The 212,758-nt window shown below is 42.1% G+C and overlaps 5 protein-coding genes across 7 annotated transcripts; 2 read left to right on the top strand and 3 right to left on the bottom strand.

Annotated features, from left to right (window-relative positions):
• Positions 1-11,680: 11,680 nt before the first annotated feature.
• Positions 11,681-13,632, bottom strand: LOC115903700 (translation initiation factor IF-2-like). Its single transcript, XM_030948344.1, has 3 exons — positions 13,522-13,632; positions 13,194-13,262; positions 11,681-12,054 (listed from the first exon to the last, which is right to left on the bottom strand). The coding sequence occupies exons 1-3, from the start codon at positions 13,601-13,603 to the stop codon at positions 11,681-11,683; spliced, it is 525 nt and encodes a 174-aa protein (XP_030804204.1). The 5' UTR covers positions 13,604-13,632.
• Positions 13,633-17,243: 3,611 nt separating this feature from the next.
• POU4F2 (POU class 4 homeobox 2) lies at positions 17,244-19,046 on the bottom strand. Its single transcript, XM_030947758.1, has 2 exons — positions 18,747-19,046; positions 17,244-18,301 (listed from the first exon to the last, which is right to left on the bottom strand). Exons 1-2 carry the CDS (start codon positions 19,044-19,046, stop codon positions 17,360-17,362), a joined length of 1,242 nt encoding a protein of 413 aa, XP_030803618.1. The 3' UTR covers positions 17,244-17,359.
• A 28,043-nt stretch (positions 19,047-47,089) lies between these two features.
• Positions 47,090-186,653, top strand: SLC10A7 (solute carrier family 10 member 7). 3 transcript variants are annotated; one of them, XM_030946910.1, is made up of 12 exons: positions 47,090-47,277; positions 50,676-50,758; positions 54,525-54,661; positions 59,100-59,175; positions 93,901-93,939; positions 138,317-138,352; positions 149,289-149,372; positions 159,614-159,779; positions 162,695-162,746; positions 164,260-164,333; positions 179,517-179,662; positions 182,909-186,653. In XM_030946910.1, the coding sequence occupies exons 1-12, from the start codon at positions 47,178-47,180 to the stop codon at positions 182,951-182,953; spliced, it is 1,038 nt and encodes a 345-aa protein (XP_030802770.1). In that variant the 5' UTR covers positions 47,090-47,177; the 3' UTR covers positions 182,954-186,653. The 3 variants fall into 3 exon arrangements, with proteins under 3 accessions (XP_030802770.1, XP_030802771.1, XP_030802772.1); XM_030946911.1 differs by lacking the exon at positions 93,901-93,939; XM_030946912.1 differs by lacking the exons at positions 54,525-54,661; positions 93,901-93,939; positions 138,317-138,352; ... (4 more) ...; positions 179,517-179,662; positions 182,909-186,653 and having other exon boundaries at positions 59,100-59,174.
• Positions 186,654-194,589: 7,936 nt separating this feature from the next.
• Positions 194,590-196,766, top strand: LOC115903406 (acrosin-like). Its single transcript, XM_030947868.1, has 3 exons — positions 194,590-194,984; positions 195,218-195,363; positions 195,846-196,766. The coding sequence occupies exons 1-3, from the start codon at positions 194,732-194,734 to the stop codon at positions 196,719-196,721; spliced, it is 1,275 nt and encodes a 424-aa protein (XP_030803728.1). The 5' UTR covers positions 194,590-194,731; the 3' UTR covers positions 196,722-196,766.
• A 6,437-nt stretch (positions 196,767-203,203) lies between these two features.
• On the bottom strand, positions 203,204-210,600 carry REELD1 (reeler domain containing 1). The gene is made up of 6 exons (XM_030948342.1): positions 210,381-210,600; positions 209,364-209,586; positions 207,616-207,767; positions 206,562-206,844; positions 205,844-205,901; positions 203,204-203,858 (listed from the first exon to the last, which is right to left on the bottom strand). The coding sequence occupies exons 1-6, from the start codon at positions 210,598-210,600 to the stop codon at positions 203,247-203,249; spliced, it is 1,548 nt and encodes a 515-aa protein (XP_030804202.1). The 3' UTR covers positions 203,204-203,246.
• Between the last annotated feature and the right edge of the window lie 2,158 nt (positions 210,601-212,758).

The raw sequence follows: 212,758 nt of genomic DNA, 5'->3' as shown, positions 1-212,758 counted from the left end.
TGCAATGCAGTGCCATGTGCTGAGGGATAGCCCTGCCTGGAGGTGGGACCAGATGTGGTCCCTCCCAGCCTGACCCATTCTGTGACTCTGCGCTTCCCACCATCAGGTAAACTAAAGTTCTGCTTAGGTTCTTTCAGGTAAATAATCTGAAGCATTGATTTTGGAGTCTGTGTAAAAAATTGTGTCTGGTTTTGAGCTGATGAAACTCCTGACAGTGGGTTCCCCACATGACCCACTGACATCTGTGATCTTCACAGTCCTCAGGGAGCTCAGAATTCTCAGAGCCTGCTGCTATCGCTGTTGGCATTAGCAAGAGTTAGAGGACAGAATTTGGAAGTTATCACTTTGCAAAATACACATAAAACCAGGATTTGGAACCTTTGAATTTTATTTAAGAAAGTTGGTGATTCATAATTTCACATATTAGAGAACCCCTTCTTTGGAACTAAAGAAAGCTTTATCACTCCCAATAGCCAACCATTCCTTTCTTTAAATGGAGGTTTCTAGACTCAGAGTTTGTAGCGAGGTCCATTAGACCTATAATCAGGTTTTATGATGGTGTTTGAGCGAGCATTAGCTTTTGCCATAGTAATAACTCAAGTCACAGTTTTCTTCAGGACTGTAATCCCAGTATTTGGTTGACATGTGACAATAGAGTTTCTCCCTGTTAAAGAATACTAAAAATGTATCATTAACCAGCTCTTATTAGACCATTTTTGATCCAAAATGCTGTATACGTGCAATTTAAATACAAATAGCTCAATAATTTTATTCTTTGGTTTATAGGTCTTTATTGTCTGAACACCATGGTTATTATAACAATGTTAATTTAGAAGGCTTTTGCAAGGCTGAAAAGGTTATATAGAAATATCCCCACGTGCAATTATGCACACACATAGGCAACAAATCTCTTTGCTGAGTGGTAAAATGAGGTAAAAATTTTATGGAAACCAGAAAGAGAAACAGGACTACGAATTAAATATAAACATCTGTGTTGTCTACCTCTTAATTTTCCCCCTTATATTTTAATAGTATTGATATGAAATAAGAAAAACATTCTAAAACCAGCACAATTTTTCAAATTATATCTTAAAATCCTGTTAATCTACAAGCTCTTATAATCTCTGTAAGTATAGCATGACTGCAAATTTTAGGTATTTGGTTTCTTTTATCAAAATATTGTCAAAAGAAATGACATAATTGAATTTGGCCTTCATAGTAAAAGAAAATAAGTACATAAAATAACATAAACTACGCCAATATTCTAGAAAAGACACTTATCAATTTATCAAGGGCAAGTTTCTAAATTCTTAATGGCTTTTAACCCCATGTACATTTCTGCAGGAACTGAACATTCTGATTTTGTGTCTCAAAAGTTACTGTGCAGTTATGTTCAATAGCATCCATGATTTCACTATTTTTTGCCAATCTGTGCTCGTTACTACATGATAACTCTGATATGCTTGTGAAAAATAGTCATGAATTAATTCCTTGGAGCATTAACTCTCCCATACTTTTTAACACTTTTTCACTTTTCTACTTTTATGGAGCTTTTAATAAAAAAAGGGGGAGATCTATCATCCTATAGCAATGTGTGAGTTCTGTTCTTGAAAGTCAGGAAGCTTTGGGAGCGTATTGTGTTTATTGTGCTAAATATACCTGTCTGCCATCCCAGGAACAATTAGTCCAATGAGTAACACTCAGTCTGGCAGAATGCAGGTGTTGTTCAGCCCCTTGCAGACCTTTTCAGTGGGAAAACAAAGGCTCTTCCCCCTTCAAATTACGGGGGCCAGGAGGTTAGCAGGATGTTGTTTGGACAGGATCCTGGAATAAAGCTCTCAGCTGCTGGGAGCAGTCAGAGCTGCAGGGGTCACAGCAGCGCCTCACACACCCCAGCTGACAGCACAGTGCTCACTGCACTTGGCTGAAGTTCCACCCAGTGCAGCTGCAGAAGAAAAGTCACCACTCTGAATTAGCAGAGCTCTCCCAACATCACTTCCCTTTGCTGATCTCTCATCAGACACAGCCCTGCTTGTAAGAACTGTGGGGATCAGAGCTCACATTGGTGTAATGGAGCTTCTGTCTTTTGTCTCTTTCCATGGGAGGTGCTTTAATTCCTTTAAGGAGCTCCTCTTATGGAGCACAGTTATTCTCCACCCTGACTCCTTCTTTTGCAATGCTTCCTCCAGGTTTTACCAGAAAGCACCCGATCCCCTGATCCTTAATTTCCAATCAGGAAGGAGGACTTGTAAGAGAATATGGATTGCAGTTTACAGCTTTGTCTGTGCTCTCAGAAATCACAGGCAGAGCTGACTTTAGTTAGGAAAGCAAACAGATCAATTTAGCCTGTAATGCCAGTCTGTTTCAAACCAGAGACTTGTCAAATAGAGCAGATGAATATCTGAATAGTTCTGAAGTGTTATGTCTCTAAAATCTACATTTTGTGGGCACCTAGGATATGTTAGGTTGGCAATTAAGGTGGCTTTTTGAGTAGCGCTTTAGTAGGTTTCATTGTGGATGCATCCAATGGTATTGACTAACAGTTTGTAGCAGAGAGGAAGGTTGTATCTCAGAAAGGATTCTGTTTATAATTATGAAAAGCATGGTTTTTGTCCATTAATAGGGTGTATCTTGTTAATTATGATGATGTATAAGGTATTTCACCTGTGATGCCATTTAGAAAATTAATGTTTGAGTCACAGAAAGGTCATTGCCATTCTGGAAGGAATCCATTCATCTCTAAATAGGCCATCCGAATATAGACTAAGAAATACTCTATATATAATTACCTGGAAATAGATGGAATAAATAAGATTGATGATAGGTATTAATAAAGCCACATGTTAGTTTCCTGCTAGGAAAAAGTAGATTGTAACTGGAAGAAGCAATAATATACATGTAAAAATGCAAGAAATAGGTTAAAAATCTTGAGTAGTTCTATGAGGTGCAACTATTATTCATGAGGTAAGAACTCAGCCCTCAGAAGTGGTGTGCATCAAGGACTTTATCCTGAGATTCAGGCAGGTATTTCTGAAGACAGCTCCTACAAAGAAGACAAAGAAGAGAATGAGGACTTTTTTTTGTTTTAAACAAACCTGTGTCTTGTTTGACAACATAACTTCAATACCTCAAATACCTGAAATACCTCTGTATTTGCCATACAAATGCTTACAAGTAGATAGAATGTGTGTGCTGTCTTTGAAGATAAACATGTTCATGGGTATTTCCATGTGTGAGCCCTCTTTTGGCACAGGCCTGAAGTCTCCAGGAGCTGAGGAGGATCCTGGGGTGGACAAGTCTCAAGTGGTCCCAGCAGCTGCTCATTCTCCAGCTCAGTTCTGCAACTTGGTCTCCTGCAGCATGGGAGACGTGGGACAGAAAACCAGCACCCAGCAGATTTTCAGTAGCACATGGCTGAGCCAGAGACTGGGAACTGGAGCATCCTAAGAGGAGTAGAGGAGTGTCTGGGAGTGGCAGTAGTTCCTGACTCCTGCTCGGCTCCAAGCCCAGCTAGGATTGAGATCTCCTACACCAGACAGATGAGAGGCAGCCCTTGTTTGTGGGAGGCAGCTTTTGTAACTGGCACATCCAGCCCCTCATTTGGGACATACTTATCCATACACAGAGGTAAATCAGCTTGGAAAGGTTGCTGCCTCGTGCACTGAGCTGTTCTATCCCTGGCAACATTGCTCCTGGTCTTCCTGGACTGTCAGAAAACATTGTCCCAGCTGGCCACAAGTTCACAGTTTACAATTGTAGTGACTTAAATCTGGACTTAACCATAGCAATGACTTCAAAAACATCTTCAAAGAGCCCTCCCTGAAGCCCAGTGGTCACTGTTATTTTGCTGTTTGCTTTCATAAGAGCTGTCTGCCTCCCGGCTCCTCAGTGTCACTTGGCTGAGGAAATTAGACACTCTCTTTCCACACAAGTACCAGGAGAAAATGTTTCCTTGGCACTGATGGCTGCTCGCAGTACAGATTAAACCAAAATTTATTTATGGTAAGGGAAGTTCAGGATTACCTGCTTCCCACCTCCTGGTTGCTTCTCTCTCACAGCAACCCCTTTAACATTCAGAATTGCAATGAGCTTTCACATCTGCTGAGCCTTGATACCCTCAGAGGAGCTCTGTGATATTAGAATATTTTGATGAATTAGGGCTTTGCTTTTACTTTGCTTCTACAAACCTCTGTTCTTGGAGGGCAGCATCACCGACACACTCAGGTTCTGCACTGCTTTTGGCAGAAACATGAACACCCGCTCAAGGCTGCACTTCCACACACACACACCAAACCACCTTGGAGCAGGTGATGTTTAATCAGTGTCCCTGGGTGGGGTCATTCATACAAGTCATGTTCTAGGGTTTTTATCTCCTTCTTCCTGACTAGAAAATTCAGGATAGTGGGACCTGCTTAGAAAATAACTTTCTGAAACTATCTGTGCCACAAAACTTCATAGTCTATACAAAGTAAATAAAAAAACAAGCTGTAAAGGTGAGGAAAGTAAAAGATTAAAAAACCTAAACTAATATATTTGCAAGAAGTATGTTTGTCTCAGTCACCCTCTCTATTTCTCCCAGATCCCATGTCCCACTGTAGGGAGCTGGAGTATTTCCATCAGTGAGACAATGCACTTTCCCTTGAAAGCTGCTGGGTTTAATCTCACCATCAGATGCTGGGATTTATTTCTGCAGTCCCTGTTGTACATTTCTTAATATTAGACAAGAGTGAAATATCTTCAGGACTGTGAGACTGAAGTTAACTATTTTTTCAAAGGAAAAAGGTGCTGGAAATGTATAGTGGTCTTCATCAGCTAAAAGACACTGTGGAACCAAGCCCAGGCTCATGAGCCTGTCGTGGTGTTGACTACATGAGCCAGGAAGAGGCTTTTCCACCTCTAAAATAGGGTGAGCTTGGTTCAGTCTAATCTCAGGCATAGGTCAGAGCTGTTGTTCAAGGAAGACAAGACAAGCTGTTGTTCCTCTGATTTCTGAGCCTTTGAAGACCATTCCACGTGTGTGCTAAATCTCCTTCCTGTGACAGCTCTCCTGTAACAGAAGGACAGGTCAGCTCTTGACTTCTGAAGCAAAGGCTTCAATGTCTCCACAGGTATTGCAAGCTGAAGTAAAAGCCTGCATGTGGCAGCTCTGAATTATGGGTCACCATACCTTTCCTGATCTCTCTACTGGGGCCTTTTGAATTTCTACCTGGAAATCATCTTCAGCACCATTGAAGGGCAGGTGTTGGTAACAGCACTATGAGCTGAAAAGGTTTATTTCATAGTTTAATGTGGTCCTGCCATCTTTAGCTGGCTTTTTGCCTCCCTGCATGATGATCACTCATCTGGGGTAAGTACTTTCCATGTTTTGTCTGGTTTGCCATGGCCAGTCCTTGGTTAGGAGCTTGATCCTATTTTCTCACCATTTTCCACATACAGCATTGCATCATTAAAAAGAAATAAATCTTTTTTCAGGTAGGTGGATATTCATAGCAGAACTAAGTCACAATCTCACCTCCCAGCCAAAAGGCTTCTGGTTGACACACAAATACAAATTACAGTAAATTATCTGATCTTTTTGAGCCTACTGTATCCTTTCCCCATTTGCTCTTTCTTCCACACTTTTCCTTAGACCCATTTTTTGCCTTCTTCACCTTCACTCAAAGTGTCCCCTCTGTCTCCACAGTTCCAATGCTTCACAGCCTTCCTTCATTTTATCCTTGCTGCTGAATGAAGATGTGATACAGATGAGAAGTAAAAATGTGGAGCTCTTTCAAATTAAGCTTTGCTGCAAACATCTTACCTGTAAAAAGTCCATTACTGCCTCAAGAGTAACAAAGGTACTTAAGCCTGCAATGTCAGTGATCTCTGGACACCAGCCTGCTGCTGAATGCCTTCCAAACTCTGCCATTCCACAACTTGATTTGACCTCCCACAAGTTCCCCTTCAGGCCTGGCTGTGGACTGTGCAGTCCTGTGTATTGGAACCCCAACTGGCAGTGCTTTTACCCAGGATCATCCTGGGTAAAACTGCTTCCCCATTAATTCCCTCTGTCTGGAAGCACCCTGATGTCTCCTTAATAGGGCTTAGCATTATTTATAGCAATTTACAGGTGTGCTGCTAAAAGATGGAACTGTAAATCACCTCAGATGTTGTTCCATGATCAAGTGCCTCTGCATTATTTAACAAATTGTCCCAACATGACTGAACAACACACAATGAAAAAACTTGCCACAGAAATGTAATATTTAAATGAACACATAAATACTGTGTATTAAGTTAAGATTTGTAATTACAATTTTTATTCTTCTGGCAGTTTTGTACTCCAGGAGGATTTTTACCTTCAGAAAAGCGGGGTACTTGTAACCAGGGGGTGTCAGCAGGGCAATACAGTGACTTATGTGTGTGACAGTGTCATGCAGCTGGCTTTGCAGAGGTGTTTGGCAGAAAAAACCACCAGGTTGCACGTGTGCATCTTAGTTACAGCTCACTGCCTAGGGTGTAAGGTAGCAAGCAATGTTGTTTTACAGTATCTGAGTGATTCTGCCTCGGTAGAAAGAAGACTGAGGAATGATGAAATGCCAGCCAAAAGTGCCTACAGGTACCTCAAAATAAAGAACTACACATGTTCTGAGATGTTGGTTTATCGTATTTGCCCGTAATCTGAGCACAGTGCTTTCCCAGATCAAGGCAAGGCAGGCAATTTTGAAGTGAGAGGAAAGGTGGAACAACATCTTCTTCCTAGAAAGCCTGGACTGAAAATGAACCACATTCAGTGTTATATTTCTCCTGTGATTGCAGGTGGTTTTCCTGCTTTGGATATAAGGTACCATTATGTGAGAAAAGCTTCTCATTTTTCTCTGTTCAGTCAGGGATAGTTCAAAGATTGTCATGCTTAAAATATGCACATGGGTGAGATCTTACTGAGATCTGACACAAAACCCAAGGAAGCAGCCCAGCCACCTGGTGATTTCCTCTGGGCAAGAAGGAAAAAAGAAGACTTGGCTCAAAAACACCCATAGGGCAGAGAAGGGTTAGTGATCTGGAGGGGTGAAGGGAGAGTTGGTGTCAGCGCTGCCCAGGGATTCAGTTTGGATGTGTATGAGTCAAAGAGTCTTTTCCAAAGTTGAGAAATTAACAGCCCCAGCAATTTCTCAGTTGCTTTTCAAGGAGTGGTTGTTTTTTTTTAATTTAATATTTTGGGTTTTCCCAGTTTTAACGTTAGAGCTCTCTTAATGTGAAACCCAAGACCTTCTGAAACTGTTGCTGAGGATGTTTAAAATGTTTCTACAGAAATGAGTTCTCCTTCTTCCATGTGGGTAACAGTGCTGTTTGTGCTCACAGGTGTCCATGGACAGGAGGACCCACGGAATAAATGCCAGCCTCAGCCATGAGAACTGCATTCAGGCTGCTGCTGCACTGGGGGGATGAGGATTGTTGGAACAGAAGCTGTCTGGGAGGCAGGAAAGGGCGAAGGAGGTGCCCCAAGTGCTGAAATGTCCACACGAGCAGCATCTCTTCCTCAGGTGGCTCAGTCATGGATGAGACCTGGCTCCCTGGTTCCCCCTTCCCTTCCTGGGGGAACCACATTCCACATGGCTGTCCCTGTCTGTTTGTACCTCCCCAGCCTGAAACCAGTTTTAAAAGTGTTTTAAGCCCTCTTCAGGCCAATAGAACAGATGGGGAAGTGGTTTAGCTGTGGATGTATCCCCACAGGCTTTGTCCAGCAGAGTGGACAACCAAGATAACAGACCCCATGTGTGTCCCACACAAGGGAAAAGGCAGAAAATCACATGTATTGAAATCCCCAGGCAAGAGGATTTTATTAATGCTCCATCCTCTGATGTCAGCCAGAGTTTGTGCCTTATTTGACACCACAGAACCCAACATAAAGGCCCAAATTCAGGGAAGTCAGCTTTCACCTCCCCTACGCAGCACACCTGAGGCTGAGCTTTAAAAAAACTGCTGTGCTCTTAGGGAAATGGGTGTTTCATGGAGTATCTCATACTGCCAGTGCCCTGGGAGTGAGAGATTGAAGGGAAGTACTGGTTCAGTGTTTTGGATATGTTCTCAGATGGGGCAGGGTTGGTCCCAAGTCGAAGAGCCCTCTTAGGACTTGGGAAACCTCTTTCCATTTCCTCATCCATCCTTAACTGCTCTGTATTCCTCTGCTGCAAGGTTGGATAGCAGCACATTCCTGGGAATGTTGTGGGGATCAGTATGCTACTATCAGGGAGGGGTAAAAGCACTGAGTTGCCATAACAACCCTGAAAGAACTGTAAAACTCTAGAAAAATGCATCCTTATAAAACTAAAACACAATCCATTGGAATGCAGCATTAAATACACTGTCACTCACCCCCAGCCTGGTTTTTCCTTTTCCTGCATGAGCTTTTCCACACTTTGCCACTGCTCCTACCATTGGAGCCTATGACATGTACAAAACAGGATTCTTGGAGCACATGCTGGAGTTTGGCCCATGTGTTTTCCTTCACAGAGCATCTCTGCCTCAGCACTAGAAACCTTGTCAGTGCCGTGTTTTGCAGAAATAAATAAATAAAGGAGCGAACGAAAATGTCATATACATAAATATGCCACAATAAGTTTAGTCTCTGGATCAAAGTGCTGAAAACGACACAGCTTTGAAACAGAAAGGTAGGAATCAAAATTACACATCCCCGTGCATCAGCCCGGGTGCCAGCTGTTTTACTGAGCCGTGCGTGCTGTGGCTGATTAAATGAAAACATTTTAACAGCTGTCTGAAAGGAGGAAAACCCTCTCCCCACCTTCCCAGGGCTGCCTCCTGCTCCATCCCCAGGAGCTGCCTGGGAGGGCAGCCCCATCCCATGCCTGACCTGTCCCTGGTCACCAGCACACATGTGGGACCACTGGGATGCAGGGCTGCTCTGGGATCATCCAAAGGACAGGCAGGAGGGTCCTTGGAGAGGTCAGAACCTCACAAAGTCCTGGCGCCGTTGCCTGGCAAATCTGCATGGGGCAAGAGCCCAGCAGCTGTCTGGCTCTAATCCAGACTATTCCACGAGTTAGAAGTGCTAATGCCTGGGGCAGGGAGACAAAGCAGCTCAGCTGGGTGAGGGAAGCAGCTCTGGTCTTCATATCCAGGCCAAACACAGCCTGACCTCCCCAGCAGGGAAGAAAAGGGCTTTACAGAAGGGAGAAAGCTTTAGGTGAGTGGTGGGTGGTCTCTGGTGGCTGCATCCCAGCCAGTCTGCAGAACCAGCTGGGAGCTGTTCTCCAGCCTGGGGCCAAGCAGCTCTGTGTGATGGCTGACTCCCTTCCTCTATTCCCCTGCCTCCCCAAAACAGTTGGGCACCCCTGAACAGCCTGCTTGGGGCAGATCCTGTGCCCAGCCCATGCCAGGCACTGCTTGGGCAGGTGTCCCTCAGCTCCAGCCAGCACAGAGCTGCCTGTGGTGTCCTGCCCTGCTTCAATCCCTGGGGCAGGCACAGCCAGGAGCGGCTGAGCTGTGCTACCATCCCAGCCTCCAGAGGGGCTGAACTGGGAGGCCTCCAAGGATCCCGTACCTTCAGCTTCACCGGGAGGGTGGTGAGACACTTTTTGTGGTAGAAATTTGGAAGGGTTAGTGTCAAGAACCAGATGTGTCCATTCACAGTCATTCTTACAGATGCTGCATTTTAAGGCTCTATTCTTAAAGAATCTGTATTTCTAAAAGGAAGAGCAATCAGGAAAGAAATATTGCAACTCAGGATGTAAAAACTATTTCAAAAGGTGACACCTTTTGGTTTTGTTTTTTTTTACCTAACATCTGCTGTGTCTGTATGTTTGTGTGTACCTGTGGGGTGGAGGCTTTTATTATGCCAAAGTTTGCACAAGCCCTGCTCATCACACCCTTCTTTGGCCCAGGGACCTCCCTGCTGCTGCCCAGCAGGCATTGCCACACGTGTCACTGCCAGAAGTCCCCGACAACGGTGTCCAGGGTGAGAACAGGACATGGTTCATTTGCTGCTGCACATCTACAAGTTCTGCCCACAAAATATGGCAAGAAACTGAACTTTTTGCTTTTGTAAAAGCTACAGCCACTGCTGCTATAAAATGTTGGTATGGTCATAACATGAGACTCTTCCGTGGTTTTCCCTCCCCATCTGGTGTGGCCAAGTCTATGTTTGACATCCTGGTTTGGAATGGCTTTGTTCAATGCAGACAAAGCTATCTCCCTGTAACTGTCCTCCCTAAAAAATGTGCATTCTCAAAGTTTACCCCACCTACTTCCATGGTTTTCCCTCCAAAATAATGTGGTGCCACAGGCCAGAGAAAATCTATGAGTGAGTGAAAAGATGGCTAAGAAAAGGCTTCCTGTCACACTGTGAGCCTTCCTCAAATCCAGCAGGCCATCCCCGTGTGCCCACACACACCCTGAGGGGACTCTGTCCCCAAGTGCCACATGCAGACAGACACAGCAAACAGAGGCCAGCCAGCTCAGGGCCCTGTGCCACTCTGCTGCAGCTCCTGTGTGCTCCTGGTGACAATCACTAAGGACACATCTGCAAGGACAACTCATCACATCACCCTCGGGCCGCCTGGTGGCTCTTTGTGCCTCCTCTCTTGCCCACCCACGGTGGTGTTTTCCCTCACTGCCTTGAGGGTATTTTTCTCTTCCTCTGCCCAGAGAGCTTTGGGGACCAATATAGAAGTGGTGACTCTAGGGCAGGTCATCTCCAGGCTCTAGGACTAGGACACCCCATGCTGGAGCATGCAAAGTGCAGGAAATGCACCCAGCTGGTCAGCACCAGCCGTGGGACACGTGAGGGCCAGGGATGGATGTACGTCACCCTGCTCTGATGGCGAGCACCCCTGGGCTCATTGCCCCAAAGCTGAGCAGGGCTGATCACACATGTGGCTGTTTACACATCACACTTCTAGGAGAAATACCTGGGGTGTCCGTGTGTGCCTGGGACCGCGGGGTGAAGGAGACCCCCCTTTGACAGAAGCCTGTGTGAAAAGCCACTCGGAGCCCCTGCCGCGGGCTGCAGCGGGGTTTGAAAGGCTGCTGATCGCTGCAGCTTTCCCCCCACCGCAGCCCCTCTGCCCTGCACGCCCTGGGGGCTCCGGGGGCCAGGGGGCCTCTCTGAAGGGCGGGGGGTCCCTCCTGAATCGCCGGCGCCCTCCGGCCGCGGGGACAGCGCGACCCCCGCACGGAGCCTCGGGGCGGGCACCGCGGGGCTCCTTCCCTCATGCCCGGGGGCAGCGGCCGCGTCGCACGCCTGTCACCGCCGCCTCCTCCCCGTTATTTACATCCGTCTTTAGCACTCTAATTACCCGCTTTATTGCTTTTGCCCGGGGGAAGCCCGAGGATGGCGGCGCAGGGGAGGACCCTCCTCTCCAGCCCCCGCACTGCCCGGGGGAGGGGGACACGGAGCTCAGCCGGGCTTGCCTCCACAAGCGCCTGGCTTCGGCAGGATTTGGGGCGGCGAGGGGCCGAGCCAGAGCCCCCCGGGGGAGCCGGAGGGCACTGCCCCACAGCTCGCCCTCGAGGGGCGGCTTCAGCGTGTTGCACAAACGCGACCTCCTCCAGCGGAGGGGGAAAAAAATTAAAAAGGCGACAGGATAGATGGATTTTCAGATAAGCAGCGGAGGTAATTTATTGGCCTTTATGCTTTTCCGATGGAGTGGGGGAGAGGCGGCGGAGTCACGTCTGCACATCATTAACCGGGTTTACTCCGCCTCGGCCCACAGACGCTCCCCTGGCCCCGCCACGGAGCAGGCCCGGCCCGGGCCCGGCGCCGCCGTGAGGGGCGACCGTGAGGGGCCCGGGGTGACCGTGAGGAGCCACCGCGCCCGGGGTCACTGTGAGGGGCCCGGGGTGACCGTGAGGGGCCACCGCGCCCGGGGTGCTCGGCCCACAGAGGCTCCCCCGGCCCTGCCACGGAGCAGGCCCGGGCCAGGCCCGGCGCCGCCGTGAGGGGAGACCGTGAGGGGCCACCGCGCCCGGGGTGCTGCTGGCCCGGCCGCGGGGGCAGCCCCAGCCTCTCCCCGCTCATCCAGGTTGTCCGCGGCGCACTCGCTCCTCCAAACTCATCTAAATTACATCAATAACAGAGCGCACTCTTTAATGAGCTCTCAACTTTAAAGACTTGAAGGATATTAACAAGCCGCTTGACAAATGGTGCTTAGAAGCACATTAAAGACGCTGCTAATGGAGCGCATAATGACGGCTAATTTTCGATCAGATATAAATTAGAGCCCCAACAGTTATTTGCCTTAAGGACTTTATGTAAATGATCCTGTTCTGTATAAACGGGGAGGCGAGCCCAGCCCAGCCCCGCCGCGCCGCCGAGCCGTGCCGCGCCGTACCGTGCCGCAGCCCGACGGGGCGCGCAGCCCCGGCCCCACCGCCGCGCAAACTCCGCGGGGCTCCGCGCACAGCCCCGCCTGCCCCAGGGCCGCCCGGGGCGCGGGGAGGAGGAGGAGGAGGAGGAGGCCGAAGGCTCGTCCCAGTGGGGCTGGTGGCGGGTTCAGAGGGCGGCTGTGCTGCTGCAGGAGTCAGTGCCCAGCCCCCGCGGGGGTCCCGAGCAGCCCGGCCGGGCAGCGCTGCGCCCCGCGGAGAGCGGGCAGGGCGGGGGCGCGTCTGCGGAGCCGGGCCCCGCACACACACACGCTCCCGGGGCGTCCCGCACACACACAGACTCCCGGGGCGTCCCGCACACGCTCCAGGGGTATCCCGCACACACGCACGCTTGCAGGGGTCTCCCGCACACACACACGCTCCCGGGGTGTCCCGGCTGCCGCCCAGAGCGCTGCGAGCCCCTCTGCTTTCTCTCCGTTGTTTTCGTTCGAGGGTCGTGGCCAGTTTGGGGACAGAGTTGGTTTCTTTCTGTTTTTTGCTCTTAATTTTTTTTCTTGTTGTTGTCAACAAGTGCCAGCTGAGGGCCCGGCCCCGGGCCAGGGAAGGCGTGACCGACCCCGCGCAGCGGCCGCGGCTCCTGCCCGCCCACCCCGCCCTGCCCAGCCCCCGGGATGCTCCCGCACGGAGGAGCCGTGTCAGCAGGTCAGGAATTTCCCCCGCCCCGGGAAGGGGGTCCCGGCTGTCTGGGGGAAACCGTGGGTTTTCCTGGAGGATTTTTTTGCCAGGTGGGCTGTGATTCTTTTTCTATCCCCCACCCGCCGCCCCGCTGGCTTGTGGGGTGTCCTCGTCTTCCCTCCAAGCCCCTCCTTTACCTTTGCGGGGCGCGCTGAGCCGCAGCCGCGGGGCAGGTTCCCCTCCTCCGGGAGGGCTCGGGGTCTCACCTGCCAAAATAACAACAACCATAAAGGAGGGAGGGAGGGGAACGCTGACTCCCATCCTCCTCACCCCGCTCACCGCGCCGGGATCACAAACCAGCCGGGCTGTCCCAGGAGCGGGCACTGCTGGGGTTTCCCCCGGGAGAGCATTTGGGGAGGGAAAAGGACGACTAGCCCCCATCCTGAGCGGGGCAGCGCCCGGCGGGCCGGGAAGGGGCGCGGGAGTTGCGCGGGCGCGGAGGGCCCCGCTGGAGGCCGTACTCACCCGGGCGGCCCCAGGGCTGCGCCTCCTGCTCCGCGCTCGACGCCCCGATCCATCGATTTGTTCCTGGAAAAACGCGGCGCATTCTTATAGCAGCTACGAGCAATTAATATTGCATTAACCCTATTTAAAAAAAAAGGAAAGGAAAAGAAGGGGGAAAACCCGCACCCCGGCAAAGCCATTTATTATTAAAGCGAGGGTAATTGGAGACTCGAGACGCGGATGTGTGCGTGTCGTGGGGCAAGGCAGGAGAACACAGGCGTGACCGTGTGGCGGGAAGGAAGGGGAGTCGAGGGTGGCTAATATTTAATTTCAGGTCTGTGGTTTTCTAATTCGAGATTAAAAGCAGTCACGTCTTTGAAGCCAGACACTTGGTGTAAATGTACAGTTAAAATATTCTATTCCACAGTCCCCAGACAGAGCTCTGCTACTCCCAGGCTTCATTAAATTTTAATTATCATCCCAGACTGGAGCAAGGAAAGAGGGGGAAGACTGTCCACCTAATTGCAATTGATAAAGGCAAAAAAACCGAGATATTTTTCCTCGCCGTGCACGCACAGCAGTTGTTTTTGTTGTTGTTGTTGTTGTTGCTTTAATGCGGGCAAAGCCCGGCGAGAGCAGTGCGAGCATCTCCGCCTATGGATCTGCTGTTTACAAAAGATGCACGTGAAGGAAAGCCGGGAAGTGGTGCCGTAGATGGATGTTGGGGGAGAGGGGGGGCTCCTGGAGGATCTGGCGAAAGATCAACGGAAGAGACGAGGACCCTCATTAGAGCTCGTCAGCTTATTGTCTCACAAAACAAAGCACGCTGGTGCCTCAGCCCTGCTCGGCCCGGGCAGCGGAGGGGCTGCCCTGGCACCCGGCCCGGTTCTCCCAGATCCCGGGCACCTCTGCACCCCCACACACCCCTCGGCCTCCCGGCTCTTCCCTGCCTTTTCGTTTGTTAATCATCTGCGAGTGCGGCACCGGCAGGTACCGGGTGAAGTCGGCTAATTGCCCCGGGTTTTTAATTTGGCAAACTAGAGAGCGATCTATCTCCAGGCAGTAAAAGGTAAAAAATAAAACCCACCGCGTTTGCTTTCTAAGCAGCTTCCTATTATCACATCGCCACTTAATTTTATTTCCATTCTCTCCAAGTTAAATAGAAAGCTGAGCTCACAGGGGAGCTGCCATGTGCCTACAGACTGGGGATGTCAAGCAGAGAGACTCACAGTGCAAAGTTAATTTTAATTCCCGAGGAGGATTTCACATTCTCGCTCGCTCTGACCCACAGTAATTAGCTGAGATAACTAATGATTACTTACTTATTCCTTGTAATTATCTGGATTTAATAATTCGCTGTGTAATTTATTAATTCGCCCGTAATAGCCTTTAAGTGAATGGCTCATTTAAGAGGGCGCAGAGGCGGTGCAGGGGCTCTTCTCGCCGCTCGCTGCCTTCGCCTGCTCTCGGTCTGGGGGGGCTCTGCTGCTCTGGGGGCTCCGGGGCCCTCCCCAGCCGGGCTGCCTGACCCTGCTGCCCTGGCGGCCGCTCCCTGCTCCTCCTGCCCTCCCTCCCCTCTCGGAAGCAGCCCCGGGCCCGCGGGGCAGGGGCACTTCCCGCGGGGGGGGTCGGGGTCAGCGCCACCCCCTCCCAAAAAGTTGGGAGTCTCGGCGGCGGATGGAGGAGCAGGGAACCCCCCTGCGCGCCCGCGGGGCTGAGCCGTGGCCCTGCGGGGGCCGCGACGGCAGCGACAGCGACAGGGGCTGGCAGGGCCGCGGGAGGGCGCGGACAGCGGCGGGGACCCGGAGCCCGTGCCCGCCGGACACCGGGCCCTGCCTCCGCGCCCGCGGAGCCGCCGGCACCCTCGGCGTGCCCGGGCGGCTTTGAAGCTGCAGCTGGAGCTGGTGGCTGGGCGGAAATATGAATATTTAATCGCGGCTCGTGTATGATCTCCCTTCCCCCCTCGCCCGACGCCGTCGGGTTTTTTTTCCCTCGGCTTTTGTGAGCGCAGCGCGGGGAAATTACTTTTCCCTTTTCGAATTTGGGGGTTATTTTCGCGCCTCAGCCTGCGGGGCTCCCCCTTGCCGGGGGTGGGGGGGACAGAGCAGCTCGAGGAGCGGGGACACCCCAGGGCTCCGTGTCCCCCTCCCCGCACTCGCCGGGCCCGGAGCTGTCCCCGGTGCTGCCCCGGCGCTCCCGGGGCCGCTGCCCCTGCCTGGAGGCGGCGCGGAGCTCGGGCAGAGGCTGGCGGGGGAAAAACAAGAAGCAGCAAACGCGCTTTGCCAATAAAACGTAAAAAATCCTGTTTTCTTTTTTTTTTAATGAAAGACGATTTTAACAACATTTAAAAATAACTTATTACATTACTAGAATAAATAAACCTCCTATTAACAAAACAAAAACAACAACATAAAAAAACCCAAACAAAACCCAACGAAATCGCGTCATGTACAGAACTTAAGACTTCAAACAGTCTCGGATAGAATAGCAATACAGCGAAATCTGTAAGAATATATCTATATGTGCGTCAACGCCAATGAAATATTTACAATACATACAGGTACCCAACTGAGTACCCTCAGTTTATTGTTGTTGTTCCAAAAAGAAGTGTACCAAATCGGCTGTGAATTTACAAGCAGTGCAGCCTCTCTCGCTCGCTCCCCTTCCCTACAAATTTTAATTTGGCTTTTCTACAGACTTCCAAAAAAGGACTTTCCTCCGTGGAAAAGTATTGCAATTAAAGGTAATAAATAACCGAACAAATAAATAAATAAATAAATAAATAAGCAATCGGATAATTAAATAAATAACCTAGCCGGTCGGAATACCGTCACGATACACCTTTGAAATCGAGAAAGACGGATATTGTGCTGGCAAGAAACCCGAAGCGACAATCCCACCCCCACCCTCCCCACCCCCCAGCGCTGTCACCTACGCGGCCACGTCCTTTCTCACTTCGGGAGCAGCGTGTGGTGGGGACAATATGGGAATCCCCATTAAATATGTAACGCGGTAAACAAATACCTCGGACAGTGAATCAGGCTACACAAATAACGTAAGACATCTACTATAGGGTGCCGACGCCGTACGAATAAGAATACTCGCCAGAGAAATACCTTAGGTTCAGGTGACAATTTACAAATGGCCAAAAGGGACATTCAGAAGAAGAAAAGCTCACGTTCATAAATCCTACCAACACAAAATATTTGATTCTCACTAACAATTTTTTTTTACTTTTATCAAGACTTAGATTAAAGAGGTGTAATTAATTAGAATGAGCACAAAATGAAGTTGCTAGAGAGATAAATTAATAATTTACAAGGGGTTGTTTGGCAGTAATCTAATAATAGCTTTTGAAGACCAGTGAACACAGCAGGATCAGCTCTTTCCCTAAGCGTTATAACTTCAGAGAAGGAAAAGGATAATAACCACAGTAAAAATATATATATATTTATATATTTATAATACGCAGTGTAAATGCAGAAAAACCTGCCATCTGTTTTTTTAAATCATTATTATTATTATTATTATTATTTAAATCAAAATATTTTTAGACGTCTCTCGCGGTGCGAAGCCTCAACTCTAGATTCAAGTTTGGGTCCCGAGAAAGCCATGGCATCGTGGCCACCCCGCTGCCACCCGGGCGAGGTCTGTTAGGAATAAAAACCAGCGGTACTTGCCGGGGCGGGTCCGGACGCGGCTCCGCGGGGAAGTTCCCCCGAAAGTTGGGCGCGGGGCGGGCGGCGGGGTGGGCTGGGGTCGTTTGGGGTCGTTTTCCTCCTTTCCTTTTTGTTGTTCTGGTTGTTTATGGGATTTTCTGTGGGCGGCGGCGGCGCTGACGGTGTGGGTGCCGCTCGGCTCAGATGCCCGCCGAGTACTTCATGCGCTTCTGCTTCTGGCGCTGGTTGCAGAACCAGACGCGGACCACGTTCTTCTTGAGGTCCAGCTTCTCGGCGATGGCGGCGATCTTCTCGGAGGAGGGCCGGGGCTGCAGGGCGAAATAGGCCTCCAGCGAGCGCTTCTCGGGGGCGGCGATGGAGGTCCGCTTGCGCTTCTTCTCCGCGCCGCTGAAGAGCTCGGGCTTGGCCAGCTTCTCGCGGTGGGACTTCTCGGCCTCCTCCAGCCACGCCTGCAGGATGGGTTTGAGGGCGATCATGTTGTTGTGGGAGAGGGTGAGGGACTCGAAGCGGCAGATGGTGCTCTGGCTGAGGGAGCCCACCCCCGGGATCTTCAGGTTGGCCAGCGCCGAGCCCACGTCGGCCTGGGTCACCCCCAGCTTGATGCGGCGCTGCTTGAAGCGCTCGGCGAAGGCCTCCAAATCGCGGGGGTCGGCGTCCACGTCGCTCATGCAGCCCATGTGTGCCGGCAGCCCGTGGGCGTGGGCCATGCCCAGCGCCGCCGGGTGCATGGGGTTCATGCCGGCCATGTGCGGAGCGTGGCCCGGCGTGGAGACCACGGCGCCGTCGGGGGCCGCCATGGCCCCCAGCGCCAGCCCCGGCGTCAGGTGCTCCAAGAGTTCCCCCTCCAGCGCCTGGTGGGGCTGGTGGTGGTGGTGGTGGTGGTGGTGATGGTGGTGGTGGGTGCCCGACAGGGCGGACGGGTGGGAGATGGGCACGGAGGAGGAGGAGGCGGCCGAGGTGCAGGGGATGGTGTTCATGGTGTGGTACGTGGCGTCCGGCTTGAAGGGGCTGTGGTGCGGCGGGTGGTGGTGGTGGCTCTTGCTCGGGGAGACGATGTCCACCGCTGCCAGGGCTTCGGCGCGGGCCAGCAGGCTCTCGTCCAGACCGCCGAATATATTGCTCTGCAATTGCAAATAGAAGGCACACATAACGCTCAGCAGGGAATTCGCCTCCCCGCGCACTCCGCCGTGCCACTAAAACCTTCCCAGCATGTTAAAAGAGAAATCCTGGAGAAGGGAGGGGGGGTGGGGTGGTGGGGGGGGGGAGAGCAGAGGAGAAGAGGGAGCTAGCGGGGCGAGGGAGCGGGCGCGGCGCGCAGCCGCTCGCACAGAGGAGCCGCGGCGGGCGGGCGGACGGACGGACGGACGGACACACGCACCAGCCGCACGCAGCATCCCAGGTCATAAAAATTAATACGAGAAGCAAGAGCCGCCGCATGCATAAGTTGGGCGAGCTCCCGGTGGCGCCGGGTGATTTGCTGCACGACCATGAAAAAATCATCAGGCGGATCCGGGGGGCCGCCGAGGGGCTCCCCTTAAAGCGGGGCGGCTGGCGGCGGGCACCTACCGGAGGGGCGGGCAGGCAGGCCCGCCGCATCGCCTCCGCGCCGCCGCCGCTGCCGCCGGGGCCGGAGCCCGAGCTGGAGCCGGAGCCGCCGCTGCCACCGGGGCCGGAGCCGGAGCCGCGTCCGGCGGAGCCGCCGCTGCCGGTGCTGCTGGGGGAGCTGGCGGCGGGGGCGGCGGCGCCGGCGGAGGGACAGGGCGAGGCGGTGTGCAGGGCCGAGTACTTGGTTTCGTGGAGGCCGCCGCCGCTGCCGCCGCCGTGGGGGAGGCCGAAAGGCTGCTTGCTGCTCAGAGACATCATCATGGTGCTCGCCGCCGCTGCGGCCCGGCCCGCCGGCAGCCGGCCGCCGGAGGAGGGCAGGGGCGCGGGGCCGGGGGCCCGAACCCCCCGGAAAAGCCTCAGAAGCCCCGCGCCCCCACCCCCCGAAAAATTAAAAAAAAAAAAATTCCCACTCGCCCCCCAGCCGGCTGCCCGAGCCCTGCCGGGGACGAGAGGGAGAGGCGGCTCTGGCGAGCCGGGGATGCGCGGGGGATGCGCGGGATGCGCGGGATGCCTCCCGCCCTCCGCCCGGGCGCTCGCCGCTGTCCGCCGCCGCCTCCGCTCCGGCGCCGGCCCTCGCCTCTCGCGAAGTGCCCTCCCCGCCGCCGCGCCGGTGGGTTTTACTCTCTCCCCTCCCTCCCCTCCCCTCTCGCCTGTCACTACAGCCCAACTCCTCGGGAAGGGCCCTCCGCGCCTGCCTCCTCGGCCCCGGCCCCCTCCTCCGCCGCTCCCTGCCCGCCCCCCGCCGCTCCCACGCCCACGCGTGCTCCCGCACTCACCGCCGCGCCGCGCCCCGTCGCCTCCCGGAAAGGGGAGGGAAAAAGCCAAAAAGGAAAAGAAAAAAAAGAAAAAGAAAGGAGGGGGGAAGCGACGACCCCACCGCCTCGAATCCACCTTCCATGGAAAGGAAAAATAAATTTTAAAAACGGGGGAAAAAAGTCCCGTCCGGGCTCAGCACGCACCTACAGCCAGAGTGTCCCGCCGCTGCTCTGGCACCGCAGGGGCGGGGGATGCGCGGGCACAGCGCGGGGAAAGGCCGGGAGCGGCGGCCAGGGGCTGCCCCCGCCGGCGGGGAACCGGAGGGATCCTCCTGCAAAAGCGCACCGCTATCCCGCCAATTTCCCACGCCTGTCTAGTAGGAAAAGAAGAAAAGGAAAAGAAAAAAATGAAAAGAGAGAGAAAAGAAATCGGGGAAAGTCAGTTTTCCTGGAGGTGGTCGGGTTTATTTCCATGAATTTCGCTTTGCAGCAAAAAGGTTAAAATAAGTGCTTAGGTGTTTAATTTCTCACCTAAACAGCAGACTTGGTAATTTTAAGGGAAATAAAAAAAATTACATTGTATCAGCTCTCACTGTCGCTAGCTCGGAGAAATGAAATAAATCAAAGTTAAAAGCTTGAGTATCATTTAATTATGGTGTGAATAGCGCTTGGAAAGAAGTAGAACAACATCTCTAAACAAATTATGGCCGGGCCAGGAAGGAATTATTAGATTGAAATTTCATTTAGGCTCGGGAGACACGGCGCTTCAATATGTAATCTGTTATGCCTCATCTGATTTGTATGCTTAATTCAGCTTGACGAATTTATTAGTTTTCATAATAGTAAAAAAATTGAGCAGCACTATGGGCTAATGCATTGTGTGTACTATAAATTGTATGTCACCGTTGAAAGGCTGAAGTCTATAGAAATCTTTTATTAATGACAACATAGGAAAGAGGATTTTCTTGCAAGCCTTTAAGGAGTTCATGCCAAACCTCCGCGCTTCGTGTCTCGGTAGGCTATTAACATATCGTCATACTAATTAGGCTACTTCATGAGTGATATAATTTCAAACTTTAAATTATGTTCTAATTAACAAGGGTTGTCCAATTTGCTTAATCTTCAAAAGGCTTTTGGCTTGTCTAATTAGTCTAAAGCATCGAGCATCTCCAACGCCCAAGAAAGAGCCATCAATAACAACATTTTGGGCGTTTTGAGGCGATCGCGGGCCGAGCCCACGCCGGGTGCGGCCCGCCCGTGGCGGGCAGGGCTGGCGGGGAGGCCGCGGTCCCCCCCTCCCTCCGCCGGGTCCCCGCAGCGCCCCGGCCGCTCCTGCGCCCCCGCCTCCGCCTCCCGGCAGCGGCCGCCGCGCTGCGCGCCTCGGCGCGGGCGTGCCGGGAGGTGAGCGGGAGAACCGGGGAAAGCTCCCGCCGCTTCCCGGGGAAGAGAAAGGGAAAAAAAAAAAAAGAAGGAAGGGAAGGAAGAAGAAGAAGAGAATACCTCGTTGGCACGGGGTGGTCCGAGGGCAGCCAGCCTGCCGGGTGCGCGGAGCCGGGGAAGGGGCTCTGCCCGCCCGCCTCTCCGAGCTCAACTTTGGCAGAGAGAAATGCGAGGAGGAACCCCCCCTCCCGCTATACATTTAACCCCTCCCGCACTGAGTTTAATTACTCGCAATAGTTGTTCTAATGTATGCTGTCACACGGGAGAATTGAGAACGCATATCGTTAATATGAATTAATCTTGATTTTAATAGCAACTGACAACCGATCTCCAAAACGCCGAGCGCTCATCGCCGCTCCCATCGGCCGCCGCCGGGACACGGAACGGCCGCAGAGCTGGGCCAACTTTCCTCGGTGCCGGGCCCGGGGGTGACCCCGGTGCTCCCCGCGGTGCACTCCGCGCTGCAGGGACCCGCCGCGGCTCCGGCCCCGCGCTGCCGCTCTGCCCGCTGCCGGCAGCGCCTTGCCCGCGGCTCCACCGCCCAGCACCTTCCCATTTCCCTCATTTTCCTGGTGATTTTTTTGTTTATTTGTTTGGGCGTTGGGTTTTTTCGTGGAGCCCCCGCGCTGCCCGTCCGCACCCCCCGCCCGCAGTCGGGAGGGGCGCCGGGGGAGCCGCAGCGGCCGCGGAGGCTCCGCCGCCCCCCGGCACCTCGGCGGCCCCGCAGCCGGCTCTGCGCGCCGCTGGGCTGCCTAAATAAAAGGAGAGCCCCCCCTCCAAGTTACCCACGCCCACACCCTGACCCACGCAGACATCTGGGGAGAAATCACTGTCGCCTCTCATGTATCCATGTTCTGATTTACGATTAAAATTTAAAGACGCGCATTCATATTTTACCGAACCTAATGCGCCCTATGAATTTTTAATCCATTAAGATGCGGGCTACACTTTGAGCAAACTCTACCTTTGTTTTGAGGGCAGGGCAGCGCCGGTCTCAGCCCTGCCGCCCGATGCCCCACTCCGCTCCCGGGCCCCGCCGCCTCCGGGACGCTCCCCCGGGGCTCCAGGCACCGGGAGTGACCCGGCCCCGCCGCCGCGGAGGCTCCGCGGGTGCGGACAGATGCTCCGGCCCGGGACGCCCCGCTGGGGCATCCCCGCATCCTCGCCGGCGGTGCCTCGGCATATCCCCGGGCCCCTCGGTGCTTCCGGCCCGGCACCGCCGCCCGCACCGACCCCGGCTCCCCCTCTCCCAAATTTGCTCCCCCGCTCCCAAATCTCCTCCTCCGCCCCAAATCTGCGGCCGCGCCGCCGCCGCGAGCCGAGTCAAGTCACGAAGTCAAACTTCGAGCCCGGAACGATCAATGAGGAGTTTTGCCGTCCGTGGCGCCTCGTGCTTCCTGGCACTAAAATAAATGCAAGAAATCGAAACTTAATTACTTGAAAGAAATCCAGAAATCCCTCTGCATAATTTATCCAGGCATCTTTTTCGTGGCGTTTGTGTTGAATGCACGCGTTTGACTCCTCACGCTCCTGTCCCCAGCGCTGCGCCCTCGGCAGGAGCGGGGCGCCGGCCGGGTGGGGGTGCGGACCCCCGGAGCCCGGCTGAAGAGCGAGGAGGGAAGAGAAATCGGCATTTTGCCCCGCTCTTTTCCCCCATCCGAGAGCATCTCCTGGGGCAGGGTGGCAAGGAGGAAGCTCTCCTCCCTGCCTGCAGGGTCTGAGCCCTGAGCCAAGCACTCCCCGAATATTTTCTTCTGACCAGGAGCGCCTGGCGTAACAAGCCGCGTCTCCTAAGCATGGTGGAAAGTGCCAATAGAGTAACTCGGTTATTCTGACAAATTTCCCCCCCGCATTTGATGATCCCGCCGTGGATCCCATGCTCCCCCTCACGGATGGGGTATGACACCTGGAAGCTGGGGGTGGGACACTGTCTGGGGATGCAGCCACGGCCTCCTCATTGCCATCCAGCCCGGCTGATGAGAGCCCTGCCTGGTGAGCCTTTCGCTGAATTCATTAGCACTGGAAGTCTGCTGCTCGGGAGCAAACTTTATCATAGACACCTCATCGAGAACTTGAAGTAATGTTATGAAAGAATGAAAAATACATTTGGGAGCTGCCTGGAAACTGAAGTACATTTTGATTTAACTTACATTAACAGAAACCTAATGTAGAAGTGAAGTGATCTAACAAAACCATTAATAATTTAAAAATAATTACAGATAGTCTATCCTTACTATTCACAACCACTCAACATTTTAGACAAAGAAAGCTGAATATTCTTCGTGGGAGAAGGATGTGAGCAGACTGCTAAGCAGGAGCTGTCCAGCTCACACTGCCTCTCCTCTGCTCACATACACTGCACATTCCCCACAGCACCCAGGACACCATCCCAAAACTGCTTTTCCAACAGGGAGGGTGGAGGTGGAGGCAGGGCCTCTCTTTGTACAGGGCTTTTTGGCATTTATTTTGGCATGGATTCCAACCCCCTCTCTTTGTTGGAGCTGCTGTTTGAGGTGGGCCCCGTGTGATAGGGGAGACCAAGAACACTCCTGCAGCTCCTCAGGCTCTTCCAAGGCTCTGCCAGCCCTGGAGACCTCAGGAAAGGCCTTTTCCATCCATAGCCTTGGCTAACACCAGTGGCAATGGTGACTCTCCTGCCCTGTGCCATCTAGCTGGGATCAGCACAGTGATCACCTTGACTTGGCTTGCTGTGGCGCCGTGCAAAAGTTATTTTTGATACATTCATTTTAATTCAAGTTTCCATTGTATGCTTTATAGCTCAAGGGCCACGAGTGTCCTGCAAGGCTGTGATTTTGGCTTGTATTTCTGATTGTTTGGATTTGGGTTTGGGGTGTTTCTTTTTTGAGATACACTGCTGCCCAAACACTGTAAAAGCAGAGCAGCTGGATATGCAGTGGGCTTCACTGCTCTCCCTTACAGATCAAGATAAAATTGGAAAGAGGGAAATTCAGACATAAAGTGGCTTCTAAAGGAAAAGAAACACTGGATAATACAAAGCAGATAAATTCAGATCTAACTCTCACAGGAACACAGGACCCCACCTTACAAACAGTCTCACAGGTGGGAGCTCTCTCTAACCCCATCCCCAGCTCCTACTTGTATTGAAAATATTAAGACCTCATGGATCATTAAAAAAATCCTATAAATCACACTGTGAATGTCCTTGGGACCCTACTCTTGCTGATTTAGACAAAACCCTGGTATCTTAGATTAGCCTTCATTAATTATTTTCATTAATTCCCCTTGTTATGGATGTATTATCACAAATCATATTCCAAACACATTCCCTAATTAAGCATGAAATTCCTCCCTCTGTGTGCCATTTAACTGGAGCAGTGAGGATGTGTGTGTTCAGCCTGGTGCCTGGAGGCTGGTGCCAGGCACTCGGTGCAACGAAAGATGGTGCTTGCATTTCAGATATTTCCAGGGCTTGCTCTAACTTAGGGAAAATGTTGTGGTTTTTAATTTGATCACCAGCATGGGCACGTCCTCAGCTCGGAGCTCTTAGCCCTTGTAAATTTTCAGTGTCTTCCATCTACTTCTTCAGCGTTTTCAAGAAAAATATTATTTTCTTTTCTCTCCCTTCTGCCATACAAGGTGTTGGCTGATCTCTTTACAGGTCCCCAGGATTCACCAGGCAGCCTTCTCCTTGCAGCCAGAAAGAAAAAACTGTGACAGTTGATACACATTGGAAAAGGTGATGAAAACATCATGTTTCTGAGCAGGCACAGTTGTGTAACTGGGTCGTTGTTGTACCTCTGAGCCATTAAATAGTGTGTTAAAATACTAATTTAGGGAGACAAGGTCATGTGGCCCGTGGTATTTGGGGTGTGCCACGCCATGGACTGTGCTTTCACAGTCTCTCTAGTTTTGGTGAGGTCTGGCATGGACTTATCCATGAATGTGTGGTAGAAAATGTCTGGGAATTATTCTGTTTTCTCCCTTTAATTCAATATTCGCACACACAGAGCATGGTGGGACTGGAACCTGACTGGTGGGGAAGACCCACCAGGACCAGCATCTCCTGGAAATAAATATCAGATGTGTGCTGGAGCACCCATCCCTGCAAGGCCAGGCATGCTGAGCTCAGACCTAGTCCTTGAAAACCAGACTTTAATTCCCAGTAGATAAATCTGTGCATAACAGCAATAATAATCTTGAGGGGTGTCCACCTTACATGTGGGCACATTCACTGGGCCAAGTATTATTCAAAGCTAATCACAAATCCTCTTCATTTTAAATTGGTTATAATTCAGCGGAAATGGTTTCTGCCTTTTGTACAACATCTGGGCACACACCAAAGCCCTTCCCTTCCCTTCCCTTCCCTTCCCTTCCCTTCCCTTCCCTTCCCTTCCCTTCCCTTCCCTTCCCTTCCCTTCCCTTCCCTTCCCTTCCCTTCCCTTCCCTTCCCTTCCCTTCCCTTCCCTTCCCTTCCCTTCCCTTCCCTCACAGAGCATGGACAGGCATCCACCTGTGCTCCCTATCCCTTTTTATAAATGAAGTATCGTACGTTTTAAATTCTGTTAATAAGGTGAAATCAAGTTGTGAAATGCATCTGCAGCTGGCATCAACATTTCCTGCTGGAAGCAGCGGGTTGGGAGTGTGTTATCACGTGTCTCCCCCAGTCCTGAGACAGCCATCGAATTCCAGTGAAATCTCTTACAAAGGCAATCAAGACGATCAATGGGAGTTTTGCCAGGAACATCAAAGCTTATTAAATGGTTCTGTGTTAAGAACTGCAAGCACACAGACACGCAGGAAAGGAGACAGCTCAGAAAATGGTACCGTGAAGGTAAAGAGAAACTGAAGAAAGAAAAGAAATGATGCCCAGAAAAAAAAAAAAAAAAAAAAAAAAAAAAGCAGGAGATTAATAATTGACAGATGTTTGTACAGGCAATCCAAAGCAGAATTTAAAATGCGGACAACTCAGTCCACAGCATATACCACAAACTTCTGTAGAGGCATTTACTCACAAGAGCTTCTATCCACACATCCTACTTTAAATATTTTGCTGAATTAGAATGAACTAAATTCATGTTTAACTGTTTTGCTGTTTGTTTTGATGGGGGGAACCTGGAACACCCCACAGATGCTGTAATTTGAAACCCTTCAAATCATCAAGCTGCATGTGTGTGACTCTGTGTCTATTGCTGTGAATATATAGAAAATATAGAATCAAAAATATTTTTACTTGTTAATCCCTCAGCAGTTCTGTTGCCTGGTAGATGCCATGACATGCTGAACTTACTTGAGTAAAATGTATTTTGCTTTCCTTGTTTAGGCCGGCATGTTTCCTTGGGAAGTGAATTTGTTGCTGCACACCCATGACAGGAGGAAACACTTCTAACGGTGCCTGCCTTTGAAAATGCTCCTGCAGGGTCCACGCACTCTAGTCCAAAGTAGGCCAAAATGATGGGGAGGTTTTTGGCTTTTTGTGGTGTTGTTTTGTTGTTGTTGGTTTGGTTTTTTGTTTGGTTTTTTGTTTGTTTGTTTGTTTTTTGCGGTTTTTTGGTTTTGTTTTGTTGTTTTTTGTTGTTGTTGGGGTTTTTTTGTTAGTTTTGTGTGGATAATTAGGTTTTTTATTAAGGGTAGAGTTTCCTTTTTTTTTTTTTTTTTTGATATATTTTTTAATAATGTCCGTGCATATTTCTGAACGACGAGGTTGGATCTGAAGAAGCTTTTACAACCATCTGAAGCTGTCTGCTGTAAGTGCTGACAGCTGTGCGATGGCTTTTAGTGAGGGGGATGCACTCGGGAATGCCCTGCTCGGAGTGGGGCGGGTCCCGCGGGGCTTTCCAAGGCAGGGGCGGGAGGGGAGGGTAGGACGGGATGGGATGGGACGCCCCGCCCCCTCCCATCCATATAAACGCAGCTGGGGCAGTCAGAAACTTAAATGCAGTTTGTGCTGGTGAGTGGAAGGTGTGGGGCCTTTGGGGAGGGGGGGGGGGGGGGGGGTGTGTGTTTTGCTTTGCTTTGTTCGTGTGGGTTTTTGTTTGTTTGTTTTCCTGGGAGGTCGAGGCAGTCCAGGCGCTGGAGAGGTGAGTTCAGGTCCAGGATTTCCCCGGCCCTTCCCTTTCTCCCTCTCTGGTCCTGGTGATACTTTAGGGCCACAGGGGCCAGCGACAGGCAGAGCTTATCTGTGTTCCCATGCCCCTGGGGAGCCTTGAGAGTTTGCTCTGGGGAGGATGACTCCTGGAAGTGCTTCCAGAGGGTAGGGCTGCATCTTCTGGGTGCCTGGCCCTACTGCCCATTTCTAGGGAATTGAGAAAATTCCTCTCCTCAACCACAGTCAGAAGCAAATCCTCCTTCAGGTGCCCAGCAGCGTGTTGGGACTCACCTACTGCAGGGATGAGGCAAGAGGTATATCTCAGAATGAAATGGGGTTGAGTTCTTACTTCACATCTCTCTAACATCATCTCACCTGATGCCCTGCCATGTCCCCAGAAGGTTGCTTCATGGCATGTCCCAGTATTTTGCAGGGCTTGTGTCAAGTGCTAAAGAAGGTTTTCACTCAGAATACTTAAAAAATGGACCAGAAGACCAGAAAAGTTCAGGAAGCTGACAAGGAAGGGTTACATGCCTGGAGATCAAAGCCACTGGAGTTCATCAATTACCAAGGCCCAGCTGCTTGAGATACTAAAAGGTGGTGGTGAGAAAAACCCAGAACAGGTGGGTAGAAAGAACATCTTCCTGCAGGCAAGTGAGGGAAAGGAAGTGATGGAAAGAGTTTTGCTCTGTTTGATTCACAGTTGTGCTCCAGCTGTGGGTGGGAGCCTGGCTTGGGAAGGAAGGCAGGTGGGGGTGCTTTGGGAGCTGCTGCAGAGGTCAGAGGGCTTCTGTGGGGTTTGATGTTCAATATTCAAACAGCTGTGCTTTAGCAGGGCGAGCTCTCTGCTCATGGCTGTCATTTTCAGAATCTTGTAGATAAGCTGTGTCAGCACAGCTTTTATAAATCCCATTTTTACCAAAGATTTATGGTGTAGCTGTAAATGTGTGCTCTGGACTGGTATCTTCTATAGATGGTTTTAGTGAGGAATCTTATTTTTAGAGGGTTAGTGCATTTATTTTCCATGCCTAAGATACACGATGAAAAATGTAATTTATAATGTGGCATAATAAAAATGGATGATGTTGCAGGGGATAGCAGACTTTCTTCTGTACCTGCACAATGTATCATTTTGGTAACATTTTGACAGTGATTTTACACATGCACCGAGGTGCTGACAATGGTGACAACCTTGACCCTAACCAAGCCCACTATCCGTATATGAAGAAGCCAGGCTGGTTAAAGGGGGAGGGAAGAAACATTAATTCAGCAAAGGTACATGACTAGGTTTTGCTTTTATTTACTCCATTTTAAGTCAGAAAAAAACTGAGTGAATTGGAAGCATCTTTGCTGCACTAATACATGTGTGAGTGCTCCAAACATTTCAGTGTTTAAAAATTCAGCCAGACCTGGGAATAGCTGGGTAGCTTTCTTCTGAGAGTTGAGATGTGCTGCTCTTTGGCAAGACTATCTGTTTTAAAGAGGCAGTCCAGTGTTCCATTTGGCTTCAAAACAGGCTGCAATTCACTGTTGGAGTTTGTGTCGTGTTGCCTTACCTACTTTAAGGTAAGATTTCATTGCAATAATCAACTTTTTAAATTTATTTTCATGCATAGACCTGTGCCCTGTAAAATGGTAGAAAACAACAGATCTCTGTGTCTGTATGAACAGTTGCTGGTTTTCCTTGAACTTGGGGATTTAAGGTGCCACTGGCCTCTGCAGAGCAAAAGGAAATGAAAGAGGAAAGCAGGACTGGTGCATTTTTGGTGGGCAAGGCTCCTGCCCAGCCAAAGACCAGCTATCAAATCAGAGTTTGAGCTGAACCTAGAGGAGACACAAGCTGTGCTGGCAGTACTAAAACTAAGGAACTGCTAAGTGGAATTTGCAGTCTTGTTTTGGTGGGGAAATTTGCTTATTTTTTTCTTTTCTTTTCCCATTAAACAAATTGCTGATGAACCAGAGACTACAAAAACTCAGTCCATTAGCGTAAGCACACAATTACCTCTTGAAATTGTCATCCCTCTGTGTTATGCAAGCAGAAATTCCTATGTAAGTTAGCACTTCCCTAGTTTGTTAGTAAGTGTATGTATGAATTGGACCTTAAATCCCATACTGGCACCCATCAGAATATTAAGGTTTCAGGTTATAGCATAGGTCAGGTTAGGGCTGTAATATCATTTTTTGAAACCTTTCCAACAGTAAAAAAACCTACCCCCAACTATAACTTAACAAAAAAATTATTTCAGGTTTTGTGATGTCCTTTCCAGCTCCTTTTTCCCCCCTCTTTGTCAGTTTGTCTAAGTAGGAGCAAGGAAGAGGAAATATCCCCTTTTAGAGAAATCACCACCAACAGTTTTGCACAGGCCATAAATGAGAAATTGAGCCATTATTTGAAAGAGAAGCAACTTTGTGTTTATGTCTCTTTTAGATTGCTAAAATTTTGCTGTTCAGAACTTGCTGGAAGTCTACCAATAGTTTATGTACAAATAAGGTTTTTTTTCTTTTTTAAATCCATACTTGATTGCTATGATCTGTCATGAAAAGTGAGAACAGCATTTTAAAGCAGGTAGAGGATGGTGGGATCACAGGTGATGGCAGTACAGGATGTGAGAAGGAAGCAGATGCCTTCTGAGGGCAACTTTTGTTATTTGGAATGGTCTGTGTTTCATAAGAAAAGCAGGAGAGGACACAGAATACTCAGTGTGAGAGGGTAAAAAGTAAACCACTGCTTCTTCAGGATGAAGGCTTTTGTTCCTCTGCTGTGGAGTGCATTAGTGCTCTAAGGGGTGGGGTTTTAAAACTTCTTGTGAAAGGAAAATCTTGCTTCAGGATTGGTCCAAGGTATGGAATAAGCACAGCCAAGAACTGGGTACTGGTGCTTACTATCTTCTACCTCAGGTCTCAATCACTCTTCTGACTTGCTAATACAAAATCTCATGCTCATCACCAAAATAAAGTGAAATAGAGAAGGCCTATAGAAACATGAAAATCTAAGCAGGAAAAAAAAATAAATCTAAGCATTAAAAAAATACATCCTGCTGAGTGGCTGGGATGAGGGCAAGGGAGCAGGGTGACCCCATGGCAGTCATTACTTGCACAGCCTAACTTAGCCCCCATAGCAGCACCTGGGTGCTCCAGTCCTGAGCACTGCCAGCTGGAGAGAAGGGAGAGGCCCCAACAGGCCATGGACACAGGCAGGGGATGAGGGATGCTTGCTGCTCCTGTGAGCTGCCAGGACCTCATGAGGAGGCAGAGCTGTCAAGCAGGAGGATGAGTTTGCTCTGGATCAACGTGGTGGTTCTGTTATCATAAACTCAGCTGGTCGTGAAAGAGGTCTGGGTTTGCAAAACTGCGAGGGAGAGTCCTTGGAGAAGGTGTTGGGTGTTCAGGCTCAGTCTGTCACAACCCAGACTCTAGGTTGTTGGAGTCTGCAATTTTCAGAAGCAATTAACACAAGGAAAAAATCCTTCTGACTTAGTGAGGTGAAGCAAATATACATTTTAGTGCTAATTCAAAAGGGTTTTTTGTCTTTGCACTTAGCTAGTGCAGTCCAGGAATTTACTTTTTTTTCTCAATTGGAATTGAATCAAGATTTTAATGCCATTTATTTCAAGATCATGCTCCAGAAAATCCTAAACAAAAATGCTGTGGCTACTGACTGATAAATAATGGGTTCAGGGTTTAGAAACCAGCCACTGATAGCTGTTTTCTGTTTGGAGTTTCTTACTGGCTCTAAGTTTTGGGAAGTTCAGACTTCCTAGGCCCATCCAACCTGGTAACCACCACAAACTTATTTTTCCTGTTGTTACTCTGTCATGTTCAGTGAGAGTCCAATTGCAACAGCTGAAATCTGATAATTCCCTGGGTGTGGGGCATGCTGTTGGTCTTGGAGTGAACTGAACACTGGAGATTGGGCAGTAGGTGGATTTGATCATTTTGATTTTCATTAGAAGCTGGCCAACTTCTCATGTCAGTGGAGGACAACTCTTAATTATTATGAATCATCAAGCAGCTTTAGTTACGAGGGTGACACAAGCATGAGGCTGCCTGCTCTTTTCCATGCAGGAGTGAGTCCTGGCAGAGCCCATCCCTGGCCCCTGGAGCTCAGCTGAGAGATGGTGCTGAGCTCTCAGCTCTTCAGAGTGACTGCTGTCCTCTGGTGCACATTTATGTGCTGAGAAGCACAACAAGGGCTGGCTTCTGGCTGGGGTCTTCAGAGGCTGCTACAACACCAATAAGTAAAAGTTAATTGCAAATTTATTTCCACATAGCAAAAAAGGGAAAAGCACTTGGGGCCAGTTTCCTTTAAAGAAAAAAAGGAGGAAAAGCCTGTTCTACACCCATTTGATTAACCTGAGCTGTTAATCACTGCCAGGTTTATGAACCTCTATTATAAACTTGTTATTCTAAGGGGTTTCAGTTCAGTGATTGAAAAACAGCTTTAGGGCCTGGCTAGGTAAGAGTAGCAAGAAGTACAAGTAGCAGCACTGAGCCTTTGAAGAGGTGTATAAATAATTAGCAACATATTTCATGTGGACTCTTTAGTTGAGATATCCTGTCAGAGCTGGGGTTTTATCAGAACATGACAAAAATGTAGAAAGAGCTCTGCATTTATTCCAACATAACAATGTTGATATCTGAAATAATTTGCTGCGTTAGAAGCTATTTTAGGTCACAGGTAACAGCTCTGCACTGCTGAACTGCTCTATCTGCCGACGCTTCTTCAGAAAGCAGAAGGTGTCTGAAAGGTTCCTTAGACTCTTGTGTCTTTTGAATTTTTAGATCCTTATTTCATGGTTGCAAAACATCCGGCGCAGGTGAAAACCTGAACTGCGTCTTAATAAAGCAAAGTGATGAATAAATAGTAACCCAGTGCAGCTTCAGGAGATGGAGGGTAACACAGCAGGTAAAATAGAAAACAAAGGTGGGAACTTCTCAAAACCCCTTAGTGGGTGGGCAGGGGTGGGGAACTGAAATGAACAACCTCTAGGACACATCCTGCCGTACGCATCCCTGCCCATGGCACAGGGGGTGGAACCAGATGATGTCCAAGGTCACCTTCCAACTTAAACCATTCCATGATTCTGTGATACCCAGGTATCTCACTCAAAGGTGGCAAAAACTTCCTTCTTATTAATAAAGAATTAGCACAAAGCCTAATGAGAAATGCCTGTCTGGAAGCTGATGGTATTGCAAGTGTCTTACATACCAAGCCCAACACTGGTTAATCATGGCTTCCTTTAGCATCATTCCTCTTGGTTTAAGTTTGCTGTTTATTCTGTTGTTTTGTTTTTTTTTTTTTTTTCCTGTTTATGTGGAAAAACAATTTTCTTTTTAGGGAAGGAATCCTGCTCTCCCATTTTTAAACACTAATCCTGATCTCTGGGGAACAGCTCCACCTCCTTGCATATGGCTTTGCTCACTCCTACCTGGAGGAGCTCAATGGGCTTTAGTGCATGTTTGTCCAAGAGAAAATTAATTTAATTCACTCAACATCACCCAGCACCTGCTGGTATGTGTGGGCAATGTGAGCAATCCCTTCACTCAGATGCAGAGGATATTTTAGCAGAAGTGTGTTGGTCTCTGATACTTTCAGAAGTGGTCATGGGACTCCCATGAGGTCAGAACTTGGAATTTGGACACTAAATCCAGGATTAACTTCAGTTGTTGAGAGTACCTTCTCTATTAACCTGAACAGAATCAAGATTTCACTTTTCACCTTTTCTACCAAGGCTTTCTGCTCAGTTTTGAAGTCTGCAAGAATAAATCAAATTCAAAGAGAGAACTTCATTTTTACCTCCAGTTCAAATGCTTGGGCTGAGTGGTGGTAATCTAAGTGCAGGATCAATGACAAAGGTCAGTGAATTTCTAAGTTGTGGGCATGAGGCATTTTCTGCCCCTTCTACTTGCTTCAGGAATTACACAGACTTATTTAAATAACAACTACAGTTAGGTTTTTTTCTTAATCTCTTTTGTGCTTGTGTGCATTTGTATTTTAAGAGACTAGCACTTAGGCACCAGACAAAACACCCAGACAGGTACAAAGACAGCTTTTTCTCCTTAAGAAATCTCATCCTTTCCACCCTGCTTTTAACTTGGAAGAAAGGCTGTAGAAATCCATGGGCACTACCAAGGCAAAGTGTGTGATAGAAAAAGCAGGTCAGTATTTTTTGATCTAGCTTCAGTCTTTTATGCTGGAAGCTGGCATTAATGTGTGTTTTTCATACCTCCCAGTCAGACTTATTTGGTGGCCACCTTCATGGTGAGTTTGGGTGTTATTTCCACAGTAGCCCACAGGGCAGCTATTGTCCTTGACAAGTGAGTGGAAGCAGTGCCACTCAGACATTACTTTTTAATTTGCTAACCAGGGAAATGAGCCTTTTAAGTGCCTGACTTGCAGGAGGTCATCATTAGTCTGTCAAGGTATGCCTTTGCTGCCATCTTCTAGAAATGTATTTGATGTGGCAACTCCCAGTTATGCTGTTTTGAGCAGACAAGACGCGCTGTTTATGAAAACAGACTTCTTAAAAGCAAGCTGTGGTGGTGGGAAAAGGAGGAGAGGTTGTTTACAATATTTTAAGCCAAATGGTTCCTTTGGCAGGAGGTTTTCTGTAACAAGTGAGAACAACAAGAATTAGCTCTCTCAGCACTTCAACAAGCAGAGATTTTTGTCTGTAATGAGAAGAATGAGACTTGTTTGACATAAACTACAAAACAACACAGCAAAGATGAAGAAGGAGGGCAGAAATACATTACTGAAGGTGAGAAGAAACAACTTCATTGCTCTACTGTGAATTCAAGATTCTTGCTCATTATAATGTATAATTACAGCTGGCATCATTCCAGAGGAGGGGTTGAAAGAAGGTAGGTCTTACTAACTGTGCTAAATCCTGTTGGGGAACTGACCACAGCAGCATCCCACCTGAGTTTGTGTAATCCAAAAGATTCCTGTTTTATTCTTCTGTACCAGGTCCTTCTTTATGCAGATATGCAAATTCTCTTTGGACTCCTGAGATTTGAAAACTGATTAGAATTTTTATGTTCCTTCGTTAAGGGTAAAAATAGGCTATCCCAAGACAGACAGCCCCCCAAATTATACACTGATCTGAGAAAATGGGAATAGCTTACTTTTGCCATTAAATGAATAACTTCTTTTAGCAGCCATAGCTTGGTTGTGCCTCTTCTGAAGTCTTTGCTGTCTTTCTGAAATTTTTAGCTGTTTAGTGATAGATTTGGAGAAAAGGAGGCTCAGGGGAGACCTTACCACTCTCTACATTCCCTGAAAGAAGATTGTGGCTGAATAGGGGTCAGTCTCTTCTCCCAGGTAACAAGTGCCTGGACCAGAGAAGAGGGCTTCAGGTTGCACCAGGGGAGATTTAGGTTGGATATTAGGAAAAATTTCTTCTCCAAAAGTGTTGTCAGGTATTGGAACAGGCTGCCCAGGGCAGTGGTGGAGTCACCATCTCTGGAGGTGTTTAAAAGATATGTAAATGTGACACTTAGGGACGTAGGGATGTGTTTTAGTGATGCACCTGGCAGTGCTGGGTTAAGGGTTGGACTCGATTCTAAAGGTATTTTCCAACCTAAATAATTTAGTGATTCAGTGATTCTAAGTCTTATCTGTGGAGCTTTCCCTCTGTTTGGACACAACTGTGCGCTACTTATTAATATTTCATTTGTGCACATGCATGCTGCTTAGAGTGGTGCTTATCTATGCATAAAAAGGCTATTAATAAACTGATCCTGTATGTACCTATTATTTGCCAGCATCCTATTACAGAAGCAATTATTTTTGCCCAATTCCACACTGATGCTAGAGGCTCCACCTACTTACGCTTATATTATCTCCATGCCAGCCCGTAGTTTTTTGATTATGTGTATGAGAATAGCTAAGGAAATCAAGATGCCTGAGGATGTAAATGCAACTAAATTTTTTTAAAAGAGTTTATGAAGAATTACTTGGAACAATTTATTGCTTTTATTTCCTATTAGCAAGGCTATCACTAGAGATACTTGGGGAAAGTAAAAATGTGAACGTATGCAGCTGGGAGCTGCCCAGAACTATTTGTATTTCACTGAATTTTACCTACAGTTTTTGGTGTAGACCCTGGTCTGTTACGAAGCTATAAAAAGGGTTAATGGGATTGTAATCAAAGATGCAAAACAAGGCTAGGTCTTCTAAGCAAAAAAATGAGAATTATGTTGAAGTAAAGGTTTATGGGATTACTCCTATTTATAGAGGAGAAAACCATGCATAACTTGTGTGAGCGTCTGGATATATATTTAAAAAATGAGGTTATATATGGTTTACTGGCCTTTATTTTTTTTTTTGTCTATGTGATATAAGATTTATTAAAATCAGCAGGAGGAAAATTAGGAGAGTTCTTGCAATTTCAGATGTATGGTGTCAGTTTGGAAAATAGGGTATTTTTTGTTATTGTTGGATGTTTTTCCCCTCAACACTGGTATGAACTTTAATTAAACCAGGTACCCATTTGTTTACATAGAAAGACAAATAGCCTGTTTATTTCAGCAGCTGTTCAACAAGCCACCAGCACAATCAATTAGATTAATCCCAGGAAATAAAACTTGAAATAAAGATGATATCTGAAATCATTTTTATTCATGGTTAGAGACCATGCAGATTCTTTTGACAAGTTGAAAAATCTTATGGGTGATGTTGAAAACTTCAATGTACAAGTGCTAATTCAATTTGAGGACAAAAAAACCCTGTCTTGATAGAAGGGTTTCTGTAGAGATATTACTAGAATGGCAAACCCCCAAGCAATACAAAGGCAGCCTGAGTATTGTATGCTCATTACCTGAATTTTCAAACACTTAACAACTGTGAGAAGTATGAATATGCAAAGCTTCCAGACTCTGACCAGCGTTTTCCTTTTTCCCTTCAGTTCCTGGAATGAAAAAGCCAGTGGTTTATGTCAGTGCATAGTTCTATAGCTGCCATTAGCTTGATTTCAAGTTGCATATGATATAAGGTCACAGGTCTCTAACTCAGCAGAGCATTTAAGTAAATCAGCCTCTTCACCAGCACCTGAAATGTGCGTGAGTGCTCTGTTGAACCAGGGCTAAAATTTCAGTTCTTGTGTCTTCACAGCTGTTCTGCAGGGGAGATGAAAAGTGGACCTTGCACAGACAGCAAGATATTAAGAATGGATTGAATCACAACTGTGGAGTTTTTAAAATGCTAAAATGGGAAGGAATTCTTATCTTTAATAGTGAGGATCCTAAACAGTCCTGTCTAGAAGAAAAGAGAGACTGACACTGAATGTCTTATATGAGAGAATGGTTTGAATAAGAATTGCCATCCCATGTGGAAGACCTCTTGACCTCTGTGAGGATTTCAGGGACTTACTGCCAGGTTGAGTCTGAAGGCTGTAAAGGCAGTGTTAATTTGCCTAATTTTAAGTTCTGGGCCAGATCATGCAAGCTCTTGTTTGCATATCTAGTCCATTATGTCTAAATATTTTGTGGCAGCATTTTATGACAGATAACACATCAGCCCTGATGTTGTAACTGGAAATGAGGAATACCACAAAGTGCACATCACACTTACACTGGCATTATTGCCTGATGCTTATCTTCTGCTTTTTCTCACATGAACAGTGCCACAAAATATTGATAGACAGAAAAACCCCCTGAGATTTCTGTGCAAGCCTTGGAGTCCTGTGCTTGCTGATGAATGCTCAAAGCTTTAATATCTAATCTTGAACAAGGGTCTGTGTTTTTTCTTAAAAGCTAAAATCATGTTGCTATAAATGAAGGACACCAGACTCTGCAGGTTAAGGCTAACAGGTCAATAACAAATCTGTTTATATTAGGTTGTCTCCTAAATATAAGAAAAACATGTTCTAAAAATTAAAAAGCTGAAGAATGGTGCATTAAAAAACAGTTGATGCACAATTAATGCTTTTATTTTTTACATAATAAGTTTTTATTCTGTAAAAAATCTGTATAGGCATTGAAGGATTTATTCTAGGCATTTTTTTCCACGATAGTTGTGGTCTTTCTCCTTCTTGCTAATTCGTGCTGGTGTTGTTTGTGACTTAACTGCTTGAGTTCCTTGATCACAGAATCATTTGGGTTGAAAAAAGCTCTAAAATCATCCAGCCTAACTGTTTCCCTGCCAAGCCCACCACAGGCCATGCCCCTAAGTGCCACTTCTACATGTCTTCTATGTACCTTTAGGGATGGTGACTCCACCACTTCCCCAGGCAGTATGTTCTGTTGAGTTTGTGAGGTCCCCAGGTTGAGGTGAGGGATGAGAATCTGACTCCATGTTCTCAGAAGGCTGATTTATTATTTTATGATATTAAAGAGTACCATACTAAAGAAAGAGAGGATACAGACAGAAGGCTTAACAAGAATGATGATGAACAACTCGTGACTGACTCCTCAGAGTCCGAGACAGATGATGGTGATTGGTTATTCAGTAAAAACAATTCACATGAAACCAATCAAACATGCACCTGTTGGTAAACAATCTCCAGAACACCTTCCAAAGCAGCAAATGCAGGAGAAGCAATCAGGTAATTATTGTTTTCATTCTTCTCTGAGGCTTCTCAGCTTCTCAGGATAAGAAATGCTGGCAAAGAGATTTTTCAGAAAATATGACAGTAACACTGTTCCAGTGCTTGACAACACTTTTGGTGAAGAAATTCTTCCTAATATCCAATCTCAGCCTCCCCTGACACAACTTGAGGCCATTTCCTCTTGTCACTTGGGAGATGAGAGTGACCCCCACCTGACTACAACCTCCTTTCAGGTAGCTGTAGAGGGTGGCAAGCAGATAAACATTCTAGGTTATGGCAAAAGTTTTGGGGCTCCAAGCAAAGAGCTGGGAACAAGTGTGTTTTTTCCAGGCTCCCAAGTCCTGTGGATGCTCACATTGATGGGACCTGTTGGATCATGTGTTTGCACCTTCTGTTCAGTCTGAATGCTCCTGCTGTCTTTCTGTGGAAACCAAGAGGCCAGTTGAGCACCTTGGGGTTGTGTTTCATTGTGGAGAGAGGTGATGGTGTACCCTGAGAGCTGAGAAATGCTTCCTGGTCCTTAGTGTACACTAAATTATGGTGGAGGAGTGGAGGGGGAATGTCACTGCAGTCTGGAAGCATGGTTGGGATTTAAAAAGAGACTTGCTAAAAGCACAGCCGCTCCAGCGTCTCCACAGTGAATTTTCTCAACGGACAATTTTTTTACTGGAATTTTTTATGTCTCCATAACTTTAATCTAAAATGTGAAAATCAGTTCAAGTTTCTAGTTAAGTGTTGTCTAAAAATGTTTCCATCTACTTGCCCACTGTAAATGTATTAAAACACATGTATTAGCAAGCACATACACATTTTACTGAGCTCAAGAGATTAGGTTATGAGAAAAGAAACCTGGTGGTTTTAGAGCACTAAATCATTTGTAAAAAAAGGCATCTGGTGAATGAAAAGTAGGGGGGAGGAATGGTGTTACTTTTATGTGCCCGAGGTTCAGAGCATGCCTCAGTCTTAACTATGGTGGGCACTGCTAACTACTGGCTACTGAGGGATTTAAGGTTTTAGCTGCTGTGTGGCTTCCTAGCTAGAAATGACAAGTAAAATGAGTAGTAATCAATATGCTGCTGCTTTCTGGAGTTGTACAGATTTCCTAATAATTCAAATTTCTGCATGGCTGTCATTGCTAAAGAGGACCAGAAAAAAAGGGGTGTGTGAGAATAAATGAAGCATCCTATTGCTTCAGACTGTGCTATGTCTGACTTGTGCAAAGTGATTCGGTGTTAGCTCTGTAGCTTTCTTTTTGCATAAGAAGGCTGGCTCTGTACTTTGGCATGCTGAATAGAAAATTAAAAATGCAGGCCAGTCTTCGGGAACATTTTACTTACTGTTTTAATAAACTTTTGTTTATGCCTAGAGGTGCCATTAAATTACCAGCCAGACATTAATATACAGTACACAAGGGATCTTGTATATAAGCAATGATTATTACTGTGTGACTCAGATGGAGCTTGCTGCACACCCAGAGAGCTGCTGGACGGGAGGTGAACAGGGAATACCTGTCTGGATGGAGAGTGCTGCTGCTCAGGCAGTACTGGATGTGCCTGAGCAGTGGGTTGGGCATGTTTAGAGGAAAGCCATTTTTCCAGAGCAGGATCGTGACTCAAGGGGACAGTGGTCTGTGTCATGGTAGAAACACCTCAGCTTTGTTTCACAAAATAACAGAAAGCAAGCACATGGCGTGGATGATCCTGGAGCTAAAGGTACTAAGAAATTTTAAGCCAGCTATTACTTTGGACCCCTTTAAAAAAGGAGTCTTATTCCCCCACCAAGCAGCTGCTGATTTTGGCTGTGCAGGGTTGCTGGAAATGGTTAATTCCAAACATGTCTTTCTTTCTATGCTACTGTCTCCAGAGTAAGAACAGAACCTACAGAAGCAAAGAATTCAAGAACGAGCTGGACTGAAGTGTGGGTTATGGGCACCAGGCTGGGCAGCCTCTGAGTAACAGGGTGGAGAGGTAAAATCAGGGTGATGTACCTTGCTGCAGGTCGTGTGATTGCCTCCTTCCACAGACAGGTACAACATCAAATGCAGCAGTGTTGTAAGTTCATCTAGAAAGAAGAAATTCAAAATCCCTGCAGCTCCTGAAAAAATGTATGCCAATTAATTCTGAATTGGGATTTTCCTTTACATTTGATCTACTTAAGAATGCACCACAAGGAAAACTTCCTATGAGGAAAGCTTAGAAATGCTCTCAGGGAAAAGGCACCATCATAACTCTCCCACTTCCTAAAGGGATCAGGGTAGAGCTCTGCTTAATTCACATCTTCTAAAGGAAATATAAGGCCCTACCTCATAGAGCCTCTTTAGGTTCTGCTGAAAAAAACCCCCAACCAGATGATCCCTCCCCACCTCTGCTCTAACTTCCCTACTGTGCTTGCTGACTGACTGTATCCACTAACAAAATAAATAATTTCCTTCCCTCACTTACTGCAGCTCAAGGCTGTGGCATTAAAGCCACTTACATGGAAGGGAATGGGGGAGACTGGATGAGGCCTGTGAAATGAACAATACAAAATTGCCCAAGGATGGCTTGTGTGGCATAAGCTGGATAGATGTCAGGCAGTGCTGCTTGGAAGTCTTTGTCAGGCCCTGATCATGTTGTAGGAATATTTCTGTTTGAAAGAATAACTCTTTGCTTTCCCTGGGAACAGGAATGAGAAGGCAGTGTCCCAGGAGTAGACCTATTCAGTAATGTCCTGGTGCAGGTGTGGGGCAGATGCTGAACATGAGAGAGGGTTTTTGTGTTTGCTGTGTCAAAAAAAGCAAGTGGGGAATATTTGAGCCCTGGATATGACAGAGGAGTAAAAGTCTTGCCTCCTGGTTAGTGAGGCAGCAGTAAGGGAAATGAATTCACAGTGGAAGGAGAGCAGCAGGGTGGGAGGCTTGGATAGACATGGCTTTCCCTTCAGGCTGTGTCCCTCATGGTGATGTTTACCTTGGGATGGTTTGGATCCCAAAGCTCCTACCTCAGTGTCACTTTAACCCTCTGCTCCCCTGCCATCTCCTTCTCATTGTTTAAATAAGCAGTTTGGGCTGAACACTCCTGGAATAGCAAATGCATCCAAAATTTTTGTCAGATAGTGCTGACTTAATGATTTGTATCTGATTAACTGCCAAAGAAGCAAGGCAGTCATGTTTCCTTCTGTTTGATGGTTGGAGGGGTTGTGTTTGTTTCCATGGTTTTGTTTTTCATTTATGTCATTATTTGCCAGCAAAACACCATCATGTCCTTTGTTTTAGTTCAGCTTTATTCCCTTGTCCTCGTGTGATACTGTTTTAGGCACAAAGCGTCCCAGTTTTTTTAATACTTCATAACTTATTAATGCTGCAGATTGTGGGATGAAGAGTTGTCAGCAACCTCATTTTTTATGTATTGACAGATATAATATCTGATTTGTTATTAAATAGTTTTTAAAGGATTTCTTCCTCTCTGGTTACACTTTTTCTAATTATTTAACGTATTTCCCCATAGCTTGTCTCCCTTCCTGGCTCCACTTTTTTTTTTCTCTTCTGCATCTGCTTTATCATTTGACATTTTTTCTCTTAAAGGTGAACCTGATCAGACATATCAGACCCCATCTATTAATGTGCTGTCATGCACATCTCTAGGAAAGAGATGCACAGGATTTCCTCTCTAGGAAAGGATGTGTGGAAACATTCCAAGACATTTCAGGACTGACAGATGCAGCATTTGGAAGCACTCAGTGTTCCTGTGACATCACTTCCTAGTCCATTTAAAATCAGGGCCAGCTAGGCTGGGATCAAATGCATGTATTTGCAAATAGTGTGGAATTTACTTCAATGGAGGTAAATGATGGCCCTGTCAAGTTATGTGGCTGTAAGTGTCCTGTGGAATTACTTTGCTTTTCTCCAGACTGATGGAGTCCTGGGCCTGTGGTGAAGACAGGACACAGCAATGACCTGCAAAGATCCAAGAGGTGTAACAACAGGTGCCAATATTGAGATGAAGTCAAACTGACAAATCTCAGGAAGTGTAAAGACTTCTCTGGCATTTTCCCTCAGGGAAGCTGTTGAATTGGCCCTGTTTCTTTGGATCTTTAAACTCTTTAGTAATATTAAAATCAAATGGGACAGATGCAAGAGAAATAAGGCTCCACCTTCTTTCCAACTAAGAGAACAGAAAATTTGGAGCATGGGCTGTCCTTCTCCTGGACAGCCCATTCTAGAAGATTAAGCTGAAGATCCTAAAAGCCAGTTTTCACCAACCTTAAGACAAACCTCCTAGAAGCTTCTAGCAGCTGATTTCTCTGATGGCTGCCCCTTCCAAATTCAACCTTTGTGACAGGTTACTGATTTCAGCACTAGAGGGGCTGGGGTGACTCCTCTTCTCTTTCTGCTTTCTGTGATTTACACACTCTTCCCATTATGAGTGGTTAATTACATAAAAAGCATTGTGAAACTTTTGCATCTGCATATCTGTGGAATAAATCCCCTGCTTCTCCCCTGTAAAAATGCAGCACAGGCTTTTGTAGTGAAAATTTTCATGTTATAGGTATTTTGGTATGATTATTATAATATTAGAAGGTCATTTTTGTAAGCATAAGGAAAAAAAGATATGAAGGTATCTCCCTGTTATCTCTGAAGCCTTTTATTTAATAGGTTAAACACAGTTGTTCATTGTGAAATTATCCAGGGAAGCTAGTTCCTGTTTTTGCTTTTATTTTTCAGGTTTAAATATTTACAGCTTTTCATGGTTTAAAAAAAAAGAATTTTGTCTCCTGGTTTTGAATTGCAGTTGAAAAAGCCCATAATTTGAATCAAGAGCAACAGCTTTATTATGCCAATAGCTTTTCTTTTCCTTTTTTTTTTTATGCAACCTTCTGAATACATTATAGCTTTGCTGTCTACTGGGAAACTGTAGTTCTGCGAAAAAGTGCTAAACATGAAAATTTCTCCAAATTTATATGGTCTCCTGGTAGTCTAGGAAAAGAAGTAAGTCAAGAGAATAGAATGAGTGGAGCATCAGTAGACCAGGTTCTGTTTCTGGTAAGAACAAGCAGGTTCTAGGAAAGGGATCAGCAAAACCCCCACTTGCTGTCTTTTAAATTTTCTTCCTAATGCCTGAGATTATCTCATGAAAACGTCACACTGAGCTCTTAAGTAAAAGGAAAATGACTTATTTGTTGAACAACTAAATATGTAAGAGGACCTTTTATTACAAGTTAAAAACAAAAAAGTATTCTGCATTTATGGTCCCTGGGGAAAAAAAAGATCATAGCATTATAATAAACCCAAAGATTCACAAAACCTTTAATCATCTCATCGCTTCTATTTAGAAAAGCATACTTATATGTGTGTTTAAGTCCCATTAACTACTATTCTAAATTGAACTTGTACATAATCCTGCTACTGCATTATGCTAAGGGTAGCAAGTCCTGCAGCTGGCAATACCTAAGTGTTTAAAGGTGTTCAATAATATTCAGTAGCAAGAACCAAAAGATCCCTTGCAGATGCCTAAAGCCGTATAAGCACCTAGGCCAAGGCACAATAAAGACTTGTAAACTTCCTCTTCCACGAGGAAATCCAGCTACTGGAATCAGTACAGCAATCTCTTCAATTTTCTCTGAGAAAATCTGAGATCATGCCACTAAGTGCTTGTGAGAAATATAAATGTGTTGTAAACCGCCTCCCATATATTTCCACTTTTTCTCCTCAACTTTCCTATTTATAATTAACACCTCTCTTTATCTTGTTCATTCTGAATATCTTTGTTCTTTTCAAGCTAAATTATTTAATACTATCTCTTCCTCTCATTTAAGCTCCCTTTATCTGGTGATCCCCTCTCCTTTATATTAAAATCTCTCCTGTCTAAATGCATAATCAGATGACATCTGCTACTCAGGAGCATGAAAATTCTTGCACATTCAATGAAATTACTGTGCAGTTATCAGGCAGTGAGGTGTGTGGTGCAGATCAGAGGCTGGGCACTCAAAAGGAAAAGGCTCAAACCACACAAGAGTGGTTATTCAAAATGTGAAGCCCAGAAATGTCCAGTCCATTCCTGCATGTTTACAGACATGAAATCCAGTCCCTGCTCACAGGAACAGCCCTGCTGGTTTCAGCAGGCTACCTGTGAGCCACAAAGACCTGGTGCCACATAGCTACATATGTCACAGAGCTTTTGTATTATGCAGAAGGAAGCACAAGAGCCTTTGGAGGCAGGAAAGCATCTGGAAGCCCCAAGGTATGTTTGCAGTTGAACAAAAATGAAAATTTGTTCATGTGAAATCAGAGAGAAGCTAAATTCTTTTTCCTGTACTATGTCTAAGCCACAGCTAAATATACCCCAAAATGTTTTTTGTACAATGTAACAGAGAATAAACATACACATGTACCAGACCTTCCAGGTCTGTTTGAGTCCTGGTGTTTAATTAGAATATAAGTATTATCTGTATAGGAACATGAGGAGGAATGTGAAATGTTGCAGGAGGCAGTTTTGGATGACAGGACAGACACTGGATTGTCCCTGTCTCATAGGGACCAAATGCCTCTATATGGATGATAAATTCCCTGATAGCAACAGTGATGCTGCTTTGCAGGCAGGTTTAGGATGTGTGAGCGTCCTGCCAATTATAAAATTCACATGTAGTGTTTTCTTCCCTTCTGCTCCACTCTGGTGGGACACAGCAGGGCTTACAGAGTCTTCTCCTATTTAAAAGCAGGAACAGTTTCATCTATTTAACCTGAGAGACACATGTGCTTACCACAGTCATAGCAGGACAGCTTTAAAAAAAACCCCCAAAACCAGCTAAAATGTCTTTGTACAAGTCCTTCAACACACAGCTCAGATTTTCTGTATATGATTTTAAAGATTACAGGAGCAGAGAGCCTTGTGAACTGGGGTATTTTGTAACTCAGATGGCAAAAGTTATTTATGACAAACTTCAGATCTTTTGGAAAAAAAAATTAAAGGCAAAATATCCACTCAAAGCAAGAGAACCTCATTAAAGCTTATATTTTCTATTTTGAGTGTAGCGATAAGTCCTGGTATATCTAATAACCATTTGATGTGGGGGCTTTTCTTGTTTGTTTGTGGTTTTTAGCATATATTTTCTTAACTGTTCTAGTTCTTAAATGTAATAGCCAATGTGATATCTCATCCTTCTTTAGAGAAGGAGAAACAGGCTTGGGACTGTGCACAGGATGTGATCCTTTTGTGGGGGGAATTGAGAAGCACCTTCTAGAGCCTAGGACTGAACCTGAGGTTTCTAACCTTTGCCTATTAGATCTGCTGTGAGCAAATATCTGAAACTTGTTAGCAAAATTAACTGGAATTAACTTGAACACTAAACAAGATTAGAAATTTATTATTAGTATCCACCTGCAAAGAGTGAGGGGCAGAATTACTACCATGAAAAAAATAGGATGCAAAAGCAGGGTGAGGCTGCTGTCTTTATTGCATGATTGAATTTTATTGCCAGACTGAGCATCCTCCTTACCTGCCCCTTCTTTGCCTCCCTCTGCAGCTTCTGCAGGAATTGATACTGCAGTATTTTCATTCACTATGAAATTCAGCTGCTTCTAACTTCTTTTGACCTAAACAGATTCTTTATCATATATTTTTTTCCTGAATTATGCTGGATCTGCTCCTGCCTTCTAGCCCTGCTAGTGCAATGTGAGGCCTCTGCATCTTGCAACTCATTGGCCTGGCTGGAACCACCAGGAACAGGGTGCAAAGCCTCCTTCCCATCTCTGTTAGGAGCTCCTGCACTGTGTACAAATTCAGAAGAAAACTACCAGGGAAACCATGGACATCTCCATGGCCTCCTGTTATGTTCAGACCAGAGGGCTCATGTCCTTGCTGGTGTGCTTTCAGAGCCATGCAGGAAAAGGTGTGCATGTCTGATCCATGAATGGTGCAGATGTCCTGGAGCTAGGACCACCTGTGAGTGAGCACCCACAGAGAGATTTAACATAGTTTATATGATAAACAGTGACTGCACATCTTCATCCGATTTATCTCTCCTGTGCAGCAATCAAATCCTCCAAGTGATCAAATCCTACACTTGTTCTAATCACAGTTTCCTCTAGATGAACACATTATGCATTTATTTTCTCCCAAAACAGCCAACCTGCAGTGATTGCACAGGGCAAGTGCAGTGAGGTTTTGCAATCCATCTCTCCCTCCTGAGAAGGGAGCAAGGATCAACATGAACTCCAGTAAACTTCAGTAAAGCAGTGAAATGTACAATCAATTTAAACCTCACAATTTGGATCTGCTTGCGGGTGGGAGAAGGCACGTTCCCTCCCATATCCAAACATTTTGGCTCTGTTGGTTTACACAAGTGAACCTCCCAGAACACGCAGGATATACACATCTTGGAGATCAGCTGAGCTTTCAGCTCCTTGGTAGCAGAAAGCTCTTGGCAGGGCTATTCCTTGAAGCCTGGATACATCGGCAGAGGTTGGCAGGATGAAACTTGCCCGAGATGTTCAGGATGGCGCAGCAGAGCTGCCGGGCATGGCAGAGCCCGGCGGGACGGGGCAGCGCCGGCGGGAGCCGCTGGAAGTCAGAGCTTCTCCTGCTTTATCATCTCCCTGTCCGTGGGCTTGGAGCGCCGTGGCCGCGGCCGGGCAGGACGCTGAATCCATCGGGGAAGCGCCGCAAGAGGGGAACAGGGAATGGAAAGCGCGTGGGGAGCACCAGGGTGAGGTTTTAGGATACGAGGTTTTGATGGAAGTGGTTCTAGCACTGAGGCAAGCCAGGGAACCGCCCGCCGCTGGGAAGTACTGTTCGCGACAGGGGCGCTGAACAGGTGCCTTTGGGTCTGCCCAGAACGACAGGCAGGCGCTCAATGGGAACTCCCGGGCGATCCCGATCCACGTGTCCCTGGCGGCGGCGGCGGCGGCGGCGCAGCGCCGTGAGGGCGGGCGTGAGCGCACACCGCTAACAGGTGCGTGAGGCGGCAGCAGCCCACGCCCGCCCGGCGCTCCTGGCCCCGGGGAGTGCCGCTGTCGGTGCTTGCCCTGCCGGCCCCGGCCCGCGCCCGCCCTCACGGAGCGATCCCGGATCCCGCCCCGGCGCTTCCCGGCCTGCGCCCGCCCCCGCGCGTCAGGCGCCGGCCGTCACGCGGGCGCTGTAATGCACCAAAACAGCGCGCATCCCGCGCTGCGCCCGCCCTGCCTCTGCCGCCCGGCCCCACGCCCGCCCGCTCGGCCGGCTCCGTGCCCGCACTCTCCCAGATCCGCCCGGCGACGGCAGCCACGGAGCTGTCCCGTTGCTGCCACCGCCGCTCGCGGTGTCCGCCTCAGCAGGGGATACGGGCCGGGGGCGGCCGGAGCCGGCGGGGGACCCCAGTTGTGCGCAGCCGTGCGGGCGGGCGCGGGGGAGCTGCGCACCTATTAGGAGGCGCGTGGTAGCGATGGCGGCGGTGGGTGAGCCCTGTGCCGTCAGCGGATCCGGCTGGCCCTGCCGGCGGGCGGTGGGGCCGGCCCCGCCCCGCGCCCGCAGCCGCCCCGAGCAGCCGAGCGGAGCCGGACCGAGCCCGGCCCAACCGGACCGAGCGGCGCCGGGCGGAGCCGAGCCGCGCCGCGCCGGGCAGCGCCATGGGGCTGCTGGAGCGGCTGCGGAAGGAGTGGTTCATCCTCGGCATCGTGCTGGTCATCGCTGTGGCGCGGCTGGAGCCCGGCGTCGGCGTCAAAGGCGGTGAGTGCGGGCGGGAGCACCGGGACTTCGGCAACTCCCGGCGGCCGCGCTGTCTCCGCGCCCCGTCCCGCCCGTGCGGGGTCTCTGCCCTCCATCAGCTCCTCTCGTTCCCTGCTGCCAGCCCCTACTCCTCAGGAACCCGGGAGCTGCTCCCGCGTGTGTTCCCGTGCCTTTGCTCGGCACCGTACCTGTGCCTGGAGGAGCGTCCTGCTCCTTTGGGATTAGGAGTGATGGAAGCCGAGCGGTGGCTGGCTCGGAATGTGCTCCTGTTCAACTCAGTCAGAACTTGCAGAGCTGTGGGCACGGAGTCCCGCGGCTCAGGGCATGGATTGCTGCCGTCTGGGAGCTGCCCCGGAGTGTAGCTGAAGGAGTGTTGTGGTAAACTCGGAGGTGCTGTGCTCCGTGCCAGACCTTTTCTATCGCTTTATAGTAGAACAGTTGTATTTTAAAGTTATGGATTTTATTTTTGTCTCGTTGTTCTTCCCTCTTACTTCCTCATGGAAGGTGGGGGCAAACAGGAAAACTGATCCTGTGGGAAGCGGTGGTGTGAAAAATGCGTACACGGGGCAAAGCGCATCTGTCCCTTGCTGGGCAGGGAGGGCTTGTATGTGTCCCGGAACCAGGGCTGGTGAAATAGCCACTGTTATTTCAACATAAACAATGTATCTTTCCGTGTAAACGCTGGGGTGAATCCTGGTCGCTTTCCATTGGAACTTCAGCTCCAGGCGTTCGTAGATTTCAAGAACATATTATATGTTGTATTTCTTCTTCCTAATTGTTCTCTGATGGCTTGAGAGAAGGGATGTAGAGCACTTCAATAGAATTCCTCTAGCAGTTCCATGTTATGTGAGAGGAGGAAGAACCTATCTGTTCTTTTATAGGCACAGGGTTTTTTTTTTTTTAATTTTTTTTCTTTTTAAAAGAGCTGAAGTTTGAGGATAGACAGCTTCTCACTGAGGAGCCAAACTTTTCCCACCTCTTAGGTTTTGGGGAAAAAAAGAAAGTGATTTTAAAAATTATGGCTCTGAACACATGCTGTGGCAACTCAGGCTCTGGTACCTCATGGAGTTTAGGGCAGGCAAATTCCTGCTGTGCAAGGATCTCCTCTGACATCGGTGTGCTGTTCTGCAGGGGTGAATAGAACCCACGTGGAGCTTCTCGCAGGATCCGTGCTGTTTTCTGCAGACCTTAGAGACGACTTGAAATTGATAGTATCAGATGTTTTGTCCCTTTCTGCTTTGAGTGCCGTGCTAATTGTTGGCAGCCGTGTGGGAGGTCCTTCGAACTAGAGCAGGAGATGATTGTTCCTGTGCTCATTTCCTGCGTGGAAGCACTATGATGGAGCACTTCATTCAATTATCCTGCTGCAAAGAGATGTCAAGCCTTGACACTTTATTGTTCCTGGGACAACTTGCTTGAAAAATCTTGGAAGCTTTGATTGAAAGTAGTGAGCACATGTTCCCCATGGTGGTATCCCCTCCTCTGAAACCATGGGATCTCCGTGCTCTGAGGAAGAAAAATATTTCTTTTTAAAAGCAGGAAGAGGTGAGGGGTGGGAAGTATCAACACATGAAAAAACCTTAGTTTGTCATCTTCCAGTTGACAAAGCCATGCACGGTAATTTGCAGGGCTTTAGTGAATGGTATGGATGGTCCAGCATCCATTCCCGTGGAAGATTGTGCCATAAATAACAAAGATTTGTGTTGTTGTCACTTTCACGACATAAGCCAAGCCATTTTTGTGTGTTTTCCTATTTGATAAATGAGCCCATTTAGTTCCTTTGTGAAAAGAATTTTTCTGTTGTGACCAGAGAGAGTTCCCTGTGCTCCTCGAGTGTGTGGTTGCTCTGGTGGTAGAGGCTTCTCCTGGGAGAAGGAGTTCAGGTAGCCCAGTGAAAAAACAGAAAAAATTGAGTTCTGGAAGACCCCCTGTTTTAGCCAGATTAACCCACTGCCTATCTGCTGTATGTGCATGTACATAGAGACTCTAATTTTCTAAAGGATTAGAAAAAAGAGGTAATTGTGTCTATAAAGTAGAGTTTTCTGTAGACCTATATATATATATATATTTATATGATCTTTTGGGGTTCCCCCCCCATCTATTCAGTTAACGTGCCATAATTTTGCAACTAGTCATGTGCTTTGCTGCAACTGTAACTCTTGCATTTCCTGTCTCATTTTTACCTTGGTCTTATATATATGTAGCTTGGTGGGGGTTTTTTGATTGTTTGTTTGGGGGTTTTGTTTGGTTTTTTTGTTTGTTTTGTTGTTGTTGTTGTTTGGCAAACACAGTTTTAGTGTCTTGTCAGCAGAGTTCTCTCTGAGAGGAGGATTTGGGTTGAAATGACTTGACATGCAAATTTGACTTGTACAATCAAGTGCCTCTGATTTAAGGACCATTGACCTTACTCCAGTGTGACCATCAATGTATCATTCATCCAGGGGAGCAGAAAGGTTCCTCTCTTCTGCAGTCCTGAGTCAAGGCTGCCTTGTTTGCTGCTGCAGTTTTGCTCAGGACAGTTTAGGGTCACTTGTAGAGTAAGGATATTACTTTGGTCCTAAGTAGACTGCTAATATTTTCTTTCTAATGTAATATCTGGTTGAATGCTCATGAAAAAATGAGCACATACATTTAATGCCTGGTGGCCTCTGAAGGCAAAGTGTATTAAGAGAATTTGTCATTTTTATAGGAGTGTAAAAAAAGACTATATTTTAATGTCCCTGAAAGAAGTATATAAATATATACAAATGTAAGCCTTCAATACAGAGGAACCCTTGGTAGTGCAGGCATCTGCTCTTGCTGCTCTCACTGCAGCAGTGTCTGAAATGTGTTATTGTGGGGCTGGAATGAACCATTTGGAACCATTTTCTGTTGTGAGGGGAATAACACAGAATTGTATTGCCCCGAGGAAATGATTGCAAGGTGTGATTTGGGTTCTTCTGTGCAGGCAGCCAGACAGGTGTGTGTGTGTTGTAGGGAGAGAAGTGAGAGGTAGCTGTGTGAGGGATGTCACTGGCCCTGTGAAGGTACCAGCTAATATTTTTATTGGAGTCTGTGGTTTGAGTTTGCTGATGCTGTAGGGATAGTCTGATGGCAGAAGTGTGAAAGGCTCCCCATTTTCAAATTTCCAGAATTTGCCTTTGAGTTCCCAGTGGCTTCTGATCATGAAAGTGAAATTTATATGATGACCTAACTCACTCTGCACTCACTGGTTTAGTTTTATTTAAAAATGAATAGTATGCTTTCTGTAACTTGATAGAAATCCATTCTTTTTATTAGCGACTTTACTGATTAGACTTCCTCCAGGTATTTTTTTAAGTATTGTCATTTACTCTGATATACATATCATTATCCCTTTGACTGTAACTCACTTTGTTCTCTATGTCTATATTTTTTAGGACCCCTGAAACCAGAAATTACCATAACTTACATTGCTGTTTCAGCTATATTCTTTAACAGTGGACTCTCCTTAAAAACTGAGGTACTGTAATTTCTCATTTCTTCATTCCTGTTATGCTCTAAAAAAATGTTGTGTTCCTTGATCAGATTTGAATATAATTGGAATGGTGGTGGTACTGGGAGGATGGCTAGCAAGAGAAGATAAATGATGGACATTTAAGGAATAAGATGATGAGGGGGATAGTGTGAATAAATGTCACCCATCCACAGAGGGTGGGTAGTTTGTCTCTGCACAGCTTTAACTAAATGGAAGTGATGAGCACAATTTGGGGACTGGATCTACACCCTGATTTTGGCCCAAACCCAAATCGGGGTGAAATGCAGCTGTTCACTGCTGGATTGATGAGAACAAAGACCTGGTGGCTTTGTTACCTTGTTTGGTAGGGCCAGGGCAGCAGCTGGGGTCAGCACAGAAGGATTCCTGTGCAGATACAATGTCAATATACAAGGGCAAAGTCTTGGTGATGTTTTCCCATAGGATTTTGTTGTGGACAGGTGGATTTGAGGTACCTGCACTCTGGTACATATCACAGGCACTGAGATTTGTTTAAAATTTTGTGTCACATGTTATTCAAAGAGGAATAGTCTGGGATTCAGAAGAGATGAAGGAATCACGGAGAAAGGAGATGACGACTATGTGCCAAGAAGAGAAGGAGCAGCCAGAGTTGAAATGAAACACTGCATGTCTCTGCTAGTCTAGATTTTGGATTCCTTTGTGCTGTTGACTTACAGGGGATGCTATTCATAAGTTGCATGATACTAGTGCCTGAAAGAATCATCACAAATTTATCCAGTTATCTCCCGGTGAACTAGGATTTGAGTGAACACTGTGCATTCAACAACAAAAAATGTCTCTCCACCTGTGTCGTGGTTGTAGTGGTGAACTTTCAAGTGGAGGAGGTGTTTGAGTTGGTGGCTCTCCTCTCCTTTGCTGTCTCCTGACAGTTCTGGCACTAGGATCTCTAGTTCTGCCAGGACACAGTGTAAGTGAACTTGGGAACTTTAGTCACCTCTGTAGCAGCCTTGTGGGAATGCAGGAAGAACCCTGTTATCTGTTTGCCTGGAATGGTAACTAATCCTAATGGAAATAGGCTGTGGAGAGGCACTCTCTTCCACAGAGAACTCAAAACACAAACCTGAGTAGTATTAATAGAGCGAAGTTTTTCTCTTTCAGGCTTAGGAATCTTTGCATGCGGAGAAAAAAATGTAAATTTTTTTTCCCTTTCACTAGTTTGTATCCTTGAAACTTTGTTTTTGTAAAGCAGCTGTGAGAAATCAGTAGCATTGTCAAAGTCTTGATTAGATTCTCCATGCTAGTTTACATCTAACTTCTTGCAGTTAAGGTGATGTGACTGCCAGTTTTCTGGGCAATGTGTCGTGTCTTACTTTGAACTTACATAACTTTTTTTCCATCTGTGGTATTAAAAGCGATATATTGATGTAAATGAAGCTTTTACAGGAGCTGATGTTTATGTTCAGGTAGCTGATCTCAGATTGTTTTGGGAGCAGCAGTTAGGGCTGGTGCTGTTGTCCAGCTTCATGAATAAACTAGGCCTTACTTGAATTTCTGCCATGGAGGTAGAAGACAGAAGAAGAAACTAATTTCTCAAAGTGTAGCTTGTGCTATTACTTTCTAAAGTGTATGTTAAAAACAATCCTTATATGTGTTAGGTGGCCAGGTCATGTTTTTATTAAAATACTTTGAGGCATGTTTTAGTTGTTTAAAGCACAACCTAAAGCTGGTATTATTACTCAATGTGCCTTTTTATTGGATTGCCAAGTATATGGTTATTGCTTTCGGCTTTATTTGTTCTTGACCTGTGTATCAGCTGTTCTACATTAGATAATGTATTAGTTAGATGGAAACTAGTGTTTGGTATGTGTAATGACAGGATGAAAAGTTGGTAAGTGTTAACAGAGGCCTTCTGATAAATCTGAAATAGTTAGAAATAATTTTGAAATAATTAGAAATAATTTAAGGTTACATTTCTAGTTTAATCTGCTGTATAAGTGCATGCTCAAAAATTTTGCTGGTGTGTTCAGAAAGCATTTTACAGAATAATTGGCAGCATTCAAGGAGAGCCTGTCTGTGCATGGCCTTTTTACACTTTCAGAACCAGAGGTGACCAAGGTCCTCTTACATTTGTAGAAATACTCAGTGTTCTCTGACAAGAACATTTCATTCCACCTTAATATAATGCTATTTCAGTTTGCAGTGACTGGATAGCTTGCTCTTTTAAAGCAAATACCTCCCATAGGGCCCCAGAAATTAAATCACATACTTGAGTTATCCATTTCAACGAGGAATTTGGCAAGGCACTGAAAACACTGTTTGCTCTGTGTGGGTATTTGCTCAGAGGAGTCCAGCTGTGACTATCAGAAGAGTGGCTGATGGCAACAGGGACCCACACCAGCCAGGGAGAGACCAGGATAGGCTCCCTAAAGGGTGAGAAATACGGGGGAAGACAAGGTAACCTGTTCTGTCTGGTGTGCAGAAACACAGTCCTCACTAGCAGCTTCTAGCAACTGGTAATTTAGATCTGCAAAGATTTGTTCCATCAATACAGCATTCCTCCATGCAGTAGGTTGGCTGCGTTGTATCACCTTCCTTAGTCCCTGGAAGTTACAGTGAGGCTTTGTTTCTGTCTTGAGTTTTTGTTTTAGAAGTACCACGGAGTCTTCTTTAAACCTTCTGGTTTTGAGGCATTTTCCAGTTGTAAAAATATGAAATTAGAAGGGTACTTCTGCATGTGAGATACAGATAGATATGTTTAATGCATCTGGAGTGCCAGCTGGAGAATCCCAGCAAATTAGATTTTGAATAAGAGTGCCATCAGTTCTTTTGCATTGTTTACTTGAGAAGAGTGCCAGTTACTGTGAGAGAAAGGAAGAGGAATTTTTATTGTCATTCTGTGAGATTTGAAATTAATTGAAATGTGCAAGGCTCTTTCCTTGTACTCAAAAACCTTTGTAGAAGGTCCTTGAAGTGCCTGAAAAGGCAGAAACAGAGAGACACAGAGCTAGCTGAAGAGTTTTTTCTTTAAGGGTACTTGATCACCTCTCTGGAGTGCTCTTACACTATTTAAAATTAAGTTTTTGTTGTTGTTTTCTGAGTCTCCAGTGGTATTTTAGACTTTATTTCTCTGAAATTTATGGCTTAACAGTTTTTAGCTTGTTATGGTCTTGGTATTCTTTCTTTGTTATTCTTCATCAGCCTTTTTTTTCCTATAAATTTCCTTTTGATACAGTGACTAATCAAAGTCTGCTACTTTGCTTTTAGGGAAGAAATATCAAACATAAAAAAAACCCCAACACCACAAATGGATGGTTGGTGATACAAACATCCATAAACATTTTTTTTTAATAGTATAAATGAAAATCACCATTTGTGTCTCTCTTTAGACAGAGGAAACTGAAATCATGTGCTTACTACAAGTTTTCATGATTCCTGATATGGAAAGTCAGTAAAGTAAACAGCCGTCAGTGCAGTTAACACAGGTTTTGAAGCCATGACAAAGTGCTAAGGCTGCCTGCTGAAAAGCTGCTGTTCTGAGAGCTACACTATTATTGAAGTGGTGGACAATTCTTGTGGAAAAATGCCCAGGAGCAGACAGCTTTTATGTTGCCTGGATGTACTTCATTATTAAAGAGATCAGATGATCCCTGAAGGTGACTTTTTGACATGCGCTCCTTTTGTATGGTAAAGCTCATCCTCGTTTTAAAAGCACAAATATGATCTTACTTCAGCTGTTATGACTGCAACTTCCTCTCTTCTTTTTCTTTTGCAGGAGCTGACAAGTGCTTTGATGCATGTGAAACTACACCTTTTTGTCCAGATTTTTACACTTGTGTTCTTCCCAACAGCAATATGGGTCTTTCTTCAGCTGTTATCAATCACACCTATAAATGAATGGCTTTTGAAAGGGTATGTTTAAGTATAATGGAGTGAAATATATTTGTAGCTGTCATCTTAAAGGGCTGCTTATCCTGCAACTGGTGTTTTGTCGCACTGTGAACAGATTTTGCTGGCTGATTTTTGTGCTTCAGCACTTTGCTGTTGAAAACAAAGTACATGCACAAGATTATCCCTTCAGGAACTTGGTCTCATTTTCAAAAGGTCTGGACAGTCTTATGTTTAGGGAGGTTGCAACAGGTTAGCTTTCTTTTTCACAAAACACAGCTGAAGTGATTTGTTGGGTCTCAGGGAAGGTGGGGAGGAAAGAAAACGAATGCTGAAGGAAAAGCATAAATTAGTGAATAAATATTATGTATGCCACATACTGGTATTCTGTTTTTAAGTAGTTTGTGTAAAACATTTCTTGCATGGATTCAGTATCTGCTTCCAGCTAAATTATGGGGAAAAAAACAAGTGAAGTTTTTTTAGGACAAGAAGTTTGTGATGAGCAGAAACTAAGTTACCATGAAAAGAGTGTGTTTTAAATCTTGCCAAGGTGTAAAGCTGCATGGATGGTGTACTAGGGATACATGCTTTGTTTAAAAAAAAAGTTAAAAGTTTTTTGTTGTTTTTTTTTTATGGGAGTCAATACTTAGAGCCATGCAGGTATACTGGAATGTTTGAGTGTTAAAAATCAATTATTTCAGAAAACTACGGAAAGAATACCCATTGTTCCTTACTGCTTGGTGAAACATTGCTTGGGGAGTTCCTTGTCTTAAAAGTTTAATGAAAAAGCTGCTCATGTTTATGTTTCTACAAGGCCTAAACCTAAAGGAGCATTTCAGTTTGTTTGTAAGATGCTTCTCCTGATGCTCCACCAAGTATGAATTGGTCCAAATGATACTGAAAAGGTGACACTGAGAGAACATCAATTAAAAGTTAACACTTTTTTGCTTAACAGTGTCAGTAAAGCAAAGAAATAAGTTTGATATATGATGTTCATTTGTATTTAGCTATTTGCAGTAAAGGCTATTTTTTACAATAAAATAATTGTGAAGTTTTTTCTCAGCTAGGAGAAATATGTGATTTTCCACAGTAGCTGAAATTCCTTCCTAATCCTTTCTGAAGTGCAAGGTCAAAGAGATTTTTGTGGGGTTTTTGGTTCCATTAAGCATGTCTCATTCCTTCTTTCCCATGAGTCTTATGCCCCTTTGGTTCTTAGTACTTGAGTGACTTGATCTGTTGCATGCATGAGTATAATTATATGCATATGCATGCACACTTGTAAAACTGTTTGTAAAACTTGGGATGTATGTGTTTTTGTAAAGAAAATAAATACTTGTGCATTTATCCCTCTAAATGTGGAGCCTAAACCAGGCTCATTTGTCATGAGAGTGTGTCTGTCTTACTAGTGAGCTGCTCCATTTCTGTATGCTTCAAGCTGCCTTTCAAGCACTTATTCCTTGAGTACTGCTTCTGATTTGGCTTTTTTGTCTTTTAGTGCAGTAACTCTGTTGTATTGAGGCTTCATTGCAAGGATGATCAGATTGAGGAGTTTAATTAAGGTGATTTGGTTGGGGTTTTTTAAGAGTGCTTTCTTGAGAAATACTGCTGTTCAGGACACGCTCAGAGCTGTACAGCTGATGCAGGTGCAGAAGATACTGAGCTCTGTCCTAATTTAGAATAACACATTTCAAAGCAGGTCACTGGGTGTGTGTGAGGGACTGTGCTGTGGCAGCTCTGTGTAAACAAAAGTCCATCCTAATGCCCCACAGCTGTAGTTTTTATTCCCTTAGAAACACTAAGGAAAACAGGGAAGGGAGCAGGTTTGGGCAAAGTTGCTTCCTTATCACCCATTTAGCACAGCATGTGGTGGAGGCTGCTTGATAGCCCTCAAAAGGCTGGAAAAACCAGCATGTGCTCCCAAGGGCAGGCAGCACCCTTGGCAGGGTGGCTCCCCCAGGCACTGCAGCTCTCCACTGCTCCCTACACAAGGTTATGCCTGAAGGGCACAGCCCACAGAAGCTTTTCCATCTTGCTTCAGAATGCCTGGTAGATTCTCCCATCCTCTCTCATGGCCTGTTTCTGTTGTAAGTGTTATTTGAAAGGCAGGTTTGGGTGGTTGTAGGGGAATAGAATATAGGTAAATAAAGGTAGTATAGAAAGTAATCTTACCCCCTAAAGAGTTGCAGCTGAGCCAATTACTAGAGATTAGGAGCAGGCCTGATGTTAACAGGCCACACCTGCAGCTAATCAGAAGAGTGTTATAAAAGAGTGGATTGGTTGGTTGAGGGGAACTGGAGTCAGTTGGCTGCTGCAAGCACAAGGAACAGTCAGTGCTTAGAGGAGCTGCCTGCAAGAAACATCAAGCAGGTATGAAACTCTAGCAATATGGAACCCTTGCAATGTACTGACAATAGAACTCTTGCACTATAATGGCAACAGGTGGTACCAGCTTTTCATCTGTATTTCTACAGCTGAGTGAGATTTTTTCTTCACCCCCCGTCTGGGATGATATTAGGAAGTTTATTGCTTTGCAATTAATTTGAAATTTATAAAATAGAGGAGAAACTGGCATCCTCCCAAGCATCTTATAAGTTAATTTTTTTGTTAGCTGACCAGGTTTTGCATTGACAACACCTGTTTGAAAAGGAGCATGAAGCAGGTTATTAATGTATGCAGATTCACCTCTTTCCACTTTTAGCATGTAATATTTACAGCACTGGTGGTGAGGTATGAGATGCAAATATTGGGTATAAGGTATGACTTTGGAGCTTTCACATCTAAAACATGTGACTTCAGACTCTGCTGCTCAGTTGTCTGCAGTGATATCAGCAGAACAGCAAGTGTCTGGCCCCTGATGTTAGTACTCACAGCATGGCATGATCCAGTGGAATGTATGAGTTGGTTGGCTGTTATCCCTAGTAGTCTGTTGGCCATTAGAGGCATCTGTTTATATACTGCTAGAATTGTGTAGTTGATACAAACTGAAAAATAAGTTTACAGGTGTGTATTTCCATACACTGAAGAGTGTGTCCTTTTAGTGTGTACCAGGTTTTTTTAGGTTAATATTGCTTGATAGGGATTTTTATTTTCAATCCCAAATGTGTTGTTTTTAATTTGAGAGGGTTAACAGAGGTTGTATGATTAAATCTTTCCCTAATAGTGTGGAAAATCCCTGCCAGCTGAGATGAATGCTCTTGCACACATTTTGTACCTCTCTGGATAACTCTGAATTTAATCCACTCCTTATTAGAGCAGGTGAGAAGTTTGAGGAGCTGGCTGCCACACAGGAGAGAGAACAGTATCACAGTGTAGGAGATGGACATCAGGATTGCCATGTGTTTGTTTGTCTGCTGTATATTTTCCTATATGTTTCCAAACTTTCCTGCACCATTTCTTTTTCCTGTATTTCTTGTCTTTTCAATGAGAGCTTATTCTGCCATGTGCTGACAACTCTCTGCTGCCATAGCTTATTTCACTGTAAGCTTGCTCTGTACTTCCAAGGTGGTGCTTGGCACCTTGTGGTTGGATTTATGTAATGCTTACATTGGCTGCCTCTTTCCTCTCCACAGAGTCTGTAGCTGACAAAGGGAATGTTGTCATTGTCACTTACCTGTTTCTTCTCTTGAAGCTTTTTGTATATTTGCAGAATATCAATTGCACTGTAATGTGTACCCTGGATTTAATACTTCTATTTGCTGCAGCTTTTTGGCACTGCCTTTCTTGGGGGTTCTACTGACGTGGTTACAAATGCAAAGTAGTTCACCACTAGTAATTGATTGTTCTGGATTAGAATCTCAAGCTCTGATACTTGAAAACATATGTAGATTCCACACTTTTGGGGATTTTGCAATCTATTTTATTCAATGCATTACTGTTCCTTCCAAGTCAACACAATTTTTCCTTCAGAAGCCCTTTTACTTAGCCCCAAATTTAATTGTACTTTATTGTGGTATGATACTGTGAACTGTTTTGGAAAACAAAGGAAAGTTCACCACCTTTTTCGTACTTTGCAACAGCATTTACTGTGCACTTCAATAACTTTTCTGCACAAAAAATGCTAAAAAATGACAATAATAATAAGGTTTCTTGGATTTCTAAAGTGTGAGAGAAAGCTGTTGATGCTTTGATGGCAGCCAGGTGATTTTATCTGTCTGTGATAGATGTATGGAGACCTTTGTGAATGAGAGCTACAGGACTACAGGTGGGGAAGTGGAGTCACAGAGAGGTTAAATGTTTGTGCCTTTTGCATGGTGACGTGACTCTCACCATGCTGACTGGTGAGAGATGGCACAGAAATGCTGCCAGCAGGAGTGCCTTTCCTAGTACAGGGCTGGAAGTGATTGGAAACTGATTGCACTGCACAGGTGATAAGACTTTACGTGGCTCTTTGGTATTTTAAGGTAGCAGGTTGCTTAGTGTTTGCCTCTGGTAAAGAATGTAACATTCTTTTTGTTGTTTTCAGCTTGCAGACAGTGGGCTGCATGCCACCTCCTGTGTCTTCTGCTGTAATTTTAACCAAAGCTGTTGGTGGGAATGAGGTGAGTTTGCATTTTGGCTTTTTTAAACAGGCATTCAAATGAGTATTTATTGATGATGAACTCAAATGGCAAAGAACAGACAGAAATGTGATGCTACTGTGGTTTGCAAAGCATTCTGGAATTAGGGGTTGGGTGTTGTCTTGGTGTCAACAAGGAAAACAGTGATGTGTTATGTGCTGGCATTGGTGAAACTGAAAGAAACTCACTTTTCTGAGGTGATACAAAGGTTTCTGATAGAAATTAGTGTTGAGATTTCTGGTGGTTGCTACACTGGAAGTCCTAACTCTATAATGTTCCTGTGCTGTGTTGTAGTTATTGCATAGACCAATGGATTTGCAGTGAAGTTGTGCCCTTGCAGAGATTCTTTGGATGTGTTCAGTATTAAGAGGTCCTGTAGTTGGAATTTCTCAAGCTTGAAGCTGCAAATGTATCAAGGGACATGGCAATACAAACATAGATTTAAATCTTAGATTGTTATTTGAGACTGCATGAAGTGAAAATTCAGGGAATGTGGAGTTCTCTGACGGGGATGGAATGCAAAGCTCTCAACAGATAGGAAATACTGGAATAGAAGTTGTTGGTGTAAACTCAGCTTGGTAGTGATAAATTTCTGCCTTAAAATGGCATATTCTGGTGTAATTTCAGACTCTTTCTTTATCCACAAAGCACTTGCTGTTTTCAGGGAGGCCAGATAAATGGCATTTAGGAAATTAATCCAGCTGTGCTAATTAATGAGCTTGTTTCCTTTAGATTTGCTTCCTTGTAGCTGCTGAAGGTGGAGGAGCCCTGGTAGGTGAAGAAAGGAGGGAATTAACACTGACAGATGGGATTTACACCCGGGGCTGTTGGATGCTATTCTGAAGGGTTAAAGGCAAATCTTACTTCAGCCATAGAACTCCTGTGTGAGGTTGGGTGGTTCACTTCAACCACATGTTTTAAATATGGCCATTAGTTGTGAACTTCTCATTTTCTGAGTTCAGGCTCTTGGGACCGATTAATGTCAGCTTTGAAAACACATGATAGCGCTGAAAGAGATTGAAGTTCTACTTTGTACTGACAAAGTGCTGTTTAATTGCTTTATCCTCTGAAGAGAGACCCAAAGTATTTCAAGTCAACCATCTCTAATTATGGACAATCCTGATGCACATCACTGTCTGCCAGTTTGCTACCTTGAAAAAAGAACCATAAAATTGTCTGAGGGGTAGTTACCATAAAGAAATAATTCAAGTACCCAATAGTGATCAACAGAGAAATGAGAGGTTTTCCAGTTATGATTCTACATATAGATGCTGTAAATTACAGCAAGATACCACATATGAACAGTGAGGACTAATTGAGTGAGTGCTCATTCAGCACTATTTGTACTATCCTAGAACAGGGTGAAGATCCTCTGGAAAAAAGTACAGTAAGATTGGTGAGTTGAAAGCCATATAATACAGTGTACAGGAGGGAGAGAGGTACTTTAGTTTCTTGACCATTAGAAAGCACTTTCTTATGGTAGTGTCCTTCAGGGGTGGTGAGGGTGTGTGCATTTTATATCTGAAAAAGCTGAAAATGGCTGCTTTCTATTGTGTGGTTGTATTAATCACCTACAAGGTAAAGTTTGAACTCTGATTCTTCTGTGCCAAACTGGTGTTAGAGGAATGTAAAAATGCATACCTTGTAGTAAGTTTTACAGATAGTTGCTGACAGCAGAGAGGGTGAATCAAGAATGGGGCCTTGGGAATTGGAGGTTCTCAGTCAGGCTCTGAGAGAGTCTGTAAAGGAAAAACTCCCTTTAAATAAGCTCAGTGTAGGCAAAGCGTGTGGCAAAGTTATTGCCAAACTTGAGCGTGTTTCCAATGCAAGCATGTTTTTGGAATTTGATATTTCTTTGTTGTTCAGACTAATCTTTCTTCTGAGGATGAGCAAATCACATCCCTCGTGCTAGGGGAGGAAAACAGTCTCACACCTCTCCTTGCCAGACTTCAGCTGAGCTGTTACTGATGTATTTCTTGTTCTCATTAAAGCAGAACACTGCATTTTTTCCCATTTCAGTTTGAATTCATTCTGATATACAAATTTAAACCTGGGAGTCAATTGGAAGTACAAATGGTTGCACTGTGAGAGCATTTGTTCATAATAATGCTTCTTAAACTGGTTTTTGCCTCAACAAATGTGTATCCCTTACCTAGAGAAATTGATTTGTCTGAGGATGTATCTACACTGCATAATGGAATATGAAGATGGATGAGCTTGCTCAGAAGGAATATGGCAAGGAAGCTGCACGTGAAGTAAATAGTCTGGGAAGTGTCCTGCTGCTGTAGAGCATAGGCACACCCCCAATAACTGCTCTGAAGACCTCCTTGGATGTCTTGAAACACAGCACTTAAGAGCTGTGGTGGTTGCCTGTGCTGTGACAGTGTGGAGGGGTTTAGGTTTCTCTAAGTAGAAGTGACTGTTAATTGTCAGCTTGGACCTGGGGTATTCTCAAAGAAATATCAGGCCCTGTGCCATGGGAGAAGTAGCACCCCTGGGGCTGGGGAAATATGGTCTCTATTTTTAGCTCTCTCATCCACCTTTTGGGTAAAACAGGGTGAGTTACTGTGTCTCTGGGGTTGGCTGTGGTGCATAATAGCACATTTGTGTAGTGTTTGAAGATCAGTGCTGAAAGAACCTGATAAAAGATCTATATTTTATTGGCCTGGGACAGGGTAATTAAGTGTTTGGTCAAGTGCTTCAAAAGTGACCTACATCATTAGAGGCTACTTGGGTGGTGGATTTTGCTGAATATTAATTGGAAAATTTGGTTGTGAGATAATAAAAGGGAAACTTTGTTTCTTCTCTGTTTCTCCTTCACCCTGATTTTCCATCTTGCTCCTGTGATCTTTACCTGTGTTGCTTTCATTAACCCTGCAAACAACTTTCTAAACCAGCCTATTCCTAGCTTTTGTCACAAATGCACTTAGTTCATTAGCAAGGCCAGTTTCAAGTACCGAATGTTAGTTTGATACATATGAAGACTTACATGAACAAAAAAAAAATTCATGTGTTGACTGGTGAAAAATGAGGAGAGATCACCATAAGAATGAAAATCTAATTTTTAATTTGTTGGTATTTTCTCAATTACTTAGTTGTTTCTGTCAATCAGCTCTCATGTTATGTGTAGAGGACAGTCCATGAAGCTAAAAAAATTGGAATGAAAACCAGAAGGCCTCACATTTGTTCTTTGCTCTTGTGTTGTGAAGGGTCAGGATTTTGGTTGTGTAATTTGACAGCACTGTAAGCTTTGTTGTGTCATTTTTTTTAACAAGTCTTGTAGTTTTTCAGCCAAATTATAAAAACAATTTCTTTAAGAGTCTGCAATAGAGACAAATAAATATGTCATCATTTCAAGGCATTGTTAAGACAAACCTATTAAAAGCTCAGAGATACTCAGACAGAAGTGCTGTAGAGATGCCAGATATTACTACAAAGTATTCAGACAGCAAATGTCATACTCTCCTTAAGAATCAAAGTAATGAAGAAAAGAGATTGAAAATTAGATCTATAAGTCTATTATCAATTTGGGAGAAAAAGCAATTTGTGATGACTTTTATGGCAGCTTAATGACATACTTTTGAAAAGTGTAACATAACAGGCAGGAGCTGTGATGGAATTGTACAGATAAATCGTGGCAGACAGCTCATTTTGTTGAAGAATACTTGGGCTATTTTGCTATCTCATACACCACACAACCACTGAGGATTTTTTGTTATTGTTCAGTTGAGCTATAGCTTGTACAAAACCTCTTAATCAATGTGCTGCTTTATTTTATTTTTTTTTCAACTTTAATGTGGCTCTGCTATGCCCTTTTGTAAAACAAGGTGTTGCACATTCAAGACAAGATTTTGAAATATGAAATAAGCTAAAATGAAGAAAACCAGAATGGTGTTAATGAAATAAGGTATAATATAACGAAATAGTTCTATTATTGATTTTTAGATTTGTTTTTGGAAGCAGATGTAGAACATAAAACTGGACAAATTTGCAAGATCCACAGCTAACCTTTCTGAGAGAGAATCAAAGGAGAGCAGCAACATTTACCCAAAAAATTATATACAATAGTTTTAAATGATATTTTGAAAACATAGCACATGAATAGTTTCTGAGAAATGAAGACTGGAAAATTCCTTTGTTTGCCTCTGTGTTTTTGGGTTTTTTTAAGTAGAAATAAAGAAAAAGTGAACTCTAACACTACTGTAAAGTCACAGGAAAGATATTGATTTCTCTAAAAATATCTGAAGTTCTTTGAACTGTATATACATGTACATTAACCTTTTAGAAAACAAAATAAAATGAATAAAAAGAAGGACAAGCTCTAATGGTTTGTGATTCATGCACTGACTGATGCACCAGTGTACCATGAGTGTTTACCCTTGGAAGGTAACACATGAACATTATGAAACAAAATTTTTTAAGATCTTCAAATAAACTGTGTCATGATGTTTAGTTATCTTCTATAATATAGTTTTTCCTCTCTAAATGCAAGTCACTGGTGTTATCTAAAATTTGATTTCCAGATTACACTTAAAATATTCATATGACCAGGTTTTCTTTATGAAAGGATAAGTAATTTAATTTTATTGTTTTTAAATGTGATTATGTAAAAAGAAAAGAAATATTGTGATTCTTTTTCCTTTCCTAAGTAGTAAATTTTGTCTGCCTAGATGACACAATTCTAAATGAAAATTAGATGGTTCTACTATTAGATACTTCCAAGTGAATTCAGTGTAGTATGAGAGAGTTGGAGGACAAATTTAGGCAAGATGTCTGTATTTGACATGTACAAATATAAAGAACTAACTGTGTCAGCATAAGCTTTGTATGTACACAGGAGCTGTTGTGCCTTTAAATTCTGTTCTAGTATTACAGTCTAATTTTTTATGTATCCTAAGAGTTTACTTTTCTTTTATCATTGCTGCGCTTTGAGCAGATGGTTTTTATTGAGCTATTTATTGATACTTAGGGTTTTTTCCTTCCCTGAGTGGTGAGTGCATTTTATATCCATCAATGCATAGGAGGAGCCCAAATTATGACTTACAATATGAATTTCATCACTGTAATGTGTCCCAGTCACGCAGCTCTATTAGCTCTCTCCAGAGTTCCTCGTATCTTCTCAAGTTTTCCATAACCCAAAGCAATTGGGAGTCTTTGGGGTTTTTCCCTTCTCTCACTGATCTCCTTTTGTTTATCAATAGTGGTTGTAGTACAAACCCACTAGTCAAACTGCTGAGAGGGAGGGGGATTTTCAAAGGCGTACAGCTCCGCTCTTAATTCAGTGGAGCAAATCCAGGCTAACATGAGGTGTGTGAAATCCCCAGCCAAGCACTTCAGCTCCAAGCTCTTTACTTTGTACAAGGATTCTCCAGCACCTTTGAAAAGCAGCTGATTTACTAACCCAAGGTGTTGAGTTAGACTTAGGATAAGATTTAATTTTGTTTCTGGTTGCCATTACCTGTAACTGAGGGTCTTACATATGGCTCATAAGGTGTCCAGTGGAAAAAGTCCTGGGGGTGCAAGACTCTTAGAGCTGTGCAATTAAGATGTATGAAACAGAACTTGCAGTCTTGTGCATGTTCAGCCTTCCCTCGTATCAGTTGTGCCATAATCTAGAATGCTGTAAAATAGCCTGTTTAAATTGCACTAAACTGGGCTGTGGCTGGAAGCTACCTGGAATCATCACAGCCTTTTGTTTTTACAGCTGTGTTTGCACAACTGTCCTAGATCTGACTTTGTAAGAGTGTTTTTAGAGGCTTTGCTGTTGCTGATCTGCAGTGCTTGGCTGGGAAGCCAGTTTTTTTGTCTGCTGTGGCACAGCCACTGACCCTGAAAGCTGTTTGTGGCATAAAGAAGCCAGGAAAGGAGGGAGAGTCTTGCTCTCATGCTTGACAAAAGTGGCCTTTTAAAGAAAAGGTGGTTTGGAATTTGTCTTGGTCTGCAGATTAATTCAGTGTGAGGTTATACTATGCAGGAGCTTCCTTTATTTAGCAGTGAGTGCTGTATGAAATGCATTGTGTATGCAAAGCAAGCTTTTTTAAATGTGAGCAATTCAGAAATAGTTATATTAAAGTGTTTGCAGAGAGTGGGGTCTAGTGCTCGAAAATTCAGGCTCTGTACTCTTTGCTGTTTAATTTTGTGCCTGCTTGAGAGAGCGCAGGTATTTTGCTAGCAAGGAGAGTGTTACCCACTCTTCCTAACTCAGCCTTTGAAGATAAATATGTTTTGGAGGGCAGTGAAAATTGGAAAGATGATTCAAAAAGTAACAAGTGATTTGTCTGCAGTGGAGTGCTTTTTGCAGTCTAAATTCCATTGAGCACCTGCATTCATTGTGTGAGGGTGTTTTTCTAATGAAAACCTTGCTTTTGGCAGAGTGGTGCAGTTGTTTGCTGGCACTGGAACCCAGGGATGTGCTGGGTTCTGGTTCTGCTGTCCCTCACCCATTTTCTTACAGTTCACTGCAGATACATCAAAATTAAACAAATCTATTGAGAACAAAAAATGCCATTTAGGAATTTCTTTGATGGATTTAGTCAAGGAGCATTGTGGTTAAGAGTTCTGATCACTGACTTGTAAATAGATAATGTTTCATTGTTTCCTCTTTTTTGATTTTACCCTTTTTGTGTTAAAATCAAAGCTTTAGCATATTTCACTTGGGAATTTTTTTCTTCTATCCAGGCACTGTTTTAGCTGGCATTAATATTTTTGCTTAGTGGCTAATAAGAATCTATAGAATAGAAAGCAAATTAAACATTTACATAATTTCTTTAGCTCTCTTTTTGGCTGTGCAGTATTAAGTCCTGATTTGTGGAAATCAAATCTGTAAAACATGAAGCAGGATTTTCAGTTAAAATTATTGTTCTCTTTAAATTTCATTCCTTTTCAAGAAAATTTAATACATTTTATTATTTTTTTATCATTGTGATTATGAAAGAACATTGTGAATGTTTTTGTCTTCTAAGTTGTTTGTCAATTTATTCAAGATGTGTTAAGAAAATGTATTTTACATTCTATGAGGAAAACCTCATTTGTGTGAAGACAGAACAAACTCTTAGGTTACTCTATGCACAACTAAATAAGCCCAAATTTGTTTAAAATTCTTTCATAGGAGAAGTTTGGATATTTTAGAAGTGCTTTCCATTTGTTCTTTTCTGTTAAACTGACTTTTTGTTCATGTATTAGTTAGAGCATGTGGCAAAAAGTGTGGAGATCAGTAGAGCAGCAAATTTGTAGTGGTTCCAAAACATTTTTTGTCCTCCAGTTTCTGGAAAATATTGGCTCTATTATGAAGTCTGAAAAGAACAAGCTGCTGATAAACTGTTTCTGACATGTTGAAGTAAAGCCATGTGTTTCCTGGGAACCATTTTTCAGACTTGCAGACTCCATGCTCAGGTGCTTCCCTGTTCAGCCATGTAGGGGGATGCAGTATGGGTAAATGAAGGTGGTATAGAATGTAATCTTGTCCCCTAAAGAGTTGCAGCTGAACCAATTACTAAAGATTAGGAGCAGGCTTGATGTTAACAGGCCACACCTGTGGCCAATAAGAACAAGTGGTATAGAAGAGTGGATTGGTGGGATCTGGAGTCAGATGGCTGCTGCAAGGACCAGGAAGAGTCAGTGCTTAGAGGAGCTGTCTATGAGGAAACATCAAGGAGATATGAAACTCCGGTCATATGGAGTCCTTGCACGATAATGATAATAGAACTCTTGATATATAAGACAACACAGCCAGGATTTTTGCTCATGTTCCCTTGTGAATGTGTCCTTTCCTATTTGAAATCCAGTACTTTGCTGCCACTTTTAAATTTGCAGAGGGAGGGGAAGCAGCAGCACTTCTGCACTTAAGCTGGTGCAGAAGCTTAAACTCTTGTACTCACCTGGGAAGCCCCTATGAGAAGATGAAAGTTTTGAGGGGCAGGAGACTGGTAAAGGAGAGCCCTGGAAGCACAGCAGCCCCTGGTAACTCATCTGTGTGATGGGGGAGAAAAGTTTTCCTGTTAAACATAATCTTTGCCAACCCATCCAATGCCTGATGGTATATACCCCCTATACAAGCTGCATTTACAGCTTGTTGTACGGCTATTTGCTCCTCAGGCTGACCCCCCGGGTCTGTGCTGCCTCCTCATCCTGCCCTGCCCCAGGCCCTTGGATGCATCCCCAGGGAGTTGGCACCAGGAGAAATTTTCCCCAAGATTCACGGGAATAAAAACATTCCTTTAATTGAGGTGGATACAGTAGGTCTGACTTTGTCTATTTGTTTTTAACAGTAAAGGCATTTTTAGTAAGACCTGCCGAAGCAAACAGAGTTTTGCTTATCAGCAAAGAAGTCAGCAGCCATATGCTAACCAGTAATGCAGTAATTCTGGTAATTATGTGGCACATGAGCTAAAGGGAGTATTACTGGGCTTGAACTGAACTGTGTTTGAGCTGCTAAGTTGAGAGCAACAGTGTATTTCCTGAATTAGTATGCCAATTTATGTGTTTTACTTTATTAAAACTTTGCAACTTCCTGTTCTAGCAGATATTGTGGATTATTGCAACAGGATTCCCAAAATGTTGAATTTCTAGTGTGTGGATGACTTTGTTTAGTTAGACCTATGGGGGTTTTTTTGTTATATTTTTAAATGATCTAAATTAATTTTGTTTAACAATATGGTTGCAAAATGTCTGTAATATATATGGCAATGTATACTTGAGGCACGCTGTGTGAGTGCTCCGGCTCCAACTGCATATCCAAAACCTTTTAAAAGGAAATCTCAATGAGCCCTATGGGAAAAAGTAAATTATTACATGTGGTGAACTCTTAAGTCATAGACCAAGGTCATGGCAGTGAAAGTGTATTTCAAAAAGGTTTTATCTGTGCTTGGAAAGCAAATGAAATCTCTCATCATTAACTTTAGAATTATAGTTGTAAGAGGATTTTCACTAGAGGTGAAAGATCAAGTTCATGGCGGACATAATGGAGTCTGAAAAGTTATTTCTGAGCCATAATACTGGGGTGTGAAACATTCACTGAGGTTTTCACATTATTGAGTTTACAGCCTGTAATCTGGATACTGAAGATCAGAATGGTTGTCATCATTGCTACTGTTATGGCTTTATTTCAAAGGGGAAAATTTTTAAATGTTTTAAAAATTATATTGTAACGGCTTTTAAAAATATCCTAGATTGTCAGGTGTGTCAGTCTCTGCCATTGCACACAGGCTACCTTAATAACAGTAATAATAATCTTTCTATAGGAAGATAATTTAGTAAATCTGAATGATCTCAATGAATCCATCAAAGCACATGTGCATGCGGTGATGTGATGTGTGTCCTTATTTGCTGATAGCTCACACAAATCAGAAAGAAAAAATGGTGAAGAGAAACAGGGCAGAAAAGCATAAGTAGAACTAAGGTTCTTAGAGACCCAGATTTTTATCCTGTCAATGGAAATGGATATTTGTTTGTCTGTTTATCCAGCACAGTGTTGTAATTTGCTACACTTTGCATGTGTACATGCATTCCAGTGGTACCAATGGGCAAAAGAAACCTGCCCAAGAGTGGAGTCTGACCTCTGTGCCTGCACCTTGGGAATGGTTTTGCAAATATCCCTGCCTGTAGCAGCACTCACTTGCAGAAGTGATGAAATCTGCCAGTGATGTTTAAAAGACGAGCATTAAACAGTCATCACCAAAAATGAATCTCCTTGTGCTTTTGCTGGCATGAAGATGATTCCATTTACAGGAAAGTTTCGGCTGTTGCAGTTTTATTCAGAATAGTCTGCTTAGCCCTCTTTTCATGCCATTTCACTTTTGGGTTAAAATTCAATGTTTTGCTGTTTTGTTATCTTAAATCCTTCTATCTCTTTAAGAAAAGGTATTTGTTTCTCAAGTTACAACTGCAAATGACAAGCACATTACATATTCTTGGCAAGTGTTATTTTAATTTCTTTGAATTAAAATAAAAATAAAAATTAAAGATTAAAATAAAATTAAAAGAAAATTTCTTTGAACTGATTCTACAGTAGTAAGATTTTGTAACTGGAGTTACAGCAAGTCAGCTCTAAGAGTGGCTATTGAATTGTGTTCTACTTGAGCAAAGTATTTTGTTTCAAAATGAATGTATTTTTTGGGAAACCTTTCATATATTCAATGCTTACAAGATTACTTAAAAGTCCTATAAGAAAAGGAAGCATAAGCTGGCTTGATAGGTTACCTGTAATTCAAGAAATGGCAGCATTAAAATTAGACATAAAATCTCAGTTCTGATCTATGCATGTGTTTTATGTTTCTATGTGTTCTACGCTTCTGTTTTAAAATTGTGGTCCTGGAATTTAGGAAATATGTCCTATAATATTAACTTTTTTTTCTGTACTGTTAATATCACATATGTTACCTCAAAAACACTTGCTGTACTTTCATTATCCAAATGGCCCAGAATATCAGTGTTGAGTAAGATTTTCTGTGTAGGTTATGTCCTCTAAGGCATATATTTTAATAATTTAGTTGATGGCCTCTCTTATACCTTTTCTTCTCAACCAGCGGTGTGTGTGCAGTTGTGAGGCATTTCTGTTTCTGAGCCTGGTCACAAATGCCTGTGACCTATTGATGCTGGGACTTTTCTGCTGTTTGCAGCACCTGTGCTGACAGCTTCTGCACGGCTTGGCTCTCTGTAATTTATGATCTGAGGAACTCAGAACAACAGATGGGATTTGTAGGTGTGAGAAAAATACACAGTATTGTACAGTGCTGTCCTCAAATCCCTTGTGTGAACAAGTCACTCTGGGGCATCTCTGCTTCAGAAAGGGTCTGCTGTCATGACCCCTTGAGAAACAAATGCCTCTGTTGCTACATTTGGGGTTCCAAACCTTCCTGAAACTCCCAGCTGATAAAACTCAATTTTGTCTCGACTTCTGTGAATAATAACAAAATATGTACCTTGTAACCTTGGTTTCTTTGTTTTGCTTGATTCCTCAGAATTTTAATTCAATTTTTTTGAAATTTAGACTATTCCATTAAATTAACTCAGCTCTATTGGTAACAATGTATATATGTTTACAAATTTAAACCACTAGCTAAGCAGTATTTTTGTGTAACTTTGTTTTATGTAAATATGAACACCTAGAACATAAGGACACTTTATAACTGAGGTACTTTGTGAGTCTGACAGCTGTGCTCTCTCTGTGATCAGGATTCAGATGTGCGTGTTTGCCTTAAAAATGTGTAAAATCTTCCTCCTTGTCTTAGCAGCACTGTTATGCTTACCAGCCTCCCAGTTCTTCCCCACTCCGGGATTTTTGCATAGTATAAGTCCTTGTGCATGTTGTGTGAGCATTCTGTCATATCTCCAAGTGATCAGACTGATTTTAATTGCTCTCTTCTTCCAAATCATCAGCCAGTTGCAGCATGCTGTTTGTCACCTTCCCTCCTAGTATAAACCCACAGTGTAAATCTGTAGCAGTCTTCTGGCTCCCTGACTGTCTGGTTTTAATATCAGCCAGTGTTTCTTCCAAATTGCAAGAGGATTTTACACTCAGACAAATGACTTGTCGTGCTAATTTATCACACAGTGTCTTGTGAGGTGGATGGCTCATTTAGCACTTCCAGCAGGCTGTGTTCATGGTTTCTTTATCAGTTTGTGGGTGTTTTTGTTTGGTTTGTGAGTAGTGGGGGGCAAGAGTATCTTTTAATACTTTTCTTTTTTTAATAATTTTTTGCAGCCTAATGCAGATCTGCCATACAAGCAGATTTTAAAGATATTTCCTGTCTTTCAGGCTTCAATTTCCTTCTAAATTGTGTGATGCAAGGCAATGGAAAATTTCATTTTGTCAGATTATTTCCTCCTGTGGAACATACTGTAATATACTGAGACTTTATTCTGAGCCATCTCATTTCTTAGATGTTTTTACCAAACTAAAAACAGTTGAGTTGGGTTTTCCTTCTAATTAGCACATGCCAGCTGCTTCCAGCAAAAGAACACCTGTGCTGCTAGTGAAGGTACCTGGAAACTTGGGTGTGATTCTTCTTCTTTATCCTAGTGTAAATCAGGTGTTCTTCTGCTGAAGTCAAAGCAATTAGGATTAGTATAGGTGAGAGTCACAAAGGAAAATTGGATCTATGTGATTTCTACTAGGTGGCTTCCTGAGGCAGCAATTGGTCTGAAGTGGATTCCTTATGCAAAAGTGTGCAGCTGACATAAATACCAAGTAGATGCAGAAATAAGTAAAGCACTGCATTTTTTCGCACTGTATTCTCATGCTAAATACTATCTTTTTTGAAAGTATGGTCTTTATTTCAAATAACTGAAACTGCCTGTAATTTTAAAAGAGAAGTAAAAACAAGTATCAGTATTGTTCATGCTGTAAATGGTTCTAAAGATGGAGCTTTATTTATGGGCTAAGTTTATGTCATTATCTTGAAGTTAGAGTAATTGTACTTATCTCTAGGAAGCGTGTTCCTCAGGAAACATCACTAAGCTTTCCCTCTACTATCTCCTTATGCAGGTATTACAGGACTGTAAAGTCATTTTATTAGCAGACAAACTGCTTAATTACAAGATAAGAAGTAGAGCCTTGCTCAGTGGAAGAAATATGTAGTTCTTCCATCTACCTTCAGAAGCCTGTTTCCTCCAGCTTTCATTGGAGGCACAGGCAGCCTCCAAAACCCAGGAGAATTTAATCAAAGTGGTTTATAGATGTTTTCTCCTGGGTCTGTTGATACAGACAGAAATGAAACTCAGAAAAAAAATACCTAAACCATGAGGAAGTGCACAGTATACATGTAGTCAGCAGTGAACTGCAGAGCTATGCTGTTAAATGCCCTGGATTGGGAAAGGGAAAGAATATGTACCAGTTGCACAGACACCTTTCAAATATGTTGGTTGAATCTTTGTTAGGATTTAGTACTTGGGGGGGATTAATGGTTCTGCAGTGAGATCAATGCTTGAACTATATGCCATTTAAAATATTACTCATTAAACCTTTTTTGCTGCAGACTAGGTTCTTGGAGGGGCTCTTGTTCATGGTGGTGTTATTAATGTCCAGAATGGCTTTGCCTCTCTCTGTTCCACTGTAATGGCAGCAAAATGGGAACTATTCCATTTGCAAATTAGGAGAAGTGTTAACATGGATTTTGTTTGAAGACCTTTTGTCTCTGGAGTTTGTTTTCATATTTGATTTGCTTTTGTATAGACATCTTGGCATTCCTGTCATGCTACAGTGCTTTCTGCTTCCAGCTGTGGAGCTTTTGGAGAGGGGCTGTGGGGAGCTGTATTCACTTTTAGAAAGCCTCAGTGAAGAGCTGTAATTTTGTAATAGATAGTGCCAGGCAGCATTAGCTGCTGATGTTTGGATACCCACAGAACATGAATCAATAGTTAGAGTCAACAGAGGAGTATTCATGTTCTGGAGCATTTGCTCATTTGCTGTTGGAGTCCTGGTGATGGCATATAGTCCTGCAAATAAGGCTGTAGTACCCATGTCTAGGCTGTAGTACCCATGTCTAGGCTGTAACTGGAGTATTTAGCACAATCTTGCAAAAATGTGCCTTTAGGCACTGTGAGAAATGTTCATTAGAGCACGTATATAGTTTGAATTTTACTATATTTGATATGTAGAATTTGTGTGAGAATTCTTTGCTTTTTGACTGCCTTTTACTGTGAGTTTTTGTGAAGTAGATAATGTGGTTTTTTGTGGAGTTTTGTTTGTTGATTTAAAAGGAGTAGAGAGAAAGGCAAGTGGGTGGGATGCACCATTTGAATTCTATGGCTGGTGAAGACAGAAGGTATTAGGCATCTACAGTGCATAAAATACCAAAATTGAAATTCTGCCTAGTTTGCACTTCATTTTTCATTACTTTTATTGATGCCAACTCACCAATAAAGTCACATGCTTTTTTAAAACACATTGCTTTGACCTGTTCTGCCTTGCAGCACTTTTCTTGTTACACTGCACCTGGATTGTTCTGTAGTAGACGATGTATTGATAAGTACAATACAAGTTTTTACTGTGATGGTGTGGAATATTTTATGACTTTTTCTTGTTTCTGTTGTGTGAAGCATCATAGCTACTTGCAAGGTACAGCAGTCACAGAAGTCATCAATTAAGCCCTAACAGGCTGATATCATAGCAAAGCTTTTAAGACAAACATTTGTTCAGCGCATGTTACATAGAGCATAAAACCCAGTTTATTTTGTCCTTGTGCTGCCAGTGTTTTAAAATTTAATTATTTGGACTAATCTACATTCACTCTAACAACACACCATACAAGCAGAGGAGAATTTGCTTAGTTCATATTCAGAAATAGCTGAGCATCTTTCTGAATATCTCACAACTATGCTGAATTTTTCAGGAGTTAATTTACTGTTGATATAATGCAACTAAAGCCAGTGGTACCCAGATTCATTCCTTATTGGTCCAGCTGTTACAGTACATTAGGAAACTGCTTAAATACTTTGGGGTAACTTTTTAGTGTTGTTTGTCCCACTGGGAGGGGAATGCTGTGGCTGGAAGGAAGCAGGATAGCTGTGGTGTGAGAAATGAGGAAATAAAGAGAGTGGGATGCTCTGTAACAGCAGGATCACCAGTAAAGCATATGATTTTCAAACTGCTTCTGTCTGTAGTGCTTGCTGAAAGTTTTCTTTGGGAGCTGGTGTGATATGACAGATTATTCAGAGGTTTTTCCATAGCTTTGTTCTGAGCACTTTGAAAATATCCCGAAATGAGGCAAAATTAAATCATATGGGCCTGACTTTAGAAAAGCATTAGAATCTGCCTTTATTTCATGTCCATTCTTTTTAGCTTGCTCTTTCCAATAGAAGGGGAAAAAAAAGGTGTGGTGGCTGATTTGAAACAAAAGGACAGCCACACAGAAGTGAATTCTTGCTGTTATGTGCCAGGCCTGGATTTTAAAAGTAATGCCTGTTGGAAGTACATGGCTCAGATCATGTTCATAGTTATGGGCATGTTTAATTGCTCTCAGAAAAACCCATGTGAGATTTCTGTTTATCCCAGCTCTAAGTGCTCTGGTTCCTCGTGCTGCTGAGTGCAGGCTGTGAGCCCTGGCAACACCTGGGATGTGGGAGCTCTGCTGTAGGAACAGGAGAAGAGCCCTGTGCAGGGATCCCTGCAGCAGCTCTCATGAGCTGCCAGTGGCACATCCGATGTGACCACAGCGATTGGGGCAGGGTGGGAGTCTGGACTAGAGGCTGTGGCAAAGCCTAGGTAGCCTCTGACAGTGAGAGAGCCTGGCCTTGGATTAAACGTTCCTTTGGTCTTGGACTTAAACCTTCCTCTGTCCGTGTTTGCTGCCCATTTGATCCCTGTGGTCTCCCTGCGTCATGAACTGCTCAGTGTCCAAGCCCAGAGCAGCCAGTCAGGCACTCAGCTGGATCTGTTGCAGTTGTCAGAGGGTCATTCTTCAGGGATAACACTTCTGGCAGCTAAAACCTATGAATGACTCAAAAATAGAGTGCTTGAGGTGTTGGAGTATTTTTTAATAGGTTTGAAAAACATTATTTGATCATGCAGCATGTGTTGGTCTTTCAAGAAAATCTTCATTAAATCCACCCATTCCTTACAAGATTTTTTTTTTCTTCTGTTTGCCTTTGTCACATGTTCTTGCTTGGATTATCATTCATTAGCTTCTCCAAAGAGATTAACATTTCCTTAAAACAGGATCATGTGCATTCTGGTGTTCTGTGTGAAAGCAGTGCTGGAGAGCAGAGAAGCCCTGGGATCCCTATAGAAATTTGCAGACAATTTTGATACTCCAGTCCACTCAAAAAATCTGCTGATACCATAATGTTTTTTCCCTTGCCAGGACCCTCCTTGCCTGGTGTCATTTCTTGAGCTCTCCTGGGATGAGATTAGTCTAAAACAACAAAGTAGCCAGATGTCTGGTTCTGAGAGAGTCCCAGAGGCCAGGGTATGGTAGGCAACAGTAATCGCTGGGGGCTGAAGATCAAAGATACCTGAGAATTACTTATGGGCACATAATATGTGTCATTCCTATTATTAACAGGCTGAGAAAATTTGTATCCCTAATTAACCCTTTTGTTGGTTAAATTTTCTTGCCAGTACAGTCCTGTCTGTAAGAACTATTTGTTCTTTTTGATACCAGTACATGTTAGTTAAAAATAAAAAGAAGAAAATAGTAAATTAAATACTCTCATAATATCAAATTTATATAACTCATTCAGATGTTTATCATGGTCATTTGTAAATGTCAGAAGTGAGCATGATTTCTCTTTGTTTACTGTGCCATCCTTTGGGCTGGTGGCCTTCCTATCCAGATCTGTGTAAATAATGATACTTAATCAGGGTGGTGATTTTGGTTTATTGCTTCTTAATAATCTAAAATGAATTAGTATCTAATTCCAGGGATGGGATGTCTGCATATCATTGCTTTCCCCCCTGTTGGTATTTCTAATTAAATGCCAATTAATATTTTTAGTGATCAACACTTGTGTTATGCATTCTGAAATAACAAACTGAGACTATAAGTGCTGACTCTGAATTCTTGTAGTGCTTGAGGAATAATTGAGTCCTAGAGAGAGAGAAAAGAGAGAGGAACACCTGATTTTGGCCTTCTGTGCTTCTCTTTTTTTATCCTCAGGTAAAAATAGCAGGGTTGTGAGTTGAATATCTATTTTACTGAGTAATAACATTGTCTGTTGTTGTAGAATTGAAGACTGAACAATTTTCCCTGACTTTTGAGTAATAATAGTTATCAGAGATACCTGTTGTTGTTCTGGTCACTATAATTTCACTATCTTTAACATTATACGATATTTTGTGGGGCAAATACTGCATGTGCATGTTTAAGTGTGAGTTTCTGGTGTGGTTTAATGTCTATGTTGCAGGTGTTTAACAATCATAACAGGCATTTTTGAGTGAGCAGTAAGTGAAGATCCCTAGAGTGCTTTAAAGGGTTGAATAGCCTTGTCTGTTTCAGTCTTGATAGTCTCACTTCAAACCATTTTATTTGAGCAAGAAACCCCAAAAACTGACCTGTCTGAAAGTCTGTTGTGGTTTTTTTGTACTTCCACTTCTGTCACAGGTGGTGTGACAAGGTGCTGTCTGCATCTTCCGGCACAGCCATGGCTGCTGCTCCATTGTCCCCATTCCTGTTCAGCTGCACACCCAAAGCTTTGTTCAAAGCAAATTGCCATCTAAAGAAATGGGAGGGAGAAGCTTTCCTGTGAGCCAAGGGTATTTAATCTGTGCCTACCAGCAGGTATAGCCAATCATCATCTGTAAATTTCACTGAGGTTCATCATATGAATAGGATGGAGACACAGGTACTGTGCTTCTCAGAGCTGCACAGGAAGGGGGAGCTGCACAGGAGTGGTTTGCAGGCAGTAGCTGTTTTCATAAGGCTGCTGGCACCCTGGATTTTGGATCATTTCTTGCCATTCCTGTGCCATAATCCAGACACAAGCACTGTGACTGCTTGGCAGCTGCCTGCTGCTCAAAACATTGTTCCTGGCTATCCTAACAGAAAGAAATGAGGTCTTCATAACATTTCAGTTCTGTTTTGCGCAACCCTTGTGGGTTGTTTTTTTCTTATTTTTCCTTCTCTGTTGTTCCTCTGGGAGGTGTTGCAGCAGTTTATTTTGTCTACACTGTTCTGTTGAAGGTTACAGTCAGAACTGGAGTAGGTAAAATCCAGGTGTCCATGAGGTGGTGTCTGTGAAGGCCAGTGAGTATGACCTCCCTGTGAGTTACCTCACGCAGGCAGCAGGCTGCTTCCCAGGAAGGTGTAGAATCCCTAGGTGAGGTTTTGGGGAGAGCCTTTCTGGATGGATTTACAACATATCTGAAATAGAATTCCTTTCACTTCATTCTCTTTTGTTATCTGCCTAGAGTCTTGGAAGCCATTCCACTACAGTTAAAGCAAGAATGTGACACAGCCAGCAAATACTAGATGAGTTTATAGAAGTAGAGGCACAGCCATCTTCCTGTGTTTTCAGGCTGGTAAAATTCATATATTTTGATGACTAGTGCCACCTCACCAGTTTAAGTAAAAAGGTGACTGGATCTGAGGTGATGTGGGAGATTCCAATGCAGTGCAGGAGCAGAGCAAAGCACTGCAGAACTACTTCTCCCTGCCGTGCTAACAACTTTTTATGTTGAGAGCTGGAGTTAGGAGACACTTGTTGTTATTAAACAAGTACTTGGAGTTTGGCACTGGTGAAATTACTGATATCTTCTGCAAGTAGATTGGCCTCCACTTTCTTGTGCATGTGGCACATTTCTGTACCAAGAAACGTTATAAGGACCTGTAAAGCAGTTCTTTATTTGGGTTTACAGAAAACTGTCTTTAGAGCAATGCAGGTCCTTGAGTGGGCTCAGCAACAGATGCAAATACCTTACACAAGTGTGTTGGACTTGTGTGGCAAAGCCAGGGTGCTACAGGGTGTAGTGTGTGAGAAGCTGCTGGAAGTGTCTCCCACACCCAAGGAAGCCAATGCCAGCTGGCTCCAGCCACTGGCCAAGGCCCATCAGCAGGTGCTCACTGGTTGTACCTCTGGATAATATTGTTATGAAGGGGCAGAAGATTCTGCACAACAGCAGCCAGGAGAGAGGAGTGAGAATATGTGAGAGGAGCAGGCCTGCAGACAGCCAGGCCAGTGCAGAAGGAGGGGCAGGAGGTGCTCCAGGTGCCAGAGCTGAGGCTCCCCTGCAGCCCCTGGTACAGCCCACGGTGAGGCAGCTGTGCCCCTGCAGCCATGGACAGATGCACCTGCAGCCCATGGAGAAACCCACCTGGAGCAGGTGGGTGCCTGAAGGAAGATGTGACTCTAGGGCAAGGCTGCCCTGGAGCAGGCTCCTGGCAGGGCTTTCAGACCCATGGAGAGAGGAGCCCATGCTGGAGCAGGTTTGTTGGCAGGACTTGTGACCCTGTGAGGGACCCGTCCTGGAGCAGCCTGTTCCTGAAGGACTGCACCCATGCAGAAGGATCCAGGCTGGAGCAGTTTATGAAGAACTGCAGCCTGTGAGAAGGACTCATGTTGGATACTGCATGCTAGAGCAGGGGAGAGGAGTGTGAGGAGGCAGTGTATGATGAACTGACTATAAGCTCTGTTTCTTGTCACCCTGCACCTCTGGTGGGGAGGAATTAGAGAATTTGGGAATCAAGCCTGGAAAGAAAGGAAGGGTGAGGGGAAGGTGTTTTTAAGATTTGATTTTATTTCTTGTTATCCTGCTCTGATTTGATAGAGGAAAAAATTATTTCTTCCCAAAATTAGAGTTGTTTTGCCCATGACAGTAAATGGGTGAGTGATTTCCCTCTGTCTTGGTATCAATCCACCAGTGTTGTGTTATATTTTTCTCTCCCCTGTCCTGCTGAAGAGGAGAGCGATAAAGTGGCTTTGGTAGGACCCTGGCATCCAGCCAAGGTCAACCCACCACAACAAGCTGAATAAATTTGAGTACATTAAGGTGTTACATTGCATATTAATGAATGCTGCTTCATTCTGGGTGCTTCTATTACCAGAGAGTCTATGAATTTGAAATAACTTTTGTGAAGGAAAAAATATAGGAAGCAAAGGCACAGTGCCCTAGAATTCTGTGGGAACAGTGTTCTCTGGTTAGGGATGGCAGGGATGCCCAGCTGGCACAGCTATGTGGGGATGAAAACAGTTGTGTCACAAATGTGCTCCTGTCTGGTATTTAAGTATAAAGCCTTAGGAACTATGAAAGAGGAAGAGCTCTACAAACAGTCAGCAAGAGGGAGTGTTGTAAAAGAAAAGAAATTTAGGGTTGAATTGAAGGGCAAATTATGCAGAAAATTAAAACACAACATCTGTAGTTTGTTACTTCAAGGGAATATGTAGGTGTTTTGTGGTTATGCTGTCAAATGAAATGTATCTGTATATATTTTGCTCTATACTGCATTTGTTATGTTTAGTGGATTTGGGGCTGTTTACTGTTTTGAACAGCCCATGACAACCCAAGCTGTATGAGAAACTTAAGCCACAGTTTTCCTTACCTGAGCCATTATGACCTTTGGGTGTGTAAAATCAAATTTTAAAAAATCTCATATTGACATAATTGAGGCAGGGACATGATCTAAAGCTCATGTAATGAGATAAATAGGAAAATCTTTATTTCCATTCACAAGTTTATTTCCAGCCTCATGTTCCATTCACAACACTGGAATTCATTGGAAAAATGAGGAATGTAACTAACATGGCAACTTTTTAAAAGGTGTCTTCACATGACAGTGTGTGAATAATCACAAGCAAAAGCTGCTTGGTGACTTGATTATACTCAAATTCTTGGTAGAGAATTCTTGTTGTAGAATATCTGGTTTTCCAGCATGTCAACAACAACTTGCTGTTACTTTAGTTTGTGGAGCTTTTGATTTCTAATGTGAGGAAGAAAGGAAATTAATTTGAACAAACTCCAGAAAGCTATGATTTCTCATAATTAAAAATGTCAGCTTCTTTTCCTGGCTTTTGGATGAGCAAAGCCATCTATGTTTAGAGGTGTTGAAGGAGAAAAGCTGTAGTGAATTTTGCAAGTGCTATTCAGTTTTATGCCAACAATGATGGGAATTGGCTTGTGTGGCAGAAGAGATGATGGAAGGATCAAAAGCAGGTTGACAAAGCCCTTCCTCTCTAAATTGCAGATCCTAAAAAAATCTAAATCAAGTCATAGTAATATATGAGCTTGTGGCTGTATAAGAAGTCTCTTGACTACATGAAGTACTTAGCAAACCCCTGGGTTATCCTGGTGTTTTATTGGTGACCCTGTGACCCAGCATAAATTCAAGGCAAAGGGCTGTTTTGACTGTGCCGCCTTCCCAGCTCAGAGGGGTGTGCTGCTAACAAGTTATGGCTGTGATGGCAGGAAAGAATGTCTGTGTTGGGAAAATTAATTGCTTGTAAGCAAATGTTTTTAAAATGTGACATGGTTTCCATAATGCATACTTTTTGTTAGTGTTATGTATTTGAGGAATAGTAATAGAGCTTGCCTAAGGATTGCTTTCTAAAATATTTAAATAATATAGCTAATGTTGTTTTCTGTGGTCTTTCTTTGACATCCACTGTGACATGGATTACTATGCTTAACACTTCTTTCTACTGATAATATAACAACCAAGCATTTAAAATAAAATGCACATTTGCTGCTGAATATTTCCTTCTCTGGGAGGGCTAGATTAATGAAAATTAATGAGGTTAGGGAAATTTTGCTTCTCAAGTGATCAAGTAAATTGGGCTTTGCTCAGTCTGCAAAATGTTATTTTAACAAGACTGTATTACATTTCTGTTGTGCCTTCCATTGTTAAGAGTAATTAGAGAATATGTATGTTTTAATGAGAATAAAAGTTATATTAGAACCAGAAGCTTTTCTCCTAGTAGTCTCTGAGGTTGTCTTGTATAATATGAGGAAAATACTGTTTTTCACTGGCAAGTGTGTTTATTTTTCTTTATGTTAAGTAGTTTGTACAAGCAGCATGTAAATAAAGGGTTTTTACAGAATTACACTGAAATGCACTGCATAATACATTTATTTAAGGGCTTGATAGAGAGTATGTGCAAATTAATATTCTGAGTTGTAGTTTGCTACCAAAAGCATTTGAAATGTGGGAATATTTTTTAGGTGTTAAGAAATGTTAGTTGGGAAGAGTAGTACTATTCTAAGCCTTCTTTAAATTGGACGTTTACATAGGTCTTGTGTCTGAAATCAGCATTATAGTGATTCTTGGAAATAACTAGTATGTGTGTTTGTGCACTGAAATCATTATGGGTTCTACTTTTTTTTTTAACCAGTAGCTGTGTTCTATGGGGTGGCAGGCCTTGTGCCAAAGATTGTGAAATAACTTTACTGCTGAAAATCCTCCAGCATTCCAAACCCCAGCTAGAACAAGTGAGCCCACCCAAAACTGGTTTCCTTGGGTGGCATGGCACGGAAATAACAAAGGCATGTGTCTTTGGTTTTTCCTGCTCTTTCATTCAGGAAAGAATCCAGAGGATACGTAGGGCTGAAAGCTGCATCTGGAGAGCAGTACTTTGTACTTGAATTCTTGTTCCAAGGTCTGGATCCTGCTGGCAGCAGCAGTAGGTCCTGTTCCTATCCCTAGAATTTCCAGAAGTTAAAAGGCAGAGAGCGAGTTGGCTGGAAATGGCATGGCAAGATGCATTCGAATGGAGTGCAGAATAAGGATGTGCAGCAGGCACGTTGAGGTGTGGAAATGTGTCTTTTGTGGGAAGGTAATGGGGATGGGGGCTTGGCAGGAGCTGGATCGGCCGAGGTGGGGGCGGCTGCCACAGGTTGATGGGCAGGTGATCCGGCAGGCTGGCTGGGCATAGGCGCAGGAGGGCTGCCTAATATGCTGTGTGCCCTAAGGGCCTGGGGAACACAGTTGGATTATTATGTTAATGCCTGAGCCTGCTGCCCTCTTCCTATCCCAGCTGGGCTCCCTGTTGTTAGGAACTGCTTTGCTCTGACAGTGGAGTAATATACTTCATGATTGAAAGGGCAAAGGGGCTCGCAAGGAAAGGGAGCAGGCCTGCACAGATATGTAAATGAAGGGGGGAAGCTGTAGGAGGGTTTGCATGTAGGTGTGGGTAGGAAGTTTATTAGGAAATGAGTAATATAAATCTGCTAATTGAATTGTTATTTACAAGTCCCCTTCCCTGATTTGTTCCTTTGTGCATTACCCCCCTAATGCTGATGTACAGTGAATTTGAAGTGCTTACCAAAGCAGGCACTTAGGTTGATTTATTTGAAACCGAGGTGCTATAACACACTGGTACCAGTGTACAGTGCTGACAATGGTGTATTTTTCAGGACTTTGATTACTGTTTCATGCTCTGCCACTCTATTGCTACACTACAGCTTATAGTGGTGATATGATTCTTTTATGTATTGTAGATAAGTATATCACTCTGAATTTTGTTGATACTTCAGGAGTAGGATATAGATACAGATTACAGGAATACATTTGTTATGGTGTTAGAGCAAATTGAGATTTGATTCAATGAGATGGTGACGATGTTGTGATATTTTTCTGAGGTTTTTCCTGCAGTACAATTGACTAAACAGGGACTGGGTTTTAGAATGAATGTATGTGAGAGATGAAAATGTGTTCCACAGACAGATGTGGGGGGGGTTGGTGTTTAGTTGGAGTTTTTTTTCCTTATGATGATACAGTCTGATGTACTGAATCTTTCTCTGCCTTTTATCAAGCTTCTATCAGTGGCAAAATGTGATTCAAAATACCAGTCAGGTGGGATTTCTAACATCCTTATTTGTCTGTTTTACATCCCAAAGTGCTGATCACTGACTAGTCAAAGAAATTGGTGTTCTCTAAATTGAACTTTTGAAAGTGAAAGCCATTTTTACAAAACACAGCTAGTGTGTCAGATAGAAAGTTGTTTAATAGATGAGGTGCTGCTCATGGAGCTGGTACTTGGTGTTTGTCAAAGATGTAGTTTTTGACTGCTCCTAGTGTATAAGATGTCTTTTTCTGCTCTTCACACATCTGGTATCCGAGTTCTGCTCCTTATCTTTGTGTTCACATGTAGAGCTGCTCTGCCTTGCTCTTAAGAAGGTCTTGGCATGGGCACCTCCTGCTGTGCAGCAAAACTGGCAGCTCCCACACTTCTGACCTGGCAGCTCTGAATTCTTCTTGCACAGTGTTGTCCTCTTATGCACCTTATGCTACTGAAGTACTGTGTGGTGAAAAAGAACTCTGGATCTAGACTGCTTCTGCAGGCTTAGTGCAGATACAGAATGTTCTGTGCATGACTGAGCATTTCTATAGCCCTTGCCTCACTGGGTGCCCATGAACAGCCATCACAGAACAGGTAGTAACATTCTGTGTCCTGCTGGAGCCTTTGTACTTAACACAAAATTATTGATTTCTTTATCGAGGTGTCCCTGGTGCTCTTTGTAGGCAAATCAGAATGTGTTGTGCCTGTCTTTACAGCTTTTGAGTTCAGGTAAGAAGATAGTTTTTGCACAAAATGGTGAAAAATAGGAGCACTGATACAAAAGAATTGCTTTCTTGTTGAAGGAGTGTATTCTTCAAAAATTGTATTTGTTTTTCTTTCACATTGTATCTGCGCATAGTTCTTGAATAACATCTCTGCGAATATGGAACTTGAGTTACATACTTTCTCAAATTGGGAATGTTTCCTTTCTTGTGCTTTTTGGGTGGTTTTTTTTTCCTTCTTCCCCCGTTTATGCACTTTAGACTTTGCAGAAATGCTTCCTGATTCTTTCAGGAAGATGTGTTTGTAAATATTTTGTTCCAGGTCAGGTTAACTTTGATCAGTTTTGCAAACAAATTGTTTTCATGCAGTCCACATTTTTCAGTAGAACTTAGGTGTTCCGTGTTTCCATTTCTTATGGTAAACTGATCTCCCTGGCTGTGTCTTCTCAGTGCATTGTAAGAATTTGTTAACAGTGCTGCATTGTGGATCAGCTGGAAAGCTTTGTGTGGCAACAGTCACAGAGGCCATCTTCCACTAGGCATGAGAGAAATTCAGCTGAAAGCAGCAAAATAACAGAATGAAATTATTAAAACAGAAAATATCAAACATGAGGCCAAAAGTAGTGATTCTAAAGATAGGGAACCTTAGGGTTAAAGCACATGTTTAAATACTGCAGTATCCCTTATGCTGCATATTCCAGTTATCAGCCAGCTCTGGATGTCAATGGAAAATTTAGTGAATGGTGCCACAAAGTTCATGTTCAATGTGAATGGCAAGTTTTTAACTTTTTGCAGTAAAACAAACTCACAGCTTCTGGTGATCCTCTGCTCTCCACAGAGCATGAGTAGAATTTTGTACATGAAACCCATAGGTTTTAGTTTTCTGTCCACCTTTTCTTTAGAGAAGTAGTGGTTATATAGTAGTCTATATGACCCATTAGAGAGTCAAGTAAGTTACTTTAAGGAAGTAATAAAAATATCTTCAATTTAGTTGCTAATGAGTTGCTATATATTTTGTTTATATGTTTACATAATAAATATATACAAATATTAAGGAAAATTTTAAAGAACAGTTTTGGCAAATTTGTAGTTCATGATGTACTGTGCTGCTTGTCAAGTAGTTATGAAACCAAGTTCCTGACCTAGACTTGATTGGCATTTGAGTATTAATGCTTGCACTACATGGAAGACAAGCCTCTTCTACCCCCTTTGGATTAGAGGATGTAGCAGTCCACTTGAAAAATGGGACAACCATCTGAGTAGAATTTAAAGATGCTTTAGGCATGATTCAGAAGAAGAGTGGTGGTAAATACCAATGCTGTAGTTAATTTGTTGTCAGAGAAAAGTAGCTTGGACCTTCAGTTGTTACTGATCCACTGCTGAATTCCTTGGGCATATTTTGGGGATGTGTAATATATAAAGATGCACATTTAGGCGCTTTCTCACTCTGTGCAAGTGTAAGTTGTAGTTATATGAATTGCTAATATGGAGGGTGAAAGTAGCTGAGCAGCATTTCAGAGAATGCAGTTGCATGCATCAAGATTGTTCCTTTTTATCTTCCATGCAGTGGCTGTTATGTTGGTCTCTTGCTTATTGTATGCAACTTTTCCTTCTCTCTCTACCTCTACCACAATATTGCAGTGTGCAGAATTTTGGCTGGCTCATAAAAAGGGAATTTCCAGTACCATATAATACTGGCTTATAGTAAAGCCTAACCTTTGGGCTAGGTTAAGGAAAAATAAATTGTTCTTCTTTGAAATATGGACATTTGTTGATGAGGTGACAAATTCTGACACAAGCTGCAGAGCTCAGGATTCATGGATCTGTGCAGAGGGCCACACTTAATTTATATTTTACAAAGCTGCTGTTTCACCCAGCCTCCCTATGCTGTGGCCTTCCTTGCACTACTGTTATGTTCCCCATCTCCTGGCATTACACAACTGATAGTGAAGCTGTTGCCAGTGGTGGTAGTGACAGGGACTTTCATAACAATGCTATTCTGAGCTGGTTTGGAAGGCATAGCAGTTAAAATGTCTGGTTCTGCTGCTAGCTGCCCAGAAAGCAATATGAGTGAGATATTTATAGAAAAATACTGGTGCAGGCACAGCCTTACAGTAAATGCAAAGGGCACCTTTTAAAAAGTGGCCTTGTGCTTTCATTTCACTTCAATGGGGAAGTAATACTCTTTGGAATTGGAGGATGTATTGTTTAACTAGACCTCTAATCATGTTATGGATGATGTGTCTCCAGGAGAATCAGGGGACAAGACCTTTAAGTGTTTTTATCACAGCTTAAGATCTCAGAAAATGTGAACTTAAATAAAAGTATGTTCAGGAGGTTGTTATTGCTCTGTATCCTTTTGAGGATACCTTCCACAGACTTTTTTTTTTTTTTAGAGAGGCAGTCTCTTACAGTTATGAAGTGTTTGACCATAAGAGTGGAACAAGTTGGCAGTACTTGTTTACCACTGTTCAGCTGAGCCTTCTTTATTAAATCATTGTTCAACAATCTGTTTGTCCTGGTATGAGACCCAGTGTCTTCACTGCTAAGGTGATAGACCTGGAGTCCCTAAGAAATGCATGATATGCATAAGGCTTGTGGGTAATTTTGATACCAGAGTGGTTAAATTCTGGTAAAATTCTTGTTACATTCTTAACATTTTGCCCTCTAACTGCATTTCACAGGCCAGATGTATGGCAGCTAACCTTTATACTTCTCAATATGTGAGTACAAGAGAGAAATTACCTTGTTCTTCCCTTAGAAAATGATGGAAATGGGCTTTCTATTTGGGGAAAAATACATGCAAAAAGGTTTGGCTAGATGTCTTTCGAGGAACTCAGAGCTTTCTGGTGTGTCAGAGCCACATGAAGTTTGTGCAGGACGAAGTCAGATGCTGGAGCATGGTGTTTATGCACGTGTGGATTCGGTGTGAGAAAGTCTGTGTTGTAACCAGCCTGTCAGCTTTAAATCACTGCTTGCGCCAATGTTTACACTGGCACTGGGCAGTCATCTCAATGTTTGCATTTGCAATTTTTCAAGTAGAAGAGGGAAAAAAGAGAAACTGCCTCTGTTTATTCATGTTGGTAATCAGAAGTCCACTGTAGGTGCTCAGGTCACTGAGCCCCTTTGAGGGTGTGTGACGTAGGAGCCAACAGCAGAAGGCACAACTGTGTCCTATGAGAGTGATTTTGTGTTTTGAGCTGCAGCTGACAGGAGGATGGGAAAATTAAATTAGATCTTCAGGGTACTGCTGGGAAAGAGGAAGACTCCCTTAACCTTGGCAACCTTGTCTATTCCTTGGGAGGAATAGACAAGGCTTTGCATGTTGCCTACATTTTTATTTCTGATTATGGCCTAGATGACTTTTTTTTCTGCTTTTCTTGTGAACATCACACAAGTTTTGTTTGCTACACAGCCACAGGATCATCTGGTGTGGGTAAATCTTTGCCATTTAGGATAAAGCAAAGAAATTATGAACAAAGTGACAGCACTGTACAGCTGATGACATGGGCTAGTCAGGCACTGTGCACTCTTTATGAAGCCTCTCATCTCTTCTGTACCTGAGGAGACCAAATCTTGCCTCCTTTAATATGAAAATGGACATTCTAGCTCCTGACAGAGGTTCTTTCCTCCTGGCTTCATTCATGTGATCTTTCTGATGACAAAAGTCTTTATTTTTATTGAGCTCAGTTATACAGGTAATCTCAAGTAAAATGAGATACAGTAGTGTTGCTTTCCAACCTTTGCTAAACATGGATTTCCTGTTACTCCTCTATATATTAGAATTGGTGGAAATTTGCAGAGTGACACATAAATGTTCCTGAGATCTGAATGATTAATATTTGCCATTTGAATTGTTAGCAAATGTTTACATTCTGGTTTTACTGTCTAAAAAAACCAAACAACATCCCACTTTAATGCATATACTCTCCTTGTTTTTAGTCTTTCTTCATCTCTTCCTGCCTCTGAGTGAGAAATACCATGCTGGCACTCCAGAACTCCCTTGAGTCATCCCAGTTGCTGTCAGTAGAGACAAGTTAGCATTTCTAACAAAAATAAAGTGAGCAGGATAGTTTTCTTTATCTGCCTCAGCATTGTTAAAATTATTGGTGAAACAGAGAAATCCTTCAATGGGAAGAACCATAGAACTAAGTGTGTCCAAAAAGCTTTTCTTTTACCAGATGTTTTAGTATTTGTAAATATTATTTACCAAAAGGTGGTGATGGAAATGAGGAACTACAAAAATTAGGGAATGAAAGACTGATTTTCAACAGAAACAACTTTGCTGGTAAGAGGCAGTAACTCTGCCAGCAGAGGCCCCAGCTTGGTTCTGTGCTCTGCTTGTGGCAGAATGCTGTGCCTGCCTGAAGCAGCACCAACTTCTGCTCAAGTGATGGCAACCTCTGGCAGCCAGGAACAGAGGTCTCAGCGCTGTGTTTTAGAGAGCATCATTTTCTGGATGATGTTCCCCTGCTGAAATACAAACAAACAACAGATTAGTTATTCTGTTTTCTTTATCTGGTGCCTTTTCAGTGTCATTTCCATAGAACTGATGGTTCTTGAACATAGTTGAAATAAAGCAAGGTTTTCATGTTGTCAGCACAGCTCTATGGGTGGGTTGGGGAATAGGTGATATCTTTGCTATTTTTTCTCAGTCAGCAAATTGTGTTGGACCACAGGGGACATGGCAGTGGATAAATACATCATCACCTCCATACTTTGGGGTTTTTTGGTTGATATTCTGGAGGCTTCTTGATTGGTGGGTGTAGTTTTTTGTGTGTGTGTTTGTGGTTCTCTGGATTTTTTGATTAATTTTTTAAAATAAGAGCATAAGGTTGTGCACATTTCTACTCTACTAAAATAATTAGAGTAATGTGGTATTTTATAAGAGACTTTTTGAACATCAACACACTTTTTTGGGAAGATTTCATTGGACTCAAAATGTAGTTGGTATCAAAGTTTTGTGGGGTTTAGTTTGTTTTGTTTTGTGGGGATTTTGTGTTTTTCATATTTTGTGTGTTTGGATAGTTGGTAGTTTTGTGTGTTTTTTGTTTTGCTTTAAACATGATACAACTGTTGTGTTGCCCTATCACATGTACAGCACATGGGCTGGAGTCATGTGTAAGATGTACTCTCCAGCTTCTGAGAATTCAGTATGGAGTGTGCATACATCAGAGTCAAATCCAGACCCTATTTGTTTCCCAGAGATGATGCTGGATTGCTAAAAAGGCATGTGCTTTGCCTTGGAGGGGGCAACTGGGCTTCTGGAGATTTGGTTGAGCAGTTAACACTGCCTCTTTCATTTTTGCCATGCTGGAGCAGGATTTTTATATGCATTTTAACAGTTATTTAAGAGTCCCCATATGCTTAGAAAGGAATCTGAATATATGTGCCTTTTTTAAAGCTGCATCATAACTAGGTTATTCCATCAATACAGTAGAACGACTGGGAGCTGCAGTTGGAACAATATGTAAAAATACAGCTTGTAAAAGATTTCCTTTATTAACTGTCATCATCCACAGAATATATGTTCAAATAAACGTTGTGTAATAACTAAATTTGAGATTAATAGGCCCCTTAAGAAACAGAGAAGTCATTCAGGATAGTCAGTGAAAAATAGCCTGTAAGACTGTAACATGCGCATATTGTCCTGCTTACATGCTCTCTCTGGTGTCATTGCCATTTATCAATGTCGGCAGGCTCTGTTCTCATTAAAACGCTCTTGCACAAAAGCAACTTAATTTTCTTAAGAGAAGAGGACACCTGATTCAATTTAGTGCTCAAAACCAGGAACTTGAATATATTTTTTTTTCCTGTCTGAACTCAGATGAATAGTTATGAACAGCAACACAGATTAAACCTTATTAGGTATATTTATATTCTGTTTGCAGTAACAGCGCTGTGGCAAATAGCTTTCTACAGAGATGTAACATCTTGTTATTGGAAACAGCAGTTAAGACATGAGCTGTGGTAACACTTACAGAAGATTTTATTTTTAAATAGGAGATTGAAGGAGTTGTTTAAAGGGACTCTGCCAACTCATTCAAGTTACTTCTAATGTCCTGCCTTCTTCCACCTTTTCGAACTACACTGATCTTTTTGGGTAGATAAAATTTCCTTTTCTGTTCTGTTGGGTCAAATAATTTCCATCACTTTCTTCAGTCCTTTTCTTTTTTTTTTCCCTTTCTCCTTCTGTCAAATAGGAGACGTGGTTCGATTAAATTTTGCAATAATAGCATGGATGCTGTTAAATCTTACACTACCACATTGTGTTCTCTGTCCTCTACTGCATAATCCTGCACTAGAACTGTGAGAGTCCTTGTCTCTTCCCAGTTCTTTTCTGCTCTTCTGGGTTTTTCATTCTCCTTCACTGTGCCTTGTGTGTTAAATAGGATAATTAGTCTTATTGCTGCTGCTTGAGTTGCATATCCCACTAGTGTGCAGTACATCCCCCTAGTGCTCAGGTTTAACTGCAGGGAATGGCAGAGAGACACACAACAGCTCTGGATGATGCTCAGGCTGCTTCCTTCCAGGATGTTCTGGGGCTGTTTGCTTTCATTACTCTGCATCTGTGGCCTTGACCCTGGAGTGTCCTTTCCTCAGTGGGATGGCTTGAGGCCAGCCAGCCCCTGGTGTCCATGGGGTGTTCTGTCCCAGCTGTGGGGTGCCTGGGGGTCAGCATAGGTTTAAATACATCTAGGAAGGTTGTCTCCCTAAGGGCTGCCAAATGACACTGGAGAATCAAATGTTTTGGTATTGAAGCACTATACACATATTGGTGAGAAAATCTCTTTTTTTTTGCTGAGGTCCACATACAAAGCTGTGGGGCACTGTTCTTTCCCTGTGCTCTGCAGTAAAGTTCCAGTCTAGTTGTCCATAACAATTTCTTTATCATTATCCTGCTGATAATGATAAAATGTTGCTGTTTGACCCAGGTGTTCCAAATGTGGCCAGGATGTGTTTTCCTGTTGTTTAATGTAGTCTGGCTATGTTATTATCAAAACAATATCTAGTCTAATAAATTCCAAGATAGTTTATCTTGGTACCAAAAACAAGGCAATGGAATAAAATTCAGAAGGTGTTTTGTATTTAATTCTTGAATTCTAAGCACACTTGTTTGATCTGCTGCCCAGTCACATGTACTTGACTGCTGCACGTACTTGATGCTGCATTTGAATACACACCTGGAGGGACAGGTTCAGCCCCTTGGTAGTGGCTTTGCCCTTTTCTTCCATCTTTTACCAGCCTTTGTTGCCAGGAGGACTTAGATCTCATTGCTGCCACTGTAGAAATCTAAGCAGTGTTTTCCATACATATATTCCAGGAAAAGGGGAGGGATGCAGGGCTGAAGTTTTGTGCTAGACTCTGGTATGAGAGGAGTTTCTGCCAAGTGCTGCCAGATAGGTGTCCTTCCCAGGTGGCCTGGTCATTTCTCATTTGGAATTCTCCTTGGAAATGTAGACCCTCAGCATTCCCATTCAGCAAGCCCAGTGCCATGCAGAGTTGACTGAAATTGCACCTGCCCAATGGTAAGTGAATTTGTTGTTTAATGGAGCTAATATGTACAATTGTTAACTCAAGTGATGCTGCCCATGCTCTTGTACTTGCTTGTTGAGAGTCCTGGCAGTGACTTTCCGTCACATCTCTTGAGTTGGTGCAAACCTAGAAAATTTGTCTTGTTGATTCTGCTGCTTTTGAATGTGGTCTTGATAATGGGGGCTCTGGAAAATGTTGAAAATAGACTCTGAAAATGTTAGGCTTTGTGTTTTGCCAGATCATTGCGCCTGCGTAAGCAGTACGATAAATGATAGAATTGTTAGATGTGATGATTGTTTAGTAATTAAATATAATTATTGTATAATCATAAGAAGAATCATGAGAAACTATGTTAGAAATTTAAGGGGGAACCATGAGGGGCCATGCTTGACTGAAATCTATGTATACAATAGAACAATATAAGTTTAATAATTAACATGAAAGTTATATAACGATAGAATATAAAAACATGTTCATCTCGAATGTATGGTCGGAGTCAGATTTGGGTTGAGTACCCCTGACACCCAGAGCTCTTAATAAAAGCACCAGCATATGTGATTGTGTTTCTGAACTCTAACAGTCTGACCTTACATTTCAATACATGGCTATGCACTTACCTTTTGAAAGGACTTCACTGTGGATTTTATAGAGAGCTCTCCCCTCACTAATGGTAAATGCAATGAATGGTTTCCAGACACATGCAAAGCTGAATTTGGAGTATTATAAAGACACCCAAATGTTTTCATGTTTTATTGTTTCATTTAGGCTGGCTGCAGACAGTCTGATATCTGTTGAAACACAAAAAGAGCCAACACTAAAAAAAGTGATGCAATAATAGTGACTAATAAATGTTTCAAATAGAAAATGAAGAGCCTGGCTGTATCATGTGTCAGCACTAATGTTTATTTGTATCATCCCTCTAAGGATTTCAGAGGGCTTTTTAAGGAATGAATTAATTTTGACAATGCCCTGTGAGGTATGTATCCCTTTGATAGGAGGGAGTTGGAAGCACAAAAGTGTTCAAATTCTACAGGGTGATGCTACTAGGTATGTTTAATTACAAATTGGAGCACTTGATTCAGTTTGCCCAGTTTGTTTAAACTGAGCCAGAATCACAAATATAAGCCCCAGGTCTGTGACTGTGAGAAGAAATTACTTCTAAGTTTGTTTTGCAGGGGAAATGTTTACAAAGAATACTGCAGATAGAGTAATTGACATATGTAAATCCTCCCTTGCTGAGGCAAATAATCTGTATGATTGTATCTTAATATGCAGTCTTCCTGGCTTTTTTTTCTCTTCTTTTGTCTGTAATGAGTGTTTAATCATCTGCTCTGGATAATTTCTGACACATCAGAGAAAGGGAGTTAAAAATTGTAAACTAGTGTACTCCAGAACTGGTTGTGACTTGTGACTTTTGCGCATGACTAGTTAAACAACTGAAGTATAAAATTTGTCCAAGGTTATTGTATGAGTCCCTGCTATATGTTTGAGATTATTTAAAAAATCCAGATATCTACCAGATGGATCAGGAAGGAATAAAAGAAGTTTGATAATGGGCAAAATACCACCATCTAGTATCTCTCCTTTACACCTTTCCAGATACAGAATTTCTCCTGAAAGTGGAATTGCAGCCTGTTTTAAGTAAGTGATATCTCTAGATGATCCCCAAATCAAGACTGGTAGCCATGCTCTAGGTTTGTGTGGATGGGTAGAGTGTGTCTTTGCCTTGCTACATGAAAGTGTCAGTTGCACAGCTTCAAATACAAGCAGAAAATCCTGATTTAATTCACACTTGTTGAAGAATTGTTTATACTACTCACGCTTCCTTTCAGCTATGATCTCTGGCAAGAGAAGCTGTTTGGACTTGTGCCTCCTTTTTTTTTATGTTCAAAAAAGAAATGCTGATGAGAGAGAGGTGTTAAAATATGTTACTGTAGTTTACAACTGTCAACTATAATGTTTTATTTAGCTGTATCTATTCAGATGCTCCCTCCACAACATGGAGTGCCATATGCCATTGTCCCTGTTAGTGAGCAAGTCAGCAAGGGTTTCCCAGTCTGCATTTGTTTTTGTATTTGGACCACTGAGGAGCTGTGGTCCGGTGCCATCTTTTATTGATAGGGCCAGCAGAGGAGGAATCTAATGAAATTATCAAAGCTTTGAATTAATTATGAACTTGAATAAGAAAGCTAAGCTCTCTAGAGCCAAGGATCTCATTACCCATTCATTTTCATTGCATCCTCTTATGGAGCAGAAGGCAGGTTCAGCTACTGCTCCTACCCTGATTTTGGACTTTATTCAAACTTGCTGAACTCGCTAACAGCCTCTTGTTATTAATCTGTGGCTGGAGGTGTCCAGGGTGATTAATTTGACTCTAAGCTGGCACGTAAATGGTAGATTTCCCTCCTCCCTTTCCTCTTACCTTTGCTGTGTGGCTTTTCATCATCAGACTGGCTGCCATACAAGAGTTTCTGTTCTTTCTTGGTAATTGGGGAACGCTATGCAAGACTCAAGTTTTAACTTCCTGGAATTTAATGAGTTCATATTGAGAAATAATACTGCTATCTTATATTTCCTGGATATTTAGGTAAGCACAAACACTTCTTAAGTCGTTATCAAAACTGTTTATTTTCTTATTTTAAAAGACTATGGAGTGAAAAGTAATGACATTTTGGCCTCAGAAGTATGGGAGATTGTGGGATTTCTTTTTGTTGTTATTCCTATTTTAAATTTGTTTGTCAAGCTACAGGAAATTCTCTCTGTCAATACTTTATTATGATGAACTATTAAAGTAGCTTATTTACAAGATTAATATTCCATTAAAATTTTAAAAAAGTGTATAAAATGCAGTATTTTAGTTAAATCAGGTAATGTTTATTTTAATTAATAGGTCAGTATATGAAAATGTTCCTGGCAAATTAGAGCACAAGTAGTGAGACCAAGCTTCTGTGTAATATTTTTAGTTCTTGTGGATATTCCTTTTCAATCCATCGGCAAAGATTTTCTTCTCCTCCGGCTTTTGTCCCTTTCAGCACATTATTTATGAATGCACAAACCAGAATCCATCAGTCTTCATAAGTTACAGGCGACTGGCAATTTTTTAAGCAGTGGCTAACTGCCTAATGGTCTCTGTGTATGTGTGTATTTGGAGACTCTAATAGCTTGGTGGGTGGGGGAAGGACATTTTGTTCCTGCGCTATAGCTATTGCACCATTGGTGATATTTATCCTTTTTTTCTCTCTAGGCAGCTGCAATATTTAATTCTGCTTTTGGAAGTTTTTTGGTAAGTAACACAGTATTTATAGCAAGTGCTTTAATAGTCTCATTTTTAACAGTATCATTGGTGTGTTTGGATTTTTTCATATAATTGTTGGTGGATTCAGATGGCAAAAATTTGAATCATCTTCCAGTTTATGTCGCCATGCCCTTAAATACAGATATTTCAATTTCTTTTCTTTTTGTTAAACTCTTGAGAAAGGTAGTGAATAAATTGTCTCTGCTCATGGTAAATTAATAATGTGTAAACACATCTTAATTTTCTCCTTAATGGGTTAACAAAATCTATTATTATGCAGATGTTTCAGACATGGGCATCAATATATTGATTTTTCTAATAAGGCCCATCAAATACTCATTATTTTCTATCAAGAGGCCATGGATTTTGAAAAGAAAACATGACCCAGCTGATCAGAGAGTAGATGCTAATTTACTCAGTGACTTGTCATTTGTTTAGCATATTTTACTGTCAGTGAAGCCACTCATGTCTCTGAGGAACACACTAAAATAGCTGGATATGGGAAAGCAATCAATCCAGCTGGAAATATAACTGTTTCTTTAAAAAGCAAAAGCAGTATTTGTGGTCCTGATGGTCTACAAACATTGGAAAGGACACAGTAAAGAACACTAAATATATTTATGAAGAAAGAAAGAATAGATTTCTTTTACTGATGTGTGGCTTAGAGAGATACTAATGAATGTTAAGTAAAAAAATATTTTATGTGTTGACTGATTGTTTATTTAGACAGCTAATAATTGAATTTGCTCTTATTAAATTTATACATGTTTAGAAGTAAGTGTTATGATGCCAGTCTTGTGTCTCAGTTTTATACTGTGATGTATAAAATGAATGAATGATAAAAGAACCCAAATTACAAAATTGAAATAAAAACTGTGAGTACAAAATAACTCACTTTTTATTCATTGGGGGTTTTTTTATTTTATGAAAAGCTGACTTTTAGAACCTTCAGTATATGGAACTGTACTAGCAAGAGACAAAGTCACGTGGCATTTTGCCGTTGTGTTGTGCTGCTGCATTTTTGAGGGACTAGGCTGAAGTTAGGAAGGTGGGATATACATTTTTTGGGTATGAACAACCTCTCACATATTTAAAATATCAGTTCCCAACTACTTGTCCTTTGTGTTACCTAATATTCTCCTTCTATGGGGCTGCCTCAAACTGTGGAAGTGTTGGAAAAACTCTAAAGTCTGTGTGTGATATTTTCTCTTTGTTGCTTGGCACGAGCTCCTGGTTTCCCTGCCTCTCCAGCTTTCAGTTCAAGAGGTTTCTGTGAATACCCAAAGGCTCAGTTCAGCTGCCACTTGGAGATACTTTTTGCCTTCAACTATGAATTTAGGCTCCACTGCAGCTGACTACAATGCTGGCTCCTAGTAAATCAACAGAGACCTATTTTCAATTTCTAGTAGTTGTTTGTAGCTCTTTGAAGAAATCTGAGCTTAAGAAGCGGAGTTAGTTTTTGTTTTCATGTAATAGTCCTAATTTTGGTTTTGGTCTTAGTTCATGATCCTTGGGAAGTTCTGCTTACGTGTAATTACCTCATTTCACTTTTTGTTCCCTTCAGGTGTTTTTGCAAATGTTGGAGCAGCATTGCAGTAAACATTATTCTTACAAAGTTCCCAGAAAAGACTTTCCAAAAATATTAAAGATCAGCTAGAATGAAACCATAGTACCAGCTGATTTTTTCTAATTACAGTTGTTGGTTTTTTTTAGAATAACATGGTAAAGACACCGGTTGCTATTAAATTACAAATATATCCACACATTTAAACATTTGTTATGGTCATGATTTCAAAGTAGAATTATTATGTAGAGAATACATGTGTATGACACAAAGCAAATCACAAATACATTTACTGAGTGCTTTGTTATTACCAACTTTTCCAGTTATGAAGTTGATAGTATAAACCTTGTGGTTGACATGTGATAGTAGGCCAGGGTCAGTAGTAAGTAGACAGAGTTGTTTACCAGTATTTTCACAGTGACTTTGAATTGAGCTGCTCCAGATATGGAGCACTGACAAGCATGTGGTCGCTTACAAAGAAAGTTTGCTGTTGAAAAACTGGCAAAGCATTAAGTACTTATGTGTTTGTGTGTATATATATATATTTGTTTGAAGTCAAAACTGTTCTATAAAATGTAAAAATAATTTGCTTGTTTCTGAGAACGTAATGGAAGGTCCTGGTGGAAGTGCTTTTGGGAATCCATCAGTTTATAGTGGTGCCTAACTTAGGGATTTGGCTATGGGTGGAGAAGCTATGTCCTTCCTGTATCTTCAATTCAGGATGAATCTAAATCACATCTGTGTTTTTCCTAGGAGTGTCTGATGATGAGCTGTATGTGAACAGGCTTAGATGGAGTTACAGACCTTTGTGACCAAAACTTTATGGGGATTATTTGGAAGGCTCTGAGCTCAGCAAGGCTGAAGTTTTTCTTGTGTTCCTTGTCTCACCAGGTGTAGCATGTGGGCAGGTTGTGGCGCTAGTGACAAAGCCAGGACAGTGTTTTCTCTTTTCAGACTATACCCTGTGGGCCAGTGCCTATGTCTGATAGTGTCAAACAGGCTGATTTAAAAGGGCTGAAAGATGTGCTGTTCTGATTGCTCTCCTGCCCCCACGACATTTTTTTTTCTCTTAAGACTAGGAAATAGTGTTGAGAAGTTAAATTAAAGTAAGTTGTGGAACAAAATGTTTGCAGGAAAATACTCAGTATAATGGTAGAATGATACTGAGATCAGCTTATTTAGACGAAGTGGAACATGTTGTGATATACAAGATGTAGAAATGCCAAATATGTCTTGATGAGCAGAAATGCGCTTAGATTAAGGACCTGGGGGTGTTTCCACTGGTAAAGAGATTTACAAAACCTGCCAGCCAACCACAAAGTAATTCCTTTTTAACTCCACCAAAGTCCATATTCCTATAAATATACAGACAAAACAGTACATGGAATGATACACTACATATTTACATTATTTTATTGACTTAGTTTAATAATGTCTCAGGTCTAATTAACACCCAATGTTTGAAAAAACTAATTGTTACAGAAAAGTGTTTTTATATAGCTAGATTAGTAATAACTAACGATAGATGAATTCAATTTACATAAATTTCAGCCAAGAGAATATTCAGGCTCATACCACAGAGGATTGCTCTGAGCTGGGTAGTTAATATCATTATCTCCTCCCCTCGTTTAAGCACTTTGGTTTACAGTAATTGTGGAACATAAGAAGTGATTTCAGATTTTCCTCTTAATGGGATTTTAATATAACCTGGTAGTGTTTTACTCATACAGAGTGGTTGGTTATCCCAAGGTTGCATGCACATGCTAAGATAGAAAGCACTGTGTTAGCTGTTTCCACTTGGAGGAGAGAATACTTTGCACCTAAAGGCTGAAGAAATTGCCTGGAATGTGAAGTGTAGGTCTAGTCTACTAGAATTGTTAATGTTGTATGCATTGCTATGCTTCCTAAGCATTTCTATTCTGTTTCTAAAGGAAGACAAGTTCCTTGCAAATGTGCAAATCACAGAGCAATAGGCAGGAGACTGCAAAACATGCTGTGCTGCTGGTTGTTCCATGGTGTTTGCCTGAGTGGTTCAGCTCCTTTGACTTTGTCCAGCTGTCACTGAGGCTGCTCCTGCCCTGGAGACGTGCTTGGCTGAGAGCTGCACTCAGTTTGCAGTGACAATGTAATGCCTTGTGTGTGGGACATGGACTTCCAGAACTCTGTGTCCTCACAAAATGCTCTGCATTGCTAGACTGGACCAGTCTTGTCTGATCTTTCTGCCTCTCATGAATCTCCTTTCTGCTTGAGACCATGGGCTGGGAATCCCATAAGAATATCCAGCCTGGGGTGTGAGTCAGTGTGGGCTGGTTCTTTGGTACCTTGGGGTTATGAACAGTGAGTGTGAAAGGAACAGCCATCAGCTTCACCTTCAACAAAGAACTGAAGCTGAGATCTGTAGGCCTGTGGGGACAGGAAGTCAAGAGGAAAATAGAGGGTTCTGGGGACACTGCTCAGGTGACCACTGGGCTCCTGAGAAAACAGCACAACATTGTTTGAGACTTCCTCCAGTGCTGCTATGGATTAGATTTTCTTTCTCTGTTGAAACATAATAGATGAAATGAGACTCATGTCAGGTGCCCATCATTCCATTAATCTCCTTTGTCCGAACTAAGGATGTGTGGGTTTTTTCTGTTATCTGACCATCTCTCAGAGGGGACAGAGCTGGTTTGTGCCACTCAAATAATTTTTGGAGTCACCACATGGCTCATCAAATCAAGGCTAGTATTTTTATTTACATTGTCCTCCAAATGCAAACTAAAGCTAGCAGAGAATAAAGTTAGTTTCTCACATATACCCAAAGCTTAGCTGGTTAATGAAAATGTATGGAATTCTTATCTAGTCTGCTTTAGCAGGCATAATGATTTACACAGCCTGACAGCACTAGTGCTGCAAGTAAATGCATTAGTCATAGTGTCCATTTTTCTTGCAAATTTGTGACACAGATTTAATTATGGGAATGACCAGCAACTTACAAATCTAATTTTGGTAGGCTGAGCCAACTTTTTTATTTTAATAACAATGGATTTTTTAGCAATGATTTCATTACCATTTAAAGAAATCCAACCATATGGAAATAACCAATTGGCTGAATTTATTTACTTTATTTTACCTTAATGGATGTTGAATGGTTTAGGTTTATTTGAGACTTTTTTTATTATCACTTTTTTAATCTTAGTTATTTCTAGGATAAATATAATCTGTCTTAAGCATTTCTAGTATAAGCATAGTAAATATTTTTCTAAAATCAGGCACATGTTTGTGTATCCCTTTGTTCCGTCTTAATTGTGTCTTTGCAGTATGAAAAGGGGCAGAGCAGTCATCTGGGATTCCCTTTTTACTCTGTTAGCTGTTTACAAAGAAATCTTGCCAGGAAGTCTGTTCACAACAGGTGCTGAATTCTAGATTCAGTCTTGTTTAATTTCAAAGTGGAGATGCTTTATGGAGAGCTGCTGCACTCTCGGAAGTGTCTCCTCTTGCTCTGTGAGCAGTGATGCTGCTGGTCTGTGCTCCAAATTTGATCGGGGTAGTTCTCCAAGTCCTGAGCAAGTTCACCCTCTTAATCAACCACTAGGAAAAGCACCTTATCCTTGAAGGATTGTTTTTGGCATGAGTGGAAGGGGATGGCAGATCTCTGCAGCAGTGAGTGTTTGAACCAGATAGTATGGACCAGGCAGGAAAAGTTTATCATTTAAATAATCTTGGGAGCCACTTATGTTGCCTCACTGTAACTTATTTCATGGTTGGTGCTCAGATTTCTTGTTGTTATTTAACATCCTCATTTTGATTTCTGCAAGCTGGAGCTGAAATCTCAATGAAAGCTTGGACATCACTGGCTGTTTCCAGATTTTTTGCCAAGTAACTTCTCAAAACATGTAGACCTTCACTCTCACAGTGTACTCAAGCTTCCAGTGTACAGCATGCTCAGTTGAATACCTAAACTTGAGTTAGTTTGTACTATTTTGGTACAAGCAAGGCAGAATAACAAAGCTTCCTGTGAAAGACAGCCTTTAGCACAGGCTTAAAGATGTACATGATTATTTTCAGGGATTGCTGGGCATGTGCAGCCATCCTAGCATTCCTTTATTGATCATCTCTCTCCCTCCCAAAGCCAAACTGACAGAGTGGGTGTCAGATAGAATGAGATGTAGAAGTTTTTACTAAGTAAAACAATAATAAAAAATCTGCCTATGACTAATGCTGAACTCCTTTAAAAAATTATAAAAAAAGGAAAAGTATAAAGGTGCAGTACTCCAAAAGAAGTAAATGGGATCTTGCTCCCAAGGGATTGAGAGAAATTGGGTAGAAGGATAGGTGGAAATGTGAGTGTTGTAACACCCACTGTGTGGTCTCACTGATGACACAGTTGGTCTGAAAAGAGATTTAAGTCAGTAGGGATTTGCAGAACCAGCCAGCGCAGAGAAGCTGTTAACAAATAACACTGCTGATGATTATCTTTGATGTGTTACAGAGAAGGAGCGTAGGTAACAGTAACCAGGAGGAAAGAAAATGTGCTGGCAAGGTCTCAAAAAAGACTATCCTCTAGAAGGCCAATGATTAGTTCCTGTATTTATTTTTTTACAGTGGTCAAGAGGAAAATGCCTTGAAATCTACCTAATAACAAAAAATGAAACCATTAGCTGTCAAATGTGTAGAAATTATGTGGGCTGTAGCTTGTCTGAGGGCTTTCTTAGTTTTCCCATTAGCTTTTGCTACTGATCATTTAATTCATCTTGCTTGGTCTTATGGGACTCAAGCAGTCAGTTCTGCCAAAAAAAGTTTGTTTAAAGATAGCAATAAGTAGGCCATTAAATACATCTCTTTGTATTATCTTTGAGGCCAAAAAATAGCAATTGCTACCTTTCTAAAGATAAATATTCTGCTTTTCCATTTCCTCGTATGACAGCAGACAGGTAGGATTTTTTTTTGGTCAGCAACCTCATCTAGTGCACTTGCTAGATATGGTACTCAGTGATGGCAGGATTCAACCTACTGTCTCAAAAGCAGGCTTTCAGGAAAAGAGAGAGTTGAGGATATATGTGCCAGTAGCATTCCTTGAGTTAATAAAACAAACAGCAAAAGTGGATGTTGCTGGAGAAAATTCAGAATCGGAACTCAGGGTGTTTGTTGCACTTTGGAAAGATGGTGTGAGAGTTGAAGCATCTTCACTCTTCCAGTCCAATTGTCAATTCAGGAACTGCAAGGTAGAAGGGAGAGAAGGTTCTATAGCCAAGACTGACACTCAAAGTATCTTAAACTTTGTGATCTGGCATCTTTCTTCTGCTCACATAGCATGGGGAATCTGAAAATGAAATGTCTCTGCGACTGTGGTGCAGTTATCACCACAGTCATCATTGTTAATGGAGAATGAGCACTGGAAATATACAAGAAGCTTGATTCCATTTTAAGTGCAAGCTAATGAATTCAAGAATCAAGAGTGCCTCTCTTTGGTAACTATTATTTGGGGAATGTCTAGAGAAGGAAATATATTTGTTTAATATTATAATATATGCATTTAATATTATATAATCAGGTGATTGTTTGGATTAGTATGTAAATAAAATCTGCTGATACAGTTTTAGCATAAAATCAGTTTGTCTAAGATCACTTATGTCATAATTAGCAATTTGTCATTGTCTCCTCTGGTATGAAAATATTGCATTTTTATCAAAAGAATATGCTTGTTTTGGGCTATTTTTTTCTGGTTTTGCTTACTATGGTTGTTGGCCAGAACTTGAAAGAAGAGAAAAAACAACCAAAAACCACAAATAAAAACAATTGTCTCAGGGTTCAAATTGTGTACAGAATCAAAAGGTCATGAGTTTAGTTTGTAATGCTTTCTTGTCTTCTATATTAACTGGTTTCCTGTTTTTTCACTCCAAAATAAAGAAAGTGAAACTAACAGAAAGAAATATCACCTGCTCTGTTATAAAGTAAGATCAAGGCATCTGACTTCTAATTAAGTCACTGAACTTTGTGTTGTGGAGCTGTTTCACATCACTTGAAATTAGTTTTAAAAAATGTTTGCATTGAAAAGCTGCTTTATGTGCTTCTGACAACTACTTGGAGAAATATATGTGTGCTTTTTAAAAAGAAAGTGAAAATGTACACTACAAAACTTTGAACAGTTTATTTGTAAAGCAAGAGATTTAAAAATCTTACAAGAATTTAGTTGTGTCTGTGGGAACCAAATGTTTGAATTTATTGGTTCTTTATGTTAGGTAGGTTGGTGCATCTAGTAGAAATTGAGAAGGGAGGCACTGTGAAAGACAATTTGGTTTTTATTTTGCCCTCTCTAGTATCTTTTAATACTAGAAGAAGCATTCCTCTGCATTCCTCTAGGGCTGTGGTTGTACACAAACATGTAGTCATTTGGCCTGATTTAAGGGTAAATGTTCCCTGCAGACAGATTTGGAAATGCACAAAATACGTAATTTTCTCTCTCACTTTTAAAAAATTCATCAAAAGGAAATGAAAATGTTTTTAGAATCTACTGTTAATGTTCTCTCCCAAAGTTTTAGCTTCTGATTGAAATGGAGCAATGTTCTTTCCTCTGTGCTGCATCTTTTAGTTACCTGCATAAGGAAAGTGTGTGTGGGGTGAGAGGGAGGGGAGGGAAATCATCCTTTCCTTGGGAATAGGGATATTTAAGCCCATGTTTTGTGCTTGATTAGGATTTTGAACTGGTGCTGCTGCAAGGAGTTGTTTCACCCAGCAGCTGTGTGTGTGCTGTAAAACACAAGCTGCTGTGCTGAGCAGTCACCTACACCAATCCATCAGGGAGCACAGAGCTTTCTCCTTCTCTGGCCCCAAACATGGATTCAGTAGCTAGCAAGAGTTGAGTTCTAGCATGTAGTACAAACAGCAGTACCAGTGCTGCATTGTTCTATACAAACCCCCATTTACCTTTAGTTAACTCTTTGTGGGAGGAGCATATCCAAACCACATTAATTTATTTAGCTTTTTGGTCCAGAACAGGTTAAATCTCTGCCTGGGTTTTGTTGCTGTTGTTCTTGTCTATCTAGCTGAGCAGTGCCTGCTCCAAACTCGGCAGTCCTCAGTCTCTAGGGGTGAAAACAAGACGGATGTCATTATTACTCCAAGTTGAGGGGCTGGAAATCATTCCCCTTGCTGTCAGGGTGACAAATACTGTCTTAGAGGAGGTGCCAGAGGTTAGGTCAAAAGCTCTCTCAAAGTCTTTATCTCAACTAGCAAGCAAGGCATGGTAATAAAACCGGGACTTCCTTTGGAAATTGTGTTTATTCTTTATTGTGGGCTTTTTAAAAGTCAGTTTTGGGAAACCATCGTGACCTTCAGTATGAGCCAGGAGTAGTTCATGAATTCTTTTTTCTTTAATAGCTTGTACTTGTGTTGTTGTGGAGAGGCTCCCTTCATTATTATTTTGCCTTATCTTCTTTGTAGGTATCAAAACAATCTTCAGCTCTCATCCTTAATGGCACATACTTAAAAACACCAGTGATTGTGGAGGAGGGAGGGAACTGTTTTAGTTTAGGAGCTGTCATTATTTGGCTTCTTTTAACACTGTTCTGTCAGTGGCATAGAGTTTTCATTTTAATTTCTTGTTAAAAAAACAAAAACATAAATACCCAACAAAAAAGAACACTCCAAAACACCAGCCCAGCAACATCCAAACCATCTAACCATCTTGGAGATAATGAGGCTCAGGTTTGCTTATACAGTTTATCACCTTTTGGGCATGGCACATGAGCAAATGCACTTCCCAGCATCTTGTTTCCTCTACCTTCATTCCAATTCTCCACCTAATTCTCTTCCAGATTACTTTCCTACAATAATAAGTAAATTGTTGCATTTGTTGTTTCTACTTCTTAAAAAAAACATTATATGACAAAATTCCTTTCCTAGATGATTTTCTGATGGTGTCTTGGTTGCTCCAGTGTAACTTGTTGCAGGGATGTTCATGTGCTGTGTTTCCCTGAGAGCTGGTGGAAGATCAGACTAGATGGACATCTGACTTTATCTATGACAAATTCAGTATTCTCTACAAAGGGTGAAATGATTGAAAACTTGTCATTTTTTACTTTCCAAGAAAAAGAGTTATTTATACTTGTATCTAAATTAGGTGACCGTGTCAGATAGAAAAATTTTGCCCATTGATATATAAGGACAGGTTTTTCATCTTATCTTCTGTCTTTCAACCAGTGCACTAAAAGCTCAACATGGGACACTTTCCTTGGACATATTTATTGGTATAGAGTGTTTAACTTGGCTGAGACTGTGCATGACTGGGAAAGCTTTTTGCTTCACATAAACCTGCTGGATGAAAGCTGCACATGGTTTCACCCCCTCTGCCTACTCTTTCCACATGCCCTTGTACTGTGGTAGCTGCAGGTGCCAGCATTGATGCCCACCTGAGTGGAAAAGTCATTCTGGCTTCTTCCTCCTGGTGCATTTGAGGCAAGCTCTGGTAGTCTGAAAATGCACACCTTGCTATGCCTCATTGCTTAATTGTGGTCTGCTTTCTTAACCACATTTTTACTACTGTATGAAAAACTCAAACCTTTTAATAAAATGGAACGTCAAATATATGAGCATGTCTTTCAAGCAGTGATCAAAAAACCTGTGAAAAGTTTCATATCCTTTTAAAAGTCAAATGATTATCCAATAACATAATTTTTTTTTGTTGGATGGACAGTACAAAGATGAAAGAAAATTTTACAGATAACATTGCACTTCACAGCTGACTGAAGCAGGTGTTAGAAATGCAGATTAAGTATACTGACTAAAGACTATATAAATTTGAAGTGAAAATGCCACTGGTCTACTTGCAGCGCTCTGCACATGTGAAGTTTCAGGTAGTTAAATTATTAATTTTATTGTGTGAGATAGTGCAGCAGTTAGGGAGAAGGTCCTTGTGCATTTATGATTTAACTTTTCTCTTGTAATCTTTTTAATGTTAGATGATGAGCAGCTGACAGAATTTGCTTCCATGTTGAGTTTTGCTTGGAAAGAGAATACAAAATGCAGGTAGATAAATCCACGCTGTAGGTTTATTTGCCAGTTAGGCGTTTTACAGGAACACATAGTGCAAATACACAGTTGTGGGTAAATGCAATTTCTGTAAAGGAAGGAGATTTAATGTTAGCAGTGCTGCTGTACAAATCTGCAGACACTGGGAAAACTGAATCTGGTCCTTCCATGCAAAGTGGCACAAGGTGTTAATTTGCAGGTCAGTCATTTTTGGAGTTCACAGACTGTGTAGACATTATGCTCCATGATGTACAGCGTGGTGTGAAGCATGGGAGGAAGGCATTGGGAGAGGAGTGAGGGTGTTTCCTTCCAACAGCTCAGTAACCTGCTAATAAACTGTACTAGACTGTGAATTTAATTTTGTCATGACTTATCAGGTGCCTAGAGCTAGTAATCAATCTGTAAGAGGTCTAATTCTTGGACAAATTAAAATTGGAAGTGGATTGGAAGACGGAGTCTCTTAAAGTGAGGAGCAGTACTGAGGCCCCTGCTCAGTGCACGGACTGCCAGGGCTGTTCTCACTCTGGACTGCTGCTACAAGAGTCTGGTGGGACCCCACAATAGCCCAGCATGACTAGCAGGGGAGACAGTAACAGGGACATGGTGCTGTCCTTTGTCACCTAGAATGACTGTGAGGGAAGGAGAGCTTTTGCAGGGTTTATTTCTTAAGTAGTCCCTGGATCTGCTGGTTCTGAAAGTATACTGTTATGCAAGAACTGCCTCTTTGATTTTGGTTTTTTGTTTGTTATGTTGTGGGGTTTTTTTACATAGACAGTACTGTTTTGTCCATCAGCTCACAGGGCATGGTATTTGTATTGGCAGCAGTTCTGCTCTGACTGGAGGAACTAGTCCATGGTCTGTAAATATTCTGTATATGGTTGTGAAAGCTTGGTTGTAATAACTGAAGCAGATATTCAAGAGTGTGTCCAGTGCATCCTGGGAAGGAGAAAGCATGCAGCTGGCAAACCAGTCTTTGGAAATTTGAAAAGGCTACAAATGAATCTGAGATTTTTACATGCGTGTACTTTATTTTTTCCGTAAGGAAAAATAAATCCCAGAGGCTGCACTGCTTTCCATAAGCGCGTAGACATAGCTCAATTCCTTTCTTATTTCTGACAACTGGTGCTTAGAGACACATGGTTTTGTGCCTTCAGTGGTGATCATTGGATCTTTCCCTGTGCTACAGAATGGACTTCCCTACAGTGGGTACAGAACCATATGAAGTTGTATTCAGTCCCCAGAAAGGCCACTTGGTGCATTTGCAACGCAGATAATGCACTACAATGAAGCCTTTAGCAAAATAAGTGTCAATTTTACTGTAGCCTTAACTCTTGTTTAGCATTTTGGTAAGGTTTTTGTGGTCATTGACTTCGAGAAACAGCTTCTACCCATCTTCCTTACTTTGAAGGCCAATTAACACAGAGTAAAAGACTACAGATTCATTTTATAGACTGTGTAGTGTCCCCAACAAAGAACTGGTACATGAACTCATGTATAAAATGTATTTATGACTATTGCTTTCCATATTTTTAGTAGGTAGTTAAAATACAAGCTAAGAGCATCACTGTAACACAAACAGCTTGCAAAATAATAAAATCTAGATGAAGCTTAATATTTATAGAGTACTGCCTTACTGCCTAGTTTAGTCACTCAGTTAATGAAAGTATGGTTTTGCTGCATGCTTTTTCTTTTTCCTCTTCCCCCCTCCCTTCCCAGTTACAGTGTGGGCTTCCCAGCAAAGCTGGCCCATCTACCATTTAGTCTTGCAGTTTCAGAATCCAGTCGGTGTGTATATGAATTCAAGTCAGAGAACTAAAATAGAATCTCATCATTATTATAATTTCAGTTTGCTTACCCTGAAGCAGAGTTAGTGGAGGGCTGTTCCTCCCCATGTACATGAAATTCTGTCAAATTGGGATCTGTCACTCCAAAGACATTTGGAAAAATATATTATGAGAGTCTTACTACGTCAAGCTGTGGCATAATTATTGCACCATAAATGCTTACAAAGCATTATGCTGCATCCTTTTTTATTTTTCAATCAGATTTCTCTTAACTCTTGGGATTAAAATTGTTATGCTAATTCAGACAACAGCACAGTCCAGTGCCAGCTGAACTTGTATTGAGACCATCCGAAGCCAGTGTTATCAAATAATACACAGAAAACTATAAAGTCTGTAATATATGGTAGGAGGTATAATTTGTTTTATTTGCTGTTGGTATTATTTTATAAGCTGTCAGAAGCCCTCCACAGCCTCTTCCAAATAATTACTGTGCTTTCCTGTAGGAGCAGTAAAGGACCATGGCTGAGAGAAAAAACCACTACGATCTTATCAATAAAGCTGTTCAAACACTCTAGAATAGTGAGATATACGTTAGGACTTGGAGGTGTATCTTTTTCTGCAGGGGTGCTTGCTGTCCCTAGGCTGTCCAGTTAATGTTTTGGGCATATACTGGGGCCATGGATTTCCTAAAACCCTGTCAGAGTAAAAAGTTTCTTTCTCTTTGGAGAACTGGCGAGGGGATAATCCATCAGACATCAGAGCTCGGTCAAGCACTGAAATGTCCAAGCAGATTAAAAAGAGGTTTGTGACAAAGCAGGATTTTGGGACAGGAGAGCCCTGGAGAGCAGGAGGTCTAAATTAAGATGATCCACTGGATAAGCAAGAGAGGATGGGCAGATCTCTGGGGATTGTGCTGGCTTCCATGCAGAAGGAAGAACAGCAAGTTCTGGCTCAGCCTGAACCAGGGATGTCCTGAGGCAGCCCCGACCTGGGGGCTCCTGTTTCTGCAGCAGGTTGCACACCCCTCAGCTGTCCTGCAGATTTATCCCCTCTGCACCATTGCCACACATCCTCTGCCTACCTGTTGTTCCTCACTCCTGAGGTTTTTCTTTTTTTTCATCAGAAGCACAGAAGTTCTCATCCAAATAATCATTTGAGAGCCAGCACTAGCGTATCTTGTTTATGCTGAGATGGGAATGTAGCTCTTCAGGGTGTTAACATCAAATAAAAGCTGCTATGGTGAAAAACTTTTAAATTACTTTTTCCATACTGATTCTGTTACAAATATCCCAACAGAAAAATAATTGGTTTATGATATTACATGATGAAGTTCAGTTTTCATGGGCAAACAGGCAACAATCTTGTAGAGGATTTGGATGCTGTTGTCTAGGTTTTACAGGGACTATCTTAAATCATGGTGAAAAGCTTATCAGCTGGACTAAGATGTTGAGGCATTCCTTGTGCCATTAAATTCTTTCTGATCACCTATATATTCATGTTATTTCAATGCAAATATAGCAAATTAATGAATTATTTTGAGGTGTTCACCTGCACTAGCTTCCCTACTGCCTGATCTTTGTAGGGGAGCATTTGTCCTTCTGCCACTCAGGAGCTGTGAATGTACAAACCAGATTGTACATTCCTGGCATAGTGAAGGTACAATGTGAGCACATTAAGAGCATGTGGACAGAAATGTTTTTGAAGTTTTTTTCTGCAAACTGTAGTCTAAGAATTAGGGTCTGGTTGTGAAAGCAAGGTTTTTCTTGTCTAATTATTTCAAAACCTGTTTGAGTGACTGTGTCCATGTCTAGAGTTTACCTAAGATTGGCTACTGCAATAATGCCTGAATTTACCCTGTATTACACACACACACACACACACACACACACACATACACATATATCATAGGCATTTCAAAAGGATTTGTTCTTCCCATGCTTTCCACTGGCATGTGCAAAAGGGGATTTTTGCTCTGCCATCCAGTAGTTGTGCAAGCAACTGACTGTGTTATATGCAGAGCTATTAGCTTTGCACCAGTATAAATATTTGAGTCATACAGCTTTATTTCTTAGGCCATAAGCTCATATGGTCTGTGCTGGCAGTAACATCTTGCATAGACAACATTACTCTCAGGAGCTGGATTCCTTTCTTCCCATGCCATTTTATAATGTGTTGAAAACACCACTGTACATGCGCAAGTAATAGAGAGGGGGAGAAAAGCCTTTCAGTGTAGTTCTTACAATAATGTCTTTATAGGACCCGGGTTTTTTTTTTTTATTAGAAATGCTCAGAGTTTTTGTTGTGTAAATTACAGAAGAAACATTCCTGAAGTCCTTAAGAAGGAATCATTTTTCCCTGCATCATGATAAATGTAGCAATTGTGTGTGTATACTAGAATAGATCATATTGAACATCCCCTGAGCTCCGTTTGCAGACAAGTCCTATCTCCACCATGACAAAATTCCCAGAAGAGTTTAAATTATTAATGCTCTGGAATCTGCGGGGTTCAGCAGATATGTTCAGCATTATTGATGGCAAACTTTATCCCTTTATTCCTAAGACACATAATGAAATAGGGACTCCCTCAAATAACTGCATTTTGTGTTTAGGCTAATTTTGTAGAGGCCAGTGGGCTTTGCCTTAATGTGTGTAAATACAATTTTTCTGGTTTACAGCAGATTGTGTGGTAGCTGGGAATGAGACTGATTTGGCACTAATTTATGAATTCTTCCAGCATTCTCTGTGTGCTGCACCCTGTGCGGGCAAGATGCTCTAATTACACCTACTCTGTATAATGAGAGCTTTTAATGACGATTACTGATTGTAATTACGGATGTTTAGGGACCATTCTTTTCTAGCTTAAGATGATGTATTGACTTTTATAAGAGAAGACTTGTATTTTCACTTTATGCAATATCTCTCCTTTCTCCCCCCCAGCCTTCTCAACTGATAGGCTGACTGGTGAGGCTGCTAAAGTATTGCCACAGAGAATTTTTGTTCAGTTAATTTCACTTCAGCAGATAGAATTTTTCACTCTTTTTTATTTCTGGATTCATGTAGGTGCTTTCACATGTTCTTTTTCATAGCAATTTAGTATTTGGAGTGATGTTATACAAGTTGCATTTGTTTTAGGTAACAAGATAAAAGTCCTTCACTCTGAATATTTCACTGCCATGTTAAGCAAGCCCATTTACAAAAGCTTCATTTTTCTCTTAATATACTGGTATAAATGGCATTTTAATATGAGGCTGTTGATTTTATATAGGAGTAGGTTTTATCTTTGTTCCAGATTTCAATTGGATTAAATTGCTGTTCACTGTTGAAATCCCTATTGAAAACAGTGATTCCACTTGCAGTCCCAGATTGCAAACTTGCAAGGGACCTGCTCACTTTTTTTAAGTAAGGCTGTGAGACTTCTCAGTGGCTGTTGTCTAGAAATACAAATAAAGATTTGGGCAGCTTCAGTTTAGTGGCCACTTGAGGAAGCGAGATATCAATAATTGAAAGAGCAGCTTAACACTTGTGCAGAAGAGACAGTTTAAAGATTTTTTTTTCTTTTCCCTTTCACTTTCATTTGCTAGTTTTTAGGTGGTTTAGGGATAGCTTTCTTTGCTTTGGCTTCTGCTGCTGGCAGTCTTGTTTTAATATGGGAAGTGAAGCCTTCTTGTAATTCCAGGGAAGCAAAGTAGAGTTGTTGTAATGCAATTAGCAGTAGGATGGGGCTGGGAGACAGACCCGGTCTGAGTATTAAAATCTCCCTTTCCATTTTGCATGGCTTTCTTGCGCTTTGTTCTGTTTTTAAATCCTGACCATGGCAGCAGTCTAGTTTATCAGAGACCTGTCTTAGTGAGAACATGGTATTCCAGAACGTGGGAGCAGAAGTAAGAGGTTAGATGGAAAAGAGAATGCTCTAGGCTGTGCTTGATGCTTGTGAGTAGAGGAAACCTGAGTCCTGGGCCATGGAACCAGGATCTTAGTCCAGGGAACAACAATTCACAACACAGGTGCCAGGGCAAATGGCAAACACAAGGGAAAGTGCTGGCAGGCACAGCCTCTCCAGAACTGTCTGTAAAAAGTGACATCTCCCACTTTCAGTTTCCTGGTAAAACTCACAGTTAGTTGAAACTGCAAGAACCTCGCACAAAAATAGAAAAGGGACAGAACTGGACTGCTGAGTTTCTGAACAGGCTTGTATCTCTGCAAGCAGGCTTAGCCTTGGTGGAAATGCAGCCTCAGAGAATAGGGATTTTGTCCAAGGCTTAGCCAACCTGTTCTCTTTGCTGATTATTTTTAGTTTATCTCACCTCCCTACCTCTCTCCCTCTAACTTAGTGATGAGTTGAGGCTTTGATTTTCTAATTACCCTTAGCAGGAAACACTTTTCAGGAAAGCAAAGAATCAGAGACTTCAGAAAATGAGTTTGTTTTTCAAAAGTCTTACACAGCTGGAAGTGACATTTTGGATGTTTAATGCCTTTTTTAGAGACATGTCAAATTTTCCCCTGTAACTGGAGGGGTAAAAATTTGCTTTTGTCTAACAAAGATGTGGTAGCCTTTTCAGGAATCAAGCTGGCGAGCATGTTTGGGAGTCTATCCTTTGCTTGTCAGTGTAACTGGAGACTGTTAGGCCAGATATTGTTGAATTTATGGTGCAGGCCACAGTAAGTTCTTACTCTGGGGTCCTGCAGGAGGCTTGAATGGTGCATGTATTATTTTGTACAGCCCTGAACAGTGATGAAATGGCTGGGAGAGAGGTATTTCATGGAATGCTTTGGATAGTCAAACCAGAGTCACTTTAAGATGAATTTGGGATCATTAGAACTACATTGATTTCTATAGGTTGTTCAGGTGAGTGGAGTTACAAAAGTGAAAAACCATCAAGCAAGTCAAAAAACAAACTTGGTCTTTTAAAGGAAATGTTTTGGATTTGTAATTAACCTTGTTTGGACAAAAAAATGTGGCGGTAGAATGGGTGCTAATGTGGCTCCAAATGGGCATTTCTGTGTGTTTTGGTGAGGGCATCCCAGTGGGTCACAGTTCTCTACTGATGCCTGGAAACATTGAAGATCACTAAATTTCTTGCTTTGCTGCTTACAGCAAGAAATGTGCTTTAAATGCTGCAGTTGTGAGGGATTATATTTCAAATAAAGCATATATTTTCCTAAATGTGAAACTTAGGAAAATTAGGATTAATTTCCTAATTAATAGTGCACTTCTAGTGATCCTGGTTCTGAGGATCTTTTGATAGACAGTAGCAGGGTGCTCAGAAGGACAAATGTTTTGTCCAGCAACTGTCAGAGTTTTTTTGTAGACACTTCTGGGGTTTTTTTAACAGCACTTTCAAAAGGAAAGTGTGATCCAGCAAAATGGGATTTTTTTCCTTTTTTTCCTCCTTTTTTAATCTGAGGTGCAATTCCTCACAGACTTCTCTGGTGACAAAGTCAGTTTAAGAGGTGACAACCCTGCTTTATGCTCCTCTCATGCTGCAAAAAAAAGGTGCCAACATGTTGGTTTATTGGGCCGTGTTTCAGACCAGAACAGTGAAATGAGCTGAGTTCTAAAACAAAAAGCAGGGGTTTATTTTCCCCACTCGATCATGTCTGTGATCCATTTTAGAAATGGTCTCACGTGTGACTGAAGACAAGAAGATGGTTAACTGTGGCCAAAGGAGAGGAGGCTAAAGATGACAATTTTTGCTGGAGGAGATTGAAGTGAAAGTGTGCCTTGTGTAAACTTAAAAGGTGGAATTCTGCCCTGATGAAAATCAATGGAAAGGACTGGTCTGGTGCCAAAGTGCAAGGTTTCTTACAGTAATGTTTTGCTACAAAACAGGAGGAATAGAAGAAGCAGTTACTTTTTTGGTAGAATTGTTCTTCTGGGGTTTTTTTGGTAGTGTATTTTGAAGTTTATCTTGTCAAGTATTGAAGTGCTCCAAGCTACAGCCAGAAAATAAACAATGAAGCATGTTTCATATCACTCTCATATCAACCTTATCTCTCTACAACTGCCTGAAAGGAGGTTATAGCCAGGTAGGGGTCAGTCTCTTCTGCCAAGAAACAAGTGATAGGATGAGAAGAAATGGCCTCAAGTTGCACCAGGGGAGGTTTAGATGGATATTAGGAGAAAGCTCTTCTCAAAAAGGGTGGTTGGGTACTAGAACAGGCTGCCCAGGAAAGTGCTGGAGTCACCATCCCTGGAGGCATCTGACTGACATGCAGTATGGCACTGAGGGAGAAGGTTTCGTGGTGGATGTGGCAGTGCTGGGTTTATGGCTGGACTTCATGAACTTAGTGATCTTTTCCAAGCTAAAGGATTCTATCATTCGTTCCATTCTTATGGTTAAAAAAGTTGAAATGCTCTAAGTTGATGCGCTTATCCTTACACAGTCTTTCTGATAACGTCCTTCTCATGATTCTCCTGGCTTCCCTCCCTGGTCCAAATAAGAAATCATGTACACAATATTCTGCCTTTTTATAAATAGGGATGAGTACCTTCCTACTGGAGGAGAAACGTTACTGCTTTCAAACCCCTTTTGCTTGAATGGAACAATCACAAATATTTTTAAGATAAAGTTACATGAAATCATTTACTTTTCAAATGCTGAAGTTAAGAGTTTAGGTAAAATATATATAGTACCAAATGGAGGTATAAGTAGCGCTTAATACATTGTTGACACTGCCTTTTTTTTTAGCTGTTTAAGACTTCCAGATTAATTTTTGAATATCTGTGAGATATGTCACACAGTTTGATAACAAAGTTAAGACTTGGTAATGTTTCTGAAAAGTATAAGTATTACAAGAAAGAATCCAAAGAAAAGTCTGCTCATCCCAAATGAGATGGATACTGGACTCTTCTGCTTTTTGTGTAAGGAATTGGAGGAGAAATACCCTTTGTGGGTACCAGTGATGTATCTGTTGATTTGGGCTACACTGCTCAAGAGGACCTGTGTTCTATCTGGTCTGCTTGATGAAGCAAAGTGGAAGAATTTTCAGTCCTTGCTTATTTACACCCAGGTCTTCTTATCCCCTAAAATGTAACTAAAGCATCAATCACCTCTGTATTTTTCATTGTTGGTATGAGCTGTGGCATACGTGTGACACAGATGGAGTGTTCTTTGTTTCTCCTTCTAGTAACCAGCTTTATCAAATGCCACCTCTGACTTCCTGATGATCAAGCAATGGCAGTCAGCACAACAATAATGTATTTGTATTTAATGCTTCCTTTTAATCCGTTGTCTTTGCCAGCCTGTTTTGTGTTAAACTCTTTGAATGCTCTGGGTGTGCACTTTACAAAGTTCTGTCTCAATTCCTTGAACTCTGCCTATAAATATCTACTTAATCCATTCTGTTCTGGAGCCCAAGAGCAGGTGGGTGTGCTTGTTCACTTTGTGCCATCGCTTGTAACTTCTGTGACTCTTAAGGGATCTTTATTAAAAACCCAGGGTGAAAAAAAAGCAGGGAGAGCCAACAAAACCAGACGAACCCTATCATATATCTATCTGTCTCTTGGCTTCCTTTTCTGTCCTCTGGGGTTTTTTAATGTGTGTCTCATAAGCCAGGTTATAGTCTTTTGGAGGAAGAGACTGCCTGATAAATACATGCAGTTCACTGCACATTGGTTCATCTAACCATTTAGTGCTATTGTAAAACAAATAACATAAATAACTCTGTTCCAGTGCTGAGTCTTCCCTGGTAATTTGTAGGTAAGCACTTATCTGGGTGTTTGCAGTTTTTGTTTCTCCTGTATGTGTGTATGAAGGTTGCATACAGATGAAATAGGAGACTGATTAACTGGCAGTGTAGAAAAATCAGTGCAACCAGCTACTCTGGCAGTTTGACAACCATTTGCATACTAAACTGAACAAAAAGGAGAGGTGCTCTTTAGCCTGTTTCAGTCACAGCAGCCTAATGAATTGTCCATAGCTATAGAAGTTATTAAACATAATTTGTGCTCAAGCTTTTTTTAAAAAGAGTTTATAGTATTCCCTTTAAAGATCATCTGTTGGTGCTTTGGTATGAAAAGGAGGATTTATGTTTTCACTGTACTCAAATAATTTGAGCTGATGCCATTTTTTTTAACACACTTGCATAATATTCCTGTCTGGCATTTCATTATACAGAAGATTTGAGGTGGGTGGGAGAATGTTAAAATTGTGTATGAGAAGAGCATTTAAGAAACCTCATTCACTTGTTTGATTAATATTTAGCTGCCTGTGTTCTCTCCATATGCAATCATGGCAACATTTAAGAAAATACTGTGTTCACATATGCCATTTCATAGAGGAAAGACAAAGAGAGTTTGCCAGGGCAAAGGGCAAGGTCACCAATTTGTATTCACTGAATGTGACATATATTGCATAAAGAGGGTTTGATCAAACCTTTTAAATGTACTTTCTTCAAGAGGTTGAGAGGAATACTGCTATAATTGTCTACATTGTATTGGCATAAGAAGGACAGATGGCTACTAGAGAGCTCTTCACATGTTCCTTTCAAAGGGTTGTTAGTATATGATAAGTGAAATCCTGGTTTTGGATGGGAATGTGTTGATACCAGTAAGATAAATACATCCATCTACAGATTTTCATCTCATCCAGATGCTTAATGTAGAACTAATTGATACCATAACTCATGCACTTGGGGTTGTTTGGATTTCAAAAAAAACCAAACAAACAGCCCAAGTTATTATTGTCTTTAATTTTGAGGCTAAACACATTGCAGGATGGGGATAAATAATTTCAATACACAGATAACCAATTTTTTATATCTTGTTGACTGCTGATGTCCACACCATTTCAAAATGCACTTTTTTTCATGTCTCATTCACAATGCCATTTTCAAAAATTCTGTCAGTTTGGGGTTCTTGTCTTGCATAAACTCATTAACTGGATAGTTACCTTTTCAGAACACTTGGAACAAGATTTTATGTTTATAGTAGTGGATTTTCTTTTTCCAAGTTTTCCACATTTTATGAGAGTGAGTGCATTTGTGTTTATTGTGCCTGTGTCCTGGCCATCTGAAATTGTGCAGAATTTCACAGTGCCTGAAAACCTTTCCCCATTGAACACCTTTATTATACCACTGGGTATCAGATTTTGTTCTGCAATTTATTTTTATCTGTCCTCTTTGTCCAAAAGAATAACTTCCATGTACAGAAGAATCTGATACATTTTGCTAGCAGGCCTGTAATACCAGAGAGCATCATTGGACATCTTACATCCCTCAGCTGCCAGCAGTACATCCTGATTCAATGGGACACAAGGTAGGGCCAGGCTTTGTTCCTTCTGGAGCCTGGGAATGTTCACTCTGTGCCCACTGTGGTTCTTGGCTGGGCAAGAGGCCCTAATTGTTAACAGAGATGGCATCTCTGCAAACTGAGATAATCCTCACTGACCCAGCAGTCCTGGAGGGGGCAGCTCCAGATGTGGTCACTGAGGCTCCTGCTGTGGAGGTGTTTATTTCTACATTCTGAGAACTTCAGTGCCATTTTGGCCTTTTAGCCTGTTTTAGGGCTCACTGTTCCTTCACAGTCCCATCATGCTATTACAGAGCTTTCTGCTGGATCCATTATTCTTCAAAGACTTAATTAAATTGTACAGTGTAATTAATCTGTCTTCTTAATTTCTGAAATTCTCCTAGTCTGTAGGTAATAAAACAACAGGGAGAGATTCTGTGGCTGCTCAGTTGTATTATGAGTCTGGGGGCAAACAAAGTATATTCCTTCAATGAAAATAACTTCATAGATGGATGTCTGTAACTGTACTGCAGCAAACAAAATCTGCTATCCTGGAACTGATTGAATATTCCTTCTCTATCAGTGGCCTGGAGCAGGTAGTTAATGAGCACTGTATTTGCAGTTCAGGTTATTCTTACATGTCACCTTTCCCTGAAGTTCTCATACTCTCCAGCTCTATATTTCCTAACTTATAATTTTTGTATATGTAATGAATTTCAACAGGTTTATCTTCTGTGAGCTTGTCCTGTTTTATCTTCAACCCTTATTACATGCATCCAGTTGTAAAATAATAATTTTAAAGAACGATGTCTGGAATGAGGGTTCTTCCATTAGATTTTACCAGAAGATTCTGCCACTTCTCCCATATGTTAGCTGTGCTTACCTGCTGCTACTGGAGCATTGTATTGAAATAGTAGGATGTTGGTATCTCTATGTCTCGCACATCAAGTGCAAAACAGGTAACTGAGTGCACATCTTTGGAAATAAACAGTGCTACATGCAGGATAAAGGCGCAGCTGTAATAGTTTGATAGAGAGGGGCATCAAAAAACCTGCATTGTTTTGCTGCTTGATTAGGACTGTCACTCACTGAGATCTCTCACTTCAGGAGACCTGTCTAAAGTTTGGCTTTTGGGTGAGGAACAGACAGGAACAGGTTGAGCAAAGCCTTCTGTACGTAACCTGCCCTTTGTCCATTTGTTCCTTGTAACACTCCATTGTAACTCTGCTTTGTCCATTTGTTCCTTTAACTATATCCCTTCTGATGTTTTCAGCCATATATCTTGATTTTGTGAACAAAACTTCTGTACAAAACTGTATCTGTCAGCAGTCAAAAGCATGCAATTTCAGTTAAAGCTTTAAAAAAAGGTCACATGATGCTTGTGTGCATTGACAGGCTTATCTCATAAGGTACAAAATATGTGGGGGGTTTGTTTTGTTTTTTTAATGTAGCTATTGACAGCAGAGGGGAATACAAATGTAACAGAGAATAACTGAACAGGCTCTTTGCATCAGACTTCACAACAAACATCAAAGAAAAATGCACTGCCACCTGTTAACGTGGTATGAAAGGTTAGCAAGTGTGCATTGCTCTCTGCTAAATTATTTTTGCTCTATTAAAGTTAGCTAGTTGAGAGACAGTGTTATTTTAATAGGTGTCTCTTACTTCTGACATTCTTCATGCTGTTGTTGGGCTGGGAGATACTTTTCAGTTTTGTACTCATTTAGTCTTTCTGAGGCACTGAGTAAGATGAGATAATAGCTTTGTTATGTTGTTGTTTTTTTTTTTAATCCAGTAGTCACTAAAACAAGTAAGATATAATTAAGCACAGTGCTTATAAAAACTGTTGCTGATCCTTTCTGTGCTCACTATTTTGAGCATGTGCTTGCTAAGAGAGCTCATAAATATCTTGTGTGTTCTGTGGAGGAGGGCAGGAAGGGTGAAATATCTGAAATGCCTCAGGCCAACATAAAGTTTGTTTAGTCTGCACATTCTTTAGTTCAAATACAACTGTTTTTATTGATATATTTCCTTTGTTTCATTGTATTGTCAGCTCAATTTTCATAACTTTACGTTAGACATTAAAAGCCTGAAGGTGTGGAAGCTTTTCATTGGCTGGCTCTGAGTTCTGTATTACAAACCTGCGTGTAATTCTGAGCTCTTTGCAGGATAAGGGAAGAGTGTCACTGATAGTGAGTGCCAGGCTCAGGAAAGATGGGCAAAGCCCAAAGCATGACACCAGCACAGGGATTTGATCCAGAATTCCCATGGATGTCAGGTAGAGAGCTGGGATGAAGGGTTGTCCAAGCATCAGAGCTGTGGCTCCAGGGGCCAAGGTTCAGGACAGGGGCAATCTTCTTTGCCGAAGAGCGGGCAGAACTGAAATTCTCTTTACTTGCTGGCTCACAGGTGTCCAAACACCTGAACTGGAGGAACTCTGTGTTCCACTTCTGGTGTCTGCAGGCCGATATTCTGTCACAGCTGAGAGTTAGTTATTCACTTTGTACATCTCAGACATAAATGAGTGTGAGCTTTCATGTGGAACCCTCCTGGTTCTTCCCCTTTTCATTCCTCTGAACAAGGCAAGGTTGCATCAGGTTGCCTATCTGTGCTTTCAGCATCCATGTGCAATGGAATGTGTTTGCAGAGAGCACTGTGATAAAGACAAGCTGCTTTCTCTCTCCCTCCCTGCACCTGAAGTGCAGGTAGGTAAATCTCTAATGCAAACATGAGTTACAGAAGCCAAGAACAGCAGCTTCTCCTGAGCAGAATCTCAAGATAAGCTGGAAGATAAATGGATTTCTTTCTGTGGCCACACTTGGCAGCACAGTAGAGATAGCAAATGACTTGAAAAATATGAAGAAAACACAGGTTTTGCTTGCAAATATAAATTGCTTCATTCATGAAGAGGTATGAAAAGTAAAAACCTTAATTTACATGGTGATTCAAATTACGTTAACAGGATAGTGAAGAGAAAAAGTGATGTTCCTCTTATGTCTGCAAACCTCCCATTGTTTTGCTCATTAGCCCCATGTAATTTTAAAGTAGCAACACACAAGTTGCATCCTGATTTGACCTTAGGAGCCTCCCTGTTCAGCTCAGTGGTTTCCCTGTAGAAACCGAAACTGACACTGCCTCGCTGGAATTTTCTTCAATCAATATGGTGTGGCACAGTACAAATTATACAGCAAAATGGTATTAAGGAAAAGCTCATCTATTGATACAGCTGGCTAGAGAAACAGATTTTTATTTAAGAGCTTTCAAAATATTTTTACAAGGGAAATGGGACCCTGTAGAATGAATGGTGTATTTTTTTTACTTTTAAGACGCAGTCATTCTTTTCAGCTGGTTTTAGCAGTGTAGAATTCCTTTGTATTAGAGCCTGTGTAGTAAATAACTGTTATTGTACATCTCAAATGTAGCTATATAACAGTATTTATGCATATATTTCTGTAAATTTTAGAACAAACCCTCAGAGGTTATGTATTGTGTGAGTGCAAGTCTACAGCAGCCAAACTGTTAATTTGCCTGACTAGAAATATTAACCATACTATATCAAATAACTGCCAGGAACAATTCCCACCATTCCCTGTGACTTCATTTTAATTGATTTTTTTTTAAACTTCCAGCTTCTGAGATTTTGTTTACTCTGACAGAATGTTTATTAAATGTGTAAAAAGAAAATTGTTTTGTAAATTGTTTCTGAGAGTGGTGCTTTTATCTTCCATAAATTGGTGGCTCATTCAACATTTTCCACCTACCTTTGTTTTCTACCCCTGTGCTCTGCCTCATTTGTTTCCTTATTGGATTTGGTGATTAAATACTGATCAGCTGCTGGTCTGATCAGCTGTGCATATTGCTGCCTTTTAAACATTGTTCATAAACACCCTGAGGACAGGGTGATAAACAGGGTGGGGGTGTTCAGTTGGACCATTTGATCTGTTTTACAAATGATGGGGAGCTCCACAATGGGCGTTTGCAAAACTGGTCATTGAACACAGACCTTGGTGTTGCAGCAGAAATTCGTGACACCCAACTGTCCAAAAGGGCTCTCAGTTGGGAGATTTACATGGCAGAGGTGTAGTTTGTGTTCAGGCTTCTGATGCTAAACAGGGAATTGGTAATGCTTCTATTAGGTTTTTTTTCTGTCTTGTTCTCTTTTATTTTTCCTTTAAGATACTTTATTTTCAATGATAATACTGTACAGTCTGTCATGCATTGCTGTGACAATCCATGAAGGAACATGGAATTTCCATATGAATCTAAATGATTATTTTCTCTTTGAAAAGCAGAGATAACATGTGCAAATGCTACCTCTGAACAAAAAGAACAAATCAGGATAGTAAAGGAAATTGTGTAAGGATTTAGACTGTACTTCAGTTGAAATATCAGACTATTTGCTAGGAGATATCATAATATTTTATTTCCACTTGAAACAATTATTTCTGAGTAACCAAGTTCTATGAAATCACTGGAAGTGTAACAGGAACAAAAGACATGTTAAAAGCTGGTATTTTGTACAGTGAATTAATTCCTTTTGGGAGACCTCTTCCAAGGACAATTTAAATCTCTTGGGTACAGTAATGCTGGTCTGATAACACTAAGTTCTTTTGCTGACAAGATTTCAATACATTGAGATTTTTTTGCACATATTTACAGTATGTGTGATAATGAATATTATTTCAGGAATACAGTTGTCAGTTGAAACACACTACTAGCTTTTTGTATGCTTTGTAAAGTCATGATAAATACTTTTCAAACTTTGAAAAGTGCCTAATTTGGTTTCAAGGGGAGTTTCACTTCTAAGCTCCTTATTCTATTTTTGTTTGTTTGTTTTAAATGTTTCTAGGTGCCTCTGTCTGTCTTTAGTGAATTGGGTAGCTTCAAGAAATCCAGTTGGTGGGAGTTATGCATTTAAGCCACTTGATAACCTAAGGAGCAAGGTGTAGTCATGATGAACATAATTTCACTTCCTTTTGAAGTGCTTGGATCTGTTGCAGATGCTTGAAGGCATTGCCTGACTCTTGCTTCCAGCTGCTGATGAGTTGGGGTTTTTTTATTGTTTCTGTAATGTAACATCAGGTTTTGGAATGTGATATCCAGTCATTGGTAAATGAGCTTTTTATTTACCCAAAATTTACCAGATTTTGTTAAGTGACATGCTTATCGCTATGTATGGAAAGTAAGCACAGAGCTGCTGCTCTCAGTCAGGATGGCAGCAGCTGTAGGCATGCAGAATAGAGGAATATTAGGCACCTCTGGTGTTTTACTGACATGTTATGTAGCAGCTAGAGACTTGCTCGCACTTAGATTGTGAGATTTTATTAAATACCACTTCAGATTCAGAAAACTTAATTCTGCTCTGGTTGCACTGTGAGCACTGGAACAGTTATGGCTCTACCATTTGCTTGTCTTTGGTAATGTTGTTATTTTCTCTTTTTTTTTTTTTTTTGGCGGGGTTTTTGTTTGTTTGTTTGTTTTTAGACTTATGCTGTGATGTTTAGAAAAGGCAAAAAATTCTAGGTAACTCTAGGCTCACCTTGCCTACTGTCCTACCTGGCTGTTCATTCTGAGCCAGGCAGAACAGGGGGATGCAAACAAGGACTGAAAACTTCGTAACTTCAACTTGACAATGGGATCTTGAAGGTCTTTTCTAACCTAAAATATTCTGCAATAATAGGGTTTTTTCTGTGTGCTATGGGGAGAACCATTTACACCTTCTAACTTCAGAGCCCAAGTTAGATCTCTCATGGGCTTTAAATACAGAACCTTCCTAACCTATGTGCTTAAATTATGTTAAGAGGTTGAATATCTTCCTCACCAACTCATGTGTTTAATAGAATAGGTTCTATCACAACATAAATTGGTAATTGCTTATTTTACACCTGTTATTATAGTTGTAGAAATAGGCTCAAATTATTTGGGTTTTTTCTATACTTTGAGCAGCTTTTCAGATTTTTTGCCTTCCTAATTTCTCAGCACAATTGTATTTGACAGTTATATCCTGAAAATGATTTCCGGCTTTTTTTTTTGTTTGACTGGTAAAAATGCTAGCCATGGGAACCACAATAAACATGTTTGTATAGCAAGTGGTAAAAGTTGAATTGAGTGGGGTTTGTGTCATCGGCTGTCAGGGCTGGGGAAGATGAGTAGTTAACTCAGTAAGTAAAGTGTAACATTACCACTGACGGAACATTTCTTACCATTAAGCCTTCAAACTCTTATTCAGCTGTCAACACATGGGCACTTTCTGGAGCCAAATTCTCTCACGCTGTGCACTGCCTGCAGCTCGCCTGGAGCTCAACTTTGACTAAAAGTGTTGATTTCGCTCCTTTTAGCCTTGTTCCCATTTAACGTTCAAACCTGCTTCGAGTCTGCCTTTCATTCTGCAAAGTACACACGGATGTATCATCCCTCACACACTTCTGATGTGGAGTTAAGGCACTCCAAAGATATGCTAGTAATCTTAATGAATAATTGATTAGAGAGGAGTCTGGCAGTGTTAATTGTGAGGTGCAGCTGACTGAATGCCAAAACAAAAGCTTCTTTAAATGTTTCCGAAAACCTTGTAAAGTCTTTAGCATTGAGCAACAGGGTCAGTGCACTGAAGTGGAATTTAAAGGAGGTTCTTGAATGTAATGGATTTTGACTTCCCTTTGTCATGTGCCTCAGTGCATCATTGATTGATCACTCATTTGTTAAATCAGCTGTATTTTTTGCCATTTGTCAGAGCATAGACACTCACTGCAGCCTTTTTCCCTCTAAACACGAGTTTCTTGTCTTAATAAATCACAGGTGTAAATTAGTTTTTATCTAAGATGATCAATTTTTCAAGCAGAAAGGCATGTGAAGATGGTCACAGAGAAACAAATTGTGAGCTTTTATTTTCTTAACTATTAGGAGGAAAAGGAAAGATCAGGGACACATTTTAGCTGAAACATCGATAATTCATGTCTTTAAATTCAGCTTCCAGCCAAATACTCAGAAATTATTTTATTTGGAAAGCTCTAAGTTGTGTGCATTGAAAGAGTAGTTCAAGGTTCCTGGTGTTGAGTCAGTTCTTTTAGAAATGAGCAAAGGAAAGCTCAGGGTTAAGGAACAGTCAGTGTCCTGTGTGTTTGCAGCAATGAGAGATGCTCTCTGATTAGTGGAAAGGCTAATTACCTGGAGTATGCAGGACCACTGTAGGTGCTGTGCATACCTGATTAGAGTTCTGACAGCAGGGCAGAAGAAAGAAGACCTTGAGAATGTGCCAAAAATACCCCTTTATGTAAGCAGATGCTATTACCCTTAGAAGAGAATAGTCACTTACCCAGAATGGTTATTGCTGCTAATTATAAGAATTCTCTGAGTGGGCCATCAACTTCTGAGAAATGTACTTTTATGGTATTTAATACAGCAATTACTTGTCAAATCTGGAAATGTTCATCTTGATAATCACTGCTTGCTGGATAAATGACCAAAGCAGATTTATTTGTCAGTTGTTGAGTGAGTTTCCAGTAGTTGAGAGGGACTGAAGACAAGCTAATGTTGGGAATTTTTTCAATGTTGATACTAGTAATGGAGGTAGAAGTTATTTCTTGGTCTCATGATTAAGTAAGAGTTATTGAAAAAACATATATATGACAGAAATGCAGAGAGCCTCTGTGTCCTGCTGGGTATAGGCTTAAATGTTAGGTACTTGGAAGTCAGCTCCCTGAAGGGTTATAGTTTTAATCTTTTTGGAAAAGATTTTGAGGAGAGACAGAAAGGAACAGAAAAGAATGAGCCTCAGGAAGGCTTGGGAAGAGAAAATTCAGTCTTGTTGTCAGAAGAATTTAAAGCTTCTCATTAGCATAGAGTTTAGCACTGTGAGGAAGGGTGGAGAAAAAATCCTCAGCTCTGACAAGACCTCTTTTAAGAAACAAACTTTCCTGCTAGGGGCAGAATGCCTCCTTTCTCTGGGAGGAGCTGTAGCTGCTCAGCAGCATGGTCAGGCTTGGGTCCCACATGAGCAGCACTGTAAATTTACCACAGGGTAAATTCAGATGTAGATTTGCTGGTGAGTAGCATGACAGTGTATTTTCAGTGAATCATGATAAGCAATGGAATTATGGCTGTGATTTGGTAGGGATGCTTTGTTTTGCTGGCAGATGCACTGCAGTGACACTGCTGATGCTGCAGAGGTTGTTGCCCCCCCCAGCAGAGCCCCTTGCTCCTAGAGCCACCCTGCAGGCAGCTCAAGCAGCTGCTTTCACTTTTGTTACTGTCAGGCACTGGGGACAGTTTCCTTTCTTCTCTCACTGGCTCCCTAGGATCTATCAAAAGTGTGAATCTGAAACAAAATAAAGCTTCAGTCCACATCTTTGCTCAGCCTTTACATGTACATTTTCCTGTTTTGAGTTCTTTTAAACTGCAGCTATCAGAAAGAATAAAATAGTGCATCACCTAGTAGAGTATTGAAGTGATCATCCAAGCAATTTTCTTCTCCCTGAAGCCAGACAGCCAAAGCTTTTTATTACTGACTGACTGAACTTCCTGTGTCTGTCTGTCTAGGTTGCTAGGCCACCTCCTTGTCATGACTTGTGATGTTGGAGGCTTTTGATTGTAGGCAAACCAGAAATGCTAATTTAAGTATAATATTTACATTTGAAAACCCCTCTTACATAAGTTATATAAAAAATAACTCAGCAGTTTTATCTTTTGTGTGTGTGCATGCAAAGCTTTAGTAGGCATCTGGCAAGCAATCTTTCTACTCTTTACGTCATGTACCTTCTCAGTAAAACACCATGGCTTAAAAAAAAAAGTGTATGCCTTTAGATAGTTTGCAGCTTAGGAGCAACATCCCAAGTTATTGTTACTTTTAGCCTTAGAGGGTGGTTGTTTTTGCTCTGTGTATGAGGTAGCCTGATATCCTTTTTGTCTCATCCAGAAATGAGTGGGATGATGGCATTATGGCCTTTCAGTAATAGGGCTTTGATTTGCCCATTGGGGTGTTGTGTCAACCTGTATTATGTGCATTTGCATTGCCTGAAACTGCTTTGGAAAAGAAATGAAATAGCTGTGTGTAATTGAAAATAACAAAACCAGTTATTTTTGGCTTTGTCACTTGTGTGAGAGTATACAGTAAGACTTCAGTACAAAAAAAACCACAAAATTGTGGCTTTTTCACATGGAAATTACACTTAAAATGAAAAGGGCTGACAGTAAACTGGTAGTGAATGAACTGGTGGGTATGGATCTGTTCTCTGAAGAAACATACTCCTCAAACCTAGGCAGACAGGAGGTGTGTTTGTCATTTTCAATCAGAACCAATATTTAACACCAAGTTGAGGCCGTTTAATTCTTCCATGTTGTGGGTATTGAAACTGCCCTGTAACGGGTTACTATTAATTATTATCAGGTAATATTGAGCTGAGTGATGAGTTGGTTTTGTGATTTTCACAGTGGTAGATGGCAATGATATGCAATGTGTTATTAGGTTGCATATCACTGATTTATGTTAGATCAATCAGGCAAACAGAGCATCTGAGAACTGCTTTGAAAATTGTGTCAGTTGTTTATCTTAGTAGAGTTAAATCTTGCTGCTCTCCCTGCAATTCCCATGTTCAGGGTAGGGACGGGTAGCAAGTGATCCCGTTTAGTGTTGTACAACTTCTATGGACAAGTCCAGTCTGCCACCCACCAGGTGAAACAGTTCATGGAAAGTTTTAGGCACACAAAATAGGCACAAACAAATCTCTTGTTTGTTAAAAAATCCTAGAAACCCTCAGTAAAACTCAAAGGGCCTTAGGGATATGTTTTGTCCCTTCAGCTAACCGGGCTCTGTGAATGTGTGTGGCATGTCATTTAACTGAGTAATTACAAGGGATTCCACTTTTTAAAGGAATATATTCTTCTTGTAGAATGAGAATATTCTGCATCCAGAGGACTGAGGCTTTTGTAAATGTAAGTACACAAGTGGTCTAACCCCATACTGTGAACTTCCAGCCTTGGCAGTGGTTCTTTAGGAAGAGCTGGGGCAAAGCCTGAGAAGGAGTCACAGAGGAGCCACCTCTGGAGCTGTGGTTTCCTGAGGACAAAGTAGGCTGAAGACTCTTGCTCTGAGAAGAGGAAGGTAGAAATCTTGGATAACATCTTTTAGTTGTTCTCTTGTTTTACCTCCTGTAAAATAGAAACAGCTTCCAAGTTAAAACTGTCTTGCCATTTGAGCTCTGAAGAGCTGAAATGAAAAAAATCCTTTGTTGTGGGGGCTGTGAGGGAAATATTTTCTCTTCCTTTGGTTCCAGTCTCACACACCAGCTCCCTTCCCTGCCTAGACAGTCTCTGCTAGACTAGGACTGTTTTGTTTTCAGAAACAATTTTCCCCCTCTGGAAATATTCTGTTATGTTACTGAATCAAAGACCCACATTTCAGGGCAGAATGATTTAAATGCAAAACCAGTATTCATATCAGAGAGGGGAAAAGCAGCCTCCCTCTGATGGCAAGTTGGAGTGGCACAAACCATTCAGGAAATGGAAGTACAAAGCCAAGTTTTGTTTGCTGCCCTCCTCCCCCCCCTTTTTTTTTTTTTTTTTTTTTCCTGTTTGTTTCCTTGTCTGGGTGTTTTGTTGTTGTTGTTGTGGTTTTTTAAAGCAGTTCTTTAGGATGCTTTTGCCTGATGTTTTTACCTTTCCACTGTCACTTGAGCAAGAGTGTGATACTGAAACAAGGCACTGGTCTTTTCTTGAATGTGAGATCTGTGTCTAGTGAAAAACACACCAAAAAATGAACATATTTGAAGCAGATGGATTTTAAAAAGTAAATCACAAGATGCTCCAAGGGTCATATGGCATTGATAACAAGGATGAGGTTTTGGCCCATTCTACCACACATGAGACACCCCCCTGTATTTTCTTGTTGCAGATGTGCATATTCAGCACATTAAAATGTGTGCTAAGTGGATTGTGTGTTCCATGGGGATATTCAAAACAAGGCAGAAGTTTTGTGCTGCCAAACCTGTGTTTGGGCAGTAGGCTGGAGGAGGGGATCTGAGCACTCACAAAACCACAAAAAATGTCACTAGGAGAAAAGAACTTTTTACTGACTGTATAGAATTTGCAAAATTAAATATATTTAGTGTAGTCATGCTGAAGTGCATTTGGAATTAGAATTAAGAAGCAACTTTTTCTGCTATGAAATAATTTTAGAATTCTTTAAATAGGATAAAGTTTCTTTTTTAAGTAAATTATCTCAATTTAAGAATCACATTTCTGTGGTTTGGGGGTTTTTTTAACCTTAGCGTGCTGGAAGCGTGTACTTAGGATTTTGAGGCAGTTATTTTATTATCTGCCACAGAAAGGTGGTTTATGGTCCTTTTTCCTTATTCACACTCATTAATAACATATTCAACCCATGAACGAACATTCAGCGATTTATGCACACTTGAGCTCAGCTGAATACTATAACATCCCACTCTAGCCATAAAAACAGTTATCACAAGATAACATTGGGTCAGAACCTAGAGCAGCCTGCTTAAATTGTATTATTTATTACTGCTTTCTGAAGATTTTCCTCAGTTGTGTTTAAAACATGTGCTTATTCTTGTTTCTGGCTTCTGGAAAAGAAGGCCGGGCAATGTAATGTGAATTGAGATGTCTTGCATTTGATGCCAGGTTGAAAGTTCATGTTTATATAGTTTCTTATATAAATTGTCTCAGTTTGTCTAGTTCCAGGTTATTTGAAGACAAGGATGTATCTTCAGTTGAGTCTTCCAAAGTGGAGACTATGTACTCATCTACTACAGAAGTTAATGTTCCTATTAACTAAATATATTAATGCAGGACTTTTTCTGGAATTTATGCAGATGTAGAAAGCAAGAAAGATTTGGGTTTACTACTGGGCTTTCAATCAGTTTAGTTTGTGTGTGTCCTGTAGACATTTTGTAGTCTGGCACCCACCCTCCCCAGGGGCTGGATTGGTAGTGTACCAGCTGGTGTGTTCTGTTTGTAAAATGTGAGATAATCACTCCTGTAAGACCACAGTCATAATGTCTGTAGAAATGTATTTGGGAACATTTGAAAATAAATAGGAAATACAAGTGCCACCTTTTTTTTTTTCATGTTTTCTAGCCCATTCATGAGGACTGTGTATTTTTCAATAATGCCATGCCTTTCACTGACTGTGTGTACATGTGTTTACATGCATTAAGTTTCTTCTTCAAGGACAACATTTATTTGATACTGAACTTGCTGGATTCCTAAGAAAATAAATCCTTTTTCCCTCTGTATAAACTGTGGTATTTGATTCCTCTTGAGTATGTACTTATTATCTTAAAATAGAAAAACCTCTCCTCCCTGAGCTCAGAACCAACATTATTGTTGAATTCTCAGGCCTAGGAGAATCCTGGTTGCATTGCAAGCAAGTGATTTTCTAATCTATATGGCTGAGGAAAACTGTTCATTTCATATAAAAAGGGTTAATCAGATTACCCCTTTTTAAATACCACTTTGCTTTGCCCTTCCTGCGTTTGCAGAAGACGACACAATCAAATGGCAGACCTGTGTTTTTGTTCCTTTTCAAAAATCCCTGACAAGCCCATGACACAGGCTACTGCTGTAGCTGTACATTTCTATTCATTATTGATGACTTGGGGCCAGGCAGCAGCACAGAACACAAGCAATATAGATTACCATACTGGGGGCTGGGTTTGGGGGTTTGTGTCTATGCATGGGCTTCTGTGCATTTGGGTTGGGTTTAGCCTTGGAAATACTCAGTGCTGAGTGGAAATCCTACCTGAGAAGAACAGTGGAAACAGATTAAATGAGCTTTGTCATGTATTTTATTAAAACAGGGCACTTGGACTAAAGATAAAACAAGGGAATGTATGAGTGAGCTTGGTCTCAAACTAATTGATAATATCTTAACTTTCCAGCAGACTTGGGAATGATCTTGAAAGGATCCTGGGGATTTGAGGGCATTTCTCACCTTACAGAGTGCAGGTAGCATGTTGGCTGATGAGACATTTTTTCTGATAAAGCCAATGTAGCCTATCTAATTCATAACAATAATTGCAGACAAACTATACTGTTGGTTTGATTTGGGGTGAGGGAGATAGTACCTGATTTCACGGATAATGCAGATAATACCCATATTTTGGGGCAGTGGAGAATTATGCCAGCACTTTAGTGATAAGTTATAGATGGTATTTCTGAATAGCAGGTCACCAAGAGACCTTTGCAATGCTAAGGAAGTGTTTTACTATTACTGATGTGTAATTAACCCTTATGGGTTTTTATTGGAACAACACTCCTGCCCATTATATAAAGGTTTTTTTTCTTCTTGCATGTGTCAAGGAGGGTTTTTACAGTGTTTACACTTGCACTGTTTGAGGTTCTTGGCTTGAAGAAGAATGAAGGAGATCAGAGTTTATTTAAACATAGTGTTTATGTTAACAAAACGTGCTTTGTTGGTGGTGTCTTTACACAGAACCTGTTCTACTTGAATAGTTTTCAATTACATGAAAAGGTATAGAAAGAAATAAGTAGAATCAATTTTGATAACAGCTTAAAATTGCTCATTTGTCTAGAATTTGCCATAGCTTTTCTCTCAGGTTTCTATAATCATTCCTTTATGCTTCTGGTTTTTTTTACACAACTGATCATCATGGCAGGAAAAGTAAAGGCACAGATTAGTTCATTCAAAGTTTCATTGATTCAAAGCTCATTATGTCAAAATAACTCTTTAAACATTGACTGGAATAAAATGGTGCCTGTTAAAGGATGGTGAGGTCCAGTCCCAGAGAATTATTGTCTTGTGAGGACCTTGCCTGTTGGAGCTGTGACCTGGGACTGTTTCAATTCTGTTTTACATGTAGAACCCTTTAAAGGAAGGCTGGTGTAGAGCATAAAAACTGCATCCTTTTCCTTTGGGAAGGAGAGGCAAGAAGCCTTCCAGTGGAAGAGTGGCACTTAGCCACTCCAAAAAGCAGTGTCACTCAAAGCAGAGTGTTTACTTAGTGTCTTCCTTCCATTTCTGCGGCTCTAGTTTCTTTTGTTGGGTCTTAGTACTCTTCAATGTGTCTCAAAATATAGAATCAACTCTCTGGCAAATTGAACAATACAATAACTTCTGTTTTATGAGGAGATTGTTTTCCCTGGAAGGTCCCACAGCACCATCTAGTGCCATCCTGTCCTAGTGCCACATGGCTTTGTGGGAGCAGAGGTGCTTAGGCTGGCATGCTTTGCTGGGAATGGCTTCTTAGTAATTGAAATTAAGATTTGCCTGTGACTTGGCATAGATACAAATACAGCAGAAATTTAGATTCTTTTAAACTTTCTTCTTCACGAAAACAGACTTAAAAATTTGATCAAAAATTACCTTTTCTTGTGAAACATGTTTGTTACTGCTACAGCATTTTTATTTTCTCTGTACAAAACAAAGGAGAAATAGTGGTGCATCCTTAACACTGCACTAATATACTTTGCACTTAAACTACACCCCAACACATGTAATTAGGTTTATTATATCCTCATTATATCTTAAACCCTTTTTCAAGGAAGGGCTGGGTTTACAGCTACAGACACCCTAATCCTACAAGTTCTGTGCCTTTCCTCCTCCTCCTGAGGTCATGCTTATATGGTGTGGAACCTGCTTGCAGTGGTAGAAATTACAGGATTACAGTGTCCAAGTGATTTTTGCAAAGACAAGGGGGTCACTCTGAAAAGAGTTAGGGTATGGATGATTGAAAAGTTCCTTTCTCGCTTTTATGTCTCCTGTAAGCAAGATCCACTTAATGCCAGTGTAAAAACCCCTATCCTGATGTACAGAACCTTAGTGATCTTGTTCTCTGCTGACACCCCCTGTGAAATTTATTTGAATAGGAACAGACAATGATTTAATCAGCTGGAATTAGGAAAAATATTTGCATAGGATGAAATTTTAAAAGGCTACATTGTGATGGAAAGTAAAGGAGAGGAATAAAGTCTTGAGGCCAGGAGTGCTGGTCAGCAAAAGCAACTGAAGAGGAAATGAGAAGAGGAAAATGTAGCTCCAGCAGGCTCGATAGTTTCCTTGAAGTCACTGCAGATAGCAACAAGAGAGCTGGGTTATATGCATTGCACCAGAGAGAGGCAAGAAAAAATTGCAGGAAGGTGTTACAAGTGTGGTGGATCTGACTTGATCCTGTTCCAGAAACGTGAGCAAAGGCCCACTGGAACCTCCTTGGTCACACACAGAGCTGTGGAGCTGCTGCAGAGAGGATGCAGCACCTGCAAAGTGTAGCCAGAGGCAGCACCCAGGATCCCACCTGTTGTAGAATCTACTCCACACCCTGCCAGCCAGCTCCCCCCTCACTGGTGGTTTCAGGCCATTTGATGGAAATGGTCATTTCCACCTCTGATTGAGACTTGTGGTGTATTTTGTGCGTCATTCCAGATATTACTCCTGTATTGCCTGCAAAGCACCGAGAAGTTTTCCTAATTGCTTTAAAACTTCAGGATCCTTACTGCTGTGTTCTGAACTATTCTGTGGCTGTGTAAGAAACACATTTCTAATGTGTTTAAGATGCCCTCTGCTGGGAAAGCCAGGCAAACTGGGCTTATCTCTAGTTTCACCTTTCTAAAATACTCTTTTCTTATTCTTGGCTTAACACTCAATCTGATACCAGAAACCCCCCCCCTTCAACCTTACTGAAAAGAATGCTCTTTCCTTTTGGATTTATTCTTTACGCTTCATCTGTGACAAGTGTGGTGGTGTTACTGCTGGTAGTTCAGATCATGGCATTTCTTGTTTCTCTGATCTGTTTTGTTGAAAGAACTGAACTCTGGCTGCTCACATTCCTTTTGATTCCATTTTTTCACACTTGTAAAAAATGTAGGCAAGAGAAACATCTGCAAATAGTAATTATTAATAAATATTGGAAATGCTTTTGATTTCTGCTGTTATTTGATGCTGGTAAGTTTTTTAATATCACCTCATAATTCTTTTTTTTTTTTTCAAATTAATGTCCCTTCCCACAACTGGGGGCACTAGATTAATACAACAGAACAAAGGTATAACAATGTCTGGAATAACTCACAAAGTCCTCTGCGTAATCTCATAGTTGATATGAAATCTGGTTTATTTTGCCCCTGCTGATAAATCAAAAGCCATTTGACATAGTGCTTCTAATTTTGCAGTTTTGTTATTAAAATCTAATATTGGCCTAATTGGATGAGTTACAGCTATTGCTGTGGTGTTTATTTTTAATTATAGTTGAATTAGGGTTACATAGAATTGTATTTTCAATTTTGTATTGTAGTCTGTAATCTTGGTAGGGTACAATATTTATCATTTTACCAAAAACATATGAATTTATTTTCAATATCTTTTCAGATTTTCCTCTTATTTATTATGGGGAGAATGGGTGTATTAAGCATCCCAAAAAGCTTCAGTTCATAAGCCTTTGTTCTCCCCAGCTTTCAGAATGGTCATTTCATATAGAACAAGACAAAGAGCTTAATTACATATTTTATTTTGAATAATTGCAGTTGTATAAGCCTTCTCAGAACCAACAATGTCATTAGAGTAGCTGACAGAAGAGGGATGTATAGTAGGAGTTTTACACTTGAAATTATTGTGAAAATAATTGAATTGAAAACAAAAGGCAAGTAATTGTCTGAAACCAGGAGTTTCTGTGATGTCCATGGGGGAGCAATACAGGGACACAAGTTGCATCTTGGGGAAATTACTGAAATTATAGTAATATGAGAAAGCTGTAATTTAATATCTGAGTTTGCAAGAGATAAATTCAAACATTTATGTTATTTACATGGGGGCAAAGTTCAAAACGGGGCAAACATGTTTTATTTTGAAAATCAATTTCAACATCTCAATCAACAGAAATTTATCATCTCTGCTGGCATCTTTAAGTAAGTCAAATGAACAGCATAGCTTGTATAGCCATGCTTACAAATATTAAAAGCTATTTAAAGATCCCATAAAAAGAGAGTCTCTCAAGGAGGTTCCTGCAGCCACTGGATCCAAATACTACGGCACTGAAATGTTTTTGGAATAATTTCAGTTAAAAACTTGCAATCTTCATCCTCAAATGACTTAGTACCTAAAAACTGAGATATGTGAAATTCACAGTTACCTCTGCAGCTGTTATCAGGCCCTTTTCTGTTTTGCCGCTTCTGCATCCAGTGCCTACTTGTGGTTTCACAAGAACTTGCCTGGTCCCAGCCTGGCTTTTAGTGGGTTTTGCCCTTCTGGTTTGGAACCAAGTGTGTATATTTAGCATAGGGATTTTGTCCTTGATCTGTGGCGTCTGTCAAGAGGTTCTGCATAGTTCTAAAACTGTATGGGGACAGGTGGAAAAAGGGAGAAGAATTGCTGAGGATTTTGGTGTGTGAAAACCACGTTTTAACAGATGGACTCATTCTGTATATGATATCTAAAGTTCAGATTACTGCAAAGCAGTATGACATGGGAGTACACTTTTAATCAGTTTATTTGAGATGATGAATAGTGTGGTATCACAGGTAATAAACAGTGTATTTACTCAGGGGTGATGCTGTGAAGTGGAACTGTGACCAGTCTGAGGGGGGTGAGGGCAGTGGGAGTCTTGTGCTCCTTGGTTTGAATAGACTGAGAGTTGGCTCTGAGTGCTGCTGTGCTCTTTACAATTTCTGTCATGTTAGTGAAAACACTGAACAGTCAGCTTTTCCATCTTTAGGAGTGCCTACTTTTTCTTTTGTGATTTTTTTTTGAGAATATCTGTATTCTGTAAGAACTTTGGTATTAGCTGTCCTGCTGCTCACAAGCATGCCTAATTCAGAGCTAGAAGAAGGGTTGGTTTTTTGGTTTTTTTTTTTTCTGGAGGCAGGGTTTTCTTTTTAAAATGTAAAACATTATATAAGTTGTCTGCAAACTTGTTAAAAATAAAGGAAAAAAATTTGAAAACGCACTTCCACACACAAAATCAAGGGAAAAAAAGACATAAGAAATAGAAATAACACATATTTTGACATAAAGTTTCACTCTCATTGTAATTGTAGAAACTACAGTTTAGTGTTTGGAAATTTTTTTTATTTGTGTGTTGGGTGGTGAAGTGGCATGTGCAGGCTGTGGTTTTTTGATGTTATTAACTACATATTCTAACCAACTGAGCTCATATTTATTTTGATTGATTTTTTTTTCCTAAAAGTGTCAGGAACTCTAGAGATAAATACTTAAATTTGAGAAATACTGCCGTACACAGAAGAAGACTGAGTTTCATTTCTCATTTATGCTTGTCTTCTGATGAAATTATCCAGTGTTCATAAGCTTTTTTCTGACACCTTACCCCATCAGTAGCATGGAAATGCTGCCCTGTAAGTTTTTATGTAACACTGCTTACAATTCTTCTTCTTTTGTGTCCTGCTCTGATGAGGCATTCAGGAGCCTCTATAACATTAGGCACAAGTAGGAAATAGATTTCAGAAAATACACATTTGTTCAGAGCCTTGATTACAAACCCCATTTTCTCCTTTCCAGCCCTGGTTCTTTAGGCAAATCAGACATGACTTTGGTTAAGGCTTTTCTCACTGTACTGATGACCTGTAAGAATGATGAAAAATTGCATGGGAAATTTGTGGGTAAAGGAAACTAAGGAAAGTTCACATGTATTTCATGCCTCATTACAATAATCCCTACTTGTCTTCTACCATGTGTCCCTCTGGATCTGTGCCCACCTCCCTCTTCCTATTTGCATAATTTCTTAATGATTTGCCACCATAGTTTCAAATTCATTAGGTGGCTTCCCTTCCCTGTCTGATTTGGCAGCCAGTTCCATGTATTGATTTTATGTATTCTTTTGGAGGATAAACACCTCTTAATACCTGCTCTACAGCAATGTTGCACTGGATGAAACCTATAGAAAACCTCTTAGCAACTTTATCTAATCAAAGCAAATAACAATTAAATGGCTCTCCAAGTACATCCTTGCTGTTTACATGTATGTTGCTGTACATGCTTGCACACACAAACCTGGATTTAAACTCTCTTAAATAAAATCAGTTTCATGATCTTTACTGTGGGGAGATGTTTCCAAGTATCTGACTCTTCAGACTCCTATGTTGTATCAGTGTCTCATGTCAGGCTGAGATTTTTTTTCCTGCCCTTTCCACTAAAATCATTGAAATATATTCAGTCAGTCTTTCACATCAGAGGTGTAAATGGATTTCTTGAAAGTTTTTCTGCAGATAGCAAACGACAGTCACTTTACAACTTTGACTCCATTGTGGGCAGCAGTTGGGAAGCCTAACACTCCACCCGAACTTTGAAGATGCTAAAACTGTGTAATGACCTTGCATTCTCAAGGGCAGATGCTCAGCTTTTGCTGGAAGTGCTAATCTACAATCTGTTTATCTCCATACACTATGTATTTGACAGCACTTGCCTGGAAAGCAAGGCAGGGAAAAGCATTGTCAAATTTAGTTCCATTTTCCTCTCTGATGGTCTCAGTGTCCAATAGACTTAGAAATGGTCATCTTTATTTTGATTTTTAGCTTCCTTTGTGCTTCTCAGCCAGTTGCAATCTTAGAAAGCAGCCACAGTGCCAGTGTCAGAATATTCTCATCTTTGTGAAGCCTCTGCTGGAGAGTGAGCTGGGCTCTGGAGCAACTGTTTGCTTCCACATTTTCTTTATTCTTAGTGAATCAGACTTTGGGCTTTACATTCAAAATGTAAATTGTCTCCTGTATTTTCTGTCAGTAGGCTTTGGACTTGAACTGCTCTATTTATTATTCTTTAGTGGATATGAATTGAGATGCATCACATAATGCTCAGGAGCATGTTGAGGAGCATGTTCCTAATGAAGAGGTAATGTGTCAAAGCAGGGTGCTGTGTGCAGGGAAAGGTAATGCCTCTTGTTAGGCATAAGCCCTTCTTCATATCTGGGGCAGGATCCTGAAGAGAAGGGCTTCAGCTCATAAAAGCACATCAGTGTTTCCAGGTTAACCTATAGATGGGCTTTGCATCCCCAAAGCCTGTTCTTCAGCACTTCCATCAGTTGGTTGGGTAACAGAGGTTCCCTCCCTGAATAAATCCTGCTTTGCTTGCCCCTTTAAAGCATCAGCCACCACTGCACTACTGACTGAGAAGAAATCCCCTTTGGTTTTAATGTGAACCCTGTGGTTTTTCAAACTGGCACTCCTTATCAAAATAAAACATTAACATAAGATTACTCTGATTCAGCAACAGCATCTATTTTTTAATATGAACTTGTCTGTTCTGTCAGGTAATTGTTTAGCTTCCCAGGGAATCGTGTGTGTGTTGCAAATGGAAAAGTTCAACCTTGTAAATCCTTTCTGTGGTGAGGCAACAGGAAACCCACTTCTGATTATTAAGATCACCAGGTTAAATAGCAAAATTTAATAACAAATTACTAAAATTGACCTTCTGAATGCTAGGTTTGCAGCATGCTCATTCAGGAATCTCTTTATGAGGTATAGGAGGATTCTCTTGCTCCCCACTTACAGAATTACAAGAAGTGTTGCTGTCACAGAAGTGCAGTTTCCTTTTGTGGCTTTGAATTAGCAGTGGCTGTTGCCCACTGTGTTAATATCGGCAAGCTTCTGAAGTAATTCAATAGCAAGTCACAGCTCCCATCCCAAGGAGGAAGGACAGAATCTTGATTTATCAACAAGATAGAGAGAAAGGTTGGTTTGGTTTGGTGTGGGTTTTTACCTTTGCCTTTTTTTTTTTTTTGTAAATTATAAAACCCTGCTGAGGCACGAAGCACGTAAGAAATAGCTAATGGTGCTGAATCAATGAGTTTGTTCAGGTTCAGAGGAGAGCTGGCTGTGCTCTCAAGCTGGCACTGTGCTCTCTCCTCCCTGCACTCAGGAGGAGTATGGGGAGTATGGGATGCTTTCAGATCACTTCCTGCTCCATCCATGCTCCTCCTCACTTGTGCAAAAGCCTGGAGGTGGAACCCTGCTGCAGTGGGGTTCTGCCCTCCCAAAATTAGAGGAGGCTGAGGGGACACTCAGGCACTTGGTCGTGTCTGGTAGCATTTGAGGTGTGCGGTGTACCTGTCAGTGGGGAAAGGGAAGAAGGGCAAGGTGTGGCTCATGTACTCGTGGCAGCTGTCCCTAAAAGCTGGGCTGTGGTCACTGATGCAGTGACTGTGTTGTCCCTGCATTACACAGATCTTGCAGTCAGCTCTTCCTCACAGATTCTGCTGAATGCAAGTGTCAGTTCAGTCCTTGATGCCTCCTCCCTTCCCCAACTTTTGTTTCTTCCTCTCCAGCTGCTGTACTTGAACACCTATATTTCTTCATATCTGTTATCTGCACTTTGGTCTAAACCTCCTGTAAATTGTGAGTGACTCCCTGAAGCAATTCTTCCTGCTTCTACTTCTCTTTCCAGTCTTTTATGATCTATCTCAATTGTGATATTTGCAAAAAGATAAATTATTATGGATATCTGGGCTGTGGGGCAGTGAGATATGGCATATATTATTTATTTTGAAATATGTTTTTAAATTCTGCAGAGGCTTCAAGTTGCACAGCTTAACTGTTGCCTCCTTGATCCTTCCTGTCTGCTATAATTTGTGGCATTTATTTGTTGCATTTTGTTTTAGGAACACAATAGGAACTCTCTGTGGCTGATTGTCTGAATCTGTGATTTTTTGTGGACCCAGAAAGCAAATACAAAACTAGTTGTTTCAGGCTTTTCTTTATATTTTCTTCCAAGAGATTGAAGTGAAGCCATGTTACTCAAGGTTAAGTGAAAAGTAGGTGACAACTAGGTTTTTTTGTTCAGTTGTTTTTCACTTGTAGCTAAATAAAACATAAAATAAGCACCCTTTCAGATAAATGTGAGTGTGTTTTAGACCTTTGTCCAATTTTTTTTTTAATAAAGTCTGTGAATAGCTGGAAAGCTAGCTGTTCTTGTGACCTATCTGGATGAAGAGTAGTCCTGGCCTAGAGAAGTTCTGAGCCAGCTCTATGAATTAGCATGCATTAAATGATGGAATCATTTTATTGAGCAATAATAAAATATTGAAGCCAGATGGAAGGATGATGGGGAATTGCTGTTTGCAGCTATGAAAGTGATGCATGTCATGTTAACTCCCAACCCAAACAACTCATTCTAAGATTTGCTTTCATGAAACTTAAAATCCTCTATTTTGTCCAATCATCAGCTTTAAACCTGTTCCTTGTCAGTGAAGACAACAAATCTTTTTGCTTGCATCTGCCTGGGGGATGTGGAAAGCTGAGGTGGTCCTGTGTGATTAAATTAGATGAAAGACTTGCCTTCTACCAGTGAGACATGAAGTCTAATCAAGTGAAATGAGTTTTGAGATCTCAGCTCATTTCCTTGGGGAATATCTGCTTACATTACACAGTCACGACACCTAATTCATCACAGTTGAGGCAGCTTCTGCTCAGAAGAGGACCTGGGACTGGGTGCCATGGGACTTGATCAAGCCTCTCCCTAAGGAGGAGCTGCTTAGTGAAGTTAAGATACAGCACACTGAGGGAAGAGCTTTAATATGGTTTTTTTAAAATAAATGATCCATATTTCTGTATATCAGAATATATATCTGTACATTTTAGAACAGAGGGACTTAGATGCAAAAAGGTAAAAAAAGGTATTTGGTACTGAGTGTAGTTTATAAAATGATTGCTGCATGAATGTTAAAGTACATGCTCAGTGAAGAGCAAAGTAGAGCTTGTTACTTAATTTCTGTGGTGTTAAATGATGTTTGTGTATTTCCATGTACTAAGCTAAGAAAGTTAAGATTGTTCTGCCTCCCTGACTAACAGACTGTTTTTGTTTGTTTCTTCCAGGGCATTGTTATAACTCCACTTCTGCTTTTGCTTTTTGTAAGTATCGTGATATATTAATATACATTTACTGGGTAATCTTGCACCTATTAGACATTATGTTTAAGATCTAAGTTTGGCTGGTTTTCACAATGTGTAAATAATGAAGAAGATTTTTCTGGTCAATATTTGAAATGAGCTGCCTCCCAGGAAGGCCATCAAAATGTATCATGATGTATTTATCTATACATACACTTCATTCTGAGATGACCAAAAGCTGTTGCTCTTACAAAAGTATAAAATCCTATGCTGTTAGTCAGGCTGGGTAAAATACAAACACTTGCCAGGTAAGGAGATAACTCGGTTAGGAGAGCTCTTGGAGAGCTTTCACTTGCAGGAGCTGGACAGGATTGCACTGATCTGAAGTGGATGAGAAGAACTGGAAAAGCACGACTCAGATAAACAGAGCCTTGCTTTTGGGCAACTAAGCCCATGAGTATCTTTGTGGTAGAGACAAGACAGATTACTGGAGCCCCTGTGCCTCACTAAATGTAGTGCTGCTTCCTTCCTGTTAGATCAATTGTCACCCTTCAGGAGGGCCTTGGGTCCTGGCAGCTCGTGGTAGAGAGAAAGGGAGGAGGCCAAGCTCTATCTTCATGTTTTATAAAGGCAAGGATATTAGCATACAATGGAGAGGCTTTTGCAGGTGGGTGGTGGTGTTTGGTAAATCCCTGGTCAGATAGGAAGTCTTGGTGCTTGAGGATTTGCTGGCACAGCTGGTGTGGTGTGGTGCAAGCTGCTGAGAGCTGGGGCTTTGTGAAGAGTGTGGAATATAAGCTGAAGCACTTCAAGAATTTCAAGGAAGACATACATTTTCTTTTATGTTTGTCTTACTGATGGCTTTGTATGTAAGTCAGCACACTGGAAAGGGGGAAGTGGGAAGTTGGTCTGAAACAATTTGTAAGTGGCATGCAAAGGATGCACTGTTTATAGCAGGGATGCTTAAGCAACATATGGGCTATATACAAATATAGCAGTATAAACTGGGATAAATAGTACGGTGAGAGTGGCTGTAACATCAGCTACTGCCTCACAATAACTGTGTGGGAAGAGTTTTATTTTACCAGAACAAATTGTAATTCACTGATGTAGCTGTGTTTACACACAAACTGCTTTGACCATATTGTACATATTGATACACACCAGCAAAGCTTTCTCGTACACCTGGAACCATAGACTTACTCTAGGTTGAAAAAGATAACTTTCCTTTCAAAAAAGACAGATGGTTTGTTGTTCTTGAACTAAATATGTTGATTCAGGATGGTCTGCCTCACTGTTTTCCAGTCCTCTTCTCTCTTGTATGTAGAAAGTGTTTCTTCCACAGGCATTCATTCAGAGACCTGTGCCCATGTTTCTAAGTGAAACTTCAGCTCTTTTTACTTTTGCTCACTGTCAGCTTTCCCTGTGCTTTACCTCACTAAGTTTGGGGCACTGAATACTCAAAGTGGCTATTTTCTGCAGAAACTGAGATGTTGAGGAAAGATCTCTAAATATTTTCAGTCAAGATAAAGTTCTTTTGTTTGGTGTCTTTATAGGCAGATAACAAGATATTCTGCCCCATAAATTGCAGTTTTCACTATTACTTCTCAGAGGAGGTGGCAAAACTTCATGTGTGCAAGAAAAGGAAGGCAAATCATGTCTCTGTTCTTCCTACCAGCCCTGGAAACATTTGTATGAGAAGTGTGTAAAATTCACATCAATTATTAGGTGGTTTGTGACATGACTCGGACTTGTTATTCTTGAGGAAGATACACACATGAATTGCTTTGTCATCAGAGCAATAAACAAACTAGTCTGGGGATGAGGGGAGTTACAAGAACTGTGGGGTTTTGTCACAGAGCCCAAAACTTGAGGACTTCTGTTGTGCTATGTAAATATTTAAAACTTCTTGAGGTCTCTGTTGAGGGTTTCACAGATGAAGAGCAGGATTCTGGTCAGCCCCGCAGCACACCTTGCTAAGAGGAGGTCTGCCCTCTCTGAAGGTTCAGTTTATCCTGTGGTAGGTATTTGGGACAGCTGAATGTGCACAACCCAAGTTTCCATGTCCTGTGACAGTCTGTGGTTTGGACTGCTGAAACCCTTTTTTCATGTGAACCTCTCTAGTTTTTCTCTGAGTGTCCTTGATACATCTGGCCTGGTGAGCACATAGTGGATTCAAGCACACAGCTCACATGTTTCTGTGTGCTTGCTTACAACCTGCAGCTCCATCATTTCGTGTCAGACTGTGGAGTTACTGTGCAGTGAGAAACACGGACTAGGAAAGTCCTGGTTTCCTTCTCTGAAGCATGCAGCATAGTCATGCAACTTAGCCTTAATGCTTAATTAATACAGGGTGGAATTTTCAACTTTCAAAATAAAACTTCCATTTACCTCTGCAATAACTGAGCTGAGCTGCTGAATGCTATTCATGGGCCTTTCAAGTCAACATAATCAATGAATTTTAGTTCCTGAATCTGCTACTCTTGAGCATTAACTCTTCCACTGAGTTGTGCTATGATAGTCTGAATGTTCATATTTGTTATTCTCCCTGTGTAGAGTGCATAAAATACCTTTAGAGCTGCCAGAAATAAAATACATTGTTGTCTATTAGCTTCTTTTTGTTATATAGCTTAACCTGAGGTAGCAGTTATTGTTTTCATTTTGCCCTGTGTGCACCAGAGAATATAATGTTCTGAGCTGTCTTTTTGTTCATAATTGCCCAGTAATGTAAATATAAATTGTCTAAACAACATTGATAAAGGCATGTTGAAGCTGTAATAAATAATGCATTTAATGCAAATAATTTATCATCTTAAGTGAATGGTGTTGAAGAGGAAGTCAGTTACATTTCTGAAAAATATATTTCTGCTATGAAACTTCTGGTGTAAATCTTAATCAAAATTAACGTTCTAAGAGGTTCAGATTATTTTAATGAAGGCTTAAATGCCGTGCCTGTAATTACTGGACTGTATGAAGATGCTTAGCTAAACTTTATAAAATTTATAAAGAATATCTGACTTTGTCACAGATACCTCTAATTAACATTTTGCCTGATAAGAAGCTATTGAATCTTTCTTCCCAGTTATGTTAATCAGCATTATCATCATCTTCATGTTAACCCTTGTTATTAACAGTTAATATGCCATATTCCCAGCAAAGATGTTACAAATGGCCAATATCCCATAAACTGTATATAACTGGAGCTCATATATGGGGTGAGCAGAAACAAAGCAAGTTAAATCAGTTTCAAGTTAGCATGAGGTGATGCTGTTTGATATTTCTTTGCAGCATTCTGCAATGCTTCATTAGCAATGATTAGGAGGCTGTGTACCAAAGCATTCAGAGAATGAGGCTGTCCATGCCCCTCTTGTCACTTTGTACACTTGGAGAGTAACAGATCCATCATGAACATTTTTAAAGCAGAAAAAGAAATTTTGTTTTCTCTAAGGTTAGTTATCAAAGTAGCAGAAATCTTAAGTGTGTGAATCTATGTACTTCTATTGAAAGCCATCAAAAATGTTAGAGATAAGTCAGTATTTTACATTTTTATATACTTCACTATCTTCAGAAGCATGCCTGCAGAGCAGTTAAAGACCCGATACAAAATTCATGTGTATTTTTAAAGATACACTTGGCAAACCCTCTGTGGGACTGTCAGACATTACTCCCCCTTTAGCTCCTTTGCCAATAAAACTACCAGGACATTTGTGTCAAAACAGGATCTTTCCAAGGCTTTATGAGCTTGGTCCTGTTCTTGATTCCTGAATTTTTGTTTTTATGTTGGCAATAGTGGTGATGTCATAAGTACTAGAAAGTAGCACTGCTGAAATAATTCAGGAGTGGATAAGTGAAGGAAATTTGGTGCAAGTAGCACAGAGAAAAGTGAAATAAATAAAGTGAAATTAGAGGCTGATTTAAATGCTGAGGAGCTTTCACTTGTATTCACAATCTTTAAATTAAACTATGGGTCCAAAAGTTGTTGATACTTCTCAGATTTTTTTACCGAGTCTACTCCCATCCCATTAATCCAGATAAATCTGTTTGTTGAAAAGAGCTGTCAGTACTTTTTTGTTTTTAAAGAGAACTTCTACACACTATGCCTTGTTTTTCTTCTCAAGCACTTGGTAAATGAGAGTTGATACCAGTCAAATGAATCATTAAATATGCAAATATCTTAGTAGCTGGAAAGCCTTGGAAGTTGATAAGGAAGTTGCAGCTAATGGATTTCACTGGTATGTGACAAAAGGCTGATTATGGTGGGGGGGGAAGGGAGGGGGAGCAGCACAGTGCATTAGCTATTAACAGATCAACTCATTCATGTGGAAGATTTAAAGTGCATCGTTATTTCTACCTGGTTATTTACCTCACTGTTTCCTTTCTTCTTTAATCATTGGGAAAACAAAATTCTCTGATCTGATCCAGACTCCTTACAATTAACTAGAACTTTTCAATGACTGCTGTGAAATATTTACTTAATCATTTTATTGCTTTTTTCACATACATCTTTTATGGGTTTGCTATTTAAATTGGAACAAGTAGCAGAGAATAATAGGGACCCTCCTTGTTCTTGACTCACACACAAGATACTGTAGGTTTTTCTAGGTGCTTTTCTAGGTGTTATTGCTCTTGAGATTTTCGTCTATGTAAAAGTAGGGGAGCCTTTCTAGTGCACAACCTGCTCCAACATGGGCAGAAGTTAACCACACATCTTTAATAGGATCATAGAACTAGACTACCAGGAGATTCCCAGCCTGACTCATCCAATCCTCCTCTTTTCCTGCAATTCACCTCAGAACTGAACATGATCCAACCTAAACATAAGGATTTTTGCTCTCCCTCCACCCTTGCAGTACTAGAAACTTGTGTCTCTGATGAACAGAAAACTAATTTCCAGTAAGTACTGGTTAAAGATGTGTAATCCATTTGTCTTTGTTGCCAGTGTTATACATCTGGATAGCACTTCTCTGAAATTTATCACCCTGGCTCGGACTTTCTCTTTGCCAGCCTTCAGTCAGCTAGGCTAAACAAGACATGCATTTCTAATCTTTGAATTCATAAAACAAATCCCTTAATCTGAGGTGTTTTGTGCACCTGCTCCAGGTTTAATTCCATCTTCAGCCCAGGTAATACAAATCCTGCACAGTTGTGCAATTTGCTTCACAAGGGCTTATGCAGGCCTTGTGCAATGTCTCCAGTATCCCCTATCTCCACTGATTTATTTCTTCTGGTACATCACAGTTTTCTTTTTCGTGGATAAATAATATTCATGGTTCTTAATTACCCTGTATTGATTAATCTGTGTCTTTCCAGCCTTTTCAGGCCCTTGTTAGCAGCAGAATTTTTGGATGCAAGTCCTTAAGTCCCTGATCTCCAAGGGTATTAATCTAATTCCCATTTAGGTGTTTCTGGGTTGTAAACTTGATCTTGTTTCTATACATTAACCCTCCAGATCATTGCACCACAGTTAAGTGGAAGAGTAGCTCTGGTGTATTTCAGATGAAGAATACCTATGGTTATTTTTATAGCTCTATAAATGGTGTTAAAATCCACAGGTGTGTTTGGATTGGCTTGGTATTTAATGTGTCATAGGGGAACCCAAGGGGGATTAGGCATCTGTGATCACTTTAACAAGGGAAACCTGAAATATCATTGCCCAACCTAGGAAATAAAAAGAAGGCCAGATTGTCAGCTTTTGTTTTTCCATACTTCTGAATGTGAAACTTTGATTTTTTTTTTTTTAATTTGGCAACAGAACTGGAGGGTATATGTAGACAAATAGATACTTTTTCATTTGTGCCAAATCAACTCCCACAGCCATACAAGCATATAGAATATGCAAGAATTTGTAAAATATATCAAGCTATTTAACAGAACTGGAGGATTTAAGTTTAGTTTTTAAGAATAATAGTGAAATATCTCCTTGTTAAAATACATGACTGCCAAAGCATTGGATACCACCTCTGTTCGAGATGGTATTGGATACCATACCCCTTTCTGAGGCAAGAGACAATTTGCAGTTTTTGACAGGTGTAATTAAAACCTTTATTTTTAAATTTAAACATGTCCTATAGAAATCCTATTCTCAGTGATATGCCTCCCCTTCCCTTCCACCCATTCCAGCTGGATTATTTCAGTACCAGTCAATGCCTGGGGGTCAGTGGCTGGGAGCTGGCATGTCTTGCCTGGCTTCTGTGCCTTTCCAAGATGTCCAAATGCTGTGGGTGTGACTGCCTGTAAGGAGGGGGGTGGGAAGGGCACCCCAGTGACCTGTCAGCTCTGCTTAGGTGTTGTGTAGGAATGACCTCTTTCCACCTCCTGCCTGAAATCTGGAGCTGGGCACTGTGGGCACAGGAGGACATCAGTGCTCTTCCAAGTGCTCCCTGCTTCCCAGAGCCTCAGCACCATTGCTGCCATGGCATTTCCCATCACAGCAGTTCCATTTCTGGGTTTCTGAGGGACCCCTGGTTATTTTTCTGCTTGCTGTAACATGCTGCCACAACTGGGTCAGGGTAAGGGCTCTGGAGGGAGTCCAGGGCAAGGGAGGGCTTTGTTCAGCTGCTAACTCTTGTTCATTGCCCTTCATCACCAAACTGGATGCCATCCACCTCTTTTCCAAAAGTGCATTGCATTCCATGGCCTTTCTGTAATGGACCTGCCATCCCCAGCAGGATGTAAAGGGATCGGGGCATAGGGTGTTCCAGACAGGCCTCTGAGGCAACTGCATCTGGGCTGGATGAGGGGAACCAGAAGCAGTGACAATACAGCATTGAATGCAAAATTTAAAGGGGGTGTCAGAGTAGCCAGACCCTTCCACCAGAATGTAGAAAAGAAAAGCTTAAAGTTGAATATCTTGAGTAAAAGAGCAGCGAGTAGTGCCCCTCCCCACCAGTTCTGCCCTCTTTTCACCCCTGCCTCACTTCCTCCTCTGTGCTCAGCAACTGGTGAGGCTGAAGCTGGTTGATGGTGTGTGAAGAGCACAAAGACACAAGCTGAGGAAGCATTAATTGCAGGAGAGCACTGGGAGGGTAAAAACTGCCCCCAAAGGACAGCCTGCTCCAAAGAGGGCACAGTGTGTGCAGCACAGGTATCACTGGGCTGTCATTTGGTGGGACTCGGATGATGTGTTTCTTCTGAGCCCATGGCAGTGAAGATCTGGGAACACCCCCTGTGATACCTGCCTGGTCAGCCAGAAAGATGAGAATGGAGTGTCTGGCTTTGCAGACAGTCTAGGATGGGAGATGCAATTGTCTTGTTTTTTATGCAAGGAAGTTTGGGTTTTACTCTTTGGTTTTTTTACCATATCCAGTTAAATATAGCCTTTTAATTAAGGATAAGCCAGTGTTTCTACCACAAACTCATAAAGAAACCCACTAAATTATTTGTTGGGTTTTTATAAAATAGGCAGTCTCTTGAGAAGAAAGGTCTAGGACTAAATTAGCAAGAATGCTGCAGGTCAGGTTTGAAGTACTGCATGGTGACAGAATTGTGTGGGAAGATTTGCCTGGAATTATCTTTCTGCTTATCTGAGTTACCCTGCTGAAATCACTCAGATTATTTAAGTAAAAAGTATCTTTCACTAATCAAGAATTTTCAGGGTCTTTTCTTGCATAGTGAGTACATTAAAGCAGGGCTGGCTTATGACTAAACCTTTAACTGAAATGCTGCTCTCCAGAATGGTGTGTAACAATCTCATCACAATATCAAACTTTAAAAAATGTTCCTAAACAAGCATGGACAATATGGTGGTATGAAGTCTGTGATTCCTTTTTCATTAAGTGGTGCATTTTTTCTTCCATACATCATTCCAATCAGGTAGGGGTGGGGCTTTTTCAGCTATAAATCAGCAGTTTGATTTTATGTTTTTATGCCAGTTCTTACAGTACATCTGTTTGCCATTGAAGAAAGGTTCATTTTTAGGTATAGAGATCATTATAACAAGGAGGGCAGCCAAAGATAATCATCCTACTAATAATTTCAACCTAATAAAATCAGCCTAATAGTAATTTCTGTGCAATGCACATCATCTAGATAGTTCTCAAAAAAAACCTGTCATGACAGCTAATGGAGCACAGAACTTAGCTTGATCCAACTAAAACCTGAGCGAAATCCTATTCATTTATTCAGACAGAATATTTGCATTTTGTAAGTGTGTAGGAAGGTTTGATTAACATTATATCCAGGTTTTTGTTTCCTCAATTCTCACTTCTCTTTCTCAAAACAAGTGTGGCAAACATATCCAAAAGATATGTTCAAGGGAACTCTGGAGCCCAGGTAATGTCTGAGGGTCCATGAGACAGAGTTGTGAGCCTGATGAGTTTTCATGCTACAAATGAGAAGGCCCTGGTCAAAATATGCCTCCATTAGCTTTGGGTTCCTTAGTAGTTTTGATTCTTTGTGGTTAGCCACCATATGTCCAGAGTCTGGGTTAAAATGTCTTTATTTTCTGTGTGATTGAGAAGTTCATGCCTTCTCTTCAGCCTATAGCTTATCTTCTGCTTCTTTCTCAGGAAACAGATTTAAGGGTAAGGTAATACAAGAGTTGAGACACATAATCTAACAGATAGATTTTGATAAATAACAGCCCACTGAAATTATTGTCAAAATATACAGAAGGGAAACGAAGTTTAGAAGTCTGTTTGAAGATGTAGTATCAGTACCTTTAATTCAGTTTGTAATTATCTAAAACACACAGCAAAACAAATACCAGAAACCCCACATCCAAAGCAGAACATATCCTTATAGATACACAAAGTGCTTAAAAATTCCCAGCAGTTTGAAGACACTATGTTTGAAGTAACATTTTAAAAAGCTGGCAAGACTATGCCTTTTTCAGCAGAATTCTGTTGAATTCTGTTGAATAGTTTTTCATTCTTAACTTAGAAACTGATTATGCATCCACTGAGCATAAAGCTTAAAATAGTGAGCAAAGTCCAATCAACATTTTTATAGAAAAGCACAGGAGTCAGTGCCAAACTGTTGTAGTTCTGTGAAGCTGTTCAAGTGTCCTGGCTTGCTTAGACTGACTCCTCTGTGGCCCAGGCAGATTTTAAAGTTTAAAAATCTTCACTTTCACTTAAAAAGGCTTCCTGGAATACAGAGTAAGTAATGCTTTTAGCTCCTCAGCACATAAGTCAAACTACAATTTGAAAAACTAAGAACCTTTTAAAATTTCAGAAGCTTCTTACAAGAATTAAAACAACTAGGAGATGATGAGTGGGATGCTGCAGGTCTGTGCTCTCTGTACGGAAACATCAGAGTGCCCTGTGTCCCTTGGAAATTTGGCTGCCCTGCCAGACTTTGGGTACTCTGTGGGTGATCTGACTCTTCCTATGCAAGCTTTCACTTCTCCCTCTTGACTCTGTGAGAAATTTAGGCTACTGAGTCCCCACCTGCAGACCAAAATTCTCAGCTGTGGCATCATTCTCGGGTCCCCTCCCATGTGCCCACATCATTACAGCTGGAGGTGATGGTGACGAGATGTTGTGATTTGTTAAGCGGTCACACTGAGTCTTAGCTGATGTTGCCAGTTCAGGTAGCACATAGGAAACAGCCAGATCCTGTGTGCTCCTCCTGAGACTCTCCACCCAGAGTCTATTCAGCAAAGGACATGAAATCTGAGGCCATTTGCCTGCAGAAGCTCAGTTTGCCCAGAGACATGCCCCACAGGTGTATTTGCCCATTTCCCGAGCGGTGCATGTACAAATGTACAGGTACAAAAAAGCAGTGCAGATGTACATTTGTACATTTCCATAAATTAAAATACTTCACTATATGAAATTTCTGATTTTTCTGTTCTTCAAATTTATGAAGAATCTTGTTTTATGCCAAACCCATTTGTTTGGCCATATGTTGATTTTTCAAGGCAGGCTTATAGCAAGTTACTAGATTGCATGATCACCTTGTCTGTCACAAAGGTAGCTTGGAAAGAAAGGTAAGTGTGAAAAGTATAATTTATGAGAATGATGTATGTAAGAATGCTTTAGGAAATCAGCATTATTTAGATGGTGCTGAAAAGATTCTTGTATTCTGTTGTCGTTTTGAGAATCTTTAAAGTGAAGTGTAAAATATAAAATAGAGTGGATCTTTGAAAACCTTAGTGTTGTGTCCTTTGCCTCATTGAGAAGCAAGTGGTTGTCTATGGGAGCTCTGACAATGCTATTCAGTCTCCTTAGTGTATGTTTCTTAACGTGTGTTCCATTGCTGTTAAAGAGGTGTTAAATTGCATTAAAGGAAACTTTCTAATTACCTAGCCTAAAACAAGTCGAGTCAGAACGTAAAAAATACTGTATATTTTCCTAAACATTCTGAAGCAGGTTCCAAAAATCCTGCTGACTGTGTGTGTTCCTGTTTTCTACCAGCATCTTAAAAAAATACTTCTAGCATTTACAATTATTGTTAGAGAGATCAACTATTTGAAGACTAAGACTGTCAGTTCAGTTGTCTTAATGAAAGAGTAGTTCCATACTTCCAGTATATCTCTTTTTAGACAGTGCTGAAATAAAACATGTGAATGTTTTCTTCACTATTTCATTATTTTCATTTATTTATTGAAATAACTACACTGACTTCTGTTGTTTGATGTTTGTATAAATGGTAAAGTAAGTCAAGCTAACTGTTTAGTTAGGAGGATTCACTCACTGTCTCTTTAGACTATCATCCTACAAATGCTTATATAATTTACTTGGCATCTATGTGCAGCAGGTTTTCAATTAAATGAATATTGATGGAAATATTACCCTAAGTTATAAAATAATCAGAGATTGGTTTAGCTCTGTTTTGTGGAACACCAAATGCTTTATTGTGACTTAACTATTAAACATGGGTGGCTACTTCTAGTGCACATAGTTCCCAGTTTATATGTGTAAAATAAAATGCATATAAATGTGTGATATCTGTGTATGAAATTTGCAGATACTAAGGAAAAGTGCAATGTTAATGGTATATCTTTATTTTGTAGCTTGGATCATCCTCCTCTGTGCCTTTTACATCCATATTCTCGCAGCTGTTTATGACTGTTGTAGTCCCTCTTATTATTGGACAGGTATGTCTTTTAAATATACATTCTTATTTAAAAAAACAAGATAAAGAGAGCTATCTTAAAGACAGACTGACAACCTGATAAGCTGCCACATAGGAACAGCCTCAGGATAGTGAAGTCTAATATCAGGGAAAAGATGCTCCAGTGCTCCCTGGAGCCACATTGATCTTTGTTGAGATTGAGCATCTGTCCCTCAGTTCCACAAACACCCGCTGCTGCAGAGAGAGGAGGGAGCTTGTGAACATAAAGTGGGAAAAATGGCAGCCCAGGCTGTGAGGAATTCCAGCCCCATACAAATGAGCTTTGAGAATACTACACAGTCCTTTTGTCACATGCCCTTTGCCTGGGGCTGAAGGAAGTCCTTCCTCCCTGTGTAATATCTACTAATAATTACAGGAATAAAAAAAATCTCAACATTAATAAACATATAAAGGCTAAGTAGTCACAAGTTAAGAAATCATCAAATTAAGGCTGCTCGAGCCATTTTGCTTATGTTTGCAGTAAGGGGTTTAGTTGCACAACTGCAAAGTATTTTTACATTACTTCTCTATCATGTTAGTCTGGGTGGAAGGTATTTGTGAAATGAACAGTTATTCAACATTTAATTTTATACTCATTGTTCATATGTTCACACAAAGCCTTATTTTCCATGGCTTATGATAGAAAACTTCCACTGAATGTAAAAAATGCTAATTGCATGTATAAGGCTTTCTGTGATCCTTGTCTCTGTAGTGTCTGTTTGTTCACAAATCTTGATATTAGTTATTTTTTCTCCCATGTCATGGTGGGGAGTCACAATAGTAAGACCAAAAGTTGTCATAACTGTTGTCGCTGCTCTTGGACACTAAAACACCTTTAAGCCTAATTTTTACTTACTTGTAAGTATTTGCTGTTCTCAGGCTCTCAGAATGCACAGAGGGCACATGAGTGGGATTTGCAGCTCATTCTAGCATCCAGCTGAACTCTGGGTTCAGCTGGAACCTTCTGAAATTTTGTCAGCCTAAAGCAGACTTTGAAATGGAAGGCATGGTTAAAACACAGGCAAATGAGAGCAGAGGCTGTAAAGGAGCACCCTGCACAAGGTTAAGAGTATCTGTCATTGCCTGTGATACATAGGACAGTCAATCAGACTTGTATCAAACTATAGTTGCACTATAATTTCAAAATCTGCATGTACTGAAACTTAACAAATTCCTGGTGAAGTTTCTTTTGATTAAAGACACACTTTGAAGTCTAGTAAAGGGACGAGCATGATAAGCATGACAGTAGTTATCAATATCAGCACCTGTATAACCTCTCTGCAGCCATGTCATCTGGAAAATGGACATTAGCCCTGTGTCCCTGAAAGCTGTGGAACTGCTCTCATGCTTTGAATTAAATGCCCAAGAGTTTCCTTATTAATTAGGACAAAGGATTGCTGATTAACCTACCTCTGTATTGTGTTCTTACCTCATCAAAATTAAGTATCCACCAAAAGCAGACAAGCAAAAGTACTTGAATCCTCTTCTGAAAGGTCCAAACACTGGAAGCTGTTAGTTTGAAGCCTTAGCTGGAAATTTCTAGGAAACAAATGCATGACAGAAAATTTAGCAATAAAGTGTCCTATAGCCGTGGAGTATCAGCATCTGTGCTGCAATGTAATAAGCCCAAAGATGATGGTAGATTGCTGGACAAAGTGATGGCAAAATTTCAAGAGTACTTTCTTCTGTATATATAATGGAATGTTACTTTGGAAAGATGTTACAGGAAATTGATATGTCAGCTAATTGGTGGAGTTGGGTGTTCTTTTAGCTGTTAGAAGTAATAAGGCTGACTATCATGAATGGAGCAGTAGGCATATGAATTAAGTGCTCTGTGTGATCACAAGATTGAAATCAGAATTGTGATTCTGACTGAGATGGAATTTAAGAGTTCTGATAAAGACTGAAAGAAAAAATAGAGAATCTTAAAGGTTGTGTAACCCAATGACAAATGAAGAGTTTGGGTTTTTACAAATACACTTCAACAAGAAATAGGATGATTCTTCTTTAAAAGTCTTTGAAGCAGTTTCTGGAAGTGAAAGATCAACAAAAGTAGCTCACATTCCTCTAAGTAAAAAGACTGTTTCTGAAGTTACTGCACTTGACTATATCTGTTTAGAGGATGTGGAAGAGAAGAAATGCTAATGAAAGCTACAGATCAGAAATGTCAGTAGTTTACAGTGATTGTCTTGGTTAGGTTGAGCTGTACAAAGGTAACCCAACCTGCCCAGAGAGGAATGAATAGAAGCCATTTCTGAAGGTGGATACTCAAAAGTAATGGGCAGGAGTCGGGGAAGACAGCAAGCAAGAAAAGGACCAATGCCAAGAGATCCAGTGATAGGTCTGCTTGCCCTTCATCTGCTCCAATTCAATGGGAAGTTTTGCCCTTTGTTCGTAGAGCACCACTGACTCATCACTGAAGTGTTGCCTGGCTGGTGGCACAGGGACCTGTTTGTGAACCACAGGTCACTCACTGTGGGGTTCCAGATGTGATAGGGGATAATGGCCCACAATTCCTGAATGATGCCTTCAGCAATTAATTCGAATTTATCATTTCATGCCCACAACATCAATTCCTTACCACATTCAGCCATACTGTTCAGCAGAAAACCAATGGAAGAGTGCCTGGTAAGGTGATCTGGTAACAAAGAGCTTGACTGGGGGGGAAAAAACCCTCAAGCTTGAAACCTGCCTGCTTGGAGGATTGCCCCTGCTCAGCCTTCGTAGCTCATCTGTGATCAAGGGGGCTTTATGCTCCAGACACATCAGTATAAAACAGAAGAGGCTGCTTAAAGGAAGCATTCTCCAAGGGCTTTCTTTTCCTTTAAAAAAAATCTTGCCTCTGGGAAAACCTGTGTTGCCTAAATGCTCATTTCCTGAACAGGCTGCAGAGCTGGCTGTTCGAGCAGCCTCTGGGATATAAGCAAAGTACATAAAAAGGTGCTTTTAGATTTGTTTTGTTTGGCGTTTTGTTTGGCATTTTGTTTGCTTTCTGGCAAACAAAAGAGTTTTGGTTGCTTGGCTGGCTTGTCAGAATTTTTGATGATGGCTGGGAGAAAGAAGTCACAATAGTGTAATTGATGTGCTTTTTTTCTGGTTTTTCAACACTTTTTTTAGCTTTTTAGGACTACTATTGACAGGAGTCAAACATGCTCTTCCAGCCTAGCTGCTTACATTGAAATGTATAAAGGGCTCCAGGTACAGGCTCTGCTCAGGTGGTGGACCATTCTTTAGAGAAAGAAAGAGTTGTTAAAGGAGGAAGATACTATGTTATCAGAAAGGCACTGAGTCTCACAGATGGCAGTGATTGATAGATGGTCCCCAATAAGAATAGCTCTTTTCTTTGTCAGTCATGCAGGTTGTCTGAACCTAAAAAATGTTGCAGCCTGTGTCCTCAGTGTCTACAGATGTGTTCTGCTAATTGACAGGCTGGTGTTGCTCAAATCAGTATTGATAGTATAATATTGCATTTGTATTTGTAGAGTAACGAATAAGACCCCTCTGACAAGAGGTCTCAAAAAGGGACATAATCTATAGTATTTTATAAAGATCTAATCTCCTATAAGCCTTGAAGATCTGTAGTGGGTAAGAGCTTGTTATTTGTGCATCACTCTTGTATACCTCTAAGGGGAATTTGAGAATACTTGTTATACAATAAACATGGTAATAGATATTTCATGGAAAAGATTTTTGAATCTGCTCTGGCAGCTTGAAATTCTGATTATTTTTTATCTGGCTGAGTCCTGGGCCAGATTGCTGCTCTTGAGCTGTTGTGATTTTGCTACAATCATTGTTTCCCTGCCCATAGATATTGGTAATACTTTTAGCCATCAAAATGTAAGGTTTTGAGAAATATCCAAGCAGTTTCTTCATGACCAGTTGTGAGATTTAGCTGGAGACTGTTGTTTCTTTGCTTATATTTTTCTTCTGAAGTGACAGATAACAGGAACAGTGAAGCCCACCACAATGTTTCCTTTCCCCTTTTTGCAGACTTTCTCCGTTCCCTACACCTAAGTGCTTATGACAGACTTTTATTTTATGTTTTATATTAAAGAGCGATTTATGATTAAATGTTAATGAAATAGAATTTTCACTGTGCTTTCATTATATTCTACTAGTTTGAACATTTTTCAAAGCAGCACACCAAAACCCACTGTTTTCTATGAATAAATAATAAAAAGCTTGTCTGTACATTATCATTCATGTATTCTCTAGTTGCCCCATTGGTAATTTGTCTGCCAGCGTAAAGTGGGCACTTCACATTAAACAGACCTTAACTAAAGCTAAAATTAATGTTATGACTCTGTGTAGTTCTTCTTCCCAAATCTATAAAATGAAACCAGTTGTACAGAAATCCTCACTGAATCTAGTCACACACAAAAACAATCTAGATGTCCTACAAGTAAAGGATCTTAAGTGCCTTCTGCATCATTGCCCAAAATGTTCCAGAGGAGCCCTACCAGCATTTGGGAGCTGTGCTTATCAGCACAAGTCTAAAAGGGTGCTATGTTGCAATACAAGTTGTAAGTGAAATTGAAACTAAGAAGCTTAGCAAGGTATTTATTTTTAAAGAATGAGAAATGGAAAGGGGAAGGTAGGTGGAAGTTGATAGGAAGTAGAAGGAATTATTTAACTAAGGTGGGGGAAATAAAAATTAACAGAACTGTTATCAAAAAAAAAGGGGTGGGGGGGAACAGTGTCAAATCTGTCTCTTCTTGCAAATGAAATCCAAATAGAAGGAAACCTTATTCTCTTCAAAGTCCAGGAGAGCTGCAGGGAGGAGAGGTACCCTGGGAGATGAGCTCTCCAGGAGCTTTTTGGAGAGGACCAGAGAAGTGGATAAACAGCCTTCAGAACACACTTCACTCCCCACTAAGACCTGACTCAGCAGGGAACAGAGCCTCCTTCCCACAGAATGCAAAATATGAAGGAAAGGTACTGATGCTGCAGACGCCCTTCACATTTTTGCCATGTTGCACCTGTTTATAAGGTTTTAAAACTACAGTTGCAAATTATCTCAAACTGTGAAACTTAATTTTGAAAATGGCTTCATGTGGTTTTTATACCTTGCTTTAAAGGTGTATATGTGACAGGAGCTACCTCTTGGGAGTAAGCTGACATAATGGAGTAAGATAGCTTTTAGGGGAGTTTGGCAAGCTGAGGGGAAAAAAGCAAGATGCTTATAGAAAAAGATTTTTTTTTCCTCAGATTGTAAATTTTTTTTTGCACCCTGTCTTCAGAAAACAAACATTAGATTGTACACTCGGTAGCATAAGGATAGATTTGATATTTGATGATGTCCTAGGAAAGCAGGTGAATCATCACAAAATCTGAAACTTTACAGCAGTATTCAGGAAAAGGTGGGAATTTATGCCTCCACAGAGGTAAAGCCCCTCTAAATATATCAGGACAGGGTCTGGCTGAGGTAGTGCAAGTTTTGCTTTATGAAAGGGTCTGTGCATTTGAACTGGCATGCAGACCTTGTATATTTGGAGACTGGTTTTTCTGTAGAAATCTGAATGATGTCCATCTTAGCATCTTATTTCATTTATATTTTTATACAACCAAATTAATCTCTCTTCCATTCTAGGATTTCATTCTTTATACTGGTTTCTACAGTTGCTGTCATCTTAGTTGATTTTCTTTCCTTTTTTTTCTCCAATTTTCTCACCTTTCATGTCTTCCAGACTTCACTGACCTAGTTCCCAATATTCCCTGCAATTGTCTTTCTTGGTTTACCATCACTATATAAGAAAAGATATGGAAAAATTACAGGACTGTTGAAAATATCTACCCTGACTCAAAGGTTTTCAATGGGAAATTTTGTATTTTAGACTTCATTGCATAAGTCTGTTGCTATAAGTAGTATTAATATTAATTAAGAATGAGTTAGGAAACTTACCGTAGAAGACAAATTAAGTAAGGTAACTGCTGCATTTAGGAGTGGTGATAATCCAACTGTTGCAGCTTGTTGATATACTTGTTACTATGTGTTTGAACACAAGGAAAAGGTGACTTGTGTTTCTTTGTTGAGATGGTAAAGCCCCAGATGTTTTTTCCCAGCTACTTAGAAGAATATACCAATACAAAATAAAAAGGAGCAGAAGTGCAGTAAAACCACTGTAAATTCTGTTAAAGAGGAGGTCAGTCCAAAATAATTGGTAGAATTAGGAAAAATCTATTTTACATAATGATGTAAATACCAAGAGAGACTTTTGTATATAATGGAAACAGAAAAGGTGACTTCCTATCCATTTCCTTGGGTTTTTTTTTTGGGTTTGGGTTGTTTGAGGTTTGTTGGTTTTTTGTTTTGTTTTGTTTTGTTTTTTTTTCCAATTCTTGGGTTTAAAAAATAAGTTACAGATCTAGATAATTTTTAGGAGAGGTACTGCATGACTGATGTCAGAAATTATTCCACTCCACATAAGGTGGGTGGGGAGGGAGCTCCTTGCCCTATTTAGCTCAATTAATAATGAACATTAATGTATTACATTGTTTATTGCATTTTTTACCTTGTGTGCCCAGCACTTGGGCAGACAGGTAGAAAAAGTCTTGCTGTATTTTACTGACAGATTTCTCTGGGCATACTCTGTGACTCTTTTGAAGGTGCAATTAGAGAAGTGAACTGTTTTTCTGTAACACACCTTCTGCTATTTTCATGTGTGATCTAATAACAGATGAGCACTGTTTACCTGCTTTCCTGGAACAGCAGATCATGTTTCTTTGCCCAAGGATGTTAAATGAAATAAGCATTAGAGCAGTGAGCCCGTTTGCTTAGTAAGGTTGGTGTTTAGACAAGAAGGTTAAGGCAGGATACAGAGCAGTCTGTAGGAAAAATACTGTGGATAGAACTATTCTGCTAGGAGAACTAAATTGAAATGGGGACACTACTGTTAACTCAAGTGTAATTACATTTCTTTGTTGTTAAAAATTAAATCCTGGGCAAGAGGAAAGTTTGAGCCTGAAACTGTGTTTTGAAGCAAATTTGAGCTGATGCCTTTCCAAAACCTTTGGAGGTTGCCAGAATGCAGTCTTCAGGAGGTGGTTGCCTACTGGACACATTTATGTTCTTTTATTTTCTAACTTTTCTGTGAGTTTATCAGGCAGATTATTTATAAAATATCACCTACTCCAAAGTTGTGCTTCTCTCCTGCTGTTTTCTCCACTAAACTGCAGTTTGAGGGAAGGATTCACCTTCATGTTCTTTCATGTGCAACCTCTGGGTCAGCCTTTCCCTGCTCTTTGGGGCTGGCATTTGAATCTGCATGCAAATCTTACAAAGCATCACTACCAGCATCACTGCTGAGCTCAGCCTTGGCCAGGGCTGGATCCATCTGGGAGCTGGCTGGCACTGCCTCCATCAGCCATAAGGGAAGCTTCCGCCAGCTTCTCCCAGAAGCCATCCCCACTACCAAACCTTGCCACAAAACCCAATACATCCCCCTTTTGCTCTTTTCCATCAGTGGGATGCATCTATTTTGGATACCAGTGGTTTATATTAACATTCAAAAATGACTCTGTTAGCTTTCACTGCAATTCAGACAAATGAAGCTTTAGTATCTCAGCCCAGGCTCTGAATGTGTGTTTTCTTTCTTGTGTTTGTGGCACTTACCGTTACTTCACTACAAATATTCACAATTTTGGTCTTTTGTAGTTCCCTGTTTACCCTGAAAAGTTATAGAATTGGCTTAAGAACGAAAAGGCTTTCAAAGCATCCTTGTCCTGAAGCAACTCTGCCAGGCATGAATAACAAATGGATTGTTTTTCAGTCAAAGTGAATCAGCTGACATGAGCTTCTGTAGGGTTATATTTCTCCCATCAAGTTATACAAGAATTTAAGTTACCTTGAATCAGTGATTATGGGCTGAATTGACCTCTGAAATTACAGATCATGTTGAACCTTGTGAGATCAGAATGTATGGGATTCTGTGTTAAAGAAGATGTATTTTGTATGTGGTTTGTGCACATTTTGCATGACACTGGGTTGATTAGATGATTTCCTGAAGCCACAATTTAGTTCTTCAGGGTCTGACTATGTAATTTTTTTTAAAAAATATAATGTGCAGTAAGGAACTGTACTGGTATTTATGGTTATTGATTCACAAAAATTCCAGGCTAGATAGAGATGGATATTTAAAGAAAGTATCACTCAATTAAGTTTCTGAGGAAATACTTGCAGTTTCATTTTTAAATGTTTTTTATTTCTCTTCTATGTCAGTCAAGGATAAATATGTGTATAAAATTATTGTTGTAATGTCTGTTAAAATCAGACCCTGAACAGGCACAGGGTTGTAATTTTTGGATTCAATACTTCTACTAGAAATTGTACCATGGTATAATGAGCCATCACTTTTCTTTTTCAACATCTCGTTACTTTCTGTATAAATCTTCTGGAAGGACCATAAATTAATAGGTGGCCTTAAGTAGTTTTTCTTTTTCCCCAGTGTGGCAATTTAAGGGATAATAGGATTTTTTTTAACTTTGTTAAAAAGCTTGCTCACTTTAGAAGTGAAAGTCTTTACTTTTTGCTTCTGATAATTACAGTCCCAAATTTGCTCAGAATTAGACTCATCTAAACTTCCCATTATATATCTTTCACATTGCTCTCTGCATGGCTTCACTTTCTTGTGTCTCTCTCATCAATGCAGTGTCTTATTCCTACCTAGTGGCTGATGGAGCTCCAGTGGAGGCTCTTTCAGAAGTCTGACCTTGTATTTTTTTGTTATTTTCTCTCTTTAACATCTGGCAAGTGTGACATTTTAAAGTTCACTGTTTTCACCAGGGCGTTGAGCATTCCCTTAGATATTTTCCTGCAAATTTGTTATTTTTCAGCGGCAGGAAGCCCACAAGTTCTGGGAGCTGAGTGCTGATCTTCAACCTGCTTAGCTTGGCATGAAGCCCATGTGCCAAAGTTCTAGTGTGTGCCCTGGTGGAGTCTCATTGCTGTGGTGACTGGGATAGCTGCTCCAGGACTTCCCTGCTGAGAGGCTTGCAGACATGCCAGGAAAGCAATGAGGAAAACTGAGAGCAGCTTGATTCCATGGCTTTGGCGTTTGTTGTGTAAAAGGGTCCTATGGTAGCATTGGTGATGATGGCCTGATATTAATCTTGAATTCCTCTAAGATTTTCTGTGTCATTAAACCAATGGTGGTGATGTTTGCACCACTAAGCGAAGATCACGAGACACCTTTGGAGCCCTCTGGCTGAAGCGCTTCAGGATCCTGGGCTGTGATTTCCAAAAGACTGTGGTAACAGAGAACATCAGGAGGCCTCAGGAGAAATTAGGCAGGATAATGTGATTGCTGAAAAATTAACACAAGTCGCAGCTGTACGATAAAAGCTTTAAAAAGTTTTTTCAAACCATATAAAGTAAACAGAAAAACTAAAAGCGACTCCCCAGGCAGGACTAAAATAGATGCATTGTATCTGGTGAGGCTTAGTGCTATGGTATTCAGCATAATTTGATCGTTGGGGTTGCTTTAAAATTTATAGTTGTTTCTAAAAAATTCTTGAAAAACTGCTTCATATTCTGTTTCCTGAAAGTGCAAAAGTTCCGCTAAGTACAGTAAGTCTCCTTGTTTTCATGTGTTAATTCTGGTATTCTAAAAGCGTGCAAATGGCATTTGTCTTTGGATTTACAAAAACTCCAGATATTCAGAGTTTGAATTATTTAAACTCCCACAACACATGCACTTTTGCTTTTCAAGCTTGAGTTATAATTTAATTAAAAACTTCTGGTGCATCGCTAGCTATTTAAATATTAAAATGTTCCATGGATCACTTTCGATTATCTACCATCATGAAATTCCTGAAGATGTCAGATTTTTAAGATTCCCAAAGTTGCACTTGGAATTGTCTGTTGATGCAAAGGGGACTGTGATAATTACATACATCCATTAGTATCAGCAGAGGAGATAAACTTTGGGGAGGCTTAATGGGCATGTCTCAGTGACAGCTAGCAAAGAACATTTGGCATGATTAAGGATGGATTTGAATGCACTTGAAAATATACTCTCATTATGGACGCCCAGTGGAAGTTGCACTACAAATGTTAAATTCCCCAGAAGAAGAGTTGTGTGGCAGGGAAGCTTTGAAATCCACTGTGGCCGTCATCCAAATTACTCTCTTCTCTTTGTGTCTTTCCGCTGTCAGATTCACTTTGTGATGCCCAACTTGGCTCCCTGCATCTCTGAAAAGAGACAACCTGTTGGTTCTGTGTTTCAGATTGTCCGAAGGTACATCAAGGACTGGCTTGAAAGGAAGAAGCCTCCATTTGGTGCTATCAGCAGCTGTGTGCTCCTGATGATCATCTACACAACATTCTGCGATACTTTTGCCAATCCAAATATTGACCTGGATAAATTTAGTTTGATTATAATCGTGTTCATAAGTAAGTTCAGCCCTAAAGTGGCTCTTTTTTCATGTGTGTTTCAGGTCTGTAATGAGCTATATGTAGTGGCGGAGCTGTGGGGATACTGGCATGGTCTTGGAGCTTCTAAAGCATCTAGGAAACCAGATTGCCAAACTTCTTAGAAACTGGATGCATTTAGGGGGCCAAGTAAGCATTTAGAGAGGGATGAACCCTGCTATTTAGGTGGGCCTGAGGTTGCTCTGTGGCATTTCCTTTCCTTTACAAGCATTTTTTGGCATTCTGGTTTTCCTTCTTTGCTATTGAACAGCCATAAAATACACAGATGTCACATTCCAAACAGCATCAAAAGATTTGGGGTTGAGCTGTTACTCAGAAGCAATGTTATAATTTTTAAACTGCTCTTCCTTAGCATATTATAAACCTAGAAACTAGTTGGGAGTTAGAATGTGTTGATCTGTTTCTGTGGATGAGCACATTTCTTTGAGTTTCTTTTAGAAGCACTTAAGTCATTCAGCCTTAAGTAACATCCACGTGAGAATAGGCTGCTGGTATCCTTGCCATGAGCTGGAAACACACTTGCAGATCCCTCTCTCCCAGGGAAAGGCAGTGCTGTACAGGCACTGTCTCCTCTCCCAGCAGGGAATTCCCATCTTGCCTCAGACTGTCCACAGACAGGAGTTTCAATTTGCATGGAGGAGAGGTAACTACAGTATGCTTCAGTATAAATCACATCTCATACTCTAAAACTGTGAGATTTCAAGAGATCAGACCATCACCTACTTTGAGTTGTGTGTCTGCATATACTTCTGTCTAATAAAAATAATGTATCTTCTGCAAATCTGACCTCTACTAAAACCAGTAGGAAATCTGTCCCTGCCCTTTGTGCATCAAACCTTAATTCTGTCCTAATTGTGGCTTTTTTGGGGATTATGAAACTATACATATGGATTATGAAACTATACTAAACTCTATACCTGTGTAAAATAATACATGGTATTATAAATGGTACAATATAAATGTTTTATTCTGAAAGCAAAGGAGTAGGAAGCAGTGCTGTGGAGCTTTTTTCAAAATGGAATAAATAATTCTTTGCAGTGGCACCCAAGAAGGATCCTGCACTTAAATCAGTACAAAATTGTCAGCAAAAAAGAATGTATAGAGATTTTCAACTCAAACTTAATGTGCAGAGAAACTCAGAATGAAGTAATGTTATGGTACTCTGCTGACCACTACGTTGAAAAAAAAAGTTTTTCTTTTATTTCAAGAAGGCATTTCTTCCTAGAACAGTTGATGTATAGTGTTTGCTTCTGCTACCTTGCTTGGCCTTTATTTCCCTTCAAGACAACCCTGTACTTGTTCCATGTGGAATGAAATGTACCATTTGCTGTGGAATACACTGAAAGTCATATCTACGTGTTCATTGCCACTGTGCAAACTGGAATTTTTTAGTAAGAACATTAACATAAGCATTGGAACTACTTGGAACATATTAGACAATTGGTTGGGGGTTTTTCTGGAATATTTACAAAACCAAGACCCAAGGAAGTTTTGGGGATAGGTATGCACATTGTATTCTAGAAGAAGTTTCTGTATCACCAGTGGATGTGTCAGCGAGATGTGTGTATTGTGTTACACCAGGAAGTGAAATTAGCACAAGGAGTTTGAGGTGAAACTGAGTTTGTTATTCTGCTGATTAATGTTTTTATGTAATTTTTATGCTAATATTCTAGCCACAGCAAAATATTCACGAGGAATAATTGGTAGCAACACATGCTTATTGCTTTACAGAATTATGTGTAATAAGTGATTGGTTTTTTCTGTGCATATTAAATTAATGTACTTCATTGTAGAAAAATTATAATTCAGGAACAATGGATTGCTCCCTTAGTTCATGAAGGAGGAATTAAGTGCATGCTGAGGTGACATTTATACATTCCAGGAAATGTATGTAGGAGAATAGAAAATGTCACTGGTGATAGCTAATACCACTGCCATGTTTCCCAGTTGTAAACTGGGGTGAAAATCAAATGCATTGTCTTGACTTGCACTGCCCTATGGGGCATGTCAGCCTTACTGCATTCACAAATTCTGCAAGGAGTAGGGAGAGGACCCACCCCAGATTCTGCTGCAAGTAAAAGCCTTTCCCCCAAAATCCACAAACTCAGAAAAGGCCTGTGCAGGTCACGGGGTCTCTCCTTCAGCCTCGTGGGGATTCCCCATGCTCTGGGCTGATGCTCGGTCTCTGCAGCTACTCGTGGAATCCACCAGCTCCTCCTTGTATCTCTGCAGTCCCAGGGTGGGCTCTGTGCCCCCCAGAGCCCCTGAGAGTGTCAGCAGAACTGGCAGAGAGAAGAGTGGGATGCTCACAACTACCTGCACTTACAGGACTGACTGAGCTTGAAGGAAATGTCTGACACACACTGCTCACCACAGGCATCAGCCTTTGTCTCAGAGAGAATTCAAACATCTACGATGATCTTCTCTTCCTCTCCCCATGAATGATCATGATTAATATATCCAGGGCTGGGAGTATTTATTTGGATCATCCTTACACACTTTCTCCTGTAAAATAGCAAGTCTAAATGCCCAGCAACCAGAGCATGTCTGACAGATATTATGTTGTCAACCCAATGAGCAAAACTGGTGCAAAGAGATGTGCAGCATATGCACTATTTCCTGCCACTCATCGTGTCAAGAAATTCTTGATTCAGAGGATCTACCCCAGGAAGAACTTGTGCAGCCATAATATTAATTCTGGCTTGCCAGGATGTAATGATCTGTATTGTTCTTCCAGGCAGTCTTTAAGGTTATCTGGCAGTGGGTTTCTCTGGATAGACTTGGGCCAGCCTCATTCCTGCCCTGCAGTATGGGAACAAAAGGCATGGACACAGTATTTATCATTGTGGTCTAATTTTAGCTTGTTTCTCTTTCAGTATTTTCTATTCAGATGAGCTTTATGTTTCTGACTTTCCTCTTCTCCACAAGGTAAATGAATCCCAACCTTTGAATATTTCTTTTGTGCAATATCTTTGGTTTGGGTGACAAAGTTTATGCAAATGTGCAAAGGCAGGTTTCTGAATAGGGGTGACCTCATTTTGGTATTTCCTGTTGTCCTTACTGCATTTGCTCTGTTAGAGTTTCATAGGCTACGAGAGCAGGACCTGAATTCTGTCCTTTCTTGTGTGTTAATTACAGAGTTGTTAAATCTCAATCAATCACTGCTATACCTCATCCACTGAAAAAAATGGATTAGCACAGATGTCACTGAAGGTATAATTTGCCCTGCAGACATGCTGATGACATATGAGAGAGAGAACTCAGTTTGACTTTTTACATCTCAAGATACATTTGCTGTGCTGGCAATTCACTCCTCTCTATATATGTCAAATTTGCTACATTTATATGGTGATTCTTAAAAGACAGCTGTCCTGAACTAATGTTTGGTAGAGCTTTTTTTTTTCTTTCCTTTTTTAAAGTCTCAGCTAGGAGGGGCAATTGTACATTCACTTCTCAAAAACTGGTACTGTAAGAATGGTGTCAGCCAGTGGCTCAGGGCATCACTGGTGCTGGCTGGAGTAGCCACATTTATCCTCTCACTTGGGCTTACTGGAATGTTTGTTTAGCAGCACTCTGCTGAACGGGGAGTGCCACAATACAGCAGACTCCAAGCATATGCTTTATATAAATTAAACAGTATCCATAGGGGAGAATCATAAAGGGTACAGTGTCTTAGAGCTACTTAGGCTTCTTTTAGTGCCACAAGAAAATTTCTCTGTGACAAGATCATATTGTAGCCTTAAAAGGCATTTTAAAATAACTTCTGAACTGCTAGACCTAACCTGGGGGGAAGATATGCCCCAACTGTGAAATCTAAAATACCTTAAGCAGTAACCAACTCAGTATGGTAAGTATTTAGAACCTCATAGAATTACTCCTAATTTGGAGCAAAGAGTGATCCATTGGCCACTCATCTCTCTCTCTATATAGATGTCATTTTCCCACCCCTCCTGGCCTTAGTCTCAGTGTTTAAACCCTTAGATGTAGTTTATCTCTGAAGTGGAAGCTAACTCCTTAGTATGGACTCAATATATTGTCCAAACTGAGCATATTGTTACTGTTCCATACTAGAAAAAGAAATAATAGGTAATTTTCTCTTATTTTGTGGAGGCAAGTGGCTTCTGCAGTGACATTTTTGCATATTTGACAAAATAAACTTGTCTGGAATAAAGTTGTGTCCCACACACCATGTCTTCAAAATTTCTATCCTCCACATGGGAGTGTATTCATTAGAGAGCTTGCCACAACAGGGAAACAATTCTGCTTAAACAAAAAAATAAATCAAGCACTACTGTTCATTTACGGGTGGAATTATTTCTGTCACCAGACTGATCAAAGTGATGTGAACGTGTATATGGATCCTCAAAGTAATAATTTTGATAGATGCTGTTTTAAGAAGGTTTTTGCTATCAGAGGTTATTAAAACTCTTTTGTTTTGTAGGAATAACTCTGCTTTCACACCAGCAGACACAGTGGCTATCGTTTTCTGTTCCACACACAAATCCCTCACCCTGGGTAAGTCAGGAGATAAGCTTGTGAGCAAAACAACAGTAACATTCATGCCTTGCTGTGTTTGAAAAAAAAAAAGGTTTAGTTGCTGGTTTTTCTGCTTAAATGGTTTTGGGTTTAGTGTGACAAGTGATGCTACCAGTGTGATACTAATAGTAGAATAATACTCTTGCACAGATGAAATTAATGCTTCCTACAGGGCAAAGAACACAATCTTCTCAGCTGAGATTTTACTGGTTGTACAGCAAGACCACCTGATTTGTGGGAAGCTGTATTTTCCTTTCTGTTCTTATTCTATTCTGTTGCCTAATCCAGTGCTGCTAAAATTTCAGGTTTGTTTCTGAAGAGATGTCTAGGTGTACCTGCCCAGTTTGACAGTAAAATCTTACATCTAAAAGCTGGGATGTACAAGTGAAAATCAAAGGACATAGTGTATTCAGAAATCACAAACAGACAATACTCTTTTGCTTACCATGAGCAAAATGTGTGTGTTGAAGTCTGCAGATACTTTGGATAGCTTTATTTCTTGGCATTCATTTATCAAAACATCACAGAGATATTTGTCACTTATGACCCCATAGTGATAATAAAATGTTCTGATGGATATTCAGAAAATACTGTTAAATCAGAAATGCTTACAGCCACTTGCTGCTGCTTCATCCACAACTGGATTGTTTTCAGATTATAAAAAGAGATGTTTGGTAAAGCATATATGACTGAATATCTGACTCTTTTCAAGAGTGTATCTGTGAAAGAGGAACACAGCTAGTGTCAGTGACAAAGGTAAGAGCTCAGCCTGAAACTGGGGAAGAACAAGTTGGGATTTAGATGTTTTCCAGGTTGGTTTGATAGAGCAAAACTCACCTCAGGGTTCTTTGCTTCAGCCAGGCCTGTGCTGCAGAACTGTTAGCAAGTGCCTTTGAAAGTCTATGGGAATTGGAGGAGTTCCTGGAAGACAAGGAAAAGTCAAAAAAAAGTCTCTTTTTACAGTGGAAATGAGGAGGGGACGAGAAATTATAGATCAGTGAGTTCTAACTTCATTTTGTAGAAAACTACTGAACCAAGTCATTAAATAAATTATTTTAAAAGTGTAGGAAGAACAAGGAAATGAGTAACAGTGCCATAGCTTTGTCAAATACATAGCATACAAAACTAACCTACCTTCCTTTCACACAGGGTCCTGTGGGTTGCAGGGAAACAGCAAAAGTTGTGTGGCTTGAGAGTGTTATGGCTTTTGATATTTGCACAATGTTTTGGGCTCCACAATTCAAAAATTATGTGGACTAACTGGAAAGAAATGAGAAGCGAGTGCCATGAATGATCACAGACCTCAAAAACATGACCCCAGAGGTAGATTGAGGCAGTTGGGATTGTTGAGGGAAGATAACTGAAATACTGCAGTGATCTTCAAATGCATAAAGGGTTGATGCAAAGAAGGAAGAAAGTAAGTCTGTCACAGTGGACTTTGTAAAGAGAAGGACTTTGTAACAGTGATGATGATTTAAGCTAACAATCAGGGAAACCTGTCTAGTGTAAAGCAGTTCAGCTTTGGAATATGTTGCCTGTTGATGTCTTCAATCTCCTATCATTGTAGACAAGCCTCAGATGGGAATTAAATAGCTGGAGTTGATCCTGCCTTGGAGCAGAACATAGATTAAATGACATTGGTCTTTTCCAGCCAAATGTGCTATGAAACTGAGCTTGGACTAATAAATGAGCTTGTATTCAGGATAGTTACTCTTGTATTTGTAGAAAGCAACTGCACACATAAGTCATAACACACTGCTGTGCTTTCTGTTTGGAGGGGTGTATGAACTTAGGGCACAACTGTGATACTACAGAAGAAAAGCTGGACAAGCTGGTTGTGTTTAACAGCACAAATGTGCAAGTTTCCCCTTCTCTCCCCAGAGAGAATAGTTTTATATATGCTCTGTTGCATATTTCTGCCAGCTTGCCATGATACTAAGAAAATAAGCACAAAGCCTTTTTAAATATTTAAGTCCTAAAGGGGCTTGCCATAACCCCCCCAAAAATGAGGACTGTTCCTTTCTTGTACTCACTGTACCCAGCATTGTTATGCAGCCTGTCTTGACCTGACTGTGCACACAGCTGAGTCAGTTCACTTTTCTTCTGCTGCTACACTCTCAATTTTTTATGTTATTTTCTTTTTTAGAAAAACTTAGTTTGAGGTTCCTAGCTCCCTTGACCTTTTGGCTCACATTTTCCCAATTCCAAGTCACTGCTCATATTAGCATAGCCTCATGAGCCAGCTTTTGCATTCTGCAGCTTTCTTTGCCTGAGTACACTGGCAAAAATACTTTGGCCACCTTGACTTCAAGGACTCCTGCAGCTTCTCCCCAGCTACAAATACCTTTTTCCCCTAGTCCATATATCCCATGTCTAAGTGTGTAGGTTGAAGTGAACAGGTAGATAGTGGAACATGGTACTGTGGGGCTGTTTCTCAGCTGTGGACTGTTCTGTCTGCCAGCTTTGGGGCTTTCCAGTCATCCTGGGAGGGGAATGGGGAAATGTTCCTTTTGGCAATCCCCTGGGAGCCTGTCCTTTGTAAGCCTGAAGTACCTGCTGGTCTTGTGTGCACCCCTGCTCCATGGGTGTCCAGGTGTGCCTGCTGTGTATCAGATTCCAGCTGGCTGAGTTTGAGACCATTGATATTTTATTCTGTTTGGTGTTTGTACCAGCTCCAGATAATGTAGAGCTGTATAAAAACAAATCTGTGTGAAAATAAGGAGTATTGGGTTTTACAAAGCCAGGGTGTGATGGGGCATGTCCCTGAGCTGATGATGCAAACAGATATGTTAACCAGAGCAGGCAGCATTTTTTCCTTCACTGAAAGTGGGAGCAGAGTAGGTCTAATTAGTTTTTAAGGATTAGGTGTTTCTGAATGACACTTTTAAATCTTTCCCTGTCCACCCTGGTCTTAGCAGACACAAGACAAACACAGGCATTTTGGCCCTTACTCTTTTGCTGTTCTGGCATATTTCTGCTCGTCCTTAGTTGTTTATTACAAACCATGCAACGAGGGATCTTCTGCTTGCTTATGGTAGAGAGAGCTTTTCCTTCTCCCTCTGTCACTGCAATGCCTGAAAGCACAAACACAGCTCATGCTCTCATTTCACATCTGTTGTGGAGCTCTGCTTTGTTTGTCTTCAAGATTCCAGTGGTAGTGTATAAATGACCCCCAACACTTGTACTTTCACTTTGAAACTGATTTCTCTCAGCTTGGCAGGTGAAACTCCAAATAGGTATGTCTGGCCCATTCCCTAGGGAGCTGAGAATGGCACCAACTAAAGTGGGAGAAGAGCTGACAGCTTTAAAGCTTTAGAAGTGGTAATAGGAGAGGCATGAGAAGACTTTTGTAAGTCACTTTCTCCCACACCATATTATGAAACCAACTAATTCCCATGCAGTGCATGCTCATGAGGCCAACTGCCACTTCCACTGTTGCATCCATGAATAAGCGCTTGCTCTGCACGGAGATGAGTGCTGTTCCCATATGCTGGGTCTTATTTTGTAGACAGAACAGTTGACACACTTTTTGTCTCAAAGATCAGAGTGCAGGGTGTGTTTGTGTAAGGACAAATTGCACAGGGTAGGTGCCTTTGTGTTCCTTAGCTGGGAGCACGAGCCAGTAGCTCTGCACAGAGCTGGGTGCTTCGGCAGGGTTTTGAATAAAGGGCATCACACGTGCAGAAAAACCAATGTTTATTTGCATTTCACCTAAAGAGTGAAGCAGGATGTAAACTTGCAAGGAAGCCAAGATAAATATAGTATCCACAATGGCCTCTGGCATTTTCACCCTCACATTGTTCCTTTTCTCTCCTTTTTCCTGCTCACATATATGCATGGTACATGTGAGCACACACATATGCAGACATTTGATGCATGGCTTTTATTAGTGCATTTGCCATTGATTGATTAGTACTTAGTATTAGTACTTCTTCTATTGATTGATTGCAGATGAAGTGACTATTTGACCTTTAATTATGAGCCTTGCTATTGAAAATGACATTGAGCTATGGCTTCACATAATCCATCTGGAAAGCCCGACATGATGCCATTCCCTGGAGTTCATTCAGTGAGAAGAGAAGAGGCCTCAAGGAAGTGCAAAGCTATCACTGTGGCTCATTTAAAAAAATACTGCAGTTGTTGCTTGCACTTACACAAAAGTTGCAGCCAAATACAGAATGCTATTTGATTTTTTTTCAGAGAGTGAATTGCTAGCTAGAAGTTACAACTCTGAAAGGAAAATTCAGGATTGTCAAAAAATATATATTTGCTTTAATTCTTGGTATTTACTATGTAAAATTATTTTATCAGCAAAAATCAAGGTACTGTTATCTATTTTGGCTACCACAAGGGCAAACATAAATATTGGAGGTATGATGAACAGCAGATTGATAAAACAGCAAAAATAACCCTACCTAATAATAAGATTGGGATATTGTTTGTGATGGAGGACGTATTTTTCCTCATTTGGATTCAGCAATGTAGCAGTTCTCTCACCATTAAGCCCTTCAAGTAATACAATCAAAGTTTTTAGCCTACCAAATAATTTCAGGCAAGAATACAGTTCATTCTAGAAATAAAAGCCAAAACACCAACTTACTTTTGTCTTGTTTTAATTTATTTCAAATTTATTTTTTAAATACTCAGTTTCTTACTGCTCAAGTACTTGAGCAATGGCCTTGAACAATTCCTAAAAGCCTGCTGTGGTGCAGCAGTAGATTCAGAGGGGAATGTCTGCGAGGGGATCATCCAGGCTGTGGATTAATCAGCCTGTGCCTTCCCCCGAGCTGCACAGTGGGACAGAGGGCATCATGCTGACAGATAGCTCCAGTCTGCTCCCAGGTATCTATAGTTTTCTGTCAAGCTTTCTACAGATATCACCTGATAAGGTTTTTCAGGATAAATAATATATTGAGATGCTGTACTAATCCATTGTAGATTCTTTTTATTGTATCGTGATAATCACCTTTCTCCTTTAAATGGAAAAATGTTCTGACTTGTGCTAAGATAAAAAGTGGGTGATTTTAAAAAGGAGGCATCTCTTAATCATTCTGTAATCGAAAGGTAGGATGGCAAAGTCATGTGTGTTGCCCTAAGCAAGTATTGAGGCTATTCTCTGGTATTTTTGGAGTGTAGTGGTTTTTCTCTGCTCCTGGCAGAGAACTTTCCTCTAAGGCAGTTATTCATCAAGGTCCTCTGCCTTTCACGTAAAGATATAGAAAATAATCCTGGTTAATTGCTCTCTGAAAGTTTTCAAGAGTAAGACTTTTTGTGCTGTTTTTTACTTTCAGAATTTTCCCATGAGTGTTGGACAGGAGACTTTACCACATCCTGTCATACCTCTTGGTGTTGGTAGTGCTTGAATTTGCGTTTATATCTTTTACAGGCTTTTAGTCTCATTCCTTCCCCAGGTGTCTGATAGGATGATGAAAGTAAATATGATTCAGCTACTCCTCTGCCAGGAACTGGTGGGTGCTGTCCCTTGGGGCAGAAGGGAAGCTGATGGGAGGAGAATGCTTCAAAGAGTGAGTGTCTTCTAAAGGCTGTGTCCGGACTCCTCACTGCTGCCCAGAGAGTTGGGAACTCTCACATTTCTGCTTCTGAGATCCCTCAGGAGTGGGCTTAGTGACTGCTGGAACCTTTTTTAAGTTTTGATATGGTGATTGTTTGGGCCAAAATGAAATCTTTTTCTCATCACTTCAGTCTTTGCCCAGCATTTGCTTGGAAGGAACAGCAGGTTATTGTCTGGGCTTTTTCCTCAGCTCTGTGATTCTCCTCTCTGCCTCTGGAAAAATAAGAACCATGGGATTTGTGTTACATGAGATGGCAGTGGTGAGAACAGAAGCATCTTGATCTACTCCACTTTTCTCATGTTAGCATCTTTTCTAGGCAGGTGAGTCACATTTCTTAGCTTGGCAGTCTTCTAGAGCCAACATTTGGTTCTTACCCACCAGTGTTATCAGTCAGGTTGTCACCAAGTCCCTGTCATGTCTTCTCTTTCAGCAGACCTCAAAAAATGCCTGGGAAAGGCTGTTGCCTATATCCAGTACAGCTGCAAAACCATGTGTATCTGGATATATATATAATACAAGATTTTATACAGATATGTTTATCTATGTCAGAATATTAGCAAAGTGAAATATAAGCAGAAGATTTCTGTAACTGGGGATAGGGTGAGTGTCTCCTGCTTGCACACACCAATCACTGTCTTGCCCAGGAAGTCAAACTGACAGTTTTGGATAGGCTGTGGTCACTGAGATTGTCTGTGTCAGAGCATCAATCTTATTTTCTCTCATTACTCATATGTGGCTTGCCCCTGTTTGCCTCCTTTGGAGCAAGGCATCCCTGGGTCTGAACTTTGCAGGGAAATGTGCTGGCAGGCCAGTCTGACAGTAGGAAATGGCATAATCCAGTGAGTCATGGTGGCTTTTGGGCACAGAATACCTGGTTCTCCCTTGGCTTTTTTAACCACAACTATCACAATCTAGTACATTTAATCTGTTGCAGTTTAGTCAAATTTGACCTCTCTGTGATTCTAGAAGGGGAAATACTACAGCAAATTAGGGAATCTCCTTTCCTTTCTGACCTGAAACATATGTTTCTTTGATTAGACCTAGAATGTGGCAAGAAATTCTATACCAGCTCCCAGGGCTTCCTTTTCATCTGTATAGGTTTTCTATTAATATTTAGAAAGTTTGCCTGCAGCAGTACTAAAATGTGCACCAGAGGACAACAGTTGTTTACTGTGTTTGAACTGAAGAATCTCTCCCAGGAGATCTCATTCACTTGAAGTTTACATCTCTCAATCTCGACTTGCAGAAAGGGATCGATGAATAACAATTGTCATTTCAGAGTTGCACCTCTCCAATTATTTATTTGGTTGTGTATCTTTCCAGAAGCACACGTAATTGGATCAGACACTAAAAACCAGATTGCAGGTTTTTAATGACAGCAAGCTCATACCACTTTATAATGAAATAAAAAAAAGTAAACACACATATCCATCTGTAAAATGATAATGACACAGGAGCTCTCCCTCCTCACCTAAAACAATTAAAGTTAATTTATCTACTTTAAGAAACTGCATTATATTCAGCAGACAGCTGACAGGTTACCCTTGGGAAGATCCATGTTTGGACATGACTCAAGTTGGGTTTTTTTTTTACCTCAAGCTGGCAGAGGCTACGAGTGTCACCCATGCTAAAGCTGGTGACTATTGAAGATGATGTTGAGTCTCCCTGAGAGAGTTGTATCTACATTTGCTCTCTCAGTGCACCTTCTGGCAGCCAGTCTGAGCTGCTGACTCCAGACACCTCTAAAGCAGTGGGTGCAAAGATGTGGGAAATCAACAGCAGCAGTGAAATCTGGAAATCTCCTGTTGCAGGAGAGTTTGGAAGTCTGGAGCAGGGATCCAGCTCTAAAAGCTACCATGAGCACTGCCAGCACATAACCTCATCCACAGAGTTTTCCAATAGGAGACAGTGTCCCATAGGATTTCAAGGTGGAGGGAGCTCTTTTCTTAAAATGCCTTCCCAAATGGAGCAGTAAGATGTTCTGGTCTCATATATTCTTTTTTTCTGGCTACGGAAATTAGATTAATAAAGGAAAAATTATAGGTTTTTCCTTTATGAAAAGAAGGGTTTTCCTGGCTTACTATTTATAATGAATTTGTGTATAATTTTTTCCTTTGCATCAAGGTTACAGGTGGAGAAAATGCTTTAAAAAAATTAGTATGAAACAGGTTGGAGCATAAACCTTTCCTGCTTGTCTTTACAAACATAATAAGAAAAACTATAAAACATGTTTTTAATGTTTTTTTAAAATAATATGTGTAGATAAATCTATATAATCAAAACTTGAATGCTGTGAAACCTTAGCCTCAGCTGTGTGTGGAAAGGCAGTAATGTTCAAGGAAAGAATCAAATTAATCAAATTTCAGCTTTGTGGGTTTAGGTTGCTTGTCCATCTCTTTGTCCAGAATTCCTTTTATTAGTAGGTTTCCTGTACTAAACCTCTAAAAAGGGTTTTAAATTCTATTAATTTTAGCTTTGTAGCTTAGTTATTGATAGCAAATTTGTAATTTGTTATCAATTTGCTGCCTGTGCTTTGAGTAGGGGGGGTGTGTGTATGAAGAGTGAACTGATATTCAGGCAAAAAAAAAAAGCACTGAAGTGTGAGTGTGGGCTTACAGCATTGCTACATCCACATTGTGGTGCCAAATTAAGAATAAGTCACATATGAAAAATGACTTAGGGTGTTCAAATCATTCCTGAATTCCCTGTTAACTAATTCCTACCACCATATTTTCAGCCAGGTGGAGGTGTTCTGGAGTCTCAGGCACCAGTCTTCAGTTGTTGGTGTTAAATGTTTCATTGTTAGCAGCTGGTGAGATTGCCTATGCTGTTCATTAAACATCACTTCCAATCTGAATGCACCCATTGAAGCCCCAGAAACAGACAAAGTCTGCTTTCTTTCTGTTCCTCCCAGCTTTTGCAGTTTTATCTCCTTAAAACTTTGATGGTATCAAGATGTGCTGTTCCTTGGTAGCTGTACTTACGTTGCACTTGAATTACTGATTTCTGTATGAGTATAGTATATATATATTTTCTTCTGGAGAGAAAGAATGAGCAAAAGCATTCAAAGTATATTAGGTTTTCTTCTCTTTTTAAATTCTTGTTAGAGTTACAGCAAAAGGAAAATTCTCTTTCTCATTAATTTCTCTTCCTCTTCCTCCTTTACTTAAATATTGTACCAGTCCAGTCTCCTTTAACATAGCATAAATTCCTGCATCCCACAGAACTATGCTAAGTTCTGTGGCTAGTATGTGGCCACATCACTGACTAAGGGCAGAGTCTTCCCAGTAATTCTAGCCCTGCAAAGAGGTAAATCATTTAATGTAATACAAGGGGATTGTTCTTTCCCAAAGAGAGGGAAATGTTTTTGAAGATTAGGGTCCACACCTCCAAACTCAGTGAGAACAGCCTCCATTTTGCAGTTTTCCCCTGCAGTTCTTCCAGAGCCTCTTAACATCCCACAGTCCCTTGTGTAATCTCCCCCTCTAATGTTTATTTGTACCACTCCATGAGCCTGGTGTTTGCTTTCCATTACACTTGTCACTGACCTGAAATATGAAAACATACTGAAAAAATTGTCTTTTTTTTTCCTTGAGAACATTTTAGGCCTGAATCTTCTTCATACAGCATGTATGTGGGCAAAAGGGCACAATTCTCCCTGCAATGTAATGTGATCTCATATTACATTGGAAGGTGCTTTCTTTGGCTGGAATGGCAATACTCAGTAGCCAGCAAATATTTGCATTGTTAGAGGTTGTCAGGTATCATTTAGCTATTCCCATACCTGAAAGAAACTGGTCCTTAGGGAAAAGCATTTAACTTGAATTCAGGGTGTGCTTTGGAGAGGGCATGGATGTAGGAAAAAGAATCCAGTTAATTTGTCAAAAGCATATTTTTCTATCATGATCTCAATATGTCATAGCACAGTCTGAATGAGGACAAGAAACATCTATCCTTGGTTTGGCTTCACTGAGGACAGGCATAGTGTGTGACCTTCTGTCTCCCCAAAACTAACCACAGCAAGGATTTGCCTGGGAAGAAACAGGGAAGCCCTTAAGAAAGTTTTCAAGTGAGATGAGCAGTATCTTGCTGTTCTGGCAGCTCTCTGCATGAACAACTCTTTTCTAATCCTCTAAATTGGGCACTGCCTGAATCTTACCAGCCCTTCCCACCATGCAGCCACTGGGCTCCAAGCAGAACTGTTCTGAAACTCGGCAGTCAAATTTCAGGTGCTCGTTTGGCTCTGTCTTTGCAGCATAAATTCAGAGCCCCCCCTGCTCTGGCAGCCTGGGAGAGGTTCAGCACAATATAAGCCCCTCTTTACAGGCCTTTTCTCAGATGAAGAAATGGCTGTTGGACCAATAATGTTCCTTTCACATCAATCCCTGAGAGGATCCTTCAGTAAGAGAATAGCGTGGAGAGCATCAGAGAAGCTACTATCATGCACTTGATTCATTTTGTGTATTGCACTTGAAGACTGTAGCAATTGAGAGTTCTGAAATGCATTCACAAGTAAAAGGGAGAGGTAAAAATTCAGAGCTAAAGCTTTTCTTCCAAGTATTTCCACTGCCTCTTTGTGAGGGGTCTTTGGCGTTCTGATTCCTGATGGTTCCATAGCCCTAGGATGACCTCTCTGTTTTGCCCCAAATCTCTATTTGTGAGAAGAAGTGCTGCAGTGTTTTGTGATGTGGAATGTGCTTCAGTAATGTAGGCAATAAAGGTTTAGGATAAATTGTTTGTTATGAAGACGTTGAAGGGAAAAAAACCTATACAGTGAAGTATGGAAGCACGGCACTAGCAATAATTCTGCTTTGGGTGTGAGGGATAATGGCCTGTGTTTTGGTGGTAATAAAAATGTTCTATTAAGTTCTCTGAACCCATTGCAATGTGATAGAAAACAGCAAATGATGAAACAGTGCTTAAAGGGGAGCTTACACATCCAGCGAGCATAAAATAAACATACTAAAATAGAAAAACCCCCTGATTTCCAGTACTTATTGTTTTATCATTTCCATCAGGGGTATAGGATGAAAGAAAACTCTTACTTGCTTGTTAGAAGAAGAAAGCTCCTACTTGAAGTTCTTACTTGGCAGATGTCAGTTGAAAGCTCTGCTAAGGAATATGCTGCAATGTCAAACTCTGTTGGGTAATTTTAGACAAATGTGTCATGTGTGACATGGAAATATGGCATGCTGTACATTAGTGATTTCCCAAGTGTTTGGATCAGGTAGTAATGTGCTGAGAAAGTGCTCTTTATCTCTCCACACTGTGTACTTGTATAGCAGTGGGGAAAGGCTTTTGGTAGAAATTACTTTAGTCAGAAAAAGAATCCATTTACAATATGTGCCTTCTAACATCTTTCAGACAATGCATTGTATTAAAGAGGCATTTTTTGATTAATGTTTTATAAACATTTTTCAGCATGACAGCTTAAAGTCCCTGTAAAATTGTAAATGCGTGCATAGTGCTCACTTCCATAAAGTCAAATGCCATCTCATAAAGTCTAGTTGGATCCTGTCAGTGACAGTGACACAGAATCAGAACCTTGGAGCATTAAAATTAATTTGCTTCATTTATATTACTGCAGTGATAGCTAGATGAAAAGAGTCCTATATTTAAATTAACTTTAAAATACCTTCAAATCTTTTAGGGTTTTTTATTATTATTATTTTACAGTTAACTAAATGTAGTGAAGTGCAGCATAATATTTTCATGGGCCTTTTAGGAAATGTGAAAATAGCAAAGGGGAAAGGGGAAGATGTGGGAGGCTATACTGGCTGCAGACTGGGGGAAGGATTAAGTAGCTTTCAGTTGAGCAGGTTATTAGAGAAGCAGTGGCCTTTGGCCAGGGCTGATAGTCTACAGCCTTGGAGCCAAGCTGGAACACCCTGGAGCAATGGAGAGCTGCAAGAGCAGTGCTCTCACTCTTCCTCGCTGCTGTTGAAGGTCAAGGATAAACAGTGTTTCCTTTGCTTTCCTCAGGTTTGCAAAGTGCTTAATATGGAAAAAGAAGAGCTGAGTGAGGACACAAAAAAGGGAGAAAACTGCAATGTGCTCCCTGTCACAGACCTGACTTCTTCTCTCAGCTGCAGTGGGACTGTGATGTTGGTGCCCCTGCCCTTAGTGGAGCTGAGTGATTTTAGTGGAAGTAGCCAAAACTTACATGGCTGCAATGAGTAGAATCAAAGGTCTTGGGAAGCAAACCCTTGGAGGCTGAAAGCTTGGGAGTGGAGGAGGGAAAAGGAGGAAGGGAGAAAACACAGACAGAAAAAGAGCCTCTGAACATCAGGGCCAAAGAGCAAGGAGGAAGATGGGAATGTGGGGGAGCACTGGTAGGAGAAACATACCCAAACAAAGGGGAAGAGGGAAATTTGGGGTAAATAACTGGGAATACCAATGATTTTGTTTGAAAGGGATACCTATAGAACAGTCTTTGGTTTTTCTCCTTTCTGCTGCAGCTCTCTGTAGTTCTAGTCAGGTGGGGTGCTGCTGTCTCATCCCACGCCTGTCTTTGGAGGAAGATGGGAAGCTTGTTAAAGCCCCACTTTGAGCAAAGCTGACCAGCTTAGCACCAAAGCACAGAAGGCAACTTTGTTATTCAGGTCTCATGATATTTAGTGAGTGAGGCTCTTTGGCAGAGAGTTGAACCAGATTCCTGGAAGCTTCTAACTCCATAAACCACAGCAGCATGAATGGGTGTTTTTGGCATGAGCCTTCAGTGTTTGTTTTTCTCCCAAGTGTTTATATATGTATATTTATATACACATATATATATGAGAAAAATGTAATTGTTTTTGTGTTTCATTTTAAAAGAGGTAGAAGTAACTACTAGAGTATGTTTTCCCTAATTAGATATTTGCATGGGTTTTATATGTTTGGAAAACATTAGCAGTCACTGCTAAACTGATGCTTGCAGCTGCTACATATTGCTACTAAAAAGTTTAGATGGCATTTTTAAAAATAAATAACACTCATGCTGTTTAGTTTAGCTTTGTGGTAATGTTACTGACACAAGCGTTTGGGACTACGCTATGGGGATCTCTGTCACGAAATATTTTCTGAGAGAGTTGTATACTGGCAAAGTTAGAATTATAAAGATCAGAAAGTGCATGAAAAGGCAACAAGGTTGGGTTTCTTTTCTTTCCATTAGACTAGTCCTTACCTGCAAAAATGATTATTTCTTCTTTTCATCAGTTAGCATTTCCTGGTAAATAATAGGAACTTTAATTGCACATTAGTAGCTTCCAGGAACCTGTTGTTGTGACATGTATTTAAACAAGCTGTGAATTAAGAACCTCTTTCTACCCAGTGATGTAATTATATTGTCACGCTAATTATAGTATTTTGTATTTATATATGACAACTTTAATTTTCTTTTCCTAGTTGACAAAAATAGTTTTCTTCTAGAGAATTTACCTTTTAAGCTGGAATTTCTTTTCTTTCAGAAAATGTACAGTTATCTAAAGCATGTCTCAGTTGCTTTGGATGCATTCTGTTCACATCTGTGCCATTAGTTTCTGTGTGATCTTAGGCTAGTCATTGTAGTGTTTCTGATTCTCTGTAGGAGCCCTCTTCAGCTTTCCAAAATGTTTTTGGATCTGTGGATGAAATTGCACTACCAAAACACCAGGTACTGTCTTACAAAGAGAAATACAGCATGTTCATAGCTTGGGACTCTAGTGTATTTTTCTGTGATTAGAAAATAGAAAAGGACCCACAAGTGTCAATTTGAGATGTGGAAACAAGCAATAAAACTTTTATCTGTTTACAAAAACAGTATGATGGGCATTTGAGGTAAATTACATGCCTTAATATAATGCAAATGCCCATTTAATTTCTATCTAAATACTATTTATTCCCAAGCCCCAGAAATTAGTGTTAATAATAAGCAATTGTGTGATAGGTCCATGATGTTGTTTTGAAGGCAATTATAATACTGAAATAAAGCATGCAAGCCTTTATTTATTTGATTTAATCCATCCCTGCAAATATACACATAGGTAAAGGCTACTAGCACAGGCATGAGATTTTTAGTGGTGTGATGGGATGAAGCTAATAATAATAATAATAATTCCAAGAAATGGTGGTGTGAAACATCATGAAGATTTCAGCAAGCCCAGACACATGTCAACAATAGTGGGGCACTGGTGAAGTGGTAATATTCAACAAATAAGCTGTTTGCTTACGTGGGGGGGATCAAGGTTATTAAAGGAAGCCTGAAATGGTGTTGAGAATGGGAGTTTATCCAAGATATAAAGAAAAGTTTCCATAAATCTGACGGCTTTGGCTGATCTGAGGCATCTCCTCGTGGGGAAATGGAGGGTATGTGGCACAAAGCTCAATGTTTTGTCATTGCTGAGAAAGGAGACAAGGCAGAGCCAGGCTGGATGGGGATTGGAGCAACCTGGTCTGGTGGAAGGTGTCCCTGTGGCAGGGGGCTGGAACAAGATGGTCCTTGAGGTCTCTTCCAACCCAAAGCACTCTGTGATTCTGTGAGACACTGAGATGAGCTCTGTGAGAAGCGTGTGCAGTCTGCTTCATGTCAAGGTTGGTGCTGGCAGAGGACTCCTAGAGTGACATTTAAGATGAGAGAGAGGATAAGGTGCATTCTCAGGAGGCTCCTGAGTCACAGCTGCTCTTGTTGGCAGCTGTGCAAATATCTGGTCAGGCAAGACAGAGCTGATTGCAGGTTTTGTCCACACCTGCACTTTGTGGAGCATGCTAGCAAAGTTCCAAGATTTGAACAGATAATTTTGAACAGTAATATGTTCAAAGTAGGCATAATTGGTTTCATTACTGCAGAAGTGAATAAAACTTATTTTTACATATCACATCATCAAGCAGGAAGATTGTGCATGGAGATATCTGATAGAATTAGCACTGTTGAGTGCAAATTCCAGCTCTTGGAAAAAATGGCCCATCTCTAGGTCTTAGCACTCACTTCTTCCAGCATCTAGCAACTTCTGTACTCCAGCTGCTGCCTAACTGTGGGCAGGATCACTTCCTATTGCTCACCCAGCTGATTGAATCTTTTGTGTCTCATGGATCAGTAAAAGCAGGGGAGGCTCTCATTTAGATACTCACCAACTGGAGGGAATGTACAAGCAAAACATGACCCTCCTCCAGTGGAGAACAGACCAAAGAAAGGTTGCAAAGGTTACAAGCAGGAGTTGGGCAGGTTGGATGGAGGACAATCATGTGAACACAGAACAGCCCAGTGAGAGGAGATAGTAAAGAAGCAGTACAGAACTGTGGTCAGCAACTGAACAGTCATGCTGTAGCAGAATGTTCTGTATATCAAGTCTTCAGCAGCAGTTTTTATTTACTGCAATATTAGCATCATTAGAAAAGATCTTTTATGGCATTCCCTACTCCACCCTTTCTGCCACAGAACTTTCTCTGCCATGTATTTTTTGTATTCATGCTCTTGCTCATTTGGGTTGGATTTTTAATATATAAAACATTTCAGCTCATTTTGGGATTTTTTTCTTTTATTATTGTGAAATGTCAGTGCAACATAAAATGCTTTGCTTTTATCTGGAGCTCAAAGTCTGAGGTGAGAGTCTGTCTCCTGTTTTTCTGCCTGCAGGGATTCCCATGCTGAAGATAGTATTTGCAGGTTATGAATACCTGTCCTTAATTTCCGTCCCTTTGCTCATCTATCATCCTGCTCAGATCCTTCTTGGCAGTCTGTTGGTACCAACAATAAAATCCTGGATGGTTTCTAGGCAAAAGGTAAGGATTGCTGAATTTGATTTATAATGGCAAGTGTACTGTGAGGGGAAAAATACCAAAACACACGTCCTAAACTCCTGAGGTTTCTTCTATGGCTGGGATTTTTCTATTTCCTTGTTTCCTCTACAACAGTGATAATCACAGCAGTATCAAAATAAAAGTGCAGAACTTTATCCTGCTTGAAAAGGGGATTGAAGAAACTCTGAAAAAGTTCAAAGCATGAAGTTAGACCTCTACAGTTAATTCAAGTTACAAATTCATTCAAATTATGAATTCAGAATATGCCCCATAAGAATGTCTCCATCCATTAGCTGACTAATAATCAGAGCTTTGGATCTCCTTTATGGAGAAGTTACAAAGATATGTTGGCTGGCATGTGAGCTGGGGAAATGAGGTAAAATAAGGACACTTTCTGAACTGGATTGAAGCAGGATGAAAACTTTTTTCCTCTTCCCCCCCACCATTTGTGTCACTCCTTACAATAGCAAGAAGTCTACAGCAGTCTGGGTCATCCTATTTCATGCCAAAATTAAGACATGGAATAACTTGTAGGATTATACACTATAACCTAGAGGGCTTGGAATCAACATCGCTGATTCAAATCGTGCTTATTTCAGTACAAATTGAAGGTATTGACATGTGACAGCCATTCTATGTGAAATGATAGCACTGGTTTTAGTCAGGTTCTCAGAATAACCACCCTGCAAAAAGCTAGTCCATTAAATCGAATTTAATGCTGTCTTCTAATGTTCTGAGATAATAAAGATCAAGAAGCTGCAGCAACTGAAGCAACCTTTGGCAGCCATTTCAGTGATGGTTGAGAGCTACTGTGGGAAGCCCAGCTCCATCAGCACCCTGCATTCTCCACTTAGCACTGGAGAAATTTTATTGCTAACACTCATATTTCCAATTTTCAGCAAAACCCAGTGGCTGTCATTTTACAGCTTCACACCACTAAAGTAACCTTGCTATCTTGAATGCTAAAATCCCAAATCAGCTATTTTCATGTGTTATCTGACTTGTAAAAAGCAGGAAAACGCTCAGTTTTGAGAAATTGTGTTCAGAAATCAGATCTGGTTAATATATACTGGTCCGAGTATCTGAAAATGAAAATCTGAGAATCCAGTGGCAATTATCCATCAGTCTGAAAATTATGGTTTTTCTTTTAATCAGAAATTATCAGGAGACTTTACTGGTGGTATAAAGAAAATTCCATGCTATTCCTGTAGAAAGACAGCCTAAAGTTTATGCTGCTGGTTACAGAATAATCCCTGCAATGCTGACTTCTCTTCAGCATCTCAGGAGTGAGGCTGGAGCTCATCCAGACCTCCCTGATTCTCAGGGCAGTAATGGCCTTTAGGGGCTGCTGTCAGCTGCTGCAAATTAAAACAGCCTTTAAACAGAGCATCAGAACAGTCAAGCAGTACTGGAGAGATTTACAGTTCACCAGCACTAGTTTCTTATTCATTAAGCATCAAATAAACCTCCTGTGCTAAGCAGACTGTAATGCCACTGTAGAACCACTTTGGGGGATTGTTGTTCTGTTGCTGCAGTTTCTTCAGTTGGTCTTCTGTATTATTCACAAATGTTATTTTAATTACTCTTTGAAAAAATCAATGAGGTTGGCTCTGGTACAGTTGCAATAAGCATAATAGAAGTGAATGTTGTGACTGGATAATGGTCTCCTGCTTTGAAAATAAACATGTCATCATCACCCTTGATGTTTATTTTCTACAAACACCTTGGCTTCATTTTGGCATCTCTCTTGCAGGGGGAGGCAGTTATCCAGTCACAGTACTCAACTGCAGTGACATTCTTACTTAATTATGATAGTACATGTGATCGGGTTGTATGAAATTGAATTTAAATATTTAGAGGTTCATCTACACTAAGGTATTTCTACTTTGTAAATATGGCAGCAGAATCTGCCAAACTACAAAGTTAAAAAATTGTTTCCCCAAACAAAGTGTGGGATGATGTCTCTCTCTCCAAAGTCTCTTGCTGAATAATATTGAAAAGACTAATCTCAAAGGGCTGGATTTAACAATAGTTAAATGCTGGTGTTTCTGAGGGGAATATATCCCATTTATTTTTAAAGGTTTGGGGTTTTTTTAAGGGTTTACATTTGTGCTGGAGTGATTTTCAAGCAGTGCTTACAAGCTTTAAGTGTACAATATTAAAGGTTAATATCTACAATAAGAAGCCCCATCAGGCATCTCTCAGACTGAAAATTGCTTGTTTTGCCAACCTGCTGGAAACAAGAAGTCAGACAAATGCCAGTCTGTCAGGGCTCTTCACCCAAAAGACTTCCTTCAGAAAAACAGAGGTTCCAAATTTCAGGAATTTGCTAATTTGTCTAAATTCCTCTCATCTGAGCCAGTTTGTCCCACCTAAGAGGGCATGGAGCTTTTTTTGCTGCTGAGCACACCAAGAGCCAGCATCCTTCCCAGTGCCCACACTGCTGCACAGGAGCAGCTGAAAACCCAATGCTTTTTGAGCCTATCACATTTCTCTCCTTACTTAGAGAGGCTGCTTCCTGCCAAACTGGAAGCATGAGCACTGAGCTGAACTTTTGCCACACACTGAATACCTAGCTCAGCCACCATAATTGGCCAGCCCTGTGAGGAACACAGAGCTGGACCCTGCCATCAAAAAAGAAAGAGGTTTCTTTCTTCCTCAGCAACAATCGAGCTACAAAGATGTCAGGTGTCCCCTGGCATAAGATCACCTCTGGACTGATGGACTTTGGCTATTTCTTACCTGTTCTCAGAAAGGAGGGTCTAAACATCAAAGATGCATGACATCCACCACTGCAGCAGTGATTATCCTCCGAGCAGGCTTTGAGCCATGTGGAAGGAAGCCAGGCACACAAAGGTGTTGGCACACATTTTCTTCACTGTCTTTCCTTAAGTGGGTCTGAAGCTCTTCTATCTGTGCCACGAGTGGTTTGAGTGGGGTTCAAATGGTCACTTTGTAAAAGGCACCTGAGACCCATCTCTGCTTCCTTCACTGGCACTGTAGCCATAGTCCTTGTGGTTCCTCTGTAAGGGGAGGTTATGATGGGCTGTAAGAGACACAAACATCATCTCAGAGCCCAGAGCCTGTCAGCTGCACGCTGGCTCCTCTCTCAGCCACTCAGAAATTCACACAGTGTTTTGTTGCCCTTTATAAATGAGACTCTTACCTTGTGCTGTTGCTTGTCTTTGAAGGGTATAAAAAAGTGACTGTTTTGTTTCCTGTTCACAGGCACTGAAATTAACCAGGCAGCCCAAAGCACCCGTGAAGGTATAATTGTGGAGATGGCCTGTGTCACAGTGAATGTATATATGTACTATACTGTACACACGGACAATTGACACAGCTGGGTTTTGTGAATGTTGCTTTAGTGCATATTTTATTTTTTTATATCTATCTATCTATCTATCTATATATATATATATTAAAAGATACCTGTTAAGTGCCTTACAGATGCATTTTTGGCAAAAGCATTGTTTTCAGAAGCCACTTTGTTGGTTGCTGCAAGAGGTTGTACAGTATTTTGGAGTCCATTAGTTTATTTTTCTAACTGAGTGAATGGTCATGACTGACAGCTGGTTCTTCCATTGCCCCTGCTGTGAAGCCAGGGTGCACCAGCAGCAAGTCTCTGTTTTAAACTAGCCAAAATGACCAGGAGCCTATCCCACTGCTGGCTTACCAGCTCTTCTCTTGGGGAAGAGCTTTCTGGAGGTTTTTTTCTGAGATTGACTTGAATTTCTGTGTGACTCTGTTACACTCCCTAGTCATATGACTGTGACATGCCTTTTTCTTCTGAGTTTGTGTATACTCAGCATGGGGCCATCCAATGGATAGAAGCTGAAAAGCATGAATTATTTGCATTTGTTGACACAGTTGTCTAGACATTCCTTCAAAGTTAATGGTATCTCAAGAAAATTCTTTCAATTCCATTGTATGATATTGTGCCATTGTATATCTTAAATGCCTCATAAGCTTCTTCAAAGAAATGGTCTGGTGCTTGGGTTATGAGTGAAGTATTTGTGTTTGCACCTAGGAGATCTTTTTATCATTTACCCCTGAAAAACATGAATTTTTGGTTTTCTTTTTTTCTTCGCCTTCCCCCTGTGCAATGCAGAGAGACCTGCACAGAGAATTTAGGATGCTGAAACAGAGCCTTTATTGTAATAAGCCAAGCTATGTTTTCTCTATTACTGCATTGGTAATGAATAGTAGCTTATGAGGACAAGAAAGTTGACAATTTATTATTTTTTTTGCTAATTAAAAGGATCCTTATAGTAACAGAAACGCTATCTTAGCTCATTTGACAATCAATCACAACTTTTAAAAATAATATTACTCTTTCTAATAAACTTAGGTGAAAAAAGAATACAAAATACTATTTCTAGGCATTGAAGAGAAAGGAATGCAGGCATATATTTAAACATGCAGCCAGCACTACATCTTGTCTGGGAGATGAAGATTTCAGAAACGTGCTCTAGTCCAGACTGGGGGGTGTGCCCCTCGGCAAAAACTGTGCTGGCAATTGTGCATTAAAATATTAAGTAAGGAAAGGAATAGGTCAACGTGGGATCAATATAAATGCAGAGCTTCCATGTATGTCATGGTTAACATTGCAGCTAAAGGTGTGGCTCAGTGCAAACACCTTGCAGCAAGTCTGTAGCAAACGTAGATGATAAGAGCTCTGATAAGGTTGTAAGCCTTTACACAAGCTGAAGATCTTCTATGTGACAATAGGCATGTGAAATTCATATCCTTTTGCCTTACTGAAAAAAAAAATGTGCTTGGTTTACCTAGTCTGTTACTTCCAGTCCTGTGAACAGCAGGAGAAAAGTAATCTGGTACCAATCCTCGGTGCTTTATGTGATGGCCGCTCCCTGTTGCCATCTGTGTGAGAAACTGCAGGGAGCTGACAGCATCACCCTGCTCAGAACTGGCACACCAATAAAAGGACCATGTGACAAAGTTATGGTGGCATGTGCCACCTCCTTTCCTTCCCTGGAGGGGGGATCAAGCTCTCCCTGCTGAGTAGGCAAGAGGGCTGAAGGACACTGTCCACTGCCCATGTCCCCAGGGCTCTGCTCTCTTCCCACTGGGCAGTGGGCAGTGAGCTCACAGTTTGATCAGTGCATCCCCAGGCAGCACAGGCAGATCCACCAACAGGCCTGCTAGGAAATGGAGAGTTCCTGGGCCAAATTCAAGGTTCCACTTCCTTAAGTATTCTAAGTGGCAACTGGTTCCATATGGGAAAAAATTCCTCTGGGTTTAAAAACCTCGCTTGTAGCCGGGGACAGATCCAGACTCAGGATGGTTTCTTTATGTTCTACTTCCATAAACCTGAATTTCCAGAGAATATAAAGACTTAATCCCAATCCCACTGAAATCAATGACTCTTTCTGTTGGTTTTGAATGATGAGACAACAGCCCAGAGGCAGTGTTCCCTTTTCAAAATACATAGCAAGAGTTCAAGCAGACAGTAGCTGACTGCGGTTGTGTCAAAGCTAAATAATCAGAACACTGCAAGTATCCTTACTGAGCTACCTCCATGTACTGAATCTCTGCCTTTCAGTACTTCCAACAACTTGCTTAGATTTCATTGAACACATCCTTTGTTTTTTGGTTTGGTGGGGGTTTTTTTCAACATTTAAGACTATTTCAAATTGTTTTACAATGTAGTTTTGTTAGTCTCTTTACAAAGTCCTTATTGATTGCTTTGGGGCAGCTTAAATATTGTGTATGAGTGTTGGAGATGTTGGTCTAAAGGGAATATCAAGCTAAACTGAAATATATATTTTAAATTCATACTTAATGAAACTGAATTGTGCACATCAATTCTGTTAAGACTGTTAAGATGTTTGTTTTATGAATTGCTATATGTCTTTAATAAACAGAATGGTTTTGAATTCAATTTTGTTAAAAGGAAAACAAGATAAAATTATTTATCCTTTAGGTCACATTTTTTCCTCTGTTGTCTGTTTTATTCTTTTGTGGGTGAGCTTTTAAACTTTTTGATTGTTTTTTAAAACAAAAGCCCATTAACTGTCTGGAAATACTTTATGAACTCTGGGAAAGAAAGTCCTCAGAATGCTGCTAACTGTCATCAATTGAAAATTAATTCATTGAACTTAAACAGTTTTTCAGTAAAGGGTTAGAACAACTCTTTTAAATATAACTTTGAATATAACTGATATTAAACATAATCAGGCAAAACTGATGGCAAATGAGAACTTTGCCCATGTTACAACATGAAGATTCTCTTGATCATCAACACTTTGTATTTCTGCTTCTCTATAATCCCATCCAGTGATAGCAGTGGAAAAAAACCCACCCAAACAATAAAACAGCACTTCAGAGGTCATGGGCAATGTTAGCACTTTGTGTTGAATTACTGAAACATTTTATTTCCCTTTTTGTGCATTAAATTGAACAGCTTTTGATAACTCCAGTAACTTATCAAGATAAACAATTTTTCCTGTAGTTAAAATCAAAGGTGTGGTTGTGTTTTTTCTCATTGATCCTATAGTTGGTGTGAGCAGGTTATGTGGTAGAAAGGCAGTCTCAGCCGAAGCTGCGCAGTTGTGCTTGTTCACAGAGCAGAAGGCGCTTGGTTGTACAGAAGTAGTCCCCTACATTGCTCCGGCAGTCAGGGAAAAAGGAGCTGTTAGTTTTATTTGTTACATTTTTGTGGAAATATCTTGACAGCGGGAGGTTAGAAGGCAAGATGAAATATGGTCTGTCTGCAAGCACATTGATTTATGTGCAAGTGCATACGTGCATAAGAGATGAGCAGTTATATATGTAGAAATGACTAGAAAGGGCTAAGTCCCTGGGATACATTTTTTTTGCAAGACTGCATATGGAGAAAGAGCTACTTTTTTTGATGTTATTCTGCCATTAAAAATGAAATTTCAGACACTGAATTGTGTTTTGTATTGAATCATAATCTCATACAGAACCCTTAAAGCAGACAATTGCAGCTTTGTATTTGTAAACTGTAGACTGTTTTGCACTTAAATAGATGTTGATGCATTTGGGAATTACAACACAGTAAAGGGCTAAATCATAGTTTCTCCATTTGGTTATTATCCAAATGCATTTATATTACTACTATTATAAAGTGCCAGGAACACAGGCAGTCCCTAGCAAACATGTTAAATAGACAAGAGACTAAATTCTGCCCTTGGTTACACTTGCACATCTCCAGTGCAAGGTTGTTAAGCTGCAGAGCAGTCTCCCCAGGGAAGCTGTTTGAAGAGCCCTGCCATCGTTCTAACAAAGCTCGGGGATAATATAGCACATGATGAGACTAAATGAAGAGTATTTTACTTTAGATTTGATGGCCTGCCCTTTCCAGCATCTTACAAACCAAATATCTTTTGTTCCTATTTCCATGGGGTAGCCCCAGTCTCCCAGACTAAAAGTTAAGGCATCCTGTCAGAACAATGTCAGGAGAGGGATGAGGGATGTGGTCTCCTCTCTGCCATTTTCCTGCTTCAAACACACTATTGCTCGTGATCATTAGACTGCAGCTTCTACGAGGAGGCATTTTGACTTAAATTCCTCCAAGCTGATGTGTCCTGTTCCTGTAAAATCCTCATTCAACAGAGGGCACCCTGCAGGACGGCAAGGAATCTTCTGGAGTTGCATGGACAAGCTGTGAAGGACTAGAGAAAGCAATGCTGGGAAATGCAGGTTGGAGACGTTGCTCCAGGCAAGTCTGTTTTGTGCCAGCATCTAAAGCTGCAGCAAAGGTCATGAAAGCAGCCTCTGGATTGTTCCTCTTGCCAGAAAGGTGGAGAGTGAGATCTTCAGTGAGAAGTGAAATTAAATTTATTAGTGATTAAAAGGACAAGAGAGATGTGTTGGAAACAATGAATGCCAATGAGGCCTCTCGGCTGCTCCCCTAAGCAAGTTGCAGTCTCGGTGGAGCATCGGCTTCTCAGTCCCCCAAATTGCAGTAATCGAGTCTGGAGCTGAGGGGAGCATGAGTCACCATTAATTTGCCCATCAGTGCAGGCCAAGTTTTCAAAATATTTTTAGATGCATTTCCACAGAGATTTCTGCCAGCCAGTGACCTATAGAGTGACAAGAAAATGAGCAATAGCTGCTGCTGAATCAGGCTTTGCTCCCTGCCACCTACCCTTCTGATCATAGTCAGGGGCAGGGAGGGCAGGTAAATCAAAGGCTTTTGGAATTATCACGCAGAAAAGAGCCCTGCTGATCTGGTAGGAGCACCTGGATTTGTTAAGTAACAAAATAACCTGTGAATTCCTGGGCCGCCTGGTAGGTTCAGATGAACTTTGACAGTGTTGCTAGCCCCAGCCAGAAGAGGTGTCAGATTAGGAACAGATTGGGATCCATGCTCCAAGGAACAGCCCACAGCCAGCAGCTGCAGCCCATGGAAGAGGCTGTGCACCTCCTAAGGATCTCATACTTGAACATCTCATCTGCGCTTTGTCTGGGTTCAAAACTGCCATCTGGCACAACCACTTGTCACCCAGGTAAGCAAAAGGAAAAAAGCCTCTGGGTGGCATCTTGTGTGGGAGGGCTACATCTAGTATAATAGCCACAAAATCAAAGACTTGCAGATGTTGGCATGCTGGTGCTGGTTCATCTCTTACTATTCATGGTCAGTCTTCTTATTAAACAATTCCAACTTCTAAGGGAAATCAGCTGTCTGGAAAGGGAAGAAAATGGAAAGGAAAGACAATTGAAGGAAAGAATAAAACTGAAAGGAAATTGAAGGAAAGACAATTTCATTGATAGGATTAAAAAAATATATGGAGGTCATGTGAGAACTGGCATTCTGCCAGGAGAAATGCAGGAAATAAAATTTGAGACTCCTGTGACAATAATTGGATATGAAATTCTATTGACAAAAGCTTTTGCAGTTCTGTGCTCCCTCTGTTCTTTAGCATTGTGACTGCAGTCTTTCCCTGTTTCTATCCTTTCTCTGCTGCACAGCCCATACCCAAGATGTCACAAAATTGTTTTATTTCCCACTGCCTTCCCTGTGTAGTTTTGCCACTTCTTGTCAACAGTGCTTGATGAAGTAAGTGATAAAATGTCTTTTTCCCTTTTTTTTTTTAAGTTTAGCTTCTCCCAGTTAGCTGTCCCTATCTGAACCTGGTGTCATCATCAAGATGATGCTCTCATCTGTTCTCCAAACTCTCTTAGAGACCCTGTCCTGTAGCCAAGAAACCAGGGCAGCTTTCCAAGATGATGCTTGGGGAAGCAGAACTCAGCTTTTTGTGCTGACACTGAACAACTTAACCCATGCAAATTACAGTTCTTGTGTTCTTTGTTGGGACTCGCAGCTCCCCTGGAAGGGAACACCCACATGAAGCTCACTGCTGCATCCATTAGAGTCACTGTCAGTCCTTTGGGCAAGCCCAAACTGCATTTGACAAATTTTGCCAAGTTCTCCAGCAAATTCTTGCTTGTTCTGTTTATTGCTTCAAATTAGAGAAGCAATAATACTTAAAATATTGCTTCAAATTAGAGAAATGTTGGGAGGACCTCTATTTTTCTTTCTAAAAATTACAAAAATCCCTTTTTGATCTATTTTAGGTCTCTGTTTGCCTGAAAAATTAGCTGTAATTTCCCAGAAGTGGCTCAGGACTGCTATATTTGCCTCACACATTCACTCTGCCCCTTCCCCAAAACATACAGTCTTTCAGGTACCTCACAGCGAGTTGCATAAAGCCCTCTTTTAGAAAACAGCTGCAACATCTGTTTATCTGGTCCAATTCCCTGATAAATAAAATATATCCCAGAGGCATAATAGGGTGCTAAAAATAAGAGTATGACACAATTGGAGCCAGTTAATCTGGTAAGTCTGTTTGCTGCAGCTCTCGGAGTGTTAATGTGAGAAGCCTGTATCTTTGCAGCCTGGCTGGCTGTGAGCATTGCATGTGGATCTCTCCTGGATCCAGAGCCAAATCCCACAGTACTGTGCCGTCCTGTGCTCACAAACTTCCTCCCTCTGGCCTCTGCAGGTGTAAAAACCTAGGGGAATTGTGATATGTGAAATTTTGTGTGAGTCAGGGAGCAGAACAGAAGCACCGCAGTCAGCGGAGCCTGACTTGTGTTTGCGATCAGGTAGCGCCTGTTTGTGCCACAAAACGTGTAACCTCTCTGATCAGAAAAGGCACAAAGAGCTGTACGTACCTGCACTATCACACATCAGTGTCCCAAATAATCTCATGGTAGTTATCTATCAGGGCAGTATCAAAAAACCCAACAAAATTCAAATCTTGCTGGTATCAGTTTTTCAGATGATTTTTTGGTAGGGTTTTTTTGTTCTGTTTTAAAGTGAGGTGCATAGTATGTGAGTAAAAACTCCTCCATGTGTATAATTGTGTATATTAAATCATTATCCTCTCTGTTCCATAATTTGATCACATATTTTTAGGAATGTATTTTTCTTATCTAACTGTCTGCTTTCAACAGGAAACTCCTTCTGCTAACTCATCCCATTTGAATTTTTATATTTCAATTGCATGAGAACCTTGAATTTTGGTATATGCTTAACTATGCTCCAGTTTATGGCAAGAAGCAGCTTCCTATGTTTAAAAAAGAAATTTAGTGAGAAATTTCAATTTTTTTTAATACTAGTGAAAATAAAATTTAGTCTGTTAAGATGGCACAGTGATAGTCTTTGAATAGATGCTGCTTTGAATGTGTTTTAATTTCTTTTCCCAGAAGCCTCAGTTTAGGAGCTTATTTTCTTAGTAACAAAATATTGCTCTGAATAATCCCAGAAGCATAATACATTAGTAGAAAGAAAAGAGTATTTATAGCCAGTAATTCAGCTGTTATAAATTATGACTGTAAAGAAAGAGAAAAAGGTTCCTTTTTAAAACTTGCTGCCAGATTCTGGTACAGCGATGCTGAGTAAGTTAAGTTCTTCTGATGAACAGTCAAGTCTTGAGTAGTTTTCATTTAAAGAAGACTTTATTAAGAATTTTTCTCAAACACATCTTTTTTGTTCTGTTTTGAGCAGACTTCCATCTGAATAAAACTCTCAGTGACTTTTTAGCCTACATTAAATTCCCACTGACAAACAGATGAGAATTATTATTGATTTTCTCCAGAAGGAACTAATAGGCTTTGCCAAATATATCATGCAGATCCTAAGTGTGCTATTCATCTCTTCTGCAGATTATTGCTTAAAAGCCATGATAGTTGTCCTTTAAAAATCAAAAGTCAAATCAGTGCTTTGACTTGAAGTGAAAAATTTGGACTGATGGTCATCCTGGGCCTTATTATTGTTTGGTTTTTTGCAGTTTGGAAAATGAGAGGGCTGGCAGGCATGGATTCTTGGTAAGTGTGGATTCTTAGTTTCCAGGGAACTCAAGGACACCTGGAGACTGGAGGTGACTGGTTTGTGTTAATGAGTGGCTCAGTTATTTATCCCTCCCCAGTATTATGGAGCACCCCAAGGCTCCTGAGAAGCCAGAGCTGACAGTGGAGTTGATCACCTTCAACTTGGACACCTTTTGTGTCTGTGCATCTGTCTGTGTGTCAGTCATGGCCCAGGGCCCTAACCAGGTCCTGAAATATTCCAGCATCTTCCCCTGTTTCAGTTCCCTGTGTTCTGGAAGTTGTAGATACTTTGTGCCCCTCCTATCTTTCAAGAAAACATTGTAGGTAATTATTATATTTACTCAATTAGCTTTTTGTTGATTTGAGCTTATGTGGTGCAATCACTGGTGCTTCTGCAGCACATATTCCATCATCTGATTGTTTCCTAATTAATGGAGGAGTCTAATCTAGTTTTTAAGTACCCTTCATTGTTGGTTTTTTTTTTTTTTGTTGTTGTTGTTGTATGGGAATTGATTTAGAGTTGAAACATGTCTCAGCTAATTGCATGACATAACACCACAAAACTGTATGAATTAACAAATACTAATATGTATTTAACATCTGTCCTAGATACCAGTGTTTCTACCCACACACAGAGGATGCTGCTACTGGCTGAAATTAGAAGACAGGAACAATGTAGATTATCCAAAGTCTGTATTCCTCTAGCAAGTTTCAAATCAGCATGAGACTCTATCCTATTCAAATATTTATCTGTTCAGCATCTTCACCAAAAAGAGAACTTTCTAGATGACCCTTGTGGCCAGCAGAAGTTGTGGTTCTTGCTGATATTACTCAATTAACATTGTATGAAATTTCTCCAAATGTGTTGACTGCCCTATCCGACTTAAAGGGAAAAACAACCAAAAAACACCCAAAAAACCCCAAACCACCACCAAACACCCCAAAAAACACCCCACAACCCAAAACCAACCTAACAAAAAAATTCCCCAAAACAACAACAACAAAAAAACACCCACATCCTTTAAATTTCTCCTGTTTGTCACTAAAATAATGCATTATAAATTTGCCAAGTCTTGCAAACCAGCACAATTTCATATTCTGGGCACAACATTAATTTTCACTGGAAAATATGTGTTTAGAATTACTAGATCTGCTCAAACATTGAATGCAGTTATTTTTCAGTATTTTCCGTACATGAAATTTAACTACCTTGTTGTATCAAAAATCCAGCTGTACTTGCAAACAAACAAAGAAATTTTTAAAAAAAGCTGGAAGAGGAAAAGGGGAAGGAAGAAACCTATATGTGACCTCTGGTGGTTTTAAGACTTACTCAGAATATTGTACCTTCATCAATGATTAAATGACTCTCCCCTTTAAAATGTATTGAGCCCTCATTTTTATGAGGATGGATATTACTACAACAGAAATTCAACCTCTCACTGAGAAAAAGGGTAATCATAAGAATGGGAAAACAACTCAGATAAGTAAAACCAATGCAAATGCAAACCTTTCACCAACTCCTTAAGAGAGATTGACAATCTGCAGAAGTGTAAACACATGGGGCCTATATTTCTGGAAATAAGAAATGGTGGCAGATGCTCAGCTGGCACTGACACATCAGGTAACCATCACTCTGGGAGGACAGGTACTCTCTGAAAACTGGGCACTTTTAATAAGATTGAAAAGAAAGTGCTTAAACACTGAGGTGTCCAAAAATTTAATTTGGTTTGCAAATACAGATTTTGACTCTTTTTCAAGATTCTCATTTTTTCTTCTTTGTGTGTATCTTTTCCTTGCTCTGTCTGAAAACAGAAAAATGGGTAGAAATTACTGTGTAACTAGATTAATATGTATATACACACTTATTAATTGCATACATCTGTACCAGTCAGCAGGTTAATATTTAGATACCATTTTGATTACATATTTTATTTTTTGTTTATTTGGTTAAGGACCTTCAGGAGGTTTTCAGAATATACGGGCTGGCATGAAAAGCAAAGCTAGATTCTATCAGATATATTTCAATGCCTCTTAATACCATGTGCTTTCATCAGTTTTTTCTCTATGCCTTGTTCATTGTAGGCAGCACTTAGTCCTTCAGAGAGAGTGCTGACTGTGGCTGAGAAGTCATCCTGGAAAGCAGGGACACAGGTATTTTCCATTTTAGATACACAGGCCAAAATACCACATATACATGACCAAACTGACTTTTACTTAGGTACTACATGATAGGAAAAGTCAGTCAAATTGTCATATTTTAAAGAATGAAAGCAAAATTGTCCATCTTGCTGACAAATGGATCTGTGCTTTCCTGTGCCTCAGGGCCTGCACACCCTCATCCTGCAAGCAGAGGTGCCTACAAGAAAGCTGGAGAGTGATTTTCTATAAGGACAAATAGTGATAGAACAAGAGGGAACGATTTCAAGCTGAAACAGAGCAGGTTTAGAAAAGGTATTAGGAAGAAATTCTCGACTGTGAGGGTGGTGAGGCACGGGCACAGGGTGCCCAGAGAAGATGTTGCTGCCCCATCCCTGGAAAAGCTCAAGGCCCAGTTGGATGGGGCTTTGAGCAGCAGCTGGTGTGAGGTGTCCCTGCCCTGGATTGGAACTGGATGATCACTGAGGTCCATTCCAACCCAAACCATTCTATGGCTCCATGTTGCTGCTGGGGCCCCTGTCAGAGGCTGCCGTGCCCGGAACATGGAATGGCTGCTCTGTGACATCAGCCCAGGGCTGAGGGCGCTACAGGTGCTGCGGGCACTGCGGCTGTGCTGGCACACGGAGCCTTGCTCCCGTAGCTGGCACGAGCCTCGGGCAGCCATAGCCATGCTGCTGCTGTGCTTCCTCGCGCTGCTGGCCATGTGCAGGCCTGTGCAGGCCATGTGGAACACCTGCGAGTAAGTGGCCCCAGGCTCGGGCAGGGATCTTGGCCAGCACTGGGGGCTCCCTGGAGAGGGCCTGCTTGTCCTCCATGGCCAGGCCGCAGCTCCCCGAACCCCACGGGGAAGCCTGAGTTCCTTGTGGACAGGCACACACTCCGTGGCCTTCCCTGGTGTGCTGCCCCACACACCTTGTGGGGAGCTTCTGCTGGAGCAGCAGCAAGCCATGGAGCAGGATGGAAATGACTTTCTACTTGCAGAGGGAACTGCGGAGTCCGGCCCTTGACTTCCGATGAGGAACGAGGCATGACACGCGTCGTGGGTGGCAGAAATGCCGAGGTCGGGGCCTGGCCCTGGCTTGTCAGCATCCAAGATCCCTCGGTTTCAGGCACAGGGCATCTGTGCGGAGGGTCCCTCATCAGCACACGGTGGGTCCTCACAGCCGCCCACTGCTTTGCTGAGTCCAGGTAAGCCGGAGCAGGAAGTTGGGATATCCCCACATCATCAACAGCTGCCCTGTCAGCAAGTGCCGTACGCTTCTCCCATCTCATTTCTCTGCAGTGTGCCCAGTGCCTGGGCAACGCAGAGCCCAGCTGAGAAATTTCTCAGGGGAAGGCTGGGCACATGCCACTACTTCCTAGCAGCCTCCAGCTGGCATTCCCAGAGCCTGAGGCGTGCTAGAGCAGTCACCGCCTCCATAAGTGCTGCTTTCCTCTCTGCCTTGAGAAGCAGACAGCTGGTGACTGCTGGGCCACTGTTGGGCAGCAGGCTGGTCACTGCTGGGCTGCCACTGCTCCAGGCTCTGCTCCCTCTCACCCCTCTCTCCACGTGCCTTCAGGAACATCAGCGCCATGCGCCTGCTGATTGGGGCCATCCAGCTGACGGAGCCAGGCCCTGAGGCCGAGGTGCGCCTGATTAAGCGGCTGCTGATTCACAAGGAATACGGTCCTGCTGACCAGAGCAATGACATTGCGCTGCTGGAACTGAACAAGCCTGTCCAGTGCAACTCCCACATCCAGCTGGTGTGTGTGCCCAACGCCACGGTGAACGTGGCACAGCTGGATACCTGCTATGTTGCTGGCTGGGGTGCCACCACTGCAAGATGTGAGTTTCCAAAAATGGAGGGCAAGCTCAATACACTGGGAAGATGGGTTGGTCTTCCTGACAGCAAAGGCCAAAGCCAGGATAAGGCTGCCCACTCCCTAAAAGCAGACAACAGGGACAGAGAGTTCCAGCACCTCTGTAGAGGCACAGCCAAACTCTAGGGAAGGGGTCCACCTCCAGATAGGGAAAGTGGCAGCAAGCTGTTGAGTCCTCATTCCTTTCTGTGTTCACAGCTCAAAAATCAAGTGATATCCTGCAGGAGGCCAAGGTCCACCTTATCAATGTCCAGATCTGCAACGGCAGCGAGTGGTACCAGGGGGACGTCCATAGCCACAACTTGTGTGCTGGCTACCCGGAGGGTGGCATCGACACCTGCCAGGTGGGAGCATCACTCAGTGACAAGTCACTCAGCCCCCAGCAGCACAGGCAGCATCCCCCCAACACAGCCCAGCCCCTGCTTTCCCTGGCTGGTCACTCTCTCAGCCCTGGCTCCCCACCTTTGCTGGGCCTTCCCAACCATTCCCCATGTGCAGGGCCTAGCCCAGGACCTGCCTTGTCCGTGAGGCCTGGCACTCTGCCCAGAAAGCCCTGCTAGCGCTCTTTGCAGTCTAGACATCCAGATGCGAATGCTGGAACAATTGTCCTCTGCACGTCCAGGATCACTGTGCAGAGCTGAGACAGAGCCTGACTTCATAGGCTCCCAACCCTCTCCCAGCCAAGCTTCTGGAGGTTCCAGCAGCTGAGCAGAGCCTTGCTCAGCTGAGAATACAGCTCTGGCAGGGGCTATGAGAGAGAAGGAGGCAGCACCGGTGTTGACAGGAGCCACCCAACACCACCTTAATCCTCTCTGGTTCTCTGCAGGGTGACAGCGGGGGTCCGCTCATGTGCAAAGACAATGACGCTGACTTCTTCTGGGTTGTTGGAGTGACCAGCTGGGGCAGAGGCTGCGCCAGAGCGAAACGGCCTGGAATATACACTTCTGTTCAGCACTTCTATGACTGGATTGTGCTCCAGATGGAAATGCTTCCACAATCATGGAATCCTTATACAACTGCCTCACCACCCTGGACTCATCCTACAAATGCCCCATGGCCCACTCAGAAGCCATGGACGAGACCACCTCCCACTCAGATGCCATGGACAAGACCACCTTCCACTTACAACCCATGGCCAACAACACTGCCCCCTCCAAAGCCATGGCCAACAACGCTGCCTCCTCCAAAGCCATGGCCAACAGCACACCCTGCTCCGAATCCATGGCCTACAGCACCGCCCACTCCAAAGCCATGGCCAACAACAATGCCCCCTCCAAAGCCATGGCCAACAACGCTGCCTGCTCCGAATCCATGGCCAACAGCACCACCCCCTCCGAAGCCATGGCCAACAACAATGCCCCCTCCAAAGCCATGGCCAACAACGCTGCCTGCTCCGAATCCATGGCCAACAGCACCACCCCCTCCGAAGCCATGGCCAACAACAATGCCCCCTCCAAAGCCATGGCCAACAACGCTGCCTGCTCCGAATCCATGGCCAACAGCCCCGCCCCCTCCGAAGCCATGGCCAACAACAATGCCCACTCCGAAGCCATGGCCAACAACAACCTCCACTCCGAAGCCAAGTTCATTACCCACACCAGTGGAAGAGATTAATAACTGCCCATTTCCACTCAAGAAGCTGATGGAATTCTTCACTCAGATGCAGAAGCTCCTGAAGAACCTACAGGGGATTCCAGTTTGAGCAGGAGAATGGACAGGATCCAGTGCAGGTTTCATGGGACTGTGACTGTTTCCTGCTGAGGCAACGCCTGCAGATCCAAAGGCTGCCTCAGTGCCGAAGGCCTGCTCTGTCCTGCCCATATTGCTCCTCTACATGTATGCAAGTGCTAACGTTGACTTAGTTGCTGAAATAAAGTTGCCTTTGTTTGTGGTTAACTATGCTTTCAGTCCAGTTTGGTCTCCTGGGCAAGGCAAGGATTTTCTTGCCCATGACCTGCAAAATGAGGCTGCCTCAGAGCACTTAGGCACAAAGGGAGTCACTCTGAAGGGCTGGAACTGTGTCTGGCCAGACAGAAGAGTGCTCAGAGCCACCACAGGATGAAGAAGACTGGCACATCAAGGCTAGGAAGAGGACAGGAGGAGACAATGCCACGTGCAGACACCTTGGGGAGGGACACTTTGAGGCACACAAGCTGGTGACTCGGGCCTGGCAAAAGCCTGAGCTAATGGAGCAGACCTGGGAAGCTCCTGAGCATGACAAGCAAAATTTCTGACCATCACAAAGTCAGGGAGAAGCTGAAAGGAGCCACAGTGCCCTAAGGAAGAGCAAGATTTCAGAGGTAGCAAAGGGACATTGATGTGGGAGGTGGCCACACTTCAGAGATGTGTGAAGGAAAAGTTGGGGTCATTCCAGGGAGGAGAACCTGGTAGGAGCAGAAGGACCCAGGAAACTGCATCTGTATTGCCATCGAAGGCCAAGGTGAGCTAGTTAACAGCACCTGCAACACCAAGTCTGTACACAGGTGGGACACATCTTGGATTCAGGGGGAAAATATAGGGAGGAGAGAAGGTCAGAGAAAGAGAGGAGTCAAGAAGATGAGGGGGAAGTGTAAGCATGGCAGAAGGGAGAATGAAGCAGCCAGTCTCACAGACACAAGCTGCATCCTTGTGCCACAACTGCCCTCGTCAGGACAGGGAGCCTCCCAGAGGGTGTTGCTGTGGCTGACATGGCCAGCCTGAACTGTGCCACATGCGTGTTTCCCGTGCTTTGCACAGGAAGGATGACACTGCCTGGGTATCTCTGGCACATGTGACTGGTGCTGCACTGCTCGCCGGCCATGGCTGTAACCAGGCTGGATACGTGCATGCTGTCTGCAGGAGCCATGTGCTCTAGGGGGTGTTTTTCGGGAAGGAGCTTCTGGCAAGCAGCTGCAGAGAGTAGGGTGGCAGTGAACCCCCCAAAGGGACCATGATGCCACACAGGGTGTTTTCCTGCAAGCTGTTAACAGGAAGTTCTGGGAGTCCCTGCAAACAGAGGGGCTAAAATAAAGCTGGAGAGGGACTTTTTTTACAAGGGCAAGTAGTAATAGGACAAGGAGGAATGGCTTTAAAGTGAAGGTAAGTTTAGAATAGATATTAGGAAGAAATTCTTCTCAAACACAGGAACTCCGTGGCTTCAAAGCCACAGTCAAAGCAAATGTTACAACCATCTCCTCCTCAGAGATGGAAAAAGCCTGTCACAGTCATTACCCTGACACGAGCACCTACCAGCAGCTTCCAACTGCTCATTCAAATGCCAAGTGACAGGCAGATGTTTCCAGGAAGAAATACAGCCCTCTCAGAGCCTTGGGTTGCATCACCCCCCAGGACAGCATTGCCTCAGCCTCCTCTGGCCGGGGCTGTGACCTGCTGCAGTCACTTGAGCTCAGCCGGGCTCAGCTCTGACCATGGGGCCCAGACAGACCACGTGGCACTGCTGGAACTGGAGAGAGGTTTGCTTTTTCTTGTCACAAACTTCTTTGTTAGCAGGAAGCTGTCAGGGGTAGGGGACATAAGACAACTTACACCCTGCCTATTGTTTTCCCAGCAGCGTTTGTATAGTGGGTTTCTAGAAGAAAAAATCCCCACAAACTGCAGTTGGGAATTTAAAATAGCACTTGGGACAACTGTGTATGCTCTTTAGTGGCTTGATAACTAAGATAGAGTATAAACCATTTAAGTTGAAATGCCACTGTTAAACGCAGGGAAGCATCACAAACCCTCCCCCGCCCGAGCTCTCCCCGCCGCGCCGGGACCGACCCGGGCAGCGCGGCCGCCATCGCCGCGACAACGCTGCCCCCTGGCGGCGGCCGGCGGGAGCGCGGGGCGGCCCCGGGGAATGCCCGGGGATGGATCCCGCGGGCCCGCACGGATCCGCCCGGGAATGCGGGGAATGCGCGATTCCTGCCCCGAGCCGCACGGGCAGACACCGCTGCAGGCAGCCGCTGCCTCTGACACGTCGCGTCGGGGCTGCCTTAGACACTGGCAATTACTGGTGACACCTCACTTCGACTGGGTTAAATATTTTCCCACTCCGGGCCGTGTGTTTGTACAGGAAGGATCAGCGAGTCACGTCTGCTGCCGTTCCCTCTGCTCCAGCTGCCCGATGTCCTTGGTACCTGGCCGTCAGTTCTTAATGTACATCAACATGCGCTGATATACAGCCAGGCTGATCTTTGACTCACCTTTGGAACAGCAACACATTTTCTCAACAACAAATTATACTTTGACATTAGAAGGTGGCAATCTGTAATGGATATTGCAATCTGAAGATTGAAAGAGACTATCTGTGATCTTTGTCCTCAGCCGAGCAGGCTGGAGTCTCTCTTCCCTCCTACACATTATTTGATTGTGGGACATAACCTTGGGATGTACTAATAATCATTAGTCAGAGCTGATGTATCCGTTACGGGCCTGCCCTGCTCGGGGAGGGAGACATTCTCTAGAACAGTAGTAAATCAGCAAAACATGCACTTAAATATACAGTAAAATGTGGTTTGAGACACGGTCCTTCATACATCATGTAGCAAAATGTTTTATTGAGAGAGTCACACACACACTAATGAGGAAAGAGGGCTGCCAAGACAAGACCTGTGGAGGGGAAGCAGTTCCGTGGCAGGAAGGGGCTGGGAGATCTCTGAGCAGCTCCTGGTCCAGGGGAAGTTGTGACTCCCCAAGTCCTTCTCTGCTCTCTCCTTGCCTTGGACAAGCTGGCAGGAGAGAGAAGGGAAGGCAAAGGAAGGAAGGGAGGCCTGTGGAGCTGTCCAGACACAGTGAGCCTTAGGGGCCTGGCAGGGGCAGTGAAAGGGTCCAGATTGCCAGGAGGAGGGAGAGGTCTGTTCTGCTGCTCACCGGCTTTGCAGGTCAAACTGCTACTTTGTCATTTGGTTTTGCTGCTAAGCAGCTGTCTTTTTGGAGCTGAATGTTGCAGAAATTGTTACAGCTTCTCCGTTATTTTTAAAGGCATTTGTCATTATTATTTAAATCTGAGTGAATAAATAACACAGGTATCTGCTGAATGTTTTACTCTCTGGGTTCCTGACCTTGCTGCGTTGCCTTCCTTAGTTTTGTGGTCCTGACTATTTGCAGAAATTGTGCCAAAAGGGCTGGCCAAGATCTCTGAAAGGCCTGGGGCTGCATCCCACACTGATCTGGGAGAGTCTGAGCTGGCACATCCCTGCTGACTGTGATTGCTGGGCCCACAGGGCCCTGGGGCTTCTCCTGTGAGTCTCGTCACCCTTTTTGGAGCTGGCCAAATCGGTGCATGTCTGGCTTTGTTTGCTTACTAGTGACAACTCAACCAATGCTGAAATGTCTGTGATGTCCAAGCTTTGGATCAGCTGTCTTGCTTAGTGCAACCTCTCCACATTACATTTTGTTATTTCTATTTTTTTTTTCTTGAGTAAGAATAGCTCAAGCATTGCAATAGCCATTTTGACTGCCAAAACTATGTTTGATGCCTGTTTGGCTGGTGGGGAGACAGGCTCAGGATAGGTGTGCATTAGCTGCTTTCAGTACTTCTGACCCAAACCCATGTCACTTCACTGAGGGATGCCAGCCTGGCACGGCCCACAGGTGACTGCAGGCTGAGCTGCTGAGGAACTGAAATCCCAGTTCCAGCAGAACGTCTGGGACCAGCCCAGTCGTGCACCTAGAGAGGGAAATAAAGCAAGCCTTTCACTTGTCTCTTCAGTAAATATTTGAATGGTTTGTGCCTTTGTTTTCCTAATTTTGACATTTTTTTTCTCAGAAATCTGTTACAAGCGTGAGCACAGACTAATTTCCATATAAGGCAAATCAGTAAGAATGGGGATGTTTGAATGGTGTGCCTTTTAATAAATTAACCAGTGCTTGTGTTTTTAACAGCATTAAGAAGAGATAAGACCTCCATTCCACCTGTCATGGCAACTACAACAAACAGATCATTCAGAAGTCAAGAAAAAGACACAGGCACTTTAGGTCTCAGCCAAGAGAGCTGCAAAGTAGCAAAACTCATTACTAATTCAGAGGAGCTGTATCCCTCAGAGCTCACCATTACTGGTCTTACTACTAATAATACTGGAGCACATCAATTTAGCAGAAGGCAGATTTTGGCAGAAGGCAGAATGGTGTTGAAGTGCCACTCTCCCAATCAAACACCTCCATGAGGCCTTCCCTTGCTCTAGTCAGCCTAGAAAGAAGCAGTGCTGGGTTGTGGGGAAAGAGCTGAGGAGAGGAAGGTTCTGGTTTTATAGTCAGAGCAGTCTGGTAACATTAATCCTAGAGAAACAGTGAAAGAGGCCACAGGTATTTGTAATTTATTCATAAACAGCTATGCCATCATAAGAAACTTTTCAAAATAATATGTGATAGTTCTTTAAATATTTAAGAATTTGTTGACCTATTTTCTCAGTTAATTAGGATTTTTTTTGGCTGCATTAACAATGACTTGAATGCAGTCTGGTTTAGTCACTACACAGTTTAGCTGCACTGGGTTACAGAAACATGATTTCTTTCTAAGGCACATGACACAGGAGAGGAATGCCATTGTAAGTGTCTAGATGTGTGCTTAAAAACCTGGAGACTTACTAGTAGGTAGGGCATAAACTCAATTAGTGAATATAAAACCATTCACCTGGCATGCTTCTGAGTCCTAAACCAAACTTTGTCTTTTCAATTACAGCACTACCCCTGTTTTCTCTGCAGCAAAGTGCTATGGTGCAGTTGCCCTTCTCTTCAAAGTACCCTGGTTAAGAGCATCAAGCTCATCTCTGCAAGCTGCATTTGTGAGTACACTTCTTTTCTTACTCATTTCTTTTGCCCAGGCCTAGAGGTGAAGGTGATAAAACCTTGTCCATGTGTGCAGCACAAATCACAGTGCAGCAGTATGGTCAGAAACCAGCTCTTTCTGAATGCTAATGGAAGGCACTGTTAGCAAAAGCTGCACTCTGTGCATCATGCTGGAGCTGGAGCAGAACTCATGTCCCATCTGCCTCCTCTGAAATCAGTGGTGAGGCAAGGGAGGACGTGAGAGCAGGGCTTTGACAGACTATGCAGCATGGAGATGGGAAATAGTTGGAGATAGCCACAGGGCCCTCCTGACAGAGGGGATGTTGTCACCAGGAAGGCTGGGTGAACCCTCAGAGTCCTGTCAGTATCTGCTTGGTTCAGGGGGATTGCCATGGGCTGTGAATTAGGCTGCAGCACCAAAATGTAAGTTTGTCCCCCACTACATGGCTTGGGAATGATCAGCTCTGAGCTGATCCACTCTAGAAAAGGATACCAGAGGGGTCAATTCCTGCTCTCTGAAAGGTTCTAAAATGTACATCTCAAGAGGGTCAATATCAGGTCAATTTCTGGCTCTTTTAAAGCTGCAGTAAAATAAAACTTTACCCTTGCTGTTTTCACCTCTCCTTCTTGGGAAGTGTCCAGAATCATGCTGTTTTCCAAGAGTTGCTTTAGAGGTCTTCTGTGGAAAACCACAGGGTCAGAGAGAAGTTTGCACAAACTCAGAACACAAGGATGCTGTTAACTTCCCATGCAGTCTTTGCAGGGCATCTCCAAAGTGACCTGGGAAGGGTACTTCTCAGTCTGTGTTTCTGCACAGTGTCACTGAGCTGACTCAAAGTAAAAGACTAAATAAATGTTGGCTGTCAGGCTTCAACAAGCTTCTTCATCAGGTGCAAATGGACAGGAAAGATTTTCTTCCATTTGCACCTGATGAGGAGGCATGTTTCTCCCCCAAAAGCTGATGTCTGCCATCCTGTGTTTCACTCCATGGATCAATTCAGCATTCTTGGGATCAATGTCCTCCACTAATGAGTTATTGCTTTTTATTTTCAAATTGCAACTTGAAATCTTGTGGCAAATATTTGTCATCCGAGGGATACCAAGTTCACAGAGTCAAACCTGTAAGCTCTTAAATGAGAATGGTTGGGTTTGTAGTTCCTAGAAAGAAATACAACACTAGAAACTTTTTTTCTGAGATTAAACAGCAGTCAATACCACAGTGCAGAGAAAGAATTTCTATTTTTGGCTACACCCTTAAGGCAACAGAAGAAGTGTGTGTCACTGCCACAGTGACAGCTAATGAGCAGATATACAATATTAATTGCAGTAAGTGTAACACACTGAGCAATCTTTCAGCTTCAATTTTCCCAGCAGCTGTAGTTTAGATACTTTTGCCTAACACCTCTGTCTGAACTGGCTGCTTTGGGTTTGTTTGCCTGCATGGCAGCACACAGAGGGACTAAATCATCACGGTCCTCCTGGTGCTGCTCGAGGGGCTGACCCAGTTGCACTGGGCTGGCACCAGCACGAGGCTGTTGTCCCGGGTCCTTCGGAAGCGCATCACCGCCCCGTGTTCCGTGATGGTGATGACGTCGGGGTCGGGCTCGCTGAAGGACACCTCGGCCCGCTTGTGGCACTGCTGGGCACACACACAGCGCACGGCAGCTGCCAGCGCCAGGCCCAGCGCGGCCGTGCAGAGCAGGAGGATGCCAAGCTGGGCTGCAAGGAGTCGGCTTCCTCTGCCAGGGCCTTCCCCTATCCCGGGAACAGCAGATTCAGGAGCTGGTCTGGTCACCCATGGCAGGGTATTCCCAGCTGCCTCCTGCTCATCCTTGTTCTCCTCAGCCCTGGTGCCTGCCCCATCTGGTTGTGGTGCCAACTCTCTTCCTGCCATTTGCCTTGAGGCTGAGGACAAATTGCCAGCAGTGGACAAATTGCCAACAGTGCTGGCATCACCAGGCCAGGCTGTGGTTGCAGCAAGGCTGCCCTGGTGAGTGCGTACGTGCAGGGCAGAGGGAGACGCTGTCACATGTAGGGAGGCTTTCAAGATGGTCCCACTCTCAGTGCTGCCCTTTGAAAGCAAAAACATGCCAAAACGTGCAGTGAGGGAAGAGAAAAGTGGCTGATTAAGTTCTCACTACCTACCTCATGGAACACTTCAACTCTGTTTCTGATGCCCTTGTGTCCCTCCGGCTTTAGATTAACTCTTCTCTATTCCCTGTTTACTCAGTAGCTTTTAGAAAATGAAGCAGATGCAACCCTCCATACCAGAGTTACCATGGGAGGAACAAGGCACCCAAGTTGGTCCCAGGGGCAAAGGCAGTGTGGGTTGGAGGGGCAAAGGGGAAGAGGAAGGTCACTGCTTTGTCTAACTAAATATCTGCAGTTCCTGTGGTGGTGGTGGTATTTTTCACAGGCATCATTATCACAAAAGAATATCACTTAATAAACAATTCCCACCTTGAGTGGCACCAGTGAAAGAGCAGGTGTGATTTTCCCAGCCAAGCTGCCTGTGTAGGCTCACATGGACCCAATGGGATTCAGTAGTCCCCTTCTGAGGCTATGAAGTGGATGGACATGGCATACTTGGGATGGCCTTTGCCATCAGCAGTTTTGGGGCATTCACATACAACCTATAAACTCTCCCTAAAGCCTGTCTTGCTTTCTCAGTTTACACAGCCAGTCTTATGCCCCTCTGTGTTGCTTAACCACCCATTTTAGTGGGAATGTTTGTTCCTGCCTGAGCCTGGGCACTGTCTGGTTCCATGCACCTTATTTTAACTGTCACAAAATGCCAGCTGCTCCATGCCAGTTCTGCAGCTCAGGCTTTGCTGCAGGTATCATCCAAGACTAACTGGGAAACAAGCATGCAATTTAGGAGGCCCCCAATGAATTTTTCCATTCCCACTATGCACCTGAGCCCCCATCCAAAACCTGCAAAATGTACTGGAGTTTTTAATTTGGCTCCACTGAGATTTGGATCTGGCCCTCAAAAGCTGGCACCTCTCCAGCCTGTCCAGCCCAGCAGGCTTTTTCACACATCCATTAATTACACCAGAGAAACTCTCACCCTCTACCATCATTAGTGATTTCTAAAGCTTCCTGACAAGACAGTGTGACAGGGGCACAAAGCTGAGGTAGGAGCCCTGGCAAGCTGTGAAGCAAAGTAGAGGTGGGTCAGAGCATCCCTTGTGGAAGGGATGGTTTCTGAAGGTGCTAGTAAAATACAGTAGTAAATAGAAAACTTCCAGTGGCTGGACTGCAAACTATAAAGTAGCAGGCTGGCTAAGTTAGGACTGCATGTGTAGGGATCACTTGCCCTTAAAATGCAAACACCATACTGTAAGGATTTGCAGCAGGACTTGGACTTTGGGATAGAAAATGGAACTGCCTCTTAAGTCCTTGCCCTGTCTCAACTCATTTCTCCTCTCTTTTCATCCTCCTCCCAATTCTTGCCTAATTTATCAGTGTTTTTGTTTCATTATGCTCTTCTGATCTTGCTTTGTGCAATAACTCGTCCTTCCCTTTGGTTTCCATCTACTGCCAGTTCTCCACTTCTCTCCATGGCTATGCCAGGTGCTCATGGTACATATCTCTCCTTGTTCTCTGTCCTCTGCTCCTTCCTAAATATTTCTGGCTCGTTCTGTGCTATACGTCCCCTCTCTCTTTTATTTTCTGTGAGATTATTTCTCTTTCTCTTTTAGCATTTTGGAAACCAGGTCTATTCTTTCTTCTCCTTGTATTTTTCTTCTCTCCATCACCTGCATAGTTGACTTACCCTGTTAATTCTGTGTCCTGTATGTCTAAGCACACACATTTCCAGCAACCTGTAGTCACATCTACATAAGGGAAAGCAATTGTTTTTACAGTGGGCCTCTTAAAAACCCAGCCAGAGGGCTCAAAAGGAAAAAAAAAACAACCCAAACTAGAAAGAGACATAAACCTCAATTTCCAGTTAAGGAAAAAAAATCTAAAACTTTCAACAGTCTCAGTGTAGTTTTAGCCACTTATGACACCTACATGGGCTGCTAGGGTGTCCCCAGCCCTGGTGCTTACCTTCCCGTTGCCTGTACACATCAAACACAAGTGTAGGGTGGCAGCACTGGCAATGCTTCTGAAATATGGACAGAGGAAAGGCAGGGTTAGCAAGTGACACCTGTGGCTCACACCACCAAGAAGTGCTGCTCCTTAGAGCAGTTTTGGATGCATGCAGTTAATGTGGATCATACAACCTGCATTCTGAATTATGCCTGATCATTGATTCCTATCCCCATCATTTTCACCCACAATATGAAATGTTGCGTGAAAGCCCATGCAGCCCAAACCTTCTAAAATTTCTGAGCAGACATCCTCCAGCCCAAATTTCATAATTGCTTTGCTTCCTTTTTTTTTCCTTTCCCTGCAGATGGAGAAATAGATCTGCTAAGCTCACTGTTTCACTGAATAGTTGCATGCACTTTCAGAAAAATGTTACAGCAGTTGATAGGTTTTATCACATCCGTCCACCGCCTGACCTGCCCCCCACTGTGCTGGGAAACACAGCGTTGGGTTCTTGGGAGTTTGGGATTTTCTCCCTGTTACTGTCGGTCATGTGCAATATCCAAAGGATTATTTCTCAAAATCCCAGCAAACAAACACCCTCTCACCTCCCCCAGACACCTTCCTACATGCAGGCACCTTCCTACATTTCCCTTGTTCATCTGCAGGGAAGCTATTACTATTTTCCTTCCCCGCAAGGACTGGAGAAACAGCTTTTCCCACCACCTAGATTTACCCATTGAAGGTGCTGTAGCTGGAGGCATTGTCCTGGGAGAGGGAACCTTGCAAGGCATCCACCATTCCAACATCTTGGGTGGGAAGGGACGGCTCCAGCCCCCGGCCTCCAGACCGGATACTCCTGCCGGGCACAGCCCGCAAAGTCCGGGCCGGCTTTGGCTCAGCAGCAGGATGAGTCTCCAACCCCACACCAAAACCTGGCTCTGGTGCTGGTGCTGCCACCATGCCAGTGGGACTGGCAGGCAGCAGGGAGCCAGTGGCAGCTGCAGGAGAGATGGGACCTTGGCCAGCAGGGAGACAAAACAAAAATCAGGGAGAGAGAAGCAGAAGTCTGTTGTCTTTGGTTTGTTTATTTCAAATCCCACTCGATGCCAAGGTTTGCCAGGAAGGTTTGTAACAGTGACTCTTTTATTTTCATGTCACTTGTTTTGAAGAGGGAACCCACATGGAAATTAAAGCAGCAAAGCTTGCTGCCTATGTACTGGTCAAGTAAAACAATAATTAGTGGGCCAATTTTTTTTTTACAGTCAAGTAAAAAAATAATTAAAACTCAGCCTTGGTGCCATGCCAAAAATGCTGAGAAATACATCTGATTTAGGTATAAGTAAATTCTTGGAGCATCTTACTGACCAGAGGCTGCATAAATACAACTAAATATATACCTGGAGGGCAATAATCACATTTAGAGACAAATATGTTCCTCTGTTTAGGCAACATTGCTAATTGCACTTCCTTCTCTTCAAGAACTGAGATTTTTGGTAAAGTATTTTAAGATTTGCTTTGAAATCATAAGATGTAGCAACCCTATTTAACTTTCTGGTGCCCTCCTTGAAACTGGCTCCTCAAATACTGACCCACACCTCAAATACTGACCCCCACCTTCGCTTCAAGGAGCTCACCATGGCCATCACTGATCTCCTTGACAGACACAGGAGTTAAATGGATCCCTCCAGCTTGTTTGGGCCACTTGTGTTGGACACTTGGCCAGACTAAGCTGTAAAACTATTCTGCAGGGGGTGTTGGTAAGAAACAAGAAGGTTTGCTCACCATACCTGTGGGGTGAGGGTCAGCTGGTCCCTGCAGGGGTGTGGGGGCTACAGCGTTGGGCTTCTTGTCAGCAAGAGTGTTGTTTTGCCCTCCCTGAGCCACAACAGCAGATTCAATCTTTGCCCAGTAAACAAAGTATGACTGGACTATGGAGATGCTGTTAAAACATAATCAGGCAAGAATTTACTGGCTCTATAGCATTAATAAAACATCTGACTGTTTAGCTAATCACAAAGACTGCTTTAATCTGAGGAGAGAACCAATGCAAATGTATTTTAAAGGATTAGCCTGTCGTATGTTTTCTATTACAAATAAAAGGTACCAGGTCCCATAAGAAAGATTTGGGGTGAAGAATCACCACTCAATAAATAATTAAGTTCAGCCAAAAAATGTGTGGGAACTTAAAAAAAATTTAAAAGCTGTATTACATTCATCATGTTGATAGAAGTACATTTGTAAAACTTGGACTAGCACTGCTTACAATCTTCTGTAGGCAAGGAAACAACAGCGGTATTTATTAATTAAAACAAGCCAATGTAACTTGTACAAACAGTAGAATAGGTAAGGGGTAGAAAAAGTCTCTCTTCTCAGCCCTCTGATATTTGAGCCTGCCTAATCCTCTGCTTTTTGTCAGGTGCCAAAACTGTGTTGGCCAACCTTTAACTGCACCCCAAGAGCCTTATTTAAGCTGGAGATTTTGGGAGAATTTCAGCTCAGATTGCTCAGCTGCTTCTGAGAATTATCTAAGGGGAAACCAACCTGGGTTTTCCTGTGCCAGATGACACTTAGAAGGCATTTTCAAGCCTAAAAAGGCTTTTCCTGATGCTGTGACAGGATAAAAAGGAAGAGTCTATCACATATCAGCTCAGAGTGTAAAAGGCCAGACTTGAAAGAAATATCAGAGTGGGTGTCTAGGACTAGGTCTTGTTGGGATTTGTTTGGGTTTATTTGGGGTTTTTTTTGTGAATTTAATAGTATTTCTTTAAACTGTAATAGTATTTTCTGATATAAAGCAATGGCTAAAATTTGGATATTCCAAGCAGCAATATTTCTGTTTCAATGAATTTTTCTTGAATCACGATGAGATGCTCAAGCCACAACACAGGGCACTTAGGTTTTGGGAAGCAGCCAAGGATCGGGCCAAGCAGTTTCTAAGTGACTTTGTAAAGTTGAAATATAACAATTTAATATCTTTTGAAATGAAAAGCCGCTGTGTTTCCTGTAAGGCAGTCACTTAGAAGATGTTTTCATTCTAAATCAGAACCAAGCTCCTTGGACAGTTTGGGACTTTGGTGCAAAACAGAGATGTCAAGTTTTGACACAGTGCTTGCTCTCTTTCTATTGTGAGTAATTCTGTTTACATTTAACTTTTTTTAAAACTACCTTTTTTTTGGTCTTTTTTTTTTTAAGTGATATACAAGATTATCCTGTAGCCAGGAAGTCCTATGGGCTGTATTATTTACAAAGACAGGCAACATGGTCACAGTTCTCTCTTTATGCCTTAGCATTTCTGTTTCCTAAAATGCTTAAGCTGTCATTTTCCAGTGTATCTATTCTGAGAAAACAGTGACCATGTAAATAAAAGGCAGCACTATGCAGCAGATATTAATGGTGAATTATGTACCAGCTGGGATACTGTAGCAGCATTTGGTAAGTATTTAGCTATATTTGGTTCAGGATACATAAACCACTGTGCTGGACAGCCTGTAACTGAGAAGACACAAATTCTGATTAGGAACCAGGATGTCCTTACAAAAACTTGATGTCTCCAATGGGTTGGTCTGGTGCTTTCCATACGAAGGACAGGTTTCTCTTCAGTGACTTGTCTGAGTGTGTGACAGTGTCACCATCTTCAAAACAAGTCAGCAGCTTGGAACCAGGAGGCAGGAAGATGAACGTGCCAGCAATTTCGTTGCTGGACACTTTGCGAGCTTGCAGCATAAAGCCCATGTAATCCCGGGTGCTTCTTACTGTCACTTTTGGAAGACAAAACACAGGACACAAAGGGATTTGTCTTGCTTTTATGGAATGAATTGCCTGCAATGGAGTTACCAGAAAAAACCTTGGGCAACACTGCTGAAAACACCTTACTGTCTTTGTCCTCACAGTCTGTCTTGGACATGCTAGATACAGAAGGCCAGACTTTTACCTTTGGTTTTGCAATGTGTAATTGCACACAGGATTTGCCTGAGACTTCCCCCCCATCCCTCCTTGATGATAAGCTGTTAACCCCATTGGACCAGGCAGCGTGCAGCCATTTTTATGGAAGGAGGTTTGGACACCGCTCTGTATGTGAGCAAAACTCATGTTCTGCTCTCAAAGGGGTTTTGTTTTGTGCAGGGATGAACGGGCAAGTGGCCAAGCTGGGGAATGGTGCCTCAGCTCCGTGTGCATCTGCCTGAGGAGCAGCAATGCCAGGGATAGGGGAATGCTGCCAACCATGCCCAAGAGTCAGGTGAGTCACCCAGACCCCTTCGAGTGCTGCAGAGGGGCTGGGAAGGTGACTTCACGCACTGGAGGTGCCTCTCATGGGCCATTGCATGTAATGAGGTCTGTCTGGTGTGGTTGGGACACAGTTGAGATAAATGAATCCCACCCAAAGCACCCGTGCTGCAAACAGAATTCCTCTGTAAATATGTCCTTGTGACAAGAGAGGTGTCGCTCACTCAGAGCAGTTATCCCTCTGCCCAGACCTCGCAGAGATTAATTCCATCACTGAGATAAGTTACCATGCATTTTTCAGATGCAGGAATGAGAAGCTATTCCTTACCTGGCACCTTGTCTCCCGGGAAGAAGAAGGACATGTTGGTGTGGACAGTGACGTAGTTGCTGTTGGAGCTGTGCAGCTGCACCCTCAGGTGTCTGGGCATCATGTCGCTGCAGGCGGAAAGGCTGGCGCCCTGCGAGAAGGCGGCCACGCAGGAGACCAAGCACAGGGTCGTGCAGGCCCAGCCAACAATGGCAGTGTAGGCTCTCCCACCATCCTCCATCCTACAGCAGGAAACAACCTGGAGTTCACTTCAAAGCAGTGGCTTCCCAAATGGTGCCATTGATTTATCTGATCTCCAGAGCCGCCCTCCCCGCTGTCTTTAAACAAAAGGGAAGAAGTGATCTCTGTGGCACCTGGAGCCACTTTGGGAATCCATAGCATTTACATTCTGAAGTGAACTGTTCAGGCTGGGAGAGGGAAGAGCCCCCCACAAGAGGATGGATTTCTTGCGAAGCTGCCCATGGAGGGTGTGGCCAGAAAAGATTTGCTCCAAAAAGTCTTGTGGGTTTTAGGAGGAGGAGCAGGCTCTGTACAGCCACACTCAGCACCCTCCACCACTCCCAGCCCAAATGTACAGCCTGATCAATAGGGTCCAATCTGCCCTTTGGACCTGCAGAACTGCTGCAGGCCCCGTCACATATGGGGCTGGTGCCCAGGGCAGAGCCTGTCCCTGCCTGCCATCACAGAGGTTCATCCCTGCGGTGACAGCACAAAACACATTTCCAGACTGAACAGAGTATTGTGCCATTCTGCTTTTTCAAAATGCACTTTTCAAAGTGAAGATGAAGGATAAGTGTGTGGCATTTATTGTAATGGATATCACAAAGCAAGTACTTCTGATTTTAATGTAGCACTTTCTACCATCTTCTTTTCAACATGCCTACCTTAGATGTCATTACACTTAGTCAATGAGTAAATGTAAACAAATCAGAGGCAACAGAGGCTGAGGAGGTCTAGCTTGTACCTCCCTCTCAAGCACCGCTGAAACTTGCCAGCCGACTAACAAAGCACCACTGCAAGCGGAACAATTCATGCCCAGCCTAAAGCAGCAAGCAGATGGAGGCAGTTTAACCTTCCACAGGCAAGCATCCTGCCCCTCCAACCAGTTGTGTGCCAGAAGATGCTCGTGAGAATCACAGAAGCCTTTGCTAACTCTCCCTGCCCTGCTGGAGCAGCAAAAGGATGTCTCCTCTGCATGGAGCCAGCCTCCCTTCTGGGCACCGCTAAACAGTCCTTGCTGGATAAGATTTCTCGCAGGAGCTCACGGAAGTAGCCCCGAGCAGCGGCTCTTTCCCTTGGGGTGTTGCCCGGCTGTGCTGTTTCCCCTCCCGCCCTGCCGTGCCCATCCCCGCGGGGCAGCAGCGCTGCTCCCCGGGGCCGCCCGGGCTCAGGCTGCCGCTGCCGCCGGCGCTTACCCTGGGACACGATCGCTGCCGGGCTCGCTGCCACCACTGCCCTGCCAGCCTGCCCAAGACCATCCTTTCAGGGACCTTCCTCGCCTGCTCCTCTAATGGGAAGCGCAGCAGCTGTTACTGCTAATACCCACGGCAGCTCTCTGCCAGTGCCCAAATCCTGCTTTAATCATATCAGGTTTTCTCTTCACATCCTACCCCTTTTTTTCTTTTTGCTTTCTTTTTTTTCCTCCTTTTTTCTTTTTTTTTTTTTTTTTTTTGTGTGTGTGTGTGTGTGTGTGTGTGTCAAATGTCCAAGTTTCTTCAATGAAAACAAAGGCAACTAGCAGGGAAGGGAGGGGGAGACCCACAGCAAATCATGGGGTTTGTGTAGGACACCCTGAAACTCCTTTGCAGAGGTGCAGGATGATGAGGCTTTTTTTCCCTGTTACCCTCTCCACACACACATCCTCTCTTCCATGCTGAAGCAAAGCAAAGCCAAGCCACATCAGCCCCCTCCATGTGCCCCCAGCAGTGTGCCCTGTCTCTCATACTTACATGGGATTAATTTTGGCAGTGAAAGCAGAATTTTGCTACAAAGGCTGGGAAGGTTCATCCCATGTGCCAGCCTTGCCAGAAGGAGCCATCAACACCCCACAAATGCCCTGAAGCTGGCACAGGGGACCAAATGTGTGCTAAGTGTGACTGTGCCCCAGCACACGAGCTGTATTCATGTCCAGGCTGTCAGCCCTGCTTCCTTGCCTGGGCTTTGCTGCAGCTGTGCTGGCAGTCGGTGGCAGAGCTGATCCTGTCCCTTGTCACTGCAGACTGCTCTGGTGATCAGGGCTCTCTGATGACCTGGCTCCCATCACCAGGCTCACCCTGCCTGGGGCAACCCCCAAAACCTGGGGGCAAGTTTGCAGATGCTTCACTTATTAACACTGTCCCCATCCCTGCCCTGCTCTGCAGCCTGTCTGGAAGAGACAC

This window comes from Camarhynchus parvulus, chromosome 4 (genome assembly GCF_901933205.1).
Source record: "Camarhynchus parvulus chromosome 4, STF_HiC, whole genome shotgun sequence".
Classification (NCBI taxonomy): Eukaryota; Metazoa; Chordata; class Aves; order Passeriformes; family Thraupidae; genus Camarhynchus; species Camarhynchus parvulus.
Note: the sequence above shows the minus strand (reverse complement) of the source record. Positions and strands in the feature narration are given on the sequence as shown.

Excerpts from the sequence above, each read along its gene's own strand:
- SLC10A7 (XM_030946910.1), top strand. The coding sequence starts at position 47,178 with ATGGGGCTGCTGGAGCGGCTGCGGAAGGAGTGGTTCATCCTCGGCATC. Across the intron at positions 93,940-138,316 it reads CTGCTTTTGGAAGTTTTTTG|GGCATTGTTATAACTCCACT; the intron begins GTAAGTAACACA and ends TGTTTCTTCCAG. Across the intron at positions 138,353-149,288 it reads CACTTCTGCTTTTGCTTTTT|CTTGGATCATCCTCCTCTGT; the intron begins GTAAGTATCGTG and ends TTTATTTTGTAG.
- LOC115903700 (XM_030948344.1), bottom strand. The coding sequence starts at position 13,603 with ATGCGCCGCGTTTTTCCAGGAACAAATCGATGGATCGGGGCGTCGAGC. Across the intron at positions 13,263-13,521 it reads GCAGCCCTGGGGCCGCCCGG|GTGAGACCCCGAGCCCTCCC; the intron begins GTGAGTACGGCC and ends TTATTTTGGCAG. Across the intron at positions 12,055-13,193 it reads GCTCAGCGCGCCCCGCAAAG|ATGAGTTTGGAGGAGCGAGT; the intron begins GTAAAGGAGGGG and ends GATGTAATTTAG.
- REELD1 (XM_030948342.1), bottom strand. The coding sequence starts at position 210,600 with ATGGAGGATGGTGGGAGAGCCTACACTGCCATTGTTGGCTGGGCCTGC. Across the intron at positions 209,587-210,380 it reads CCCGGGAGACAAGGTGCCAG|TGACAGTAAGAAGCACCCGG; the intron begins GTAAGGAATAGC and ends GTCTTCCAAAAG. Across the intron at positions 207,768-209,363 it reads ATTGGAGACATCAAGTTTTT|CATCTCCATAGTCCAGTCAT; the intron begins GTAAGGACATCC and ends ATGTTTTAACAG.
- LOC115903406 (XM_030947868.1), top strand. The coding sequence starts at position 194,732 with ATGCGCCTGCTGATTGGGGCCATCCAGCTGACGGAGCCAGGCCCTGAG. Across the intron at positions 194,985-195,217 it reads GGGTGCCACCACTGCAAGAT|CTCAAAAATCAAGTGATATC; the intron begins GTGAGTTTCCAA and ends CTGTGTTCACAG. Across the intron at positions 195,364-195,845 it reads GTGGCATCGACACCTGCCAG|GGTGACAGCGGGGGTCCGCT; the intron begins GTGGGAGCATCA and ends GGTTCTCTGCAG.
- POU4F2 (XM_030947758.1), bottom strand. The coding sequence starts at position 19,046 with ATGATGATGTCTCTGAGCAGCAAGCAGCCTTTCGGCCTCCCCCACGGC. Across the intron at positions 18,302-18,746 it reads CCTGCCTGCCCGCCCCTCCG|AGCAATATATTCGGCGGTCT; the intron begins GTAGGTGCCCGC and ends TTGCAATTGCAG.